General features: G+C 40.5%; 9 protein-coding genes and 1 long non-coding RNA gene across 20 annotated transcripts; 6 read left to right on the top strand and 4 right to left on the bottom strand.

The window, feature by feature from the left end:
- Positions 1 to 20,681: 20,681 nt before the first annotated feature.
- On the bottom strand, positions 20,682 to 24,672 carry LOC307136249. Its single transcript, XR_013817759.1, has 4 exons — positions 24,563 to 24,672; positions 22,773 to 22,915; positions 22,316 to 22,697; positions 20,682 to 22,219 (listed from the first exon to the last, which is right to left on the bottom strand). It is a non-coding gene; the product is annotated as an uncharacterized lncRNA (long non-coding RNA).
- Positions 24,539 to 28,960, top strand: LOC307136248 (uncharacterized protein). Its single transcript, XM_079833087.1, has 5 exons — positions 24,539 to 25,475; positions 25,690 to 25,782; positions 25,947 to 26,186; positions 26,943 to 27,149; positions 27,280 to 28,960. Exons 1-5 carry the CDS (start codon positions 25,442 to 25,444, stop codon positions 27,354 to 27,356), a joined length of 651 nt encoding a protein of 216 aa, XP_079689213.1. The 5' UTR covers positions 24,539 to 25,441; the 3' UTR covers positions 27,357 to 28,960.
- A 19,696-nt stretch (positions 28,961 to 48,656) lies between these two features.
- Positions 48,657 to 74,235, top strand: plekha1a (pleckstrin homology domain containing, family A (phosphoinositide binding specific) member 1a). Of its 7 annotated transcripts, none has more exons than XM_079833086.1 (14): positions 48,673 to 48,769; positions 50,615 to 50,654; positions 55,306 to 55,498; positions 55,586 to 55,642; positions 55,730 to 55,775; positions 57,725 to 57,822; positions 59,700 to 59,822; positions 66,144 to 66,287; positions 66,438 to 66,506; positions 67,085 to 67,149; positions 68,453 to 68,516; positions 68,787 to 68,876; positions 69,872 to 69,942; positions 72,198 to 74,235. In XM_079833086.1, exons 3-14 carry the CDS (start codon positions 55,358 to 55,360, stop codon positions 72,400 to 72,402), a joined length of 1,173 nt encoding a protein of 390 aa, XP_079689212.1. In that variant the 5' UTR covers positions 48,673 to 48,769; positions 50,615 to 50,654; positions 55,306 to 55,357; the 3' UTR covers positions 72,403 to 74,235. The 7 variants fall into 7 exon arrangements, 6 of the variants coding, with proteins under 6 accessions (XP_079689212.1, XP_079689208.1, XP_079689211.1 ...); XM_079833083.1 differs by having other exon boundaries at positions 48,696 to 48,769; positions 69,872 to 69,946; positions 72,198 to 73,532; XR_013817758.1 differs by lacking the exon at positions 50,615 to 50,654 and having other exon boundaries at positions 48,657 to 48,769; positions 69,872 to 70,810; positions 72,198 to 73,538.
- A 5,838-nt stretch (positions 74,236 to 80,073) lies between these two features.
- On the top strand, positions 80,074 to 106,413 carry htra1a (HtrA serine peptidase 1a). 2 transcript variants are annotated; one of them, XR_013817724.1, is made up of 10 exons: positions 80,074 to 80,757; positions 91,362 to 91,464; positions 91,582 to 91,786; positions 101,536 to 101,730; positions 101,923 to 101,955; positions 102,990 to 103,104; positions 103,224 to 103,281; positions 103,544 to 103,639; positions 104,963 to 105,639; positions 105,874 to 106,141. XR_013817724.1 is itself a non-coding variant. In XM_079832569.1 (9 exons), exons 1-9 carry the CDS (start codon positions 80,292 to 80,294, stop codon positions 105,129 to 105,131), a joined length of 1,440 nt encoding a protein of 479 aa, XP_079688695.1. In that variant the 5' UTR covers positions 80,074 to 80,291; the 3' UTR covers positions 105,132 to 106,413. The 2 variants fall into 2 exon arrangements, 1 of the variants encoding a protein (XP_079688695.1); XM_079832569.1 differs by having other exon boundaries at positions 104,963 to 106,413.
- A 6,789-nt stretch (positions 106,414 to 113,202) lies between these two features.
- On the top strand, positions 113,203 to 147,728 carry crip3 (cysteine-rich protein 3). Its single transcript, XM_079833342.1, has 7 exons — positions 113,203 to 113,429; positions 117,978 to 118,072; positions 122,519 to 122,576; positions 132,155 to 132,295; positions 146,305 to 146,379; positions 147,092 to 147,186; positions 147,302 to 147,728. Exons 1-7 carry the CDS (start codon positions 113,387 to 113,389, stop codon positions 147,434 to 147,436), a joined length of 642 nt encoding a protein of 213 aa, XP_079689468.1. The 5' UTR covers positions 113,203 to 113,386; the 3' UTR covers positions 147,437 to 147,728.
- Positions 147,729 to 147,932: 204 nt separating this feature from the next.
- LOC307136008 (uncharacterized protein) lies at positions 147,933 to 170,336 on the bottom strand (the record flags this gene model as incomplete). Its single annotated transcript, XM_079832754.1, has 20 exons — positions 147,933 to 147,987; positions 148,234 to 148,440; positions 149,121 to 149,229; positions 149,895 to 150,109; positions 152,848 to 152,954; positions 153,071 to 153,194; positions 153,683 to 153,851; positions 153,957 to 154,111; positions 154,232 to 154,335; positions 165,132 to 165,512; positions 166,739 to 166,799; positions 166,882 to 167,088; positions 167,169 to 167,277; positions 167,598 to 167,812; positions 167,908 to 168,017; positions 168,564 to 168,687; positions 168,823 to 168,991; positions 169,082 to 169,236; positions 169,767 to 169,870; positions 169,953 to 170,336. 20 exons carry the CDS (start codon positions 170,334 to 170,336, stop codon positions 147,933 to 147,935), a joined length of 3,264 nt encoding a protein of 1,087 aa, XP_079688880.1.
- A 1,797-nt stretch (positions 170,337 to 172,133) lies between these two features.
- On the bottom strand, positions 172,134 to 192,683 carry LOC307136007 (uncharacterized protein; the record flags this gene model as incomplete). Its single annotated transcript, XM_079832753.1, has 20 exons — positions 172,134 to 172,200; positions 172,382 to 172,588; positions 172,698 to 172,806; positions 174,222 to 174,436; positions 174,556 to 174,668; positions 174,750 to 174,873; positions 175,412 to 175,580; positions 176,191 to 176,345; positions 179,401 to 179,504; positions 179,927 to 180,309; positions 185,481 to 185,515; positions 185,645 to 185,851; positions 185,928 to 186,036; positions 186,512 to 186,726; positions 186,829 to 186,938; positions 187,035 to 187,158; positions 188,169 to 188,337; positions 191,720 to 191,874; positions 192,001 to 192,104; positions 192,300 to 192,683. 20 exons carry the CDS (start codon positions 192,681 to 192,683, stop codon positions 172,134 to 172,136), a joined length of 3,258 nt encoding a protein of 1,085 aa, XP_079688879.1.
- Positions 192,684 to 198,688: 6,005 nt separating this feature from the next.
- Positions 198,689 to 235,605, bottom strand: ttbk1b (tau tubulin kinase 1b). 4 transcript variants are annotated; one of them, XM_079833799.1, is made up of 16 exons: positions 234,370 to 235,605; positions 232,816 to 232,900; positions 230,999 to 231,142; positions 229,947 to 230,094; positions 228,543 to 228,616; positions 228,324 to 228,464; positions 228,132 to 228,236; positions 226,957 to 227,022; positions 225,985 to 226,077; positions 225,705 to 225,830; positions 218,891 to 219,045; positions 218,530 to 218,737; positions 218,244 to 218,416; positions 213,292 to 213,805; positions 202,258 to 203,600; positions 198,787 to 201,314 (listed from the first exon to the last, which is right to left on the bottom strand). In XM_079833799.1, exons 3-16 carry the CDS (start codon positions 231,104 to 231,106, stop codon positions 200,882 to 200,884), a joined length of 3,687 nt encoding a protein of 1,228 aa, XP_079689925.1. In that variant the 5' UTR covers positions 231,107 to 231,142; positions 232,816 to 232,900; positions 234,370 to 235,605; the 3' UTR covers positions 198,787 to 200,881. The 4 variants fall into 4 exon arrangements, 2 of the variants coding, with proteins under 2 accessions (XP_079689925.1, XP_079689924.1); XR_013817809.1 differs by lacking the exons at positions 228,132 to 228,236; positions 228,324 to 228,464; positions 228,543 to 228,616; ... (2 more) ...; positions 232,816 to 232,900; positions 234,370 to 235,605 and adding an exon at positions 227,439 to 227,512 and having other exon boundaries at positions 198,689 to 199,271; positions 199,382 to 201,314; XR_013817810.1 differs by lacking the exons at positions 228,132 to 228,236; positions 228,324 to 228,464; positions 228,543 to 228,616; ... (2 more) ...; positions 232,816 to 232,900; positions 234,370 to 235,605 and adding an exon at positions 227,439 to 227,512 and having other exon boundaries at positions 198,787 to 199,493; positions 200,660 to 201,314.
- Positions 235,606 to 235,653: 48 nt separating this feature from the next.
- lnc.lemp (lncRNA encoded micropeptide) lies at positions 235,654 to 236,261 on the top strand. Its single transcript, XM_079833800.1, has 2 exons — positions 235,654 to 235,898; positions 236,003 to 236,261. The coding sequence occupies exon 1, from the start codon at positions 235,702 to 235,704 to the stop codon at positions 235,870 to 235,872; it is 171 nt and encodes a 56-aa protein (XP_079689926.1). The 5' UTR covers positions 235,654 to 235,701; the 3' UTR covers positions 235,873 to 235,898; positions 236,003 to 236,261.
- Positions 236,262 to 240,826: 4,565 nt separating this feature from the next.
- Positions 240,827 to 254,297, top strand: nphp1 (nephronophthisis 1). Its single transcript, XM_079832956.1, has 20 exons — positions 240,827 to 241,038; positions 241,128 to 241,192; positions 241,319 to 241,379; positions 243,287 to 243,405; positions 243,566 to 243,806; positions 243,903 to 244,004; positions 244,749 to 244,834; positions 245,030 to 245,072; positions 245,324 to 245,408; positions 245,587 to 245,681; positions 246,206 to 246,334; positions 248,012 to 248,086; positions 248,500 to 248,610; positions 250,666 to 250,748; positions 250,835 to 250,911; positions 250,992 to 251,094; positions 251,711 to 251,823; positions 252,042 to 252,115; positions 253,762 to 253,806; positions 253,919 to 254,297. The coding sequence occupies exons 1-20, from the start codon at positions 240,973 to 240,975 to the stop codon at positions 254,162 to 254,164; spliced, it is 2,019 nt and encodes a 672-aa protein (XP_079689082.1). The 5' UTR covers positions 240,827 to 240,972; the 3' UTR covers positions 254,165 to 254,297.
- The last annotated feature ends 34,061 nt before the right edge of the window (positions 254,298 to 288,358 follow it).

Here is a 288,358-nt window from a genome sequence, read left to right as displayed (position 1 = left end):
AAAATTAAGGTGTTTTTTTCCCCTCTTTGAAAATCTTAATCATAGTCTAATAATATCATAGTATATGCGCCATAAAAGCCTGAAGTATGAAACTCAACTAAACACAAACACACATACATAAACTTTCATTTTAATACCATGAAAAAAAAGTTAAAATAATACGAACTAAAAAATTCACCATTAAACTAATACAAGGAAACATTATTTAAAACATTTTTTATTCATATGCAATAATATAGAAAAATATAGTAAAAAATAAATAAATAAAAGTATTTAGCAACACATTTTGATGCATGCAGAGTAAGGTGACCAGATTTCTGAAATGGAAACTTGGACATTTCCGATTTGAGTGGTCAAAATATCACTAAATCTCATTTGTTATTAGGCCTGTCCATTAATTAAAAACAGGGACAATATATTTTTGAATGTTTTTTGTTGTCGTTGTGGGCTGGGCTCCCTATATTATTATTAACATTAACAATTATTATGATTTAGTTTTATTATTATTACGATTTTTGGTCTGGTTTTAATACAATTCACTGCACCCGCAAAAACAAAAACAAAAAAACAATCAAACAATGAAAACAGTTCATAGTAAAACCACCACTGTAAATCACAAGCCGTTCAAAACAATATTAGAACATGATTTAACAAAAACACATTACACAAATAAAACAACATAAATATGGAATAAAACTATTTAACAAATATAATTGTATTTAATACTTTAATTTTCACAAGTTTATACTGTATAAATTACTTTTTTTCTTTTACTTCAAATGTTTTGTTACGTTTGTGCTTGAAATAACTGTTACTATCTTTAATTGGTCTTGTTATTTTGCATTTTAGGCTTATTTTAAGCATGTATTTAAGTATGTGTGTATTCTGCACATGTATTTGTTGTGAGCTAGGGTAAGGTGTAATTGTTTAGCTTTTATATATACACACACACACACACACACACACACACACACACACACACACACACACACACACACACACACACACACACACACACACACACACACACACACACACACACACACACACACACACACACACACACACACACACACATATAGTAATTTGTACTATATGTAGTATGTTAGTATGCTACTACCTTGAAAGTGATAACGATGTTTCTTTAGATATTTGACGATAATGGCGGTCTGCTTTCGGTGACGTTCATCATGAAGCTGCGTGCGCGACCAAGTAGAGTCAGCGCAGCTCACAGCGCCATCCGCTGGTGAAAGAATTACAACATGATGCCCCAGCAGCTGCTGTATGTTGGGCTTTTTTGCAATGTATATGCCGGTTGTTTTGAACGAGCTGTAAAAAACGGGGACATTTCTGGAAAACGTCCGCCTGGTAATTGTAGAGATATCTAGCATTTCTGAGTGATGATGATGCAGAGGAATCAATGATTCAAAGTTTTGAACTGATTCAATGAAACAGATTCAGACTTTTTATTAAAGAAAACGTCCAAATTAAGTTCATAACTATTCAATAAATGTGTTTAGATCGATGCGCGGTCACGTGCTCTGCTCATATGAATGATTTGAGTTTTAGTTGCTATGGCGACGCATGTTATGAACATTGTTATGAATTGATTCTGATCTCATATGCAGGCGCACTGATCGCGATCTGTTGTTGAGAGAGACGAGGCGAATTCAAAAACTTTTGCAGAATATTTTCTGTGCTGACTGAGATTTTGAAGCTGTTCGGACGATTCCTGAGACAAGAGTTTTATTCTGGAAGAACAACGCAGGAGATATCCTTTACACAGAGTTATATTTTTGAGTTTTAGTTCTTATTATTTATATAGTGCTATCTTATTGTTCTTTTCTTATTTTAGGAGTTTCAAATTTTATTTCTTTTTATTTTTTTATTTTTCTGGGAGGAGTATTTTTGAGGAGAGTTTATTGTATTGTATTGTGTTGTGTTGTGTTTTGTGTTTTGTGTTTTGTATTGTTTTTATTCCAGATTGGAGGAGGATGTCGATGGCGAATATGATGGGTGAAACAGGAGGTGAGTGCTTTAGGTGTTTCATTTGTTTATGGGATGTTATGTTTCTGAAATATTCCAGCCTCTCCAAATCCAGGAGAGCCACTTTCTCTCAGACGGCTGGTCAGGAGGTTTGGAGACCCTGTTCTGTTCTGATGACCGACCCAGACACAGATCCAGGAGCTTCCTACACATTTAGCACTTCTGTCTTCTGAGTTTTGTGTTTCTGTGTCCACAGGTCAGACGGACAGGAAGAGGGAGTGGCAGAGCGGCAGCCGGGAGAGCCAGGACGATGGACGTCCATCCACTCCATCTAAACTCTTACGCAGAGGTCAGAATAGGCTTTTATTGAAGAAGTTATTGCTCAGTTATCAAATAATGTGTCATTGAAAATAGAAAGTTGAAAAATAAATTGACATTGATTATTAATATGATAAGAAATATCTTCACCAAGCATCATGTCCATATCATCTTTGTCCCTCTCTGACAATATAGTGAGGTGGTTCTCTAGAGAGTCGTTGAGCCTCAGCAGCCGAGGCACGTACATCGTCGAATGGAGTGGCGATCGGTCGGATAGCCTAAGCGAACAGGGCAGTTCCAGCGACTGTTGTTTGTCCAGGTCCGACAGCCTCGAAGAGTGGATGTGCCCTCCGCTGCCAGGTCAAGTTCCCGTCGAGCCAACGGAGACTTCAAATGGCCTTATGGAGGCTTCACCAGTGAACAGGAGCTCAACAGGTGAGACTGAAATAAAGCTGGGCGGTGTAAAGTGTACAGATGGAGATTTTTGCTATTTCATATTTCATTCTGACAGTCACAGTACAGTCACATTTAATTTCCTTTTGCTGAAATTTTCTTTCTGGAATCAAAGGGGTGGTTCCGTGGTTTTTTTCTAAGCTTGGTTGTGTTAATGGGGCGCAGTATAACATGTCTTAATACTTCTTTTTTTTTAAAACGCCGTATTTTTATTCTTATATTTTACCTTTATTCCACACCGCTGTCTCCACTGTCCTTTGAGCGGCTCGTTTGCTTCCTGCTTCTATGAAGCCCATCCCTCTGAAAAACGCAATGGTCTTAGATTGGTTAGATGGCCAAATGTAGTTTGTAGTTCTGCAACAGCTCTCTCTCTCTTTCGTAATGACTGCGACGTGGCCTCGCCCACTTTGTTGCGTGTTCACGGGGGCAGTGTTTATGTTAATAGCAAGGGTTTATGATATCAACAAACCGGGAAGAAGCTTGTTGTAGTCCAAACCGGCCGTTTTTGTAGGCAATAAACTGCCATAACTTTAAAAGACAATATCTGCGCTGTAACTTGTAACTTTGCAGATACTGTTTATGCTCAAGCAGCAACATTACACACTAACTAAAGTTAAAAAAGTGAAATCGCATGCAACCACCCCTTTAACAGTAAAATGTAAGTTATGTCATTATATCACAGCCTAATTTGGCGTCAGAGATGTTTCTAATAATTCAGTTTTGTTTTCTTCATTTCAGAAAAACCTGCCGATTGTAAGAAGAGGAAAGGAGATCGTTCTTTCTTCAGGAACGTGTGTCAGGCTATGAGGCGCTCGCTCCTCTGCTGTTGTCTCGGTGCTGAGGATGTTGTGGAGCCGTTTGTTCCTCCAGCGGATCTGGAGCCAGAGCCCGATCCTGGTCCATCATCACCTGATCCAGATCCCTCCGGCGTCCAGCGAAATAACGGTCAATCCGCAGACATTATTCCTCCAACATTGTTTTAAACAGTATTATTATTTTCTTGTTTGCACTGATATTTTAAATATAAAACAAAGGATCTAGCAAGCTCATATATTTCTCATATTTTGTTTTTCAGACTCCTTTGAGACTCTCTATAACGTGGGAGAGATGATTGGATCCGGAGGATTCGGAAGACTGTTTTTTTTGCTCTGATTCCTTGGCTCAAGCCGATTCGATTGCACATATGACGTTTTATAATTTGACGATGATTTTCCCGCCATTTTTAATTAACCTACTTTTGCGAACTCCTCCGAGGAATTTTCACAAACATTTTACCAGATCATCTTCAGACCATGCTGACAAAAAGTTATGGAATTCAAGTTGATTAGTTAAATCGTTTTTCGATAAACGCGCAAACAAATTTTACGTAGCTGTTGCAAAAATACAAAAGGCAATATCTCCGCAACGCTTTATCGTATTCAAACCAAACTTGGTACATGTCATCACAAGCATGACCTGAGGCAACATGGAGCGTTTCGGCGCAGGGCCACCTACTGGTCCAGAGATTCCAAAAAATTGCTATTTTTGCTTATAACTTCTGAACCGTCTGTCCAAAAATCAAAGTGGTCTCGTTAGATTCAGGACGGCATGCTGAGTCGTCTGATATAATTTTTTTTTTAAAAGAATAAAAAGAATTCTTTTTTTCAAACGCTTATAACTTTGGGTGTGGTTGACTTATTTTCATGGGAGTAATGTTTTTTGTCTCCTGAATCCTTGCCGAGTCCAACGACACCAGACTTGCCAGGTTTCGGCCTTTGGTTTGTGCAGCGTGGTAATTTAGCGTTTATAAAACGTTAGCTGATATCTTCAAACCCACTCGTCCGATCGAGACGAAACCAGCATCAGAAGTTTGGAAACAAAGGTCGATAGCTATAAGTTAATACCCAAATGTCAAAATATTGATAGTAAGGGGTAGTAAAATCCAATCAAAGTCAGGTGTCAGTAATTTTTTATGTGTTTTTTCAAATAAAAAGTCTATAACTCCTAAACAAAACAAGATATTTTCACCAAAATTTACACACATATGTATGGGCTCACTCCGAAAACACATAAAACCTATTGTAGGATTGTGCCTCTTGGTGGCGCTATAATTAAACAAAATATGAAATTGGCTCTATACAACTCAATGTTTTAATGTGGGGTTTTAACATTTTTGCTTCAAATGTCTTCACTAATTTTTTCATTTGGTCTGCTGCTAGCTTCCTTATTTGCTTTTGTTGCACTTGGCCCCAGTATTGCTGCTTGCAGCCATATTTAAACTAGCATTTGCTCATCAAAGATTACTCCATTGGCTTCTGACCTCATAGGGGAGGGAGAGAGCCTGGGATGTATGTTTTATCTTTATTGTTTTGAGCTTTGTACATGCTAATAGATGTAAATAATATATGTTGTAAGGTTGAAATGTCATGAAGGTTTGTTTGTTTATGCTTTGTCACCTGTTTGTAACTTATAGGTTTTCCCCTAAAATTATGTTTTTCATTTTTTCAGACAGCCATTTTAGGGCAGGGAGGTAGTGTGAAGGAGAGATTTAATCTCGTTTGTATTTTTTGGTCCTGTACATTGGCATAGCCAACTTACATTCGTGTATAGCAAATTTATTTTCCTCTGTATTATTTTTCTTAAAACCACTCTGGACTGTGCATTTTTGTCCCTGTCACTTATTTTACACCTCTGTCCGCTGGTACATCCTGACAATAGTGTCTTATATGTGACCTGATGACCCCTTTGAATAAAAGTATCATTTGTTTGTTGAACCCACAGCCTTGCAAAGTACACTTCTTTTATTTAGTTTTATTGTATTGGTTTATTTGATAGGGATTATGCATATAAATGAACATTGTTGTATAAAAATACATCATGTAAATATGCCAGAATTAGTCAAAATAACTACTTTTCATCTGCAGTCCCTAGGCAGGTAACATAAGACTAAAAAGAAGACAGCCCACAATCAAACAGCATTCATTCACTATAGAGTAAAATATACACATAATAATGACATATACATTGATAAAACAAAAAACAAAGACACATAATGGCAAAGACATTGTTCATCCACCTCTATACTGCATTCAATAAACAGTGAAAATGTATGGGTTATAAATGTGTGAGTACATGTCTGGTTTTCTAGAAGCAACTGTTTTAAGTGAGTTTTAAAGGTTTTCAATGTAGGACATTCTCTTATTGGAAGGGGCAAACTATTCCAGAGTTTTCCGTCTATTACTGACAATACGTTTTGTCCAAAAGTGGTGCACCTAAATGGTATCACACTGTCCCCTTTCACAGAGGCCTGTGTACTCAGTGGTGGAAATGGCCGAAATTCACTACGTTTTTTTTTTTTTTTTTGAGTTGCACAGTTTAAGAGGTCACAAAAACCTTCTAAATAAATTGTCCCCAGGTTAAATAAATCTGTTGAATGTTTTGGATGGTTACTGTACATCTCAGTTTAGTGCTTTGAAAATGAACAATTAAACATGTAAAGGTGAATCTAGTTGTAAGGCAGATATATTTATCGATTAAAAAAAGTAACTAATTAATCGCACATTCAACATCTGCGTTTTTAATATTTTTTCATTGTAATAATTCCACAGTTACTCTCTAAACCAGGGGTGGGCAACAGTTTTAGTCTGAGGGCCACAGTTACTTTGGCAAAGTAAACGGAGGGCCACACTTTGGACAATTGCAATTAAACATAGTTACATGATTAAATCGTACAAATTAATTAAATGCAGATATGTATAATGCTACAGTTACTTTGACTTTTACCAGCCTATTTCAAGGCCTGATATATATTTTTGCTAGGCCTGTCTGACATAGTCTACTCTAAGGTTACAATAACTGGATTTACTTAAAAGGATTAATTTACACTACCCTGCATATTGTTCAACTGTCATTCATATCAGCTGTAGCTATTCAAGATCGAAAACTATTAACAAAACTGCAAATGTATGTGTGCAGGTTACATTAACATACAGACTTCAGGCAATCTGGCTTGGAATTATCAAATTTAATTGGGGATAACTTCATCACTGAATGAAAAACATATTCATCTTATTTCACTTGTTATTATTCCTTTTTTTGTCATTTCTTTTTTTAACATATGTTGTTTAAATCTTTTATAAAATAGAACACAATTTAAGTGCAGATCAACTTCATCACACGTATGTTTGCTTGAAAGAATTAACAACATGGAATAGTCCTATGCGTCTCACAAAATGTAAATTTGATGTAGCTGTAATCTGTATCATCATCACCACCTACAGGACATGCATAAGAAATAGCAACATGAAACTGAACAATGTTGTTTAACTTTATACCATTAATGATCAATACACACTGATAACTAGCTTAATAAAAAGATAAACCAGCGTCCCCAGTGAGTTTTTTCAAGGCGATTCCTATTTTAGATTGTTCCCCCTTAATGTTTCCATGGCGATGCGTCATATTTGTCACGTGACACCGCACCCACAATAACACTATTACGGGCGTTACAGATGCATCGCTTTTATTCCGAGAATCAGGGTCATCAGTTTCTCCCGAAATACTTGCAAGAAAGTGGCCGGTGAACTGTAACAAGAATAGAGTAGACTTAATAGTTACTTCCACTATGTTTGTCTGATATAATATCACTTCGGAAAAATTATATTTGAATAGATTGTTATTGCTGCTTCCACAGACATCAGTGTGTATTTTACAAACTCTAAATGTATTGTTTTACTCGTGCTAATGTGTATTGAAATGTCTGAAACCTAAAATAAACATTATGAGGTAGGAAAAAACTGCATAGTTGTGATATATGACAGCGCTGACGCTGAGCTCGTCCGTCTCTGGCTCAGCGCCAACCAACGCGCAACAGCACAGTTTGAATCCGGCAGTCATGCGACGTCACTGAACATTCTAAATAGCATGTGGGACCGTCTCAGGGGCACAGAAGTAAAAATCCCATATATGCGACCATAACGATCATAAGCTTAAACATTTCATTTGTAATCCTGAATACAAAAATTCAACTTTCATCCAAATTGCCAGCACATCGAGCGCATCGCGGGGGCCGGATTGAAGCACTATGCGGGCCGGATCCGGCCCCCGGGCCGTATATTGCCCATGTATGCTCTAAACTTATGTAGAAACAACTTAAAGACAGTATATTTGAAATATTTGTTGTAATGGCATATTTTTAAGAAAACTGCTACCGATGTCTCTGAATTTTTTTTCCTTCTTTTAAAACATTAATGATAGACATTCAACATTTAGCTAAACATTTAATATTTGACAACTGTTTATGATAGATGTATTCAACGACCCACAGTAATAATACAGTGATGTAAACTGTTCATATTTTTTTATGGAATTTCGCCATATTTTATTAAAATATGTTATAAGACACGTTTTGCACTTTTGACATAGTGAATATTGAATGTGTGCATATTTTAAATAAAATACTATAAGCAAAGAGTTTAGCCTAAATGGATTACCTCACATCTAGGCTACAATTAGACTAGAACTGCTTTTACCATTCTTATTTCTTTTTTTTCTGTATTACCTTAAATCCATTTTAATCCTTATTTTATTTTCCAGGTATCATTATTACATGCTTGGCCTGTGTTTTCATTGCATTTCCAATTTTGACCAGCATGGTTCGCCATTTGTGTGTGTTTTGTGCATATCTCGCATGCATTTCTGAATTACACTGTGCGATTCTGGATCTGATTTCACTCGATATAACGGAAATTCAAGCTCTTTTCGGGAAAGACGGCCGGATCATTTTTAGATGACCATTTATGTATTATTATTATATTTATAGACAGGATCATTTCAGGCATGTTAACACAGCTTTATCATTTCAAAGTTTCTGTTATGGCATCTGTTAATGTTCTGAATTCTCCATGTTCAGCATAATAACCGGAGATGTGCGCAGAATCAGCGCTGCAAGTTACAGAATATTGCGCAACATGCGCAGCTTACGCTCATTTAGTAGACTGAGAATATGCGTAGCGCTAGTCGCTGGATTGCTCGCACTTTAAGGACATTGTATGAGTAACGTACAAGTAAGTCCAGTGTTATTTGAATATTAATGTTGTATTACAAGTGTATTCGTTGCAGATACTGTTTATAAGTTTTATTCATTTATATGCATATGCAATTGTGACCGAGCGTTCGTGCAGGGTTCGCCTAAAATACTTTAGGAATAAGAAAACAATCAACGACAGTCGTCCGAACTTTGCTTCACTTTATTCTCTGTCACATGTGTAAAATTCAGCTTCAAAAACCGTACTCGGTTACTTAACGTAACCTCGGTTCCCTGAGATAAGGGAAGGAGTACTGCGTCTTAAGACGCCATGGGTAGGTTCTCCTACTCTCGAATATACTGAAGTAATTGTAAAATCACGCAGTGCTACTGCCCAGTCAAAACAGTGTCGAGACATCTCGCACGCTATTGGCTGGCCAGTGGGAACTGCATGAACCAATGGCAGAACAGCGTAATCTGAGCGAACCAATGGGCACAAAGCCCGCGAAGCTGAGCGCAAGAGCCCGCGAAAGGGGCATATAAAATACGCTGTAACTGTCAAAAACGTCAGGTTAAATCGACTGAAGCGACGATCACCCGAGTCAGCGCCATAGCACGGCCGTCTACGCAGTACTCCTTCCCTTATCTCAGGGAACCGAGGTTACGTTAAGTAACCGAGTACGTTCCCTTTCGAACGGTCAGTTCGTACTGCGTCTTAAGACGCCATGGGAACCTGTAAAATCCCGCCGTGCTATGATAAGCGCAGTGATATGTACTCCCTCAAGTTTGAACACTTATTAGAAAGGGCTCAAGACTAGAGTTACTGACACATCATTTATATATATAATATATATGTACACACGTCTTATACTACTGGGCTCATAGAGGCCGGTAACTATAAGGAATGTGTAAGCATTGAAGCATATGAAGGCCCCAATGCCAACTTATGGCGGGGACGGGCTTACAAGGCCGTCTAATATTCGTTAGGCCATCTTAGTATTTTCATACAGCGAGGACTTGTGCCTGCAGTGCAGGGACATCCAGACTGAAGAATCTGGTTAAAGTAGATGGTGAGGACCAACTTGCCGATCTACAAATGTCACCCTTAGAAACTCCACTAGACCACGCCCAAGAGGAGGCCATGCCTCTGGTGGAGTGAGCTTTGACACCTATGGGGCATTGGAGGCCCATAGTGTCATATGCTAACGCTATCGCGTCCACTAGCCATCTGGCTAGGTTTTGTTTGGTGACCGGAAGTCCCTTAGTTCGGTCACCAAAACTTACAAAGAGCTGCTCCGGCTGTCTAAAGTGGGAGGACCGCTCAATATATGCTCCAAGCGACCTAACAGGGCCGAGCAGGTGTAACTGTCTCTCATCCTCCGAAGTGGGGAGGGCAGAGAGAGTGATTGATTACCTGTGCTTTGAACAGTGTTGAAAGCACTTTAGGTACATAACCATGCCCTGGTTTGAGGATGACTTTAGAATCGCCTGGGCCAATTCTAAACATGACGCGTTCACGGATAACGCTTGAATGTCACTGACACGCTTAACAGATGCCAGTGCTAATAGCAGGGCAGTTTTCAGCGAAAACGGCTTTAATTCAGCCATCTGCAATGGCTCGAAGGGAGGTCTTTTTAGTGCTCTTAGGACCAATGAAGGTCCCAGGATGGCACCATAGGAGGGAGAAGGGGGTTAAGCCTCCTGGCTCCTTTTAAGAATTTTATGACCATGTCGTGTCTGCCTACTGATTGGCCAGCTATAGGCGTATGAGATGCGGCGATAGCTGCCGTGTAGACTTTGAGTGTGGATGGAGTGTGTCCTGCATCCAACATCTCTTATAGAAAAACAAGAATTTGTGATATCTCGCATGACACTGGGTTATAGTTCCTGACTGAACACCAGTCAGAGAACACTGACCATTTAAGGGTATAGAGACGTCTAGTAGACGGAGCTCTAGCTTCACTGATGGTGCTCAGGACACTCACTGGGAGGTTCTCGAGCCCCCCTTGAGTGGCCAAACATGTAACGCCCACAATTTTGGGGTGGGGGTGCTGGATTGTCCCGTTCGCCTCAGAAAGGAGATCTTTCCTTAGGGGAACAGGCCATGGGGCTGCTGATAGTAACTGAATCAACTCGGGAAACCTGATTTGGGTTCGCCAGAGTGGAGCCACTAGCAGGACTGTGTGTGCTCGCATTCCCTGATCCTTTTTAAAATCTAGGGAATGAGCAGTACTGGTGGAAAAGCATAAAGTATGCAGCTGGGCCATTCGTGGGTCAGCGCATCCTTGCTTTTTGAAAAATAGATTGGGCAATGACGGTTGTCTTCGGAGGCGAAGAGGTCGACCTCTGCCCTCCCAAAAACACTCCATATCATTTGAACCATTTAGGAATGGAGGGCCCATTCCCCTGGGGACACGAGGCCCCTGGAGAGCATGTCTGCTCCCTGGTTCAGTCTGCCTGGCACATGCACTGCTTTTAGTGAATGTAATTTGCCTTTTGCCCATAGGAGGAGATGTCTGACCAGTTGGTTGAGCCATCTCGACCTGAGCCCGCCTTGGCGGTTTATGTAGGAGACCACAGTCGTGTTGTCCGTGCGGACTAGAACATGGTGACCTGAGAGACGTGGTAAAAAAAAGTCTTGAGGGCTAGCACTACTGCCAGCATTTCTAGGCAGTTTATGTGCAACCGTGACTCCGTGCTCGACCATGAGCCGAAGGCCGGTTCGCCTCGTACAGAGCGCCCCAAACCGAGTTGGAGGTGTCCGTGGTGACCACCATCCGTCTGGAAACTGTTTCCAAGTGACCACGGGGCCAGGGCTTTGACACAGCCGCGGCCCACTTTGATCCAAAGTTGGACTGAATGTCACGCTTGGGAAGGAACCCGTGATTTCAGCCAGTACTGCAGGGGGCGCATGTGCTTCATACCCAGCGGAAGTACTGGAGAAGCTTTTGCCATTAGGCCTAGCATTCTCTGAAATTTTTTAGGGGTGTGTTGGTTCCCATTTTGAATGAACATGCAAGCTGCTGTGTAGTCAGAGCGCGTTCGTCCAATAGCCACGCCCTCATTTGGGCTGAGTCTAAAATCGTTCCCAGGAAGGAGGTTCTCTGCCTGGGAAGCAATGAGCTCTTGGCTGTATTTATTCTGAGACCCAGGCATTCTAGATGGCTGAGTAGCATAGATTTGTGAGATTTTATTTCTTCCTCTGACTGGGCCAGTATGAGCCAGTCGTCGAGGTAGTTCAGAATGCGCATTCCCGCTTGTCTTAAGGGGGAGAGAGCTGCATCCATGCACTTCGTGAAAAGACAGGCCAAATGCCAGGACTGTGTACTGATAAGCCTTCCCGTCGAACACGAATCTCAAAAACGGTCTGTGACGTGGGATAATTTGGATATGAGAGTAAGCATCTTTCTGATCCAATGAGAAAAACCAGTCCATCGGGCAGATTGGTGCGATGATCTGTTTTAATGTCAGCATTCTGAAAAGGCCTTTTGATAGAGCCTTGTTCAGGTGTCTGAGATCTAAGATGGGCCTGAGGCCGCCATCTTTTTTTTTTTTTTTTTTTTTTTGGGAACAAGGAAGTAGTGGCTGTAAAAAACCCTGACTCGCTCTGAGCTGGAATTTTTTAACTCGCCTTTATGGCGGTAGAATGCAGGGGAGCACGCATTAAAGCGGACTCGTAGTTTACATTCATTGCATGAAAAACATTCAGAACAGTATTTTTCTCCCTGACCGGAACAAAAACGGGCCGAGGGGAGAGATGTGACACTGTGCAGACAGCACTTATGTGTAGCGGCACACACCTGTAGTGGGCGCGTGCTCTACATATAGAGCGCTCACGGCGTGAGCAGTAATCTGTGAGAACAGTGCTTATGTGCAAGGTGCATGTATTTTAGTAAAGTCATTGTTAAAACACAGCGTTGATGTGCAGGCGAGCGTGTTTGACAACAGGCTAGTTGACTGCAATATTTACATCTCCAGTCGCCTGAACCGAGGGGATTGAGAGAATGTAAAGTAAGTCTGTAGTGGTAATCCGGCCACAGCAGGACTTTTGAGTGGTTCTATAGCGCTGAATTAACAGTGCTTATATGCAGGGGTACACCCTATGTAGGGGACACACTGCCTGCAGTCATAACAGAGGAAAGAACTCTTAATTGTTTATTAGGATCACCAATAATACAGCGTTCTGTGTACAGGCGTGCATGTTTTATAACAGGCTCGTTTACTGAGAGAAGTGGTTGAAGGCTTGGCCGCCATTCACTAAATTGAGACTCACTGAGAAACCTGTGAGAGCTGGGCTCGAACCAGCAACCCTTTGTGCGAAGTACACCGTGACAGCAGAGGGCGCGGCTATGACGTAAGTCGCGCTCTTGACGGTGTTTTCAGTGTGTGTGGCGTGCGTGTTTCATAACAGGCTTGTTTACTACACTGTTGAACCTTTCCAGTCGCCTGAATAGGGGACTGAGAGAAGTGGTTGAAGGCTTGGCCGCCATTCACTAAATTGAGACTCACTGAGAAACCTGTGAGAGCTGGGCTCGAACCAGCAACCCTTTGTGCGAAGTACACCGTAACAGTAGAGGGCGTGGCTATGACGTAAGTCGCGCTCTTGACGGTGTTTTCAGTGTGTGTGGCGTGCGTGTTTCATAACAGGCTCGTTTACTACACTGTTGAACCTCTCCAGTCGCCTGAATAGGGGACTGAGAGAAGTGATAGAGTGAAAAAGACGCAGGGCTTGGCCGCCATTCACGACGCCATTATGCGCTAGACAGCGAGGCAGCAATGACGTAAGTCGCGCTCTAGATAGTGAGCGCGCTGGGAGAGAGAGAGGGGCGCACGCGCTGCCGCTGAGGAAGCGCGAGCTGCAGTGACAACAGCCTGTAGCGTAAGGCGCGCTCTCAATATCTCCAGCAGTCTGAGAGAAAGTAATGCGGGAAGCTCCGGCATTAGTTTGCTCGTCCACTCTGGCTTTCTCTGTCCGCGCGCTTCTTAGCGCGGCCCGAGTGAGAGAAGAGGAAGAGCGAGACATTGGTAATAGTGCGGATTCGTCTTCCTCATTGCCGCCGAATGAGACCAAGCCCTCGGCGTCGAGCGGAGGGAGCAGGTCCGATCGAGGGAACGTCACAGGGGAAACGTCTCTCTGAGGTGAAGACGAGTCACGCGGGCACTGGGCCGACGTGAACTCGCTAGCCTCGGTATACTCAGCCCTCTGGCTCCGCCGTTCTTTCCCGCCGAGGCTCGGGCGGAAAGGGGAACGGGAGAGCGCGAGGGCCGGGGTCGCGCTCTGAAAAGAGCGCTATCCGCGAACGGAGGGAGGAAATGGGCATACCCTCGCAGTGAGAGGGCAGCCGGACCCGGCGAGAGCAGCGTCCGCGTGGGCCTTGCCCAGACAGATCAAGCACCCTTCGTGGTTATCCTCCTAGTGCAGGTAAGTACTGCACACAAGTGATATGTTTTTCTCAGTATTGTACAAAAAGGATACATCGTAGTGTTTCACCAAAGAGCGCAGGGGAAAGGCGTGACAGCTCGCGGGATCGCTGGCGATTTGAGCGCGCTGAAAAATACAGCAGTCCGCTGACTCTCGCAGGACGTCCGGGCTGGTAGTTCGCTATTCCGCTGCAGGCTCGTCAATTCACGGTGAAGGTGGTGTAGTTCGAGTTTATCAGCGAGGACCGTAGATCGTCGCTGAAGGAGATTAATCTGACGTTTTTGACAGTTACAGCGTATTTTATATGCCCCTTTCGCGGGCTCTTGCGCTCAGCTTCGCGGGCTTTGTGCCCATTGGTTCGCTCAGATTACGCTGTTCTGCCATTGGTTCATGCAGTTCCCACTGGCCAGCCAATAGCGTGCGAGATGTCTCGACACTGTTTTGACTGGGCAGTAGCACTGCGTGATTTTACAATTACTTCAGTATATTCGAGAGTAGGAGAACCTACCCATGGCGTCTTAAGACGCAGTACGAACTGACCGTTCGAAAGGGAACCGCGACACTCCAGTACCAAAAAGTGCGCATGCACCAACCTATATACGGCAAGCCCCGAGGGGAAAAATACATTGCACACACATATACACAACGAGCGCCAGAACGTACTAAATCAATACATCATGACAGGATCAAATAAAGTCTGTTACACAATCTATTTATCTCACGTGAGTTATGCGCTGAATCATTGACGTCAATCCTTTGAAGTTTAAGGATGAAGACACTTGAGTTTGTTGAGTTTATTTATATCACTTAAGTGATTTATATGTTAATTATTATTTCTCTTTAACTGTTCTAGATCAACCTTGCACATGTCCATCTGTGTTGATACAAAGCAATCATTAAAAGGCTATCTATCCATGACTCTGAGTTCTCTGACATGAACACTGTGGCGGTCAGTGCACATTGATCCAGATATATCCTAATTCAGAACAGTTAAAGTAACGGGTTTTCGGTCAAAAATCACAGTTCATCATTCCAGATAATTTACCTCAAGCACGTACCAATGGAGAAGCATTTCCATTGGCTGCAGTCTGCCGGTATTGGCCAATCACAAAAGTTGACATTGTGCAGCCTTTATCACAGAATATTCTGCTACGTTTTTATTATTATACATTACATTACGTGTAATATGTGGCTATTATATTGTAGATTATTGAGTTGCTAAAATATACAAATCCTTTTAATTAAAAAAATAAATAAAATTGAACCATTTTTTTTTTAGCTGGAACTCCGTCCTCCCTCGAAACCCCTTTTCCACCCCTGCGTGTACTACCACCGCTTTGGAAGAAGCCATGCAGCGGAGGGGCATTAGAATGTGACACCTTCATATTTTTTTATGTTTAGGTAGAGATCGACATGACTTAGTGAGCCAGTCATCAATGTGAGCCATTGCAGATGTAAGTGTGGATGCCATCTCTTGGTAGTTCTTAGCATGTGTAAAGATTACAGCATATCTGCATACATCTGAACATCAACATTTTTACATGCCTCTGGCAGATCATTTATATACAGTGTAAACAGGATTGGACCAAGTGTGGAGCCTTGGGGGACCCCTACTGGACATTCACAGAATGGGGACTTTGAATCATTAAAGTCCCAGTGAACCGGAAGTTGCAACTGACTTTATTTCAGTGCTGTGACGTATTTCCAGGTGAAACGGAATATTGAATAGAGGGCAGGGTTTTACTTCAGCGCTCCTCCTCTCCATCTCGCGCTCATAGCAGACTAACGGATGGAGGGGAGTGGTTAAGGATATTCAAACCCAAGCCGGCGCATAGTCGTCATCGGAAAGGGAACGCCATTCAAGACCGGAAGTTACTTTTCAGATTTTGTTTAAAGATTACCGCGGCAAAAATTTTTTTCTGTGTATTAACTTGCACGGATTAGTTGTTCACCCTAAGACCTGTAATGTGGGCTAACAAATTAAATAAGATCGAATAAATAAGATTTTGATTTCATGAGGACTTTAACACAACCACGTTGCTTTCTACTGGATAGGTATGATTTTATCCAGTTTGAGAGCTTGTTCAGAGAAATTGAAATATGTTAATTTAGATAAAAGAACTTTGTAATTAACAGTATGGAAAGCTCGTTTTAGATCTATAAAGACAGCACCAACATAAGAACTCTTATCTAGATAGCCTTTAACCTTTCCCAGAAACACACAGTTGAACCCTGAACCCAAATCCCATAGGGTGGAATAAATTATTGCTTGTATTGAGATGTTGAATCAGTTTAGCCACCCATTTTTCGACTATACCAGGGCCATCTTTCAAGCTGATGGCACAATGGATTGACTTAAAGGGGTCATGAACTGGCTTTTTTATTTTTTTATACTGTTATCTGAGGTCAACTTATGACGTTTGTGTGGTTTTTACATTCAAAAACATCATAATGAATAAGTAATAGGCTATTTTCTGCCTTGGTTTTGAGGCTCTCTGAAAAACACTCGGATTTGATGGGCGTGCCGCACTGAACACTTGGAAGTAAACGCCCACGGCTAGGATTGGATAAGATTTGCATATTTAATGAGCTTCAGTCAGTCCATATGGGTATCTTCTGGGGAAATGCTCAGAGGACTCGCAAAATATCAAACAAACACAATGATTAAATCACACACACTCTCGCGGACACAGACACACACACACACACTGGAAGTTTTCAGCTCTGAAACTTACAGGTTATTCTTATATTACCATGACCTTTTATATATCAAAACCTCAAGGGAAAGTTGATTTCTAAGTTCAACACCCCTTTAAGGACTGATTAATGAAATATGGGTCTCTTTGTGCCTTTTTAGAAAATTAGTATCAAGGCCATAGATATCCATGGCCTTAGAATTTTTTAAGCCACTGATGCTACTTCTGTTTCAGTTATTTGTTGTAAATAGAAATCGGCTGTGCATAATTAATGGAGCAAATAGAATAGCTAGGTGAATTAAAAAGTTGAGTTGTTTCATAAACAGAGTCTAGAAAGAAAGAGTTCTGTATATGTGATGGTTGGATCTGTAACTAATTCAGTGTTAATTGTCAACTCTAAATCTTTATTGTTATTATTATGTTTTCTGCCAATCAGCTTGTTGATGGTTTGCCATATCTTCCTCCCATTTCCTCTTGCCTCTTCAATAGTATTGATGAAGAAGTTGGCTTTAGTTTATCTTTTTTTTTTACTTTATTTCTTAATGAGGTACATTTTTGTCGGTCTGTTGAAAGACCTGATTTTAAAGATTGTTTCAATAATTGATCTCTTTCCTTCATAAGTTTCCTACACTCTTCATTTAGCCAGGGCAATGTGTTTTTCTTCGACTGCCTAGTGAATCGACGCACCCAGGGCACGGTTGCCACACATAGACTGTAAATAAATATGAACGTAGTGTCCGTGACATCACCCATAGGTTTCTGAAGCCTAAAGTGCGGCCGTTGCCATCTTGACAGCATGTCACTCCCGGATAACTGAAAAGGGGCTAAAGATGAGCTAACAGGTGGAGTGGGTGGAGCTAACGGACAGCAGACAAACAGCAGGGGCAATCCACCTGTCACTCGAAGTGGCCACGCCCTTAATTATGCAGAACTTTAATGCTTTATATAATGTAAACGAATGAGTTATAAAAAAATTCACCCCCCTTACAGTTGTCATGAAGGGCAAAATTAGCCGTATAGACCCAAAACCACAATTTGTACCAGACTGTAAACATGTAAATCCTGCATACTTTGGCCTTGAGAATGATTTAGGTCAATCTTGAAGCTCATAGGAATAGTTTCCAAAAAACGAATAAAAAGTTCTGTCCTGAAAGTCTAGATGGCGCAGGCTGATAGCTCCTTAAAGGTGCAGTAAGCGTATATTCTGAGAAACGCTGTTGAAAGTGGATCGGACCGAGCACTAAAACACACGTGTAGCCAATCGGCGTGTCCACTCATGAGGGGGGAGGTGCTTGTGCGCCATAGCGTGTTTGTGAAGTTGGGGTGATCCTTTTGGGTAGGGGCGTGTTTGTTTTGGTGATTTCAAATATCAACAGTGTTTCTCAAAAATCGCTTACTGCACCTTTAACTCAATCTGCTTGCAATCACATCATTCTCTTTAGAGCACATCTGATTGGTTCCTGCTGTATCAGTAGCCAATGAGCTGTCATGCTCAACCTTCAAATGCTTTGTTATAGGGATGAAACGGTATGGAAATTTCACATCACGATTATAGTGACCCAAATTATCACGGTTATCAATATTATCACGGTTTTGTTCAAATGAGATGAAAGTGTTCAAAAAGAACAGATGCACACACTTAAAACATTTCAACAAGTTTTATATTTGAAAATCAACAAACAACAAATAACTAAAGCAGCTCTATGCTCTTTTTTAAGCTAGATTCTATTCCATGGGATTTCCTTCCTTATAAATGGCCGTCGTCAATAGCAACGCATAACGTATAAATAATAATAAATTGTTGTAAATATAATCTCTAATATTATATCTGTAAATATATTCTCAAGCAATATTCTCATCAGTGTTCAGCAATGATGCATTTAAATCTAGCATATTTTGTGTAAGAGCCCAAACAGTATCCTAGTGGAATAATGCATATCCATATTTCCATATGATTCAACAGTTTATTTTATTAAATATCAAAATGTGTGCATCATACCTGACACCTAGATGATCACTTTACAGTCAGTTTTATGACTGTCATTCTCTTCAAATGCAATTGAAGTTTGAAATATGTATAACGTTACCAATGTTGTATGTAACTTTAGAGACGGTCCCTAAATTCGCCAGCGTTATGCCAGTCATATCAGATGCGCTGTGGTTCTGCTGTGTTTTTTAAACCATTTTCGCTGCTGAAATAGAACAAAAACAGTCAAACACTGTATGATGAGTGAATCTCCTGCGTACATCCCACATTTATCTCTGATTTGAGTATAGATTTCAGCGAGTGTGAGCGGCGCGCGCTCTGAACAAAACTCCGGCTAATCTGAACGCCTCTGATTATGAGACATTGCATTCATAAACTCAATAGAAACACGTGTGAGTGGTTATAATGCGCAACACGATCATAACAGATGGCTTTTGAGAAGACTATAATAAGTTCAACCGCCAGAGTGGCTAAAGTTAGCCGAAATAACGTTACACCCGCAAATGGCGGTTGTTAATGTCAATCCCTGATTATTATCCCTAAATGTCACCCTAGGCTTGTCTGAATTTGTTTGTTCGCTTCACGTTATTATTTCCCAGACGTAGTTTTGGTATTGAGGTCAAAGTCCACTTGCCTTGCGTTCGTAGTTTTGAAATTTTTCCCCCTATTACAGCGACTTTCTTCTGGCATGTTCTGCAGACAGGGTGACCATCTTCGATTAAGTTTCCCTCAGGACTTTTGTAAAAGCCAAAATATGACCACGCCTCAGATTTGGTCCTTTTAGAAGTCTGAAAAATCTCCCAGCGCTGTCACTGCCTTCTGCCATTTCTTCTCATTCAAAAAACAGCGGTGCTGCGCCAGACTGATGCTGACTGGACAAGATTTACCGCAAGTTTTCACAATCGTGATAATCACTCGCGGTTTTAATGATAATTAAATTTTATACGATATTACTAACCGTCACTAAATTTTATCGTGGTTTATCGTGAAACCGGTAATCGTTTCATCCCTACTTTGTTAGCATTTGCTGTAGTTGCAGCGCGATTTTAGAAACCCTCCACCTTTGCCAGCTCCACCTGTATCAACTGAAATCATAAAGAATTAGATTAAATCTGACACTTTTGGTAACGTTACATGTCAAATTACACATAAAACGTGTGATTTCGAGTAAAATGTTTCACTTTGTTAAACTTTGATAATCAAGTAGTCTAGCAGGAGAAATGGGTTCCCGTGTATCTGCTAGGCAGTTTTTTGTAACCTGTTTTTTTGGGACCCTAATGGTTTCTTGTTAAGAATTTTTGCCGTTGCCGAGGTCAACTAATGTCCCATGGGGTTCGTTTGGCGGCCATCTTAACTCCTAAACCACACAACATACAAAGACAAATGAACCCACTTGCTAATATAATTCGGACACCAGGAATCAACTGGAAAGGTCATTGACATGGTACAACCACGCTATTGGTGAAAAACAGGCAAATAACACATTTAGGCTCATAATGATGTAACTTTTGCTATTTTGTGTTGCAAATTTAGCCGTATAAATCTAATTTATTCTGTTATAACAATTGCAAGGTTATTAAATTGATCACTATTAAATGGATCAATGATCATCATGGTTGTTTATCATCAATCTCCACCTCATCCTCTTCCCCCTCTCCATCATCATCAGCAAACAGGTCGATGAGAGATGGGGCGAGAATTGCTCCACAAGACCAGACAGTAGGGATGGGCGATATGGACTTAAAAATTATTCCCGATATTTTCTAGTATTTATTGCGATAACGATATCAATGACGATACATGTAGTATCATTCCCCATGTTTAAATTTTTTAATAATTTTTTTATGTAAAATTCCACACCAGCCTTTTCAGAAATTGAAAAGTTGCAGATATAATTGTCTTCTGTAAAAGTGCAGGAAATGTTTAAATAGTGCAACTGTGCTAAAAAACGTCACATAATACAAACAAAAATAATTTTTAAATCAATGAAAAGTTTTACATGTAAACCGATTCTGTATTTATTCATACATGGTGCAAACAGTGGTAAAAATAGCAGAAACAGCAAAAGTAATTATCCCAAAAATGTCTTCAGATTACAAAAAAGTTTAAAATAATGATTTAATGATAGAACTTCAGTAATTTGAGTTGATAATATAATAATACCACAAATTATTCTACTAATAAAAATAAACTGCACTAAGGAATAATGAGCTTCTGGGTTCATGAATATTAATCACGTTGTCAGCGTTCATTCCAACTGATTGGCTGAAATCAAAACAGGCACAGTAATAGGTGCGCGCCAGCCAATGAGATTCCCGTTTGTGCATTCCTTTCTTCCTGTTCACGAAAGGCTGAATAATTCCAAATAAACGCCATTACTTTACAGGAAAATGCAACAAAGGATATTGTTTACATGTAGCACGTCAATTCTGTTTGGTATAAGACTCTCTCGCTCTCTCTTTGAGTGTGTGTGAAACACTGAGCGCTCTCAGTCGCGCGCCTCACACTAGTGTTTAATGTGCGTCATATACACTGCGCATTCATTGAGATTAACTGAAATAGTGTGCTTTACCGATCGATTGAGACAGAGCGAATCTCTTAAGCGCTCAGTCCAAGTGCTCAGCGAGTGAAAATACATCTGTATGGTTCAGATTGCCCTCAGGTAGCCCCTCGTTTAGCTATGAACTCTTCCGCAGCTTCCACCATAGTTGTTTTCGTTCTGCACGTGAGATGCGGATTCAGTGCCGCAGCTCCTATCAAGCACTGCGCGTAGAGCACCAAGTGCTGAGGGGGCACCACAAGAAATTCTCTCTCCAACCCCCGTTCAGCTATACAGAGTGACGAACGCAGCCACCCCGGCCATCATAAAGTAATAACGTTTAGGGCATCAAGAGACGGCCAGCGGTGGCACGGTGCGGATGGGTCGCGCCATCAACTAGGCTTTATCGTTATTATCGCGGGAAGGCAAATTCTTATCGTGGGGAGAATTTTTACCGGTATATCGCAAACGATAAGATATCGCCCATCCCTACCAGACAGGCTCCAAAATCCCTCCGTCCGTCTTCTCCCACCCCTGACCCTCGTCATAGGGTTTAAGGCCTCCGGAAGATCGGCTCAGCTGCCCGCTTGCCCGCTGGATGTGAGGGATGAGTGAGTCTTGGCAGTGGGGCAGGCGAGCAAAATCGACTCTCGACTTAATGCTGAGGGTCTCGTCTTCTCCCACAATCTTCTTGAGCATCTTGCTCCTGACCGGCTTGACTGATGTCTCACATGCTTGACTGTACATCACACACGTGAAGACCTCCAGCTGCTCCTGCACTTCCAACTTCACCTTCCACTCATCGCACAGCTGACTGGAGGAAGATTGTTGGGATAATTGCTAAGTTTGCTCTCTCCAAATATTATATTCAATACATTCAAATTCAATTGTCTAAAATTCATCCACCAACCTGAAAGCCTTTTGAAATTTGGGGTTCTTCTGGAGCTTTTTGAGCGGTGTCACCTTGCCCTTGCCTTTGAAGGTGCTGGTGCAGTCCTCACCACTAAACACACAGTAGCCGAGCAGCTGCTGCAGTCCGGCTGCCCAAGAGGAGTGGCCAGCTCTGGGACATTGACCAGCTGACGGTGGCGGCCCATGCCAGTGTCGAGGTAGATGACAAGGTTGATGGTGTCAGCGTGATGCAGGATGAAGGATGAAGAAGATGTCGGTGTCCAGGGTCCTCACTACTGCCGACTTGAATCCCAGCTTGACGGCATGATGCAGGCGGAGCACAAACGGCTGTCTATCTCCTCCTGGTCTGACTGGAGGGCATGGATCTCAATAAACTCAACCTGAAATGGCAGAAAACACCCCAATGCACGGTAGCTTATATTCTTGGCAAACAATCTGCTAACACAAGACCTCACTGAAGTTTCCTAGGTATGGATCAATCAACTTCTCCATCCGACGACATTAGCTGATGAGCTGTTCCCTCCACAATGAGAGCAGCCGCCTCGCACTTCTCCAGTTGGGATGCTTCCTCCTTACTCCCCCAGACCTTGAGCATCAACTGATAAACGACAGAAAGCGAGTTTAATTGTATCGATAAGAGCAGGGGTTTGGCAGCCCAGAGTGAGAGATATTAATATTATTAACCCTATAAAGCCTATTGTATAATATTTGATATGTACATTTCTAAGGCCTCTTTGATCATGATAAACATAATCAAAACTTTGCTGAAAAAACATCTGCACACAATCTACTGTTGTCTGATTGATAGTTTGATTATCCATACATAATGTTTTAGGAAACCCATGTTAAAATGTGAGTATCAAATATGATCCATCAGGCTTTTGAGTTTATTTGTTCATCTCTCAGTCATCAAAAACTACAGAGCTTAGATCGTGAAAGCATTTCAATATAATCTTACTAAGACATTATTGGGGAATATAGAGTGACAACAGATATTTATATGCATTTTAAGACTATTATAAAGATCTCACTGACTGACATTACAAGCTATCAGAATTTCATCTTACGTTTTGACAATATAAATATCAGCAGGTGCACAAAATTACACATTTTTGCTCAGTTTGAGCTTCTGAATAAAATTAAGGTGTTTTTTTCCCCTCTTTGAAAATCTTAATCATAGTCTAATAATATCATAGTATATGCGCCATAAAAGCCTGAAGTATGAAACTCAACTAAACACAAACACACATACATAAACTTTCATTTTAATACCATGAAAAAAAAGTTAAAATAATACGAACTAAAAAATTCACCATTAAACTAATACAAGGAAACATTATTTAAAACATTTTTTATTCATATGCAATAATATAGAAAAATATAGTAAAAAATAAATAAATAAAAGTATTTAGCAACACATTTTGATGCATGCAGAGTAAGGTGACCAGATTTCTGAAATGGAAACTTGGACATTTCCGATTTGAGTGGTCAAAATATCACTAAATCTCATTTGTTATTAGGCCTGTCCATTAATTAAAAACAGGGACAATATATTTTTGAATGTTTTTTGTTGTCGTTGTGGGCTGGGCTCCCTATATTATTATTAACATTAACAATTATTATGATTTAGTTTTATTATTATTACGATTTTTGGTCTGGTTTTAATACAATTCACTGCACCCGCAAAAACAAAAACAAAAAAACAATCAAACAATGAAAACAGTTCATAGTAAAACCACCACTGTAAATCACAAGCCGTTCAAAACAATATTAGAACATGATTTAACAAAAACACATTACACAAATAAAACAACATAAATATGGAATAAAACTATTTAACAAATATAATTGTATTTAATACTTTAATTTTCACAAGTTTATACTGTATAAATTACTTTTTTTCTTTTACTTCAAATGTTTTGTTACGTTTGTGCTTGAAATAACTGTTACTATCTTTAATTGGTCTTGTTATTTTGCATTTTAGGCTTATTTTAAGCATGTATTTAAGTATGTGTGTATTCTGCACATGTATTTGTTGTGAGCTAGGGTAAGGTGTAATTGTTTAGCTTTTCTATATATACACACACACACACACACACACACACACACACACACACACACACACACACACACACACACACACACACACACACACACACACACACACACACACACACACACACACACACACACATATAGTAATTTGTACTATATGTAGTATGTTAGTATGGTAGTATGCTACTACCTTGAAAGTGATAACGATGTTTCTTTAGATATTTGACGATAATGGCGGTCTGCTTTCGGTGACGTTCATCATGAAGCTGCGTGCGCGACCAAGTAGAGTCAGCGCAGCTCACAGCGCCATCCGCTGGTGAAAGAATTACAACATGATGCCCCAGCAGCTGCTGTATGTTGGGCTTTTTTGCAATGTATATGCCGGTTGTTTTGAACGAGCTGTAAAAAACGGGGACATTTCTGGAAAACGTCCGCCTGGTAATTGTAGAGATATCTAGCATTTCTGAGTGATGATGATGCAGAGGAATCAATGATTCAAAGTTTTGAACTGATTCAATGAAACAGATTCAGACTTTTTATTAAAGAAAACGTCCAAATTAAGTTCATAACTATTCAATATATGTGTTTAGATCGATGCGCGGTCACGTGCTCTGCTCATATGAATGATTTGAGTTTTAGTTGCTATGGCGACGCATGTTATGAACATTGTTATGAATTGATTCTGATCTCATATGCAGGCGCACTGATCGCGATCTGTTGTTGAGAGAGACGAGGCGAATTCAAAAACTTTTGCAGAATATTTTCTGTGCTGACTGAGATTTTGAAGCTGTTCGGACGATTCCTGAGACAAGAGTTTTATTCTGGAAGAACAACGCAGGAGATATCCTTTACACAGAGTTATATTTTTGAGTTTTAGTTCTTATTATTTATATAGTGCTATCTTATTGTTCTTTTCTTATTTTAGGAGTTTCAAATTTTATTTATTTTTATTTTTTTATTTTTCTGGGAGGAGTATTTTTGAGGAGAGTTTATTGTATTGTATTGTATTGTGTTGTGTTGTGTTTTGTGTTTTGTGTTTTGTATTGTTTTTATTCCAGATTGGAGGAGGATGTCGATGGCGAATATGATGGGTGAAACAGGAGGTGAGTGCTTTAGGTGTTTCATTTGTTTATGGGATGTTATGTTTCTGAAATATTCCAGCCTCTCCAAATCCAGGAGAGCCACTTTCTCTCAGACGGCTGGTCAGGAGGTTTGGAGACCCTGTTCTGTTCTGATGACCGACCCAGACACAGATCCAGGAGCTTCCTACACATTTAGCACTTCTGTCTTCTGAGTTTTGTGTTTCTGTGTCCACAGGTCAGACGGACAGGAAGAGGGAGTGGCAGAGCGGCAGCCGGGAGAGCCAGGACGATGGACGTCCATCCACTCCATCTAAACTCTTACGCAGAGGTCAGAATAGGCTTTTATTGAAGAAGTTATTGCTCAGTTATCAAATAATGTGTCATTGAAAATAGAAAGTTGAAAAATAAATTGACATTGATTATTAATATGATAAGAAATATCTTCACCAAGCATCATGTCCATATCATCTTTGTCCCTCTCTGACAATATAGTGAGGTGGTTCTCTAGAGAGTCGTTGAGCCTCAGCAGCCGAGGCACGTACATCGTCGAATGGAGTGGCGATCGGTCGGATAGCCTAAGCGAACAGGGCAGTTCCAGCGACTGTTGTTTGTCCAGGTCCGACAGCCTCGAAGAGTGGATGTGCCCTCCGCTGCCAGGTCAAGTTCCCGTCGAGCCAACGGAGACTTCAAATGGCCTTATGGAGGCTTCACCAGTGAACAGGAGCTCAACAGGTGAGACTGAAATAAAGCTGGGCGGTGTAAAGTGTACAGATGGAGATTTTTGCTATTTCATATTTCATTCTGACAGTCACAGTACAGTCACATTTAATTTCCTTTTGCTGAAATTTTCTTTCTGGAATCAAAGGGGTGGTTCCGTGGTTTTTTTCTAAGCTTGGTTGTGTTAATGGGGCGCAGTATAACATGTCTTAATACTTCTTTTTTTTTAAAACGCCGTATTTTTATTCTTATATTTTACCTTTATTCCACACCGCTGTCTCCACTGTCCTTTGAGCGGCTCGTTTGCTTCCTGCTTCTATGAAGCCCATCCCTCTGAAAAACGCAATGGTCTTAGATTAGTTAGATGGCCAAATGTAGTTTGTAGTTCTGCAACAGCTCTCTCTCTCTTTCGTAATGACTGCGACGTGGCCTCGCCCACTTTGTTGCGTGTTCACGGGGGCAGTGTTTATGTTAATAGCAAGGGTTTATGATATCAACAAACCGGGAAGAAGCTTGTTGTAGTCCAAACCGGCCGTTTTTGTAGGCAATAAACTGCCATAACTTTAAAAGACAATATCTGCGCTGTAACTTGTAACTTTGCAGATACTGTTTATGCTCAAGCAGCAACATTACACACTAACTAAAGTTAAAAAAGTGAAATCGCATGCAACCACCCCTTTAACAGTAAAATGTAAGTTATGTCATTATATCACAGCCTAATTTGGCGTCAGAGATGTTTCTAATAATTCAGTTTTGTTTTCTTCATTTCAGAAAAACCTGCCGATTGTAAGAAGAGGAAAGGAGATCGTTCTTTCTTCAGGAACGTGTGTCAGGCTATGAGGCGCTCGCTCCTCTGCTGTTGTCTCGGTGCTGAGGATGTTGTGGAGCCGTTTGTTCCTCCAGCGGATCTGGAGCCAGAGCCCGATCCTGGTCCATCATCACCTGATCCAGATCCCTCCGGCGTCCAGCCAAATAACGGTCAATCCGCAGACATTATTCCTCCAACATTGTTTTAAACAGTATTATTATTTTCTTGTTTGCACTGATATTTTAAATATAAAACAAAGGATCTAGCAAGCTCATATATTTCTCATATTTTGTTTTTCAGACTCCTTTGAGACTCTCTATAACGTGGGAGAGATGATTGGATCCGGAGGATTCGGAAGACTGTTTTTTTTCCTCTGATTCCTTGGCTCAAGCCGATTCGATTGCACATATGACGTTTTATAATTTGACGATGATTTTCCCGCCATTTTTAATTAACCTACTTTTGCGAACTCCTCCGAGGAATTTTCACAAACATTTTACCAGATCATCTTCAGACCATGCTGACAAAAAGTTATGGAATTCAAGTTGATTAGTTAAATCGTTTTTCGATAAACGCGCAAACAAATTTTACGTAGCTGTTGCAAAAATACAAAAGGCAATATCTCCGCAACGCTTTATCGTATTCAAACCAAACTTGGTACATGTCATCACAAGCATGACCTGAGGCAACATGGAGCGTTTCGGCGCAGGGCCACCTACTGGTCCAGAGATTCCAAAAAATTGCTATTTTTGCTTATAACTTCTGAACCGTCTGTCCAAAAATCAAAGTGGTCTCGTTAGATTCAGGACGGCATGCTGAGTCGTCTGATATAAATTTTTTTTTAAAAGAATAAAAAGAATTCTTTTTTTCAAACGCTTATAACTTTGGGTGTGGTTGACTTATTTTCATGGGAGTAATGTTTTTTGTCTCCTGAATCCTTGCCGAGTCCAACGACACCAGACTTGCCAGGTTTCGGCCTTTGGTTTGTGCAGCGTGGTAATTTAGCGTTTATAAAACGTTAGCTGATATCTTCAAACCCACTCGTCCGATCGAGACGAAACCAGCATCAGAAGTTTGGAAACAAAGGTCGATAGCTATAAGTTAATACCCAAATGTCAAAATATTGATAGTAAGGGGTAGTAAAATCCAATCAAAGTCAGGTGTCAGTAATTTTTTATGTGTTTTTTCAAATAAAAAGTCTATAACTCCTAAACAAAACAAGATATTTTCACCAAAATTTACACACATATGTATGGGCTCACTCCGAAAACACATAAAACCTATTGTAGGATTGTGCCTCTTGGTGGCGCTATAATTAAACAAAATATGAAATTGGCTCTATACAACTCAATGTTTTAATGTGGGGTTTTAACATTTTTGCTTCAAATGTCTTCACTAATTTTTTCATTTGGTCTGCTGCTAGCTTCCTTATTTGCTTTTGTTGCACTTGGCCCCAGTATTGCTGCTTGCAGCCATATTTAAACTAGCATTTGCTCATCAAAGATTACTCCATTGGCTTCTGACCTCATAGGGGAGGGAGAGAGCCTGGGATGTATGTTTTATCTTTATTGTTTTGAGCTTTGTACATGCTAATAGATGTAAATAATATATGTTGTAAGGTTGAAATGTCATGAAGGTTTGTTTGTTTATGCTTTGTCACCTGTTTGTAACTTATAGGTTTTCCCCTAAAATTATGTTTTTCATTTTTTCAGACAGCCATTTTAGGGCAGGGAGGTAGTGTGAAGGAGAGATTTAATCTCGTTTGTATTTTTTGGTCCTGTACATTGGCATAGCCAACTTACATTCGTGTATAGCAAATTTATTTTCCTCTGTATTATTTTTCTTAAAACCACTCTGGACTGTGCATTTTTGTCCCTGTCACTTATTTTACACCTCTGTCCGCTGGTACATCCTGACAATAGTGTCTTATATGTGACCTGATGACCCCTTTGAATAAAAGTATCATTTGTTTGTTGAACCCACAGCCTTGCAAAGTACACTTCTTTTATTTAGTTTTATTGTATTGGTTTATTTGATAGGGATTATGCATATAAATGAACATTGTTGTATAAAAATACATCATGTAAATATGCCAGAATTAGTCAAAATAACTACTTTTCATCTGCAGTCCCTAGGCAGGTAACATAAGACTAAAAAGAAGACAGCCCACAATCAAACAGCATTCATTCACTATAGAGTAAAATATACACATAATAATGACATATACATTGATAAAACAAAAAACAAAGACACATAATGGCAAAGACATTGTTCATCCACCTCTATACTGCATTCAATAAACAGTGAAAATGTATGGGTTATAAATGTGTGAGTACATGTCTGGTTTTCTAGAAGCAACTGTTTTAAGTGAGTTTTAAAGGTTTTCAATGTAGGACATTCTCTTATTGGAAGGGGCAAACTATTCCAGAGTTTTCCGTCTATTACTGACAATACGTTTTGTCCAAAAGTGGTGCACCTAAATGGTATCACACTGTCCCCTTTCACAGAGGCCTGTGTACTCAGTGGTGGAAATGGCCGAAATTCACTACGTTTTTTTTTTTTTTTTTGAGTTGCACAGTTTAAGAGGTCACAAAAACCTTCTAAATAAATTGTCCCCAGGTTAAATAAATCTGTTGAATGTTTTGGATGGTTACTGTACATCTCAGTTTAGTGCTTTGAAAATGAACAATTAAACATGTAAAGGTGAATCTAGTTGTAAGGCAGATATATTTATCGATTAAAAAAAGTAACTAATTAATCGCACATTCAACATCTGCGTTTTTAATATTTTTTCATTGTAATAATTCCACAGTTACTCTCTAAACTTATGTAGAAACAACTTAAAGACAGTATATTTGAAATATTTGTTGTAATGGCATATTTTTATGAAAACTGCTACCGATGTCTCTGAATTTTTTTTCCTTCTTTTAAAACATTAATGATAGACATTCAACATTTAGCTAAACATTTAATATTTGACAACTGTTTATGATAGATGTATTCAACGACCCACAGTAATAATACAGTGATGTAAACTGTTCATATTTTTTTATGGAATTTCGCCATATTTTATTAAAATATGTTATAAGACACGTTTTGCACTTTTGACATAGTGAATATTGAATGTGTGCATATTTTAAATAAAATACTATAAGCAAAGAGTTTAGCCTAAATGGATTACCTCACATCTAGGCTACAATTAGACTAGAACTGCTTTTACCATTCTTATTTCTTTTTTTTCTGTATTACCTTAAATCCATTTTAATCCTTATTTTATTTTCCAGGTATCATTACATGCTTGGCCTGTGTTTTCATTGCATTTCCAATTTTGACCAGCATGGTTCGCCATTTGTGTGTGTTTTGTGCATATCTCGCATGCATTTCTGAATTACACTGTGCGATTCTGGATCTGATTTCACTCGATATAACGGAAATTCAAGCTCTTTTCGGGAAAGACGGCCGGATCATTTTTAGATGACCATTTATGTATTATTATTATATTTATAGACAGGATCATTTCAGGCATGTTAACACAGCTTTATCATTTCAAAGTTTCTGTTATGGCATCTGTTAATGTTCTGAATTCTCCATGTTCAGCATAATAACCGGAGATGTGCGCAGAATCAGCGCTGCAAGTTACAGAATATTGCGCAACATGCGCAGCTTACGCTCATTTAGTAGACTGAGAATATGCGTAGCGCTAGTCGCTGGATTGCTCACACTTTAAGGACATTGTATGAGTAACGTACAAGTAAGTCCAGTGTTATTTGAATATTACTGTTGTATTACAAGTGTATTCGTTGCAGATACTGTTTATAAGTTTTATTCATTTATATGCATATGCAATCTATTTATCTCACGTGAGTTATGCGCTGAATCATTGACGTCAATCCTTTGAAGTTTAAGGATGAAGACACTTTATGTTGAGTTTATTTATATCACTTAAGTGATTTATATGTTAATGATTATTTCTCTTTAACTGTTCTAGATCAACCTTGCACATGTCCATCTGTGTTAATACAAAGCAATCATTAAAAGGCTATCATCTATCCATGACTCTGAGTTCTCTGACATGAACACTGTGGCGGTCAGTGCACATTGATCCAGATATATCCTAATTCAGAACAGTTAAAGTAACGGGTTTTCGGTCAAAAATCACAGTTCATCATTCCAGATAATTTACCTCAAGCACGTACCAATGGAGAAGCATTTCCATTGGCTGCAGTCTGCCGGTACTGGCCAATCACAAAAGTTGACATTATGCAGCCTTTATCACAGAATATTCTGCTACGTTTTTATTATTATACATTACATTACGTGTATATGTGGCTATTATATTGTAGATTATTGAGTTGCTAAAATATACAAATCCTTTTAATTAAAAAAATAAATAAAATTGAACCATTTTTTTTTTAGCTGGAACTCCGTCCTCCCTCGAAACCCCTTTTCCACCCCTGCGTGTACTACCACCGCTTTGGAAGAAGCCATGCAGCGGAGGGGCATTAGAATGTGACACCTTCATATTTTTTTATGTTTAGGTAGAGATCGACATGACTTAGTGAGCCAGTCATCAATGTGAGCCATTGCAGATGTAAGTGTGGATGCCATCTCTTGGTAGTTCTTAGCATGTGTAAAGATTACAGCATATCTGCATACATCTGAACATCAACATTTTTACATGCCTCTGGCAGATCATTTATATACAGTGTAAACAGGATTGGACCAAGTGTGGAGCCTTGGGGGACCCCTACTGGACATTCACAGAATGGGGACTTTGAATCATTAAAGTCCCAGTGAACCGGAAGTTGCAACTGACTTTATTTCAGTGCTGTGACGTATTTCCAGGTGAAACGGAATATTGAATAGAGGGCAGGGTTTTACTTCAGCGCTCCTCCTCTCCATCTCGCGCTCATAGCAGACTAACGGATGGAGGGGAGTGGTTAAGGATATTCAAACCCAAGCCGGCGCATAGTCGTCATCGGAAAGGGAACGCCATTCAAGACCGGAAGTTACTTTTCAGATTTTGTTTAAAGATTACCGCGGCAAACAATTTTTTTCTGTGTATTAGCTTGCACGGATTAGTTGTTCACCCTAAGACCTGTAATGTGGGCTAACAAATTAAATAAGATCGATTTTGATTTCATGAGGACTTTAACACAACCACGTTGCTTTCTACTGGATAGGTATGATTTTATCCAGTTTGAGAGCTTGTTCAGAGAAATTGAAATATGTTAATTTAGATAAAAGAACTTTGTAATTAACAGTATGGAAAGCTCGTTTTAGATCTATAAAGACAGCACCAACATAAGAACTCTTATCTAGATAGCCTTTAACCTTTCCCAGAAACACACAGTTGAACCCTGAACCCAAATCCCATAGGGTGGAATAAATTATTGCTTGTATTGAGATGTTGAATCAGTTTAGCCACCCATTTTTCGACTATACCAGGGCCATCTTTCAAGCTGATGGCACAATGGATTGACTTAAAGGGGTCATGAACTGGCTTTTTTATTTTTTTATACTGTTATCTGAGGTCAACTTATGACGTTTGTGTGGTTTTTACATTCAAAAACATCATAATGAATAAGTAATAGGCTATTTTCTGCCTTGGTTTTGAGGCTCTCTGAAAAACACTCGGATTTGATGGGCGTGCCGCACTGAACACTTGGAAGTAAACGCCCACGGCTAGGATTGGATAAGATTTGCATATTTAATGAGCTTCAGTCAGTCCATATGGGTATCTTCTGGGGAAATGCTCAGAGGACTCGCAAAATATCAAACAAACACAATGATTAAATCACACACACTCTCGCGGACACAGACACACACACACACACTGGAAGTTTTCAGCTCTGAAACTTACAGGTTATTCTTATATTACCATGACCTTTTATCAGGGCCGGCTCTGTAAATCTGGGGGGCCCTAAGCAGGATAATTTTGGGGCCCTGCCTTGCAGTGAATAATGGAGTATTGCACCGCAAACCAGCAACTATATACAATCTAACACTTACACATTTCATCTGTATATCTTTTAACATGATTGCCTACAATTATTTTACTGCTTATTAAAGTACACTCACTGAAACAGTAAAAGTAAAGATTATAGATTTGCAAATTTAAGGTCAATTTGTTGTAAACAAATAAATATTAATAATTTAGCATTAACAATATATAGCTAACTTACAACATTAGCCATAGTGGTATGCGGCTCGTTATGCTCTACTGAAGCAGCAGTAGAGTCACCTCCTCCAGCTGTTGAGATTATAATATAATTAATAATAAATACAGTATGCAGAGTAGATAAAACACATTAATTTTAAATTAATATTAAAGTACAATTAGCCAACATAGTGAATTATGATTATAAAACTAAATTTTTTATTGGCAAGAGGAAAATTAGCTATGTTGAAGTTGCACACAAAACTATTCAAAAGAAAGGCAGTAGGAAATATTTACTTGTGTCAGCCTCCTGAAATGTTTCTCCACGAGCACCAAAATATTTAAGAATGGCTCCTCCTGAGAAAGTGACATTTAGTTTTTTACAATTATGTTAAGGGTAAATTAAAAGAAATCCAATGTTAAATTATATTATTTAATTATTGGTTGATTAACTCTTACATACTGTTCATATTTTAAACCTTCACAGCATGGAGTGAGATATTTTTTACCTTTTATGATTACATACAGTAATACATTCACTGTAAAAAAAAAAATCAGGTGCCCAATTGAAAATTTTCTAGTGAGCGATCACATCTAAAATTTTCAGTTGGCCAAATTTAAGTTCTTGCATTTTAATTGAATTAAAATGCATCAATTCACATTTAGATGTGATCGCTCACTAGAAAATTTTCAATTGGGGACCTGATTTTTTTTACAGTGTTCTTTACTAAAATTTACCACAAATCCATTTTGCTTTTAGGTGTCTTGTATCGATCATCATTTAATAATGTTTCAGAGAGGACACTGTGTTTTCTTTAGGTTTAAATGGTCTGGGCGATTTAGCTTAACAATAGCCTATATAAAATATTTCATAATAGTATATAGGGTAGAGTGGGGGAAAACGCCCCCCTTAAGGAAAATGTGACATTACAGTGAAACAAAACATAAATGTGACTTGAATTGCCATCCCGGTTTTGAGTGACTATGGCAGGAACTATTCACCAAATATTAAAATTGCACAGCCTTCATAATTAATTAGTATTTTGACTGAAAATATTTTTGTACAAAGGGGGCGTTTTGCCCCAGCGGTGGGGTAAAACGCCCCCCAAGGTGGGGTAAAATGCCCCCTTTCTTCCCAACCAGTTTGCTTCATAGATGAACAGCAAAATGAGCAGACTATAGTTTTTAATCTCTCAAAGTAAAAGGCAAGTAATGTATCAACATGTATATATATTAATATTTATTTGAGGAATCCACATAATATTTATTTGAGGAAAATATCCACATTTTTACCATTTATATTTATATATAAGCCATGCAAACAAATATGTTGTAATAATAAATAAACAAATAAATAAATATATACATAAATAAAAATTAATTCATTAGCCATTTGCAGCAATTTTACCATTTATATTTATATAACTAAGCCATGCAAACAAATGTGTTGTAATAAATAAATACATAAATAAACAAATAAATACTAAATAAACAAATAAATAAATACATACATAAATAAACTTTAATTCAGTAGCCATTCACATAATCTAATATGTTATAGTAATTATGATAGAGAGAAACTATGCCCTTTGGGGGGCGTTTTACCCCTCAGCGTAGGGGGCGTTTTACCCCACAAGCTATGACTTTTTAAAAAAAAAAAAATTTTAAAGATATAATTATATTCCTTATAAATAACATTTCCTCTCAAACTACAGACTTCACTATTCATCTATCATACATCACTGTGATATCCTGCAGAACAATATTCTCTTAAACACTTGTTTACTAATATCTGAAAATTAAAGCACTTAGCATGTAATCCTCTTCTCTTCAAATACGTCGCTGGTGTCAGCTTCTCCAAGGAGATTTGTTTATCCCCGTTGTCAACGAAGTGCATAGCAACAGTGAAAATATATCTTGACTCCCTCTAGTGCTTATTTTGTGAAAAACAGGTGGGGGGCGTTTTACCCCAGGGGGGCGTTTTCCCCCACTCTACCCTAGATTAATATTTATTAATAGGTAATCTTTAATTGCCTATTCAATTAAGACCATAAGAAAAAGCTTGTATTTAACCGCTTTATTTTAAACTTCATTTTGATTTTGACTGTCAAATGATTGCTCTTTCTCTTCCTATTACTTTTTTCTCTCGAATGTTCTTAAACTATTTTTTATTGTAATAAGCGTCTATTGAGACAAAGATTTTTCGTTTTTTTCTTTCCCAGAACTAGTGTAGGTCATGTAACGTTAACTGTTAAAAAGAAAATACATTCAAAGGAGGTGGGTCTGTCTCAAGCAATGTTGATTCAGCATAATCGACGGACAGCTAACGTTATGCTGTTCACACCAAACGCAAATAGAGTGTCTGGCGCGAGTGATTTGATTTCAATGTTAAGTCAATGGAAACGTTGACGCGCGTCTAGAGGTCCCGCGGCGCGGAAGGCGCTTTTCGCGCGGTGCGAATGACGCGAATTGAGCGTCTTGCGTGATAAACTGCGGCGACGCTGGCGAGTGCAATCTGTAGTTAGGGGGCCCCCTAGTGGCGGCGGGGCCCTAAGCAGCCGCTTAGTTCGCTTATAGGGAGAGCCGGCTCTGGTGCTGCATTATCAATGATTCTGAGAAAGAAATAGCCTATCTGAAAAGAATATGACCGTCTCTAAACCATCATGTCGAGCATGAAATATGCGTTTGAGCTGAAACTGAAGAGAATGAACAACAGCCGGTATAACGGCAGCGCTTTTCTAGTTTATTAAGCTCAACCAAACGCTTCTTATATTAGATTAATCAGATATAGACAACATAAAAGTATCTTACAACGTGCATCTGCAGATAAGGACGCGGATGCTCACATGAACTTCACGCGCTAGTCTGAGTGTTCTCGCTAGTTTCTCTGTGGATCAGCTGATACACGGGGAACTAAGCACAGACCATTTACAGCATTCTATTTCCATCGTGTTTTCATTATAATGCTATGTAGGCTATGACAGATTGGCGCTGCACATCTTCCACTAACCATTTAATGATCTCATGATTCCAGACATCACTGCAGTGCACGCCTTTATTTCGCCGCGGTCTGGAGGCGTGCTGTAAAACGCTAACCAATCAGACCTCCGCAAAACGATGCAATAACCAATAAAAAAGAGACAAATATATTTTTTTCAGGGCGATCATCGTTCTCATGATCGATGATCGCTGTCACGTTCGAGTACTCGATTACTCGACCACTGTTGCCCATCCCTAATAAATACTTAACCCATTTGTGCCCAATTTTTTTCTGAATGGCATGTTCTGCATTTTATTTTCCCCAGGTTTTTGTATTTTTTCTTGAAAATCGTATTTGAATCTGTGGCGACTATAGTTGCCGGTGGGCAAATATGTTGTATGCACCCCTTCAATGTCATTTAGCATCTAACTCAAAATAACTGCTTTCAACAGATCAATCTTTATTCATAATCAAATTTATTATGTTTGACTAAGTATACTAAAAACTATAGATCTGTTGTAAGATGTGTTTTGTTTGGATGATTCTAGAGACCTTCATTATTATGTTGATAGCCTAGGATAGATATGTCAACAAAAAATACTTATTAGTAACATGAAAATGACCTTTCTTTGGGAGGGTTTGCCTTCGTTGCGCTCCCTGGAAGTAGGGGTAGGAAGTTGGCAGTCTCATGTGACAGGAAGGAAGATAATACTTTTTTTTTTTTCTTGAAATCCTTTATTTGGTTGTCTGCTTGTGTTTCATTAAGATATAAAACATGGATAATATCTAGAAAAATACTTACAGAAGGAAAATGACAACTATACACTGGCAACTATAGTTGCCGGTTGGCTTAACAATTAAGGGGGGGGGGGGGGGGCGCAAAACTCAATCTCGCCTAGGGCAACTAAAGAGCTAGAGCCGGCCCTGCTCGGTCAGATCCACTTTTCAAAAGCATTTTTAAAAATCCCTTACTGTTCCTTTAACGGAGCCTTTTGGAACTGGTTCCATCTGTTGGTTCGTAGTGGTACTGCACGAAAAAAAAAACCCTGCAAAAAATAAATATTACACTTACTGCACGTCGACGAATGACAGGAAGATCCTCTGTCCTTGCTGAGCAGAGAGATACCACAAACAGTAGGCATTGTCATGGTAATAACTTGGGTAGTTTGGACTGGAAAACAGCCCAGAACCATACATGTGTCCTCCACACTGAGGGTGAGAAACCGGATCTAAAGCAAGAAATGTGTCTTAAATCTTAAAAGTTACAAACACGCGTAATTAATATCAGATACAAGTGGTATTAGAATGGTATTAGAATTTAGTCTCAGGCATTACAAAAACTATGAGAGCAATACCTGTTTTTTTTAACATTTCTGGCTGTGTTGTATACGATGGGCAATACCCTGAATATAAGAGAAAAGTTAAACTAAATGAGTATGAAGCAGAAGTGTATTGATTGAGTCTTATAATAATAATTCACATAGAAATGAAGCCTCTGATCACAGTATGTTTTGACAGATTTGTTTATGGATAAGAGCACTGTTGAAGTTGTATCCACAGTCATACATGCAGGTGTTGGGTCATACATGGGTCATATATCGGTGTGTATATATTTAGAAAAGGAAAACTGGACTCATTAATGCCTTTTATGGTTTGTTGTACATTGAACTGATCCATTTCATATCATTAATCTCAAAGTCCCTTAAATTCAACTGAATGGCAGCAGCACCTGTAGTATCTGGCCAGGCTGTTATTCCTGTTGTTCCTATTCCTGAGCAGTAGCCTGTGTAAAGAGAAGAGATAAAACTGAAGTAGGAATAAAAGTTATGCCACAATTCCGCTTTGATTTCAGCAAAATCATCACAGGAAATACAATGACCCATGTGCTCACTACAGGAGAAATTTGTTTATGCGTTTACAGTATTTTATCTTAAAGTTTCAGTTGGTAGTGTCGGTTTGTTCTGGTGTTGTCATAATTGAGGGTTGCCAGGTCTGGATAACAAAACTAGCCCAATGGCCAATCAAAAATAGCCCCAAAGTACCATATCCCAAATATCAAAATGCTAAATATGTCATTACAATAACTTCAATTCATATTTTACAGTCACTGTTATGCAAAATGAAAAACACTATATCGTAGTGATCACAAAACTTAATATCTAGCACATTTTAGAAAATAAAATATTTCAATACAAGCATTTCAGTCAAATATAATTTGCGCAAAGTGTCATATCTTTAACCCGCAGTGGAAAAATCAACCGGTGACAACAGTTTAAAAGTAGCCCAACTTGGCAACCCTGATTGAGCAGGCCCCTTTGTAAAGCGAAAAGATAAAAAATGTAATTTAAAAAAGTACAATTAAAGCCATGTTTTTGAAAACTGATTCAGAAAAATCCATTTCATCACAGGAAATGCAACGTACTGACTATAGGAAAGTTTTGTATTTGTCTATAGATATTGAAGTGTCTGTCTGATCAAGAGGAACCCACTGTCGTAGTCAGGGCAACAGTTGCCAAAGTACTGACAGTTGTAGGTGCATGAGCAGCTGCCAGGGTTGTATCCACAGTTATACCTGCAGGAGAGAGCTAGAGAGAGAGAGAAACATTATCCACAAAGCCATTAATACTTGAAAAGCCATTAATACATGTATGACTACAAAAGCCATTAATATGGGTGTGATGCATGAGGGACATCAGCCTCCCTCAACACCAAGGAAAAGGTTTGAATTCTAAAGACAGACAAGAAAGTCGTATGTGCCCCTGTTGTATCTGGCCAGTCAGTTGTTGAAGAGTTGTCAAGAGGAACTCACTGTCGTAGTCAGGGCAACAGTTGCCATAGTTATGACAGTTGTAGTTGTATGAGCAGCTGCCGAGGTTGAATCCACAGTTATACCTGCAGGAGAGAGCTAGAGAGAGAGAAACATTATCCACAAAGCCAACATGTATGACTACAAAGGCCATTAATATGGGTGTGATGCATGGCTACAGGGAAATCTGCCTCCCTCAACACCAAGGAAAAGAGGGAAAGGTTGGAATTCGACAGACAGATAAGAAAGTCATAGGTTTACTTGTTGTAGTTGGCCATTTAATTGTTGAAGAGCAGTAGACTGTATAAAGGGAAGACATAAAACTACGCTTAAAATTCAAGAGATCAATTTTATTTCTGGAATTACAAAGAATCAAAGGTTCTGACAGAACCCTTTAAAGGTCCCATGGCATGGCATTTTTCTATTATTTTATAATGTTTCCTCAGGTGTACTTATATTGTTAGTATGATTTTTACATCATAAAATGTCATAATTTAGAAATAAAAGGCACTTTTTTCTTTACTGCTGTTTGCCCTGTGGCTGACTGCCCTGTTTCAAGAGGCGTGTCTGCTGTGAGACTTCAGTAAAAACGCCCACTGTTGTGATTGGCTGACATCTTTGCATTTTAAATGAGCGGATGGGGCGTGGTTTAACAAGGTCTATGAGGCACGAGCAGGCACGAGCTGCTGCCAGAGAGACGGATGGACCGGAGTTCACTTCACATCAGTTCTGTCAGTCTCAGATCAGTGAACTGTTGTAGTTACAGCATATACTTCAGGTTATTAGTCTATTTCTAGTCGGAGGGGCTGTCACTCATGTCAGAAAGTTAGTAACTTTAGTAAATTATGGATCAGCGCTGACTGGAGACGCAAACCGTTTAGAATGATTCAGTCCGATTTGGTGAACTGATTCGGTTCACTAAAAAGAACCGGTTCAAAAGAATGATTAGTTCGCGAACCGGACATCACTAGTGGAGCAGAGACGGAGCTCAACGATTGCTAACTAAGTTATTTATAGTAACTACTAAGTTATGAGAGCGCTGTCAGTGCGAGTTTATTGTGTTTGTATCTCAGAGTTCTGAATAAACACGAGTCCCAGTCACACCGAGTCCGTCTTCATCATTATTACCAACTTTGTAACACATGCAAAGTACCATTACAGCTGTCGGGATGAACGAGTTACGAGTAAGTGTTGATAATAGCATTATTTTTTAGATATGTTCCTATCATATGAAAAGCGTCAGTGACGCGCATTGAGTACACCGCGCAAACAAAGACACAACAGCAGCAGTAATCAAATGTAATCCAGTTTATTGTGGGGAAAGCTGCCTAGCCCGGATATGCTTACGCTTACCCCCCTTCTGCTTAATCTCACGCCGCATTTGGTGCCTCCGCTGTGGGCCAGATGCAGTACTGGGGGTCGGTGATGTTGAAGGCCGACTGGCCAGTGCAGTCCGAGCTTCGGCGTGCGTGAGGTTTATCTCTAAAGATGTTACTCTGCCGATGTTGAGCAGAAACTCACGACTGTATGTAGAACAGATAGACGCGACGAGGACGTACAAAAACACTGACTCACAAGATAGAAAACACTGTTCTGTCGGGAGAGAGAGAAGCCGCAGTGTGTGCACGAATAATAAATAATTAGCTACACACAAGAAATCACTGATCACAGATCAGAAGGAACTGAAAAAAGACTTCTGTTTTCATTTGTACATCCAAACACTGAGAAACTGCCAGCATTCACTTGTTTACAAGCAATGATCTCTCGAGCGTTTGCATGGGTGTGCCAGATTCTCTGGGCGGAGGAAAGGGAGGTAACCGTTCCTGCTTGGACATCAAAGCAGGAGACTTCAGGATTGGCTCGTCTGGCCTGTCATTTTCTCAAAGGCAGAGAAAGACAGCCAGAACTCGGGTTTACGGCGATCAACATTTCTATCCACTTGGGTACAATATTCAGGCTAGGGGAACTCATATTAATGTTGAAAAACCTCATAAAATGAAAATTTCATGCCATGGGACCTTTAAGGTTCAATACACAGAACCTTTTGTAGTATCTATATCTTGAAGTGACTGATAAAGAGGAACTTGTTGTAGTCAGGGCAACAGTTTCCATAGTACTGACAGTTGTAGGTGCATGAGCAGCTGCCAAGGTTGTATCCACAGTTATACATGCAGGAGGGGAAACCTAGAAAATAGAGAAACAAGGAGATCAGCCTTTGCCTACACTCCGGGAACCAGAAAAAGGTCTGAATCTGACAGAAATACACAAAAGATGTAGGTGCACCAGTTGTATCTGGCCAGAGGGTGGTCATTGAGCAGTAGTCTGTACAAAGGGATCATGTTAGCCATGATTCCATTATAATAAGTAGGGGTGGAAATTGTAATGATTTTAACTATTTATATTCCTCTTAATGGTTCTATTACTGATGAGTTAACATTCATTACTGTAATGTGACATAGATATGACATGTAGGGTACAACAAGGCTAAAGGCGCACTGGGATAAAAGGTTTATTTGACTTTATTCTCTTTTAAACCACTAGATGGCATAAAAATTCAGCTCACTTTTCTTGAGGCACGTGGAAATTTGGCTGACCCTTGACACGATCGCCGACAACAACGTAAAGTTGATTCTGCTGCTAATTTGATCTATTCTAATATTTAATGTTAAAAATGTTGTAGATTTATATAGCAAAAAATTTTATGTCTATATTTTGAGACAACGGTCTTGTAGATAAGTTAAAGCAACTGTTTTTCAATAAGAATATGTAACGTACTCGGTTACTTTCGTAACCTCGGTTCCCTTTCGAGAGGTCTCTCATATTGCGTTATGGGAAAACTCCTTTTCTCGAGAATATGAAGCAAAAACTTTTATTCATACAAGTGTCCATGTAAAACGCAGTGCCGCTGCACAGCAATACAACAGAGCGAGGTGCGCGCTGATTGGCCGTGCTGCGGCAACTGCAGGAACCTATGGCGAGGCGGCTGAGAGAGCGAGCCAATAGGGGTCGCTAGAAAACCCCGCCTAAAAGGGTCTCCTAAATTTGCATATTGAGGCTTTAAAAGACCCTGCTTAGCCATAGAAATCAGGTTTTAAAAATCGACTGAAGCGATACCTGAGAAGCACAAGCACGGCGAGAAACGCAATACTCGTTCCCTCTCTCAGGCAACTGAGTTTACGAAAGTAACCGAGTATGTTCCCTTTCGAGAGGTCTCTCATATTGCGTTGTGGGAACCCAATGTAAAGCGCTGTGCATGCTGACTGACCCAAACTGGTCCGAGGAACCAGAGACACATGATAATGGGTAGTAATAAAAACCCTGGCGAGGCCGACTAGAGTGGGCCTTTAAGGGAAGAAGAGGCCGGATAAAATCGGGCCATATGAACACCTGACCAGACATAGTCGGGCCTTATGGTATAATGTTAGCCTGGATGCCAGCCGAATTTAGCCCCGCCCACAAAATGTTTTGCTCGGGCAATTCGGTCTGGACTCGCTCCATAGAGGAGGAATTATGCCCGAACAGAAACTGTTCAGACCAATGAAATTGTCAGGGCGGGCTTTAGACGATGATGGACAGATGATAAACAGTAACGTAATCATCCACGTCATCGAAGGCTCTTGGGTTGAATTTGCTCTTATCCTAAACTGAGAACTTGTTCGTATATGCGTTCACCTTTACTATTTCTCTCAGAAACGATGATCGTGTTGGTAAGTACTCTGTGTATCCTTAAATTATTTTATTACTGCCAAAGATCGTTTACACTCATCTTTTTCTTGTAACGTTACTTAATCCAGCGTGCGTGCAGACAGGGTTTCCAAGTGTTTTTGCAATGTCGCGCACAATTGCTACTCAAAACTATAGCCCAAAACTATAACTTTCCGGGGGGTTCTCCGGAAAAAAATGGCGTTTGGTTGGCAAAATATGTTATTTTGGCAAGGTTGCCTGCTAAAATTCGCATTCCTGGGTTTATATAATCACATAATTGGGGTCGCTTCAATCCGCGGACATGGAGAAAAACACGGACTTGGTAACAGTGCAGTTGAGTTCTGTTGACATTTGACAACTAACGTTACGCGTCGCTCCGTTGCTCTGATTGGTTGTGGGTCTATCCAATTGAGGTCTTTCCTGGCTCGGTTGAAACACGCCCCATAATCAAAGCTCAATGGAGTCGTACCAGACTCATATTCTGACAAGAATTGAGTATGGCCACGCCAGGCTGGTATAATGTAGCATGAAGGGCAAAAAATGGCCCGAGCCTAGATGGAGAGAACTCCCGCTTGCAAAGCAGGAACTTCCAAATTATAGAATCTGATAAAAGTGGACGGAGAGGCCCAGCCTGCCGCCGCACAGATATCTTTCGATAGAAATGCCACATGACCATGCCCATAACGAGGCCATGCCTCTAGTGGAATGGGCTTTGATGACTATAGGGCAAACAAGACCTTTAGATTTATAAGCCAGTGAGATAGCGTCTACTATCCAATGGGACAGTCTCTGCTTCGTGACAGCGCAACCTTTAGTGCGGCCACTGAAGCACCCAAAGAGCTGTTCCGACTGCCCGGAAGGGGCGAACGCTCTAGATATAGTCTCAGTGCTTTAACTGGGCAAAGCAGATTTGCGACTTTTTCGTCCTGTGACACGGGCAGGGCCAATAGTGAAATGGCCTGTGCCCTGAAGGGAGTGGAAGCACTTTAGGAATATAACCATATCTTGGCTTGAGGACGACCCTAGAGTCGTTAGGCCCAAACTCAAGACAGGAAGCACTCACAGAGAGTGCGTGTAAACACCCACTCGCTTGACTGAGGCAGTGCCAGCAGAAAAGCGGTTTCGAGTGAGAGGTGCTTATGCTCACAGACTGAAACGGTTCAGAGGGGGAGCCCTTCATAGCTTCTGACACTGTGGCAAGGTCCCATATAGGGACTGAGGGAAAGCGTACAATAAGCTTGCTTTTCCTCAGTGATTGTCCAGCGACCCGAGCGTGATAAGCTGCTATGGCGGCAGCGTACTTTGAGCGTGGAGGGGGAACGACCCGCATCCATTAGCTCTTGTAGGAAGGCAAGCCCTTCTGCCACCTCGCACAAGTGTGCATCGAGGTTTCGTGCTGTACACCAGTTAGAGAATACCGACCATTTCAGTGCAAACTTACATTTAAAGTACTCACGGCGCGAACCGGACAGCGAGTCCACAGGGGTAAATGCGCAACAGCGTTAGTGTGCAGACGAGCGTGTTTGAACGCAGGCTAATTGACTGCAATATTTACATCTCCAGTCACCTGAACCAAGGGAACTGGGAGAATATAAGGAAGTCAATGGTAATCCGGCCGGGGCGGGATTCATGAGTGATTTGTGGCACTGAATTAACAGTGGTAGTTAACAGGGGTAGTGGACACATTGCCTACAGTGTTGAACCTCTCCAGCTGCCTGAATAGAGGGGACTGGGAGAAGTGATAGAGTGAAAAGGCGCAGGGCTTGGCAGCCATTACGACGCCGTTATGCTCTAGACAGTGAGCGCGTGCTATGACGTAAGTCGCGCTCTAGTCAGCGAACGTGCGCTGTGGAGAGGGCGCGTGCCCTGTCATAACAAGGCAGCCATTTTACAACTCCCTTGGTAGTAAGCGCGCGCTGCAGTGAGAACGGCTGTGACGTAAGCTGCGTTCTCGACATATCCAGTAGCTTGAGTTCGCTCGTCTAACTTACTCTAGCATTCTCTGTCTGCAGCGCTTCTTCCGCACGGCGGAACGAGAGAGTTAGAGAAGAGGAAAGCTTCGGCTTTAGTTTGCTCGTATACTCTAGCATTCTCTGCCCGCGTGCTTCTTCTGCGCAGCGGAACGAGAGAAGAGGAAGAGTGAGGAGGGCTCCGTCTGTCCGCGGCGCTTCTCATCGCGGCGGGAGAGAGTGAGAGAAGAGGAGAGCTTCGGCTTGAGTTCACTCGTATACCCTAGCATTCTCTGTCCGCGGCGCTTCTTCCGCGCGGCGTGACGAGAGAAGAGGAAGAGTGAGGAGGGCTCCGTCTGTCCGCGGCGCTTCTTCAGCACGGCGGGTTGGTCCAGAGGGCAAAGCACGTGGGGAGATGCCCGCGTGAGATCGGCATCAGAACTGGCGAGCCGAATCCTCGGGGTTGAACAAAGCCTCGTATGCTCTTTTGAAGTGGCGTTGCAGCGGCAACACACACACACACACACACACATAGACAAACAGAATAAAGGATATTTAACGCCGGATGGCGCAGCTGGAACAGCAGGCGGCTGAAGACGGAGACCAGGTGGGAATCCGGCGTCCTCAGGCTTGCGTTTCGACGGCGGTTGCTCAATTCTGGAGGTCAGTGATGGTTTCGCTGAAGGAGATAAAATCTGATTTCTATGGCTAAGCAGGGTCTTTTATAGCCTCAATATGCAAATTTAGGAGACCCTTTTAGGCAGGTTTTTCTAGCGACCCCTATTGGCTCGCTCTCTCAGCCGCCTCGCCAGAGGTTCCTGCAGTTGCCGCAGCACGGCCAATCAGCGCGCACCTCGCTTTGTTGTATTGCTGTGCAGCGGCACTGCGTTTTACTTGGATACTTGTATGAATAAAAGTTTTTGCTTCATATTCTCGAGAAAAGGAGTTTTCCCATAACGCAATATGAGAGACCTCTCGAAAGGGAACATATGGTAGGCTATTTGGGTTAGAAGGCGCCCCTGCTGTTGGAGTTAAAGGCACAATAATTAACATGATAATAAACAGTTGGCTGACTTTTCCATTTGTTGACATGACATGGTTAGATTCAAATGGTAAATATCATATATTAAATTGGGTGTCCACTTTAGAGATAATATTAATTATAAAACCCTCATATTTAAATATGATATTAATCATATCATATAATAACATATCATATGTGTTTATTACTACTGTAAAGCTTTCAGAATCTTTCTTTTTTTAAATAACTTTGTTTCTGTATTAAAGTGAACATATTTAAAAGGCTGTATATTTATTCACCAAAAATGTATTATTTTACAGTATCAAAATAAACCAAAAGTGGTGCAAACTTTGCTAAAATGATTGTTTTGAACAAGTATTAACTTAAACATTATTAAAAACATATTATTTTAGCTAAAGTATTTGTACTGTGCCTTTTGCCCCACGCTGGGGAGCCTTTTACTCCATGTGTGGGGAAAAAGGCCCGCCTTGCCACATCATAAATGCCATACACCAACCCATTCTCACTCCCAAGGCGTCAAAATCTGAAGCATGGTCAAGTGCCTTTCGCGTCACAATAAAGACACTAAGGGTACCCCTAGGCGTAATTTTTAGACGAACTGGGTCCTCCATTGATTTCAATGAGAAACCTTGTCATGATGAAATTATATTGGGGTTATGATTTTGCCATTATGACATGTTGGAGTATGATTCTCAATTTAATCAGCCAATTTTATTTACATAAAAGATGCAGATACAACTGCATGCACAATTTATTCAAAAGGGTACTAATATTCCAAGTGTTCCGAGGCCAAGCGATTGATTTTTGTGAAGAAAATCCCCAAAAGTGATTAGTGTCTCCATCCACCGAAGATAATGCAGCCCGAAGAAACGTTACGTCAGATTTCATAATAAAAATGCATTGGCTCTCATATGCCTCGTGACCAATTACGTCATTACGTCAGCTTTGATTGTAAAATGTCATTGGCTCTCATGTGACATTCTCATGAGCCTAAAGGAGTTTAGGTTACACTTTATTTTAAGGTGTCATTGTTACAGTGTAATAATTATAGATTTACGTACTGGGTAATATTAATTAACTACATGTACTTACTATAGGATTAGGGTAGGATTTGGTTTAGGGATAGTTACATGTAATTATGCATATTTTACTGTTATTTACATGTTATTACTATGGTAAGTATGTAACATATGTAACAAGGACACTGTAAAATAAAGTGTTACCAGAGTTTATAATATCTCTTCTTAGCAGTATCATCTTTTACTCACTAAGAATGGCTGGATTATATTGGAATCTCTTATTTCATATTTATTTTTTCTATAAATATGAAATTAGTGAATGTAAAAAATAGCATTACACTCACCGTCCAGTTTAGGTGCACCTGTTCAAATGCTTGTTAATGCAAACATCTTATCAGCCAATCACATAGCAGCAACTAGTGCATGCATTTAGACATGGTCAGAAAGATCCGCTGAAGTTTAAACTGAGCATCAGAATTTGAAAGAACTGTGTTTTAAGTGACTTTATGCGTGGCATAGTTGTTGGTGCCAGATGGGCTGGTCTGAGTATTTCAGAAACTGCAGATCTACTGTGATTTTCATGCACAACCATCTGTTTACAGAGAATGGTCAGAAAAGGAGAAAATATCCAGTGAGTTCTATGGGCGAAAATGCTTCCTTGATTTCAGAGGTCAGAGGAGAATAACCAGAATAGTTTGAGCTGATAGAAAGGCAACAGTAACACAAATTTCACAAAGGTCCACAAAAGAGCATCTCTATAAACGTTGGATCTTGAAGCAGGTGGGACCACACCGGGTGCCACTCCTGTCAGCTAAGAACAGAAAACGGAGGCTACAATTTTGGGTTCACCAAAACTGGACAATAGAAGATGGGGGGAAATCTGCAGATGCTATCATGTCAATATGGGCCAAAATCTCTAAGGAATGTTTCCAGCACCTTGTTGAATCCATCATATGAAGAATTAAGGCAGTTCTAAAGGCAAAAGGGGGTCCAACCCGGTACTAGGTATACCTAATAAAGTGCATAAAAAAACTTGGATTCTCCATGGCCATACCCAAAGCCAGACAACAGTTTTAAATTTCTAAAGGACACATCATAAAAGTTTATACAACTATAGGCATTGGTAAAGAAAAAAAGACAAGGCATTTGGCAAGAACATAATTGTAAAAGCATGGAAAAGACACAGCTGACTATGTTGTAAAATAGGCTCCTGTTCCTAATTGACTGATAAAATCTGATGCAACGTGAGATGATGTGGCCAAAAGGACACACCTATTTACAGCTGCACTTCATTGTGTGCCTAGAACACTTCTAACCTATTTTTTTTTTGTGTTTACATTCAAAATATTTATGTTCCTGGAGCCACATATTACACATTTTTGATTAAATACTGTCAGCATATACAGTTTGAAAACACATATGAAAGTGCAAAATTATAAATTCTCTAAATTCATATAATAGCTAGCACAGATATTCTGAATACAGAAGCTCTGAATAGCTTACAGCCAGAACTTATGCATACACTGTTCATCTCTGTCTCCAGGGAATTATGGTTTATCTGTAATCACAGTTTTTTCTTCATTTTAAGTAGGCTCTATTAGCTAGCAACACCAGAATAAATGCCTATGTGTAGGCTACCTGTAAACATGATAAAAAATATTAATCCAAAATGTCATACTTTTATTTTTTTCAGGTTTTCAGCTGGTTTTGTCCTGTTTCAAGAATCAATGCATTGATTAATAGCAGCACTCAAATAACTAGATTTAGCTATACTTTCAATGCTGAGGACATTTAAAGCCAAAGTTAAACATCAAACGATTTAGGGAAAAATTGAGACATTGAGACATTGAGAAGTCATTAAAATAATAAAGTAATAGTAGTAAATGTCATTAGTCATTCGTTTTATTTGGGCTTTTATTTTTAATTACCGCGGGGCTAATATTCTATTATTTATTTTTTTTTTAATTAAAATGAGAGAAGAGAAAGAGAAAAAAGCAGACACATTTAACCTGGCGCAGTGACGTATGCAGCCACTTCCGCTCATGCAGGAAAAACACTCGTGAAGTTTGTGAACGGGGACACGAGCTGGAGATGGGCTGGACCGAATCACTTCAGCGATAATAAACCGAGTGAGTAGTTTGAGAAATTAGCCATTTTAGCACATCTGTCTCTATATGAGTTTGTTTATGGATATGGGGTTGTGTTAAAATGTAAACACGGATCCTGCTGTAGTTTAATGGCAGGATTAAATGGAGGCAGGGCGAGGTTGGGCTTTTCCGCGCTGTTGCTAACTGACTGACAGACGTGGATTTTAGACACCTCATCCTTGTAACGTCAATGCAATAACAATGCTTATCTAAATGAAGATAATATACCAAGAGAATCATTTAGAGGATCATATTGATCATTTATAGTTCGTAACTGTGAGTACGCTTCCATCGCCACAATAATATCAGATCATAAACGTTAATCTCTCTAATCAACACATTTGATCTCATGTAACTTATGTGTTGATGGATAGATTGTCAGTTGTAGTTCTATGCCAGATTCGGCCTTTATCTCTTTTAAACTGTAGGGTTACATTAATATTAACATTTAAAGATGGAATTTTATGTAAATCTTTGTAAAAAAGTATTTTTGTTTTGCTTGAATACATCTATTATTTAATATATTGGAATAAATTATATTATATGTAAGACATTTCATTGCTGTTTGTGTCTACAGTTTCTGTTGAATATTTTACTAAAATCCTTATCCAGTAAAGTTAATCACAAACAACTGGAAACATTATATGGGAATATGAGAACTCAACTATTTAAATCAACCGCTGTGGAAATATCTTTGATGTTATACCGAGTTATGGTTTTGTGTTATTGTAAGCATTCTGTTTTAGACTTGCCCTTACCGCAGACAAACCAATGGACACCTGACCTAAAATGTGTTGAAATGTTGCATAACAGCAGGTCATTGTGTTTGAGGACATCACTTTTTGTTGGTGTGTTTGTAATGAGCGGATCGGTCAGCAAACATTTGACTTTGGTTTACAGACAATATGGTGAAGACATCCAACATGACTGTCAATGATGTTATTTCTTTTCTTTAGTAGACATGTCTAGCAGATTTATTTTGCATTAATTAAATTCAGACTATATTATGTCAGAAGCATTCTTTGATTTTCACTGTATTTTTACCGCCTTACATTGGTCTTCATTTGTTTCTATTTTAGATGAGTTTATCATCTGGTTAGTTAACTAGACAAACACATATTTCTCTTGTGCATTTCCTTGAGATATGTTTACTGTACAGACACACACATGTTGGTATGTTTATGTTATACTTATAATGGTATAGGCTACTGTGATTTAAAAATATGTATTCGTAAACCAATATAAAATGATGAATGGAAGCAACTAGAAAACTAAAAAGGAACAAAACTATGATGAAAAATAAAACTTCTTTCCCCAGGTGCTTATTTTAGCAACGATGCTAGTCCCTGATTCTTTTTCCTGATAATTGGTACAGCTATAACAACAACTAAAAATATAAAAATAAAATTAAAATGTGTCCATACAATGAAATCTAAACTGCAACTGAAACTAACTAAAATGAAACTGAAATCTTAAATCAGTTTGAAAATAGGATTAAAGGGATATTTCACACAAATGAAAATTCTGTCATCATTTATTACTCATACTCATGTCATTCCAAACCCATAAGATGTTTCATTCATCTTTGAAGGACACATTAAATATTTAATGAAACCTTAAGAGATTTCTGTCCATCCACTGAACGTCCATTCCACCAAAACATTGACACTTCAAAAAGTTCATAAAGAATCAAGTCATCTAAAGAGACATTTTATGATCTCTTCATGTGCTTTCTTTGAAGTGTCTAAGTTTTGGTGGAATGGACTTTAGGGACACAAGTCTTTCAGGTGTCATTAAAATATCTTCATTTGTTGTGTTTTTTTGAAGATAAACAGAAGTCTTTAGGTTTGTATGGAACTACACGGGGGTTAGTAATTGATTTTCATTTTTTGCATGAACTATCCCTTTTAAGTAATCCAATTTGAAATGTAAAACTATAATAACCTTAGTGTGTGTATGTGCATGTTTGCATTTGCTGAAACTAGCTCAAGGGCAAGAGCTCAGTACAACCTCTCTGACAACTTTACCTGCTTCACAACAAATGTGAGGTGCATGCGCGTGTCTGTTTTGCCTGAATCTCTGCACAAATATGGCAACATAGTTTCTAATAATACGAGTGAATTACATTAAAACGCAGACACACAGTCCAGGTTAAAGTGGTGTTTCATCTCCTTATCTATGACGTTCGTCTTTGTCAGTGAAACAGCAGATTTGTTTTCTAGTCAGAAATTCAAAGAAGGATATGTGCATGCAAACCAACCTAAACTAGTGTAGTAGGTTTCTTCCTGTGTGTGTCTACTTGTCTTAAATAGCATAAACAAATTAAGATAAACATGTAATTCTAACCTTGTTACACACACACATCTAAGATCCAGAGATGAGGAGTTTTGCCTCATAACTTGTGTGTGTGTGTGTGTGTGTGTGTGTGTGTTAATGCGGATGGTCTAGTCTAGAACAAAACAAATCCTGTCTAGAACGTGACCAGACCTGTCATGGAGACTATCTGCCCCAATCTAAAATCAGGAGGAGAGCGAGAACGAGTGATCTGAAGTTGTTTCCCTGCATTTGCAGCAAATCAGTAGATAGAAGCAGCAAATCTCAGAAAGTGATATCTGTGTGGTTTTGTTCAAACCCAAATGATGTACATGTCATGTTTTCTTATGACGGTACAGGCCTGCATACTTAGAGACTTGGAAGAACAGGGCTCCTCTAGAACCTATGAGCATTCCAGAACAGAAGGCTGATTCTGTGCTCTGGAACTCAGGGCGGGGCTGAACAGCACTTCATGCTAATTGGTCAAGTGACTCATGGTCATTGTTGCCTCTGTATGGCGATGACACAGCAGGCCCTTGTCTCCCTTCACAGCCTTTGTCTGTTTATGATTTACAATCATGTCGTTAATCGCCCGGTCCTCAGAAAAAAAAAAGAGGAGAATGGTGGATTTATTCTTGGTTTTGCCACTCTGGCACGTTATGTCCCATATTCACGTGTTGACTCAGAAAATGTATGAATGTTAAATAATACTGCTGTTTACCAGTGCATGCTTCCAAAAAAAAAAGTTATCTACACTACCATGGCATTCAAAAGTCTCTTATAGGTGCTGTATGTAAGTTTTTCACTTTACTAAAGCATAAAAATACCATATGTTTGCAGATATTTAGGAAACTTCACCTACTTGTTTCTCATACCCCTTTTCCACCAAGGCAGTGCAAGAGCAAGATCGGAGCCAGACCCTAGTTTCAAATCGGTTCTTTGTGTTTCCACACCCAAAGCCCCAGGTCCGAGTCAGGAAAAGTGGTAGCACCAAAACATTGCTGGGCTAGAACAGGGCTAGAAGTAAGAACCGATTACGTCAGGCGCTGGGGGCGGGGTCAACAAGACCAACACAAACTTGAGATCCGCCATTGTTGAAATAGCAGCTAATGGAGCTAACAGCTGCTGCTCGTTTGTAATCTCCATCTATACAAATTACGGCGAACTGCATGAATGCGCTGGATTCGCCGTGTTTTGGTTGTGTTTTGATGCCGCTGTAGGATCATAAAGCCATGTGAATCAATAGTAACGCAACACTCGCCATTGTTGATGGAAGGCTTGTTCGCAGCGGTGCTGTGCATACCGATCGCCGTATGACAATGACATCGAGTCTAGCGAGAGCATATGACTCCTTATGCTTTTGATTCACTCATGCAGTGTTTTTATATCATACGTGGATCGGTCTGCGCAGCGCCGATGCATCTCGAACAAGCCTGGTGTGTGTTTACCGCTGCCCAGGGTTGCCAGGTTTGCCAGGTTTTCACAACGAAACCCGCCCAATTGCTACTCAAAACAAGCCCAATCGCGTTTCAGGGGGGCTTCCCCGGTAAAAATCACATTTGATGGTAAAATGTGTTTTTTTGGCATGGTTGCCTACTAAAATTTGCATTCCTGGGGCTAAATATCACACAATTAGGGTCGCTTCAACCCGCGGACATGAAAAACAGCCCGCGGCAACAGTGAATTCAAGTACTTTTCAAGGGCTTTCAATTGTTTCACACTTTTTCCAGCACTTAAAAGCTCTAAGTATGATCACATTTTAATGTTATTTTTAATGTGATGATTTGTAAAACTAAAAGTTTAAAGGTGTAGGCCACGTTGTGGGAAACAAGCACTTTTGACATGAAATTACTAATATAACCAGTGGGTGGCAGCAGAGGAGCACTTATTGTCGTATTAGCCATTTTTACTCCTTAAAGGGTTAGTTCACCCAAAAATTAAAATAATGTAATTTATTCCTCACCCTCATGCCGTTCCACACCCGAAAGACCTCTGTTCATCTTCGGAACACAAATTAAGATATTTTTGTTGAAATCCGAAGGGTCAGTGAGGCCTGCATAGGGAGCAAAGCAATTTACACTCTCAAGATCCATTAATGTACTAAAAACATATTTAAATTGGTCGTGAGTACAGTGGTTCAATATTAATATTATAAAACGACAATACATTTTTGGTGCGCCAAAAAAACGAAATAACGACTTGTATAGTGATAACCGATTTCAAAACACTGCTGCATGAAGCTTCGGAGCGTATCGAATCAGCGAGTCGAATCATGATTCGGAGTGCCAAAGTCACGTGATTTCAGCAGTTTGGCATTAATGGATCTTGAGAGTGTAAATATCTTTGCTCCCTATGGAGGCCTCACTGAGCCTTCAGATTTCAAGAAAGATATCTTCATTTGTGTTCCGAAGATGAACGAGGGTCTTATGGGTGTAGAAAGGCATTAGGGGGTGAGTAATAAATGACATTATTATTTTCATTTTTGGGTGAACTAACCCTTTAATATATGGAAAAAGTAGGAAGTCACAAAATCTCATGAAAAACAAAACACTTCTCTTCAAATTGTGACTTAATTACCCAGTAAACAAGTAAAGAGTGCTCATTTTATAATCACTGAAGCTGTTGGTCAGTTCAGTGTTATACTATATAAGAACAATGGTAGCCTACATTGAGCCTAATATTTTAAAAATTAGTTTTTTGCACATTGCTGTTGTTAATAAAAGTAATAGTATCTGCATATCAATTCATAAACCTTTGTTTGACTAGTTTATTCCAAACCCGCTCATCAAGCACCACGCAGAGCCACTCCGCACTGCCCACCACCTCAAGTAATTTCTCAACCTATGGGAAACACTGAAACTGGGTCAGAGATCGCAGTTTATACCCGACCTAAAAATCTCTATGAACGAGAGCATATTAAAACACGGATAAATCAATCAACTCATTAACTTAGTGTAGCTTTCATTGTCAATTGTGCTCGCTCTTGTTGTGTCCTCAAGCTGGCAACTGCGTGAGCTTGGAGTCTGAGGAGGAGGGGGCGGGGGAAACAACGATCTCCAATATTTTGAATTTGGACTGCAGTACCTATTTCGACCACTAGCTGTCAGTCCTACATATCACACCTTTAAGTTAACTAAGGCTGCATTTATGTGATTAAAAATACAGTATCATTACAAAATAATATTTCTATTTAAATATATATTTAAAATGTAATTCATCCCTGTGATGGCAAAGCTGAATCATTACTCCAGTGTCACATGATCCTTCAGAAATCATTCTAATATGCTGATTTGATGCTCAAGAAACATTTCTTATTATTATCAATGTTGAAAACAGTTGTGGTGCTTAATATTTTTTGTTAAAACTCTGATGCATTTATCAGGATTCTTTGATTAACAGAACGTTTGTTTGATGATTTGAAATTGATTTTTTTTAAAGAATATAAAAGCTTGCCTTGATTTGCCTAAATCAATTTAATGCATGCCTGCTGAATAAAATGTCATACTGACCCAACATTTTTGCGTTTGTGTAAATTGAAGTTGAAAAATTAAATGAGGATTTTAAATATATAATAATTATAATCTCCAGGTGGATAAGCCGGTTTGTGATTGGTTCCTGCAAATTTGTAACAGAAGCAGGATAAAAATATGTACAGGTTTCCAGCCTGAGCTGCAGGGCGAAATCAAATCGCCGGAAGATCGGCTGGGTTTACCGTGTCTACAATTAGCCTCTTTTGATAATGTGAAAGTTTAGGTAATTTGCCATAAATTCATTATTTTTCTTTGTTTGCTCTTCCTCCTAATAAAAAAAAAAAATGGTAATAACACTTAATTTCGATTAGTCCACTTGAGACAATCTACTAACTATAAGTAACTTTGCAACTACATCCCAACTACCAGTCATTAGAGTATTAGAAGAAAAAAAAAGTATTGTCAGTAACTAATGCAGGGCAGCGCGGTGATTCAGATCCTGTGGAAAAAACTTTGAGACATCAGAGAAAGAAAATAGTTTTCAGCTGAAAGAGCACAAGAAAGAGAGAGAAAGGAAGAGAGAGGGGTCATTGAGGAAAGGGGGATTTTTACAACCACATAACGGCATCAGTTAATTTACTGTTAGTCTGACTAAACCCTCTCTCTCTCTCTCTCTCTCTCTCTTCAATCTTTGTATCCTATCCTATACTCCTCCCTTTCTATCTCTGTCTATAGCAGTTTCTGATATCAGAGAGAGGGGGAATGAGTAGTGTGAAGAGAGGGGGACATGCCTTACGTGGACCGGCAGAACCGCATATGCGGTTTCCTGGATATCGAAGATGTGGAGAACAGTGGCAAGTTCCTGCGACGGTATTTCATCCTGGACACACAACAGGGGAGTCTGGTCTGGTACATGGACAACCCTCAGGTACCATCTAACTAAAGTACAAATGCTTTCTGGGTAATGTCGTTCTGATTTGCTAACTGAGAGTGATATTGTTTCTTGGTCTTATAGAACCTGCCTATAGGTGCCAAACATGTGGGTTCCCTCAGTCTCACCTACATATCCAAGGTAAGCTGCCACCTTTTCACACGTTCTGCTATTTCTGCATCATTGCTTTTTGAGAAATTACTCTCAAAGCCTCCACTCTTGTTTTAGGTCAGTGATGCCACCAAACAGAGGCCAAAGGCTGAGTACTGCTTTGGTAAGATTTTCTCACATTTACACACTATCACTTCACACTCATTATGGTACAAAGTTATTCGATTTCTGATTATAGTATAAATGACCGTCTTTTGGAATGTCATGATGAGATTAGATTCTTTTAAGATGACATTAGATTAGTTTGGCTAATTTTTCTGTCCTTATTGTCTCGGTGTAAGCCTGATATTGTTTGTTTTATTTATTTATTTGTCCATACAGAACATGCATGTTTTTTTATTTATAGTTACTTGAAATTTGTGAAAAGCTTTCTGAAAATGAAAATTACAAAAAGAATTACAGAAAATTGTTTAATATTTTATTCATAAAACACTTTCATGTTATTTTATCCAAAGTTTTGCCATCATTTACTCACCCTCAACTTGTTCCAAACCTGTATACATTTCTTTCTTCTGCTGAGCACAAAGATATTTTGAAGAATATGGGGAACAAAACAGTTGATGGGCCCCCATTTGTTCAGCAGAAGAAAGAAACTCATACAGGTTTGGAACAATTTGGGGGTGAGTAAATGATGACAGCATTTACCTTTTTGAGTGAACTATCCCTTTAAGAGTTGCAGCTCAAGCCTCAGTTCTTGACTAAAGGGTTTGTGGTTTGAATCCTGGCTAGGTGCTATATAGAAAGCTTATAAGTTTGTTATTAGGTCACGTTTTTACTTGAATCACTGCTTTTGTATTTCTTTCTTATGTGAATGGATTGTAATAGGATGGTGATGCAGTGAAAAGCAAAAAAAGTATTTCCTTTACTTTTTCATACACACTTTGAGATTATTTTGACACATTTTTACATCTTATACATGCACACTTCTATGTTGCTTTGCTTGTAAAGTTACTGCACTGCACTGCACATGGTAACCTTCTGCACAACATGAGTGGAAACAGGAAATGGTGGTCTGGTCACTTGATAGATGAGTGTTAGTGAGTTGGTGTGTGTGCTTTTTGCAGGATGTTTCTGTAGAACTTAATTTTGAATTGCTTTTCATGCTTTTATCCTGATATAGGTTAAAGAATAGTTTAACACATTATTTACTATTTAGGAGTTGTTTATTCACCCTCATGTTCAAGCCCATGTAACTTTTATTTCTTCAATGGAATGAACAATGAGATCAAGAAAACAAAACGTAAAATCTTGCCACTCTGGACTCCAAAATTGCCTCATCAGAGAACATAACTTCTCAGGTGAATCAGTTGATCCTATACACAAAACCGGTCTGGTCTGGTTCTCAGGTTCAACTCACTGATCCATTGGAAACATTAAACAACTGGAGATTAAGTTAACTAAACTAAAGATTATCAGTGAATAATTACTTATATTTTTGTTTTGAGTAGCAAAAAACACACAAAGTAATCATTTTCAAAATGTAATTACAGGACAAAATTACATAAACACCTAGAAATATATTTTAACCATAGTTTTAAAAAATTTTAACCCATGGGGTGTCCAATCCTGCAGGACAGTTGCCCTCCAGGACCCAGTTTTTACACCCCTATTTTAACCATATGAGGGCACATTATGTAACTTGCAACTTGCATGAGTGAGAACTATTGGTGGAAGGCAGAACATTTCAGTACAGCTGCACATAATGAACATTGCACATGCACAATGGAGTTTATTGTGATGCAGTGATTTCTTGCATTCATCTTTTGATTCATAATTTCTTGCAAAACAGCCACTGGATTAATTGACATTGTGGGAATAATTGTCAAGCTCCATTTTGCTGTAGCCTTTAGTCTGAAATTGATTTTGCACTGCCTTATTGACTTCATGAGCTGAGTCTATGGTAATCCATAAAGTGGGGCTCATATAAAGGCTATCTGTGTGCTTTTGGGATTTATTGGCATTATTAAAATACACTGACACTTTCCTTCTTATGCACTATTTCTCAGAATTGTGAGAAATGAGGTTAAGCTTGTTCTCTCTGTCTGTTTGCAGTCATCAATGCGGGAATGAGGAAATTCTTTCTGCAGGCCAATGATCAGCAGGATCTTGTGGAATGGGTTAATGCACTCAACAATGCAACCAAAATCACAGTGAGTACACGCATGCAAAATGCAAGTGTGAATGTATACACTTATCTATTTGCATAGAACCCCTATAAAAAAAATTACCATTGTAACTCCCCCAAATTTCATGGATCTGGATGGGGTTTTTTTCTGTCTGTGTGTAATTCCCATCTTTCTCAAAGGTGATTTTCATTAGTAATAATTCATCTTATAGTAAATTGTAACCTGTCACTGCTTGTTTTAGGTGAAACAAAATAAATGTATATTTATAATGTATAATATATTGATTTATACTCAATATATGATTATGATTACAGTCTCAAAAGGAATAATCGAAAATTGATTTGTTATAATTTTGCTGCCCTATATTCTCAAGAATAGAATAAATTATTTTTACTGTATTGCAGTATAAATGTACTGTAATATAATAATTTATTTATATCAGAATAAATAAACAGTACAACAAATACTACCATAAAGTTTGAATACTTATTGATACTACAGTTTTAGTATGATATCAGGCTTTATTTTTCTTTATGCAAAATGTCATTTTCCTCTGTTGATTTTGGGGTGAAAACGTTCAAAAGTTTAATGTCGGTAAGAATTTAAAAATGTTTTTTAAAGAAGTTTCTCATACTAATCAAGGCTGTATTTGTTTGATCAAAAATACAGTAAAACATTCTTTGAATATAAAGTTCTAAAGAACAGTAATTATTCGAAATAGAATTTGTTTGTAACAATGCAGAAATCTTTACTTTCACTTTTTATCATTTTATTGGTCCTTGTTGAATAAAAGTATTTATTAAAAATAACTTTTTGAAAATAAGTACTGACCCTAGATTTTTGAATAATAGTGTATTATAGAAGTATATAATATTATATAGTGGTGGATAGTGCACCCTTTTATTCTGTTTATTGTGTGGAAATATAAATTCAATTAGCGATCTTGTCTCTCTTTCAAGCTATTTTTTTAGGATCCTGGATTGTTTGCATTAGTTATCTAGCTATTAAGCAAGCTCACATGTTAATCTGATATACCAGACTACTGCATACAAAAACATTTAAAGAAACAATGAAAGCATTCAATGAGTTCATTCAGTCAGTGTCAGTGGTACTGTCAACACTGCAGATTTGTTCACTGGCAGGTAAATTCTTGTTAGTGTTCTCTGCGAGTTTAACTATTGAAAGTAACCCAAATAACAAAGTACAAGCAGTTTACAAGCAAATTACCATAAGAAAACACACCTGCACAATAAAACAGCAAGTTTCCTTATTGAAGTTGCAGTCTTGGTCCCCTCTCTGAGTACATGTGCAGTCAAACACACACATGCATACGCACAGGAAGTTGAAAGTCTCTAAAAAAAAAAAATAAAAAAAAAAATCCTGTCCTGTTTAAACTGTGCATTCCTCTTCCTGATGCCTTTTTCCTTGTGCGAGTCACTTGGCTGACTAATGGGAAGTTGTATTGTTTGAATGACCCTCACCTCTGAGTCATCGGCGATTCAGAATGCCCTAACACACATCACATGCACACATACACACACGTAGGGTACAATGTCTCTGTCTCTCTTCTACTCTTTTTCACTCTCCCTGTTTCACTAATATATCACACTTCCACATGCAATGGCAGGAAGGGCTCTCTCTGTAGGCCAGACACACTTGGAGCGTGGGCTGATGGATTGAAGGGCTACACAATAAGCCGTTGTTGAGTTATCCTGTGAGTCTCACAATCGATGGTTAATTAATCTGTGCTTCATTCAGGTTTTTTTCCCTCCGTCTTTTCATTACATTGCTTTTTTAATCATTTGCTGCTGCCCTGATTTTGTCTCTGAAAACTCCATCTCAGTTTATCCTAGTCATTACTTTCTTTCTCTTTTTTTTGTCCCTCCCTTTCTCTCTTTCAGGTTCCTAAGTCCTCTGATGCCGTTCACTCTGAGAGTCAGAGGTTGGCTTTAAACGGCAACAAGAAACAAGTGCCATACAAGACTGAGATCATTGCAGGAGTGGCTGTCGTCACACAGACACAGGTATTCTCACTCATGTAGGCTTAAACATGGAATACATGCATACATTCAAGACTAGGATTGTCATGATTCAAAATATTTGAGTCAAACACTATATATATATATATATACACTAGGGATGCAACAATACAGTTAGTCCACGGTTCAATACATACCTCGGTTTTTAACCACGGTTTTCGGTTCGGTTCTGTTCTGATGGCTTGTCACATCAGTTTTTTGCTATTCTATTCTTAGGCAACAGGAACAGCAAGAGGTTAAGGAGAAAAAAGACTATTTTTTAATTGCAATACTCTTGCTTTATTTTACTTAAAAGAATTGAAAAACCTTACTTAAACTTAAAACTTTACTTAAAAAAACCCTTGTACACATTCCTAGTGTATTGTATACTATAATATATATATATATATACAGCATTTAAGTATGAAATTGAATGAATAAATGTAAAAATAAAACACTACATAGACTTCACTATAAAATATACACTGATTCTTATTAAAGCTACTATATTGAAGTTTTTCAGTCAAGAGCAGTGAGCGATTTTCTCTTTGTCTTTTGTAGTTGTATTAACATTAAATGGATAGTTCACTCAAAAATGAGAAATGAATACAGGTTTGGAACAATATTAGAGTGAGTAAATAATTACATTATTTTAGAGGTGAACTTTCCCTTTAAGGACAGCGTGTTCACTAGGCTGCTGCTGTCAATGTAAGACCTGCGTGCCTCTAATACAGACACGTGCCGATTTTACTTTCACTTTAGACATAACCGACTGTGTTTATGTAAATCTTGTGTGTATTTGACAGTATTAGCGCAGTAAGACGACTTAGTCCAGTAATCACATGTTTGACAGGCGTTTAGTGCGCGCGCTCGGAAAAGCGCACGTTTAAACCGCGCACACGCCGGCAAGGCTTTAAAACGCATGCAAATAATGAACTTGCGTGATTGTGAATTACTATAGTGTTCCGTGAGTATAACTCTACCACTAACGTGTGATGTGAATGTATGTCGCGTTGTTCAGTATATTAGGATGGAGGCGCAATTCACAGGCGCATATTGAACCGTGAAGGCCGTACCGAACGGTTCAATATTATATTGAGAATTGTGGCACCCCTAATACACACTATATATATAAAAATGCACCAATACACTTGGTAACCATGTATGAATGCATTTGTCATTTTAAATGAATTTAGGACTGGTGGTGGTGCTTAAGATATTCTGTAAAAAATTGATAATAGTAATTATTATTAAAAGATAGTAATAGAGATAATACTACTACTACTAACTCTATTACTAATAACAATATACAATGCACTAAGGGTTGATGAGCTGCTGGGTTCATGAATATTAATCACGTTGTCAGTGTTCACTCAAACTGATTTGTTGAAATCAAAACAAGGAGGGTAATAGATGAGCGCCAGCCAATGAGATTGCCGTTTGTGCATTATAATCCCGCCCACTATCTTCTGCTTGTAAAAGCTTAATTCCAAATTAACTTATTTTGACAGGAAAATGCAACCAATTATATTGTTTACATGTAGCGTGTCGATTCTGTGTGGTCTGTAAGACTCTCCGTGTCTCTCTCTCTCTCTCTCTCTCTCTCTGCGTGTGTGTGTGAGAAACACAGATAGCGCGCTCAGCAATCCGACAGTGAGTCGTGCGCCTTCACTCTAGAGTTTATGGTATGTCAAATACTGGTACACTCGTATACATTGAGCCTTAAAACGGTACTTAAAACCGTACAGATCACTTGATAGAGCGACATACCTTAGCATGCTGTCAAAGGCCAAATAATCCTTTATTTGTGGTGTTCATTGCGATTCAGGATCAGACTCGGACATGTATGGGCTAGTGCTCGCAAAGCCCAACGTCCCAGGGCTATGTGTTTTTTAGACGGGCTACCAAAGCCCAGCCTGCCGACGGGCTCTCTTAAATAGTGAAATAACATTCCTTTCTTGATGTGCGTTGTTCACTCTCTTGACTTGATATTTGAAGGGTGCGCGGGTTCGCGGTTATATTCACCGATCGGACGGGCCAAGTAATGAAAAAATAACATTCCAATCATTTGGGGGTGGATGAGAGATGAATCATTGTGTTTGTTTGATAAAGACATGTTGCGAGCCCTGTGAGCGAATCATTCCGGTTGCCGTTTCCCCACATGCTTTCAAAACAATTCCCACATGTACTGACAGGGGAGCTGAAGCTCATTAAATATGCAAATCTTATCCAATCCTAGCCATGGGCGTTTACTTCCAAGTCTTCAGTGTGGCTCGCCCATAAAAACCTAGAGAGCCTCAAAAACAAGGGCAGAAAATAGCCTATTACTTATTAGGGCTGTCAACGAATATTCTAAATTCGAATATATATTCGAATAGTTTTTAAAAAACGAATTTCGAAGGTGAAAATTAATATTCGAATAAATAAAAAAATGTGGGGGAAAACGCCCGCGGTAGTAGAGGCGTGGCTGTCTGCTTTGCGAGTGGGCGCGCTAGCGCGTGTACTTTGGCCCGTCTCCAGAGCGCGAGCCTCCGCTGACTGCGCGCGCTCCTCCCCAAACGGACGAGGCGTTTATATTTGACGCACTCGCCGGTGTGCTTTTCTTTGAAACGACAGATGGCAACTCGGAGTAATTATTCTATAAACTATCAAGAAAAGCGTCGAGAAGAAGTGGGCTAATGTACACGGGTGACGATATTTATTTTAGTACACTTCACCGAAAACCACACTACAAAAGAATCATGTAAAACAGATCAAAATAAACCTTGATATTACTTGTGACATGAGAACAAAATGTATGTAGAAATGTAACGTTATACAACTCAGTTTATGATATCTAAATGTTTCCTAATTTCACTAAACACTTTAGTGAGTTTTCACTTAGTTTCGTGAACTTTTCTTTATTAAACAGACTTTTTTATGCTTTTGTAGGCTCGTTTTGTAAATATAAGCAACTAATTTGTATGTGCAAACTGGACCAGCCTTACTTTGCATCGCCCGCCACAAGCTCTGTGTCTGCAACACGCGAGGCCATAACGGAGAAATTAATTTTGTTCATTTGTAAGGACATGAGAGCGATCAGTGTGGTGGATGGGGCTTCAGGGAGTTCTGTCAAGCAATGGAACCGAGGTACTGACTGAATAGATATTGCATGAATGAAGGATAAATGCACTGCTTCCACTGGTTTGATTATTTACCGTTTCATGTCAAGGAAAAGTTCCATGTTTACCACAGCACAGCTCGCTCGGAGCGTTCAATAATATGCTGTAAAACTTAAATTAATATTTGTTTCAATCACTGAATGAAGCCTGCTATATTTGGGACAAGAGTCGCGACCTTAAATTGCTTGCACAAAACTCTTTATCAGCCTCAAAATGTGTTTGTTCATTTAAGCCGTTATGAGCAGAGAGCGTGAGGGCGAGAGAGAGAGAGAGAGAGAGAGAGAGAGAGAGAGAGAGAATGAGACAGAGAGAGAGAGTGAGGTCTGCGGTCTTTAGCCATTAGTTGATTTACTTGTTTTTGTGTAGGTAATACGTTGTCAAATATGTCTAAACTTAAATAGACTACCTATATAAGTAGTTATGTGTCTTTGTATTAATTTGTCCTGTTATTGACGTAATGCACACGCATTACGGCAATAAATATTATTGCGTCGTCATTGATAAAACGCGTCATTGATAAAATTGAGATTACGTCCTTGATAAAATGCGCAACCAGATGTTCGAATAGTTCGAATATTCGTGCTTTTTTTAGAGGGAATATTCGAACGTCATTTTTGAGCAATTTTGACAGCCCTATTACTTATTCATTATGATGTTTTTGAATGTAAAAAACACTCAAACGTCATAAGTTGACCTCAGACAACAGTATAATTTTTTTTTTTAAAACAGTTCATGACCCCTTTAATACATGTCTATCCATCCATCCATCGTTAATACATATCCATCCATCCATCCATCCAATGCTTAATACACATCCATCGATCCATGGTTAATGCATATCCAATGGTTAATACACATCTATCCATCCATTCATCCATCCAATGGTTAATACACATCCATTCATCGTCCATCCATCCATCCATCCATCCATCCAATGGTTAATACACATCCATTCATCCATCCATCCATCCAATGGTTAATACACATCCATCCAGTGGTTAATACACATCCATTCATCTATCCATCCATCCATCCAATGGTTAATACACATCCATACATCCATCCAATGGTTAATACACATCCATCCATCCATCCATCCAATGGTTAATACACATCCATACATCCATCCATCCATCCATCCATCCAATGGTTAATACACATCCATCCATCCATCGGTTAATACGCATCCATACATCGGTTAATACACATCCATCCATCCAATGGTTAATACAGATCCATCCATCCATCCATCCATCCATCCAATGGTTAATACACATCCATTCAGTGGTTAATACACATCCATTCATCCATCCAAACATCCATCCAATGCTTAATACACATCCATCGATCCATGGTTAATGCATATCCAATGGTTAATACACATCTATCCATCCATTCATCCATCCAATGGTTAATACTCATCCATCCATCCATCCATCCATCCATCCATCCATCCAATGGTTAATACACATCCATCCAGTGGTTAATACACATCCATTCATCCATCCATCCATCCAATGGTTAATACACATCCATACATCCATCCAATGGTTAATACACATCCATCCATCCAATGGTTAATATACATCCATCCAATGGTTAATACACATCCATTCAGTGGTTAATACACATCCATTCATCCATCCAAACATCCATCCAATGGTTAATACACATCCATTCATCCATCCAATGGTTAATACCAGGGCTCTGATCCGGTTCAAGGAACGAAAACGAAAACCGGAAACGAACGAAATTTTAAGAGGAACAAAAACGAAAACGAAATCAAAATCAATTTGAATCGTTCTGAACAGAAACATTAATTTGAAATGACCATTAACCGGTTAATAACGTTATTTTATCGTTCTCTTTAATATTTTAATTTGGCAGTGACCAATAATGAATAGAGTAGTACAGCATGTGACGTTAACGGATCAAGCGTGAGTGAAATGCCCGCGCACCAGTCATCTATGAATCTACCGGTAACGCAAGTCAGTGTAGAGCGCGCATTTTCATGCCTCAAGTACATTTCTTTCCCCGCTGAGGTCTACAATGAAAGCGCAGGTATTGGAGGACATTCTTTTCGTATGTTTAAATAAGTAGTACGGACTTTAAGCTCAAATAGTCTGATTTAGGCTAGTTTGTGGATTTCGTTTAAGCCTATCCAAGTAGGTTACTAGCATCTATCAAACATTTTTCTTATAGTCTTTCAGATTGCCAATACAGGTCAATGTTTTCTATATAGAAGGTTGATGCTTCGTATTAAATGGTATGTTATATTGCATTAAATGATCAAGCTTTATTAGCTGACTGAATTTGATTATGTGATGCAAGGACGTGTTGCGCAGTGTTTGCTTTGAAATTACCAGTTGACGGTGCATTAAAAGAGCAATGGTTATCCAGTTTATTTATTTATTTATTCATGCAATTTTTAAAACAAGTCGTGTTGAAAAAAAAGTTATGTACAAAGAATGTTATCACTCTTCTGAAAAGAATAGGCATGTAGAGGGCCACTTTCCGCTCCATTAAAACAGGTCAATATTTGTTCCGCTGTATGCTTTGTAATTAATGCATGTATTTCTGTTGTGGTTTTAAAAATGTTATGAAATAAATATTCAAGTTTAATTATCATGCGTTATATTATTATTGAGTGAAAATAAGTCTTTATTTATACATATTTGTTTAAAGTATAGGCTAAATTAAAATAATGTTATTAACCGTTATTTTTTCAAATCAAACCGTTTTCGGAACAGTAATGTTTAATGAGGAACGCAAAAACGGAAACGTTAAAATATCGATTCTGCTCGGAGTGAACTGATTGATATTTTTTTCTGTTTTTAAGCCCTGGTTAATACACATCCATCCATACATCCATCGCTTAATACACATCCATCCATCGGTTAATACACATCCATCCATCCATACATCCAACGGTTAATACACATCCATCCATCCATCGGTTAATACACATCCATCCATCCATCATGCATACATCTATCGGTTAATACACATCCATCCATACATGCATACATACACAGTCTTTTTGTATTTCTCAATTAAGTTTTTTTATTAAGAACAAAGAAATTAAACTAGTTTTGAATTTGCAGAGCTCTTTCCCCCCCCTAAATGTTCACTTATGTCTGACATCCCCCATTTCTCCCTTTTTTAGCAGGATGGAGAGGTGGCACACTGTGTTGGAGGAGAGAAAGTGGGCTTGAGGAAAGCTCAGAACAATCCGCCATATTTGCACACTAGAGCAGGGCAGGATCAGACCGTTATTAAAGCAGGATACTGCGTCAAACAGGGGGCTCTGGTGAGTTTGAGAGGCTGTTTTTAGCGTGGTTTGTGTGTTCAAAAATGCCCCCAAAATATTATATTAAAAGTCTGAATTGTGAAATGTATGAAGCTTTGGACGACTACTGGAGAGAATTAATTACAGGTTGCTGTTTTCCTCTTATATCAGATGAAGAATTGGAAACGGAGATATTTTGTTCTGGAGCAGAACTCGATGAGTTACTTCAAGTCTGATCTGGTATGTTGTGTATTTATTCACCACTTATGCATTTGTGATTTGTATTGAATGCAAGTGGAGAATTGTGAAACAAAGATTCAGGTGCCCAATAAATCATGTTAATGTTGAAAATGTAGGTTGAATGGTCGCATCCTCTGAGTTGTACAAGCACATTTACTTGTTGGAGGAAAAGTCCTTTTTATGCCTGATGATCTTAGTCCGATATTTTATAGTAGAAAGAATATGAATTGAAAGGTTATTCTCTTTTGCATTTAAGGTTTTCTTTTCTTAAAATCCGAACAAAAGATAAAGCAAATACCTGCGCTCTGTCTCAACATGAATGGCACTATATCTGTGAAATTCCAGGCGGCTGTTAGTTGTGTGTGATTCTGCTGCATATGTACATGTGTGTCTGCCTGTAACCGAGTAAAACATTATGAAAATCACTGCTCTTGCTGTGAGAAAAAAAGTATTTTAGTCTCCCGTGCAGTCCAGGTAGTTGGCCTGAATAAGCTCCAAATTAGACGGCACTCCATCCCAAAAGATCTCGCTCTCTGAGACTACTGACTAATCTCTCTTTCCCTTCACTTCTCTTTCAGGAGAAGGAGCCTTTGAAGATTATTATTCTGAAGGAGGTCCATAAGGTGCAGGAGTGCAAACACAGGTACAAACAGAATGTCAGCCAATCATGTGCTTTGAATTCTTGACTGAACATTCCTATAAATGAGTATCCTTCTGTACTTTTTATGCTTACCAAGGCTGCTTTTATTTGTTAAAATGTATTTAATTTTATTTATTTAATTTTTTTTAATGTTTTTGAAAGTAGTCTCTTAAAAACAAAACAGTATTATTGTAAAAAAAAAAAAAGTACAATTTAAAATGACTTTTTTCTATTTGAATATATTTTAAAATGCTATTTATTTCTGTGATTCAAAGCTGAATTTTCAGCATGGTTGAAAATAATTCTAATATGATGATTTGGTGCTCAAGAAACATTTATTATTATTATCAATGTTAAAAACAGTTGTGTACAATTTTCTTATAGGATTATTTAATGAATAGAAAATTTGAAAGAACAGCATTTATCTGAAATATAAAGCTTTTGCAACATTATAAATGTCTATACTTTCACTTGATCAATTTAATGCATCCTTGCTGAATAAATTTACAAAATGTACAAAAGCTTTCTATTTCAGATAAATACTGTTCTTTTGAACTTTCAATTCATCAAAGAACAAAGAACTGCTTTCAACATTGATAATAATCATAAGCAGCAAATCAGCATATTAGAATGATTTCTGAAGGATCATGTGACTCTAAAGTAATGATGCTGAAAATTTGAACCAGCTTTGAATCACAGAAATAAATAGCATTTTAAAATATATTCAAATAGAAATAGTTATTTTAAACTGTAAAAATATTTCACAATAATACTGCTTTTGCTGTATTTTTGATCAAATAAATGCAGCCTTGGTGAGATTAAGAGACTACTTTCCAAAACATTAAAAAACCTTAATGTTTCCAAACTTTTGATGGGTAATGTATATTTTTAAATGTAATTTATTCCTGTGACGGCAAAGCTGAATTTTCAGGATCATTACTCCAGACTTCAGTGTCACATGATCCTTCAGAAATCTTTCTAATATGCTTGATGCTCTAGAAACATTTCATTGTATCATCCATGTTATAAACCATTAATTTTTTGTGGATTCAGGATTCTGTAATTACTGGAAATTTTAAAGGAACGGCATTTATTTGAAATAAAAATCTGTGTAAATTTTATAAATGTCTTTAATGTTACATTTTTCCTTTCTGAATGAAAGTATTATTTTGTTTAAAAAAAGAAAAGAAAATAATAGGCCTACTGACCCCAAAATTTTGTACGGTAGTTTGTTTAGATTTGCAGTGGTGCATTTATAGTTATAGATTTAAATTACAAGTTATTCTCTTCCCGTTTTCACTTTCAGTGAAATAATGATGCGAGACAACCTCTTTGAAGTCGTCACAACCTCCAGAACATTCTATATCCAGGTGAGAGGTCCTGTCATGCATCAACATGCACTTCTCATGTGGCCCCACAGTACAAAAATCAAAATATTTAAAGGAGTGGTTGAAAATAATTTCTCCCTTTTGTGAAAATATTAGTATATTATTTGTAAGTTCTTAGGCTACACTGTATCTCAAAATATAGACATCAGTAGGCTCAGATCGTGGGAGCATTTGTTACCTTTGTAGCATTTTATCTCTGTTTCTTTTAGAATATGTAAAAACTTTCCATTTCTTTCAAACATTCTGTTTCAGGCTGATAGTCCAGAGGAGATGCACAGCTGGATCAAGGCTGTTTCAGGAGCCATTGTGGCTCAGAGGGGCCCAGGCCGGTCCGCAGCTTCTGTATGTACACACACGCACACATGCATTCAAAAGCAGGTAGTCGCTCTGCCTCTGAGCAAAACAACGGAGCATGAATTCTTAAGTCAAGCTGAGAACACATGGAGAGCGTGTGAATGTTCAAAACACTTCAGGATTTTATCCGCATACATATATCCAATCATGTGCATTTCTTTATTTTTCTCTCTCTCTCTCACACACAAACACACAAAGAAACAAAAAGAGGAATGAACAATAATATGACTGCAGTGGTTTGGGTTTAAGATTGGTAATAGTTCAGAAGTGTTCTAGCACTCTGGAATCAAGAGTGCACTCATTTAAATGTGGGCCGCAGTCTGTTCGTTTTCTTCTCCCACTCCCTCTGAACCTAGTGACCCCAAAAAGTATTTGGACATTTTAGTTGCCCTTAATGTATGAACGTCATTGCATTTGATGACAAATATCAAGTTCAAATGGAAAATGGCGTTTATTTAAAGTGGAAGAAGTTTAGATGTAATGAAAGTAGGGACAGATCCTTTCTTTCGCATTGTGACGTACATCTGAGTAAAACCGATTATCAGGAGAAAAAAAAAAAGCAGAGCAGTGGCTTAGTTCTATTCACTGGTTGTTGATTAGATGTGAGTTATCTGATTAGATCTGAATTCAAGCTTGCAGTCAATTGTAAGAAAGAAGCAGGGTTTAAGCGGGCTGAATGATTGGAGAAGTCTATACGTCACCAGAGAGCTGTCTGTCATTTCACTGGAAGATGGAGTTACGACATTTTGATTGAACATATGCATGATTGCATCATTCACAGTTATATGGATTTTTCATGCCGACTTTAAAATCATAAAACTATAGATATATTGTAAGACAATGTATGTGTTAGTGGATTTTTTGGTTTTATAATTTCACAATGTAAATGAAATGACAATCATATATTAAGTGTCCAAATATTGTGGGGCTCCTGTATCTCTCCTTTTTTTTCCCTCTAATGTAGCTTTGCACTGTTGTTTCAGATGCGTCAGGCCAGAAGGCATTCAAGCCCCTGTATTCAGAGATACACACCACGTGTCACTCAAGGCAGCACGTATGTGAGCTCCGCCCCCTTTTACTCGCCCCTTGTTTCCTCTTCCTCGCTTCGCTTTAGAGTCGCTATAACGCACATGCGCGCACAAACGTACTTACCTAGCTTGATCTTTTCCATTTCGCTTTTCCAGAATAACTTCACACACAAATGCACACCTAACCGTTCAAATTCAGATGCAGAAATAAACGGATTCAACGGTTCATTGACGAGAGGCATTCAGTTTCCCGCTGACCCGATGTTTTCCCGCTAATTCTCTCATCTGTTTCTTCTCAACAGTGTGGCTCCCTCATTTGAACTAACGGTTAATATTGATGCACTACTTCATTTTCTAATGCTTCTGCCTCTCTGCCAGCCCACTGCAGTCTCCTGCTACACACCCAAAACGCATGTTTCACATGTTTTTGATTGCTCATCTGTATTTAATTGTTCTTTATTGTTGTGTGTAACATGGTTCATGAAGTTTATTGACGATGTATTTTTGTTTTAACATCCTAAATGATGCCAACTGGCAATTATTATTTAAAATAAACCCAAAATCAGCTAATTTTGCTTGATCATAGAAATTTAGAATATAACTTTATTTTACCCTTTGGAGATTGAATAAAAGATTTTGATTATTAGAAAGCAATGTTATTTTCACAGCATGTTAATGCTTTGCTGTTTACACATTTTCAAACCTGACAAATGTATGTACAGTTATAATAAGTTGTTGTTGTAAGTGTGTGTGTGTACACTTGTATTGTTGTCTTTGTGAGGACCAGTTTGAGTTTTAGACCATCGGCGTAAGGACTTTTGGCCGGTCCTCACTTTCTGACACCCCTTTAAAGGACTGTTTGAGGGTTAAGACTTGGTAGCCATACAAACGTGTGTGAGTGAGTGAGTTCGTGAGGAGGATACATGTGCTTTAATATTTGAGAGTTGCATTGTGGTGCCTGTATTTTATAAACGTTATCCCCATTTCCCAGTACTGACTTGCGGTAAACTTTTTGTTTTGTGAGCTAAACCCTCGAGTCTCCAACATCAGGTTCTCAATCACTGCTGCTATTAGATTAGACACGTCTGTGCTTTCTCGCACGATTGTTAAGTAAAATGTTGTGGACACTCTGGAGCTTAGACTAAGATCCTTTTTTTCTGTTTTATTGCAGTTTTCAAACTAACAATGACATTTTTATATGTGTGTTAATTTGTAACTAAACACAGAATGCAGTTCTAACCTTGTTGCAGTATTTGTCGTCTTTCCCTTACATTCATTCTGTCGTTCAACATCCTCTCCCCACTCTTTTCTTTCATAATATTGCCTTTTGTCTCTGTCTCCCACCTTCTACCTAGGGCTGGGCGATGTAGCTTAATAATAATGCTTCAATATGGCTTGACGATATTTAATATGCATCTTTAAGGGTAATTTTATTTGTATTAATTTATTTATTTTAAATCAGCGCAACAATATTTGTCACAAAATACTAAATAGCCATTGTTGGGCACTATTTAAAAGACTATTTTTATTTTATTTTGATATATCTCAAAATGTAATTTATTCTTGTGATGGCAAAGCTGAATTCTCAGCAGCCGTTACTTCAGTGAAATGATCCTTACTGAAAATCTTACTGACACCAAACCTTACTTTTGACCAGAAGTTTACTACAACATAATATATAAATTGCCATATTCTTGAACATTTTGTGCATGAATCTTTGATTCAGGTGTTTAGAATTGATTCATTTATGAATTCATGGAAATTAACCAGACAAGCAACTCCACTGAAGATTCAATTTAGAGATGCTATTAATGCATCTTTAATCATGTTCACATACTCAAGAATTGTGACAAATTCGTCTTAATGATACTGTCTTTTAGAAACTTATCAGACAATTGTAAAGCCTTTCCTTGGGTTTCTTTTAGTGGCAGCAAAATATAAAATGAATATTTGATGTATCGTCCAGGCCTGCATCTTTCTCTCTCTCACTCTCCCCTTCTCACATTGTCTCTCATGTTGTGTTTTCCAGTGAGGGGAATAGCTGGGCTCTCTGAGTACTAACACTTCTGATCTGGTGCTCTGCTGGCTCTGGTTTCTGGTACTTCTCATCTTCTACTGCTAAGCTTATCCAAAAATCCTAAACCGTTTCTCGGATGTTCTTACTCACAGCTGAGACTGCTCTCAATCTTTACCGCACTGCATCAGTCTTAACGCTTTCCTGAAAACACTTTATTCAGACCAGAACTTTCAATTTGTTCTCTTCCTCTTTCTTCCCGTTTAGGAGCACATTGTTGGCAGCTCCTGTTTCTACCGCCAGCTCTCGAGTCACGCCATCCCCTGGACGCCCACCCCTGCCGTGTCAGCCTACCCAGAATGCCGTGGTCCCACGAGGTCTGGCATGGGACAGCGAGCACTTCATGAGCCTGCTGCCCCTGCCCCGCCCACACGCCCGCCTGTCACTGCAAGAGACCCGCCTCTCCAAGTGACTCACGAATCGCCTTGGCGACGGCGCAGCAGCTTTGGAATGTGCGACGCGCCTTTGCCCCAACTTGATCTGGATAGTGCAGATCTTCCTGTCAGTGAGGTCTGACGGTTTTACATTAAACTTTTACCTCTGACCCAGAAATATTGAGATGGGTATGCAGAGTTTAGGTGATGGAAGGATCTTTGGAGGAAAGATAACAAGGGTGTCCGGATCCAAACTGATTCGACCCGACCTGTCAAGCTAATTTGGAACTTTAAAAGAGCTTCATTTGTGTTCATCTAGATCGGAAACTGTATGATTCAGGCACCAAAGAATCTTCAAAGTCCCTTTTAACCTTTGCGTTTTTACCGAAATGTGCGGAAAGAAATTCAAGGAATATGGATTTATGTTATATAAACTAATAATGGTGTTGGAGGATGCGAAGATTCGCACTAACTCACGGACTGGAGTTGGAAAAGCTGTTCGAGTGCTTGTGAGAAGAAGTGATTCCTTTTAATATCCCAAAATTACCCTACACTGAGCATTATAGAACATACTTCATTTGTGTTTCTTTATGTACGGTTTCCTATTTGTAATAGTTTTCTATGTGCTGTTAATGTGACTAATTGATCCCGTGGACTAAGCTGGGGGTTATTTTGACTGACCGTTCATTTTCATCTTTTATCCACACGTATACGTATTGGTGAAATTGTTGTTGCTGTAATATAATTTTTTTGTCTATTGCTCCACTAAATGACTGATCAAATCCACAGTTTATTTAATAACTCAATGATTTGGATACAGTAAAACTGAGCAGACTGATGCTGTATAATCTGCCTACATCCCTGTCATTTTCCTGGCATTCTGGGTATTACTGTATATGTCTGACCAGATGAGTGAGAGTTTGTTGTTGAATTGTTCCTTCTTTTTTCCCGATTTGTTGAGTATGACTACTATGATGAAATGCTTTTCAGAGTGTTTATTTTTACGCAGATTCATTTTTGCCCTGTGTCTAAAAAAGTGCCTGTATCTTTTTCTCTTAAAGGTCTGGCAGTTTTAACACTCAGTTTGTTTTTGTCATTTTGTGCTGTAACCATTTTAATCTTGTTTGTTTATATTATTTATTATAAGAAAAAGCAATAAACCAAGTCTGAGTTTATGTTGTTGTTTGAATATCACATTTATTGTTTTTTTTTATTATATTTGTATATATGTTTTTATATTTCTTATGTTACCATTAGAAAGAAGAGGCTTTTTTGCCCTCTGTTGGACATTTAAAGCTACTGTCGAACTGCTAAAGCGTTGTATTGCTCATTGCGGCTTTGAAAATAGCTGCTAAACTGATATCTTGACATAAGACTCACTAATTGTAATACTATTCAAACACATCAGGTAATTCATCCAATATATCGAAACCGTTATTCTTGGCTCTATGAAATGTCCAATTGTCAAAATGCATCCATGGTTTTGGATGTCCTGTGTGTTTTGTTCCATGTAAAATTTCACTGACCTCACTGAGGCTGCCATATTAAGGACGTGATGTCACCAACTATTAGATCATGACAGCAATAACATGAGCTGGGATAATGCTGGCGAACATTTTGTCACAATTTCACAAGGCATTTGGGAAAGTTGTTTTTAAAGTAGAGCAGAAGTCAAAATAACAGGGTCGCTCAAAAATGTAAATTCTGTCATTATTTACTCATGTCGTTCCAAACCGACTCCTGTAATAATCTTAATTAATTGACATATGAGAAGGTTATGGAAAGTTTTTTTGTTTTTATTAACATCATGCTTTGTACTCTTTGTTAATTCTTTGTATTATTTTGCAGGAGCAAAACTGGGTCAGGAAACCAAGCTAGTTATTGATTGTGAATAATTTTTTTCACAGAAAGAAAAGTGATATCTGATGTTATTGGTTGTTACTGGTTGTTTAAATTAATTTGCATGAGCTATAGCTTTTTGAACATCTCAAAAATATCCAACGCTCTTTTGGTAGTTCTAGTGTTGCTGTTGTTAATAGCAATGTTAAAAATTAGAAGATAAAAAATGCCTGAAATAATTTTAAGTTGAAGTAGTAAAATTACTAAAACTGAAATTAAGCTACATAGAAATATAACAAAAGCTATGATAAAAATGCCAAAAACAAATAAAAAGCTATAAAGCTAAGAGTATAAAAATAATAGTAAAATAACACTGGGTAGTTTAAGGACTTTCTGTTGTAATTATTTTAGAGGCTCATGCATAACAGTTACTAAAACCACTGTTAAGTTAATCAACAGATTTGTTACATCACACAAAAAAAATATTGGAATATACAGGCAAAAAGTACAGGCAACATTTCTCTTGTTTACTCATCATCTGCAGACAAGTATTTTCATGTTTCTTCAAGTTACCTACAGTATAGCGCTGACCTAGCATTTTGTTGGCATTGAAATTGAAAAGATAACTAAACCATTAGTCAGAACTGTCCAACTTAAAATGCTTTGTTCATGAGGAAAACCATAAAATCGCCCGCTTGAGTTTCTCAGTTCCATTTAACCACAATAACAACCCAGCCCTAGTCTTCAGGCCTCACCCCTCGTAAAGACGCTAGCACTAAAACAGCCCAACTGGTCAGTCAAATAATTTAAGAGTCAGTATTTAGACTAATTATTATTCTTTTTGCATGCAGCATCATAATAGCCCTACCACTAACGTCTCAGACATGTAGTTTGTGTGCGAACAAGCTCTGCGAGACACATTATAGGCCTGTAAAATTCCTGGACTCACTCTCATCCGTGAATGCTGCAGTCCATGTGTTACCACAAAAATGTTTCAGCCTATCAGGCTTAATTCAAGTGCCTGTAAATTATGGCAGGATGTCACAAGTGACTCTGTTTGCTGCATGTTTAATTATGGGTTCAATTAATTTGCAATTTGGATCATGGGGTCTGTTTACCATCAGATTCATAAATGTGATAGTTTTCCATAACAATGGAAATACATAGAAAGAGGCCATGTGTGGTTGTTCTGAATTGTGGCAGAGGATGTAGTTTATTTGTCTTCCTGTGGACTTTAGTGACACTTGTTGAGTCAAATGTCTCCTTAGACACCTTTTTCAATATAGTAGATGCTTAAGGTTGCTGGAGATTTCAAAATTGAATAATTACTTCTCAGAACTCTGTTAAACATTACATTTTTGCTGCTTTCTTTTAGATACACTGTTAACCCGTATAAGTTGGGCTAATTTTTTTGATATTGGAAAAATTGGAAAATTCCAATTTTAAGTAAGCAGAACTATCAAGTTTTGAGTTTGTAGTAATCATGCATGTTAATTGCTCCTAACTTGAAGTATTGAGTTAGCTCATACGTTTTGATGGCTATTAACATAAAATATTTAGATAATTAACTTTTTTATTTAGAGTTCTTGCAAATGAAATTATTTACTTTACTGTAAACCATAATAAAGTTGTCAGAACTCAAAAAAGTTGAATTAGATTTCCTTAAGTTAAGAAATATAGCTATAACCAACTAATTCAGAAAATGCCAACTTGCTAACATGTTAACAATAGCATGGTATAGCACTTGACTACAGCAATGAGTACAGCAACTTAAAACATGTAACCTACCTGCTCTCAAACCAAGCAGTATGCACCACTTGCATGCTGTAACGTGCTGCTCTGAGACAGAAGATTGAGGATCCAAATGCAGTTTTATTTGTAAGGGGTAATCCACACTCGTAGTCATCAAACAGGCAAGAGGTCATAACATGTAATCAGTCCATTCAGACAAACAAGACAAGAGAGACAGGCAAAAGGGTAATCCACGGAACAGGCACAAAATCCAAAACCAAGAGACAAGGAACCAGGGAAAACGCTCAGAATTGCAGTCTGAACAAAACAAGACTTCGCAATGAATGGCTGAGATAACCAGGTTTATACAGGGTGAGGTAAACAGGGTAATGAGACACAGGTGCATGTAATCAGGGATGATGAGGAGCAGTGAGTTATGGGAAATGTAGTTTGTGATGTAGTGAGAGTACGGGGTGGAGTGCCCTCTGGTGGTAACCACGGGCACTCACACTGGTGAATTGTGACATTGCCACCCCCCCCCCCTCAAAGGAGTGCTTTCCAGACACTCTTAAACTGTCCAGGAGGGAGGTGGAGCGGAGGCGGAACTAGGGGCGGGATGGAGGGCCAGGCCCATGGAGCGGAAGAGGGCCTGGAGACTGAGGCAGAGCCGAAGGCCAGGAAGGAGCAGGCTGGACAGATGACCAAGGTGGCACAGGCCGGACAGATGACCAGGGTGGTGCAGGCGACCAGGGCGGAGCAGGCTGGGCAGATGACCAGGCTGGCGTAGGCAGAGCAGGCGGCCAGGACGGAGCAGGCTCGGCAGATGACCAGGGTGATTCAGGCAGCCAGGGCAGAGCAGACGACCACCACAGCAGCGCAGATGAGGTTGAAGACCCCCACGGTGGAGCAAACAACCACCCCAGCAGTGCAGATGGTCTTGAAGAACCCCACGGCGGAGCAGACTGAGCAGGTGGCCCGGTCGGAGTCCTCTCTGGATTCGGGACAGGAGACGGAGTCCTCTCTGGACTCGTGACAGGGGTCGGAGTCCTCTCTGGATTCGGGACAGGAGACGGAGTCCTCTCTGGACTCGTGACAGGGGTCGGAGTCCTCTCTGGACTCGGGACAGGAGACGGAGTCCTCTCTGGACTCGTGACAGGGGTCGGAGTCCTCTCTGGATTCGGGACAGGAGACGGAGTCCTCTCTGGACTCGTGACAGGGGTCGGAGTCCTCTCTGGACTCGGGACAGGAGACGGAGTCCTCTCTGGACTCGTGACAGGGGTCGGAGTCCTCTCTGGATTCGGGACAGGAGACGGAGTCCTCTCTGGACTCGTGACAGGGGTCGGAGTCCTCTCTGGACTCGTGACGGGTCGGAGTCCTCTCTAGACTCGTGACAGGGGTCGGAGTCCTCTCTGGACTTGTGACAGGGGTCGGAGTCCTCTCTGGACTCTGGTCAGTGGCTGGAGCCCTCTCTGGACGCTGGTCAGTGGCTGGAGCCATCTCTGGACACTGGTCAGTGGCTGGCCACAGCAAGGCAATACACTTGGGCGGCTCTAAACACTCCTCCGAGATGACCGCGGGCTGCCCAGTAACAGTCTCTGAATATCTGGAGGAAGCCCTGTGCTCCTCCCAAGCACGTAGGACTGCCACCACAAAACCCCCCAGCACAGCCCTCCTGGCCGTGTCAGGACTCGGGACCACCGGAACTGGGACCACCGGAACTGGGACTGCCGGACTCGGGACAGGAAATGTCACTGGGGTCTGGACGGAGACCAGGATGGGACTAAACTCTGGACTGCCGGGTACTGTGGGGAGTGCAGTGTTCCTCTTCCACAACACCCACAGTAAATGCGGAACCGTTCAGTTGTAGAGCAATGTCTATATAATATTCTAGGGTCCAATGAGGGTCATGCAAGGGCATGAGCGAACTGAGCGGCTCAGATAATCCCCCTCAAAAAAATATCATAAGACATACCGTGTCCAGCGTGGAGAGATGTGCCAGTTCAATAAAGTCTTGCACATAGTTCTCAATAGAGTGATCTCCCTGGCGGAGACGCACAATCTGTGCGGCTGGACTAATTTGTGGACGGACATTCACTTGGCTGCTGGATCTGTGCATGGCGAAGTCTTCTGTAACGTGCTGCTCTGAGACAGAAGATTGGGGATCCAAATGAAGTTTTATTTGTAAGGGGTAATCTACACTCGTAGTTAGTGATGGGACATTTGAACCGAGGCGTCGGAGCTTGTGTCGAGAATAAATGGGCGTGCCAGATGAAGCCCTGATTCGAGGCTTGTGTTGTTAACAGAGAAATCACGTGACCAATGACAAACGAGGCCTCGGTTTGTGTGGAACACGTCATCGGTTCGGTCTGGGTGCGCTTCGGGTTTCGAAACTCACGCCACCTTGTGGTTGTTGTGGCGTTTCAGAGAAGTGTCAGGAGTAGTAGAAGTGTGAGTGTCAGATAGTTATAGAGTTATGTCATTGTGGTTCATATGTGTTAGGGCTATGTTACATTATACTATTATACTACAGTATACTACATTATTACTATTAGGTTAGATAGTTTTTCTCTAACATTGTTTTCCTCTATTATTAGGTGTCCTTTGGCATCTGCTGGATAGGTTGATCACAGTATAAATAATTAATTAATTAACAGTGTGTCTGACAGTTGTCTTTGTGCAAGTCAGACAGAGAAAGATGCATATTTTATTTTATACCCAGGCAATGGACAAATGTCTGCTCAGGTCATTTGCTCAGGATTAATGGATTTGTCTGCTATTTCTTTGTACAGTAGCTAGGTGTCACTAGTGAGCAATGATGAATGAAGCTTCGGGTAATGAACCTTTTGGTGACGCAATGGGCTGCGAAGTCTCAGTGGTTCAGGAAGCCTCATTTTGCCATCACTACTCGTAGTCATCAAACAGGCAAGAGGTCATAACATGTAATCAGTCTATTCAGGCAAACAAGACAAGAGAGACAGGCAAAAGGGTAATCCACGGAACATGCACGAAATCCAAAACCAAGAGACAAGGAACCAGGGAAAACGCTCAGAATTGCAGTGTGAACAAAACAAGACTTTGCAATGAATGACTGAGATAACCAGGTTTACATAGGGTGAGGTAAACAGGGTAATGAGACACAGTTGCATGTAATCAGGGATGATGAGGAGCAGTGAGTTATGGGAAATGTAGTTTGTGATGGAGTGAAAGTACGGGGTGGAGTGCCCTCTGGTGGTAACCACGGACACTCACACTGGTGAATTGTGACACATGCGCAACTCTCCAAAAACCCACATTAATAGAAACTCTTCTAAATTAGCTTAACAAAACATTAATGACTCCATAATCTCGCGTACCATTAATCTTGCACAAAAAAAAACGTTATATAACACTTAATTTTAGCATTTACTCTCCCTTTCAAGTGCCATGGGCAAAGCATGCTGGGAAATAAAAAATCTCTACCCAGTTTCAGTTAAACTTAAGTTAGTCCAACTTAAAGGAAATTAGAGTTAGTAACTCAAAACAATAAAACAGTCAGTTTACTTGAAAAATTGCAGTGCTGTGAACTTGTTTAACTGAACTCATTTGTTTAATTTAAGTTTGTCCTACTCAAACCAATTAAGTATTTTGAGCGTTATGGTTTACAGTGTACTCCACACTCTTTTCCAATTATCCCTCTTCGTTCCATCTGTAGCATTTCTTTTCTTATAGCTGGTGAGAATTGGCAATATGATAAACAACTTTAAATAACAGCATCATAGTAATAATATGAATTTTACTGTTCTATTATAATAATAGTTACAGGTAGCTATTGAAACTGCAACACTCCCTGGCCTACCGAGTGTTATTGCTTCATAAAACGTCTCATTTGTTTAAAACATTTAGCAGGGTAATCATTCTTTTCCATGTTGTTAAAACTGTGGTTAATTAGTGTTAGACATCACTGTAGTCAAAAATGGCAAACTAAATTACAGAAATTATTCCATTAAAATTATTTTTTTTCATCGGAAATGTTAACACACCGTAGTAATTCACTACAATTTCAAGAACTGAATTAGCCTCACAGACCGCTTTGCTCTGATTGCTCATCAGTCTGAAAGAGTTTTCCCACATCCAGGCCAATCGCAGCGCTTGTTGTCATTGTGGTGAAGTGTGCGCGTGGAATCCGGAGCGCTTTTATAAACGCTGCGCCAGCAGAAACTCAAGAGACGCGCATTGTGCTCGCTCCCGCGGCGCACCAAATTTACACAGCTCGGTCCAAAGATTATTCCCGCTGGGAGGCAGCTCGGTTGGTTTTAGCAGACATTTAAAGCAGCATAATTCTCAATTTACATTCCTTATTTATTGAACGCTGATAAATATGATTTGGGAAACTTTGTTCTGCATATGCGTCTTGGTAACATCGTTGCAAGCCGATGCGCGCCTCAGTAAACGCTATGTGGTCGGCGGATGTCCGAGTAACTGTGATAAGTCCATGTGTCCGACAATGCCGAAGGACTGTCCAACAGGTCAGGTGATGGATCACTGTAACTGCTGCCTGGTGTGCGCATCCGGAGAGGGAGAGGCGTGCGGCGGGGTGGGTAAACTTGGGGACCCGGTGTGTGGAGAGAGTTTGGAGTGCTCCGTTACCGGAGGAGTGGGCTACTCCGCTACCGTCAGAAGGAGAGGGAAACACGGCGTCTGCGTGTGTAAAAGCAGCGACCCGGTGTGCGGCAGTGATGGAGTCTCCTATCGGAACATCTGCGAACTGAAGCGGGTCAGTCACCGAGCGCAGAGCCTGCAGCAGCCGCCGGTGCTCTTCATACAGCGGGGAGGGTGTGAGACGGGTGAGTAGGCTACCTCACCAAAAAACTGCACAAGTTTACATTGTTTAAACTCTTTACAGTGGTACATAAGTACATAAGTTTGAAGTAATTTAAATTAACACTGTTCACCTTAATATGTTAATTTTACATGTAACTTGATTATGTGGCAGACTCATTTTAGTCATATTTAGTCATTTTCTATAATCAAAAAAGGAGGAAAATGGCTTGTTTCTTTTGATAAACAAGCAGATATGATGTGTTTGAGTCCTGCATGGGTTTATGCCTGTATCATCATGTTTGGGATGAACTTGGGGCTATTCTGGTAACATTATTAAAAGACTATGAGTTCAAATTGAGTGTAAAGTGATCAATGATAGAAAGGGCCAATTTCAGCCATGCATCTTATGTGTTGCTTAAAGGGATAGTTCACCCAAAAATGAAAATTCTGTCATCATTTACTTCCCCTCATGTCGTTCCAAACCTGTAAGACTTTTGTTCATCTTTGGAACACAAATGAAGACCTTTTTGATGAAATCTGAGAGCTTTCTGTCCCTCCATTGACAGCTATGCAACTTTGACACTTCAAAAAGTTCATAAAGAGATCGTAAAAATAATTGATAAGAATTGAGCGGTTTAGTCCAACATTTCCTGAAGAAACATGATGAACAGATTGAATTTGAAGTTACATAGCTGTCAATGGAGGGACAGAAATCTCTCAGATTTCATCAAAAAGATCTTCATTTGTGTTCCGAAAATGAACAAAAGTCTTGCTTGTTTGGAACGACATGAGGGCGATTAATTAATCACAGAATGCTCAGTCAATCACACTCAGTTGCAATTAGTTATTTTAATGCATTTTGACCCTCATGTCCAGTTTGGTTATAACACTTGCTCATAGGGTACACAAACACAGTCTGACCCATCAAGACCATTGTGAATGGAGAAAAACTAGAGCAGCTTGCGTGCTCTTTTTGTGCAAATGTGTGCCCTCAGAATATACAGTTTCACCTCTTGAAATGAAGCCTCTCACATCTTACTTTGGTTTGTGCATATTTTTAGTTAGATAGGTTTTTAGAGATGAATTTGAGCAGGTTGAAAGGCGCCTGCTTTTATGAGAGAGCTCTAAAACGATAAAGTTCCTATTTTTTAAGTTGAAATGTGGTCTCTCTTTATCTTGTTCCTTGTTTCTTCATTCTTCTTACTGAAAGAGCCTCAATGTATTCATTTTGGCACACACTGAAACTTAAATTATGTCTGAAAGTGGATAGTAGTCTTGGTCCGGATAGTGGATTTGTGATAGTGAATCATCACACACTTGTTGGCTCACAGACGCTCCTTGCGTCAGCTGTTGAGTAATCAGCACTCCAAATCTATTTTTTTGAAGTTAAAATATTAAGGTTTGGCATAACCGTTGACATGTGTCTTGTCTCTGCATATTGGCCTAATAAAGGCTCTAAGCAAGGTGCCAAGCTGTGAGAGGTCTGTGGCTTCCAAGTGCTGGCCTCACCTAAAGAAAACACAGTGCTGCAAAGCTCATGATGTCATTTGCATCTGGATCTGAAGGCCTGCCTGCATCTCTGCACACTTCTCCTTCGCAGGCTGCAGATTTAGGTCACATTGTGAGTCCTATGCATTCAGCAGGAAACAGATTTTTACTGAAGCAGAAAGAAAGTCTTCCAGACGCCCTCCTGCAAGACTAGATGTTTTTGCCTGTTTTTGGGTTTTTAATAATTGTGATGGAAGGAAATGGCCTGCACACGGTTAACCCAAGGAGGGGAATGAGAGTTACGCCACCAAATGCTTTCCAGACTCGCACTGAACCATATTAGCACTGTTCTAAAACACTGTTCTGACCTGATTTGAAACGCTCTGCATAGCAGCAACTCAACTCACGAACACTGCAGTGCTTATAATCTTTAAAATACATAGCACATATAAATATTGGGTAAAATAATACATTTTAATTACACTTTTTTTTATCTATTCTAATGTGAATTGAACAGAAGGTAGATATTTCTCATGCTTATGGTTTATTTGTTTGTGACAATATACACTCACCTAAAGGATTATTAGGAACACCATACTAATCCTGTGTTTGACCCCCTTTCGCCTTCAGAACTGCCTTAATTCCAAGTGGCATTGATTCAACAAGGTGCTGAAAGCATTCTTTAGAAATGTTGGCCCATATTGATAGGATAGCATCTTGCAGTTGATGGAGATTTGTGGGATGCACATCCAGGGCACGAAGCTCCCGTTCCACCACATCCCAAAGATGCTCTATTGGGTTGAGATCTGGTGACTGTGGGGGCCATTTTAGTACAGTGAACTCATTTTCATGTTCAAGAAACCAATTTGAAATGATTCGAGCTTTGTGACATGGTGCATTATCCTGCTGGAGGTAGCCATCAGAGGATGGGTACATGGTGGTCATAAAGGGATGGACATGGTCAGAAACAATGCTCAGGTAGGCCGTGGCATTTAAACGATGCCCAATTGGCACTAAGGGGCCTAAAGTGTGCCAAGAAAACATCCCCCACACCATTACACCACCACCATCAGCCTGCACAGTGGTAACAAGGCATGATGGATCCATGTTCTCATTCTGTTTACGCCAAATTCTGACTCTACTATCTGAATGTCTCAACAGAAATCGAGACTCATCAGGCCAGGCAACATTTTTAGTCTTCAACTGTCCAATTTTGATGAGCTCATGCAAATTGTAGCCTCTTTTTCCTATTTGTAGTGGAGATGAGTGGTACCCGGTGAGGTCTTCTGCTGTTGTAACCCATCCGCCTCAAGGTTGTGCGTGTTATGGCTTCACAAATGCTTTGCTGCATACCTCGGTTGTAACGAGTGGTTATTTCAGTCAAAGTTGCTCTTCTATCAGCTTGAATCAGTCGGCCCATTCTCCTCTGACCTCTAGCATCAACAAGGCATTTTCGCCCCCAGGACTGCCGCATATTGGATGTTTTTCCCTTTTCACACCATTCTTTGTAAACCCTAGAAATGGTTGTGCGTGAAAATCCCAGTAACTGAGCCGATTGTGAAATACTCAGACCGGCCCGTCTGGCACCAACAACCATGCCACGCTCAAAATCGCTTAAATCACTTTTCTTTCCCATTCTGACATTCAGTTTGGAGTTCAGGAGATTGTCTTGACCAGGACCACACCCCTAAATGCATTGAAGCAACTGCCATGTGATTGGTTGATTAGATAATTGCATTAATGAGAAATTGAACAGGTGTTCCTAATAATCCTTTAGGTGAGTGTATTATGCCCTCTTAAACACACACATCGGGTCTTTAGTGACCTGGGACGTCCTGCACTACCCTCCTCATTATCATTTTTTAAAAGTTAGACATTAACCTTCTTAGTATTCCTCAATCAGTTCATAAACAATATAACAATAAATTTTTTTAATAAAAGAATGCCTGTTTTCCCATACATTTTTTTGTAAAAATTAGATATGGTCGCTAATGACCCGCGGTGTGTAACATTGTAAGTATATTTTTTCTTCACAACAATAATTGAATCTTTGATTACTGAATAAGAGCAATTCACCTTTATTCCACAAGGTGGCAATGTCTGATACACAATGATGAAGTGAAGTTTCACTTATAGTTACTGCAGGCAGAAAACAAAACAATAGGAAGTATCATCAGCATAACTTGAAATGGTTTTAATTTCTATTTTTGCAGAACACAATCAAATATTAGTGTCACTGTCACTTGATGGTGGATCTGGTGAAGAAGTATATTTTGAAGTAACCTCAAAATATTGATTATAAAGATGTTGCAAATGATAGTTTTGAGAATAGTTTGAGATGGCGAATATGAGCCAGATGCTGAATGTACTGGGAAATGAGCTCTGACGAGGACAGTGATGATGGTTTAAAACATCTGCTCAAACTGAACCCTTCCAAGCTCCAAAAGGTAACAAAGTAGGCTTTATTTCATTTTTCTGTAATTGTTACTCTAATATCAGGAGAGTTTTATTTTATTGTGACTAGTAGAGATCCATCTGTGTTATATATAAATTCCGGGTCTCTAAGGACCCGAATATTTAATAATGATTGGTGAAACATTTATGCATTTAAGGATTAATACAAACTTATCATTGAGTTTTGTAGGCAGATCACAAGTTTATTTAGGAGTGAGAGAAAGAAGTGTGTTCATTAATATTGGATCTTTGGGATCAGCTGTAATCTTTATATGGGCCCTGAGCTGGAAGGAGTTGTGGGCAGTGTGTGTTTAGGTTTATGTCAGTGTTCTCTGTTCTTCTTTTGTATGGTTTTCATTAAGTATTTAAGTATTTCAAGATTGTTTCCCAGAATTTATAGTATTTTGTTTCTTGTGTGTTTGTTATTCTGCTGGCAATTTGCATGTGTTTTGTCTTTGTTCGTGCTCACGTCAGTTTATTTGTGTTCATGAAGAATCAATAATCCTGGTTCTTTATTGCATTGTAATGTATAACCAGAGCATTGACATTCTCACAGGATGCACACACTCAGCATATCTGTGTTTGTGTCTCAGGCCTTTAATGGCTCTCTGTAGAATGTCTGTGCACAGGTTTATGTGCTTTTATCTGTTTTTATATGTTGTGTGTGTTTGTTCGGTGGTTTTCATAAGCGCTGAGAGGTTTGTCCTGTCCAGACTTCTGCAGATTTGTTCAGTAGCCTTACAAATGCTGATGAGGCACATATTTCTCCAGTCTCTGGCTTCTCTTTTTTATTATCTCTCTCTCTTTCTCTTTCTCCAAAAAAAAGAAAGAATATTTTTTCATAAAGAAATTAAAGCCTATTTTAGTTGGATTTTTATTTTGTTGTTTTAACAATGTTACATTATCATTACATTTAATCATGTTTTGTTTTTGTTTTTTATAGTAATGGGAATTTGACTTCATTTACATCAAAGGAATACAATTTTTTTTGACTAATGTTCACTGACTGATTGTTTCTTTCAGTCTTTTATGCTTTGTATACTGTGTTTAGTTCTATATGTCACTTGTCTCCACCAGTCTGGTTTATGTTCATTCATCCCTATATCTATTTTTGGACTCTTTCCCTCACATCCTGCTGCTAACTCCAAAATAATAAATCACAGTCTCTCAAATGCTTTACTGATGACCTTTCTCCAAAACTCTAAACAGCAGAGATGGTGTGTGTCAAGGTAAAAGATGCCTCTTTGTTCAGTAATGTGTATTGTTTAAATTCTGAGTAAGGTTTTGTTCTTTGTATATATGTATGTGCGCTCTGTTTGTGCAGAATCGGCCTTTGTTTAACTCTTTTCAATTAGCATGTTATAAAAGGCATGTTTGTTTATGAGTGCAGTCAAGTACTTGAACTCTTTTTAATGATACTAACACACACAAAAATATCTACACGTGGATGTTCAGTCTAGAAATTAGCATAACTAAGAGAACAAGAATGGACAGGCACATAAGTGTGAATGAATTCTGTTATGAACAAGAAGGGACTCATTATTAATGTTTCATGATTCGTTGTAGCTATGTCTCAGTGCCCTGGAGCTTAGAGCTTCTCCTTTTCCTTAAAATCCTGCCATCTCCTGCCAATACATTTTCTCCAGCCCTCTTTCTCCGACAGCCACATCTCTTTTAGTCTCTGTGCGTCTGTAGTGTACAATAGGCCAGTTGGACTTTCCCACAATGAGGACTCGTTTCCTTCTCTCCGCTCACCTACATAGGCCTCGACTGAACTCAAATAAACACACTTCTCGAGTCTGAAGCCTTCAAAAGCCCTGCAGAGAGGCCTCAGACAGAGCTTATACAACTGTAACTGGACACCATAACTATAACTCAGAGCCACAGGCATGACCTGTTCATGTTCACAAGGTTTCAATCCCTCACCAGTTCTATTGACTTTTGTTAGCACTGTGCTAGCCAGGAGTGAGCTCTCCCTGAACACAGAAGCTGTTTCAGAGAATAGAATAGAATAGAATAGAATAGAATAGAATAGAATAGAATAGAATAGAATAGAATAGAATAGAATAGAATAGAATAATTGACCATTATATATTCACTACCGTTCAAAAGGGGTTGGTAAGATTTTTTTATGTTTTTGAAAGAAGTCTCCTATGGTCACCAAGGCTGCATTTATTTGATTTAAAAAACAGTAATATTGTGAAATATTGTACAATTTAAAAATCACTGTTTTCTATTTGAATATATTTTAAAATATAATTTGTTCCTGTGATGGCAAAGCTGAATTTTCAGCATCATTCAGCATCATTACATGTCACATGATCCTTCAGAAATCATTCCAATATGCTGATTTGCTGCTCAAGAAATATTTATTATTGTTATCAATGTTGAAAACATTAATATAAAAACAGTGAGGAATAGATGAATAGAAGGGTTTTTTCATGAATAGAAAAGTACATCATTTATTTGAAATACATTTTTTTATAACATAATAAATGACAACTGTCACTTTTAATCAATGTAATGAATAAAAGTATTTTTCCGAATAAAATTATTAATTTAGCCTATTACATTTTTTTTTTTACCAAAAACTATACTGTCTACACAATCCACTGTGAATACAAATTATTTGTGCTGCACTTGAGTTCACATGAGTTGACATTTTAGCAAATATTATATATATATTAAATGCAACTCTTTAAACATCTGGCTTAAAACATTATAGTCATACCATCAGTTTCACAGACAAGGCTTAAGCTGGTCTCAGACTAAAATTAATGTTTGAGTTGTTTTAACTGAATGTAACTTGCACTGGAATATCTTAAAATATGTCAGTGCCGTTGTTTTGTCTCAACACCAGTAATGTTTTCTTCTAAGACATGTTTTTAAAAATTTCTTAAATGTCTTCTTGACCTAATTGAACTAAGGCCTAAACCTGGCCTAATCTAAGCCCGTGTCTGTAAAACCAGGCCTTAGAGTCTTCCAAATTCAGATAAAGCTAATGTAACATGCTGAATATATTTGAAAATCAAACTTCTCACTGAACACTCTTAGATGGCATTAAATCTGTGTCCAAAATGTATTGCTATAATTTTTTTAAGCATGTAATATGAACAGTTTTATGTATACACAAAATTGCAAGATGACTTATTCTAAAAAAAAAAAAAAAAAAAAAAAACATCAACTGAAAAGTGGTCCTCATATTGATGGTGCAACCTGCTTTCTTGAGTCTGTATGTCTCCACCCCTCAGGAGAGACACCCAGGATCTCTAGGACAAATTATATTTCATTCACTCAGACCATATGTTGTATTCTGGCAGAGGTTCAGTAAAAACACAAAAGCTTCGAATTTGTGCAGACTAAACGGAGACTTTGATGTATTTAGGTCAGAGCCCAGCATATTCTTGGCAGGTTTGGATGCCAGCCAATATATTTAGTAAAACTGTAACTTTATTGAGATTTTACTAAAGAAATTAGCCTGGTTGTGCGTTACAATGATTGTACCACAGGTAAGTTGTGAGCATGTGACTTTTAAAAAAAAATAAATGTTGAATAAATATATACATAAATAGTTACATTTATTATTGACAAAAATAAGGACAGTCCTGTCGTGTTATATAGTTCATAGGCCCAATTGCATATGTTTATGTTTGCATTAAATGGAAGTTGCCATAATCTGTTCTTCCCAATTGTGACGCCTATTTGAGTGAAGCTGCTTCTCGAACAAGAAAAAATGGGACTTTATTTTGATTGGTTAACCAATTGATTGGTTATTTGGATCCTTGTGGCTTGCCATTGGTTTGCTATAGTTATTTTGATTAAAGTTTATGAGGGCAAATTAATCTAAATAATAATAATACAAAAACACAGATAAATCATTTATAATAAATACCTTAATATTCTATAAAAATGAGAATTGTCCATTTTGATTTCATGGTGATTTTAAATGTATAGCTCGTCCAATCAGAATTTAGAGTCAGAACTCTCCATTTTGCAATGAGGTGTTTTGCATTATTGGATCACTATTTCATCATTTTAGATTTGGCAATGTGAAGTCATCTTGTGCATCTTGACCATGAGCTTTTTTATTTTGTTTTATTTTGTTTTGAGCTTTTCTCAAAACATGTTATTTTAGATTGAACGCTGTCCCTTGTTTAATGTTAGTCTGGAGCTGGTCAGTCTCACCACATTGGATATTCTGCCGCCATAAAATAAACTTTTGTTTCCTTTTCCTCTTGGTTTAAAGAGGATGGTTAGTTGCGATAGTTTGAATTTTGTGCTCAGTACCGTGTGTTTAAGCATTTCATCGGATGAAAAGTCAGCAGATTCACAAAACCATGGAGGTGTGAATGTCAAGAATGATTTTGGTTCTGTCAGGGTTGGTAATGTGATAAACATCAGATGTTACGGTCTTACAGCACTGTGAGCAAAGGTCATGGAGTCTCAAACCATAAATGCATCAACAGTAGCACTGGCTAAATCATTTTGAAGGTTATAGTGGAAGTGTGGCCAGAATACACACTAATAATTCATAAAACGTCCAGAAAGATTTTGTTCTGTCAGAGATAAGAGGTTATGGATTTGTTTAAATCTTTGTGATCCTCCTGGGTTTCAGTACCTGAGCTTGGGCCAAGATGAGACAAGCATGTCTGATTCTATTGTCTCTGCCAGTGCGTTTGACCTAATCATAGGTCTGTCTTTCAAAGAGAAAAAAAAAAAAAACCCAAATGCCTTTCCATCACATGGCTAAAGGGAGGATTTGTTTAGAATTCTTTGGCCTTTAACTTCCCAGAGTAAATTTCCAGTCCAGTCAGGCTGATATATGCTAAATTTATGAATTCAAAAAGATGAATTTCGACAGTTGATGACTGAAGACTTTATTTGCAATAAAGTACATACAGCTGGTCTTTTAATGTCCTAAATTCTCCTTTCCAGAATACAGATGCATTCTCAGGGTCAATACAGCAGAATGGACCTCAACTGTTTCTGCTTGTTCCTGTTTCACAATAGCCCTAGAAATCAAGCCCTCAACTTTCATCACCAGTATTCAAAGACAGGCAGGCATATTCACATATTTATTTATGTGATGATAAATAATAAATAAACAATAAACAAATAAACTGTAAATCAAATTATGTCTTTGTTTGATTGTTTGTTTACTTGCATATGAAATTGAATTTACTTTTTATTTGTTCATTTAATGACACCTTTCATGATTTACATTTACCGCAAAATATAAAACATTTTGGGGTCATAGTTTTTTAAGACTTTAATAATTTTATTCAGCAAGCACACACTCAATCAAAAGAAACGGTTTTTAATTTCCACAAAAATATTTAGCAGTTTTCAACATTGATAATAATAAGAATAAGAAATATTTCTTGAGCACCAAATCAGTATATTAGGATGATTTCTGAAAGATCATGTGACACCGAAGACTGGAGTAATGGCTGCTAAAAAAAACTGCTTTGCCATCACAGGAATAAAATATATTATAAATTTAAAAATATTAAAATAGAAAATTATAATAATATAACAATGAATAATATATTACTACTACTACTACTACTACTAATGAATAATATAATGTAATAATAAATAAATAAATAAATAAATAAACATAACCTTGTTTAGCATAACAGACTTCCAAAAAAAATCCAAACGTTTGAATGGTGGTGTTTTTATATATACATATATATATTTATTTACATCAGGAAGCTAAAAATCAAGAGTTTGGCTGTTAATGGATGAGGAAAGTGATCCAGAAAATGTTCTCCCTGAAAAAGTGAGAAGACTTGGTGTTAAAACTATAATTAGGTTGAATCCTCCAGATCAGAATGCACGCCATTGCCACGTTGGATATGACTTTAATTAGACTTGAGCAAACAGCATAACTCTTCATAAACAACTTCACTCTTTAATTTTAATGTGCCTTCACTTTGCACAAACCCATCTGGCCACAGACACGTTTATCTTTTGAACTTACATGCTTCCCAACAGCCAGGTCTTCTTGGGGTCCCTGTGATCCCATATAATTAAAAGGGCTCCTCCATCATTGCAGTGACTGTCTTACTGATTGGATCAAATGACAGTTGCTATCGTCTGTGCCTTTGGTTTCTGTGATGCAAAACAGTCTGACCCTGAGGGCGATGGAACGAAAGAATGTAGAAAGTTAAAAGAGCAATTTTCATACATTTTGTGTATGTTTATTATGAGCTTTTGAGTGCCGATAATGAACTCTTTTGGTTGAAATGGAAAAAAATATCTCTCACTTTTCCCTTCATGATGAAATTACAGAGGACGAGAGTCAACATTTCCAGACATGTCCTCCAAGAGACTCCTCAGATCTTGCTCTTCACGTGTCTGTCTCTCTCTCTCTCTCTCTTTCTCTCTCTCTCTCTCTCTCTCTCTCTCTCTCTCTCTCTCTCTCTCTCTCTCTCTCTCTCTCTGTGTGTGTGAGTGTGATGCTGACTTACGTAAGCAACAGAAGTCTCATATATATATTTACACAGAAAAATCCCACCTCTTGTCTTTTTTTAGTTAACGACTAGTCTCATATTCCTTTCCGTGTCCTTCTTAAGTGATGTCATTTGATATTTTCAGATGTTTGTCCTCTACTTTCCGTTTCTTCCGGTATACGTTCTCATTACATTTTCTGTTTTTGTTTGTCTATTTTTTGTTTCAGCTGTCCATGAGAACCCCAACAGCCTGAGATACAAGTACAATTTCATTGCAGATGTTGTAGAGAAGATCGCCCCTGCCGTGGTTCATATTGAACTCTACCGCAAGTAAGGTTCTCACATAAGCTCTCACATTAGCATTAGTCCATATAGACAGGGGAACATTTGACCAAATGTATTTTTATTTACCTCAATTTCCATCTCCACCTTTCCCTCTTTTTTTAGGATGGTGTACTCAAAGCGTGAGATGGCAGTGGCGAGCGGGTCAGGGTTTGTGGTGTCTGACGACGGCCTCATTGTGACAAACGCCCACGTGGTAGCCAATAAAAACCGTGTGAAGGTGGAGCTTAAAAACGGTGCCTCTTATGATGCCAAGATCAAAGATGTCGATGAAAAAGCAGATATCGCCCTTATAAAGATTGATCCACCGGTAAGAGGAACTAACACAACACTGCTTTTAGGTCACTGTGATTTTGCCCAGTAAGACATGTTTCTGGATCAACATATTTTGTTGATCCTGGAACAGTATTCCTGTCAGAAAATGTAGTTCTAACCCTATCCCTACCACTAAATCTGATTGTAACCATAGCAATCAGAAAGAAGAAGTGACAACATGTCGACTGCAACCGCACGTTTCTGAATAGCTGATGTGGAGTTAACTATCTTCAAGTTATCGATTAGCATATTCTGTCAAGATAATCTATTAATCGGAACTGTTGTAAGATGCCTTCAGAGCCAGAGAATGATGCTGCAGTATGAAGATAGAACAGGTATAGTTTAGTTTAATTACGGCTATAACTTATGTTGTCATCTTGCTTTTATGACATGAGTACTTGTGTTACGTACTATTGCAATACTTGAGCAGACTCCTAAATGTGCTCTACTACAACAACTCTTCCTCTTCTCTAAAGCAGCCCAACATAGCCTCACCCCCTTTGTTTGCGTTTTCCTGGGAGCAGGGTTTTTGTCAATTTTAGGGTTTGTGATGTCACCAACCCAGGAAGAAGCTTGTTGTAATCCCTACCAGGTGTCTGTTATAGTCCTTAAAAAGTGATTTCTGTAAAAGAAAATACCTCCCTTTCCATTGAACTTTGAGCGTTGTGACTTTGCAGATGTTGTTTATGCTCAAACAGCAGCATTACACACTAACTACACACTTACACACTAAGTTAAAAAAGTTAAATAATCATCAAGGACCTCTTTAAACAAAATGTAAAGAGTTTCAGATCGTATTTTGTACTCTACACTCTAAACAAAATGGTGCTATATGGTACTAAAAGTGGTTCTTGGCTCGTAATCGGGGAACCTCTTTAAGTGCTGTATAGCACCAATCTTGGTGCTTTAGTGGTTCTTCAGCGGTTCTTCAGCGGTTCTTTGGCTGAGATGCTATATAGTACCGCTGACTGAGGTGCTATATAGCACCGCTACCATATACAGAACATGTTAAGATATGGTGCTATATAGCACCAAAAGTGGTTACCCTATGATTACGACCAAGAACCACTTTAAGTGCCATATATCTCCAATTTTTTTTTTTTGTTGAGTGTATTCATGGAAAGTGCCATACATCCTTCTACTACAAATTCAAGCCTCTTACTGGTAACTATTATGGCAACATTCAGGTTGATTTACAGCAGGACTTCCCTTCAATAGCGTCCTTTAGCTGTTCTCCCATTTTAGTTTGACCAGAAGAAAGGGTAAATGAGGTTGAAGAAGGTAAAGGCAGGGGTGTAAATAAATACTTACAGAGAGAGAGAGAGAGAGAAAGTTTACCAGGCCTCATGGGAACAGATGTTGTACTCTCTTCATCAGGCATAAAAGTGTTTTTAAGTACATACACATTCACACAGAGACTTGAAGGCTAAAGTAATGCTCCGAAAAGCAGTTTGCTGAACTGTTTTAATGGCCATTATTCTCTCAGCAGGCACTTAGCATGTTTAGCCCACCACAGACCAAACATCTGTGTGGTTTGTGTACTGAGGTGGACAGATTGAACAGTTTTATAATGTCTTTTTACACAGGAAGCCACCTCACCGTAGTTTATAAATGGAAACCAAGGTTTTATTTTTGATCCTGATTGTTTATACATAAAAGGTTCAAGAATGAGTACGTACTGTGATGCAGCAAATACGCCAGGCTCTTTTTTAGGATATAGTTACTATTAGTGCAACATCAAAAACCAAGTCCAAATAAACTAAGAGTGTTTCATTGACAGAAGAAAAACAGATAGACAAGCTAAAGATTGCAGGAATTCAAACTTGACTATATTCCAGCAATTACCGCATTCACATAGCCAAGTAATATTTGGAAAGGAGACTTTTCATATAACCAAAATAGGAACATTACTGACCCCATAAATACAGAATGCCCAACGCAATCCTTATAAGGCGTCTTAGGCGAAATTTTATATTACCCACAACCCCCCGTTCACTCAGGTCAGTGCAGTGCACTATGCAGACTTGTATAATATGTCAATGCGGTCTGATAGACACCATGCAGCATGTTTAGCTGACAATCCTCACAATCGCTCAGACTCTTAAACATATGTTCTCCAGAGAAATAAAGCACACCAAAGTCCAGACTGCAAGTTTAATCTGATCCGGTGTTCCCAAAGAATGCATACTGCTCCAAGATCAGATTCCTGGACTACTTCTTCTTATCCCGATCCCTGTAGTCAAAACAGATCCCATGGCAGTGCCTATTTTCTGAGATGTTTTATGTAGCTCTCTCTCAGCAGGGTGTTTCAGATGCTGCTGGATTGAATCAGTGGCTCTTTAACGGCCAGCTGCTAAAGAGTTTGCCCCAGTTTGAGTGAGTGATCTTGAATGACATCATGGCCATATGTGTACGTGTGAGTAACAGTGAGAGTTTAATAGAGACAGTTCAGACTTGTCTCTGATATAAGACTCTCTTTTGAGGATCAAAAAGGGCATTGGCTTGAATGGCACAACAAGTAAGTTAGAGTGCATGCTCTGGAAAAGGATCAGGCACTGCAAAGACCCTGGGGAGACTGAGTGTGTGTGTGTGTGTGTGTGTGTGTGTGTGTGTGTTTCAGAGAACTTGTGTGTGCCTGCATGCCTGTAAGCAATTACTGCAATTTCTTTCCTTTTTCCTTTGCATGTTGTGAGGTTTTAAGTAGGGCAGTATTGTCAAACTTTCAGTAAGTACGCCTATATTTGCAGTTTTTTAGTAGCTACAGACTGATCTGCCTGAGTCTGATTAACATGTAAACATGAAGATCATCTATAGGTCTGGTAGTCTGACTTAAAAAGAAAAATGAGTCAAATATTATACAAAATAAAAATTACTGCTTTAGTCCAACTTAAATCGAACTTTTAAAATTGTTCAATGTATTTTTCTCTTGAAAATTGAACTCTTGACCTTGGTGTTACTATCATCATTTTATTTGAGCTACAGGAATGCTAGTTGGAAGTAGCAAACTAGTGAATCTACCTTAAGAAATTACAACTTGAATAGCTGAACCATTTGAATGAACTGATTCACTAATATAAATCAGGATACATATGATTCATTGAATCGAGCCAAATAAACTGATTAATTTGATAATTTGTATGAGGGAGAGTACAGAGAGTGTTGATTATTCCTCAGCCTGCTTGGCTATAGCAAGCCAATAAACAGTGATATATCTTTCTGTCATGCTACTCCAATATTTGTTATAGTTGTAGTTAGAAATGTCAGATCCATCGCTAGGTTACTACCCAACACTGCAAACTTCACAGTCTAAATTCACATTCACTAACATATGCTCATGCTTTGACTTGATGAGGAAGAAATGAGCTTATATATCACACAACACAGTTTCGCTCATGCAGAAAATGGGCAGCACATGGATGAACTGAGAGGGGAGTCGTAGAGCAGATTATTTATTTTCTTCTAAATCTTTTGTCCTTCACATTGTCTTTCTTCCTTCTTCTCTCTCCCTTTATTGGTGGCTGTATGTCTTTTGGGAAATCATTACTCTGCGGCAGAAGCCAGACTTCAGAAACAGAAAAGAGGGGAAAGTGTTTTCCCTCTCAGAGAGAGAAAATGTGGTTAGGGACTGAAAATGAATCCATATGTGTGTGTATGTTGACACAAATTTAACCCACATTCAAGGCTATGCTGTATGGATGAGGAGCACTGGAGGGTCCAACCTCCATCAGTTGAACTTCCCATCGTTCCTGTTCCCAAACTCAGAAGCTCCAGGAAAATGAATCATTTTCATGTCTCAGCCCATCACACATTTAGTCAACTCATTTGTAAATCTCCCATGTCTTCCTTTCCATTCTTCTGCTCTGGTCGTGAGCCAAAGCAAAGAGAAAGGTTCCCGTTTAGCATAAGAGCTTTAAAGCTAATACATTGTTTGCACACAAACACACACACACACACACACACACACACACACACAGTTTTCTTTGGATTATCGATTTTCCAGTGTCCTAAAATGCACTCCAGACTATTAAAATGTGGCTGACTGCTGGTTGGGCCAAAATGAGTCATTTAATATTACAGGGTAAGATGTGAATCACACGTGGGAAAAGAGCAATAGTTTTGGCCATTTGAGTTTGGAAGCAAGAGTGGATGTATGCAAAGGCATAGAGGATATACATAGTATAAACTACCATGTGGGGCAGCAACGTGGAAATAGAATGTCATTGAAACCCCTTAAACCCCCCCCCTCCCCCCAAACACACACTCAGAAACTCACAAGTCTGAACTCGTCTCAGGTTTGCAGCATACGGTATCATTCCTGGTCCAAGGCTGATATTTCCAGCTGTTCTGTGATTGAATACACCAAAAACACATTGGAAGGAAGGAAAATCATAAGTAAAATCTCTTAAATATCGCAATTGTTAAATTAAAGATCTTTAAATAAGATCTTAACAGTGTTTTTTTGTTTTATTTTTTTGCATGAGACAATGCAAATAGGCCTACACAATGTTAAAATTTGAAGTATTAAATACATTTTGCATGTCACCTGTCTTTCATCACACTATTCCAACACCAGTTGTAGTCTCATTATCTTGTGTACATGCTAGACAATTACATTTTTGAGCTGTTAGTTGTCACAAAACAGGCTGTATGAATTCAGGTGGACCAAGCATATACATGACTTTTAGTGAGCATGGAAATACACTTAAAGGGATAGTTCACCCAAAAATGAAAATTAGCCCATTATTTACTCACCCCCAAGTCATCCTAGGTGTATATGACATTCTTCTTTCAGATGAATAAAATCTGAGGTAAATTACAAAAGTCCAGGCTAATCCAAGCATTAGAATTTGATTCACAGTTGCTCTGTTTTTGAAGTCCATAAAAAGTGCATCTGTCCGTCAAATAACGTGCTCCACGCGGCTCCGGGGTGTTAATAAAGGCCTTCTGAATCAACGCGTTTGTGTAAGAAAAATATTAATATTTATAACTTTATCAAGCAAACTTTCGACCGACCGCATTGCATGGAAAAGTGTTGAATGTTAAAAGTGAAACTCAAGATGCGTACGTGACGTCATGACGAGCCTACCTGGTCGCGTTAGTCTTTCGATCGGCAAGGGAACTTTCAACAATTTTTCCATAAATTGGACAGGGAAGGCGGTCGGTCAAAAGTTTACTTGATAACGTTTTAAATATGAATATTTTTCTTTCACAAACGCGTTGATTCGCTTCAGAAGGCCTTTATTAACACCCCAGAGCCGCGTGGAGCATGTTATTTGATGGGCAGATGCACTTTTTATGGACTTCAAAAACAGAGCAACTATGAATCCAATTCTAATGCTTGGATTAGCCTGGACTTTTGTAATATAACTCAGATTTTATTCGTCTGAAAGAAGAATGTCATATACACCTAGGATGACTTGAGGGTGAGTAAATTATGGGCTAATTTTCATTTTTGGGTGAACTATCTCTTTAATGTCACTGACGCTGTATCTCAAACCCAAGCACAGTTTAAAAGTCAAAGAAAAGTCTGAGATTTCCAATTGATCAAATCAATTTGATACAAACATTTCTCATCGTATTCTTCCTAGACCAAATTGAGTGAGTGAGCCAATGAGAGTGAAGCTATAAGCATTTATATTATAGCTCTATACTATTACTGTATGTCAGTAATTGTCTTGTATGTGCTTATTTTATTGCTCATATGGATTTTTGGGAAAAATCCCAAAGACAAAGACATATACTTAAATTAAATATAAGTGAGAACTCTATTAAGTCTACTGAGCTTTGATGGAGAAACCTCTGAGGTTTCCTTTGGGAAGAACCTTCAATAGTTCACTCACTGAAAATATCTTGCGGCCACATCCTACACAAACCCTCCAAGTGGAGGATTCGGTGCTTGCAATTAAACTGGCGCTTATCTTCTAAAGTCACTCACAGCGCAGTAATTAGAGGCACAACGTGAGACGAGGTGACTACTGACGGGCACAATGATGACAGAGCGGCATGTGATCTCAGTAACTCTGGTTCCTAGTCAGTTCTTACAGCAATTGTTCAGAATATGACTAACTGAAAACTAATGTTTTAAGGCAGACACACATTTTTAGTAGTGCATGTGAATGTCAACTTGTGGAAACACTTCACAACAACCTTCTAATAATAAACTAAACCTTCGTCAGACTGTTACCCATTTTGCACCTGCATAAGTGCTTGTTAAAGTGTAGCTACTGGAATGTTTTTATTTAAAGATGTGGGCACTGGAAATATGGTTTGACTGAAATTAACTCCAACGGAAATTAAAATCACCTCAAGAAATAAAAAATATCACTACCAATTTTATAGGTGAGGAAATTGACTATCATTCCGTGTTTTGGTTCACATCCTATAAGTGTTTGAGAGGTGTCTTTACCCTTTACAGAAAATCAAGTGGTATTTGTTTCCATTGTTGTTTTTGTGTTGTTCTCTGTCTGACTTGAGTCTGGTTGGTATGTGTATATAGTATATCTCTACTAAAAGTAGATAATTCTTGTTTTGTCTTTTTTCTTTGCCGCGTCTTCTATCTCTGTTTGGACATCCCTATCTGAGCCTTATCTTGGAGGTCTTATGGGGATGACAAAGTCTTCATTATCAAAGTTCTACTAGTGTTTTATTGGCATCGGGTGAGGGTGAGAATGTTTTTACATGTCCCAGATTGACTGGTATTCTCAGACTGCAGTATCATTAACAAAGACACCTGGGTAACTGGGTGCTTTTATAGGCCAGATGGATGCAGGTGTTTCTGCTGGTAAATGTTTATAAGGAACTGCTGACCTATAGACTCGCATAGCAAAGCTTTATTAGAGTTCATGGCCTGTTTTGGTAACCTTACAACCTGCTGAAATGACCAACTTCACAGGTCACCATCATATGTTGTATGTCAGAGTAGCTTGTCCATATAGACAAAATTATATACTTGTCCTATATAAACTACATGCATGCTTTACACCAGTCCATCCGACGCTTGGCATTGTACTTGGTGATGTGAGGCTTGCATGCAACTGCTCAGCCATGGAAACCCATTCCATGAAGCTCTCGCCACACAGTTTTTGTGTTGATATTAATGCCAGTTGATCGTGGAATTCCTTGACCCCTTTTGATACTGTAGATACTGACCACTGCAGACCGGGAACACCCCACAAGAGCTGCAGTTTTGGGGATGCTCTGACCCAATCATCTAGCCATCACAATATGGCCCTTGTCAAATTTGCTCAAATCCTTACGCTTGCCCACTTTTCCTGCTTCTGTTATGCCTGACCAGTATATGTATTATAGCATTAGGCTTTTTTTTAGCTCTCGCACCATCTTTGATATTCTGCCAATGTATAATTACTGCTCTAATATACTGATAATAGCCTATATTTTGAGTTTGGACATGAACACTGAGTCATCTTTGTGGTGAGGAGAATGAGCAAAAAATGAAGAGGGAAGTTTTCATGGTGGTTTTTCCATGTAGATGTTAAATGGAAACTATAATTTCACACAGACACAAAATGGTTGACTAACGTGCCACATTGACACAAAATGGCTGACATTATAGCTTCACTAATAAGTGGTGTGAGTTCTAATGTGACCTTTGTGTCTGAAGCATGATCTCATCTTTTTGCAATGGTAACCCAATAGAGCTCTGATGTTCTGACCAGGAGCATGGGCAGCGTTTGGCTGATCTTTGATTCCGGCATGGCACACGCACACATTCGCACGGATATATATTGCAGCTGTGAGATTCTTCATTAGGGCAGTATACACACAATGTTGATTTAGTTTTATTTTTAATATAAACTGTGCAATAAACGATTATAAACTACATTTAAGATATAATTAAATGAGTATTTTAAATATAATTTTATACTTATGCTTGCTTGAAAAGGAATTCACATTTCACATTTCAAGAACAAAGAATCATATTGTCATGACATTAATTTAGCCCATTGCAGTGCATCATTTTGGCCCCTAGGATAGGAAGGAGGGAGTGATAGATTTCTTTGTTTGGCTTGCCAGTCATCATCATCTTTATCCTCTTCTATTTTTAAAACCTTGGTAGCGCAGGTTGAGTTCGCTGAGAGTTCATCCCGTGATAAATGCTCAGGATCAGTTTACTGCTCTGGACTTAGAGTTTCCTTCCTCTCCATCAGGTAGATACAGCCTGAGTAGAAACTGTGCAGTAACAAGGCAGCCATTTTGTTTCTTTCGGAAGTTGTTTTCATTGTCATTAATAAATTATTGTTTATGGTGTCAGTTCAGATATACCAACAAAGATTCTTCCAGCCTAACATTTTATACTGTGAAACATCTTCCGGTAATATTCAAATCAGGCCTTAAAGGGATAGTTCACCCAAAAATGAAAATTAGCCCATAATTTACTCACCCCCAAGTCATCCTAGGTGTATATGACATTCTTCTTTCAGACGAATAAAATCTGAGTTATATTACAAAAGATGCACTTTTTATGGACCTCAAAAACAGAGCAACTATGAATCCAATTCTACTGCTTGGATTAGCCTGGACTTTTGTAATATAACTCCGATTTTATTAGTCTGAAAGAAGAATGTCATATACACCTAGGATGACTTGAGGGTGAGTAAATTATGGGCTAATTTTCCTTTTTGGGTGAACTATCCCTTTAAGCCGAGGCACTTTAAGCATGCAAAATTTCTTTGCACACTGCAACGCTCGTGATATGACGTCACTCTCTGAAGCGTCTTTTTTATAACATTAATTCAACATATAAAAAATAGTACTTCACTCAAAATATAAAAAAATATACAATCTACTCCACTTAACTGCAAAAATATTGTTCTTTTAATTAAGCCAAGAGGTCACGCCGTGATGTATCGATCTTCTACTGGTCACACGTCATCACGTGATGTGAATTCTCAGCTCAGAGTTCACCAAACTTGAATTTTGGAACGCAGCAAAATGCGCAACTTTTCGCATGCGTTTAACTGGAAATCAATGGGACGAAAAGTGCAGTGTGACCTCCCCATTAGAGAGCTTAGATAGACTTCATTACATGACTTCTAAACAATCTAATATTGAACATTTCCCTCGTTAACCTTTCAGTGATGTTTTCTCAATAAAGACATCTCACATCGCTAACGCAAGCTTAGCGTGTCTGCTATCCACTCTCTGACTCTATTTTTACTGTCAGTAAACAAACCAGACAGCAGTGCAATGGCTAAACATGCATATTCTGTTGTTACGATGATCGTCCTAATCAAGCCCCTGTGTTGAGAGGGGAGATTCCTCGAATGATTCCCCACAGAAAGGGCCAAACGCCATTCTGATTTGTCCCATCCTGTCCTAAGTGCCTATTTTTCCATGATGTCATAAGGTTGCCTGGCGATAAGGTTTCAGGGACCTGAATTTAAAATCCAAACTCCTGTTTAGCAGACACTTGATAGCGGACGCACCAAGGTGTTAGAATAGGACTGTTTGTATACCAGTTTTGGGCAGTTCAGGAAATTGAAGGGTAGAATTATAGAACACCTACATAAAAGCATTTATCACATGGCTGACTTTGCAATGTCATAAAGTTGCTAGAATGTCAAAAACAGCTGCGTTGGGTGGCCATTGAATATCAATTAAAGTTCTTTTATAAACTTTTGGAGGCTTTAAGAATGTGAAAGTTTGGACTATTCCATATGGGCAGATACTGAAATAAAAGCTGCATTTCCAACGTAACAGTTTTTTTCTCTTTCTGACCAACAGAGTAAGCTTCCTGTGCTTCTGCTCGGCCGATCGGCTGACCTCAGACCAGGAGAATTTGTGGTTGCCATCGGCAGCCCATTTTCCCTCCAAAATACGGTTACCACAGGGATAGTAAGCACCACGCAGAGAGGCGGGAAAGAGTTGGGTCTACGAAACTCAGATATGGATTACATTCAGACTGACGCAATCATTAATGTGAGTGAATTATTGCACTCTTTCTAACTGCACATTTTATTTATTGCTTTTATTTTATTTTAAGTAATTTATTACTTATTTTATTGTCTTTATGTCTGTCTCTCCATCTGATGGTCTTACCATGAGGCTCACACATCATAAGCACGCATATAACCCGAGCATGTCATAACACATGAAATATCTCTTTTACAGTATGGCAACTCAGGAGGACCATTAGTCAATCTGGTGAGCATTTCCTCATTCCAAACAGTCCAATAATATCCCATATGAACATGAATATACACTATATATTTGCACAGAGCATGACTGTGTGGTAATCATCAGGAACTATTTCAATGAATGTGTCTGGTGTTACAGTAATGTTACCCCAGTGAGACCCCAGTGTAATTTGACATTGTGCGACTCTAACCGTCAGTCAAATGTGTAAAAGGAATCTTTTTTAAGTTCATGTTCCAGGGATTACAGTAAAGAGTGAATATGTAAGCGATAATGTACATTGTCAAAAGATAAACCCTAATACAGCGATCAGGACCTGCAGTGGAAGAGTCATCCTGCCATTTGAACATACATATTTATTACATGGCTACTTACCAAATATATAAATTATTAAACATGAAATACTTATTTGAGTCATTGTTACTTCAGTATTATTTATGTACTATACAATATTTATTAATACTTTCTTTTGGCTTTTATTTTCATTTTTTATTTTGAGTAATTTTGTTATGTGCTTTTGTCCGTTATTATTATTAATTACAAATTATAAGTCAATATTAAATTTGTCATGTATTCTTTACATTACTTTTTTTTTCAGCTAAATTTGAATTACCGAAAATCATTTTTAATAGTTTTGGTTAAAATAACAATACTGTTTTGAGGTAAAATGATCACAAATAATTTTATTTTAGTATATTATGTAAGAATCTAATATAATATGAGAGTCATGTTTTTTATTTGTTTCCAGGGGCAACTTGACTTGAATGAAAGGGATAGTTCACCCAAAAATAAAAAATTCTGTCATCATTTACTCACCCTCAAGTTGTTCCAAACTTGTATGAATTTCTTTATTCTGCTAAACACAAAAGAAGATATTTGGAAGAATATGGGAAACTAAACAGTTGATGGACCCCATTGACGGGCTACCGATATTCTTCAAAATATCTTCTTTTGTGTTCAGCAGAACAAAGAAATTCATTTCAATTAAAGTATGTCAACAGCAGGATAATCATGTGCACACCGGTTCATTCTTTTTCCTATAGGATGGTGAAGTGATTGGGATCAACACATTGAAGGTGACGGCCGGAATCTCCTTCGCTATTCCGTCAGACAAGATACGTCAGTTTCTTGCTGAGTCATATGACAGACTGGCCAGAGGTACGACACAGCACATGCATATCCAGAACTGATACATGACATAGAGTAGCTGTGTGTTACTTTATTCGTTGCTGTGTTTCAGTATGCAAACTTATTTTGTTCATTTTGCTGTTTTACAGGTCGAGGAGTGACCAAGAAAAGATACATTGGTGTCCGTATGATGACCCTCACTCCTGCGTGAGTACATAACCACGTCTGTGCATCAAATGAATGAATCATAAGCAATAATAAGGTTAAACCAATAATAAGGTTAATGTAATGACCTTATGGAAGATTTTACATGATTATGTAGTCCTATGAGATCTCTGTTTTTATACTTAGTGTGATTTATAGTAATATTTATTACACTTTTTTTGTTATTTGGGACAGAACATATTTCACCTCTTTATTTCTTTGATTGCAACAGATCTGATGTAATTCTATTCATTCCCTCTCACAGACTGTCCAAAGAGCTGAAAGGTCGCCTGCGAGACTTCCCCGACATCACGTCAGGAGCCTATGTCACTGAGGTCATCTCCAAAACCCCAGCTGCAGCGTGAGTCACCAAAACTCGAAGTCCCATAATGCCAAGCAGGTCAAGAGCGCAGGTCAACTCGTTTGGCAGCACTCGCACACTGTTTTTACTGGCCACATGCTCTCTGCCGTCATGCTTGGAGGGATATTGTATTTGGCTCCATCTGTCTCCACATGTTTTAAATTTATGGTAGAGCCCCATCAAAACACACTCTCGCAAAAACCTCTTCTTCTGTTTTTAAACCATTATGTGTATAAGAGCGATAGAGGCATCTAAAATGCATATGAATTAAAGGGATAGTTCACCTAAAAATGAAAACTCAGTTGCCATTAATGCACCCTCATGTCGTTCCAAAATTGTATGACTTAATTTTTTTCTGTGAAACACCAAGGAAGATATTGTGTCAAATATCTATGAGCTGTTTTGTCCACATTGACTTTCATTGTATGGACAAGAAAAGAAAGGAAAAACAATTCATTGAACGACATGAGGGCGAGTAAATGCTGACAATTATTTCCCCTTTGAACAATCCCTTCAAATTTTACTAAAAACTTCCAGTTAGTCACCCAAATTGTGACTCAGGTCCTGCCATTGCCACATCATATCCTTTAGCAAAAAACAAAAGCAAACACATACTCAAAGGCAAATTTATGGTTTGCAGGTTCATGTGATGAAATTCTTTATGTGTGAAACACTGTTTTGATATAATTCCACAACCACAGTCAAAATCTACTGCCCACCACATCCTGATCCAGGACATTTTTAGTTTTCCCGAAAGCTTGGACATGCTAAGAACAAGCTCAGATGGCACCCAGACACATAAACAACTGCTTCTTTCCTCTTGGTGCGACATCACTATGGTTATGATTCACAATTGAATAACAGATGATCACCAAATGTCACACTTGCAGTCCAACAAACAGGAATTACTTGTGAAGTTTAGTATATTACCTAGGTGGGTACTTGTCAGAGCATGTGAATACGATCTCAGTGTTAGTTTGACATAATATAGATGTAGGAGTATATATCTGAAATATGGTTTAAAAAGCCATTTGAAGTGATAAGGTTTGAATTATAGAGCCATTACGCTTTTAATGTTGATGGTTTGATGAAGCATACACTTCTACAACAACTGAAAATACATTACGTACAGCCTTCAGTGTTGATTTTGGAAGCTTTTTTGGAGTAATTCTGGGAAATCCAGCAATATTTGTACTGGAGAGGTTTCAGTCTTTGTGATGTAAATTCTCTTAAGATGAAGAAACCTTCATCAAAATGAAATTTCTAGCCCTCTATAGTCCTCCTCCTCAAATGCTTTTTCCCTCTTCTCTTGTCTCCCTGCAGAGGTGGACTTAAGGAGCACGACGTCATTATTTCCATCAATGGTCAGCGCATCTCTACGGCAACGGATGTGAGCGCAGCCATCAAAAAGGACACCAGTTTACGCGTGGTGGTTCGACGTGGCAACGAGGATGTCATCCTCACTATCATTCCCATGGAGATTGACCCCTGAGCTGGTGCTCATTAACCCCACCAATAAACTTACCGGGTGTGTCCTCTGCCCCGCCCCTATGAGGGACGTCTGGCCAATTGTCCGTGCTCTTGAAATGACAGGCAGGGTGAAAGCTCAGCCTGAGATTTTAGACTGTACAGAGCACATTGATATAGACTCACATTTATTAATGTCTTTATTTTAATCATAATGAATGATTTAGAGGATGCTACTACTGTTTGTTGTTCAACATTAGCCATTGGATAGGATTAGATTTTCCAGAATATACATTTTCTCTTCCACTACCCAACAATTTAGTGCACAGCAACTTGAGTTTTCCAAACTTGTTTTTGTAATATAAATTGAAATGTTTGTTGTTGAAAAGATTAACTTTTTGATATTGCGCTTTTCTAGAGCAAAAATGTTTTAAATGTTTTTTAATAAAGGTTTTACTTGATATATTGTAAACTACAGTTGCACCTGAAACTGAAAAAAAAAATGTTGGTGTATTAACAAAACATTAATGACAGTTACTGATGGTAATTTTGACCCCTACATTTCAATATTAGATTCTGTTAAAGTCTATACACTACACTCTCAGAAAGAATGGTACAAAAGCTGTCACTGGGACAGGACCCTTTAAAAAGGTTCTAATATGTACCATTTAATATGTACTATTTTGGTACCAATACATTTGAGGTACTAATATGCACTCTTTAGGTACAAAGGTGTACCATTTGAAAGGGTACTGCCCCAGTGACAGCTTTTGTACTTATTTTTTCTGAGAGTGTACCTTTCAACAGTTTGGGGTTGATAAGATAAAAAAAAAAAAAAAAAACTTTTATTCAGCAAGGAGACATTCAACTGATCAGAAGTGACAGTAAAGACATTTATAATGTTATAGAAGAGTTCAGTTTGAAATAAGTGCTGTTCTTTGGAACTTTATATTCATTAAAGAATCCTGAAAAAAAATTTTATTAAGCAGCACAAATGTTTTAAACACTGATAATAAAAAATGTTTCTTGAGCACCAAATCAGCATATTTGAATGATTTCTGAAGGATCATGTGACACTGAAGACTGGAGTAATGATGCTGGAGTTAAATTCAGCTTTGCCAACACAGTAATAAATTACATTTTAATATTCAAATTATATAACATTAAATATATATAAAGTGACCTTAAAAAAAAAATCTTACAGACCCCAAACTTTTGAACAGTAGTGTACATGTATTTGCACATCTAAGATATACGCAAAGAAAACACAGTCATTCTTTGTCCAGATAGAATAAAACTATTTTGTCAATATTTTTTATTCTTATCAAGTCAAATAAGATCATGTTGTTCTTTTTTGTTGTGCACCTTACAGAATTGGCAGAAATCACAAATTTCAGTGCATGTCATGCATGGCACACAGCCTTCAGCTGCCACTAACAGGTGCCAAACAAAAAAAGTCATTATGAATAACAAGCCCAGAACTCTTGCCAACACTGCCAGATCGTTCACTCTACAGCATGAGCACATAATTGAAAGGTTTTATTAAGCTTCAGTTTGTTTCATAACAATCACTTTTATAGTAAGTTAACCAACGCTATTCTAAGTTGTTTAGGCCGTGTTGTGGAAACTGATGTAGAAAACGCTGATTTTGTATACACAAAATATAATATATGCAGTGATTGGAAATTTCCCATGACAAGTTGAGAACTGGCAAACCTTAACTTTGTATTTCTATAAATGAACCAAATGAACCAGAGAACTTTTGACCTTATTGTCGTGTGTTCAGTAAACTCCAGTGAATACACGCCATCTAACAACAGCATAAACAACACCACATTCATGTGAATTTAATAATGATGTTGATGTTTACCAAAGATAAATACACTCTAAAAAAAAAAGGCTCTATATGGCACCAAAAATGGTTCTTGGCTCGTAATCAGAGGGGAACCATAGGTGCTTCAGTGGTTCTTCAGCGGTTCAGAATCAGAAAGAGCTTTATTGCCAAGTGTTCTTGCACACACCAGGAATTTTTCTTGGTGCTGAAGCTTCCAGTGAACATATAAAATACAAACACAACAAGAACATAGTAATACAAATTCTAAGAATAAAAATATGAAAATAGCATTAAAAAAATATTAGGTCACAGTTACGTTTAGACAGAAAAAAACACATTTACAGATTATAAACATATTTACAGTATGTGAGTAGTATGAATAAATATAAATATAAATATCTCCTGAGTTTAGAAGATTTTGCACTAAACAGTGGGAGTATTGCACTTACAGGCATATGCCTTGGGGGAGCCCCCTCCCCCAAGGCATATGCCTGTAAGTGCAATACTCCCACTTGGTAGCTGAACCAAACCAGACAGTGATGGAAGTGCATAAGACAGACTCAATGACAGCCGAGTTGAACTGAATCAGCAGCTCCTGTTGGAGGTCGAACTTCCTCAGCTGACGAAGGAAGTACAGTCTCTGCTGGGCCTTTTTCACAATGGAGTCAATGTGATTGTCCCACTTCAGGTCCTGAGAGATGGTAGTGATCAGGAACCTGAATGACTCCACTGCTTCTACAGTGCTGTTCATGATGGTGAGTGGGGGGTGAGCTGGGCTGTTCCTCCTGAAGTCCACTATCATCTCCACCGTTTTGAGTGTGTTGAGTTCAAGGTTGTTATAACTGCACCAGACAGCCAGCTGTTCAACCTCCAGTCTGTAAGCAGACTCGTCACCGTTTTGCATGAGGCCGATGACAGTGGTGTCGTCTGCAAATTTCAGGAGCTTCACAGAGGGGTCTTTAGAAGTGCAGTCATTGGTAAAAGGTCAAACTTAAACCTAAGGTAAGAGGTACAAAAATAAGACAGACACGCATGCACGCACGCACGCACGCACGCACACACACACACACACACACATTGGATTTTCATGTTTTATGGGGACTTTCCATAGGCGTAATGGTTTTTATACCATACATACCGTATATTCTATCCCCCTACACTGCCCCTGCCCCTAAACCTACCCATCACAGGAGACATTCTGCATTTTTACATTTTCAAAAAACATCACTTAGTCTGATTTATAAGATGTTTTCCTCATGGGGACCTAAAAATGTCCCCACAAGGATGAGGATTTCGGATATTGCCATCTTTGTGGGGACATTTTGTCCCCATAACGTAGGGATTACCAGTCCGTCCACACACACACACACACACACACACACACACACACACACACACACACACACACACACACACACACACACACACACACACACACACACACACACACACACACACACACACACACACACACACACACACACACACACACACACACACACACACACACACACACACACACACACACACACACACACACACACACACACACACACACACACACACACACACACACACACACACACACACACACACACACACACACACACACACACACACACACACACACACACACACACACACACACACACACACACACACACACACACACACACACACACACACACACACACACACACCTGTACAATCTGTACAAACTAAACTGTATATTCTATTCCCTTGCTTACAGTAACCCCATATCTAAACCTACTATCTGCATTTTTAAATTTTCAAATAACATAATTCTGTATGATTTGTAAGCTGTTTTCCTCATGGGGACATCATCATCCCTACAAGGGCAAGGTCATGGATTTCGGATATTGCCATTTTTGTAAGGTTTACCAGGACACACACACATGCATCCAGTCTTCTCATTCACGCAAGTAGAGGGCGCTATCATACAGTAAGAGCAGACAACAACACAGGCTCATTCAGCGTCTCAGCACACTCCTCCCACTGCCTCCCTCAGATCAATCCATTTAGATGTCAGAATGATATCACAGTGATATCAGACCAAAGCAGATTGATGTATATTGAGTAAATGTTAAGTAGACAGTATTCTTTAGCACAACATTTCTCAGTTATTGATATGTTGGAATATTTTAACTGTTCTTAAAGGCTAAGTTAATTGGTCATATATATATGACCAATTAGTTGTATGTATATATATATATATATATATATATATATATATAGAAGAAGAGAAGAGTTGAAGAGTTGTGTATATATATATATATATATATATATATATATATATATATATATATATATATATATATATATATATATATATATATATATATATATATATACACAACTCTTCTGGGAAGGCTTTCCACAAGGTTTAGGAGTGTGTTAATGGGAATTTTTGACCATTCTTCTAGAAGTGCATTTGTGAGCAGGCACTGATGTTGGATGAGAAGGCCTGGCTCCCAGTCTCCGCTCTAATTCATCCCAAAGGTGTTCTGTCGGATTGAAGTCACGACTCAACCCATTGGAACAACCCGTTGGTTTAGGCAGTCATGTTGGAATAGGAAAGGGCCATCCCCAAACTGTTCCCACAAAGTTGGGAGCATGAAATTGTCCAAAATGTCTTCTTGCTGAAGCATTAAGAGTTCCTTTCACTGGAACAAAGGGGCCAAGCCCAACCCCTGAAAAACAACACCTCACCATAATCCCCCCCTCCAACAAACTTTACACTTGACACAATGCAGTCAGGCAAGTAACGTTCTCCTGGCACCTGCCAAACCCAGACTCATACATCGGATTGCCAGACAGAGAAGCGTGATTCGTCAGAGAACGCGTCTCCACTGCTCTAGAGTCCAGTGGTGGCGTGCTTTACCCCACTGCATCCAACACTTTTCATTGCACTTGGTGATGTAAGGCTTGGATGCAGCTGCTAATCTGTAGGCCACACAAAGTTTGGAGGTCTGTAGTTATTGACTCACAGGTGGCAACCTTTCATGGTACCCCGCTTGAATTCACTGAGCTCTTAAGAGCGACCCATTCATTCTTTCAGAAATGTTTGTAGAAGCAGCCTGCATGCCTAGGTGCTTGATTTTATACAACTTCGACCATGGAAGTGATTGGAACATATCGGATTGGATTGGAATATATATATATATATATATATATATATATATATATATATATATATATATATATATATATATATATATATATATATATATATATATATATATATATATATATATATATATATATATATATTAGAATATATATGGATGCCGCTATAGTGAAATATGCATACACTTATGCATTCTTAGATCAATAAGAAAATTGTTAATATTTTCAAATAAGCATTTTAAAATGACAGCATTTATTTGAAATATAAATATTTTTTAACATTTTACGTGTCTTTGCTGAATATGTTTAATAAAAACATTTTACTGACCCCAAACATTTTAACTATTTGTATGTGAAATCTGTATATATTTGCTTTTTGCTTAAATGCTTTCATGATAGAAAGTCTCCAGTTGCAACACCACCCTTAAATTTTTGGAGCGGCTAGCAATAGCAAGTTAGCTTTGGTAAGCGTCTCCAAATCTAAACCTTCTTCAAAACACACTAAACACGCATAGTAGAGTCTGCAAAGCATCACAAGACGAGACTGTGTTAAACATGTCTCAAAGCACATAACATTACAATAATGATGACTTAAAGAGTACTGACCTGTATGACCTGACCGCTATACAGATTAATTTCAGCGTTGACAGTGTTGCCATTGAAACATAAATTCCCAAAGTCACAAACCACTCTGAGTATAATGTCATGGGTTTCAATTTCTTCCAAATTACAGTTAGTTGTTTTGGTTCAGGAGGAACTGTAAAAGGTGGGTATATATATATATATATATATATATATATATATATATATATATATATATATATATATATATATATATATATATATATATATAAAGTAAAACAAAAAAGAAAGGATGGGGAAAAGAGAAATAAATACTTAGATAAAACATAAAGCAGGCAAAAATAGGGGGGAAAAAAATTACATTTTATATTATTTATTTTACAAAAAGAGAGTGGAGATACTGGAGCATTTTAGTTCATCCATTTTCTCCAATATTCTTCAGATTTTGTTGTTGTTGTTATTATTGTATTTAATATTTAATTAAAAAATATATATTTATATTATTATTTCATTTAATTTTCTCCACCAGAAATATAAAGTATAAATTCTTGCGTAGGTGTTTTGGGTGTTGTTGTTTGATTGCAGTTAACATGATTCTGATTAGATACTGAAGTCATTTCACACTATATTTGAGGATATAAGGCTCGTGGACAGTGATGTAATAGACCATGTGAGATTTAGTTGTGTCGTAAACAGTTGGTACCATGGATGGCTGTCTCTCATGAGGTGACCTATGACCCTATCTAAGGACGCAAGTGTGAGATCATCTATTATCTCAGTGGTGATGCCAGTGGCTGCAAGTGCATTTACTGAGGCCTCCATCGTTCACAGCGGCCATCTGTTTAGACTGTACTAATTACAGTATCTTTACTGATGAACGAGAGCACTGGAAAGACTTTCTGCACCAATAAACTAGCATAACAAAATGTGGATTCAACAGAGTCCATCCATAAATTAAAATTCTGTCATTATTTATTTAACTTTGTGTATTTCCAAATCCATATGTCTTTCTTTGTTCGGTAGAACACAAAAGGAGATGTCAGGTGGAAAGACAGCCTTTCACAGAATGACACCATTGTATTGAGAGGAAAAAAAGATGGTCGCCTGAGGCTGTCAGTCCCTAACATTTTGCCTAATATCTCCTTTTGTATTCTGTATAGAAGAAAGAAAGATACACACACGTTTGGAACAACATGACATTGAGTAGCATAAGGGATGAATTTGGGGTCCTTTTAATGTGGTTCATTTTAAAATGAACCATAACGTGTCAAGACAGCACAGGTGAATAGGGTAAGCATTTCAATAGATACTTCCCCAGTTGGTTAATCACAGTAGGCTACGTCAAGACGCTTTATTTTACAAGTATCTATCGAGATGCTGGAAATAGAATTATTACAAATCACATTCCCTTAGAAATACACCCTTTAAGACTCTGAGAGTATTTTAGAGTACATAAACTTTAGAATAATGGTCCGTCATTAATAGGTAACTATGCAGGAAGTAATGCAGGACTAATGACATTAACACTTCAGCTACTACTACTAACTAATATAGAATCAAGCTTAATCAGTAAGTATCGAATTTAGGAGATAGTACCTTGTTAAGTAATCAATACTTACTGAATGAGATTAGCCTCATTAATAACTATTAACTAACTGACAAATTAAAGAACATTATTGTGTGTCTGAGACGTAATCAATCATCTTTTTTACTCTGAATAAATTCATAAAATGCATCACTAGTTACTCAAGGGTTACATAGTCACTATGCAGGAACTACTAGTGACCTGGACCATTATTTTAAAGTGAAAAAACATCTGAGTGATGCATTTTATGACCGCATTTAGAGTAAAAAAAGACAATTTCTCAAACACGTTAATGTGGTGATTAGTAATTCATTAGTATTGCTGGGTTAAAATAACCCAGCATTTTTTAGAGTGTAGTTCTAGTGATGCCAATCCCATTCAGTAATTATTGATAACCTAATCAGGAACTATCTTAGTCCTAAATTCGATATTATACTGATTAGTTAAGCTTATTTCTATATTAGTTAATAGTAGTAGCTGAAGTGTTAATGTAGTAGCCTACTTACCCATGTGTTACCCATAAACTCTCAAATCCTGTTTTTATTTTAATTTTAATGATAATACCAGCAATTCATACGACAAAAACAACAGACTTATGACACCTTTTGAATTTTGACAATAAACAGGAATGAAAAACGGGAAGGTTTGATGAGCTTTGTACGTTTTTGCTTTGATTGACGTGTAAGAAACATTCCTCATTGGTCAAGCCGGCACAGCCTTTGGCTTGACCAATGAGGAACAGTGTGTAACTGTGCCACGCAGAGCCGTTGAAAACGTTGTTTTTTCTATGGCTCTGTCCGATGCGAATTAACGCATCCTACTATGGCGAAGGCTATGAATATTAATGAGGTCAAGCTGACGTTGCTTGGTAACCTTGGAGCGTTCAGTCACGTTTCCTAATTAATATTTACAAGTCTTCCTTCACCATAGTAGGATTAGCTGGCTTTCAGTCAATCAGAGTTTACTGGTCGAACGTCACGCAATGTATGAATTATTCATGAGACAAGAACGGAGACTCTTTAAAGTTAAATAAACGCGGCGGCTCGACTTGTGTTGCACACAGTGTGCAGCGGCGCTGAGGGACAGGCTACAAACCTACCGAAACTGCGTGGCAAAAAGACTCTTCTAGAGAATGACGTCCATTTGTCCAAGATGCGATAAGACTGTGTTTTTCGGTGAGAGTTTTCCACTATAATTATCACTTATCAGAAGTCTAAGCCAAGTTCATTTCATTGTTATTTTTAAATCATTGGATTGGACTAATTGACTCAAAATGCTGGGCATTTGAATAATGTTCTGAAAGGTCAAAGGTAATAAACAATAAAAAAAGGAATACACTTCTGCAAATCTTGGCAGAGTTACATAAGTGTTTGAAAAGTGTATTTGTTTTATAGTCATTTGGTTATAAGCAGTTCTTTTTGGGCTATTGAAGAGCTCATACCAGTTTAATAGTTACATTTCACGGTTTAACAAATTGTTTTATAAGTAGCCTGCTTCATTGATGTGCTTCTACTGTTTGGGATTTGATATAAATAAAAGCAATGCATTTCCATATACTAATATTCTCAGCTGTATTATTACTACTCCAGTCCCAAACAACAGTGCATGGTGTTGATGTCCTTGAGAAACATTCTGAAAAGTATGTCTGTTTTGGTTAAATTAATCTGTCTAGTTTTAACTGGGTCAGAGGAAAAGATGTAGGGTAAAATAATAGGTTAATTTCAAAATTGTTATTATGAATTTTCCCACATACAGCATAGGGATATCTGGGACCTCAAACTGTCAGTCTCAAGAAAAAGATGAAGTTTAATCTTGCAGCCTGTGCAGAAGTATTGTTATTTGTAGGTCAAGCACAAGTGACCCCGACGCTCCCACAAACACATTGGAGGATGTTTCCTAGTCTGTCCCGTTATTGTCGCGTTATATGCTCCTGTTTAGTATTCTGTCCTGGAATCCAGTAGCCAAAGGGTTAGTAAATGCTGTAGCCCATGAAAAGAGAATTGGATGACAGTGTTACGTAAGAATTTGGCAAGGGACTCTTGAACAAAGTGAGAGGAGCTGTTGTGCTACTGTTGCAGGTTAGCGGATGGAGTAACTGTCTTTCTGGCTGTGCTGAACAGGAGATGTCAGCTTGATGATTTGAAATCCCCACTGAGCCTAGACTTCTGAAAATGTCTGACTCTGTGTGCTCTCTGATTGACCTGACTAGTTTTGTGTGATGGAATGTGTGTGAGAGAGAGACAGACCCTAGGAATGTTGGCTGGTTAGTGTGTAAGGTTTTGGGATGGTGGGTTTAGTTCCCCACATGCACAATGTCAATCTGGCAAATGTTTTTTTGGATCATATTATAGCTCTTTTTTCGTATCACTACATTCTTAAAAATTATGAAGGTTTTCGCAGCGACACAATGGAAGAAGCATTTTTGTTTCCCCAAAGAACCTTTCAGTCAACAGTTCTTAAAAATAATTGTTTTCTTAGTGTGAAGAACTTTTTAAATCTTAAAGGTGCCGTGTGTAATATTTATGAGGATCTATTGACAGAAATGCAATATAATATACTAGGGCTGCAACAACTATTTGATAAAATCAATAATAATCGATAATGAAAATCATCGCTAACGATTCTCATTATCGATTAGTCGGGTCTGCTCTCTGTACACAAAGCTTCCACCATTCGTGCCAAATTACAGGACTGAATAACGAATTTTTATGGACAACATGTGTATCTAGAAATAGTGGAGTGGAGCTGTTGCAGAAAAGGTACATGATCCAAGTGCCCAAAACAATATGAATTGTTTATTTTAAGCTTTAAGTGAATGCATTGACTTTTAACATACCCTGTCACGCGCTTTGACAGATGTGTGTGTGTCTGCATCCTCGGCGCAAAACGTTAATTTTACAGGTTATATCCACTGATCTATATAGAAAACAGTAGTTATATCCTCATCTGTAAATGCTACTAATTCACACGAGTATTTCCATTTTGCATGAACTTCAATCTTCACTCAACGTGTGCTGGTGTGCGCGCGCATGCGCGTCAAACAGAAAGAACGCAGTCGACAGGGAGAAAATTAATATTCAGCGCAAAAACATGAATTTAGCTAAAATATCTGCTGTTGAACGCTAAAATTTAAAAGTCAACATGTAATTCAAGTATTTTTAAGAGCAGTAACTGTAAAGGGATAACAGTGTGTAATTTGAATTTAAATGTAAGACATTTCTACAGGATAAAGAAATGACAGTAACAGTTATTGAGTGTGTGTGTGTTCCTGCAGAACATTCCTCTAATCTGTTAACACTGAGTTTGTGTTTTTTTGTGTTTGTTTAATATCATTTTAATGTAGGGATTTAATCTCCTTTTGCTTAGTAACTTTTTTGCATATAATGTAGGCTGTAGAACAAACATACCCTTACAAAAATTATAATAAAACCATGTTTTTGTATTGTATTGTATTGATTACCATTTGTATAACCACACAAATACCATTTAGATAAGCTATGGATTTGAAGCAAAACAATGGTTAATTTGTGGTTACCATGGAATAACTACAATAACCCTGTTATTTATTTATTAATATTATTTTTGTTTGTTTTATTCAATTTAAACCATGGTTAATTTTTGTAAGGGTAGATATATTCACTATGTGTTTTCATAGCACTCAGCTGACATGTTTGTTTGAATGACAGCATTGGACAGGATGTGGAATTGTGTGTTTTGACAATAAAAGGAAAAACGGGCTTTTTATCCGATGAATCGATAAATAAATAAAAAATATTCGACCAACTAATCGATTATCAAAATAATCGTTAGTTGCAGCCCTATAATATACATAACTATGTTTTCAGTGGTGTATAAAGACATAATGAATCTTTTATTACCTTTGAATAAGCCATTTCTATCTAAAATGTTTGTCCAATCATTGCATTCGGTCCAAATGTGTTTACTGTTTAATGTATTTTGTCCAGAAAATATAAAAATAATTGTATTTATTTATTCGATTTTTTTGTGGGTCTGTGTGTGTCTTTCTGTATTTCTTACTCCTGTGCTTCAAAGTCCATGGCTGTTTACTGTGTGTTTGCTCATAGCAAACTATTGATTTTTTTTAGTTATTTTAAATTCAGGATCTGATAGACGAGCTAGAGAACACGCGCAAGCAGTTTTGTGCAATGGAAGTTGTAAAACATTACTAAAGGCTGCAGATCAGCACACACTACCATTCAAAAGTTTGGGGTCATTAAGAGTTACATTTATGTAGTTAAAAATACAGTAAAAACAGTAATATTGTGAAATATTGCAATGTAAAATAACTGTTTTCAATTTGAATACATTTTAAAATATTATTTTCATCAGCCATTTCTCCAGTCATGATCCTTCAGAAATCATTATAATATTTACTATCAATGTTGAAAACAGCTGAGCTGCTTAATATTTTTGTAAAACCATTTTTTTAAAGATTCATTATTGGATAGAAAGTTTAAAAGAACAAAGTATCTTAAAATCAATCTTACTGTCCCCAAACGTTTAAATGGTAGAGTTTCTACTTTTTCAATGCTTAGCTTCTATCAGTGAAGTGCTTGTTCATTTGATTATGCACAAAAACTGCTAGTTAAGATTAGAAGGTCGGAGATAAGATGCACTTTTCAACATCCTCTTGATAGGAGCAGATCTGACTCAGCAGGGTTTGCCTTGAAACAGGATCTCCATTTGGAGCTTTTCTTCAGAAGGTCCAGTTTGTTCTTCCTCTGCTTTGATGCTGCATTGTTCAGCTGTAAACACACACATACAGACCCCACCCTATAGAATTAGTATTTTGTGTGGATTCTCTTTCTCTGAGCTCTTGTAAGTACTGTTTATAGATATCTCGATATACATAAATGCACCAACACACACACAATTGTAGTTGCTGTGTTAAGCTGTATTTCAGCATTTGCTGAGCTGGACTCACCTGAAAAGATCTATGACTTTACAGTAACAGTAATTATGAAAGTCATATAAATAAATATTTTAAGGACACTACCATTCAAATGTTTGGGGTCGGAAAGATTTTTTTGTTTTGTTTTTAAAGATTTCTCTTATGCTCACTTATAAGCTAAACAAGTAAAACAGTAATATTGTGAAATATTTGTATTTGTATTGTTTAAAATAGCATATATGTTTAATTAATTAATGAATCTATTCTAATTTGCTGATTTGGTATTGAATAAACATTTATCAAATGTAAAGTAAACAGTTGTGCTGCTTAATACGCAACCCATTTGCAGAAACCATTATACAGGTTTTTGGTGAATACAAGTTTTATTTGAAATTAACTTTTCTGTCTTTACTGTCACTTTTGAATGCATACTTGCTGAATTAAATCTTTGTTTATTATTTAATATTAATGACCCCAAACTTTTGAATGGCAGTGTATGCTTGATATTTCTCTTTTTTCTTGCTTTCTTTCAATTCAGAACATAGAACAAGAAGACCATGTTAAGCTAATCTTTCAAAGTCATGCTTTTGACTATTGACATATAGGCTGATCCACTTAGCAGTGTTTTTTTTTTTAGCCAAGAACCACCCACTTAGAAAAAAGTTAATTTGACTGAGCTGCAACAAAGTGGCCAAACATAGAAGTTTATCAGCATTGTGTGTAATTTAGATGTACATTATATCACTGCATGTTAAATCTGTCACCTCAGTACACTGATCAGATAACACATTACACTCTCTCCCTGTTCTAGCTGAGAAAGTGAGCTCTCTGGGGAAAAACTGGCATCGCTTCTGTCTGAAATGTGAACGATGTAGTAAGATTCTGTCTCCTGGAGGCCATGCGGAGGTAAGCAGAACTAAAGCTGATATTGCAGGCTGAGATGTCATTAAAGGTCCCATGGCATGAATTTTTCATTTTATGAAGTATTTCAACATTAATATGAGTTCCCCTAGCCTGAATATTGTCCCCAAGTGGATAGAAATGTTGATCGGTGTAAAACCGAGTTCTGGCTGTCTTTCTCTGCCTTTGAGAAAATGACAGGCCAGACTAGCCAATCCTGAAGTCTCCTGGTTTGACGTCCAAGCAGGAACGGTTCCCTCCCTTTCCTCCGCCCAGAGAATCTGGCACGCCCATGCAAACGCTCGAGTCAGATCATTGCTTGTGAACGAGTGAATGCTGGCAGTTTCTCAGTATTTGGATGTACAAATGAAAACAGAAGTCTTTTTTCAGTTCCTTCTGATCTGTGATCAGTGATTTCTTATGTGTAGCTAATTATTTATTATTCTTGCACACACTGCGGCTTCTCTCTCTCCCGACAGAGCGGTGTTTTCGTGTTTTCTATCTTGTGAGTCAGTGTTTTTGTACGTCCTCGTCGCGTCTATCTGTTCTTAAATGTGCATACAGTCGGGAGTTTCTGCTAAACATCGGCAGAGCCACATCTAGAGATAAACCTCAGGCACGCCGAAGCTCGGCCTTAAACATCCCCGACCCCCAGTACTGCATCTGGCCCACAGCGGAGGCACCAAACGCGGCATGAGATTAAGCAGAAGGGGGGTAAGCGTGAGGGTATCCGGCTAGGCTAGCCAGCTTTCCCCACAATAAACTGGATTACATTCGATTACTGCTGTTGTGTCTTTGTTTGCGCTGTGTAAGTTACTCAATGCGCGTCACTGACGCTTTTCATATGATTGGAACATATCTAGAAATAATGCTTTAATCAAACTTACTAACTCGTTCATCTTGCTGTAATGGTACATTGCATGTAAAGTTGGTAGAATAATGATGAAGATGGACTCGGCGTGACTGGGACTCGTGTTTATTCAGAACTCTCAGATACAAACACAATAAACTCGCGCTGACAGACAGCGCTCTCACAACTCAGTAGTTACTATAAATAACTTTGTTAGCGATCGCTCCGTCTCCGTGATGTCCGGTTCGCGAACGAATCATTCTTTTGAATCGGTTCTTTTTAGTGAACCGAACCAGTTCACCAAATCGGACTGAATCGTTCTAAACGGTTCGCGTCTCGAGTCAGCGCTGATCCATAATTTACTAAGGTTACTAACTTTCTGACATGAGTGACAGCCCCTCCGACTAGAAATAAACTAATAACCTGAAGTATATTCTGGTAACTACAACAGTTCACCCTGAACTCAGACATGCTGAGAGAACTGATGTGAAGTGAACTCAGGTCCATCCGTCTCTCTGGCAGCAGCTTGTGCGTCGTAGACCTCGTTAAACCACGCCCCCTCCGCTCATTTCAAATGCAAAGATGTCAGCCAATCACAACAGTGGGCGTTTTTACTGAAGTCTCACAGCAGACACGCCTCTTGAAACAGGGCAGTCAGCCACAGGGCAAACAGCAGTATAGACAAAATGCCTTTTATTTCTAAATTATGACATTTTATGATGTAAAAATCATACTAACAATATAAGTACACCTCAGGAAACACTATAAAATAATAGAAAAATGCCATGCCATGGGACCTTTAATGAAAACTTGCTCTCTGATCTTTGGGAGTTCTTTCTTTCTACTTTCTGTCTGTCTGGCTTGTCTTGGTCCTTTCTTTCTGTCTTTTTTATGTATGTCTGTCTGTCTTTTTTGTCTGTCTTGTTTTGTCTTTCTTTTTGTTCTTTCCTTTCTTTCTTTGATCAGACATGATCCCTGATGACAGAAAAATGGGATTCTGGATGTCCTGCTTCTTTATATATGTTGGTCTGCAGATTTGTGGGCTGCACATCCTCAATGTCATATTTAGCAGGAGATCACACCACCGACTTTAAAAGCTCAACTGATTCTAGGTCATCCATGTCCTTGCCCATTTCAGTGCCCATCATTGTACTTTCTTCTTCTTCCTTCTTTCCTCCCTCCTTCTTATTGTCCTGACAAGTTCGATGGTCTTGTAATAGATTTTTTTCTAGATCAGTGATCTGAGATGTCTTTTGTGCCTGTTTGGGTTAAATGATTGTTCATCCATCCCTCTGTAAGTCTACACTCCACCCGTAGACTTGTCACTCATCAAGAGTAGAAGTTTAAGGAGGAATTGAAAGTCCTACAATGACCGTAAACACAGATAATCAGTATTTATAGTAACCTCATTTGATCCGTCTAGAATGTTCTCTCGCTGTCAGGGAGAGATTACAATTACATTTACTATTTATCAATTTAATAATGAAGGGAAAAAATATTAGCATGTTTGTTTGTTTTTTAAACGGTTACATAAAGCCATTCCCATACTCCTCTGAACCCTGAACATCAAAATAGCAAAGAACGAAAGGACAAGGAATAAATATCCTCGGTACTCCTTACAAAAAGCATTTGATTTGGCTTTATTCTGTCATTTTTTACAGTATGAACAGACAAGAGATTGACAGACAAGAACAGCAGGGTGAAGACTGACTAACTGTGTTAACAGGAAGTGAAACAAATTCTTTTAGTCTTGGGCTTTACTGCTACTTGCCTCTAACAGGAAATGTAAATCATAATATTCTTAACCGCAATGAAATTCATGGAGAAATGGCAGTAATCTGTCATTTTCAAATGCATTTTTAGTACGGTACAGCTTCTACATTTCAAATAGCTTTACTGAACATATAGGTATCATATGCTGTATCATATCATAAGCATTTGCACTTTCCCTCCCACACAGTGTTACTGTGGGTCTTTAACAGAACTATTAAGGGACAAAGATAGTGTTCATTCAAACCAGAAAACAATCGTCTGCCTTTCTGCTACTCTTCCTTTCTTTCTTCTCCCTCCTTCTCTCTCAGCACGCTCACGCTTGCATGCACACAAAAAGAACAGTCACACACAGCTTTAGTTTAATTAAGGTAAGTTCTATTGCTTTTTCATTGATAAAAATGGATGGACAAACAGCTCTTCATTGTTTCACTGAAGGATATACTTAGCCCTTCTCTTTTATTAACGTTACTGTTTCCCCCTTCTTTTGAGAACTGTGTGTGCTCTTTTTCTCTTATTGTGTTCAAAACAGCAGGAGGTTGTGTTGTTGGTGTTCACTCTCTGCAGGTGTCGACTGCCTTTTTTCCCCAAACTCTTTTCTTTGGGAAATGTCTCTCAGTGGGAACACAAACTGTATTTTTAGCTGGTCACAACAGAGACACTGCTTTTAATATAATATATAAAATATACATAAAAATGCCTGATGATGATGGTAGTAAATATAAACGAACAAATATCTGTTTTCTCAGTTTAGCATGTTATTTTGGCTTTACATTTTTGAGCACACGCGCACTTAAATGCTTGCACACTAAAATAGAGGTGTGTATGTGTCCATGTTTTCCCATCCCGGTGGGGACTTCCACATAAATGCACATTAACTCATGGGGACTTGTCACCGTGGGGACCTAAATTGAGGTCCCCATGAGAAAACAAGCTTATAAATCATACAGAATGAGCAATCTAAAAATGCAGAACGTTTTCTGTGATGGGTAGGTTTAGGGGTATAGGGTTAGTGTAAGGGGATAGAAAATACAGTTTGTACAGTATAAAAAACATTACGTCTATGGAGAGTCCCCACATCCTCCATACTTGTTATTGTTGCAGACAGTATCGCGCAAAAATGATTACTGTCCGTCGCTGACTGGGAGGAGCAGCCACGCGCAGTCCCACATCTCTGGACTAATTTGCCTAATCTTCACGGTACTTTAGACCGCAGTGGAAATGCAGACAGTAGCAGGTATGGGGGAAAAAACGTTCCTGGTACAAATTGTTCCGGTTAATTTCGGTGAAAACGGGGCTAAAAGACAGTGACCCAGACCTGTGTGTGTGTGTGTGTGAATAGTCTCTGTGTTAAGGAGGCTTGGATTTCAGTCCGATTTGAGCCTGACTGGGTCTTTTTATGCAGTCTGGGAGGAGCAGGAAGGAACAGAAGGATAAACAATGACCTCTAATGAATCCAGCACGGCACAAGCCTCTCTCTCTCTCTTTCATTCTGTCTCCCTCACACACTTCTGAAAATGTACCTTACTTGAAAATTCAGGTTTAAGTAGCAGAGTGTCAAGCACAAATTTTTATATTTACAAACACGCGTTTTTATAGAACAATAATTGTTATTGGTAGTAAGTCTGAATAGTTGAGTGCATTTCTATTTGTTCAAGTTGTCAGCACTTAATGCAATTAGAATATTTTTCTCAATTCAGTTTTAGTTTAGTGTGTTTTATTGACATTATAAAAAACAATACATTTGTACAGTGAGAAATTCAGTAAAATAGGACTTGTTAAAAATGGACAAGTTAAAATGGACTAATAAAGATATTCTCTCTCTCTAACAGCATGATGGATTGCCTTACTGTCATAAACCCTGCTATGGAACTCTCTTTGGACCAAAAGGTATGTACAATACATTTTATTTGGAGTTTTATTCCAGCTGCACTGTGTTTGTGTACAGGAAATAAAGGTTTGAATCAGGGCTCATTTAGAGACATCTGACTCTCAGTGACTTTTAAAATTACCTTCCAACCAAAGACAGTTCACTCACCACTAGAAACCTTATCTTATGTGTGTAAGACAGAGAGGGAGTGAGAGAGACGTGACTTTTAAGCCTCTTTTTTTATAAACACATAAAAACAATGTATATTACATTACATAAGAAACATTACTTAAAAACATATACCTAAAAATAAATAGGATATATATATATATATATATATATATATATATATATATATATATATATATATATATATATATATATATATATATATATATATATATATATATATATATATATACACACACATATACATATAAATACAGTTGGGGGAACAAGTATTTGATACACTGCCGATTTTGCAGGTTTGCCCACTTACAAAGCATGTAGAAGTCTGTAATTTTTATCATAGGTGCTCTTCAACTGTGAGTGACGGAATCTAAAACAAAATCACATTGTTGCATTGTTGCATAATTTGCATTTTATTGCATGACATAAGTATTTGATACATCAGAAAAGCAGAACTTAATATTTGGTACAGAAACCTTTGTTTGCAAATTACAGAGCTCATACGTTTCCTGTAGTTCTTTTCCAGGTTTGCACACACTGCAGCAGGGATTTTGGCCCACTCCTCCATACAGACCTTCTCCAGATCCTTCAGGTTTCGGGGCTGTCGCTGGGCAATACGGACTTTCAGCTCCCTCCAAAGATTTTCTATTGGGCTCAGGTCTGGAGACTGGCTAGGCCACTCCAGGACCTTGAGATGCTTTTTACGGAGCCACTCCTTAGTGTCCCTGGGTGTGTGTTTCGGGTCGTTGTCATGCTGGAAGACCCAGCCACGACCCATCTTCAATGCTCTTACTGAGGGAATGAGGTTGTTGGCCAAGATCTCGCGATACACGGCCCCATCCATCCTCCCCTCAATATGGTGCAGTCGTCCTGTCATCTAGATGGGCATCGGCAAACTTCAGACAGGCCTGGACATGCGCTGGCTTGAGCAGGGGGACCTTGTGTGCGCTGTAGGATTTTAATCCATGGCAGCTTAGTGTGTTATTAATGGTTTTCTTTGAGACTGTGGTCCCAGCTCTCTTCAGGTCATTGACCAGGTCCAGCCGTGTAGTTCTGGGCTGATCCCTCACCTTCCTCATGATCATTGATGCCCCACGAGGTGAGATCTTGCATGGTGCCCCAGACAGAGGGAGATTGACCGTCATCTTAAACTTCTTCCATTTTCTAATAATTGCGCCAACAGTTGTTTGCTTCACACCAAGTTGCTTGCCTATTGTCCTGTAGCCCATCCCAGCCTTGTGCAGGTCTATAATTTTATCCCTGATGTCCTTACACAGCTCTCTGGTCTTGGCCATTGTGGAGAGGTTGGAGTCTGTTTGATTGAGTGTGTGGACAGGTGTCTTTCAAACAGAGTTCAAACAGGTGCAGTTAATACAGGTAATGAGTGGAGAACAGGAGGGCTTCTTAAAGAAAAACTAACAGGTCTGTGAGAGCCGGAATTCTTACTGGTTGGTAGGGGATCAAATACTTATGTCATGCAATAAAATGCAAATTAATTATTTAAAAATCATACAATGTGATTTTCTGGATTTTTGTTTTAGATTCCATCTCTCACAGTTGAGATCTGCCATTGTAAATCTCCATTCCTTTTTTTTTTAATTATCGGTTTCTTATATAAGGACCTCTGTTGCATTTCATCTTTCAGAAAATTGAAGTTTAAAAAGAGACCATTCTTTAGATCACTGTGTATTTTGTTTGGCTGAATGATTTAAAACTAAGCAATAATTCACCCAAAAATGAAAGTCTCTCCTCATTTTTTTACCCTTACGGTTTGGTACTTTTTCTGCTTTTTGAACACCACCTGAAGATATATGCTTAAAAATATCATAGAGTCTTACAGGTTTGGAACAATAAGAGTTAATTAATGATTCTATTTTGTTTGTTTTTGGTTAAACGATCGTTTAAAGTCCCATGAAATTTTTTTGTGGCTTTTAGTACGAATATGTTAGTCTTCCTGTTATCTATAAGGTAGCATGCTCCAAAGCAATGACAAAACGTGAATTTAGAAGATATAAGCATTAAAAACTTAGTCTCTCTTTTCTGCCAAAATGGATCAATGATTTTGATGACATCACAGCTTCTCATCAGATTTTCTGTCCAATCAAATGCTCTCTAAAATCGTTTCGGTTACGTATGTAACCCTCGTTCCCTGAGGAGGGAACGGAGACGTACGTTAGTGACTAACGAATGGGGGGTTTCGCTTAGAAGCCAATTATCTTTGAGTATTCAACAGCGCCCAATGGCAGTGCCAATGCCATGGCCATGTGGAATTTGCATGCGTAACTCCGCCCCACCTCGTGGGTATATAAGGAAGTACGCTGGCAACATCGCATTATGTTACTGCTGCAGGAGCCAAGACTGAACTCCGCGTTCCAGGCAGCACAGCTGACGTGGCAGAGGAAACGTACGTCTCCGTTCCCTCCTCAGGGAACGAGGGTTACATACGTAACCGAGACGTTCCCTTTCGTTCAGTCACTACGACGTACGTTAGTGACTAACGAATGGGGGTTCCAATACAACAACGCCACTCAGCTGTCATCCAGTGCCCTGCGTAAGTGTGAGTACCCTGTCGTAAGACTAGTACGGACGAAGGACTCCCACTTATCACAGGAATACCAAGGTACACTGGGAAGCATATCCCAGTGAGGGAATGCCAAGATGCCTACCGTAGGGAGGGCTTAGAGAATACACATATGACCCGCTGAGGGCTGCATATGGAAGATCACTAGGGTACCAGCCGAAGGTGGATTTTTAACCCTAGGGGTGGCAGGGACTTGCCAAGGGAAAGACACCTGCTCACTGAGGAGGCTTACGGTGGAAATACTCGTGTGGGGGTCGCCGGAGGGAACCATGCACACGGAGCACCTGGCCGGAAATGAGGGTCTGGGCTCAAAAGGGCAGACTGAACTGATGTCGGCGTAAGCAGTGCTGGAGGAGCTCAGGGCTCTCGGGGAGCTCACCTGAGGAAAATATCGCACGTATCCAGTCCTGGGAGTGGAATGGCGAGCAAGCGAAGACACCTGAGCCTGGCCCATTACCGGCCACCCGTAGGGGCGAGTACATAGTCGGACACTGGCTCCACTCGGAGATTGTAGAATCTGGCGAATGTGTTGGGTGTCGCCCAGCCTGCAGCTCTGCAGATGTCTGTTAGCGAGGCGCCATGCGCTAGAGCCCAAGAGGAGGCCACACTCCGGGTGGAGTGTGCCCTCACACCAAGGGGACATGGTCGGCCTTGCTGCTGGTACGCCAAAACAATGGTGTCCACTATCCAGTGAGACAACCTCTGCTTTGAGAGAGCACTTCCCTTCCGCTCTCCACCATAACAGACAAAGAGCTGGTCTGAGGTCCTGAAACACTGCGTCATGTCTACGTAGGCGCGGAGAGCGCGTACTGGACAGAGCAATGCCAAGGCTGGGTCTGCCTCCTCCAAAGGCAGCGCTTGCAGGTTCACCACCTGATCTCGGAACGGAGTGGTAGGAACCTTGGGCACATATCCGGGCCGGGGTCTCAGGATCACGTGAGAGTTAGCCGGCCCGAACTCAAGGCACGCTTCGTCAACCGAAAATGCTTGCAGGTCCCCGACCCTCTTAAGCGAGGCCAATGCGGTCAGCAGAGCCGTCTTCATAGATAAGAACTTAATCTCGGCCGACCGCAAAGGCTCAAAGGGAGGCCTCTGCAGAGCACTTAAGACTACTGAGAGGTCCCAAGAGGGAACGAGAGGAGAGCGAGGAGGATTCAGTCTCCTCGCCCCCCTCAGGAACCTGATGATCAGGTCGTGCAGACTTACCTTTTTGTCCCCCAGGAGATCGTGGTAGGCAGATATTGCGGCCACATATACTTTAAGGGTGGAGGGAGACAGCCTTCGCTCCACCCCCTCCTGGAGAAACGATAGCACGGATCCGATCGGGCATTTACAGGGGTCTTCTTGGCGGGAAGAGCACCATGTGACGAAGAGGATCCACTTCAACGCATAGAGGCGTCGCGTAGACTCAGCTCTAGCGGAAGTGATGGTAGCGACCACCGCAGGTGGAAGGCTACTCAAACCTGCCGCGTCCCGTCCAGAAGCCACACGTGAAGCTTCCAGAGCGCTGGACGCGGGTGCCAAAAGGTGCCCCGTCTCTGAGTGAGGAGGTCCGGTCTCAGAGGAATAGGCCAGGGAGGGGCTGTCGCAAGGAGTAAAAGTTCTGGGAACCAGATCTGGCCGTGCCAATACGGGGCGACCAACATGACCTGCTCCTTGTCCTCCCTGATCTTGCACAGTACCCGTGCAAGAAGGCTCACTGGGGGAAACGCATACTTGCGTAGCCCTGACGGCCAGCTGTGCGCCAGTGCATCCGTGCCGAGGGTGCCCTCGGTCAGGGAATAATACAGGGAGCAATGGGAAGAGTCCTGGGAGGCAAACAGATCTACCTGTGCGTCGCCGAACCGTTCCCATATCAGCTGGACCGTCTGGGGGTGGAGTCTCCACTCTCCGGGGAGAGGCTGAATCCGTGAGAGCTCGTCGGCTGCACGGTTCAGGTCTCCCGGGATGTGGACAGCACGAAGGGACCTCAGGCGCTTCTGACTCCACAAAACGAGATGGCGGGCGAGTTGAGACATACGGTGGGAGCGTAGACCGCCCTGGTGGTTGATGTACGCTACTACGGCCGTGTTGTCTGTCCTGACTAGTACATGTTGACCCCTCAGCAACGCTCGGAAGCGGTGCAGGGCGAACCGTACTGCCAGTAACTCGAGGCAATTGACATGCAGAAGGCGCTGGGGTCCTGTCCAGGAGCCCGCGGCTGCTTGTCCATTGCACATGGCACCCCAGCCCGTGGATGATGCATCTGTTGTCACAACAACATGCCTGGAAACTCGTTCTAAGGACACTCTGGTCCGTAGAAAACTGAGGTTCGACCACGGGGTGAGTGTCTGTAAGCAGGCCCGAGTCACTTGTACCCGGAGCGTGCCAGACCGCCATGCCCATCTCGGGACTCGATCGCGTAGCCAGTGCTGAAGTGGTCTCATATGAAGCAATCCGAGCGGCGTTACCGCGGCTGCAGATGCCATATGCCCCAGGAGCCTCTGAAACAGTTTCAGTGGAACCGCACTCTTGCCCTCGATTTGACGAAGGGAAGTCAGCAGAGACTGCGCGCGCGCGCTCGAAAGCTGCGCGCACATGGCGACCGAGTCGATATCCATACCGAGAAAAGAGATCCTCTGCGCGGGGCAAAGTTTGCTCTTCTCCCAGTTGACCCGAAGGCCCAGACGGGCTAGGTGATGGAGCACCAAATCTCTGTGTCCGCAAACCTGCTCTCGAGAGTGACCCAGTATGAGCCAGTCGTCGAGGTAATTCAGGATGCGGACCCCGTGCTGCCGAAGGGGCGCAAGGGCTGCCTCGGCAATCTTCGTATAGACGCGAGGGGACAGAGAAAGCCCGAATGGTAGAACTGCGTACTGATATGCCCGCCCCTTGAAAGCAAACCGTAGGAACGGTCTGTGTCGAGGTAAAATGGAGACATGGAAGTAGGCGTCCTTCAGGTCGATCGCTGCAAACCAATCGCGTGGACGAACGCATTCGAAAAGGCGTTTCGCTGTCAACATCTTGAACGGAAACCGGTGAAGGTAACGGTTCAAGACGCGCAGGTCCAGGATTGGCCGTAGCCCACCGGTCTTTTTGGGTACAATGAAGTACGGGCTGTAAAACCCGTAATTCATCTCGGCTGGAGGGACAGGTTCTGATCGCACCCTTCGCCAGTAGGGTGGCAATCTCCGCTCGCATGACGGGGGCGTTGGCCCCGATCATGGTGGAACGGACTCCCCGGAAGCAGGGAGGAACCTGCGCGAACTGAATCGCGTAGCCGCGCCTGACGGTCCGCGCGACCCAGCGGGACAGCCCTGGAAGCTGAAGCCAGACATCCAGAAATTGCACCAGCGGGGTCATACAGAGTACAGACGTACCCGGTGTGGGCTTGCAGCGATGCAGCGTCACCGGCCCGGACAAGGGAGGCTGTGGGGCGTCCCGGTGCGGGGGCATGGTTGACAGCTGCATCCTGACAGAGGAGACCAGGGAAGGACGCACGTTCCACTGGGGTCTGCTCTGCCAGGAGGCTGGCGACAGAGTGGGATGCGAGTGGCGGGACCCGTGGGTGGCGCGCACCGTCATCACCGGACTCTGTGGGCTCAGGGATGGGAGTGTTAATTCTTTCTTTGACCAAAATAGGGTGCTGCTGACCCGGGGGCCAGCAGCTGAACAAAGGATTCTCCCCCGGCCCTCCACCGGGGGAAGGAGTGGTTCTGCTACCATCTCCTCGAAAGAATTTCCCATCCCTGAGCCGTCCGTCTCAGGAGCGCCGCTTGGCCTGGCGTTTAGCGGGGCGCGGGGCGGCCTGAGGGGACTTGGACGCCTTCCTACGGCTTCCTCCACGACCCGGCCCGGGTGAAGGCTGCTGCTTGGACCGGGTGGGAGGGGCGGGAGCCTTAGGAGGGCGTCCTCGGCGTGGAGCAGACTGAGGCGACTGTGCCGGCGGCTGGGTGGAGGCAGCAGCTGGCCGCCGGGGCAGTACGTGTTTGATAGCCTCAGTCTGCTTCTGGGCGATTGAGAACTGTTGGGCAAAGTCCTCAACCGCCCCGCCGAAGAGGCCGGCCTGGGATATGGGGGCATCGAGGAACCGGGTCCGCTCGGTGTCCCTCATATCGGCCAGGTTCAGCCATAGGTGACGCTCCTGGACCACATTTGTGGACATCACTTGACCCAGGGAGCGTGCGGTCACCTTCGTCGACCGGAGAGCGAGGTCGGTAGCGGCACGCAGCTCATTTAAGAGCCCCGGATCAACTCCGGCCTCGTGCATGTCCTTGAGGATCCTGGCCTGGTAGACCTGAAGGATCGCCATGGCATGCAGCGAAGCGGCAGCCTGCCCCGCGGCTCTGTGCGATTTCCCCACCAAGGTTGATGTGAATCGACAGGCTTTGGAGGGGTGCTTAGGATCACCACGCCAGGTTGAAGCGCTCTGAGGACACAGTTGCATCGCAACAGAACGTTCAACTGGAGGGACCCCAGTGTACCCTTTAGCTGCCGCCCCATCGAGGACGGAGAAGGCGGAGGAAGTTGCCGAACGGTCACGGGAAGACAACGGGGACTTCCAGGACCGCGCGAGTTCCTCATGCAGCTCGGGAAAGAAAGGTATTGGGGGCGGGGACTGACTGTTGTCAGCGCGGGCTCCCAAAAACCAATCATCGAGCCTTGAGCGTTCGGGACAGGGTGGAGGGTTCCACTCTATCCCTAGGCTCGCGGCTGCCCGAGACAACATGGCTGTCAGCTCTGGGTCCGACTCGGGCAATGCTGGCGCGCCCGAAGGCGGCAGCACAGCCGAGTCATCATCCTCAGAGGACTCGAGCCCACCTTGTGATGCGGTGATCGACATCGCATCTTCCTCTGGAGCGCCAAACGAGACACGCGGGGGGGCCAGAGCCGGCCCCGCGATCTGCGTCTGAACGCTCGCGGGTTGCAGTGTGCAAGACGGGGGTGTGGCCCGAGGCATGAGCGTCGGGGCTTTGTTCCACACCGTAACCGTCAGGTCACCCTGACCACCAGCCGAAGTACTGGGCCTCTGGGACTCAGTAGATCGGGGTGTGGTAGAGGGGACTCTCACTTCTGTACGAAGGTCATGGAGTCTTGACCGCAACACCGCGATGGTCATGTTCCCGCAGTGGGAACATGACTCATCCACAAACGCTGCCTGGGCATGTTGAAAGCCCAAACATACCAGGCAGTGTGTGTGCCCATCAGAGGGAGATAACGACCGACCACACCCAGAAGTACACGGACGAGACATCCTGAAAAGGACGCGTCACGTGTAAGCTCTTTTAGGAGAGGAAGCCTCGCAGAGAACGCCGAAGCGCCCAGGGACCACACACCAGCTGTCTAGCGGACCACTGCGCAGATCAGCAGGCAGGCAGTATGATGATCACTGGAACGCGCCGTAACACCAACGCCTCTGGAAAGCTGTTCGTCTCGAAAAGCTGTCGAAGACTCAGATCAGGCTTGAAGGAGTGAAGAGATCCTCTTGGCTCCAAAGCAGAAACATAATGCGATGTTGCCAGCGTACTTCCTTATATACCCACGAGGTGGGGCGGAGTTACGCATGCAAATTCCGCATGCCCATGGCATTGGCACTGCCATTGGGCGCTGTTGAATACTCGAAGATAATTGGCTTCTAAACGAAACCCCCCATTCGTTAGTCACTAACGTACGTCGTAGTGACTGAACGAAAGGGAACTGAAGCGTACCGCCCCCTGCACTATACATAGAAGCTGAGGCTAAAACTGGTCATTTCTTGTTCACACATTTTCTATTTTCTACATAGTGAATGGCACATAGTGCACTATATAGGGGATAGGGAATGATTTAGACAGTGTAAATATGTTTTCCATTTGGGCGAATCAAAATCTGGTTTCATGTTAGTGTCACGAGTGTCAGCGTGCACACAGTCTTCTCCAGTCCAGAGACAAGAGAACGTATCATACGCACGAGTCGGCACACACCACAAAACGTATCAGGGCCATTTGAATTCTGCACAAAATACTGTATTTTAAAGCGATATGGAGGAGATTAAGAGGAAACTGGAAACTACAGCTTTACGGAGCTCAATGGCTCTGGCCGAGCGGTAATATAAACAAAATGCTATTGGCTATTTTAAAAAAGGAGCGGAGCTGTTCAATATGCCCCGCCCTGTCTTTCTTTTTCAGTGGAAATTATGCCAACACATTGAATGACGCTGCACTACCTTTAAGGGGCCATTTACACAACACCATTTCAACTAAAAACTGAAAACTTTTTTTCCCGTTTTGGCCATTCATTTACATGACAATGGCGTTTTGGGGTCCTGAAAATGCTAACTTTTGAAAACGATACCATTATCATCTCCATGTAAGCTATAAAAATGTGAATTTGTGAAAACGATGACGTCATATTTATTACGTGTTCAGTCTAAAGGCGCATAATATCTCTTTACAAAGATACATCGCCATTTTTTTTTTTTTTTTTACATCATTGTCGTGTAAGCACACACTTAATATCTGCTACTTTTGTGTTGATTGAAGTCAGACCAAAGCAGGTCTTCCAGGTTGGACCTGATGGAATATTTTATATAATGTTACATTCGGTAAGGTTTCATTGTATAGCTTATGTTAAGGCCCATCCAGACTTTAGAATATACTTGTTTCAGTTTGTATTATACTATCCAAATGAGTGTGTAATTCGGTAGTGATACATTTTATCATAATCTGAACAGGATATTTTTGGCTTTTGTGTAATGCTATCTGGATTCGGAGAGTCTGACCACTTAGATATGAGCTTTATCGACCACAAACACTCACTCACTCAGACACTATTGGAATGGTACTCACTGTTCTGTCCTCTCTTTGGTAGGTGTAAATATCGGAGGGGCAGGGTCTTACATATATGACACGCCTCCTCAAACACCGGTCGATAAATCATATAACAGCCCGTCAGACGGAGCACCCACCACACCTTGGACCAGCTCACAGATCAACTATAATCAACCCAAAGGTAATTTAGACACTACCATTTAAAAGTTGTAGGTTGAAGATATTTGTTTATTTATTTATTTATTAATTTTTTGTTTTTTAAATTAATACTTTTATTTAGCAAGGATGCATTAAATTAATCAAATGTGACATTAAAGACATGTATAGTTCTACAGAAGATTTCTATTTCAAATTAATACTGTTCATCAAAATTACATTCATCAAAGAATCCTGAAATGGGATCTGAATTGGCTATGTACACACTGCAGCTAATTTTGGTTGTCAATTCACCTTTCACCTTTTAGTGCTTAATCCTCTTCTATACACACAGTTAAAGGGACAGTTCACCCAAAAATGAAAATTAGCCCATGATTTACTCACCCTCAAGTCCTCCGAGGTGTATATGACATTCTTCTTTCAGACGAATAAAATCTGAGTTATATTAAAAATGTTCTGGCTAATCCAAGCATTCAAATAGCATTAATAGCTCTGTTTGTCAAATAACATGCTTCACGTGGCTCCGGGGTGTCAATAAAGGCCTTCTGAAGCAAAACGATGCGTTTGTGTAAGAAAAATATCCATATTTAAAAATGTATTTCATTTATTTCTTTGGCTCTGCATCAGCTGTCCCCGCGCCATCACTTCCGGCGAATAAGGTCAAAATACATGCAAAATACCGGCGCGATCATAGATATATACATAGATTCCTCATTAGTGCCTGCGCGGATCGGTCGAATGAGGCATCTACGTATATATATCTTTGATCGCGCCAGTATTTTGACCTTATTCGCCCGAAGTTATGGTGCTGGGAATACTAGATGACATTCGCCTGATAAGAGGTAAAAAAATAACAAATACTGTTCAGTTTCTCATCAATGTGTCGCCACGAGTCGCATGGTTTAATATGGATTCGTAGGTCTATGTGTTTTTACTCTCATAGCTCTCATAGTCTAAAATATCCCCATTGACATCCAATTACGAGTATCACACTGCTACGGTTGGAGTTAAAAATCTTCATTTGTGTTCTACTGAAGAAACAAAGACACCTACATCTTGAATGCCCTGGGGGTAAGCAGATAAACATAAAAAAAAATTGTTTTGGGGTGTACTATCCCTTTAAGTAATTTATGAGAGTGACAACGGCATTCTACAACCAAATTAACTCCTGAAAAATGCAGGTAGTGACAATCGCAGAACTTCTACACTGTACAGAACCGAACTGAATAACTAGTTGTTAATGACATATTTTAACATGCACCAGAAATGTTCTCTTTCATAGGTTCACTCGACGCTGCGTCACTTTAATGACGTAATGGGACGCCCTCTGGGTGTGCCGATTGTCTGAAGCCCTTATAGAATCACGCCAATTGATTGGCTGATGGCGCGCACGTCGCCCCACCTGACGTAGTCACCTATATTAGCGCTCGCGCGCGCCATCTGCTCCTCAGATTTCTCTGCCTTCACGAAGCGGCCATTTCATGCCCTTCGGTTATCGATTTTTCTGGCCCAAAAACAGTCGATATTTACCTCAGCACTTCAGCGACCGCGGATTGTGGAACTTTGTTCTCCTTGTGGTGAAGTGCTATGGAATTCCGACGTTGCCCACCGCCGTGCACTCGCTTCATCGCGATCGACGATCCCCACAGTAAGTGTGTTAAATGTCTGGGATTTCCACACGCACGCGACGCGGTTCAGGGGTTCTCTAACTGTAAATACTGCGATAACCTCCTTCTCAAAACCCTCCGCTCGAGGCTCGCGGTTTTTGAGAGGGAGTCATCCGTTTTTCCCCGTCGCGCTCCCGAGGCCGCGCAGGCCTCTCTTGGATCCGCGACCTGGGGTTCGGATGTAGAGCTCGAGGATGTGGAGTGCGAGCAGACGGGCCTCGCCCTTTCTCTCCCTCTCTCCCCCGAGCATGTGCGCGGGACTCCGCCTGTGGAATACTCGCACGATTATCTCTGTCCCAGCCCGGAGGCACGCGATGCGGTTTCCTTCGGACTGGAGGATGTCATTTTCACTGCAGCATCCGACTCCGAGGATTTCGGTGCTGCAAATACTGACGACGCTCTCCCGCCAAGCGGCCAGGAAGCGCGGCCATCAGCGGCGTATGACGAGCTCGTGGATGTACTCGCGCGCGCTACACAGAAGCTCGCGATCGAGTGGCCGGATGAACCCCGCGAAGCTCAATCTTCTCGGTTGGATGAGAGATTCCTCAGCGGCCCTAATTCTAGGCCTCCGCGGAGGAAGCTACCATTTTTCAGTGATCTACACAGTGAGATTTCTAGATCCTGGAAGCAGCCGTTCTCAGCCCGCCTAACTAACGCGGCAGCCGCTGATTTCACTAACCTCGTGGGTTTTGAGGAACAGGGCTATTCCGCTATTCCCGCGGTTGAGGACACGCTGGCCACTCACCTCGCGCCATCTTCAGCTCCCTCATGGAAGTCCCGCCCCCTTCTTCCCACTAAGCCGTGCAGGACCACTTCTGCCCTGATTGGAAAATCCTACATGGCGGCTGGTCAGGCTGGCATGGCCCTTCATACTATGGCCATTCTCCAGGCATATCAGGCGGATGTACTGAAGGAAATGGACGAGGGCACCGGTTTGACGCCGGAAGCTGTAAAGGAGCTTCGTAAAGCCACGGATTTGGCGTTACGAGCAACTAAACACACAGCTCGCGCTGTAGGGCGCTCTATGGCGGGCGCGGTGGCGGCGGAGCGCCACTTATGGCTTAATCTCACTGAGATTCGCGATAAGGAGAAAGTTTTCCTTATGGACGCTCCGATTTCCCAGTCCGGATTGTTTGGGGAGGCGGTTAACACTGTGGTTGAGAAGTTTAGATCTGCAAAATCCCAGTCTGCCGCTCTTAAGCAGTTCATGCCGAGGAGAGCGAGGGACGCTCCTTCCCCCTCCCCCTCTCAGTCCAGAGATCGCCCCTCTTTCAAAAGAGAGTTTACCGCCCGGAGGAGCGACCAGAGTTATCCTCCACCCACCACGGTCTGGGGAGCTCGCGGTCGTCCATTTCCCCGTCAACGTCCTCACAAACGCATCGACCCAAAGCGGCCCAGCAAACCTTCTGCTTCGGCCACTTCGAGTCGCTCCTGACCCTCCGGTCAGAAAAAGGGGAGCTGCAGTTCACGACCGGGGCTGGGTCAGACCGCGCAAGCGTTTCTGCCCGCCCCCCACCAGCTCTCCCTATCCAGCTCTGTCATTTCCGCCGCCCAGCGCGCTTCGGAATACAGAACCGAATATATCCTCGCCTTTTCCGGCGCTGGAGGAAGGAGACGCTCTCTGCTTTCTCCCCTCACGTCTGATTGGCTCACCATCCGCCGCTCGTCCAGACGGAGACACATCCGGTCTTCTCCGGGAACCAGAGCGGCCCAGCCTTCCACTGCCTACTCCGCGCCAGGACGCCACGTGCTCTCCTCTGCGGATGGCCACACCCCCCTCAGAGGTCCAGCTCGACACCCCAACTCAGGTATGTCCACCGCACCTCATCATACCTCCCACTTTGTCAAATTTCCTCCTCGAGTGGAAACTTTTGCCAGGGATATCATCCTGGGTCCTCCGCACGATTCAGTCAGGCTACACGCTTCAGTTCTGTCGCAACCCTCCTCGCTTCGACGGGGTCGCTCAGACGGTAGTAAACAGCGCCTCTCAGGCTTCTGTGCTACAACAAGAGCTCTCTTCTCTCCTCCTAAAGGGGGCAATAGAGGAAGTTCCGGCAACAGAGGAGAAATGTGGCTTCTTCAGCCGTTATTTCCTTGTTCCGAAGAAAGACGGCGGTCTGCGTCCCATCCTGGACCTCCGCCGCCTGAACTTCGCCCTCTACAAAGGGAAGTTCAAGATGCTAACGCTAAAGACTATCTTGTCTCAGATACGTGCGGAGGACTGGTTTGTCACTATAGACCTGAGAGATGCTTACTTCCATATTCAGGTTGTCAGACGACACAGGAAGTTTCTCAGGTTCGCCTTCAAAGGGAAGGCTTATCAATACAAAGTCCTTCCCTTCGGCCTTGCCCTGGCACCAAGGACGTTCACGAAGTGTATGGATGCTGCTCTGGCCCCGCTGAGGCTCCAGGGCATCCGTATTCTCAATTACCTGGACGACTGGCTCATTTTGGCCCACTCCAGGGAGTTAGCCTGTCATCACAGAGATGTCGTTCTTCGACACGTTCAATCTCTTGGCTTGAGAGTGAACACAGACAAGAGCGTTCTTACTCCGGCTCAGCAGACCACCTTCTTAGGTGTTCGTCTGGACTCCGTTCCGATGCAGGCCCGTTTGGCCCCTGCTCGGATTTCCAGTATCACAACATGCTTGGTCCGCTTCAGGCTAGGCCATCATGTTTCTGTGGGTACGTGTCGCAGGCTCCTGGGTCTCATGGCCGCAGCTTCCCCGGTGCTTCCCCTGGGACTGCTCCATATGAGGCCCTTCCTCTGGTGGATGAAACGCTCAGGGGCTCGGTCAACAGGATCGGCCCTTCGCCTATTGAAGGTGTCACGCGGCTGCTTTCGTGCCCTATCAATGTGGCGGGACCCTCTTTTTCTTCAGAAAGGGGTCAAGATGGGGGCTGTTTTCCGTCGCCAAATGGTTACGACGGACGCCTCTCTTACCGGCTGGGGTGCGGTATTCGAGGGCAGACCAGCTATGGGGATCTGGGAGGGGGAAGTTCTCTCCTGGCACATAAATTGCCTGGAGTTGAGAGCGGTATCCCTGGCCCTTCAGCATTTTCTCCCCTCACTCAGGGGGCATCATGTCATTGTCAGGACCGACAATATGGCAGTGGTGTCTCACGTAAATCGCCAGGGAGGATCACGGTCGCGCACCCTGGACAGGCATGCGCGCCGACTCCTCCTGTGGTCTCAGGACAAGTTTTTGTCCCTGAGAGCAGTCCATGTACCCGGAGTCTTGAACCTCGCTGCAGATTATCTGTCGAGACAGAAGCTCCGGTCAGGGGAATGGATGCTGAACCCTCAAACTGTGTCACAGATTTGGGAGATGTTCGGGAAAGCGGAAGTGGACCTCTTTGCCTCGAAGGAGTCGTCCCAGTGTCGGCTCTGGTTTTCTCTGAGCTCTCCGGCCCCGTTGGGGATAGATGCGTTCGCGCATCCATGGCCCAATCTGAAACTCTATGCGTTCCCGCCCATCAAGCTGATTGCGGCGGTTCTGTACAGAGTAAGGGAGAGTGGGGCCAGCCTCCTGCTGGTGGCTCCACACTGGCCATCCCAGACTTGGTTCTCGGAGATGGTTCTCCTCCTGGACTCCTCCCCATGGGAGATACCGGTCAGGAAGGACCTTTTGACACAACTTCAGGGCAGGATTTGGCACCCTCACCCGGAGATTTGGAAGTTGTGGGTATGGCCCATCAAGGGCCAACGATACTAAACGCTGGTCTTTCTGCAGACGTTCAGGAGATCATTGCTAATGCGAGAGCCCCCTCCACAAGGAAGCTCTATTCCTCCAAGTGGAGGGTCTTTGAGTCGTGGTGCTCGACTCATGCAGCGGATCCAGTTAACTGCCCGGTTGGTTCAGTTCTGGAGTTCCTGCAGGAGAAATTTGCTGCTGGAGCAGCGGCCACCACCCTTCGGGTCTATGTCGCAGCTATAGCTGCCGGTAGGGAGTCGGACGAAATCCCGCTAGGCAAGCATAGACTGGTTTCATCTTTCATGCGAGGGGTTAGGCGCCTGAGACCGGCACGCTCCCCTGGTATTCCCTCTTGGGACCTCTCCGTGGTCCTTGAAGGGCTAACTTTGGCTCCATTTGAGCCTTTGGAGTCAGCTCCTGAGCGAATTCTGACTCTCAAAGTTGCTCTTTTGTTAGCTCTATCTTCTTTGAAACGAGTGGGCGATCTACAGGCTCTCTCTGTTAGTGGGACCTGTATGGATTTTGCCCCTGGCTTAGTCAAGGTTACCTTAAGACCTAGGCCAGGTTATGTGCCCAAAGTTTTGTCCACGTCATTTCGCTCTCAGGTTATTACTCTTCACTCCTTTCACCCCCCTCCGTTTGACTCGGAGGAAGACGAGAAACTTCATTTGCTCTGCCCAGTTCGAGCGTTGAAGTGTTATGTTGACCGTTCAGACAGCTGGAGGAAATCTAACCAGCTGTTGGTATGCTTCGGTGCTGGCCGCCGCGGGCTTGCCGCTTCGAAGCAAAGGGTTTCCCATTGGGTGACAGAGGCTATTTCCTTAGCTTATGAGGTGCGTGGTTTACCTTCACCTCTTGATATTAGAGCACATTCTACCAGAGGTGTGGCTTCCTCTCAAGCACTTTTTAGAGGGGCTCTTTTGGAAGATATTTGTGTGGCGGCAGGTTGGTCCTCTCCGCACACTTTTGTGAGATTCTATAGTTTGGATCTCGACATGGCTCCGGGTTCGCATGTCCTGTCTGCTTAACCTAGTCATGTAGGTTATCTGGTGTTCTTTGAGCCAGATACGGCAGCGCTTTAGCTTGGCGTGTTTGGTATATCGTTCCCATTACGTCATTAAAGTGACGCAGCGTCGAGTGAACCTATGAAAGAGAACGTCTCAGGTTACTTGCGTAACCTATGTTCTCTGAGTAGGGAACGAGACGCTGCGTACGCTGCCAAGCTCTTCGCGCTGCCGACAGGCTTTCCTTTTCGGCAGAGAAATCTGAGGAGCAGATGGCGCGCGCGAGCGCTAATATAGGTGACTACGTCAGGTGGGGCGACGTGCGCGCCATCAGCCAATCAATTGGCGTGATTCTATAAGGGCTTCAGACAATCGGCACACCCAGAGGGCGTCCCATTACGTCATTAAAGTGACGCAGCGTCTCGTTCCCTACTCAGAGAACATAGGTTACGCAAGTAACCTGAGACGTTTCTCTTTATGTGCGGTGCAAGAAATCACTGGGAAAGCTGCAACGAGTCTTGACTCAATTCATGTTGGCAGATCTTGCTAGAAAAACAACAAACAAGAACAAGGCCACAATAAACTGAATTAAATCCAAATACTTTAGGCTAAAATTAAGACCAAACTATTGCAACCAGCACCTGCTCACTTTATAAGTCAAGCTTAAACAGCAAGCCCAAAACACTTATAATAAGTGAAAATGGAAACACTGCAAGAGTGTACACTGTGAAGCCGTCTTTCCAAGCATAAGCAAAACAAGACGATAACGAACATAACGATTCTTTTGTCTTTGTAATACTTCTTTGGTCAGAATAGCGGATGCCAAACACACGAGACGCCAGAATTTTGCTATGGTTACCACTTTGTCAATCAGCACGGTTTTCCACTAAAATATTAAGCAGCACAAACATTTTCAACATTGATAAGAATAATAATTTTTTTTTTTATCACCAAATCAGCATATTAGAATTTCTGAAGGAATGTGACACTTAAAAAGTCACTGGAGTAGAGACACTGGAGTAAAGGCTGCTGAAAATTCAGCTTTTTAAAAAGAACTGAACAATTATTACTGAAAAATATTGCAAAAAGTGTATTGACACTGGTGAAAAAAGGTTAGAAAAATAGAAAAGTAATTATGAAATAGTTTAAAAGAAGAAAAAAATTGCTTTGTGAGATATAAAGTCAATTGTGAAAACAAAGTCACTCTTTTGACTTTATATCTCATTGTGATTATTATATCACACAAGTTTTTTTGTTTTATTATTTGTAAATATTTTGTAAATATCTGTTCCTTGTTTCACAATTGCAATTTTTTATTCTTTTACACTGAGACTTAAATTGTTTCTATAATATACTGTCATAAATTAAAACATAGTATTTGTACAGTTTTCGGTTGTCAAATGTTATTGGAATATGTAAAAGTGTTAAAGTGTTTTCTCTGCTAGCCTAGGACACCTTGCTAGGACACCTGTTGAACTTGAGGGGAACGTCTCGGTTACATATGTAACCCTCGTTCCCTGAAGGAGGGAACGGAGACGTACGTCGGAACTGACCGACGTTTTGGGATCTGATCTCAGAGACCAATCTACTTCGAGTGTATTAAAAACGAGCCAATGGAGATTGGCATGCGATCCACGCATTCCACGCACCGCCCCGCAGCGCGGGTATAAATAAGGAAGTGGAATGCTTGATCATTGCTTTTTTCTGCTGAGGAGCAGAACTAGTGACTCGGCCCCCTAGCGGAAGCACAGCACCTGGCGACGGGACGTACGTCTCCGTTCCCTCCTTCAGGGAACGAGGGTTACATACGTAACCGAGACGTTCCCTTTCAGTCGGTCACGTTCGACGTACGTCGGAACTGACCGACGAATTGGGATCCCTACCAAAACGCCAGGGCGCTGGCCCTTCCAGCGTCCTGCTTGAGCGCACTGGACTGTCTTAGATGGTACGGAAGTCAGGGCTCCAAGCAGGGAGGTCAGTCACTGCTGTTTCTGCAAGACCCACTCAGTGTGACTATTGGATAACGCTGGGAAAGCGTGCCCATCTCGGGAGATGGTACGCTGCGGAGCCACGTCCTTCGTAGAAGGCTAGATGGCAGAATACACATAAGGACTAACCAGGCAGGGTAGTGCAACATATGGCAGTCTCTGGGGTGGTTCCAGCCTGGTCCCAGGGGGGAAAGAACACGCCCAGAGACGACAGAGGGGGCTCTGTCAAGGGAAAGACACGGGGCTACCCGAGTAGGGTAGCTGGTACCGTGGAAGAATACACATATGGGGTAGCCGTGAGGGGACCGCTACATATGGAACCCAGCCTACACACACGTTTCACAAGCATACGGGTGCAGGCCTGGCGTCAGACGGCCGCAACACCTGGCACCGCAGGGGTGACGGAGGAGCTCGACAGGGTTAGCCGTTTCCGGGGAACACAACTGGAGAAAATAGACGCACGTATACGGCCCAGAGGGCGGGAGTGGCGTTGCAAGCCGACACTTAGAACGGGCACTTAGCGCTACTGGCCACTGGGGGCGAGGATGCGGGAAGATACCGGCTCTACACGGAGGCTATAGAATCTAGCGAACGTGTTAGGTGTCGCCCAGCCCGCAGCTCTACATATATCTGTCAGCGAGGCGCCTTGAGCCAGCGCCCAGGAAGAAGCAACACTCCTTGTTGAGTGTGCTCGCAACCCGAACGGGCAAGGCACGTCTTGGGACTGGTAAGCCAAGACGATAGCATCCACTATCCAGTGGGCTAACCTCTGCTTGGAGACAGCCTTTCCCTTCTGCTGGCCTCCGTAACAGACAAAGAGTTGCTCTGAGGTCCGAAAGCTTTGAGTCCGGTCGACGTAAGCGCGGAAAGCGCGGACGGGACATAACAAAGCCTGGGAACCACACCTGGGATGTGAATGGCACGAAGCGACCTCATGCTTCTGACTCCAAAGGAGGAGGTGGCGGGCGAGTTGGAACATGCAACGGGAGCGTAGACCACCCTGACGGTTGATGTACGCAACGGCCGCAGTGCTGTCCGTACGGACCAGTACATGCTTGCCACGTAGCGGCCCCTTGAGGCGGCGCAGTGCCAAGTGTACCGCTAACAACTCGAGGCAATTGATATGCCAATGCAATTGAGGTCCCGTCCACAGACCTGAAACTGCATGCCCGTTGTACGTGGCCCCCCAGCCCGTGGAGGAGGCATCCGTGAAGAGCACAGCATGCCTGGACACTTGTTCTAAGGGCACCCCGGCCCGGAGAAACGAAGCGTCGGACCACGGGCTGAAAGTTTGGCGGCAGTAAGGAGTCACTGGGACCCGGTACTGGCCGCTCTGCCACGCCCACCTCGGGACTCGGCCATGGAGCCAGTGTTGAAGCGGTCTCATATGAAGCAATCCGAGCGGCGTTACCGCGGCTGCAGATGCCATATGCCCCAGGAGCCTCTTAAAAAATTTCAGTGGGACCGCCGTCCTGTTCTTGAACGAATTCAAGCAGTTCAACACCGTCCGGACCCGCTCTTCCGTGAGGCGCGCAGTCTGGCTGACCGAATCCAGCTCCATACCGAGATAAGAGATCCTCTGCGTGGGACAGAGTTTGCTCTTCTCTCGGTTGACCCGAAGGCCCAACAGGCTGAGGTGACTGAGCACCATGTCCCTGTGTTCGCACAACTGCTCCCGAGACTGGGCGAGTATAAGCCAGTCGTCGAGATAGTTGAGGAGCGGAACAATGGCTGCCTCTGCGACTTTCGTGAAGACGTGAGGCGACAGGGACAGCCCGAAGGGCAAGACTTTGTACTGATATGCCTTCCCCTCGAACGCAAAACGTAGGAACGGTCTGTGTTGAGGAAGGATAGAGACATGAAAGTACGCGTCCTTCAGGTCGATCGCTGCGAACCAATCTTGGGGACGGATGCATTCGAAAATGCGTTTCTGCGTTAGCATCCGGAACGGGAGCTTGTGCAGGGCCCGATTCAGGATACGCAGGTCCAAGATTGGCCGTAACCCACCCCCTTTCTTGGGTACAATGAAGTAGGGGCTGTAGAACCCCGACTTCATATCGGCTGGAGGAACCGGCTCGACCGCGTCCTTCGCCAGTAGGACATCGATCTCTGACCGCAAGACCTGGGCATCGCTGCTCCGCACGGAGGTGAAGAGGATGCCCCTGTACTTGGGAGGCCGGCGAGCGAACTGAATCGCGTAGCCGAGTCTGATGGTACGGATGAGCCAGCGAGACGGCCTGGGGAGCTGAAGCCAAGCCCCCAGAGACCGTACAAGCGGGACCAACGGCACCACAGACGTACCCGGGGTGGGGCAGCGAAGTGGAATAGACAGACCCGACTCGGGAGGCCCGGAGGCGGCCCGGAGTGTTGTCTGAATATTCCAGGGTGGGGCAGAGTGTGGGTGAGAAGGCCCGGGGGCGTTCTCGGTGCCCACACTGCTGCCCCCTGGCGAGGGGGAGAGGGGAGGAAAGGAGTGGCAAGGCCCGGGGCCGTCGCGCACTGCCAACCTGGCCCTCTTGGGGCCCAGGGAAACTAGAAACTGCTCTTTTATTGAAAATGTGGGTACCGCTGGACTCCGGAGAGCCAGCGGCAGAGATGTTAAACCAGTCAGAGCCCCCTGGTCCTCCTCCGGGGGGTGGGAGAAGGATGCGGACATCATCTCCCTCAGAGCAGCTCCCGTCTTCCCTGGGCTGCCCGTCTCAGGGCCGCTTCCCCTTGCGCTTGCCGGCTGGTTTAGTGGGGCCCTGAGCGGGTTGGGCGCCTCCCTTACGTCCGGCACCCTGCTTTCCCGGTGGAGGCTGCTGCTTGGGTTTCGCAGGGGCGGAGGCGGACGCAGGGGGACGCCCTCAGCGACGAGCAGGCGGAGGTGCTGCCGACGACGACTGGGTGGAGGCAGCAGCGGGTCGTCGGGGCAGGATGTTTTTGATGGCCTCCGTCTGCTTCTGGGCCACCGAGAACTGCTGGGCGAAGCTCTCGATGGCATCGCCGAAGAGGCCGGCCTGACAGACAGGGGCGTTGAGAAACCGGACCTTGTCGGAATCACGCATGTCTGCCAGGTTCAGCCACAGGTGGCGTTCCTGGACCACTAGTGTGGACATCGCCCGACCCAGGGAGCGTGCAGTGACTTTCGTCGCCCGGAGAGCGAGGTCAGTCGCCGCACGCAGTTCCTGCATAACACCCTGGTCGGAACTACCCTCGTGCAATTCCTTTAGCGCTTTGGCCTGGTGGACCTGCAGGAGCGCCATGGCATGCAGAGATGATGCGGCTTCCCCGCAGGCGGTGTAAGCCCTGCTCGTGAGACCAGACGAGAACTTACACGCCCGGGAGGGGAGACGCGGGGCACTCCGCCAGTCTGCAGCGGTCTTGGGACACAGCTGCATCGCCACAGACCGCTCGACTGGGGGGATTCCCACGTAGCCCTTAGCCGCACCACCATCGAGGGTAGTGAGGACGGAGGAGTCAGTCGACCATGAGCGAGCGTTGTAAGGCGCTACCCACGATTTTGTGATCTCCTGATGCACTTCCGGGAAGAAAGGAACCGGGGGCGGGGCGCTGAGAACCAGCACGGGCCGTCCTGAGAAACCAATCGTCCAACCGCGAGGGTTCGGGACACGGTGGAGGGTTCCACTCGAGCCCGACACTCGCGGCGGCCCGGGAAAGCATAGCCGTAAGCTCTGGGTCGGACTCGGGCAACGCTGTGACACCCGAAGGGGGCAGCGCAGCCGAATCTTCATCCTCAGAGCCCATTAGCTCGTCCCCCGATGCTGCAATCGACAGCATGTCGTCAGCCGGAGCCCCAAAAGAAACGCCTGGGACCTCCCGGGGGAGGCCAGCGCGCTCTTCTGGAAGCTCCACCGGCGCAGCGGAGGGGGGAGGGGCCCGAGGAGCCATTTGACCCGTCGGGGAAGCCCTCACAGTAACCCTCAGGTCCCCACCAAGGCCATCAGCCAAAGTAGCAGCCCTCTGCTTTGCAGCGGGAGGACCACTAGATCGGGGGATGCGCAATGGTGCTCCGCCTCTTTCGAGGTAATGGAGTCTGGACCGTAAAACTGCGATGGTCATGTTCCCGCAATGGGAACATGAGTCATTCACGAACGCAGCCTCAGCGTGCTGAACGCCCAAACACGTGAGACAACGAACGTGACCGTCAGCTGGGGACAGATATCGACCGCATCCAGAAACACACGGTTTGAATGACATCTTGAAAAAGACGCAGGGTCAAACCGTGTTGCTCTTTTAGAAAGGAAAACTGCTCTTTTATGTGCTGAAGCACTCAGGGAGATGACCGCGGCACCACACAGTACAAAGGTGCAAGCCTGTGTGTGCACTCAGAATGGGAAACGCCCAGCGAACCAACAGCTGATCTCCGTCTGAAGCGGCACTCGCTGACGCGCCGTCACACCCGCACTGGAAGCAGCAGATCCTCTCACGAGACTCGTCTTGGAAAACACTCTTCGTAGAAACAGGAAGCATTCACTGTTCGGCTCCGAAGTAGAAAAAAGCAATGATCAAGCATTCCACTTCCTTATTTATACCCGCGCTGCGGGGCGGTGCGTGGAATGCGTGGATCGCATGCCAATCTCCATTGGCTCGTTTTTAATACACTCAAAGTAGATTGGTCTCTGAGATCAGATCCCAATTCGTCGGTCAGTTCCGACGTACGTCGAACGTGACCGACTGAAAGGGAACTGACTTTATACATTTACTAAAATCACCTTGACATTAGTTGGTTAAAATGAAGGAAAATGGCTCAGAAAAGTGAATTTAGTTTAGCCTTTTTTGACTGTTAATGCAGCTTGTTTTGATATTTGGTCTTGTAATGAAATGACATTCAGACATGGGTAAGTGTGACTTAAGTGTTCGAATGTGTCCATATGCTATTTTTAGCCACTGTATATATAGACGTACTCGACCGAGCTGCATTGTTCCACACATTCCTTTATACATTAACACTTCCTCAGCACTTTTTAACACACACACAGATTCCCACACAGAGTGGGAGATAGAAATACTTAAGTGTGTGTGTGTGTTGTAATGGAGGGGTTGGAGGATCATTTTCTGAAGTCACCCCCTTGGGATTTTATGCAGTGGAATTTTAATGGCTTTAGTTGATTGGCTCCTTTCCTGAAATATTTCCCCTTAATAGGTGTTTTCCGACAGGCAGGACATTGCAGGAATGTAAGGGGAGGGTTTTAAGGACTGCTGTGGAAATGTCTGGAGAAATGTCTCAGAATGTAACGTGTTTCCTGTGAGCCAAGCGCCATGGGTTCACTTTGTTAAATATAACACAGGCAAAGAAATTAGGATCTAAAACTGGTAAAAGGTCTGTCATCTTTGATGTGAGACAGAAGTGTTGATTTAAAGTTGAAATGCAAAAGATCCTTATCAAAGCTGGATCATAAAGCACAGATTTAACCATAGCAGTCTGGATCTGGCCTTCAAAAGTAACAAACCAGAACATATTTAAGATGGCTCCTGTTATATAGATCTTGATCAATTTTGTGCTAATAGATATCATATACATGTATCAAAGACACCAGTCAGAAAAGCACCTATATGAAAGTTTGAATGGATGGTCCTCCAACTATATTAAAGTTATAGTGCAGAAACATTTAACATACACACAGATACAATTATAAAAGTTATACAGAACCATAAAGGATTTGCTTTTTGTTTGTAGCGTCCACTGTGCCTACACGCATGTTTGCTGGAGAGACTTATTTGTGTCCGGGCTGTGGAAAGGCAGTTTATTTCGGTGAGTCCATTGAATCAAAACTATGACTTTTTTTAGACATTTGAGAACTTTCAGGAATGTGTGTGTGTGTGTGTGTGTGTGTGTGTGTGGTCCTGGCATTCCCTATGTTTCAGGGACCAAATGTCCCCACAAGGATAGTTATACCAGTACTTTTTGACCTTGTGGGGGCATTTTTTGGTCCCCATAGGGAAAACAGCTTATACAAATCAAGTATTTTGAAAATGTAAAAATGCAGAAAGTGTGCGTGGTTTTGTGCTGTGGTAAATATGTGTGCAGCACACTGTCTGACCACTCTGAGACTTTAGATAAGTTTAAGGTCCAAGTCAAAGGTCAGTGTTGTTTATGATGGTCACTTGCCATTTACACTTGAGTTACAAAATTTGAACTTTGTGGTTCTTTTCTAGCTGTATATTTTTGTCCCAAACAGAAACTAAGTTACAAATTTTATTTAAAATTATATATTATTTTTTATTTATTTATACATGTATTTTATCAAATTATATATTTGAAATAAATTCGATTGATATTTCAAATAAAAAATATTCCAAATTGTAAATACATTTCTTTCTCTTTTTTTTTATGGAATATTTTTAGTTTTTTATAAGATGCAGATTGTATATATACTTATTTTGTTTTGAATGTATAATCATTAAAAAGCACTGTATTAGACTGATATGATGTAATGTGGTGATGTCATGGTCTAATGCTTCAGCTGAGAAGGTGATGTCACTGGGTCGCAACTGGCACAGACCTTGCCTTCGCTGTGTGAGGTGCAAGAAAACACTGACCCCTGGTGGTCATGCAGAGGTACTCATAAACACATCACACAGCCTACTGCTTTGCTTCTATGACACAATGATATAGTAATCATTTATTCGGACTCCCTAATAATATGCTCTATAATTTTCTCAATTTTCTGCAGCACGAGGGTAGCCCGTACTGCCATGTGCCCTGCTATGGGTACCTTTTTGGACCAAAAGGTGTGAACATTGGAAAGGTGGGCTGTTACGTTTACGAGAAAGAAAATGCAGAGAATGAAATGCCAAGTGAACGTTAAGTCATAAAGGAAAGGCTCTTTTTCAATTTGGTACAGAAGTATGTTTTTTTTTTTTTTTTTTTTACATTAATACAATTGTATGGTGTAAAGGTTTATTTTCACACAGTCAGATATTTGCATGTATTCTAATTGATAAAATGGCCACTGGCATCTTAAAAAACTTTTCATATAAAACAGTCCCCACTCAAACACACACACGCTCTCTCTCTCTCTCTCTCTCTCTCTCTCTCTCTCTCTCTCTCTCTCTCTCTCTCTCTCTCTCTCTCTCTCTCTCTCTCATATTGTTTTGTTTTTCTCTTTCACAAACACAGATTCACAATTTAAATATATTCATTCACATTTAATCTTATTTAGAAAAAATCTCTGTAATTATTACATGGCACTGGAGAAATGTTTAAATCTTTGTGTAACTAATAAAAAATATTTAAATTTTTGTGTACATTTACTGTCTTGGGAAAAGATAAAAGATTGGTTAAAGATTGAATGTACGCAAATCTCAATGGTCTTCAGTGGGTTCATTCATTTTCATTTTCTCCACATCCTCCTGCTTCCTATTCAATATGATAAAAACACATGACTTGGTTAATTAACAACTTTAACTTTTCTTTAAGTGTTTTTAATATTACATGTACCTATATTGATCCCAATATATCTTAATTCAAGCTAATTCTCTTAAAATAATCTAAAAATATGGTATCATGTTTTACATGCTTTATTCAACATTACTCCAATGTTCAGGTGTGTGTTGAATACAAGTGTTCTATAGCTGCGTTAACAAAATATAGGTTATGACTCACCCAGTACCCTCGACATCCTCTATAGTCTCGGGAAGACACCTGCCTCGTGTCTCAGGTAGCTGCCAAGCTACCAGACAAGCGACGAGTGCCACAGAACACAGGACGGTCTGAGAAAAGTGGCCCCAGAAACTGTCCAATAGCAGGACTAGAGGAGCCACAGACACACCCAGGCGAGCCAGGAACGAGTTATAGCCCATCCCATTTTGCCTATTGGACCCAATCAAATAAATTATTTATTTATATATTATGCACTAACATATATTTTGCAGTCAATTATTAATAATGTGATTTATGTTGTTGAAAGAAATCTCTTATTCTTACCAAGGCTGCATTTATTTGATCAAAAATAAAATCAGTAATATTGTGAAGTATTATTACAATTGAAAAAAACTTTAATATATTTTAAAATGTAATTTATTCCTGTGGTGGCAAAGCTGAATTTTCAGCAGCCATTACTCCAGTCTTCAGTGTCGCATGATCCTTGATTTGATGCTCAAGAAACATTTATTATTATTATAAATGTTGAAAACCGCTGTGCTGCTTATTTTTTATTTTTTTGCGAACTGTCCGTGATACAGTATCAATTAAAAGTTTGTGGTAAGAAAGATTAAAAACTGTATTCAGCATTGATCAAAAATTACAGTAAAGACATTTATAATGTTAATTTCTATTCAAATAAATATTGTTCTTGTGAATTATTAAGCAGCAAAAACATTTTTCAACATTGTTAATTACAAGAACCATTATTAATGGGTAATTGAGTACCAATATAAGTAATGTAAATATAGCATTTTAGATAATAGCCTAATAATATAAAAAAATAAGTAATTTAAAGATTTTTGTTTTAAGTGTAAAAGAGAAGTTTAATCATATGACAGTTCTGTTACCTGAGAACAGTTGGGTAAAGCTCCGAACTGTATAATACAATTGTCGAAAAAGCAGCAACTGCGAAACCTTTACCCAGTACTGCCACCACTGTACGACCAATCCACTGATCTGAATGTGAAAGAGATGATATTAAGCACAGTGTGTGACTGAATAAACATATAAGATTCTTCTAGTGCCCATACTGGTAAGTATAGTTTCCCACAGAGTTCAAGTTGACCAACGCTACAATTCTATTTGAACAACAGGGTTTTCCTACTTTTATGTAATCGACTGAGCAGCGTCCCATGTTTGGAATTTTTAAGTTAGCCTATTCTTTCTGCAGTTACATTGTTATGGCAGTAGATGGAGGCAAATGATTGTCTTTCATTCAATCAATCAGTCACTCGTACACACTGTACTGTTGAAATTGCTGATTTATTCAGGAACGAAACAAGGTAATGTCTTTATGAGTGAGTCATTGAATCACTAATTCAAATGCTGATTCATTCAGGCACAAAATACTTACTACACCAAACCACACCACAACTTTGCTTGTATGTATGTGCACAACATTTCGCTGTGGCTGTTTGAAACTGTTTTCGTTGGCGAAGCAAAAATCAGCAAAAAACAAGATAACTGACAGTATTGTGCCTAAAATGTAGGCCTAATGTAATCTTAACATCTTGTTTGTTCATCTGTTGTATAAAAATAATAGTGCTGTTTTAGATATTCAAGAACAACAGGACTCTTGCTCGTGTGATATTGTGTAATCAGGTTGGTTTTGCCAGTCTCACCTTTGGGTATGAATATGTTGATCATAAGACTGATTCCAGCCAATAACTGCGCTCCTGCTTCAGTTTTACGTCTGCCAATCTTCTCCAGCAGGTAATATACAATCAGTTTAGATGGAACCTCAATGGCTCCATACACAAACTGAGTGAGGTACATATTTAGTCCAAAGCCTGTGATGTTGAGGCTTATACCATAGGTCACAGTGGCAACACAAAACCTGCAAGAGGGGAAAACCATTAATAGATTATTTATTATTCAAACAATAAAGTCTGTCCATGTTCTCTAATCTAGTGTCGCTGAAGGCTAATGGAGTGCAACAGCCAGGTTCCAGAAGTAAAAATCCCATTCATTTTGTTTACAGGGAAATAGATTGTGAAAATAACTTGCCAATTGTTAAAGGGTTAGTTCATCCCATAATTTACTCACCCTCAAGCCATCCTAGATGTATATGACTTGACTTCCTTCTTTCAGCCAAACACAATCAGAGTTATATTAAAAATTATCCTGGCTCTTCCAAACTTTATAATGGGAGTGAATAGTAACTTTGATTTAACTTTAGAAGCCAAAAAAAGTGCATTCATCCATCATAAAAGTAATCCATATGTCTCCAGGGGGTTAATAAAGTCCTTCTGAAGCAATGCATTTTGTAAGAAAAACATCCATATTTATAAACTATAATCACTGGCTTCCGATAACAGCCGTATGCAAGTCAAGAAGAGTGACCTAAAGACAGTAGAAAAAAGGTATACACTGCCCTCCTCGTTTCAATGGTGTGATCCCCACTATACCGTTAAACTAGTGCAAGTGCATGTGCTGTCACAAGAGCTGCAATCTCTTCTGGGGCCATAGAACATGTTCCCCTCCAAGACAGAGAGTCAGGCTAGTACAGTCGGTACTTTCTGGTTCCCAAAAAAGATGGGGGTTGCATCCGATTTTAAATCTTCCCGGCTTGAATCATTCTTTCAAGACGTTCACGATTGGTTTGTCTCAATTGATCAAGGACATACGCTTTCACATTTAAATTCTAACATAACACAGGAAGTGTTAACAGTCTCAAGAGCTTGCGAGATCCTCACTCATCTTGTCTCTCTGGGGTTGAGATGCAACGCCAAGAAAAGTGTTCTATCTCCCGCCCAAAGGACAACGTACATAGGGGTAAAAAGAGACTTGATCACCATCGGGGGCACAACTGTCTCCCGCTCGTGTCGAGACCATTTTTAACACCCTAAACAACATCAGACTAGGTCAGGACATTACTGTTTTAAAAAAAAATTCTAGGTCTCATCGCAGCTGTGTCCATGGTGATCCCTATGGGGGCCTTTAGCACATGAGACCGCTTCAGTTGTGGCTCAAAGCCAGGTGTAAATCCCCAAAGGCAAATAAGGGCAAGGACACGCTATGTGCTTTGTGCCTTCCTAAAAAATTATGTTTATGGTAATGCACTGAATACTTTGTGAAATTTCTAAAATCCATGTTTATGATAAGGATTTGTTCCCTTTTTTTAATGTGGCTCAAACCCCGGTTCCTCACCCTGGTCCCACTCTAGGTGCGTGCTGTCATTGTGAAATGCTAATGACAGATGCTCTCCGTACGGACTGGGGAGCGGTCTTAGGAGGCCGTCCAGCCAAGGGGATCTGGTGAGATTATCATCTCAATTGGCACATCAATTGCCTCGAATCGATGGCTTTATTTCTGGCCCTGAAGTACTTCCTCCACCAGTTAAGGGGCTACCATGTCCTAGTACGGGTGGACAACACTACAGTATCAGTGTCCATGCCAGCAGACTAGTGCAGCAGGTTCTGCTTTAAGTTCAGGACAAGTTCCTGTCCTTTAGGGCAATTTACATCCTTGGAAGCAGATTTGGGAAAGATTTTACAAAGCCGGAGATGTCCTCTTTGCTTCTCAAGGGACAGCGCAATGTCCCCTCTGCTTTTCTGAATCACCCGGGAATGCCCCAGGAATGGTGAAAGCTATTTTGCATCCTCATCCTGACTACCTGCCTAAGGTTCCATTCTCAACCATACATCCGGTCACTCTTGAAGCCTTCTGTCCTCTGCTTTTCATTAAGCTAGGGGAAACTTCACTGTGTCCAGTCCGTGCTCTTCAGATTTGCGTCCACCGCACTAGCCAGTGGCAGATGTCAGTGCAACTTTTCATTTGCTACAGGGGTCGTAACCAGGGGGTGGCTGCCACCAAGCAAACAATGTCACACTGTTTGAGGAATGCCATTGTTCTAGCCCACGAGGCACACGGTCAAGCTTCGCCTCTAGAAGTTAGGGTTCATTCTACCAAGGGGTTTGCTTCCTCTAATTCTTTGGCAAGGGGCGGTCCCTTGCAACAAGTATCTGATGCAGCAGGCTGGTCCTCTCTGCATACACTTGAGCATCCTTGAGTCAACCTCTCAAGCTCATGTCTGAAACCTCTCGCATGCTTGTGAGCACACACTACACAACCGTGAGGGGTCCAGACACTTCCAGTGTGGTGTTGGTATTCTCATTCCCATAGCGGTAACTCAGCTCAACATAGAGAGAATCTTTTAAAAGGGAACGTCTCGGGTTACTTGACTGTAACCCTGTTCCTTGAAAAAGCGAGAACGAGATGCGCTTCATTGCCGCACTGAGGATGTGCCTGGATGTCTCTTCAGACAAAGTTATACCTAAAGGGTGCACCTGTTGCACATCTATTTGTAGCCTCTGACGAGTGATTTTTATTATTGATGTTTTATTCAATTTAAATATCCAAGAAGAATAAAAATACAACATAACTTTTAGATACTGTATCAATATGAATATGGGATGGACATCTGTTTTGCTCATCTTTGCTTGCTTCTTTGAATACATCTTGAGTAAAACATCTCTATATTTAATGAAGCACATACAAACAAGCTTAACCGGAAGCAATGCAACCTGTTTTAAAGAATATGGAAGTTTGTTGCGCATAACCCCTGTTACACACCATATGGTTCCTGTGAGTAGAGCCAGTCTCCTTATCTTAGGGGTTCTGACAAGATCCAGGTACGAATAATTTTTCTTTCCTTGATCTGTTACTATGACAGAAAGAGCCTATTGAAGAAAGACAGCTATAGTTAGCCGACCGACAGACAATTGTTTTAAAGTGACCATTTGTCAATCCAGCATGTACTGTAAGATATAAAATCATATAAGATATATTTGCTCACCTCAGGTTTGATTCTTGAGATAACTTCCTCCTTGCGATTCATGACAGCACATTTATGAAGATAATAATGAGCTCTTTCTGCCTTCCCATTGGCTATTAGCCACCGAGCTGACTCTGGAACCCACCTAGATAAGAAACATTTGCTCTATAAAACATTGTTAGGGGCTGTTCAGACAGAATGCATTTTTTTGCATTACACTCCTCTGCTTTTCCATAGTTTTCTAAGTAAACATGCACTAGACAGATGTGTTTGATAGTTGTGCTTGTGTCTTCTGCATGCACCGATGCTGCGTCTGAAAGCGCATACTAAGTAGGTACTACCTTTGGTTTGAAATTTACTTAGCAACTGTAAAAATTCATTTTCTATATAGTATGGTGTAGGAATGAAATTCATATGTTAAATTAATGTGACCTATGGCGTGAGTTGCATTGCTTCACTGCCATTCACAAATCCTCTCCTGTGGCCTCATGGGATTGTTGTCTCCAGTGGATGTGCACTTCAGAATTCTGAATAAGTAGGCCATCCGGGTATACTTGGACACAGGACATGCCTCTAGACATAGGCTGTACTTACTCATTTGTGCTTTTAATTAGAATATGTAAGGCCTATTACCACCAGAGGACTGTGCACAGCAGTAAAGGTGAAGTGACAGCCACTGTCAGCCATCTCCAGTCTCTGATACAGAACGCAATAAGAGACAATGAGGTGCTCCCAACAGCCCATGCCATACTGTCAATTATACATACTAGTCTCCTGTGCTGAATGTCCACCCACTCCACATCTGGAGAAAGACACATATATACGATAAGGCCCTTTTACCTTGTTTTTATATTAACTTTCAATTATAATCTGAGGCCTTGAGACTGAGAGAGAGAGAGGTTCTTACTGAGTACGGTTGAGACGATAACAATGCCAGTGATGGTGAATCCACTAAAGAATCTCAGCACTGCAAACATGATGAAGGAGGAAGAAAAGATGCTGGCCAATGCAAAAGCCATTCCTGATATATACGACACCAGCAGCATTGGCTTACGTCCAAATCTACATGCCAAAGAGAGTATATGTTTACAAAACATTTCATGCTTGTGGCTGTGTTCATAAAATGTAAATCATTTATAGTATTTATTATAATACACAGTTCTGTTTTTAATGAAACGTCACCTGTCACTCATGCCACCAAAAAAAGCTGCTCCAAACATCACTCCGACGAAGAAGATGGTGGCCACAGCTTTGTTTAGACCTCTGTTATCACATACTAGATCCCACTGTGAAATGAAGAGAGATGGAAAATTACTTTTCTTAAACAGTTGCGATGAACTGCTTCATGAACTAAAAGACTTTCAAAACTAGATGTGGATGAAAGACACTTTTATCCAGTGACCCTTTTTTTTTTTTTTTTTTCATGTCACATTACCCCTCAAATTGCCCAACTAACGTCTCGGTTACGTATGTAACCCTCGTTCCCTGAGGAGGGAACGGAGACGTACATTAGTGACTAACGAATGGGGGTTTCGCTTAGAAGCCAATCATCTTCTTCGTATTCAACAGCGCCCAATGGCAGTGCCAATGCCATGGGCATGCGGAATTTGCATGCGTAACTCCGCCCCACCTCGTGGGTATATCAGGAAGTACGCTGGCAACATCGCATTATGTTACTGCTGCAGGAGCCAAGACTGAACTCCGCGTTCCAGGCAGCACAGCTGACGTGGCAAAGGAAACGTACGTCTCCGTTCCCTCCTCAGGGAACGAGGGTTACATACGTAACCGAGACGTTCCCTTTCGTTCAGTCACTACGACGTACGTTAGTGACTAACGAATGGGGGATCCTATTCAACAACGCCACTCGGCTGTCATCCAGTGCCCTGCGTAAGTGTGAGACCCGCCACTTAAGGCCGTAGGACTCCCACTTAACACAGGATTACCAAGGTACACTGGGAAGCATATCCCAGTGAGGGAATGCCAAGATGCCTACCGTAGGGAGGACTTAGAGAATACACATATGACCCGCTGAGGGTTGCATATGGAAGATCTCTAGGGTACCAGCCGAAGGTGGATTTTTAACCCTAGGGGTGGCAGGGACTTGCCAAGGGAAAGACACCTGCTCACTGAGGAGGCTTACGGTGGGAATACTCGTGTGGGGGTCGCCGGAGGGGAACCATGCACACGGAGCACCTGGCCGGACATGAGGGTCTGGGCTCGAAAGGGCAGACTGAACTGATGTCGGCGTAAGCAGTGCTGGAGGAGCTCAGGGCTCTCGGGGAGCTCACCTGAGGAAAATATCGCACGTATCCAGTCCTTGGAGTGGAATGGCGAGCAAGCGAAGACACCTGAGCCTGGCCCATTACCGGCCACCCGTAGGGGCGAGTACATAGTCGGACACTGGCTCCACTCGGAGATTGTAGAATCTGGCGAATGTGTTGGGTGTCGCCCAGCCTGCAGCTCTGCAGATGTCTGTTAGCGAGGCGCCATGCGCTAGAGCCCAAGAGGAGGCCACACTCCGGGTGGAGTGTGCCCTCACACCAAGGGGACATGGTCGGCCTTGCTGCTGGTATGCCAAAACAATGGTGTCCACTATCCAGTGAGACAACCTCTGCTTTGAGAGAGCGCTTCCCTTCCGCTCTCCACCATAACAGACAAAGAGCTGGTCTGAGGTCCTGAAACACTGCGTCATGTCTACGTAGGCGTGGAGAGCGCGTACTGGACAGAGCAATGCCAAGGCGTGGTCTGCCTCCTCCAAAGGCAGCGCTTGCAGGTTCACCACCTGATCTCGGAACGGAGTGGTAGGAACCTTGGGCACATATCCGGGCCGGGGTCTCAGGATCACGTGAGAGTTAGCCGGCCCGAACTCAAGGCACGCTTCGTCAACCGAAAATGCTTGCAGGTCCCCGACCCTCTTAAGCGAGGCCAATGCGGTCAGCAGAGCCGTCTTCATAGACAAGAACTTAATCTCGGCCGACCGCAAAGGCTCAAAGGGAGGCCTCTGCAGAGCACTTAAGACTACTGAGAGGTCCCAAGAGGGAACGAGAGGAGAGCGAGGAGGATTCAGTCTCCTCGCCCCCCTCAGGAACCTGATGATCAGGTCGTGCTGACTTACCTTTTTGTCTCCCAGGAGATCGTGGTAGGCAGATATTGCGGCCACGTACACTTTAAGGGTGGAGGGAGACAGCCTTCGCTCCACCCCCTCCTGGAGAAACGATAGCACGGACCCGATCGGGCATTTCCAGGGGTCTTCTTGGCGGGAAGAGCACCATGTGACGAAGAGGTTCCACTTCAACGCGTAGAGACGTCGTGTAGACTCAGCTCTAGCGGAAGTGATGGTAGCGACCACCGCAGGTGGAAGGCTACTCAAACCTACCGTGTCCCGTCCAGAAGCCACACGTGGAGCTTCCAGAACGCTGGACGCGGGTGCCAAAAGGTGCCCCGTCTCTGAGTAAGGAGGTCCAGTCTCAGAGGAATAGGCCAGGGAGGGGCTGTCGCAAGGAGTAAGAGTTCTGGGAACCAGGTCTGGCCGTGCCAAAGCGGGGCGACCAAGACGACCTGCTCCTTGTCCTCCCTGATCTTGCACAGTACCCGTGCAAGAAGGCTCACTGGGGGAAATGCATACTTGCGTAGCCCTGACGGCCAGCTGTGCGCCAGTGCATCCGTGCCGAGGGTGCCCTCGGTCAGGGAATAATACAGGGAGCAATGGGAAGAGTCCTGGGAGGCAAACAGATCTACCTGTGCGTCGCCGAACCGTTCCCATATCAGCTGGATCGTCTGGGGGTGGAGTCTCCACTCTCCGGGGAGAGGCTGAAACCGTGAGAGCTCGTCGGCTGCACAGTTCAGGTCTCCAGGGATGTGGACAGCACGAAGGGACCTCAGGCGCTTCTGACTCCACAAAACGAGATGGCGGGCGAGTTGAGACATACGGTGGGAGCGTAGACCGCCCTGGTGGTTGATGTACGCTACTACGGCCGTGTTGTCTGTCCTGACTAGCACATGTTGACCCCTCAGCAACGCTCGGAAGCGGTGCAGGGCGAACCGTACTGCCAGTAACTCGAGGCAATTGACATGCAGAAGGCGCTGGGGTCCTGTCCAGGAGCCCGCGGCTGCTTGTCCATTGCACATGGCACCCCAGCCCGTGGATGATGCATCTGTTGTCACAACAACATGCCTGGAAGCTCGTTCTAAGGACACTCCGGTCGTAGAAAACTGAGGTTCGACCACGGGGTGAGTGTCTGTAAGCAGGCCCGAGTCACTTGTACCCGGAGCGTGCCAGACCGCCATGCCCATCTCGGGACTCGATCGCGTAGCCAGTGCTGAAGCGGTCTCATATGAAGCAATCCGAGCGGCGTTACCGCGGCTGCAGATGCCATATGCCCCAGGAGCCTCTGAAAGTGTTTCAGTGGAACCGCACTCTTGCCCTCGAGTTGTCGAAGGGAAGTCAGCAGAGACTGCGCGCGCTCGCTCGAAAGCTGCGCGCACATGGCGACCGAGTCGATATCTATACCGAGAAAAGAGATCCTCTGCGCGGGGCAAAGTTTGCTCTTCTCCCAGTTGACCCGAAGGCCCAGACGGGCTAGGTGATGGAGCACCAAATCTCTGTGTCCGCAAACCTGCTCTCGAGAGTGACCCAGTATGAGCCAGTCGTCGAGGTAGTTCAGGATGCGAACCCCGTGCTGCCGAAGGGGCGCAAGGGCTGCCTCTGCAATCTTCGTAAAGACGCGAGGGGACAGAGATAGCCCGAATGGTAGAACTGCGTACTGATATGCCCGCCCCTCGAAAGCAAACCGTAGGAACGGTCTGTGTCGAGGCAAAATGGAGACATGGAAGTAGGCGTCCTTCAGGTCGATCGCTGCAAACCAATCGTGTGGACGAACGCATTCGAAAAGGCGTTTCACTGTCAACATCTTGAACGGAAACCGGTGAAGGTAACGGTTCAAGACGCGCAGGTCCAGGATTGGCCGTAGCCCACCGGTCTTTTTGGGTACAATGAAGTACGGGCTGTAAAACCCGCAATTCATCTCGGCTGGAGGGACAGGTTCGATCGCACCCTTCGCCAGTAGGGTGGCAATCTCCGCTCGCATGACGGGGGCGTTGGCCCCGATCATGGTGGAACGGACTCCCCGGAAGCAGGGAGGAACCTGCGCGAACTGAATCGCGTAGCCGCGCCTGACGGTCCGCTCGACCCAGCGGGACAGCCCTGGAAGCTGAAGCCAGACATCCAGAAACTGCACCAGCGGGGTCATACGGTGTACAGACGTACCCGGTGTGGGCTTGCAGCGATGCAGCGTCACCGGCCCGGACATGGGAGGCTGTGGGGCGTCCCGGTGCGGGGGCACGGTTGACAGCTGCGTCCTGACAGAGGAGACCAGGGAAGGTCTGCTCTGCCAGGAGGCTGGTGACAGAGTGGGATGCGAGTGGCGGGACCCGTGGGTGGCGCGCACCGTCATCACCGGACTCTGTGGGCTCAGGGATGGGAGTGTTAATTCTTTCTTTGACCAACATAGGGTGCTGCTGACCCGGGGGCCAGCAGCTGAACAAAGGATTCTCCCCCGGCCCTCCACCGGGGGAAGGAGTGGTCCTGCTACCATCTCCTCGAAAGAATTTCCCATCCCTGAGCTGTCCGTCTCAGGAGCGCCGCTTGGCCTGGCGTTTAGCGGGGCGCGGGGCGGCCTGAGGGGACTTGGACGCCTTCCTACGGCTTCCTCCGCGACCCGGCCCGGGTGAAGGCTGCTGCTTGGACCGGGTGGGAGGGGCGGGAGCCTTAGGAGGGCGTCCTCGGCGTGGAGCAGACTGAGGCGACTGTGCCGGCGGCTGGGTGGAGGCAGCAGCTGGACGCCGGGGCAGTACATGTTTGATAGCCTCAGTCTGCTTCTGGGCGATTGAGAACTGTTGGGCGAAGTCCTCAACCGCCCCGCCGAAGAGGCCGGCCTGGGATATGGGGGCATCGAGGAACCGGGTCCGCTCGGTGTCCCGCATATCGGCCAGGTTCAGCCACAGGTGACGCTCCTGGACCACATTTGTGGACATCACTTGACCCAGGGAGCGTGCGGTCACCTTCGTCGCCCGGAGAGCGAGGTCGGTGGCGGCACGCAGCTCATTTAAGAGCCCCGGATCAACTCCACCCTCGTGCATGTCCTTGAGGATCCTGGCCTGGTAGACCTGGAGGATCGCCATGGCATGCAGCGAAGCGGCAGCCTGCCCCGCGGCTCTGTGCGATTTCGACACCAAGGTTGATGTGAACCGACAGGCTTTGGAGGGGTGCTTAGGATCACCACGCCAGGTTGAAGCGCTCTGAGGACACAGTTGCATCGCAACAGAACGTTCAACTGGAGGGATCCCAGTGTACCCTTTAGCTGCCGCCCCATCGAGGACGGAGAAGGCGGAGGAAGCCACCGAACGGTCGCGGGAAGACAACGGGGACTTCCAGGACCGCGTGAGTTCCTCATGCAGCTCGGGAAAGAAAGGTATTGAGGGCAAGGACTGACGGGTGTCAGCGCGAGCCCCCAAAAACCAATCGTCGAGCCTTGAGCGTTCGGGACAGGGTGGAGGGTTCCACTCGATCCCTAAGCTCGCGGCTGCCCGAGACAACATGGCTGTCAGCTCTGGATCTGACTCGGGCAATGCTGGCACGCCCGAGGGCGGCAGCACAGCCGAGTCATCATCTCCAGAGGACTCGAGCCCACCTTGTGATGCGGTGATCGACATCGCATCCTCCTCCGGAGCGCCAAACGAGATGCGCGGGGGGGCCGGAGCCGGCCCCGCGATCTGCATCTGAACGCTCGCGGGTTGCAATGTGCAAGACGGGGGTGTGGCCCGAGGCATGAGCGTCGGGGCTTTGTTCCACACCGTAACCGTCAAGTCACCCTGACCACCAGCCGAAGTACTGGGACTCAGTAGATCGGGGTGTGGTAGAGGGGACTCTCACTTCAGTACGAAGGTCAGGGAGTCTTGACCGCAACACTGCGATGGTCATGTTCCCGCAGTGAGAACATGACTCATCCACGAACGCTGTCTGAGCATGCTGAAAGCCCAAACATACCAGACAGTGTTCGTGCCCATCAGAGGAGGAAAGCAACCGACCACACCCAGAAGTACACGGACGAGACATCCTGAAAAGGACGCGTCACGTGTAAGCTCTTTTATGAGAGGAAAGCCTCGCAGAGAACGCCGAAGCGCCCAGGGACCACACACCAGCTGTCTAGCGGACCACTGCGCAGATCAGCAGGCAGGCAGTATGATGATCACTGGAACGCGCCGTAACACCAACGCCTCTGGAAAGCTGCTCGTCTCGAAAAGCTGTCGAAGACTCAGATCAGGCTTGTAGGAGTGAAGAGATCCTCTTGGCTCCAAAGCAGAAACATAATGCGATGTTGCCAGCGTACTTCCTGATATACCCACGAGGTGGGGCGGAGTTACGCATGCAAATTCCGCATGCCCATGGCATTGGCACTGCCATTGGGCGCTGCTGAATACGAAGAAGATGATTGGCTTCTAAGCGAAACCCCCATTCGTTAGTCACTAACGTACATCGTAGTGACTGAACGAAAGGGAACAGATTTTTGAAAATTTTTCACATTTTTTTTTGGATGTGAAAGGCAAAGCAAAAAACTAGTTAGGTTGAGAATGAGCCATGAAAAAGTTGCTTTATTTGAAAAGATGTTACTCAGCACACGCAGTAATTTTTTTAATGTAATTGCGGAATTGCCAGCCAATAATTAAATACTAGAGACTTCAAAAATCATTTTGCTCAATTTAGACAATGTATTTGTATCTCTTGCATGAGCACTTAATCTCTTTTAAAAAAAAAACTATTTTCCTTTATTCTCTCCCTATTCTAGCTTTTGCTACTCTAAAGAATGTCCAAAAATCAAGCGTATATAGCGTTAGTTCTGGCAGGTCATGTTAGTCAAGCTATAGTCTACCTATAGGAACACAATAGGCTTGTTCGACATGATGCAGCGATGCGCAGACCGATCAGTGGCTGACTTGAAGCAGTGCATGCCGGTTAGAAATTATGTCCGACTTGAGACAGCGCAGACGCCACGTGACAGTGACGTATGGCATCAAAGTACCGCGAGAGCGATTCGAGAGCAGTCGGCTAATACAGCCGGTGCAGTTTCTCTAGAGCGGCTGCACCAGACTGCACGGACTCTGATGTCGACACAGCTGTTCCACGATTGGCCAGATTCACTGCATGACAGCGATCACGTGTGTTTCGTGTTTATTCCGCATTAAAGACGCATTAAATACTGGATGACGTGTAATTTTCTGCTATTAAATTCAGATAAAACGGAGGTGTTACTTATTGGTCCAAAAAACTGCCCACAAAACCTCTCGCAATACAATTTTACCTTGGAAGGATGTCCTGTCACTTTATCCACTACAGTAAAAGACCTGGGTGTTATATTAGACCGCAACCTGACATTCGAAAATCATATTTCATATGTTACAAGAACGGCATTTTTCCATCTTAGAAACATTGCTAAGCTACGTAACATGCTATCTATTTCTGATGCAGAAAAGTTAGTTCATGCATTCATGACCTCGAGATTAGATTACTGTAATGCTTTATTAGCTGGTTGTCCGGCATCCTCAATAAACAAACTACAGTTAGTCCAAAACGCGGCTGCTAGAGTTCTTACTAGATCAAGAAAATATGATCATATAACACCAATCTTATCATCTCTACACTGGTTACCTGTGAAGTTCCGTATCAATTACAAACTATTGCTACTAACCTATAAAGCCCTAAATGGTTTAGCTCCAGTGTATCTAACGGATCTTCTATCGCCCTACAATCCATCGCGCTCTTTAAGATCACTAAACTCTAGGCTTCTGGTCATTCCTAGGATATCCAAGTCCACTAAGGGAGGGAGGGCATTTTCACATTTAGCTCCTAAACTCTGGAATAGTCTACCTGATATTGTTCGAGGTTCAGACTCGCTGTCCCAGTTTAAAACTAGATTAAAGACGCATCTCTTTAGCCAAGCATTCACATTATAATCTTTTTATACTACAGTTAAATCGGATCAAAAGCATTAATATAATATTCTGAACAGCAGCTACGCTAATCATTTCCCATCTGCTTTTCTGTTGTTATCTCGGGACACTAGTCCCGAGGTAAATAGTTCATCAGCTCCAGTTTGTATCCAGCCTCTCATGGAGACTTCGGATGCCCCGACACCTGTGATGAGACGACTCCACGCCTGTGAAGAGACGACTCAACGCCAGCGTTGTTATGGCCTAGATTAATACACGATTGATTAACTTTTTCGAACATTATTCTTTAACATTGTCTTTTTAACATTTTTACTGTACATCTATGAAATGCACTTTCTGTAAAGCTGCTTTGAAACAATGTGTATTGTGAAAAGCGCTATACAAATAAATTTGAATTGAATTGAATTGAATATTCCAAAACCTTCAGTTCCACTAAAGCTCAGAAATCAGTTTTTTATAACAGTAAAACCTCCTTTAATGTAGACGCGATGTTATATTGTCATGTTTATCAAAATAACACGGATAAAAAACGTAGACCCCACTTCATTGATAGTGTAGGCTTATATGATGAACTTTATTCTTGTACAAACACACGCTGTGTTAAGCAGTGCATAAAGTATTACATGACAATAATGTCTCTGAAACATCCGTATATTGACAAATATTGCATTTATTTCACTTCAGCTGTGATAAAGTATGCAAACACAGCGTGTGCGTCACCATGGGAAGCAGAATGTGTCCGACTTCACGTCTCCGATGGCAGCTCCTCCACGCCTGCACGTGGCTACTCTCGCCGATTGGTTGCATCCAGCCGCAGCCAATGTCGAACACACCTGATGCCTTTCACAGCATGCATATATAAGCTCCTTCAGTACTATCAGCTGCTAACGCATTTCTCCGGAGCTAATTACCCTCCTCCATCCCCAGCTTCTCCTCTCATCAGTCTGGATTTGGCATTCTGATTCCCCCTGAATCAGACTAAATTCCCAAATTATGTTTGGCCCAGCATATTTGGCCCAGGCGATGAACTGGTTCCTTGTGTCCTGGTGGCGCTGACAGAAGGTTTTGAGGAAGAGGTTAATCTCCGTTTGTCCATATGCTTGGGGATGGTAGCTGGACGTCAAACTGACGGTCACACCTAGAAGTGGAAATAAAGCCTTCCAGACACATGAGAAATTGGGGTCCTCGATCTGAAACTATATCTTCTGGGATTCCAAAATTTCTAAATACCTGGTTAAACAATGTCTCTGCAGTTGCGTAAAGTTGACATCTTAGGACGAACCGCTTGATGTCTTTGGCCATGCCAGGCCACCAGTACCGCTGTTGTAGGAGCGAGAGGGTTTGAGTGGTCCCCGAGTGGCCAGTTCTAAATTTTAGTGCATAATCTGTAATCGAGCTCATACCTTGTCGGCGATGATAAAGCTGTTAGCTGACTGAAGAATTTCCTGTGGTACAGCCAAACACCTCCTTAAAATGTGCAACGAAACTTTGAAGAGACATGGTGGCTGGACCAGCTTCAAATCAGATTGTTTCGGCCCATTGAAGGACTTGACCAGATAGATGCGAAGAATATCTTAGATCGTTTGGTGGTAAACAGCTGAAGCTGCGCTTCCAGTGTGAGGGAATATTGTAAGAGGAATCCGTTGCAGTCCTCCTCCAGACCAGAGAAGGGCACTGGCTTGACTATGGGACTGGCAACACAGACAGGTGGAGTAGTAACTGTTGTGGAAGTGACGGTGCTCAGTGCTGCCCTGGGATCCACTAACTCTCTCCAGAGAGTTTCAGCTGGTTCCTGAAAAGGATCACGGTGATCTTGATCCATATGTTTTGGTCTGGCCTTCTGTCAGGATATACTCACTGGACAAGGTTAGTGAAGATCCAAACACACACTTTATTTGGGAACACAGGGCAGAGAATGGGGTGTAGCAGATGCACTTGTATCACAGTGAGAGATGGTAGATGAATAACAGTCTTGATGGTTGTCTTGCAGAGGAAATATGGACATGGAGAAACAGATACCTCAGCAGCCGGGATGAAAGCCAACACACTGGGATGAAGTCACAAGAAGACAGGAACACACCAAGGAGAACAGGAAAGTGAGTCTTTCCTAGTTCAAGGCCAGACAGTGATTGAAGGTGAGCTATGCAGTGCATTGCTGAGGTGATTGATGACAAGTGCGGGTGATAAGTAAGTACTACTCTGGTGACAGGGATGGCTGTGTGGTGGAAGTGAGAGAGCCTGGCTGACACTCAGTTTGCAATTGTAAAACGACATTTTTGCAAAATGCTAAACAGTTCTCTACATTTGCATTCGAAACTAACAGCTCTTGATTTTTATTTGGAAAACACTGCCATTCAAATGCCACACTTATCTTCACAATAGCACAAAATTCAAATTCTGCTGTAGCCTAAAGCAGCTCTAACAAGCCAATAGTGTCATTTATACAGTTCAAGTCAGTTCAGTGTTTATTCAGTTCAGTTCAATAACTGTAAAGTTCACCAATTGTGCATACATTTACTAATGTACAGTGGGTCACCGTTATTTTTCCTTGTTAGACATGTTTCTGGATCAACATATTTTGTTCATGTACATGTGAAGTCTATGACAAAATCCTGTGCACTCCACTGCACACAGAACCAGCAAAAGAAACAAGATGCAGTGTTTTACATTTTTCACATCCGTGTGGAGTTTGACGTGTATATGGCTAATCATTTGATGGGTTGAGTGAAGAGCTAATAGAAGTGTTTGCTTTTGCAAGAGATGTATAATATTTTGCATGATGTGTGTGTTTGGTGGTTTTGTGAGTAGAGTTTAGAGAAAAGGAGCCATAGTTTGAGAAATTGTAAGCCATTTTAAAAAAACTGCATTAACATTCGTTAATGTTAGTTAATAAAAATACAATTGTTCATTTTTGTTTATGCTGGTTCACAGTGCAGTAACTAATGTTAAGATATTCAAATTTTGAAATTAACATTAAGATTAAAAAATGCTGTAAAAGTATTGACATTGTAGGATTTTTCAGTGTACAGGCACATCTTACCAAGTAAGGTTTGCCACTTCTTCATTGAAATCTCACCTGTGTGGCGAGAGTGCTGATGAACGTGCTGTTGTCATACTCCCATCCATTCTGACACTCCACTACATGAAGTTCGGTGCTGTTGGAGGATTTTGTCAACAGATGTAACTGAGGATAAGAGAACATATGACAAGAAGCAGGAGTCCCATCTTCCTGCACTGGAATACTGACAGCCAGTCTCTGTTCCTGACTCAAATTCCCAAAAATTCCGTCAGCATCCAGAGAGCTGATGTCACAATGGTGAAACGGGATGGCGGCGATAAAGTTGCTTAAGAGAAAGTGGCACGGTATAGTGAATCGTCCTACAAAACTGATGCAAAGAATCATCTTCTGGAACCTGCCGAAGCCATTGATCTCCGTAATTAGATCATCAAACTTCATATTTTTTTACGATGCACAGACTCTCCTCTGTGTCTTCTTACAAAATGCTTGGTTTATGTGCTGAGTTTTTATGGGATATCAAAGGTTGGTAACTGGAAGTCAGATGCCGCTTGTACTTTGGTCATTAATAAAACTGCTGTGGTTGTATGTCTGTGTTTAAAGTGTGTGTGTGTCCATATCTTCAGATGATCTTCCAACCATAGTAGCTTGTAAGTAGGGGTGAATGATTTGTGAGTTGTTGTTAATGCTTGTAAAAGAGAGTCCCGCCATGTGCGCAGTTCACTTGGTTAATGCGTGTGGACATTGACGCCTTTCCTTACCAATGATAACTTGTCAGCAATTTCTACTCACACTAGCAAAGTTTGGGTAGTATACATGATTTGTTTTGCACATACATAAATCAATATATCATAAACAATTTCCTCTTTGTTGGAAACGGAGTTTGCCGAAAAAAGGCAAACTATGTCTCTGATTGTCATGAAACAGTATCTTCTCATTATTCTCTATTACCTTCACTATTATCCTTGTTTATTGTGAAAGGATTTGTGGTTCACAAAACTTCTATAGCAAGTGGATTAAATAAATGTTAAAGCCTTTAAATGGCCATTTTACATTGTGTGTACTTAAGAAAATAGGCCCAAAGAAATAAATCACTTCTAATAATATTCTTCTCTATAGACAAACACTTACATTCTGCATTTTATTAACACGTATTGATAAGCACCAGGGCATTATTCCAGATTACTGGTTAATAAGCAGTAAACTCAAGTTGCATAACATCTTCTGCCATCATTCCAGATGAAGCATTTTGATTAAAATGTACATATAAAGTTAGTAAACCAGTGCCAAACCTAGCTTTGATTTTGTCAACCACATTTCTTGGCACAACTTATTTGTTGGCCTGTAGAAATTTACTTGTGGCCGGTCTCGCATTGTGAACCCAATCAATTTTTGCTTTAAAGCAAAATATATGTTGATGAATTAATTATAAAATTAGCCTTTGGGCTATTTCTACTATAATATTCCCATATATGTGGAATAACGAGTTCACACAATTCTAAATAAAATGGCAAACACAATGAGAAAAACAAGCGACATCTCCCTTCAAATTTCTCTTTACATTTTTAATGAAATGATAACACATAAATAGGACATTTTATGGATAAAAAAAAGCAATTCTGCTATAGTTATGTGTTCTGCAAAATGAAATCATCTTTCCATTTCACCCTACTGCCTTCTTTTTCCTCCATTTTTCGATCTTGTAGTGGTGAGCCATCAGTGGCCTTCCTGCGAAGAGAAGCAAATGTTAATGTTTAAGGGTTCAGTTTCCTGGAAAAACAGACTAAACAGTTTTCCCACATAACCTCACCTGATTCCCTCGATATCCTCTATAGTCTCCGGCAGACACCTGCCACGTGTCTCTGGTAGCTGATAAGCCACAAAAGCAGCAACGAGTGCAATAGAAGACAAAAGGACTTGAGAGAAATGGCTCCATATATCATCTGATAGCAAGATCAGAGGAGCCACAGACACACCCAGACGAGCCACGAAGGAATTATAGCCCATCCCATTTTGCCTACAAGCAGCGTAACATTTCAATAAATACATTAGTTTTTTATGCTGGAGTACAACTAAAAAGGAAGTTAGTTTTCCTACCTTAACACAGTGGGGTAAAGCTCAGAACTGTACAAAATAACTGTACCAAAAGACGTGGCAGAGCAGCCTTTTCCCAGCACTGCTATCACCGTACGAACCACTGTCTTGTCTGAATGGCAAGAGACAACATTTTTGCACTGGATCTTTTCATCAAACCTACATTGTCATTTAATTTTTCATACGAAAAAAGTCAATGGCTCGGTTTCCCAGACAGGGCTTAGATTAAGCCAGTATTCAATTAGGACATTAAAGTAGCTTTTATAAATGTGCCTTAGAAGGTGCATCTTGAGACAAAACAATGGCAGTGACATATTTAAGATATGTCAGTGCAAGTTGCTTTCGGTTAAAACAGATCAAACAAGCATTTTAGTCTGGGACTAGCTTAAGCCTTGTCTGTAAAACCGGGGGAATAAGTTGTACATCTCTCACCTCTGGGTATGAATAAGTTTATCATGAGGCTGATTCCAACCAATAGCAAAGATCCAGCTTGAGTTATGTGTCTTCCAAACTTATCCAGCAGATAATAGATGCTCAATTTAGCAGGAATTTCAATGGCACCATACACAAACTGAGTGAGGTACATATTAAGTCCAAAACTTGAAATGTTGAAACTAATCCCATAGGCGACAGTGGCAACAGAAAACCTGTCAGCGGAAAACAGAAACATGTGCAAAATGAGATTAATCTGAACACCCTTTTACTGATGGCACTGTGGCTTGTGATTTGCAATTTGACACACCAGGTTATTCCTGTGAGTAAAGCCAATCTCCTCATTTTAGGAGTCTTGATCAGATCCAAGTATGAATACTTCCTGTTTCCTCGTCCAGTAACTATGATTTTAGCCAACTCCTAGACAGAGAGAGAAAAACAAAGATGCTCAGATTCTGTTATCAAACGGTGCTAAAGAAAAGGCAAGAAAACAAACACAGACCCTGACCCTATTAACACCATTGTAAACAATGTGTTTATTTTTTATTTTATTTTGACATTTGTTACATTTTCATAACTTGATCTTCCGGAGGAACGAAAGACTTCTCTCTGATGATGTATGCTGGACTTCTCCAATTATTTTGTCCTCTTTAACCTGCCCCTTTCTTACAATCAACTGCAAGCTTGCATTCAGATCTGCTTCCATCTAATCAACAACCTGCAATACATTTTTTGTTTCACTCAGATGTAAGACACAAAACAGAAGAAAAGATCTTTTGCTTCTTCTGTTACATCCCGTCCTTAATGTTACACTTAGAAAAACATCCCATGTTAGAAGTAAAATGTATTGCAGACTGCAGTTCACATTCACCTTTTCTAATGAGGGAGAAAGTTTTGCTGTGCTGACACATTGCTAGCAAAAATATGTTGGTGATATGTTTTAACTAACATTCTGGATTCTCTCACCTCAGGTTTTATTTTAGCAGTGCCTTCTTTTTTACGGTTCATAACAGCACATTTATGAAGATAATTATAAGCTTCATCCACCTTCCCATTAGCAATCAGCCACCGAGCCGACTCTGGAATCCACCTATAACATTATTCACATGAATAATTATTTCATATTGAGAATGTTCTGTATTTACTCTGACTTTCTTGTAAAGGGTATATTTCATGTACCAGATATTTTATGACATCTACTTAGTATTGGTTTATTTATGCTCACCACCAAGTGATTATGGCAATAACGGTGGGCAATGAGATGGAAACTGTCAGCCACCTCCAGTCTCGAATTAAGTATGCAATCAGTGAAACGCTCATGAACGCAAATGTCCAAGACAGGCTGTCAATCACCCCTACTAGCTTTCTGTGCTCAATGCTCACCCACTCCACATCTGAGAAAGAATGAAGGAACAAAAGAGCAAATCATCACTTACAGTGACATGTCTTCCTTTTAGAAACATTTTAGAACCCCAATAACTTACTGAGTACAGAGGAGATGATAACACTGCCAGTAATGGTGAATCCAGTTAAGAATCTCAGTACTGAAAACATGACGAAGGAAGAGGAAAAAGCACTACACAATCCAAAACCCATTCCTGATATATATGACACCAGCAACATCGGCTTACGCCCAAACCTGTGTACAATAAGATGTATCCATTTAGAAACACTCCAGTGCAAACACCACAAAACATTATTTTTACTATCTTTACATTCACATTAGATACTTTTGAGAAGGCTATCCATGTTTGATTAGATAATTTAGAAACATGGCCAGTGTGTTTCTAATGCAACTGAAATGGAAAAGTGCACCCAAATTGTCATAATTTACTCATCTTCGTCGTTTCATTTATGCATTTGGCAGACGCTTTTATCCAAAGCGACTTACATTGCATTCAAGATACACATTTTACATTTTGTCAGTTCTTGCTTTCCCTGGGAATCGAACCCATGACCTAGGCGTTGCTAGCGCCATGCTCTACTGTTTGAGCTACAGGAAAGCTTCCTGTGTTTCCTAACCTGTATGACTTTTTTGGAACTGAAGATACTGTATTTTGTCTCTTTTTTTTCTTTTCTTTTTGGTGAACTATGAACTAAGATATTTGATGTGCTAATTTTGAGGTGGTAAAAACACATACAAAAGCCTAAAAGTTTAGTTGCACCTACATTGCACTCAGGCTCCCGAAAGCAGCCGCTCCAAACATGACCCCAATGAAGAAGATGGTGGTTGTCAATCTGCTCAGTGCTCTGTTGTCACATACTAAATCCCACTGAACACACAAGAGAGAGAGAAAGGCCACAACTAGAATAGAGCAGAATACATCAGTGCTACATAAAAAGCAAGAGTCTAACCTGTGTGGCGAGAGTGCTGATGAACGTGCTGTTGTCATACTCCCATCCATTCTGACACTCCACTACAGCAACCTCTGAGGGACTGCTGGAGGAGTTTAACAGCAGGTTGAACTGAGGATGCGAGAACATGTGACAGGAAGCAGGAGTCCCATCTTCCTGCGCTGGAATACTGACAGTCAGTCTCTCTTCTCGACTCAGATTCCTAAGGATCCCGTCAGCATCCAGAGAGCTGATGTCACAGTGATGAGACGGAATGACGGCAATAAAGTTGCCTAACAGGAAATGGCATGCAAGACTGAATCGACCAAAGAAATTGATGATCAGGACCATCTTCTGGAACCTTCCAAATCCATTAATTTCTGAGAGAAGATCTTCAAACTTCATCTTTGCGCTCTGTTGTGCTTGACCTGGTTGTGGATCTGTCTCCTGCACCTGGCCATTGGGTTCATACCTCACAATCACACTCTAAGGGAATTAAGAAAATGGTTAACAGAGGGCATGTCTAAAGCTTTGTGGATCATTTGTAAAAATTAAACCGTTTGGTTGAAACTTTACATTATGGACCTTTTACAAAAAAAGTTAATTCAATTCTTGCTTTGTCATTGTGAGTTTATGCTAACTTTGCCCTCAGACACAGATTAACTGCTTCTTTCAAATTCTTTAGCAGCCACAGTCTGTTCACTTTGATTCTCTAAACTGACATTGTTTATCTAACATGAATTTTGTCATGAATTTTATTCGGTAAGAATGCATTAAATCAATCAAAAGGCATTTATGTTTCTATTCCAAATAAATGCTGTTCTTTCCACAGAATATTAATAACAGTACACAATAACAGAAAATTGTTTTCAACAATGATAAGAAATGTTGAGCACCAAATTAGCATTTTAGAACATTCTCTGAAAGATCATGTGACACTGAAGACTGCAGTAAAGAATAAATTATATTTTAAAATATACTAAAATAAAAAATATCTAAATATATAAATTGTAATATTAATACTACTATTTATAATACTGTTGTTTTCACTGTATTTTTGATCAAATAATTTCAGTGTGTGCATAAGAGACTTAAAGGGATAATTAGCCCATGATTTACTCATCCTCAAGTCATCCTATGTGTATATGACATTCTTCTTTCAGACAAATACAATCAGAGTTATATTAAAACTGTCCTGGCTCTTCCCAGCTTTATAATGGCAGTGAATGGCTGTTTCTGTTTTGAAGTCCATAAAAGTGCATCCATTCATCATAAAAGTGCCCCACACGGCTTCGGGGGGTTAATAAAGGCCTTCTTAAGCCAAGCGATGCATTTGTGTGAGAAAATCCATATTTAAAACTTTATAAACTAAAATAACTAGCTTCCGACAGACGGCCGTACACATCGATTTATGGCAAAGAGTTAGCCCTGATCTGACGCATGGGCTAATTTTCATTTTCAGGTGAACTATCCCTTTAAAACCAACCCTTAACCCTGTTTAACAACACTGTATATATACTCATCCCAAAAAGAAACCAGCAAATGTCTTATTATGTGTAAAAAAAATTATGCAAAAAAAAAATTTCACAACTGAAACATAAACTGAACAAATTTCACAGACATTTTGTCAAAAAGAAATGGAACAAGTCCCTGAGCAGGGGGCATGGGTAGCAGTCAATTACAATATCAAAAGTCACAGTCAGTATCTTGTGTGTCCACTACAGTGCATTTCATCCTCATGGACTGCACCAGATTTACCAGTTCTTGCCGTGAGATGTTACTCTACTCTTCCACCAAGGCATTTGTTCTCAAGCATATCTGGAGGAACATGTCTGGGTGGTTTGGCACTCCAAGGACGATCATCTATCCTTCCTGTTTCCCTGTAGCATTGTCTTAGATTACGGACATTGCAGTTTATTGCTGGCCACATCTGCAGTCCTCATGCCTTCTGGTTTTTAATGGTTCATAGAACAAGCATGAAAAACACATTAAAACCCTTTCAAATAAAGATCTGTAAAATTTTGTAAACTAAATAAGTTATCTTTAAAATACAGTATCCTGAAAAAGGGACATTTCTTTTTTTGCTTTGTTCAAATACAGGTTTTATAGATTGTCCCAAGAGTAAGTTATTAAAAATAAACACCAAGACAATTCAATGATGAATTAGATTTTTATTAGATTCATCTTTTTTACAGGTTAGATTCATTTTGTCCCCTTGTAGGGCTCCTTTCCAAGCTGATATTCAAGTTGGGAACACACTGATCTTTTCCTGAGTAAAAACATGAAAAAAATATGAATTTTATATTAAGTTCCTTTAGAACGCAGTGAGATATTTTAAGTATCATCAAAATTATGTTATGACATGACAATCATTTTATTATCTTTCATTCTATTAGTAGTAGTAGTAGTAGTAGTAGTAGTAGTAGTAGTAGTAGTAAATTATCAGTCACCTAGTTTTCTCAATGTCCTCAATTGTCTCAGGAAGCCGTACATTGTGGGTCTCAGGGAGGAGCAGCGCAAGGAAGCCTGCAATGACAGCTACAGAGCAAAACAGGACCTGTGGCAGAGGAAGCCAGATCTCATCCAGGAGGCTCACAAGAGGTGCTAAAGAGACACCGACACGACCAACAAATGAACTATAGCCTAATCCATTCTGCCTATGGTCAGAAGAGACGGAATGTTAATAACCCATTTATTTGCCGAGTTAATATTGCATTTTATTATGCACAAAAAAACAAAAGGATTTGCAAGTGATAAAAAACTGACCGTAACACTGTTGGATACAGCTCCGTAGTATAGAGGAAAACACATGTGAAGGAGGCCTCTGAGAATCCTTTACCCAGCACCGCAATGACTGTACGAGGCAGCCACAAATCTAGAAACAGACAGAGAGAGCTGGAGAATTTGACTCTTTTAAAGGTGAAGTTCAGTGAAATGTCTGTGCCATCACCTGAGCCATTCATCATAAATGACAAATGTTTGAAATGTGTAACTAAGATGTAACTAGTATTTTGAGAGCCACAGGAAATTTTATTTTATTCATTAAATATGTTGTTTCAACTGGAGAAAAAAATACTTTTTGTGGCCAGGTGTTGTAATCATGACATCTATTAGCAGGGGACGTAAAAACTTGCAAAACCTTGTTAGAACACTTAAATTTACAGGGCAGGGTTTTTATTTTGTTGTACATTGTGTGGGAATCAGCCTATAAATTGCTCACTTATATATTTGACTATTAAACTGGCATAAGATAAAGTATTTTAACACTAGAAAATACACACTTTTAACAGCCTTTTACAAGCCTTTTAAAGTCACCATGAAATCAAAATGGACAATTTCCTTTTTAAAGGAATAGCAGTATTTACATGCACATTTTTTTTTTTTGGTAACACGTTATTTTACAGTGTCCTAGTTACATTTGTTACATGTACTTATCATAGTTATAACAGTTATTAAATACATGCAACTAACCCTCAACCAAACCCTCTATAGTAAGTACATGTTAATTAATATTTCTCAGTACTTAAATATATAATTGCACTGTAATAATGACACTTTAAAATAAAGTGTAACCTTTAAAAAAAAAATCAACAATCATGTGATCTTGTAATCTTTAATCAAAATAACTTTTCCTCACTTTTACAGCGACATCTCTTCTCTAATGATGCGTTTAATCACAGCAATAGCAAGCTACAACAATCCAATCAATTCCTGGTGGACAAAATCAAGCCCTGCCCTACTTTTTTTTTTTCTTGTTCAAAAAGCCATTTATCTCAAATATAAAATATAAAACTTTTACATATTTTATGACTTTGACCTTCAAATACATTATTCTTAATTTATTTAAATGGACTGAAAAGTCAGACACATGATTGTGATGTCATAATGAATGACTGACTTGTAAATACAAAACATTCACTGAAATGCCAGACACATGATTACAACATCATGATAAATGGTTGTTCTGTTACTTAATAAACTAAATAAAACAAACATTCACAGTCACACATGATTGTGGCGTCCTAACCCCCGGGTTCACAGACAATGCTTAAGCTAATCCTAGACTAAAATACATGTTTGAGCTATTTTAACTGAAAGAATCTTGCACTGACAAATCTTAAAATATGTCAGTGGCATTGTTTTGTCTCAAGATGCACACCAGTAATGTTTTTTTCTTGGGCATGTTTATAAAAGTTAATTAAATGTCCTAATTGAACTGAGGCCTAATCCTGGCTTAGTCTAAGCCCTGTCTGTGAAACCGGGCCTATATGATTGTTCTCTATCCTTTACCTCTGGGAATGAGAGCAGTGATGCCAGTGCAGACCCCTGTTGTAATCAGCGTGCCCACCTGACTGTACCGGCGGCCTAGTTTATCAAGACACACATAGGCCAGCAGTTTTGATGGCATCTCTATGGCACCATAAATAAACTGGGTGAGGTACAGGTTCAGCCCAAAGCCACTGATGTTCAAACTGATGCCGTAGTAAATGAATGCCACTCCAAACCTGCAAAAACAATACCTCAATATCTTCTCTTAGTAAAGCATGTTGTCAGACTTGAATTTGAAGAGTAAACCATAATTTTAGCCATCATAAAGTCTATAATCTAGACAAAACATTCCCACCAAGTGATTCCTGTAAGCAGAGCCAGTTTCCTCATCTTAGAAGACCTCACAAGATCCAGATACGAGTACTTCTTGTCACCTCTGCCCTCAGCAATTATAACATTAGCAAGGCTCTGAAAAGTCATGTTCTCAAAAGCTTTAGGAAAATGCAGAAAATTGGATCTCTTTCTCAATGTCACATATTAAAATGTTACCTCTGGTTTGATATCTCTGAGGTTGTGTTGTCTGTTATTGGCTGAGGCACATTTGCTCAGATAAAGATGGGCCTCTTCCAGTTGACCATTGGCTATGAGCCATCGTGCTGATTCTGGGATCCACCTAGCAGACAAGTTCTGTCATGACCACTATAGTCTGATGATTGACAAGTTTAGATTTGCGGTATGGTTCTTTTCTGGGCAAGAACTTCCTGCCTATCCATGCAGCCTATCATGGATAAGACTAAGAGCAGGGAGGGCAGCGATAACCTCCCATAGGGTAAACAGAACAAAACCAGCGTAAATGTATAGCAGATATCAATAATGTTCAATAATTTAATGTACAACATAATTCAAGAAATATTAGTCTGATTTGAAGAGGAATATCAGAAGGCCAAGTCCTGACTGGATGAGAGGAGGAGCTGGGGATGGAGGAGGGTAATTAGCTCCTGAGCAACGTGATGAAGCTGCTGATAATACTGAAAAGCCTTATTTATAGGGATGCTGTGATAGGCATCGTATTCCTATAGGTAGACATGGGGCCAGCTGAGAGTCAGCTGATACAAGCTTGAATGACGTGGCCTGCCAGAACTAACGCTACACTTGATAATTATTTGATTTGGGAAAACTGGACATAAGAATCAATCGTAGTAACATCTTACCTCCATGTGATCACTGCCAGTACGAGGGGAGCTGTTACGGTGATGATTAAAGGCCTCCAGTCATTGACGAGATAAGCAATGCCGGGCAATATCATAGTGCTGATAGACCAATCCAGACTGATTACAACCCCAGCAATTGTCCTGTGTCCAATATCAGCCCATTCTACGCCTGATGAACAAAAATAATAATGTTTTATTATTTAAAATAGACTGTCAGTCTGTGCATTAGTGATGAAGATTTTTAAGTGATTTTCTACAAAGTTAAATTTTTACACCAGTAAAGTGCCTTTCTTTATAAGTGAACCATTCAACAATTCAATCGACTCATTCAAAATGCTGAGTCATACAGGAACAAAACAAGTAATTGAATCATTTGTTCACATTTATTCAACAAATTCATTCAAAAACGCTGCTTCATTCAGATACTAAACAAGTGTCAAGCTGCATCTGACATTGCATACTGTCTAGCAGTTGGTATACTCTCTTTTGCTGGACTGTATTCACATACTATATATAGAATGGAAGTAAGCATATTCGGACACAGTCTTAATGAGTGAGTCACAAAATTGTTTCATGAATTGCATTCATTCAAATGATTCGTTAAAATAATGCTGATTTCATTCAGAGCATTACGAAAAAGCAAATGAGAAACAAAGACAGAGACAATGTATAATTGTGAAGTAATATGGTAATTGTAATATACATTTACAGAATTAAGCATATTCATTATAAAATACATATTAATTAGTTGGACAGGTCCAGGCATGTAGAGCACTCACACAGGACAATGGAGATTATGCTGATGCCTGTAAGGCCCATTCCAGTGAAGAACCTCATAATAGCAAACATGATGAAGGACTGAGAGAATGCACTGGCTACCCCAAATGAAATGGATATCAGGTAAGACATCATCAGCATTCGTTTCCTTCCGTACCTGGAATTGGGTAAACAGAACATCTTGGTTACTGATGTAACCCTCATTGCCTGATGAAGGGAACAGAGAAGTTATGTCCACTGACAAATGAGGTCTCATTTGGGAGCCCCAATCACCTCTGAGTTTTAAAAATGGACAATGGAATTGGCGAGTAGAATTGGCATACCAAGACACTCCCTTGTACATATATGTAAATAAGATGGCGACATGCATCCACTCAGTCAAGTTTATGCTGAGGAGCCAAGACACCATTCAGCTGTGGTTCAGGGTTGTGGCAGGGGCGATATTACGTCTCAGGGTTATTCAGAATGAGGGTTACATCAGTAACCAAGATGCTCCCCATCTCTTAGTCACTACAATGTTATATCGACTGACAAATGGGGTCCCTATGGAAAACACAACAACTACTGAACTCTGTTATGAGTAATGGAGTTGCAGATGCTGGCAAGCCGTTGCATGCCCTTTCAGCAACTGCTCCTGTTGAGTCATAACCAACCCAGAGCCCCACGTAAGCCCAGAATGTTAGTCCTCTATGCCAACGGGTTGGAAAGGAGAAGGCTTACCATGGAGACGGTCATAGCTGCTGTTCCTTTTACATTTTATTTCACGGGAAGAGTGCTTCGGTTCTCAATTACTTTTTTTTCAGTCATGACCATTACCTCTGAGGGAAGCATACCTAGTCCAATGGAGAGGGGCACTACGGAGCCCACATCCTACCCGTAGGGAGGAACATGTGGAAATACTCATACAGTATGTGGGGCAGTGCTACATATGGAAAGGCCTCTGCAGTAGATCCTACCTAGACAGGGATGGAACTACTATAAACGCAGAGACAACGCAGAGAAAATCTGCCCAGAGAAAGGTATGGGTTTACAGACAGAGAAACCGTACCATGGAAGAATACACATATGGGATTACCAAGGAGGAATCACAACACATGGGGCATCTAGCCCAGTACAGGGGCTGACCGAGCGGGCATGCACTCGAGTACTGGGCCTGGCGGTGGTCTGACTGCCGAAGGATGCTTGAAGGAAAGTCAACCCAGGGTTCACCAATGGGGAACTCAACTGGAGAGCCAAGAAGGCACTCCCATACACCTTGTGTACGGGAGTGCAAGCGAGACACAGAGCCAGCCTTAAAGGACCTTAGAAAGGAAAATATTTCAGTGGAACCGCTGTTTAGGGGGATGCCCACTTTTTTGACCTCTGGACCTCTTCTGGACTGCCGAGAACTGCTGGGCAATGTCCTTGACAGTGTCACCGGAGACAGCCACCTTGTCAGATGCATCTCAGGAAGGTTCAGCCCGACATGATGTTTCAGGACCACCAGAGTGGACATCATCTGGCCGCTGTGACTTTTGCCGCCCGGAGGGCGAGGTCAGTTGCAGTGCGTAGTTCCTGCATCAACCCCGGCTCAAAACTACCCTTGTGCATATCTTTGAGTGCTTTGGCCTGTACCTGCAGGCCATCACATACTATGCAGAGGCGGCCTGTCCAGCGGCACTGTAAGCCTTAACAGCCAGGGCTGCCGTCTCTTGGATGGGAGACGCGGATGGTTCTGCCAGGTGGCAGCTCTTGTGCACCAATTGCACGCTCCACCTTAAGATTCTCCACATAACCCTTGGCAGCCCTGACCATCGAGGGTAGTGGATTAGGCTGCGAAACAACTTCTGACCCTCCTCTTGCACTTCCAGGAAAAGAAGCACCGGGGCAGAACGTGGACATGTGAACCGTGCACCGCACCCAGGAACCAATCATCCAACTTTAAGCACTCAGGACAAGGTGGAGGGTTTCACTCTGTATCCGACTCAGCCTGAGCGAGCATGCCCGAAGGGGGAAGCTCGGCTTTATCTTCTTTATCACTCAGCAGCTCGATGGCACACAGCACTTCAGAGGAGCGGTGTTCTGGCCCGGCAGAAACGCTCCCACTGTAACTGTCAGGTCTCCCAGAATGTTAACCATGCCCATGACTCTGCATTGTGCAGAGACAGCATGCTGGGTAACAGCAGAGGGGACTCCAGCATTCACGAGGAAGGAGAGTCGTGACCACAGTGTCGACATGGTCATGCCCTTGCATGCAAATTCCACTCGCCAATTCCAATTCCATTCCATTTTTCTAAAACTCAGAGGTGATTGGGGCTCCCAAGTGTGACCCCATTTGTCAGTCAACATTAACGTTGCAGTGATTGACATATGGGGAACCCATGAGATATACAACAATACACAATAGCCTACAGTGTTGGGGAGTAATTAACAAAAAGACACACTGCCAATTGTGTTTTCAGTAGTGTGACAGTAGTTCAGCTGTTTTTAAAGTAATGTAGCTTTTCCAGAACAAGTTTTTTTCTAACAGGCTGCATTAAGCGTCCAAAACTCCACATCGCTTTTTTAAATAGCTTTAAGGAAATAACAGTGTCACCTAAACGGTTAATTAATTCCGTCAAGTATGTCAAGTCAAGTCAACTTTATTTATATAGCGCTTTTAACAATGTAGATTGTTTCAAAGCAGCTTTACAGTGTTAAACAGGAAAATAATGCAGCATAATTTTATTCAGCTGTATAGCCATTCTGGAAAAAACGCTGATGTCATCAGTTCATTTCAATTGAGTGACAGTGTGGGCTTTAGATCAATAATTCGATCAGTAATTTAGTTTAAATTGTTAATTTAGTTTATTAATTAGATTTATTTCAATGTTTAGTTGAAAAATTTAGTGTCCCCAACTGAGCACGCCAAGCCAGAGGCAACATGATTAATTGTCAGTCTGATTAATTGTTTTAGTAGGCTAATCCTAAACCTCTCTCTCTCTCTGTTATATGTAGCCTACGTAGCGTTCGGATGGTTTATGTGATTGACAAAAATCAGTCGTTTGAATTCCTTCAGTATTTTTTTTTTTTTTACTAACAATATGTGTACAAAGATACTTTTTGTTTGTAGTTTATGGTGTAACTTTTTCAAAACAGTACAATGTAGTTGAAGTGCTTCTAATTATGATTATGTGTTAACTTAATTTACTTAATCTCTTTATGGCCTAGATCTAAGAAGTCTTAGGTCTCACCTGTCACTCAGCCAGCCAAAAATGGCTGCTCCAACCATCACACCAACAAAGAAGATGGTGGCTGTGGCTTTATTCAGGCCTTTCCTGTCACACACCAATTCAAACTGAAAGAAGGACACATACAGTATCAAAAATATATAATTTTTCTTTTGATCAGTGATGTAATTCTGCTTAATGTCTAATTCAGATGTACAATTCTACTTTATTCAAAACTTGCATTTGTCATGTTTTTGAAAGCTGATGCAATTCTTGTACTACTATCATCACCAAACAGAATTTAAACACACCCATCATCTGCCATTTGCCAGAGAAACAAAAAGCCCCATTCCAAACTCATACCATTTGTTGAGCCAATGTTTGGGGGAAAACCCAAAAATGGCTTACTTATAATTTTACCATTAAAAACATAAACTTTTACCATTTATTTAGGCTGAGAAGGACTGTGAAAACCATATTTAAATCTTAAAATGAAAGTATATAGTTATAAAAATGATTTTGAATAAAAAAACAAAACAAAGTGAATTACCTCAGTAGCCAAGGTTGATTTAAATGTGCCGTTGTCATACTCCCATCCATTCTGACACTCCACTACATGAAGTTCTGTGCTGTTGGAGGAGTTCATCAGCAGGTGGAACTGAGGATAAGAGAACATGTGACAGGAAGCAGGAGTCCCGTCCTGCTGTGCAGGAATACTGACAGTCAGTCTCTCTTCTCGACTTAGATTCCCAAGGATCCCGTCAGCATCCAGAGAGCTGATGTCACAGTGATGAGATGGAATAGCAGCGATAAAGTTGTTTAACAGGAAGTGAAACGGCAGTGTGACTCTCGGAATCACCAAAAGGGCGATGATACTGATCTGGTATTTTCCAAACCCCCCAACCTCAGCCAACAGATTCTCAAACTTCATCTCTGCTGGTCAAATATTCTGATGTGGCTCAAAAGAAGCAATGAGGGTGATATGAACTTGAGCTTGTCCAACCAAAAGTCTCACTTACACACTGCTCTGATGTAGATCATTAACCTCTCACATACTGACATGAAAGACATTCATACATAATATTCCTCTTCTATTCCGTCTCTTTTTCTTAAAACAAACACATGTACATACACGTAAGTAAAGAATGTTACAAACTTATAAAAACACATCCATTTCTATATCATTCACAAATAGGCATGGATACCACGCTGCACGGACAGATACATTAGCATTTTCCTTTAGTAAATTAACATCTAACACAGACAGTGTTTAAACTACAGTGGAAAGTCTGACCTTCCACTAGTCATTTGGATGGACTTCTGTCTGCTTAATAAATGACAGCCCTGTTGAACAATACATAGACAGACTGGGTACCAAGGCAGATTATATAATATAATATAATATAATATAATATAATATAATATAATATAATATAATATAATATAATATAATATAATATAATATAATATAATTTTATTATATTATATTATTACAGATTGCTGTCATGGTTTATATGCTAAACAAACAAAAGTCTCTGGTAGTATGGATCTCTGAACTGATCCTGGAAGTCTCAGCCCACACACAATGCACCCTCTCTGGGCTTTGGCATGCCATTCACTCAGTCTGACTTCCTGGCTCTGCGTCCGTGTTTCAGAGTCGAGTGCCGTCCCCTCCTCGACAACTGCCCAACGATTCGTTTTTGGACCGTCTTTGCACGATCCACCGTGGTGGAAACTGGATTATATGCCCACCCAAAGTGGCTCTGAGTGGGCCTCACGACCAGAGCCGATCAGCCCTATACGTTCACTACGCAAGCTGCGTAGGGCCCCGCAAATTACTCAAGGCCCCGCCTCCTCCCGTGTCATAGCGCGTCACGTCACCGTCAATTAATGTTTACAACATCCATGTCAAAATGAAGCGAAACTATCCTTCTGGTCATGAAAAGAGGAAAAAAAAAAAACCCATGAAAGTGAACTGCGGGAACAACAATCAGACAAACTTCTCTCTAAGTTTGATGTCAGCAAAGTAAAGTTTATGTGCATTTCTGTGGTGTTTTTTCGGTCTTGCTAACCTAACTGTACAGGCAGGCAGTGCATCTCTTGCATCACTTTGTGCCTGACAAAAAGTGGATACAATTATTTATTACGTTTTTTTTTAATAACGACAAAGTGCAACGGTGTTTGTTTACTGCAGCTCGGAAAAGATAACCGCGTCGCGTGTGTTATCATGCGTTCATTCATATGCACGAAATGAAATGCACATTTTTCAAGCAGAAATATATGTGGAGACCAGACAGACTGTACAATATATGGGCGTGAATGATGGCACTCCTCATCAAAAGTGCACATTACACATACATACTTTTAAAACAAGACACTGATTATCTAGTCTCAGTCAATGTGTAGTTAAAAACTCTATACAACTGCACTGCACTAATGCAAGATGGAAAGCAATGTATTGATAATTTGACAGTGATTGACTTGATTTATAGGCTATATTGAATTTAAAATGTTGATTAGCTGGACATACTGGTCAATGTGTGGATGCACATCCCTCAGTTAATAATAACCATAAATCAAGAATTGCTTCACCATATGTATTACAAAAATAAAATAAAAACTTTAACATGCTATGGCAAGCCATTTTAGCTTTTATTCATTCACAGTTTATGCATTTTTGATATCAAGCATTACATTTTTTTACTATTTGCAATGTGAATTCTTGATTATTTTTACTAATAGTTAGTCAATAATAGCTAATACTAATAATATTAAATAAAATAGACTGGTGTTGCCCATACTGATGCCGAAAATGCCCAGGCTGTAGAGAGAACCTAAGTTAATCCCAAAAGCCAAAGCTCAGAGTTATAATTTATTATTTTCTTCTTATTTATGTTTACGTTAATATTCACTTACTTAATAATATTCACTTGTTATCTTAATATTCTATAGGAAATACTCTATTCAATAAATATTGTTTGTTTGAACCTCATTCTGTATTGCGACTGTTTTGTTTAAAGGAGGGAGGATTGTATTGGGATCACTGAAGTGTCAGGTGCGACTGTGTGGCAATGGCAAATGGTTTACATAGCTCACGGCGTCACGGGTCAGTTAGAGGGCCCCTTAGCAGAATTTTGCTTAGGGCCCCAGGTAGGTCAGGATCGGCACTGCTCACGACAGTCTTTTTAGGTGGGGTCACCACCATTTCTCCCCTCCTCGACAACACCCCAACCTTTGGTTTTTGGACCATCTTCACTCGGAACCGCCCTCCAGATGACCAACGGATCTGACTGTGCCCGGTACTGACGCGCCCTCCCCGGTGCCGCTCTGGTACCCCTTTTCCACCAAGGCAGTGCTAGAGCTAATTCAGAGCCAGAGCTAGTCCCAGTTCATTGTTGGTTCGACTGAGGAGCCTTCTAAGAACCGGTTTGCTTTTCCACCTGCTGAGAGCCACAACAGAGCCAGGTCTTACGTCACTGTATACGTCTCATCTCTCTCAGCAACGCTAGCGAGGCAGCGGCAATGTTGCCAAGTACGTGGTTTTGCCGCGGCCTGTTTTTTCATGTCCGCGGGATGAAGCGACCCCAGTTATGTGATATTTAGCCCCATATTGCGAATTTTAGTAGGCAACCATGCCAAAAAACACATATTTTACCCCCAAATTTGATTTTTACTGGGGAACCCCCCCCCCTGGAACGCGATTGGGCTTGTTTTGAGTAGCAATTGGGCGGTTTTTTTGTGAAAACCTAGCAACCCTGGGCAGCGGGAAACACACACACACACACACACACCGGGCTTGTTCGAGACGCATCGTCACTGCGCAGACCGATCCACGTATGATATAAACAAAACGCATGAGTGAATCAAAAGCATAAGGAGTCATATGCTCTCGCTGGACTCGTTATCATACGGCGATCGGTCTCTGCACAGCACCGCTGCGAACAAGCCTTCCATAAACAATGCAAACGTTGCGTTACTATTCATTCACATGGCTTTACGATCCTACATCGGCATCAAAACACAACGAAAACACAGCGAATCCAACGCATTCATGCAGTTCGCCGTAATTTGTATAGACGGAGATTACAAACGAACAGCAGCTGTTAGCTCCATTAGCTGCTATTTCAAACATGGCGGATCTCAAGTTTGTGTTGGTCTTGTTGACCCCGCCCCCAGCGCCTGACATAATCGGTTCTTACTTCTAGCCCTGTTCTAGCCCAGCAATGTTTTGGTGCTACTTAAGAACCACTTTTCCTGGCTCGGAGCTGGAGCTTTGGGTGTGGAAACACAAAGAACCGATTTGAAACTAGGCTCTGGCTCCGATCTAGCTCTGGCTCTGCTTTGGTGGAAAAGGGGTATGGGAGGGCTGAGAGCATGGATATCTGGGCCATGTTTGGCTTTTTGGACAGTTTATTTTTCAGGAGGAATTTCGTCCAGGGTGTCTTTCGCTCTTAGCGTGCCTAGGAGGGTGCATCTTCCTCGGGATGCCCGCTCTGGGAGTATGGATCTCTGAGTCTGAACTGATCCAGGGGCTTACTGGAAGTCTCAGCCCACATACAGTGCCCCTTCCTTGGGCTCAGGAATGCCTTTCCCTCGTTCTGCCTGCCTAGTTCTCAAAAGCACTTATTTGAACAAATATACAGTAAAAACAGCAATACTTTGTGAAATGTTATTTTAATTCAAAATAACTGGTTGTCATTTGAAAATAAATGTAATTTATTCCTGTGATGGCCAAAGCTGAACTTTCAGCATCATTGCTCTAGTCTTTAGTGTCACATGATCCGTCAGAAATCATACTAATATGTTGATGTGCTGCTTAAGAAACATTTCTTATTATAATTCTCAATTTTAAAAACTGTTAATATTTTTGCTGCTTCATAAATTTGTGAAAACTGTGAGAATTTTACAAAGTTCAAAATAACATTTATTTGAAATATAAATCTTTTGTAACAATGTAAGACTCTTTACTGTCACTTTTGATCAATTTAACGCATGAATAAAAGTGTGAATTTCTTTCAAATAATAATACTTTTGAACAGTAGTGTACATTTTACAGTTCTTGGTGTATGACGATCTCTTTTGACAGCACTGCAAGCCACGTGTAAAGAATGACTACTATTTTTCTGTCATTACTGCCATCTAGAGGTTCAGTGATATAGCACCATTATTAGAAGGACTGAACATGTAGCAACATAAATTTACATAAATTATGTTCAGGTCCAGCAAAGCTTTTTTAAATGCAGAAAGCTGTAGGCGTGAAACACACTGTCAACTCTCACTCCATGCCAGGAACATTGGAATTAAATACAATTTAATTAAACATCTGTATATTGCATACATTTGGATGCATGTTTGGCCAGTTTAAGTGTTACACAAATAGCCTGTCAAGTCAAGTCAAGTCACTTTTATTTATATAGCACTTTTTAAAATACAGATTGTTTCAAAGCAGCTTTACAGTGATAATGGAGAAAAATGCAACAACATTTGTTTTGGCTGTACAGCAGATCTTGAAGAAAATAGTGTCATAGTCTGACTTAAGTGATGGTTACACACCCCTTACTAAAACCAACAGTTTCAACACACTACTCAACCAGGGCTCCTCCCTTTTTTTTTTTTTTTTTTTTTGCATATGCCTTGGACTGGAATTATATTAATGAGGGATATATAAACGTGTATATTTCCAGAAAAAGACAACAATCAAGGTGTTTCAGGGAGATTACTGCTTACTGATATAGAGAATAACTCCCTTTGGAGTGGACTTTGTGCTTTGTAACTTTGCAGACTTTTTCATGCTCAAACAGCAACATTACACTAAAGAAAGTTGAAAACGTAAAAAAGCATAACAGGTCCTCTATAAAAAGATATTAACTAAATTATGTATATAAATTTAGGTAATGCATGAAATTGGAAACGATTTCTCGATTCCTAGGTAAGAAAGCAAGTAAAACAGTATACCATGACTCAAGTTTTATTGTTTATATACAAAAGGTGGGATATAATGTCAAGTACAGCATATGAATCTTGCTACTATGATTTGTGCATTTGAAGGGATTTGTATCATTGCGTTGTGTCTGTAGAGATGGGCAACTTTAAAGGAACGTTACTCTGATCCTCTGTTGTGAAATAGACAGGTTTCTTTCTGTAATAAAAAAAAGCAAATTATTGTGAATTTAAAAATGAGAAAAACAAACAAAATAACATAATACAATACAAAAAACTAAAGTTGAAAGCATTTTGTCTTGTATTTGCTGTCATTTTTTTCTTATACCTCTTTTCTTCAATATCTTCTATGGTTTCTGGTAATCTTGCGTTGTTGGTTTCAGGGAGAAGCCAAGCAATGAGACCAGAAAAGATGGCCACCGTGCAGAAAATCATCTCAGGGAGGAGCGTCCGCATGTCTTCTAAGAGCATGATAAGAGGAGAAATGGATGCACCCAAACGTGCCATAAAACTTGTGTAACCAAGCCCATTCTGCCTATAGATGTGAAACAAAAGCATTTTCAAAAATGAGTGTGCTTAATAATTTGAAAAGGGACATGGTAGATTCTAACCTCATGACTGTAGGATAGAGCTCCGTGGTGTACAAGAACACAGTTGTGAACGAAGCTTCTGAAAGTCCTTTACCCAACACTGCAATCACAGTCCGAAAAGTCCAGTATTCTAAACCCACAGACATTCACACAGAAGAGGTCAGAGAAAACCATCAGGCAACCAAATAACACTTCACATACTATGCCATTCATTAAAAAATGGGGAAAATGTTTTGGGCAAAGCAGTGGTTCTTTAAGACTAAATTTTATGTTGATCAACCGATCAACCCAAAACAGTATCAAAATGTGTCCTTAAAAAGAAAATGTCCTTAAAATTAAGCATTATAATTTATTAATGTTATTAAATTATATTAAATATTAAATTATTAATCTATGATCTATGTTTCTATGATCTAAAATTAATAGAGTTTGACTGCTGTATTAACATCATCAACAAGTATTTTCTCTCACCTTTTAAAAGCTGATGCACGTATGTATTTTGGTATCTTATTTTATAAAAAATAAAATTTGAGAACCACTCAAGTGCACTTGCAACTAAAGGGCTAATTTGCTTTACACTGAAAAGACACATTTAATCTACAAACCTGTAGGTGTGATGATGTTGATGAGTATGCAAAATCCTGTGAGCACCAGTGTCCCGCTCTGAGTGACTCTACGGCCGACCTTGTTGAGACTAAAGTAGATGAGGATTTTCGCTGGCACCTCTATGGCTGCATAAATGAAGTGTGTCAGGTAAAGATCAAGCCCAAAGCCGGTGATGTTTAAGCTGATGCCGTAGTATGTAGAAGCAACTCCATACCTACAAAAAGGGAAGATGAATGTAGGCTCATTGCTTCCACAAATTCACTAAATAGTAGCACTTTCTTCAATTCTAAAATAAAGTACACACACAAAAACCTACCAGACTATTCCGGTAAAGAGTGTGAGTTTCCTTAGCTGTGGGGTTTTGACTAAGTCTAAGTAAGTGTAACTGTGGCCCTGTTGATTCATAGTTGATAGAGTGGACAGAGACTAATATAGAAACGGAAAGAAAGGTGTTATTGTTGAAATAACTCTTTGCAAATATTTAAATGATGGCAAACATAGATGGCAAATGAGACCGTTTACCTCTGGCTTGACTCTAGAGGAGAAGTCTCGTCTCTCATTAAAAGTAGCACACTTTTGCAGATACTTGTATGCTGTTTCTGCCTTTCCATTGGTTATCAGCCATCGTGCTGATTCAGGGATCCACCTAATAAAGTATTCATTGTTCAATCATGATTCTTTCAATCATTCAAATATATATTGTTATATATGTTAAGCAGCAAAAACTGTTTTCAACATTTATTAATAATAATAATAATAATAATAATAAGTGTTTAGAATGATTTCTGAAGGATCATGTGACACTAAAGACTAGAGTAATGATGCTGAAAATTCAGCTTTGCATCACAGGAATAAGTTACATTTTAAGGTAAAATATATTCAAATAGAAATTAATTTTAATTTGTAATAATTTTTTACAAAGTTTTTCTGTATTTTTGATTAAATAAATGTAGCCTTGGTGAGCATCGTTAAAATACTTCTTTGAAAAACATTAAACATTGGAATGTTTAATTGTTTTAATGTTTTGTAGTGTAAAAATATATATATATTTTTGACAGAAACTGTACATTGGTTTGGTTCATGACTTAAAATTATATTATAATTATATGTAATTTTAAGTCATGAACCAAATCAATAAGCACTGAAATTACAAACTTTTTATTAAACTGAATAAACTGAAGCAAATCAAAGAAAACTGAGAATGACGCATTGTGAATGACATGATTGAATGACAATGGTACAGACAATAGTAATGTTATTATGTACCTATTGTGTAGAGTACATAACTATATTGTAAATTAGTGTAAATGTAAAATACCAAACATTTAATGCCGACAATAGTAAAAAAAATGTTGTCATTTGCAATGGGAGTGACGGCCTATCCTGTAGGCCTATCTATGCTCTTTGAGGACATTGGGACAAGGGACATTTTCTGTGAGAGTTTCTGGTGCTCTTGGATGTATGCAGCATTACATGTGAGTTTTATTTTTATTGTTGAATACTGATGTGGTGTGTGAGAGAATAAAAAAATGTTTTATTAAATAAAACAAACAAAAAAAATTTCCAGCTGAGGAAAACCATGACATGGAGACCTAACAAACAGGCTTCCAGTGAGGAAGACTCGGGACTTCATAACATATAATGGTATTCCCTTACCACCAGGTTGCTGTAGCCAGAAGAAGAGGAGAAGTGACTGTAATAATCAGCATCCTCCAATCAGTGGACAGATAGGCAAAACCGGCCAGCAGCATGTTGCCTAAACTCCAGGAAATACTGCCAAACACACCGATAAATGTACGGTGCTTAGTGTCCACCCACTCAACATCTGCAGAACAGATCAAATCATTAACTTTTTGAGATGAGATGATTGAGATCTGGGGAATTTGGAGGCCAAATCAACACCTCAAACTCAAACTCCTCAAACCATTCCTGAACCATTTTTGCTTTATCCTGCTGAAAGAGGCCACTGCCACCAGGGAATACCGTTTCCATGAAAGGGTGTACATGGTCTGCAACAATGCTTAGGTAGGTGGTACGTGTCAAAGTAACATCCACATGGATGGCAGGACCCAAGGTTTCCCAGCAGAATATTGCCCAAAGCATCACACTGCCTCCGCCGGCTTGCCTTCACTCCCCATGCCTTGGCCGCCCATGACCCTGTTGCCGGTTCACCACTGTTCCTTCCTTGGACCACTTTTGATAGATACTGACGGGAACACTGCACAAGAGCTGCAGTTTTAGAGATGCTCTGACCCAGTCATCTGGCCATCACAATTTGGCCCTTGTCAAACATGTTATGCAAGATCGGTATATATACTGTATATATATATCACCCACCCATATAAACTCACCCACATGAATTGTTTATAAAAAAGAATGCATGAAGCTAAAATAAAACGGGTTTTAATAAAATAAACCCATTTAAAATAAACGGAACAGAGCCTCTGTTCTTTCTTTTAAAGGGCATATTGTAGGTTAATTTTTTTTCGAGATTAATATATAATCTTGTATGAAAATACCATATGAAAAGGTAATGCAGGATTTAAAATGTATTAAAAAGACATGAGCACTAATTTGGTAGATAAAGTGGCCGTTTCGTTGGCCGCTTGTAAAAAGCGCTTTTTTTTCAACATCGCGTCATATTACGTCACGAGAGGGAGTCGCTTGCCGAGTCTGTATATTTTCGGTAGTTTTTCTATTCCAATTTATCATCGTCATGGTAAATTATTGAGTCCAGCCTGTTAGGACATCGAGTCCACAGGTTTCCTAAAAAAAAGAGTTAGGAATTCTGCATGGTGGTGTTTTGTGCAGGTGAAGAAACGGGACCTCACTTCTGCATGTGCTTCGAAACACACGGTGGTTTACACACGGAGGATTATCATCCCGGCGATATGCTGGAGTCAAACATTGTTATACTCATGTAAAGCCGGCTACACACTGGCTGCATGGCGTGGCATGTCTTTACACACCAGAAGCGTGTCTGACTTCCTGATCAGTGCCCTGACTACTGAACTAGGGAGCTGATTGAGACGCACCCGATGTCGGCAGTATTGACGGCAAAATAGGCTACAGAATATTTCGTTCTGTATTGGCAGCTGCGATATTTGAAAATCGAGAACATTTATGTCAAAACCTAGAGGCTATCAAACATCAAAATGTCATTTATTAATATGTATTTGTGTCAAAATGACAAACAGCTTTTCCTATAGTATTCTATTCTGCCTGGAAACGCTTCCAACACTTGCGTGTCGTGAAAAATATGTGTTGGTTCTATTCCTAGCATGCACTTTCGGCACTCGAGCCACGCGTGTCACGCAGCCAGTGTAGCTTGCCTATGATATTAAATGAATAAACATCCACACGCGATGCTTCTTTGCCGTCGTGTTTACATTGATGAATACAAAGTATGTACATTAACACAAATGAATACAGTCTCACACTTTTTCGAAAAAAAGTTTCGAATTATGTGCTGGTAATGTAAATATTTTATTCATGCCATGTATGTGCATTCAAGTTCACTCAAATACATACTCATAACGTCATATACATCCTCACACTGTCGGTGAATCGGCACGAAATAAACCCATAATACAGAATGAATGAATAAAGGATAAACACAATAACACTATAATGTCTGTGGTTCGGCCGGCGGCGGGAGGTGTGACGGTCACGGATCCGTCAGAGATGCAGCTCGGAGAAAACGTCAACTGTGCACCAGGTGTCACGGCGAGTCTTGTTTTTTAAACATTTGCTAATTACCAAATCAGTCGTGATGAGAAACCGCTAACGTGATATCACACAACGTTTAGTGTGGACGATATTAACGAGTGTGACTTTTCCTTATGGTCAAAGCCTATAAGTTTCTGTTATTGTATCAATACTAGATGACAATAACGTTACCAGCTTTTTCTACTGCCTGATACATGATAATAATCAGTACAGTGTTGTAATCGGAGCACAGTGTTCATATCGTTAGCTAGCTTTATCTAGCTAACACTGGTCTCTCTCCGAGACACCTGCCGCTGTTCTCCACTGTTTCTCCTCACACAACAACTCAATGTGTCTCCTCTGATCGTTTTTCTGTCTAATCCTGGTATGTCCCTCATTGTGTCATAATTGTATGGCTGTGGTCTGCCATATGCGTATTAATAAACATTTATAATGTTCTCAGCGTCCGAGCTGTCATTGCGATCCATTGTTTTCCTATCGCTGAAATTCACCGCACTCCCTCTCGTTATGTCACGTCCGGTTTTGGCATTTTTAGATGCGGAAGTACAATTTTCTCACAAAAATGACTCCAAAAGCCTTAATAGCGTTTTTATAAGTATATTTTATATAAAATCTAGTTCCTACATTATTTTTCTGTACATTGACTCACTGGAGTCTCTAACCTGCAATATGCCCTTTAATATATTGCATGCTCAGATATTCATACAACAAAATATTCTGGGGGCCATTCAATTTTTGTGAAAATTATCAAAAATGTGTCTGGGCACTTTAAAAAAACTCAAGAATAAAAAAATGCATATCAAAGCACGCACATCACTGGCAAAAATATGCTCAGGGTTGGGTGCTTGATAAAAGAAATAATAAAAAACAAAAAAAGTTGGCACACCAAAGCTCTAAAAATATTTAATAATGGACTTACTCGAAAACATGCGTGCTCGAAAACATTTACATGTCACAAACATTTACAAAAAGAAAAAAAAAGCATAAAAAAAAACCACATTCTGTTTTTTTTTATTTCAAGAAGAGAAAGAGGTGAAATAATGTTCTTTAATAAAAAAATGTTTTGTTAACAGGTCTACTTAATATTTAATAAAAACATTTTTAGAAGCCTGCAACTTTGTAATTAACCTTTTCACCTTAGTGCTTTATACACAATACAGATTGTTTTAAAGCAGCTTCACGGCAGATTTGATTCAGCTATAAAGCAGCTCTACATAATACAACAGTGTCATCATCCAGCTCAATTCAGTTCAAGCCTTGTTCTCATCCTATAATGTCAGTGAAGCCAAATGACTTATAACTGACCTATTAATTCATATTTTGTTAATGGTTAATATTGGACTCTTTTCATTTTGGACCCTAAAGTGTTCAGACTGAACAAATGGCTTAATGTCCTTAAGAGTCCTATAGGATACAATGGAGAGGAAAAATACAGAGCAAAGAAGAATTGAGGCAGTTAGGTTTCAGAGAACACTTACTGAGCACGATTGATATGTTGGTAATTCCCGTCAGTGCAAATCCAGTCAGGAATCGGAAGGCAGCAAACATGATGTAGGTGGTTGAGAAAGCGCTAGCAACACTGAACACTATAGATAACACATAGGACACCAGCAGCATGCTCCTACGGCCATACCTGAAGACAACACATGGATGAGCAATGACCTTTCAGACCTTTAATTCAGCATTCATGATATGATATGTTTCATTAAACTATATCACACTGCTGAATGATTCTTAATGGAGGATATTGGTATTTTACTTATCACAGAGCACTCCAAAGAACACAGCTCCAGCCATGACGCCCAAAAAAAATATGGTGGCTGATGTTTTGGCCAGTGCCTTCTTGTCACAAACTAGATCAAACTGATTGAGAAATGAAAGAGAAAGAAACAGGAAGAAGCTGTGAGTGGTGAGAGGGCTGAGAAGGACGTAGTATTAAATGGATTAACAATTTATTTGAGTATGTTTTTAGTACAATACAAATATAATATGAACATACTACTTGAATTTCAAGTGCATTTAATAGTCGTTTTTACCTTGGCCGTCATGAGACTTTACCTGTGTGGCGAGAGTGCTGATGAACGTGCTGTTGTCATACTCCCATCCATTCTGACACTCCACTACAGCAACCCCTGAGGGACTGCTGGAGGAGTTTGACAGCAGGTTGAACTGAGGATGCGAGAACATGTGACAGGAAGCAGGAGTCCCATCTTCCTGCACTGGAATACTGACAGTCAGTCTCTCTTCTCGACTCAGATTCCCAAGGATCCCGTCAGCACCCAGAGATCTGATGTCACAGTGATGAGATGGGATGGCGGCGATAAAATTGTTAATCAGGAAGTGACATGGGATAGTGATACGAGGTATGAACAGTAGCAAGACCAGTGCAATCTGATAACGGCCAAACCCATCTGCCTCGTCCAGAATGCTGTCAAACTTCATTGTCACCTGGAATAAAACATCAATATGACATAACCGATATAAAGGTTAATGTTATTTGATGACATTTACACTACCATTAAAAAGTTGGGAATCAGTTAGTTAAAAAAAGAAAGAAATTAATACTTTTATTCAGCAAGGATTAATTAAATTGATCAAAAGTGACAGGAAAGACATTCACAATGAAGATTTCTATTGAAAATTTCTATTCATCAAAGAATCATGAAAAAAATGTATCATGGTTTCTGCAATATGTTAAGCAGCACAATGTTTTCAACACTGATAATATTAAGAATTGTTTCTTGAGCAGCAAATCTGCATATTAGAATGATTTCTGAAGGATCATGTATCACTGAAGACAGAAATAATTTCTGCTGAAAATTCAGCTTTGCTGTTAGGAATACATTACATCTTAAAATAAAATAGAAAACAGCTATAGAGATGTCATCAACCCAAAATGTTTGAAACTGTGTATATTTATTTATATTTATACAGTATATGTGTGTGTAATAATAACAATAAAAGGATTATTGAGGCATTCTTAAATTATATCCCACCCCTCTAATCCTAAATATAGGTTCTGTATAGAGAAGCCAACTAAACTAGACAAATAAGTTTATCATAAATCAATTAGTAAATCATTGAGACTGTTTGTGATACAACTTCACAGACCATTTCAATGATTCTGTAAGGGCCTTGTATTAAACTTTCTGGGTTGTTGGACTCCGAAAACACTGTGAAACAACATGAACTCTTTTTAAGTCCATTCCTTCGCCCTACATTAGCCTCATAGCAGGCAATGGACCACAGGGGGTACAGAACTCTGTTTGAATGCTGAGAACAGCTGCTGAGGCACACACCAGATGGACTTCATGATTATAGTTTAGAATAGTAGTTGCTTGATGTAAATGGTTTTATGCCATTATTTATGGTGGACACTGCAAATGTGTATTAGGTTTGATGATTTGATTGTACTTTCTTATCCTCTAAAAAAAATCCTCTGTGAAAATATCCTCACATTAATCAAAACTTTATTTAGCTTCCAGTCAAGAGTTGAAACGAAAAGAATATTTTCTTAAAAATGGTCCATTGTGAAGCTGTTGATTTTGTTTTATTCATTATGATCACACTGATTAAAACTTTATAGGTATTTTATGTCAGTCTATATTTTTGTACTTTCAAAAGCACAATACTATTCCATCAGTGTTAAAATAAAAAAAATAAAAAACAAGATGGAAAGACACTCACCTCTTCTTCGGCTTGATTATTGAAGTATATGAATGATCTTTGTAGAGTGCCGTGATGGTGAAGAGCATCAACAAGCAGAGTCAAAACACAGACGGAGGAATATTGGAAGATAACAATGAACAGTACTTCATAAAGAAAGGCTAAATAAAGCCCCTCCCCAAACACCCTTCATCTTTCATCCAAAGATGAAACCTCCTACCTCCTTCAGTCATAGAGGCAAGATTAGTAATGTTTAAAGGTCCCATGGCATGGATTTTTTTTAATTATTTTAAAATGTTTCCTGAAGTGTACTTATATTGTTAGTGTGTTTTTTATGTTAAAAAAATGTCATAATTTAGAAATAAAAAGCATTTTTTCTATACTGATATTAGCCCTCTGGCTTGAATGCTCTGTTTGAAGGGGCGTGTCTGCTGTGAGACTTCAGTGGAAACACCCACTGTTGTGATTGGCTGAAATCTTTGCATTTGAAATGAGTATTAGATTATGTGGCTGAGGGGGCGTGGTTTAGCGAGACACCGTCTGACTCTGCAACTGCCAGTCCACAGAGAAAGACAGACTGGGCACACGTGGAGCAGAGAGATGGAGAGCTGGAGAAAGATAGCTGAGAAAGTTTTATTGTACCGAGTTATTGAATAAACTCTGAATAAACACGAGTCCCAGTGTTTCTCAGAGCCACGTGACTCTGTCTTCTTCCTCCTTATTCTACGAACTTTGTAACATGTGGAACCCCTTTAAACCCACTAAACTATGTTTTTTTTTACCATCACAACCGTCGAGAGGAACGAATCGTCAAAGTGTTGATTATAGCATTATTTTTAGATCTTTTTCCATCACATTAACGGCTGCAGTGATGAGAAGTCTTGTTGATTGCGTGAATGCAGTGATCTCGTCATTGCAACGTTATTTCTCTCACAAAATGCTTTCGCCACAACTAACAGCAAACCCGATTTCGACATGAATACAGTAAGAGCTTTGTTGTGCAGTATAACAGTGTAATTCGTTATTATGGCAGTTTGGACAAGTGTGCAGATAGACTCGCAACGTGTGATTGACAGATCCGAACATTATAAAGAGAGGGTTGTTTGATCGCTTTCTGTAGTTTAATCATTTAAAAAACCTGATTTGTTTCATGCTACTAACAGAAACAATGTGAAGTTGATAGTTTTAGTCACTGGCTTGATTCATTGATGCATTACACTTAGGGCATCAAGACGGCCAGCGGCGGGACTGACAGTAGGCTATTAAACAATTTAGAAAGAAAGTCTGTGTGAAATTGAATGATTAGCTACACATCAGAAATCACTGATCACAGATCAGGCATTAATGAACACTGTTACTCACTGTTTGTGGCGGTGCTATCGAATCCATATTGTAAAAGTCTGTTTGTAAAGCCTGTGCTGACATCGCGACTGATAAACTGAATCAATTTTCTCCAAATTCTCTGGGCGGGCAAAGCAAAGGAAGGGGATGTAACCTTTCCTGTTATGTTGACATACAATTTCAGATTGGCCCGTCTGAGCTTTCATTTTCTCAAAGGCAGAGCAGGACAGCCAGAACTCGTTTTACACCTATAAAAATTTCTAGCCACTTGGGGACCATATACAGGCTAGGGGAACTCATATTAATGTTAAAAAACCTCATAAAATAAAAGTTTCTTTTTCGCCACTATACCATTTTAACAACTGTTTGTGCTTGAACAAGTTGTTCTTTCTAGGATTAAAATTTAAAAAAGGTTAACAGATTCAACTAATTGCTGCCCTTTATCCTTGAACCAGTCTGAGGGACACTAAGATCAGGTGCGATTACATAGTGTTCTCAAAGTTTACTATTCTTGACACTTGGCCTAAAATTACATGATATGGTGCTTGGTCAGTATCTACATATTTGTGAGCAATACACAAAGACACACACATGTCTGGTTCACTATTTTTGGTGATATATAAGCTTTATAAGCTTGTTTCCTCATTGGGACCTCAATTTAAATTACTTTAGATTTTTAGTTTTTATTAAAGTGTTAAACCAGAATGTCAGCACAACTGAAAGGTTTGTTTGAGCTGCGCCCTATACTTGTTACAATCCACGCCGTCCCAGACTCCATTTCCCAGAACCCTGTCTCACACCTGGACTCAATTCCTCATCATCTCTCCGAATCTTTTGTCGGATTCCCTGCACCTGGCATTCATCATTTGTACTCCCTTTTTATTGGACTCACTTCCCTGCACTCCTTGTCTGTTGTTGTTGTTGTTATGCTCAGTTTGTTGTATTTTATTCCTGTCTATATCCTTGAGTTATTAAACCCGCCTTTTGTTTGGAAGTCTAATTCTGCTTCATCCCTGCTGCACACCAACCCGAAACAGAAGAACGGACCAATACTGCAAAGGACTTCCATTCAAGAATTGGTATCTTCCTGGTACCAATCCCTCCCGAGTCCCCTCTGGAACACACTTCAGCGGAGGATCGCCTATGGGGGCTTCGGCAGGACGGTCGCCCGCTGGAGGAGTACGTGGAGGAATTCGCTGAGCTGTCTTGTTTGGTGAACTGGCCAGATGCTCCTTTAAACGCGTGTTTTCTGATGGGCCTGGACGAGGACACCATTTGTTATATTGAACCTGCCTGTTCCTTTTCCCTAGGCGAGTCGATGAATCTGATTCTGTTTTTAAATTGTTCTGATTTTGAAATTGAAGAGGTTCATGAGACTGTGTGTCTTCCTTGTCCGGTCCCCTCAAAACAATACGCGGCCACAGCCAGTTTCCTCCACATATCCCTCCAGTGGGCCTTCCTGTATTGTCCTGCCTGGCCCAACCCACCGAGAAGGACTGCCACAAAGCCTAAATCCCCAAGAAGGATGGCCGTTGCCATGCCGGAGTCCTCGCTTAAGGAGGAGCGGTGGCTAATTGACTTTTGGAGTGAATCCTGTCCTCTACGAGCCCGCTCTAGTCCTCCACGAGCCCGCTCCAGCCTTCCAAGAGTCCACTCCAAGTCTCCACGAGCCTGCTCCAGTCCTCCACGAGCCTGCTCCAGACTTCCAAGAGCCCGCTCCAGCCTTCCACGAGCCCGCTCCAGCTATCCACAAGCCCGCTCCAAGTCTCCACGAGTTGTAATGTTACAATCCACGCCCGTCCCAGACTCCATTTCCCAGAAGCCTCCCTGTCTCACACCTGAACTCATTTCCTCATCATCTCTCCCGCTCTCCCCGGATTCCCTGCACCTGGCATTCATCATTTGCACTCCCTTTTTATTGAGCTCCCTTCCCTGCACTCCTTGTCCGTTCTTGTTATGCTCAGTTTGGTTGGTTTGTCGTATTTTGTTCCTGTCTATATCCTTGAGTTATTAAACCCGTCTTTTGTTTGGAAGTCTGATTCTGCTTCATCCCTTCTGCACACCAACCCGTAACAATAGCTACTGTACGGCCGACTATTGGCCTAAAATTAGATATGCTGCTTGGTCAGTATCTACATATTTGTGAGCAATACACACAGACACACACGTGTCTGGTTCACTATCTTTGTGGGGACTCTCCAAAAAATTTATAGTTTTTATACTGTAAAAAACTGTATATTCTATCCCCATACACTAACCCTATCCCTAAACCTCTCTGCATTTTTAGATTTTCAAAAACTCATTCTCTATGATTTATAAGCTCAAACTAGGTCCCCACGGTGACACAAGTCCTCCTTAAGTCAGTGTGCATTCAGGTTGAAGTCCTGCACCGGGATAGAAAACCATGCAAATAAGTAGGCCTACTTACCAAAAGCAACAGTAAAGGCAATTATAATGTTACAAAAGATTTCAAATAAATGCTGTTGTTTTGAACTCCCTCTTCATCTGAGAATCTTAAAAAAATTTATAAATAAAATGTTCTTGAGCTCAAAATCAGCATATTAGAAGGATTTCTGAAGGATCATGTGACCAGTGTTAGGGGTAAAGCATTAACTTGAGGTAACGCACTTACGCAAGTAACATGAATCACTTAATCAGATGACTTATTTTCAAGTTACTAGTAAAGTTGTGCATTACTTTTAAATGTACTAAATATCTAGTTAATATAGTTACTTTTTCAAGTTACTTTGTTTTCCCATTTATTGACAGCTCTCCAGTCACAATGTTGAGAGAAATCAGGAGTACGGGGAGGCATTGTGTGTAACATGATGGTTATTGTAGTTCTGCACTAAATGTGAGCATTCCTTTACTAATCTCCCTTACACACAAAAAAAGATTCAGTATTCCTCAAAATCAATAAAGTCAGTGAAATGCAAAATCAGAATATAATGCAATCCTCCAATATTTAAATATGTTCAAAACAAATATTGCATTTAATCTAATTTATTGACCAATGTACTTTCTGATAACCTTCGATAATTCAGTTAAACCATAAGCAAAAATGACTTTAGATTAGAGTGTTGAACCAGAATGTCAGCACAGCTGAAATATTTGTTTGAGCTGCACCCTCTACTGTACGGTCGTGAATTTGCATTTCCTTCAGCCTGAGGCTTATTATTATTTCACTTTTGGTGTGAAAGGGCCTTAACATTTTCCCAAAAATATAATTTTCTTGTTGCGCAAATATAACGTAAGGCATTACTTTTCTTTAAAACTTAAGTAACGCATTTAGTTACTTTATAAGGGGGTAACGCAATAATGTAATACATTACTTTTCAAAGTAAGTTTCCCAAACACTGCATGTGACACTGAAGACTGGAATAATGGCTGCTGGAAATTCAGCTTTAATAAATAAAAATATATTCAAATTGAAAACATTTCACAATATTACTGTTTTTATTGTATTTTGTAACAAATGCAGCCTTGGTGAGCATAAAAATCTTACCAAGCCCAAACGTTTGAACCTTATTACTGCCTGCATTGCATTCCCACCATTATTAATGACCTTTAGAGTCGCATGGGTAACAGAAACATTTTGAACTTGAACCAGTAATCCCTAAACTAGTCTGAAGTACACTAAAATCAGATGATGTGATTACATATTGTTTTAGCTTCTCTGTTATTGCTCCTTTTTTATGCAATTCACTCTCACTTTCACAACAGCCAGGATTCCCTATGCAGAACATCCACTATTCTTTTCTGGAAAAAAAGATACAAAACCATCAACCGAAACAGTGACGGAACTTGCGTTTATTGAATGGCATCATTGATAATTTGTAATAATTTTGAATTGTATAACTCAGAAAGGTTGCTCCTTAGTATAAGTTAGTCAATCATGATTCATGAAACACATTCATGCAAATTCTCTCAAAGCGACACACTGAGGAGAGATGACCAACCATGAGGAGATGTCTTTCCTCATATCAGAGGGAGTCCTTCTAAGTTCTCTGCAGATGGAACATTCTGGAACATAAAGCAGAAAGTATTTTCCTTTTATTTTTTCCAAACAACAGCATGCAATGGTTTTGCAGTGGGCATGGCTCAAATGAAGCACTCCTTTTAAGTTAACTCACAAATAACACTGGATAGTGTGCACTAAGGACATTTTTCTCTTCCGTTGATTTGACAATCTTCATGGATATTCGGGTTTTATTCCAAGCACAGCACGGGGAAAAACACCAATGACTAGAGCAGGCATAAAGAAAAACTCTTATAGCACCATAGTCATTTAAACTCCACGTTCCGATTACTGGCCTTTGAAAACATGCTGTGGACACTCAGGAGTAGCAGTACTGCATAAAAATAACATCCTAGAGTACATTTACAAACTCCAGACATGCTGCTTTAACACACATTATGGGTTCCTGCGTCTGATTTTTGAGAAGCTTTGATGTTCTCTTTGACCTTCATTCAGCTTCCTCCAGTGTTCTTTGAACTCTAAAAGTTGCATACAGATCGGAATGGTGCATTTTCAGTCTGAGACTGAGAAAAATGCAACTAAGTTAGTCCTATTTCCATCCATTAATCTTTTGTTTTTTGGAACAAAAATATAAATTTGCTTTTCAAAAGTACTGCTTACATTATCTACAGTTTTGCAAAAATCAATAAACAGAAGAGGATGAGCATTCCCAAATGCATACAGCTGGTCCGGGATCCGGTTATAAATACATTTTAGCAGACGAGTGTCGTGGATGGATTGACCCGATCACAGAGAGAAACTCAGACACTGGGCGGGGCCAAGATGATTATATGATTGACATCAAACTGTAGCAGCAACGTTAGTCATCTCTTAGATTTGTGTTGAGATTAAATTTCGGTATTAATACCAGATTTATGTAACATATGACGTTTTGTCTACACAGAACCACCAAGTTTAGTTGAATATGACTAATATTATTATGTTTGAGATAAATACAAATTTTAGCACACAGTAATTGACTGCAGAAGTTGATATAAAAGGCTGTCCCAAACACCAACTAGTTGAGTAATCAGTACATTTGAGACTTTTGATACATTTTAGGATTTTGTAAATTTAAATAAAGCTATCTTTTTCCCAGATTCTGATATTTGTGACGTTAGTCAAACCAGTTTGAGAAGTGACATTCAATTAAAATAAATGGCATAATGCATTTAAAAGCGTTAAAGCTGCAGTGTAAAACCCCATTCCAACTTGTACAATGTGATGATTGGTTGTACTATTGAACATGATAGTGGGATTGGTGCCATTGACAGAAGGATAGAGCCAGTGGAAGCTTTGTTGTGATGGCAGCAATTATTTCCTTTGCAGGTTTAAGGCATATGAGGTGTGTTCATCTGTCCAACACACTTCATTAATGACAACTCGCCCGCACACAGTTTTGTACTCTCACTGTGTGTATCAATGTCCGAGGTTCTCCTCATCAGAGGTATTTAAGTAGCTGCTGCAGTCACTTGGCTGAATAACGAACATGTCCATCCATATAGTTTGGTTGAGTCTGTTGTGTGTCATGAGAGGTACAGTCCAACACTGATGATTGTGATGATGCTGAGGATGAAGATCATCTGGAGGAATGTATTCCTTCGATGCATTGTAATTATCTTGTTGTAGTCTTTGACTCCGGTGGATCTTTTTTCGCTTTTTGCGATGAGGTTTTGCTCTTTTTGGGGGTGGAGTCCTGAGGTTTGGATTTGGACTGCGACGGGCAAGGAGGTTTGGGCTGCTGGGGCTGTCGTTGCGTTTCGTTGGCTACAGGCTGTCGGCGAATCCGCTGAGGCGAGGGGCTGTCAGTGCGAGAGGTGGCGTGGCTCCGAGGGGAGGTGCTAATGCTTCGGGTGGCATTAAGAGTTAAGGTACGAGTAATGGTACGTGTGACGGTCCGACCTCCCTGTGAGTGGGAGGGGCCTGAAGATGGAGGACGGGGTGGAAGTGTTTTAGATGGGCGGAGCTGAGGTTTAGGCGGCTGCTGATGGATATTTGTGTGCAGGCTTGCAGACTTTTGAATCCTGGGATTGACAGAACTGTTGGTTCTGTTGGAGAGAGGAAATAATGAGTCATATCACTCAGAGGTATTATAGGATAGTCTGTATAATTTTCCTTAGATAGTTTGTCAGTAAAAGTGCCAAGCTAAATATGAGGTTTAGTATTCACAATTTTACATTACACATTATGAGAAAGAAATGTCAAGAAAGAAAGTAGATCTTATAAATGGACATCCAAATGTGATGATGCCCTTGTATATTTGTATATACAGTATGTATTTTTTACACTATATATGTGTGTTTGTGTGAAACACAATTATCCTGAAAATATTTACTTTCTGTCTGTTATAACCAACAATTTGAGAGTGCTGTTAAACCTGGATAGAGTCATAAAACTATAGCTAATACTTATTTTGTATATATATATATATATATATATATATATATATATATATATATATATATATATATATATATATATATATATATATATATATATATATATAATCATCATTCATTCAATTTTGGTTTTCATTCATTTTTTAGAGATAAAAGGAATCGTATATTGACAAAAAAATGGTCCAGCTTAAAAAATAAAATAAAATGTTTAACATTTGTTAAAATGAAAATTTGTTTAACATAAGCAATAAAAACAACATACATACTGTATGTTACATATATATTTATTTAATTTATAAAATATTTATTTTTGCCATTTTTTTGCCTTTATTATATAGTATAGTGGACCACGCGATGGGATTCAAACTGCACTGCCCAGAAGTCTATCAGCTCTGGCAGGCACATTTTATATTTGACCGATATATAAATACATAAATCACAAACACATATCCATAGGCCTTTAGATGGAAAGGTTTTTATAAGATCATAAGAAACGTAAATTCAGTCAAATTCAATGTGTTCAAACAAACATTTAACTGGTAGTGTACAATCAAATGAATGATTTCTAAAGCTGCAATTCTGTTCCACCAACCTGTATTGAATGAAAGACACAGATCTCTGGGTTTGAGGGAGGGTCGTGGCCCCCAGTTGGTCAGAAGACCCCCTTATGGGTGTAACTGGCCTAGGGATTCTGCTCCTAATTCTCCCATCTGCTCCTTTCTCTCCTCTTGCAGAGTCGTCTGATTGGTGGGTTTCATCCTCAGATGCAGTGGTTGAGAGTGTTGGGGAGTGCGAGGAGGCGGAGCGAGATCGAATCAGGTGTGTTTGTTTACGCTCCAGAACCATGCGGGCCAGCTGTTGTTGTCTGCTTTTGCGAGTTCGCTGCAACTGCTCCTGACTCGTCTGCGATGACTTGTCTGAGCATGTTTCCTCCTCTGACATAAGCACAGGAATACGGCTCCGTCTCTGTGGGAGGGGCTTTCTATTGGGGGACTCCACCTCTGGTGGAGACATGTCCTTCTCATCTTCCACCTCTGCATCTCTATTTTGTTCAGGGGTCAGAGATGGACACTCTTCCTCCTCCTTTTCCCTTTGCAGGTCTACTTCCGGCACGATACCATCTGGGCCGACTTCCATTTTGGTTTCTCTGGAAACTTCATCATCAATAGCTGTTGTCTCTGGCTGGTGAGGCGACTCAGCTAAAAACACAGTCTCTGCTTCCTCTCTGCCACTTTTATTAACTTTATCTTTAGCCTGTCTGCCATTCTCAGCTTCGCTTTCTTCTTTTTTCCTCTCATCCCCTTCCCTTTCTATTGTAATCTTCTCCCTAATGCTGTCCTTTTGCTCTCGTTCACTGACCCATTCTCTCTCCTCTTTCTCTCCAACAGTCTCCTCACGCTCATTAGATATCAGCTCATCCAGTCCAGGTGCCCGGTGTCTGGCTGTCATCACATTAAGATGTGACGTCTCAGCAATGTGGATGAAAGTGCGTTCCACCTTGGTGAACGGTGGCGAGCAAGAACCGCTGGTGATTACAGCTGCAGATGTCATGACGATAGGCCTGGGCTCTGACTTAATAAGAGAGGAGAGAGTCCCGGGTTCGGATTCATCCGGGACGGGCCGCTCTCCCTGTGGTGTCAACGCGGCAAGTGTTCCCTGCCCGTCTCCAGGAGATACTTGCCCATTACCAGCAGACACAAGCACCAGCGTGCGTGAGCCCTCTTCTTGGTCGTGATCCCGGTGGGCGGGGGCGAGTAGGGTAGACGCAGCACCCTCTGGACTTCCCTCACTACTGCGAGGGCTTCCATCACTGCCAGAACCTCCGATCTTTGCACCCTCCTCTCTGAGATCATCAAACATCAACACACCGGACACAAAGTCGACTCGCTTCATACGTGTGTGAGAGGAAGATGGTGAAGGTTCAGCCTCAGCGATCTCATGTAGCAATGCAAGAAAAAGATAAAAGAAATTAGTGAAGTAATGATAAAAGAGCTGGAGAAGTTCTGATAAAGTTGTGGTTAGGTTTTCAGTAAACTTTTACATACAGTTTTGACAAATGGCGAAATGAACTAAAATGTACTAAAATGTTCATTCTAATATGCTGATATGGTGCTCAAGAAACATATATATACTGAATACTGAATATTAAAATAAATACACACACATATTAAAAAAAATACACACACACACACACACACACACACAATACAATTAAAAAGACAATTTGATGACTGCACAATAAGAATTTTTCGGACCACATTGTAAGAGAAGAGACCACTGTTTAGTAATTTTTCAGATTATTTACTTGTGATTTGGTTGTATACAAGCTTTGCAGGATTGTCTTTTTAGAATGTCATACATGGTTAAAAAGGCACAAAAGTCCATTTTACAGTGTAATATATATTTTTTTTTAAATGATTTAGCCCATTTGTGATTTCAAGTGTAGACTCAAAGACAGTGCTCAGTCAAAAGTATGTACAGCGATGGACACACACACACAGAGTGAATGAGACAGAGGAATGTGTTAGTACAGCAGCATGTTCAGCTATCTGTCCAAAGACGTACAATTTTACTATAAAATACATGCTTGTACATATTACAGGTCTACCATACAGTCCCTATAGTGTTTATTGCACTAGCTATTTTGTGAAAGACTCTTGCAGTTGAAGTTTGACCCTGATTCACACATGTAACGCTTCTACGGGCAGGTCTGGGGTAAGCTGATGATGAGTAACATTTATCAGCAATAAAAAGTCTAGCGTATGATATAAATTTTGACTCAGAAAATTCCTTAAATTGATTCATAACAATACTGATCTGTGATAAGCCATCGACATGGTTTTACACTTTTCTCAATTCGTTATTAAATAGATAAAAGAATACATTTCAACGTTTTTCTATACAAATAGACATTGCTAAACGCTGATGTACACTGCTCAGAGCTCAAGGTTTGTCTCTTGGGAGTTCTGACAAGCTCAAAGATTGACCCAGTTAGAGACAGAGAATGTGAGAGGTTATGAATGATGAATGGCATGGAGCAGGAATGCAATGAAATGCTGTTTGGCTTGAGTGAACAATGAATTTAGCATAAAACATGGTAATACGTGTAACACCACTAAGATTTAGAAGTAATGGACAACGTTATTTACAGTCTCTCATTAAAGCAGAGAAGAAATTTGTGAAACTTCCTAACCTTCCCTCAAATTATCTGAACATTTTATCTCACATTGTGAAAACTGGTACTCTTTAAATCTTTACCAGTGTGAAAACACCACATTTTCTGGGCAATTACTTTCTTCATAAGAAATATACAGAATTTAAATATACCTTTAAAAAGATATCGTCTTGTCAAGATTAAATCTGATAAAATGTGTTTAAACACTGCCTTTCAAAAGTTTGGGGTCATTTAGGGATTTAAAAATAATAATAATTATACAGAATTATACTTTTATTCAGAATAGATGCATTAAATTGATCAAAAGTGACAGTAAAGACATTTATAATGTTACAAAATATTTCTATTTTAAATAAATGCTGTTCTTTTGAACTTTCTATTCATCAAAAATTCCTTTAAAAAATGCATCACGGTTTCCATAAAAATATTAAGCAGCAACTGGTTTCAACATCAATACTAATAATATTAATACATCAATACTAGTTTTCTGAAGGATCATGTGACAATGAAGACTAGAGTAAGGACTACTGAAAATTCAGCTTTACTATCACAGAAATAAATAAAATTGTACAATATTAAAATAGAAAACAGTCATTTTAAACTTTGATAATATTTCACAAATTACTGTTTGTACTGTATTTTTGATTAAATAAATGCAGCCATGGTGAGACTTCTTTCCAAAAACATTAAAAAAACATCACGACCCCAAACTTTTGAACGGTAGCGTATGTGATATGCCCTCTGCAATTAACAATCTTTGGGATGCAGAAATCCAGTTTCCTGCATAACATATAAAAACCCAGTTCATTTACAGCTGAGCTTTTATGTACACATGTACAGTCATTCAGTCTGTGCTCATCTTCTCCGTTAGGAAGACATTTGGATCAGCTGTCTCACATAATTCAGACTACAAACTCTTCTGAAAACACACATTACAGTACATTGGTGATTCCAGATAAACAGTGGTTGGTGTAAATTGCATTAAAACACCCAAAGCAAAGCAGCACAGATACCAGGACCCAACTGCTATGAACACTGAGTTCCAACCCAATATTATATCTAAATAATGAATTTTTTTTTTGTTGCAGTTGGCCCAGCGAGGCAAATTATAGTTTAAGAAGAAAATCTTCTTTTACAAGTTCACATATGCATTGAAATCCAGCATTGAGTAATATAGCATTTCTACAGCATGAATTTCAAGTGAAACTTGAATACACTGACAAAAACTCAATCTTTTGAGTTCCTTCCAACAGATATATGTAGGCATGTATCCCTCAACTGAACTGAAGCTGGAGGACTTTACAATATAGATAAAGTGATGGTTTAAAAAAAAATTGTTAATGCTACTTTATTTTTCATAGTAAGTAACACTGTGTCATAACCAGGCACAACCAACATGTCTGTCTGTGAAAATCTGACACAATCAGCCGATCGCAGCCAGTGTTTTATTGTTAACTAAAATTAAAACTTAAAAAATGTTACCACTAACTGAATTTTTTTTGAAGAACTAAAATGGATATAAAAAAATAAAGCTAAATAAAAATGACAAATCATACCAAAATTACTAAAACTTCTGTCACATTTAATGTCCAAAGATGATGAAGATGTTTAAGAGTTTAAAAATAGTAAGAAGGTTTATTAACAAAAGCGAACAACTTGAGACAGCTTGCATAGCAGACACCAACAATACCGGACCAAGACAAAAAGGAAATGAGAAACTTAAATACTCAATGGCTGAATCCGAAATCGCCCCCTAAACCCTCATTCACTATTCCCTACGTTAGTCCACTAATATAGTTCACTTGAAGGAGTGAAGGAAAACAATTGCTTGAATTCGGACAGCCGTTGTGTGTACATCGGCTGTACACTCGTTATTGCGGTGCTATGTGGGATTGAAGGAGTGCACTCAATAACGTCCACTATGGTTTCAGACACCACTACAAATGGCTGCCCCCTCAAATAATGCCCTAATTGAGGGTATGGGGCGATTTTGGATTCAGCCAATGACATGGACTCAATAATGATCAGCTGTGATAATTAAATGAATATCCATGGTAACAGATGACTGGCGGGATAACTATAACAAAGGAAACAGGAAACAGACAATAAACAAACTAAAAGTCCATGAAAGTGAAACTAAAAATTGTGACAAATTCTAAATATTAATCAATCCTATAATAGTATGCAAATATGTATGTATGTAAATAACTTAAAACTTGTCAGTTTATTGCATCACGCCTGATTACAACACAATGTGCGATCTAATTTCTATGACACTGATACTGCGCTTCTGCATTCAAAAGCTTATTTATGTGACTATTATGACTTTAAACATAAACACTAATGTAGCATGTCAAGTCTAGGGCCAGGAACAAAAGTGGCAACATTCATTTGCTGAATGATAAATTATAGTCAAGTTCAAATATCTGTATATGTGCATCAAACCACTAATGCATGTGTGACAAAACCAAAGAAAGAGGCTCAGTCTTCCTTTTATGCTTCTATTGCCTTGAGCTCTATTGCACTTTGATATATAATAATATATCTCTATTCCAGAACTTTATTAATTTCTCAACTCACAAACTATTAGTCAAATGTCTTGACATAGAGGATGTTGTGTTTATGTCTTTCTTGCCCTCAGATAAGCACTGCTTAAGTTCACATAGAACCTAATATTTCTCTATCTGAAAGCAATATGCATGTTGCAATATGCAATACTGACATAAAATAATTATGGCAGACAAAATAACTTTTCATAGCTAATATGGAAGACAAATGTGATATCAGAATTAATCTACATGACCAAAAGTATGTAAACACACACCAAACCCACATTAATTTAAGCATATTTTAAATGAATTTTTATATATTTTTATTAAAAAATTAACCATGGCCATTCAAAACTGTTTGGGAGGAGGTTGTACGGCTGTATACTTGATTTTATCCTGGGTTGCATTTAACTCCACTTTAGACATACACTAGCAAACTTCCCTAAGCATTTCCCCTCGGGGGAATCCCTGCCACCATTTTGAAGACTCTCATCCCCTTGGTATGGTAGATTTTTAAAGAAAATCTAAATGGAGGACAGGAAGAAGACTATGAAAAAATTGGTATCTATGTTCTGATCATGATCTATTAATATCAATAAGCAAGCTGCACTGAATCTAAGGAGACAAGTCTCTTGATTTTTGATCAAACTGTTCATAAGTTATAACCAAAAAAATTGTTTTCATATCTCATGACCACTAGGTGGAACTGTACTGAAACTGTGTAGGTACCCACAGGTCATGGTTGTCATAACACACACCAGTTTGGTCAGAATACTCTATAAACGGTTGCAGAGATATAGCCTCATGCCCATTTGGCATGCTCTTTAGCGAATTTGTTTGTGCGTTATTGGAGAACGGTTAGATCAATCAACTTGAATTCCATGTATTTGTTGGCATGGTCTGAAGATGATCTGATTAAATTTTCATGGAAATCCGAACGGTCTAGGAGGAGTTCGAAAAGGTCAGATAGGAAAAAAAGACGGATAGGAAGTTCGGCTGACTATGGCAAAATTGGAATCTATGTTATGAGAAATCTATTAAGATCAGTTTCATTACAATAGGCAAAATTAATTGCTATTAGCATTTTTTTAATTGAATTTCATGAATTTCATGATTGTTTTTGACCACAAGGTGGCGCAGTCTCAAAACTCTTTGAGTACTTTCAGGGCTAGTGCTGATGACACATACCGATTCATAACGATACATCAAAATGTTGACACCCAAAATGGCCAACATGGGAAAATTAGATATCGTTCGACTCGACATTCCGCCCAGAATCTAAAGAGACCAGTCTCATGTTTTTTGTCAAACTGGTCAGGAGTTGTTAGCAAAGATATTAATTTTTAATTTCTCCTGACCACTAGGTGGCACACTGGCAAAACACTGCACGTACCCTCAAGTTATGCTTGTGATTACACATACCAAGTTTGGCCGAATACGCTAAAGCATTGCGGAGATACAGATTTCAAGGCCTTATGGTTCAAAAGTAATTAGCATAAACGTAAGTGCAAGTTTGGACAGTTAGTGGCGCTAGAGAGATTGCGTTAGAGACTCTAACATTGCTGTGGTTAATGTTCAGACTGTCCTCTATCTGTGTGCAAATTTCATAACTTTTTACCTTATGGTTCTATGGGCTGCCATAGCCATAGAGGAGGAGGAGGAAGAGAAAGAGGAAGAAGAAGAAGAAGAAGAAGAAGAAGAAGAAGAAGAAGAAGAAGAAGAAGAAGAAGAAGAAGAAGAAGAAGAAGACAACTGACTGATACAATAGGTGTCTACGCACCTTCGGTGCTTGGCCCCTTATAAAAACACATTGCAAGTGTTCCACCAGTAGTGGGTACTCGTGCAACGCAAGCAATATCGTACATCTGAGTGAACTAGATGGGGGAAAGTTAGTGAGGGAAGGGCATACAAAAGTGGACTTACAGCCTTGTTAGTAAAGGATGTAGCTCAAACAGCCAAATTCATTAAATAGAAATGTGTGTCCACATACTTTTATCCATGCAGAGGATTTAATTCAGGCCATTTACTCACACATTGAACGTGCACACACGACTCTTTCTCACTGTCTTTCTTTACTCGTTTTCTCTACACTATGCTTGAAATGCCAGAGGATCCAAGCAACTGGTTTATTTTATAGGTCCAAACCCTTTGAACCTTGCACATGCTGTATATGATTAATGTTACACTTTCTCTCGGCTACGAAAGACGGCAATAAGAATCTATATAAAGAGTTCCATCAGTTCACATTCTGTCATGCTTGCTTAAGAAAGCCATTCATCCCGCCTGGAGGTGCATGTTGTGGCATTTGACAGGTTCTATGTGTGCTGAGATCATAGTGATGCAAATAGACTGTGCAAAAATAGCTTAGCAAGCACTCCCTGTCCTTCTAGTGTCCTGTACGAAACACACAGCAGGTGAACGCACCCTTTTTAAGTACCTGCTTTTGGCCGATATTCAACCCTGAAAACACAATCACGCTATCCAGCCTGCATCACATCTGTCCTCTTACACAGAACATGATGATGTTATGACAATCTAAGAGGCCAAAAAAAAAAAAAAGATATTCTCGTCACTTTAGTCAATGTGCCTGTCCCACCAGACACCAGCAGCTCTGCAAGAAACATCCTCCACGGAGGTAAAATGTGTTTTTTGCTTTTCTTTTTGTACAAAATATTTAGTGTACAGTGTCTCTATGAGTGAATACATCTTACAGTATTGTACAGAATTGCTTTCTTTTGGAGAATACAATATAGTTTCTCTTTCTCCAACTGTCCCAAGTACTTAAAGGCCAAATTCACCCAAAAATGACAATTATGTCATGTCATTTTAAACCTGTACGACTTTCTTTCTTCTGTGGAACTTAAAAGAAGATATTTTGAACAACTGTTTTTGTCCATGCAATGAAAGAACTGACTTCTGGACATTTTTCTAAATATCTACTTTTGAGTTTCACAAAATTCATAGGGGTTGGAACAACATGAGGGTAAGTACATTATAACATAATTGTAATTTTAGGGTAAACTATCCTTTTAATTTCAAATATCCAATAACACATTTCAGTGTAGCTAGAGAGCGTCTAATTTCTTGCTCTCTCACACACACACACACTCTCTCACACACACACACACAATCTCACAATCACAGACCAAGTTTATTGCCCAAGCCTCCGTACTGATTCTTTTTTCATCTATGGGCACAAAAGTGGGCATCGTGCTCCTCTTCTATTAAAACGGCACCACACAAGTGCAGTTGTGTACATTGATAGTGGGGAAATCATGTCTTGTTCATAAGTTTGGCCAGCATTTGCTGAATGTGTAAGCGTGGTAGGTTTAGTACAGAATGCCGGGCTCTGGGGTTGCCTGGCAACAGGGGCATGTGTCTGCGATGGGCGTGACGGTGGGCGGGGCTGCTTTCAGCTGAGCGGCTGCGCTGAATGGCCGCCGCCCCGAGGGCGGGGTCGTGGGGGAAGTGCTCCGTGTCCACGGTAGAGGAGGAAAACACGTACGACGCCAGTCTTCTCAAATGGGCGGGCCTCGGGAATGAGTGATGTGGGTGTGGCCTGTCCTCCTCCAACTGAAAAAGACCAATAAGAGTGGAGGAAAAGAGGAATCAGGCTGAGGAAAAACTAAAACGCGAAGTATTGAAAAAAAGCGTCTTTTTTGTTTTTTTTGTGTGTGATGTGTGATGAACACAAAAACACACCAATAAAAAACAAGAGATATATACGATACATTATATCAAATGGGTGGTACAAACACATAGATGTGCTGTAACTCATTCAGAGGACAAGACCAGCCCACATTTGTCTGAACGCTAAAGACAGGCTTGATTAAGCTTACGGGTGTGAGTGAATGTATGCTCTACATGTTGTGAAGGAGCCAACGTGTGCACACAGACCCCCTGGACCACCAAGGTGAACGTGATTTCACCAAATACAACATGTTCCTGTATCAACATCTTTGTTGATCCTGGAACAACATTCTAATCAACCAATCATATTTTTTGGGGCAAGCTTACAGTTTATGTTGAGTTTAGGCTTACAACCAGGGTTAGGTGCTTCTACATCAGTGTTATTCACCTATCATTTCCCTCTGATTTTAGGGATAATTTATGGGTAGGTTTAGGGGCAGGGATAGGATTAGGACCAAATTTTCGGACGGAAATGTTATTCCGGGATTAACAAAGTATGTTGACCCAGGAACATGTCTTACTTGGCAAAATCACAGTGACCGTATGACCAATGAGCAAACTAAACTTGGCTGTGAACTTTTGAGCATGACACGCACACACATACACATACAACCATAGAACCCTAAAACATGCAACTTAACACAAATGCATAACATTACATAACACACATATACTGTGCATCAGGGGGCATACAAACACTCATACAAACAATGTATGCTAATCATCTTGCAACACAAGTTATCAGAAGCTTAAAATAAGACTTTCTTGTACAGGTGATGTCATTATGTAAAAATATTCAGCAGCTAGGAGCAAATGCTAGTAGTATATCATAACACTTCCGGCTTAAACACAACCTAAACACACTCACGCGCACACACACACAAGAGGACCCAGTAAGGCATATTTGTGACTTTCAAAATGTCAGGACTTCTTAACAGAATCTTGTCTAAGCAGGGTTCAAAGTGTCAAGTAAGAGGTCAGTAAGAAAGGACAGCTTTGCCATAAATTGCATTTAAAAATATATTAAAATAGAAAACTTTTTTATTGTAATAATATTTCTGTTTTTACTTTATTATATCAAACAAATGCAGCCTTATTGAGCTCAAGAGACTTCTTTCAAAAACATTACAAAAACGTATTGACCCCAAACCTTTGAATTGTAGTTTATGTACAAATGAATATTAAACTTGATTAGTAAATTCTGTAACAAATGCATGTACTAATGTTAACCCTTATTGTAAGTTGTTACCATTTTATTTATTGTTTATTGTGTTTATTCACAAAGATAGAACAAACCCAAAAAACAATAATTCAGCCATGAACAACATTTTCTCAACAATAATGAAATATATGCCAGTGTACAGACATGGATTAGACAGGTGTTGGGTACTTAGAAGCATGTAGTCTTTCTCTAAAAGGCAACATGAAATCAAAAATGGCCATATTTACTTGTAATAAAGTAAACTATTCATCTGTGCATGTTATTGCACTAAAAAGCCTAAATAATATCTAAAAAATATAAACCAAAATCACCTTCATTTCGTTCCAAACCCATAAAACGTTGGTTGATCTTTGAAAAACAAATTAAGATATTTTTAATTAAACCTGAGAGGTTTCTGTCCCTCCATTGAAAGGCCAGGTAAGCTAAATATAAAAGATCCCCAATGGCTATGAAACGAATCCATATGAAACAAGCAGTTTAATCCAAATCTTATGAAGAGATATGATCACTTTATATGATGAACAGATTTTATTTAGGCTTGTATTCCCATTTAAATGTACATACATACATAGTGCGGATCACATATGGTAAACATGGAAGCTCATGCATGAGTCACACGCTTGGTTCTCGTGTGTGCATGATGCATGACAACCAATACATTAAAATTGAAATAAATCTGTTCACCCTAAATTAAATCTGTAAAATCATATAAAACTGATTGTTTTTTACCTTAACATTTTTGGATCTTTTAAGTTATGGTTACCTGGCCTTTCAATGGAGTGACATAAAAATCTTAATCTGTGTTGTGAAGATTTGGTTTGGAATAACATGAGGGTGAGTAAATGATGACAATTTTCATTTTTGGGTGATCTATCCCTTTAATCTTTCCGAAAGCCATATCAGGGTGCTAAAGATCATCAAACATATAAAAGTGATCAGGTTAACTCATGCACACACATGCCCACACGTACACACTCAGGTGTGACTTACCGGGCCATCGGGTCCAAACGGCTCTGACTCCCTCCTTCTTGGGCAGGTTTGAGGCAACGTGTGAAAAGGTGAATGGGCGGGGCTCGGTCCCACCCCCTCCTCCTCTGCTACAATCATCATCCCACGAGTTTTGGGTCGTACCACAGCCTCAGCTCCACCCATCCCGTGCACCGCTGCTCTGCGTCTTCTCTCCTCATGGTCCTCAAGGGGGCGTAATTCCTCTGGTTCATCATCTGTGGTGCCTGAGGTGGTGGGCTCTGCCCCGGGATGGAAGTCTTTCAACTCTGTTTCTTTATCAATCATCACCCACTCCCTGCTGTCAAAGTCCTCCTCTTCTGCCAGCGGGACTGAGCGGATGAAGGCATTGCTGTGGGCCTCCTGGTCACCGTCTGCAGAGACATCATGGCGGCCACCAGCCAGTCTTTCTCCCTGTCCAGCATCTAACGAGAACATCTGAGCAGGCTGGGAAGAATAGACGTGCCTGGATGGAGAACCCAGCATGTCCAAACGAGAGCTGCCACAAAGCACACAAAAACTAAGACACAGAATCAACTGAACAACCATACATCTATTTAACTACATATTTATTAAACTTATTTAACTACATAATACTACTGTTCAAATGTTTGGGGTCAGAAAAAAAAAGAAGAAAAAAAAAAAGACATTAATACTTGTATTCAGCAAGGATGCATTAAATTGTGTTTAATTTAAATTGCATAAATCAAAGATCACAGTAAAGATATTTAAAATATTACAAAAGATTTCTATTCTTTCTATTCTAACTTTCTATTCATCAAAGAATCTGCTTTCCCCAAAAAGTACTGGTGTTTAGTTTCTTGAAGCAGCAAATCAGCATATTATAATTATTTCTGAAGGATCATGTGACACTAATAATTTAGTGTTGCCATCACAGGAATAAATTACATAAAATGTTATTTTAAATAGTAATAATAATAATTTGCCTCCATCCCAATACTGAACAAAGCGACATACATTCACATCACACGTTAGTGGTAGAGTTATACTCACGGAACACTATAGATATTCACAGGGCCGGCCCAAGCCCTTATGGGGCCCTAAGCAGAATTTTATTTGGGGGCCCCTCGGTGCAACCAATACGATTGACTATTCTTGATAATTTGCACACCCAGTATCAATTTTAGTAGTTGTAGCTGTGCTGCTCTCATCATGTCTGGCTGTAATGGTTTTACCCTTATACGGTTTTTAATTGTAACAGTAGCAAACCCACATGAGTGGTCAGGTGTTAATATTCAAAGCCTTACTGTACTACAGTTCAGACTGGGATATGTACTTAAATTTTTTTAAAATTTTTATGCTGAATATGCTCACTTTTCCCCAGGATTATTTGATGAATAGGCGGTTCAAAAGAACAGCATTTCTCTGAAATAGAAAGCTTTCAAAAAATCCTAAAAATATTGTACACAACTGTTTTCACATATTGATAATAATCATAAATGTTTCTTGAGCATCAAATCCTCATATCAGAATGAATTCTGAATGATCATGTGACACTGAAGACTGAAGTAATGATGATAAATTCAGCTTTGATCACAGGAATAAATCACACTTTATATTCACATATAAAACAGATGTTTTACATTATAATATTTCCCAATATTACCGTTTTTACTGTTTTTTTGATCAAATTAATGCATCCTTGGTGAGCAGAAAAGACTTCTTTGAAAAACAAGAAATGTTGATTTCTTTCAAACATTAAACAGAGCTTTTATTTTGGCGGAAATAAAATTTCCATTCCATTCCAGTCGCATTCCATTCGACTGTGTAGAAAGAACCTTTTTATTTTCTAAATAAAACCTTCCAAAATATAGGCTACACAACTTATAATTCCAAGGGGACGATATAGCAGTTTGCAGAAAAACATTTATTCAGAAACTGGAAGCTATGCTGTACTCCGTACAAAACATGCAGTACGTCAGACAAGATATTCGCACTAAACCATATCACATTCTCAAATCCATCCATTCATAAAAAGGTTACCGGGCAAGTGATGAATAACGTTACGTCTTAGCGCTGGTTTTCTCGCACTTGGACTTTGAACCCTGGCTAACAAGCAAATAGTGTTTGGTCGATGGCGCCGTGAGCTCGTGCAATGCAGTCAGAATCAATCCGTGCATATAGGCTATTAGAAAACTTAACATTTTGCAGTTTATTTAGGTTTAAGGCCATTTCGCGATTTCAATCATCATGAAATAACATACTGCAAAAAGTAATTTCATGTGCTCTTGGGGGCCCCCTGGTGGCAAAGGGGGCCCTAAGCAGCCGCTTAGTTCACTTATGCCTTGGGCCAGCTCTGGATATTCACAATCAAGAAAGTTCATTATTTGCATGCGTTTTAAAGCCTTGCCGGCTCATTCACGTGCACGGTTTTAACATGCGCTTTTCCGAGCGCGCGCACTAAACGCCTGTCAAACACGTGATTACTGAACTAAGTTGTCGTCTTAAGGCCTGTTCACACCGGGACGATTTTTGCGCGTGTTTATTGCCGATGTTTGACGCCTCATGACTAAACAAAGGGCGGCAATGTGAGTGTGCACACCGACGCGCAAAACGGCAGGTGTAAAAGCGTCATTTTTAAAAAAACGCCTCGGGTTCAGTTTTTTATTTTGACGTGGCGCGTTAAAAACTGGCCGACCAATGAGATCGCCGCTTTTGTTCACGTGCCTGGAGCTGCTGAAGTGACAGTAAAACACGACTTGGTGGCGCTCAAGCACAAAACGGTCTTGCCGAGCACACATTGATACGACGAAGAAGTAGTAAGTAGACAAAGAAGAAGATGAGCAGCTAATGCTGCTTGCCAGTTAGCAAAAAGTGTGTGAATGGTTTTGGCCATAGACATAATATATCTATGGTTTTGGCAAGCACGTAAATACTGTCTCTCTTCTTCTTCTGTGTGATAAGCGAGTGTCAGAAGCGTAAAGTGCCGCAGCACCACCTTGTGTACAGGGAGCGCTATCTACTGAATGTGCTCGTTCAGTCAGTGCATCGCCAGTGAAAATCGCTTGGGTGTGAACACTCAAGACGCGCCGAAAAACGCTGGCGATAAGCGCGCGCGATATTCGTCCCAGTGTGTACAGGCCTTTACTGCGCTAATAGTGTCAAATACACACAAGGTTAACATCGGTTATGTCTAAAGTGAAAGTAAAATCGCGTGTGTCTGTATATTAGATGCACGCAGGTCTTAAATGGACAGCAGTGCAGTAGTGAACGCACTGTCCTTAAAGGGACAGTTCACCTCCAAAATTATGTAATTATTTACTCACTCTAATATTGTTCCAAACCTGTATTCATTTCTCGATGACAGAATTTTCATTTTTTAATGAACTATCCCTTTAATGGTAATACAACAACAAAAGACAAAGAGAAAATCACTCATTGCTCTTGACTGAAAAACTAATACAGTAGCTTTAAAGGGGCTATATGCGTTTTTCTGAAATTTAAACTCGCGACTGACACCTGTGGCCAAAAAACAGAACTGCTCTCATTTTCTGCTCGCTCTCGCAGCGGTGGTGACGTCACATCCGCAGACAGCGCGGGAAAAGACGACCCGCCAGAAAATAGGAAAAATAGGATACAGGCTTATAGGTGCACCCACTGTGAGCGGACAAGGTGTCAGTATGCTCATCAGGAGATGTTTGAGTCATAAATGGTACAATAAAAAGGCTATTGTTACGTTTATTTTGGGGAAAAAGTTGCATATAGCCCCTTTAATAAGAATCAATGTATATTTTGTAGTGAAGTCTATGTAGTGTTTTATTTTTACATTTATTAATTCAATTTAATACTTAAATGCTGCTGTACAGCTCTGAGCTGCCACTGTAAATCTATGTATATATCTATTTTGTATTTTACAATACACTAGGAATATGTACAAGGGTTTTTTTTAAGTAAAGTTTTAAAGTTTAAGTAAGGGTTTTCAATTATTTTAAGTAAATAAAGAAAGAGTATTGCAATAAAAAATTGTCTTTTCTCTCCTTAACCTCTTGCTGTTCCTGTCGCCTAAGAATAGAATAACAAAAAACTGATGTGACAAGCCATCAGAACCGAATTGAACCGAAAACAGTGGTTAAAAACCGAGGTATGTATTGAACTGTATTGAACTGTGGACTAACTGTATTGTTGCATCCCTAATATATATATATATATATATATATATAAGAAACTTTTTTTAAAACATGTAAAAAATCTTACCGACCCTCAATTTTTTAAATGCTAGAGTATGTTTGTCCACAAACTGCAGTACAGCATGTTTTTAATAAAATTACAACAAAATAACTATAATACATTTATATTTGTGTTTCATCAAGTCTCAATATTCCCAAAGCTAATTTTCTGAACTGTTCAAATATTGTTGTTTGGCATAATTAGCAGCAATGTGTTATTACCTGTATTTCTGTAAACCTTTAATACAAAATGCAATAATTAGTTTAGGCACTAATAAATATGTTCAATGTTTATTATACTAAATATTATAATATATATTACTAATAATCCTGATCTGATTAACAGTCCTATGAGATAATTTCATAATTAATGATAGATTAGTCAGAAATGTCAACCAAAAGGGTTGAAAAAATATATCTTAATATTATACAACATTGTACCCAATTAAAACAGTTCGTTTTTAATTTTTAACTGTTCCTAATATAATTATTTTTTGGCATGCCAAGCCATTTTTATCATAACAATTCCATATGTTACCATAATAAGACAAGCATGCACTTTCCTTTCAGTAAATTCACAGATGCCGCCCTAAATGTCAGAGAAGAAAGTTACAGTACAAAACAAAAACTTTACATGCTTTCTTCTCAGAAAACCACTTTTGAATGCTTTCCTTACTAACAAGACTCATGAGGTCGAGTGACCTTTAGAAAGCTAAATGTCAGCCAGAGTGATAGAGTGATAAATTTTACCGTTTATCTGCACCATCTCTATCTTCTGCAGCAGACAGGCGGTCTGATTCTGGGCTGTTTACTCTCCGGTACCTTGGAGGGCGGGCCTGAGCGTCTGCTTCTCCGCCCCTTGCTGGGGAAACTGTCCTCCCTCCTCCTGCAGGCTCCTCCCCATCCTCTGATGCTACTTGCGTCTGGGAGAAAAAGCAGTTTTAAACACATAATTGGTCTAAAATAAAAAAAGTTTCAAACTAATTAGAATAAATTACATTTGAATAATTGGGCATTATACATCTAAAAATATTACCTTACTGATGCTGATCCTGAGTTTGTTACGATTAAAGTCAGTTTCATCCCATCCTTCACCAGCAGGCGGGGCTGGAGCAGGTTCGCTAGGCCTGCTGGGTATCAAAGCAGGTGGGGCGTTCTCTTGGTCACTCAGGTGTTCATCTTGTAGAACATCATCAGTGTTTTCCCTCGGTAATTCACCAGGTACCGGTGCCACATTTACCACCCTGAGAGAGGTCATTCAAAGCCATTTCAGAATTACAGTCTTTTCAAAGTCAAAAGACTTTGGAGTCAATCCAGTTTCATTTCAGAGTCCAGAATCCCATCGCACTGTGAAAATGGTCTGATACTGTTGTAAGAGTGTGTGTACATAATCTTACCCCACAATGGCAGCAGTTTGCCGTGTGTTTTGTTGCGGTGGTGTGTGTGTGCTGGTGGGGAGGGCTGTATCTATTCCAGATTTTTCCCAGTCATACGGCTCATTTTCTGTTATCCCCCTTTCTTTCATGCTGTTTTCAAATACTGACATTAGCAACTAGACCAAGAAGAAGGAAAGAAAGAAAGAAAAATTATTTTTCACTCAAATTAGTTGTAATAAATACATTTGTATATACTGTGAATTATACATATATACATTTTTGAGTATATGTTTCAAAATATATACACTAACGTTCAAAAGTTTGGGTTGGTAAGATTTTTGTAATGTAATTGTAATGTAAATTCTCTAATATCACCAAGGCTGCATTTATCTTATTAAAAATACAGTACAAATGTTTTCTGTTTTAATATATTGTTAAATGTAATTTATTCCTGTGATAGTAAAACTGAATTTTCAGCATCATTAGTCACATGATCCTTCAGAAATCATTAAAATATGCTGCTTTGGTGCTCAACAGTTGTGCTGTTTAATATTTTTGTGGAAACCGATGTTCCCTTTCAAAAGCTACACTCAATGCTGCATAAGCTTATGCAAATGGGGATGTCTTTGACATAACCAGCTATGAAAATGGTGTGAAAACACGTCAATGAAATTGACCCGGAGGTATCTATAGCCTCGGCTGGTGACGTCACCGGGCGCACCTGCTGCACGAGGTTATAAATAGATGAGCTTCCGCTGGAGCAAACCAGGTCTTTTTGTTTTCAGACCAACTCTATGTTTGGTGTGTTTGCAAAGTCTCTGAAGGAAAAAAAAAAAAAAAAAACTCTCTACTAAAAACTCTTTCTCTTCAAACTCAACTCGAGATCTGTGTCAGGAGTTAGTTTTCAGCTGTTAGTGTGCAGAATTTCTCCCTTTCATCTCTGTTTGATCAAGTGAAAAAGAAATACACTATCAGTTAAAGAGAATGAGTCAGCAGAAGCGTTGTGTGCCTCCATGCTCTCGCCCGATAGCGGACGTGGACACACACGATTACTGCTTTGTGTGTTTGGGGGAAGAGCACGCGTTGGCTGCATTGGAGTCGGGCGAGTGCCAGCATTGTGAGCTGTTCACAGTTAAGATGCTGCGCGCTCGGCTTGGCTTCTTTCAGTCCGCACCCGCATTACAACCGTGGGGCTCTAGAATGGATTTGACTGATGAGCAGGAGACGGGTCCGTCCCTTTCGACTGCTCATTTGCCAGATCCACATCCCTCTCCGCGCGATCCCGAAGCGCACTCCGGTGCCTCTTCGGCTCGCGCGCGGGATGAGGATGTATTATCTCTTGAGTCTGAGGACTTCGAGCAGCCACTTTCCAAGCGTTCCTCGCACAGTAGTAAATCTGTCGAGGAATTATTGGAAGTGGTTACTCGCGCGGTGGCCAGGTTGCAGATTGACTGGCCCCGTGAACAAGAGATCCCCAAACGCAGTAAGCTTGAGGATCGGTTTCTGTCCGGCGGGGGGGGGAGAACGCAACATCAGTCTCTCCCCTTCTTTGAGGACCTCCATGACGAACTATCTAGGTCATGGAATAAACCATATACCTCGCGTGTGTTTGTGCCCTCGACGTCGACTTTTTCGACTATCGTGGGTGCGAAGGCACGCGGGTATACGGAGATGCCGCAGGTGGAAGAGACGCTCGCGGGCTATCTCTCGCCTGGGTCGGCATCTTCGCTTAAGAAACCGGTCCTCCCCACGAAGCCTTGTAGAACAACATCAACGCTCGTGGGGAAAGCTTATCAAGCTGCAGGTCAGGCTGGTGCAGCGCTGCACACCATGGCGGTGTTACAGGCTTACCAGGCTGACCTATTGAAGGATCTGAGTGCGGGGGGGTCGATCGACGGCGAAGCTTTTGCTGAGCTTCGCCGGGCTACAGATTTGTCTCTCCGTGCTACCAAGCAAACGGCCCGCGCTATCGGCCGTTCTATGTCTGCATTGGTGAGCACGGAGAGGCATCTGTGGTTGAATTTGTCAGGAATAAAGGATAAGGAGAGAGTGTTCCTGCTAGATTCTCCGATCTCCCCCACGGGCTTATTTGGTGGCGCAGTTGACTCTGTCGTCACTAAATTCAGGGAAGCCAAAAAACACGAGGAAGCGTTTACACAGTTCCTTCCTCGCCGCACTCAAGGGGAGGGGCTACCATCCACCCAACCTCCCCCAGGTCCTTCAAGGGAGGTTAAAAAGCAAAGTGTAGTGAGTCGCGCTCCCCCTCGTAAGGACTGGGGACCGTCTCGCCGCCCTAAGCAGCCTCCCAGGGCAGACCTCAGGACCATTATAACACAAAAGAAAAAATCTTCCTGATGGTCTTGCGCCCAGTTTAGTGGGGGTAGCCCCCCGCGAGACGGGGCGCGTCATAAAACATCTGTTCGCTCCGTCTCGCTACCCTCACGAAACCTCTCCTCTTCCGCCGCCTCTGGCGATTCGGGGGGCAGCGGTTTCCAGCGAAATGTTAAATTTCCCGTGTCTAAATCCTGTTTCCATCCAGGACACGGGACATTTAATATCCCCTCAACAGGAAATATTAAAATTAATACCACTATCAGAAAACCTGGCAGCGTGGAAACTTCTGCCAGGTATTTCTGCATGGGTGTTAAACACAGTACAGAATGGATACAGAATCCAGTTTATTCGGCGCCCTCCGTGTTTCAACGGCGTGGTCTCCACTTCCGTGAGACCGGAGTCAGCGCAAGTACTGTCACAAGAGCTGCAGATTCTTTTGAAAAAAGGGGCCATAGAATATGTTCCTCTTCCAGAGAGAGAGTCAGGCTATTACAGCAGATATTTCCTGGTTCCCAAGAAGGAGGGGGGGGTTGCGTCCAATCCTGGATCTTCGAGGCTTAAACCATTTAGTCAAAGCACTCAAGTTCAAGATGTTAACCATAAAGATGGTCGTGTCGCAAGTTCAACATCGCGATTGGTTCGTCACGATCGATCTGAAGGACGCATATTTTCACATAGAAATACTGCCACAACACAGGAAGTTCCTGAGGTTCGCTTTCGGGGGCGAAGCTTACCAATTTCGGGTTCTTCCATTCGGCCTAGCCTTATCACCCCGCACATACACAAAGTGCATGGATGCAGCACTGGCTCCATTGCGACTCCAGGGCATTCGCATTTTGAATTATATCGACGATTGGCTGATTCTAGCTCAATCGCGAGAGATGGCGCTTCAGCACAGAGATATTGTGCTAGCTCATCTGGTTTCTCTCGGGCTGAGACTCAACGCCAAGAAAAGCGTTCTTTCTCCTGTCCAGAGAACGACTTATTTGGGGGTAGTTTGGGATTCGAACACGATGCGGGCACATCTGTCTCCTGCTCGAGTCGAAACCATTCTGCATACCCTGAGGAAAGTCAGGCTAGGTCAAAATCTCACTATTCGACGGTGCCAAAGATTGTTAGGTTTCATGGCTTCGGCTTCCACGGTGATTCCTTTGGGGCTGTTGCACATGAGACCGTTCCAGTTGTGGCTCAGGGCCAGGGGGTTTCATCCAAGGGCCAACCCCCAGAGGCTAATAAAGGTGACGCGCCGCGGGCTTCGCACACTAACTATGTGGCTCAGACCCCGGTTTCTTACCTCGGGTCCCACGCTAGGCGTTCCCTGTCGTCGCGAACTGCTAACGACGGACGCTTCCCTGACGGGCTGGGGTGCGGTCTTGAGTGGTCGTCCAGCTCAAGGGGAATGGGAGGGTCATCAGCGCGCCTGGCACATCAACTGCCTCGAGCTGATGGCTGTATTTCTGGCCCTGAAGTACTTTCTTCCCCATTTGAGGGGCTGTCATGTCCTAGTGCGGGTGGACAACACAGCGGCAGTCTCATACATAAATCACCAGGGAGGTCTGCGCTCACGCGATCTAAACAAGATAGCGAGACAGATTTTTCTCTGGACCCAGGACAAGCTCTTGTCACTCAGAGCAGTGTACATTCCGGGGCAGCTGAATGTGGGAGCAGATTTACTGTCCAGACAGAGATTACATGCGGGGGAATGGAAACTCCACCCAGAAGTAGTCAAACAGATTTGGACCAGGTTTTACAGAGCGGAAGTGGACCTCTTCGCCTCTTGTCAGACAGCGCAATGTCCCCTTTACTTCTCTCTCGGTCACCCAGCCCCGCTGGGTCTGGATGCGATGGCTCATACATGGCCCAGAATGCGCCTGTATGCCTTCCCTCCAGTCGCTCTGCTTCCAGAAGTTCTAGCCAGGGTTCGCCAGCAAGGGTCTTGCCTCTTATTGATAGCGCCGCGTTGGCCGAACAGAGTGTGGTTCTCGGAGATAGTGTCTCTCCTCAACGGCTCGCCGTGGGCGATTCCGGCGAGGAGGGACCTTCTGTCTCAGGCAGAGGGCACGATATTCCATCCCAGGCCCGACCTGTGGAACCTTCATGTTTGGCCCCTGAAGGGCACCAACTGAGGGACACGGGGCTTTCGCCTGCAGTTATTGAGACCATTCTAAGTGCTAGGGCTTCCTCCACTCGGAAAGTTTATGCTAATAAATGGGGTGTCTTTGAAAGGTGGTGTACGACACATAATGTGGATTCAGTCAACTGCCAAGTTGCTTCAGTTCTGGATTTTCTGCAAGAAAAGTTGTCATCAGGCACCTGCCCCTCCACTCTCAGGGTTTATGTGGCCGCTCTTTCGGCTTGCCACGCCTTGGTGGATGGGGTGTCGCTCGGGAAACATCCTCTTCTCGCTCGCTTCATTCGTGGGGCTAGGCGGTTGAGGCCACCTGTTAGAACCAAGATCCCTTCATGGGACTTAGCTTTAGTCCTTGAGGGTCTGGTTGAGACCCCCTTTGAACCGTTAGAATCAGCGTCTGACAAACTTCTGACTCTAAAGATGGTTTTTCTTATGGCTATAACTTCCTTGAAAAGAATTGGGGACATGCAGGCTCTGTCAATATCGCCATCCTGCTTAGACTTTGCCCCAGGCTTGGTGAAAGTGATTCTGCATCCCCACCCTGACTACCTGCCTAAGGTCCCTTTTTCGACTGTACATCCTGTCACTCTTGAAACCTTCTGCCCTCCGCCGTTCATAACGCCGGATCAGGAGAGACTTCATAGACTGTGTCCGGTCCGTGCTCTTCAGGCTTACGTCCACCGCACTAGCCAGTGGCGTAAATCGGAGCAGTTGTTTGTTTGTCATGGGGGCCGTAACAGAGGTTTTGCCGCCACCAAACAGACAATGTCACATTGGGTCAGGGATGCTATTGCTCTTGCCTATGAGGCGCGTGGTCAAGCTTCGCCTATAGGGTTAAGGGCTCACTCCACCAGGGGAGTCGCCTCTTCTACTGCGTTAGCAAGGGGTGCCCCTTTACAAAGTGTTTGTGATGCGGCAGGTTGGTCCTCTCCGCACACATTCATAAGGTTTTATAGCTTGGATGCTCATGCCACTCCGGGCTCTCATGTCCTTGAGTCGACATCGCAGGCTAATGCCTGAGGCTTTTTGCGTTCTTGTGCACACCTACACAACCGTAAGGGGTCCAGGCACCATCAGGCACGGCGGCGTGGGTATTCTCGTTCCCATTTGCATAAGCTTATGCAGCATTGAGTGTAGCTTTTGAAAGGGAACACTTGGGGTTACTTCACTGTAACCCTGTTCCCTGATAAAGCGGAACGAGATGCTGCATTGCTTGGCCGTGCTGATGATGCTTCAGGACTGGTCTTCAAACAAAAGATCTGGTTTGCTCCAGCGGAAGCTCATCTATTTATAACCTCGTGCAGCAGGTGCGCCCGGTGACGTCACCAGCCGAGGCTATAGATACCTCCGGGTCAATTTCATTGACGTGTTTTCACACCATTTTCATAGCTGGTTATGTCAAAGACATCCCCATTTGCATAAGCTTATGCAGCATCTCGTTCCGCTTTATCAGGGAACAGGGTTACAGTGAAGTAACCCCAAGTGTTTTTTTTTCAAGATTCTTTGATGAATAGACAGTTTTAAAGAACAGCATTTATTTGAAGTAAAAATCTTTTTCTAACATTATAAATAAAAGCTTTTAGCATAAGTTCTACCAGAAAGACTCTAATGCCACATCATTCATTCATACCAATAGGTCTGGCCAATCACTGCTTAACACTAGGAGTATATAAGCACTGAAATCTCTGTTTTACGTTCCCACTTGATAACACTGACATTCCCCTCCATCCTTCCCACCACCACCAGGTTGGTCCCCGACTCCCCGTCCATCCATCCGCCCCTGCCTTCATCTTCAGCAATCATTGTAGCACACTACCATCTGTTAATACTTTATTGAATAAATATCATGTAAACGTTCACCTGCCCTCTGAGTCTTTCTGGTAGAATTGTCTTTATGGTCACTTTTTATCAATTTAATGCATTGCTGGAAAAAATATATATATATATTCTTTTTTTTCTCTAACGACCACAAAAAATATTTCCACAATTGAATCAATTTGCTCAATGAGCTGTGTACAAACATCCAGCAGTTGGTCTGACTAACTGTAGCCATACACACACACACACACACACACACACACACACACACAAACACACACACACACACACACACACACACACACACACACACACACACACACACACACACACACACACACACACACACACACACACACACACACACACACACACACACACACACACACACACACACACACACACACACACACACACACACACACACACACACACACACACACACACACACACACACACACACACACACACACACACACACACACACACAATTCCAATAAGGAAGTAAGCACACAGGAAGTGAGTTAATAGAGGTGTGTGTGAAGGGCTCACCTGATAATCAGGTTTGGTGTAGTAATCTAAATCCAGCACATGGTCATAGAAGACATGAAACTCAGCGGGCATGTGTTTCAACAGCATCCTGTGCTCATAGCGCTCTTTAATCTGTCCCACCTGCTCCTGTTCACCAGACACACATTACATACACAATTAACAACTCTGAAGACCTTAAATATTTGAAACAAAAGCTCTTAAGACAAGGGTTAATTCACTCAATTCAGTTCCATTATCTTCATAGTCCCAGGCTAATGTGAGTGTGACACAAGTGTCTTACCTTATCTTTTATCTTACGCCATGGTAACTGTCCAACAGTAAACTCTACCAGCATATAAAACAATGACCACAAATCATCATGACGACCCATTTCCTGTTAAGAAGAAGCAGAAAAAAGTGGTCTTTTTCAAAATAATTATTCTCATTGTAGCTTATTCTGGCCATGAATCACCCAATTAAGTTACATTCACCCTGCAAGCCTTTGTGCTCAATTCAGATTTATTGCTCAGATCCGATTAATTTTTTTGTATAGCTGTTCACATTGTTATTTTAAATGTGCCCAATATCAGATTCCAGTGCGAACAGATCATCACCCTGAACTGACCAACATGTACAAAAGAAAGATAAAAAGACGACTTGCAACACGCTGTCATACGGAAGTAAACACTGAGGACATTAAAGTAAGAGATTATGTCTTTATTTATAGCGTGATCTGCCGTGGTAGCCAGCGAATTTATGCACAGTCAATATAAAAAAACTAAGACGAGGATGCGAAAAAAGAGAGCAGAGTTTTATAAACACTTACAATTCGAGCCCTCATGTTTTGCTTGTATATAGAGCTGTCACTATAGTACCTATAAATTCTGACACATCACTGTCTTGATAACTTTGAGTATGTAAAATCTTTAAAGTGACACCCATGAGCGCACAGTTGGGACGATTGTTGCTCTAGAGTGACATAAAAGTCGCATGAACTCCGATATGACTGTTCAGACTGAGATCGCATTGCAAAACAATTGAAAAAAAAAGATCAGATTTCATGTGGTTTGTGCTGTTCACACTATCGCGACAAAAACAGATCTGATTCACATATGAGCAAAGAAATTGGATTTGGGCCACATGTACCTGCAGTCTGAATGTAGCCTTATGTTTCAAATTGGCATACACGGCCAGTGCTTGCTATTTATGTGCTATATATTTATGATTGTGTTCAGTCTGTGGGCATCCTCTCTGAAGCTGACACTACACTTACCTTGTTTTTATGAGCGTTAATGGAAGCGTAGCGTACTGTTCCTCTGAACCCAGCCACTGTCCTGGGCTAAAACAGAACATTTAAAAAGTCTCATAATAGGAATTCATATCACTTTCATTTTATACTTTAATACTTTGGTTGGAATAAGTAAATACATAATCAAAACAAAGCAAACATGGAAAGGAAATATAAGGAAGGGTGGAGCGACAGGAATTATGTATATTTTAGCTACTTTTTGATCTTTTTTGGGATTAATTGGAATTAATTGAAGACATGTACAGGAAGTTTCTTACATAAAGGAAGTAAAGGTGTAAAATTGCAGGTACAGTATGAGACGGTACGACAGCAGTGTGTGGATATGTCCAAATGTTGCAGGATTCAGCATTTGAAATTTAAGGGCACAACCATTAGAGAAGAGTGTGTCATTTCTAAAAGCCTTCAGAAGGTAAGGAAGGAATCTTTCCAATATTTTGGAAACTCACAATATGAATGTCGCTATGGTAACAGGGACAAACATCTTTGGCGGGGGAGCATGCGATTCAACATGAGAGCCAAAACAGAACTGCAAAACAAAACTGAGAATAGTGAAACATAAAAATGAATTCAAACATATAAATCATAACATTTATTAATGAACGGCAAATAAAAAAAATAAATAGGGATGCATGATCCATTTTGAACCATATCAGTTATTGGCCGATGTTAGAGATTTTTTTTATTTATTGGTATCAGTCCACATTGGATATGTAATTGTGCTTGCTCATTTCCCATGCTTTTACAATTAGATTACCTTTGCCGCTACCCAATACTCAATTAAAGTCTTTAAAAAAACTCATTTAATAACACTGTTGAATGTCATCTATAGCAAATCTCAAAATGAATGTATATTTTCATATTTTACATTATAATCTGATGCCTAAATGAATTCTAGCATTTAAAACATTATGTTAATGCAATTGGCCAGAAATGTGATATCAATGCATCCCAAACATCACAACTAAATATAAAAACAGCACATGCAAGAAACAAATGTGGAAAATGCTGCTTATTAGGTAATTTTTGTGCTATTTATTTAGAGAAAAAAACATTTAAAATCTAACAGAAATAGTATATGAGAGAATATAAAGGAGGAAGAAAATAACTGTACCACAAAATAAAGCAAAAGCAATACTTACAGGCCGCACCTCCCCATTTGTATTAGTGTACTGTCTTGCCAAACCAAAGTCCAGCATGTAACACTTCCTACAGGTAGACGGCAATCGGCCCATGGCAAAATTAGACTAAGGATAAGAGAGAGACCAGCATTAGCTGACAGAAGCCAGGTAAATGGACTGAGAAAGAGAAGAGATGGTAACAGTGAGGTGTACAGGTTTAATGTCTCGGTGCAGGAAGCCCACAGAGTGAATGGCTTCAATGGACTCCAGGATCTGTTTCCCCAACCGTAGAGTGGTGCTCATACTGAATGTCCCTCTAGGCTGACTTCTCCTGAGATCAGCCAGATTCCTTCCCTACAGAAAGAGAGAATCAGCTGCAGTTTCTTTCACACACACACACACATAAGAAACAGAAGGAAAAAAAATCTGTACCTGCAACTGCATGACAACGTAATTGAACTTGTCGTTTCTTCCACACCCAATAAATTTGCAAACATGATTCTTTCCTGCACAAGAAATGAAAGCAGTAATGTCACAGATATTACATAGAAGTCACACATATTATAGCTTTTTGAGTGGACTGTGGACACACACACATACGAAACATATTCAGCAAGCAGGTACAGACAGAGGTAGTGACATTTGGAATTCCAGCGTGTCCTCCATGAAGGTTATAAAGACATGTGAGAGCAAGAGAGCGGCGAAAAAGAGAGGGAGGGAGAAAAAAGTGTGGTAATCCCACTTTCCTTCAGTTCTTCACGCTCATTAGTCTTACAGACTCCCAGTGGTATTCCTGAACTACAGCTGAGGCTAACTGCCTTGACAGGCATGAAAGTCACAATGTGTCTCTCTGTGTGTGTTTCATATGAGCACATCTGAAAACATTATGATGGGCATATTAACAGATGAACTGCCACATATTTTTACAAATCCTGCTTGCTGCCTTATTATCTAAATACAAATATGTACTGTACACTACCATTCAAAAGTTTAAGTCAGTACATGTATTTAATGTTTTTGAAAGAATGCTCACCAAGGCTGCATTTGTTTAATCACAACCACAGTAAAAACAGTAATATTGTGAAATATTATTACAATTTAATATAACATTTTCCATTTTAATATATTTAAAAAAATTATTTATTCCTGTGTTGGTAAAGGTGAAGTTTCAGCATTACTCCAGTCTTCAGTGTCACATGATCCTTCAGAAATCATTTTAATATGTTGATTTGCTACTCAAAAAAACATTTTTGAAAACAGTTGTGGTGCTTTTTTGTGTGTGATTCTTTGCAAATAGTAAGCTTAAAAGAACAGCATTTATTTAAAATATAAATCTTTCGTAACATTATAAATGTCTTTACTGGCACTGTTGATCAATTCAATTAATAAAAAGTATTAATTGCTTTTGCGCACAGAACAGTCACGCTAAATGGCCGGTAACTTGAGAAGGAGCAACATTACTACAAAATACATAGTTTAAATGTAACTGTAAGAATGATAGTGTGACCACTGCTGATATAACATACACAATTAATTAAAAGAAAACGCCTACTAAAGAAAACACTGATTCAGTGAAAAAAAATTGTATCAGAGGTTTACCTAAAGGATACCTAAATTTTGTTTTATGATAAATTTGCTGAATATTCCATGCATTAAGCCACTAAAACAAAAATATGAGGAGTGAAATTACTAATTGTCTTGGCGATGGATGAGATGGATGCTGGTTCAACACACATACAGTATGATGGTGCAGGTGACACAATGACCTGCGCTGTTGGTCAACAGCTAACTACTTAGCTAACCTGAATATAAAGGACATCCTCTCAGTCTCCTCACCTTGTAGTTTCTTTAGTACAGCAACCTCCATCTTTAGCACTTGTTTTGGCTGTTGAGCGGATTCCACTTTAAGAGCCACATTCTCCCGTGTCAACAGGTCGCAGGCCTCATATATCTCCCCGAACCCTCCACCCCCAATCTTCTTCAGCTGAATACACAAACAATAGCAAGGTCAGTCATGACAGAGCATTGATTTAACCTGCGTGCCATCTACTCCACATGCTGGTCTCGCACAATATACGCTCTTAAAAAGAAAGGTTTTCACAGTAATGCCATAGGAGAACCATTTTGGGTTCCCCAAAGAACCTTGTGTCAAGAACATGTTAATTTTTCCACTATAAAGAACATTTTGTGCAATGAAAACTTTCCATGAATGTTAAAGCTCCTTCATGGACTCATGGATGCCAATAAAGAACCTTTATTTTCAAGAGTGTACATCGTAAATAAACATCATGCTCCAAGAAAGTCCCTTAGCTAAACAGGCAAATTCAACAGCTTAATTCACAGAAAAGATTTTGTGGATTATAACTGGCTGGATTTGTTTTACATGCAATAAATTGTATGACAAAATGTGATTGTCTTAGTTGTATGAGCTGCTCCGATCACTGAACATATTACTAAAATCAAGAAAGATTTAATTCAATTCTGAGCAATTCAATTCTAGTAGCAGGCACTAAACATATTGATTAATCTTGGCTTAAACATGCTTTATCTCATGAGTTATGACAGGATAGCTTAAAGCCAGTAACGAATAAGTCAGACTCTGTTTTACAGACCGCCACAATCCCCATCAAAGATATTATTACAGTAAAACAGCCACAAATCATTTCTGAGGACATCTGCTTGAAGAGAAGTGCAATTAACTGGCCCACAACCAAATGGTTTGGGAGAATGTTGGAGAGAAGCCAGACTGAGTTGATTTGAAGAAAGCATCTGCTGTCATATGTGGACCATTTTGTCCTGTGCGATTAGGCCACAAAGGCAACAGACACTTTGGGCAACTTTATTCCACGAACACACTCCCACCTAAATATAGACAAACACACACTTACCACTTTCCAGCGCTCTTTCACCAGGCAGTTGGGGGGCAGGATGTCGACCTGCTCCCCCGCCCCGTTCATGTTTTCGTCGCCGTTGACACCGGGCCCTACACACTGCATCGGCTGGCCAGCACTTTACCAAACCCTGCCATTTACCTGAAACACAGAGTGCACACAACTGCTAAACTAGCATGCCACAATATTGCACAGGGGAGACCAAATACAATTATTTTTTATTATGAATTATAATTTGAGTGAAAATTTGAACTGAAAAAATTACAGATTTTAGTTCTTTAGTATGTGGTATATTCTCATTTTGCTTACATTTGATAATGACCATGAAATCATGCAAAATCGTACATATTCCTCATTCATTTTACATTCAGAAAAGAAAAAAAAACTTAAAAATAGCTTAAAGGGTTAGTTCACCCAAAAATGAAAATTATGTCATTAATGACTTACCCTCATGTCGTTCGACACCCGTAAGACCTTCGTTCATCTTCAGAACACAAATGAAGATATTTTAGTTGAAATCCGATGGCTCAGAAAGGCCTCCATTGGCACAATGCACTGTACACTCTCAAGGTACTAAAGACGTTGTTACAAAGTCCATCTCACTACAGTGGTTCAACAATAACTTTATGAAGCGACGAGAATAGTTTTTGTGCGCAAAAAAAACCTAAATAACGACTTATATAGTGATGACTGATTTCAAAACACTGCATCATGAAGCTTCGAAGCGTTATGAATCAGCGAGTCGAATCATGATTCGGATCACGTGTCAAACCGCCAAACTGCTGAAATCACGTGACTTTGGCGATCCAAACCGCTGAATCGACTCACTGATTCATAACGCTTCGAAGCTTCATGATGCTGTGTTTTGAAATCAGTCATCACTATATAAGTCGCTATTTAGTTGTTTTTTTTAGGTCTTTAGTACCTTTTATGGGTCTTGAGAGTGTAAAGTGCATTGTGCCAATGGAGGCCTTTCTGAGCCATCGGATTTCAACTAAAATATCTTCATTTGTGTTCCAAAGATGAACAGAGGTCTTACTGGTGTCGAACGACATAAGGGTAAGTAATTAATGACAGAATTTAAATTTTTGGGTGAACTAACCCTTTAAGGAAAATTATCATCTTTAAGCTCTACATGCAAAAGAAGTATCTGCAAACCCAACACAAGACAAGTGACAACAACAATAGCACTGTGTCTATCAGAATGAAGAATACAATACAGAAACCAGAAGGAACAGACATATGTTTCTCTCGAGGCCGTTATCTAAGCATGGGCTTTTTTACATAATCAATGATCCCTTTTTAAGGTCATACAAAGGCATCCACTGCAAAAATGTGGCCAAAATGACATACATTTCATTCATTCCAACAGCCTTAAACCATTGTTAAACCAGTTGTTAGCAGAAACAGAGAATTCTGAAAACAATCACACATCATTGATTGTCTTAAAAAATTGTAAAGACTCTGAACAGGAAATAAATCCTCTACCGCCTCTTCAAGATTTCTGTAATGTCTGCAGAGTATCAGGTATCCACTAGAGCCGGTCAGACACAGAGGCCCTGCCTGTCAGAACTGGACTACACCCTTACACACACTCTCATAATGTTACAGGCACTTATTAACCTTATAAAAGAAACATTTAAGAAATATTTGCATGCTCTGTGTATGCTTAAATCCTTAGCATCCTATATTTCAGGTATTTCTTTCTGTTTACTGTTTTAAAACAATCACTCTGACCTTCTAAAATGAACCTTCTCTAAGGAATGCAATGGGTTATAAATGGATCTAATTAATAAAACTGAAAAGACTCTCACCTTAACACTTCTGACACCTTCATCTGAGAAAGTTAATGCATAGCCATGTAGGTATTTTAGGGAATACCTCATCTTATTCTCCACCCTTAACATCCAGAACAGCAAATCAGGATGGCATTAATTATTCATATGTATAAATGTACAATTTATACAAATAAGGTATAGTAATGTTATGGAAATGTACAAATGTGTTTACCAGAACGTTGACAAACATAAAAAAGTGATGTTAAAAGCACTATGGATGTCATATCAGACACTGTACTTCCTAAATATATGTCATTACACAAAATTACTTTTATAGTAAGTATTAAACAAGTAGTAAACATTAAGTAACAAATAAGAAACAAAAAAGCATGATGCTTAAAAAATAAGAAAAGAAACGTTCTAAATAAAAACCAAACAACTGAATTGTGGCAGAGAATGCCAATTTATTTGTTTATTTGTTACTTTTCGCTAAAAAAACTATTTTTTACTAGTAATATATATTTATAAATTATAAGGTAATTCACTTTTTATTTTACAGTACACATTTTTCAGTATTTTACAATAAAATTAAAACGTGTATTGTCTTATTGTCTTAGTACCACCCATACACTATAACATTTTTTACAGTAGCCAACAACTTACATTAAATACATTACATTATATAATGCTTGTCAGATCATTTGATAATGTTCAGTCAAATGGTTCGAAATGTTTTCAATTGTGTTTTATGCTGAGTATCTTATACACAGAGTCACAGACACCTGATTTTTTTTTAAAAAATGACATTACTATTAGATCAAATGCAGGCTCCACAGAAGCTCTGTCGCGTCGTGCAGCAGGCTCTTCACCTGTTTGCATGGAAAACTCGTAGCCTACACTTCAACAAAATGATAATGAGATTCTGATTGCATAAAGAATTTGCTGAAAGCACTTCATTATTCTGACTTAACTAAATGTCAGGAGCACAGGACTGCGTGGGCTCAGTCTCTTGACATCTTCAGCTTTCTCCGCAGTGCCAAAAGGATCTGTCGGAACGGACCCCACCCAAACACAGTCTGGTCCAATGAGCAGCCCTGAATACTAAGCCCCGCCCCCAAATCATCGTTTGATCACCGTCCATTGGAGCAATGCCTGACAATCAGCAGAACATTCCCCTGCTCGAGCCTGAAGCGAAAAGCACTTTGGGATATGTTGTTCATCATTGACAATAGACATGAACGGCATTGGTCATTGTCACCTCTGAAAAACTACAACTCCCGCTGACAGGCCACGTGAGCTGTTGACGTACAGCTGCATTATGTGGCATGTAATGTAAATTATTCATTATTTTTCTTAAGCATAAATAATATATAAAAATGTGGCTAAGTGGCAATTTTTGACTCGGGCCCGAGTGCCTGAATAGTTTGACAAGACCGTGACAGATTTTGTTTTTGCGTGCCCGGTTGGGCACCTGGGCCAGCGCAGCATCACTATTGACAAGGTGCCAACATACACGGGACAAGCTGATTGCTACTGAGCAGCGCTTTGTTTTAAAAAAATCACTTGGCAAACAAAAATCAACCTACTAACCTGTTCTTCTGTCGTCGGAGTAAAATCTCAAAGTGAGAGTTTAAGGAGAGCCGCATAATTCCGTTGGCGCGACCGCTGCGCCTTTTCCCCTTGTTGATGCTGCACCATTTTCAGCCTCCTCTGCTCCTCCGCTCCTGCACTGATTCAGCATCGCACGGATACTCCCACTATGCACCGCGCACATGCGTGACAGAAGACGGCTGTTGCGTAGCAACCCGAGAGGCGTGAATCCCCCTCATCTGCAGACTTCAGCCATTGAGGAAATTCCTTGACAAACGTCTTATTGCCAATTTTACTCATTATAAAGAAAACAAAGAAGAAATAGTCGTTGTTAAGGAAATGCATGTTATGAAATTGGGTTTAAATGATGTTAGTTGATGTACATGGCACCGTGCTCTTGAAAGGTGATCCTGAAAAATGCCCTTCAGAATACAGAAAATGTTCAATAGGGCAAGACAGATGAGTTTCGTGATTCAATGACTCTTGAATATGAAGAGGAAAAAAACAAATTTAGCAGTCTGTAATAATTGTCATCAGGCCATGCGTCAACATCTAACTAATCCACTGACAAATGAGAAATCAAATTAATTTATGAAACATAACAATAAATATGGTAGCTTATGGGTTACACTTCTGATGGTTACCTGGCTTTACTTGGATTCTAGTTAGACAACAATGTTTGTCAGTTTTTAGCTCGTCCAAGCTAATCTATCAATCTGACCATCAACAACTGCATCAAATACATTTAAATTATACATCAAATATTGTTTGAATGTGTTTTGACATTACAAAAGCACACAATGCCTGACAGCATTAAGCTTTTATTAGTCCTCCATAACATATCTACCAAAAAACTGTCTACTTTTGCATAGTTCACAGACAGTTGTAGTCTCTTATCTCTCGTCCTCAGACCACAGACATTACAAAAATTGAATGATAAAACATGCCCTTTCTAACCGAACATATTCAACTTTTAGTTGCGTTTTATTGCATTGTAGTCCTAAAACCCGGAAGAGAATGAGCATTTTTATGCTAGGCTACCCCCTCAACCCCCAGGGTTTTTAAGGTCTGCGGTTAAGATTACTTGAAGAAACTTTCACGTCTTGTTCTACAATATACATGGCACACAGTCGTACCTCAAACGAGAATTTTGGAGCAGATGTGATTTCTAAACAAGACACACCACGGCCATCGTTGTGGTAGATTGTAGTTGGCTTACAAATTGACGTCACGGTCGCATACGCCCAAGTCACGTGATTCCATCCACACGCGTGTTTCCTCCAGCAGCAGCAGCGTTCCAAACTCAAACTGACAGGCTGAACGGAGGTGAACATGGCCGATGTGTCGGAGAGGACGTTACAGGTCGCTATAGTCGTTTCATTTGCTGCGGGTTTTGTCGCAGGCTGGCAGGCAAACAGAATGCGAAGAAGGTTCCTGGACTGGCGGAAAAAGCGGTTACAGGACAAACTCGCAGAAACACAAAAGAAGTTAGACCTGTCATGAAATAGAAATGTCACGCAACCGACCTGGTGAGACACGCGCCTTTCATATATATTTTTTTTGTTTTTGTTTTTTTGTTGAATAAATGGCTTTTGTTGGATCCATATAACCGGGTTGCTCTTTTATTTTCTAGTGCCTTTTTTCCACCAAGGCCCTGACTTCACAAACAGAATGAGTCTGTAACAGCACCTCTCAGAGCACTCGACAGGAACAAGCCTGGGATCAAAGACAGTCTCTACAGGCTGGAGAAAAGCAATACAACTTTCAAGGACTTTAAACACTGAGCAAAATGTTGTTTTTAAAGGGTTTCATTAATGTTTGTTAAAGCCATAAGTCATAGTTTTCCATGTGTGTGTTTTCTCCTGGTCTGTGGCAGTTGAAATAAATGGAAATATTTGATATGAACCATGTTGTTGTGACATTTAGTTCACTTCGAGACATATCAAGATCCAAAAAAGTGAGCTGAAAAGTGAACAACTATATTTCCTTTATTCCTTTATTGAACTGGCTGAACCTCAAATCAAGAAATGTGTTTCTGGGACATCTTTTCTTATTTATATTTTCTATATACATTTCCATGTCTTCTCCACAAGCTTGTAAGATTTTACTACACAACTTTTCAGACCTGAGGCCTATTGCACAAAACTAGGATAAGGGATTAAGCCGGGATATCTTGGTGATCCTGGCTCAATTTATCCGTGATCCGGTTGCACTAAAGCTGGATAGGGTGGCAGTTGGAAGTTATGGTATAAATTACCATGGAGATTTATTCTGTGGAGCTAGCCTGCTCCAGACCAGGCTAAATTCCAGGATCTATTTAATCTCATCCCTTATGTCAGTCAGCAGTCACCACAAACGGAAACCAATAGTTATTCCACTGCCCACTACACATTATCACATATAACTAGACCCACTGTCATTATTTAAACGTTTGTGATCATAATTTCAATAATTTTGGATAAATTATGATTTTTAGATGATGTTGCTATCATTAGATAATTTACTGTTTCCCATAGACTATAAGGCTATATATAAAAATGATAGAATATTAGGGCCACAGAGGAAAAAAAAGAAAAGTCACAGACTTCGAAAAATTAAGTCATAATATTGTAACCCGTTGTTTTAGAGGAAGACGGTTGTTAAAATGACAGCTGTGGGGCATTTCGTGGAATTGTTCTTCAGTATGGTTTCACAAACAAGGACATACTTAATCTTTTGGCCCATCAGCGTCACATTGTCATAAGTATCAGGACTGTAAAAAGAATATGCATCTTTTCCGCAGAAAGAACCAGCCTCATAAATGTATGACTTTTTCCTTCTTCCTCAGTGTGGCCCTAATACTCGGTCGTATAAAATACACATTCCATATAAATATAAAAACACAAAGTGTAACATTAGGTTCCTTTATTGAATAAGGATAAAACAAAGCAGGTAAACCATCAGCTCCTTTCGAAACTGAAGTCACACAGTGACTCAACAATACAACAAAAGGATAAATACACATTCAAAGATAGAGATTATATATACAGTATATATATATATATATATATATATATATATATATAAATAAATAAATAAATAAATAAATAAATAAATAAATAAATAAATAAATAAATAAATAAATAAATAAATAAATAAATAAATAAATAAATAAATAAATAAATAAATAAATAAATAAATAAATAAATAAATAAATAAATAAATAAATAAATAAATAAATAAATAAATAAATAAATAAATAAATAAATAAATAAATAAATAAATAAATAAATAAATAAATAAATAAATAAATAAATAAATAAATAAATATATATATATATATATATATATATATATATATATATATATATATATATATATATATATATATATATATATATATATATATATATATATATATATATATATAAAACACACCCCGCTTGTCTGCACACTGCGGTAAATGCAGGACAAATCCATACACATCAACTGAACAGACAAATGAATGGAAGCAGTAGCCTCCCTGCAAGCTTGTATTACACACAGTATACAGCACAAACATCATAAGAGGCCAAAAAAAAAAAAAAAAATCGGTGGACAGCATAAGAAGCAGAGTACAACGGCTAAGATTAAACTGTACTACTGAGCGTAGTAATTATGTAAGCCTTTGATAATAATTTATCAAAGCCTTATACAGTGTGATGGGGTTACTTTACACAATTTCACTCATATCTGTTGTCCATTTCAATTAAAAGTTAAACTGTTTCATAATCAGTGTACAACTGCATTTTTGGAGATGTGAATTAACTATTTGGATTGTAATTGTGATGTTTCAGCAGAGCGGTGAGTGTGTAATTGTGCACAACTTACGCATTCAGGAGGTCTGCAATACTTTTTCTCTTTGCTTTATCACTGTGGCGGTGTTGCCTTTCTTCTTAATTATGTCTTTTACCTCCTCGTATGCCTCCATGAGGATTTATGCCTCCAACGGGGAAAAGTACGCCGCTCTAGTTGCCATGGTGAATCAGTGAATCTGTGATCGGTGGCGGGTCTATTTGAGTGAGCCGTGAGCGCGCACCTATCCAAGATTGGTTTAACCTGGCTTGATGAATCCGTGTCTGCTCATCCTGGCTTGGTCTTTGTGCAACCAATTAAGCCTGTATGCACTTGTTTTGGCTTCATTGAGCTCAGCTCAGTCATTTATCCTGGATGTCTTAATTCTACTTTTGTGCAACGGGCCTCTGGAATTCACACAGTTCAAATTCAAGGTTTTTAGGTCTAGGAAAGATGTTTATGTAGAAACTGCATATTAGATTTTGTATTTTTCCTTTCACTTCCTTTAGCAATATAAAAGAGCTGTCAGTCCATTGCAAGTTAATGCTGTTTACAAACAAAAGATTGTAGTCATGTTTGTAGATTTATGTATTTAAATGTGGGTCTATTTACACACACACACACACACACACACACACACACACACACACACACACACACACACACACACACACACACACACACACACACACACACACACACACACACACACACACACACACACACACACACACACACACACACACACACACACACACACACACACACACACACACACACACACACACACACACACACACACACACACACACACACACACACACACACACACACACACACACACACACACACACACACACACACACACACACACACACACACACACACACACACACACACACACACACACACACACACACACACACACACACAGATGTGAGGCCCGTTGCACAAAAGTAGAATTAAGACATCCACGATAAATGACTGAGCTGAGCTCAATGAAGCCAAAACAAGTGCATCCAGGCTTAATTGGTGCAACCGGATCACGGATTAATTGAGCCAGGATCACCAAGATATCCCGGCTTAATCCCTTATCCTAGTTTTGTGCAATAGGCCTCAGGTGTAACATTGTGTCCACTGACAGGTGAAGTGAATAACACTGATTATCTCATCATCACAGCACCTGTTAGTGGGTGTCCTCAAAGTTGATGTGTTCGAAGCAGGAAAAATGGGCAAGCGTGAGGATTTGAGGGAGTTTGACAAGGGCCAAATTGTTATGGTTAGACGACTGGGTCAGAGCATCTCCGAGACTGCAGCTCATGTGCAGATGTGTCAGGTGTTGTTGCGTATGGGGCTGCATAGCCGCAGACCAGTCAGGGTGCCCATACTGACCCCTGTCCACAGAAAGCGCCAACAGTGGACACGTGAGCATCAGAATTGGACCACGGAGCAATGGAAGAAGGTAGTCTGGTCTGATGAATCACGTTTTCTTTTGCATCACGTGGATGGCCAGCTGCGTCGCTTACTTGGGGAACACATGGCACCAGGAGGCAGTGTGATGCTTTGGGCAATGTTCTGCTGGGAAACCTTGGGTCCTGCCATCCTTGTGGATGTTACTTTGACACGTACCACCTACCTAAGCATTGTTGCAGACCATGTACACCCTTTCATGGAAACCGTATTCCCTGGTGGCTGTGGCCTCTTTCAGCAGATAATGCGCCTGCCACAGAGCAAACATGGTTCAGGAATGGTTTGAGCACAACAATGAGTTTGAGGTTGTTGACTTGACCTCCAAATTCCCCAGATCTCAACCCAATCGAGCATCTGTGGGATGTCCAATCCATGGAGGCCCCACCTCGCAATTTACAGGACTTAAAGGATATGCTGCTAAAATCTTGGTGCCAGATACCACAGCACACCTTCAGGGGTTTAGTGGAGTCCATGCCTCGACAGGTCAGGGCTGTTTTGGCAGCAAAATGGGGACCAACACAATATTAGGTCATAATGTTATGCCTGATCGGTATATACTGTATATATTAGTTCTCTGCTTTAGACATTTTTGGTAAGCATACATTATTTACTTAAACAGAAGCACTTTTCCAGCGAGGCAGAACCAATGAAGTCCAGCTCCTCCTCTCTGGATATAATTTGGGTGAAGCTAGAAGGTCTAATCACACCCTAACCCTACCCATAACTCGATCCCTTTACCCATTAGATCTACTGAGGTGGGGGTGGAATAAACTCAACCCATTTGCTTATCCAGGAAACCTGTTTTACCAGGTTAGACAATCACAGCCCAAAGCAGGAATGAAGAAACCATACTGCAGGATTTTTAGGTCCTCCGAAGTTTTCTGCATTCCAAAAACAAGTTTATAATGAATAAAAATGCAAGAACGACTTTGAAAATGTCTTCTATTACAAAACCTATATTTTGTGTACAAACCATAGCCCGTAAAAAAAACGCTTTACCTCACTTCAATTTCAACTTCAAATTTAAGACTAGGTTGCAGTTCATTGTAACACGTAGAAATTGAGACATCTCGTTCCAAAAGAAAGAGCAACAGGGACATTAAAAAAAAAATAAAAAAGCAAAATTGTATTCCATGGACTCTCGCGCGCGCAGTGATGAGGTAATAACAGCGTCACGTAAAAGTATCTTAGCAACCTATCCGGAGCGTCTGTCATGGCGTCGCCGTTGCTTATTGTTTCAGTAAATCTGAGCACGAGTGGGACGTTACTTTAAATCGCGCATTTAAATGCCGTTTATGATCTAACCGAGACGAATAGAAGATGCCGCCGAAAAAGAGAGGACCACTTCAGACGGTCCAAAGAGAGACGGATGTCATCAAGAGAAAGGTTGATCTGATCGGAGCGAATGTTCGTTCGTTTGCTGGTGCGCATTAGATTTGACATTAGATCTAACGTTACTATTATCTGTCCTGCAGGTGGATGCTTTGGTACAGCAGGCTGCTAAACTAGATGCGTCAGATAGGACTGAGACCTTTGAGAGGTACAGAAGACTTCTCTTTAGTTTTTGAACGGCTACTAAATGAACTAGGTAGAATGATTCGTACTTTGATTTCTACACTGTTTTGCATGTAATTTATCATTAAATTTATAATAATTTCCATTTCAGGTGCAAAGAGTTACAGCGCACAGTAGAGGAAATTACGAAAACTCTGAAGAAATTATCTAAAGTAATATTTCTATTTATGTCTGTGTAGTTGTCTTGTCAATACATTTTGCATAAATTATATATATATACACACACACACACACACACACACACACACACACACACGGATCAGGCATAAAATCATGACTACCTTCCTAATGTTGTGTTGGTCCCACTTTTGCTGCCAAAACAGCCCTGAGACTTGTCGAGGCATGGACTCCACTAAACCCCTGAAGGTGTGCTGTGGTATCTGGCACCAAGATGTTAGCGGCAGATCCTTTAAGTCCTGTAAGTTGCGAGGTTAGGCCTCAATGGATCGGACTTGTTTGTTCAGCACATCCCACAGATGCTCGATTGGATTGCGATCTGGAGAATTTGGAGGCCAAGTCAACACCTCAAACTCACTGCTGGACAGGGGTCAGCATGGGCACCCTGATTGGTCTGCGGCAATGCAGCACCATACGCAACAAACTGCAATCCACTGTGTATTCTGACACCTTTCTATCAGAACCAGCATTAACGTCTTGAGCAATTTGAGCTACAGTAGCTCGTCTGTTTACAGTAGCCCCACACGGGCCAACCTTCACTCCCCTCGTGCATCAATGAGCCTTGGCTGCTCATAATATATTAGATCTAGACTGAGTGTTAGCTGCTCAGTTGCTTACTCTCATGACACATACTAACACAGCTAAAAATGTTCCTAATATATTTGACCATTTATTGAAAGTAGTCTACATTTACCTGTTGATGCCTTCACAAGCAGCCGTAAAAGCTGTTGAGTTGAGTCATGCGTGACACACAGAAGGTGCATTTGCAACATATGGACCACACGCCACGTAAATATGATCAAAGATAAAAAAAATCTGCATTGCTTTCATTAAAAAAAAAAAAAAAAACTTTCATGGAAGTAAAAGAATTGAAAATGGGGGGGTTTGTTCTACAAAACATTTTGGCCATAATTATTGGCACCCTTTTATTTAAAATACTTTTTGCAACCTCCTTTTGCCAAGATAACAGCTCTGAGTCTTGTTCTATAATGCCTGATGAGTTTGCCTGACAAGAGATCAGACTATTCCTCTATACAGAATCTCTTCCCTTCAGATTCCCTGCTCCATGTTGGTGCATTATAAATATAGGGTCTATTGGGTTCAGGTCAGGGGACTGGAATGGCAAAAGCTTCATTTTTTGCTCAGTGATACACTTTTGTGTTGATTTTCATGTTTGTTTTGGCTCATTGTCCTGATGGAAGATCCAACCACGGCCCATTATAAGTATTAAATTAAATTATAAGTATAATTTCTTGGAAAAGTCATCAGGTTTTGATTAGAATCCATGATGCCATGTATCTGCAAAAAAAAATAGGCCCACAACATTAAAGATCCCGCAGTATATTTAACCATGGGCATGGGGTACTTTTTTTGCCAAAAAGCTCTTTTTTTGTTGTTTCATCTGACCAACCAGGTCTCTTTGTGAAGTTCCAGTCGTGTCTGACAACTGAATATGCTGGAGTTTGTTTTTGGAAGAGCGAGGAAGACCTCCAAACAAAATTTTTTTGTTTTGTTTAAGTCCTTCTGACCCAGAGACTGAACTAATTTCTGCAATTCTCCATCTGTGATCCTTGGAGAGTCTTTGCTTTGGCGACTCAAACTCTCCTCCTAACTGCACATTAAGACAATATAGAGACACACATCCTCTTCTAGACAGATTCATAACATCTTTACTTGGAACTTCTTAATTATTGCCCTGATCGTGGAAACCTTACAGCCTTTCTTTCTATTTTGTGAAGCTCAACAATCTTTTGCTGCACATCAGAATTACATACTGTGGTTTTACCCATGATGATAGATAATTAAGGGAATTTGTCCTTTGTGTTTCCTCATATTTATACTCCTATAAAACAAGAAGTCATGGACAATTTCATGTGTGTAGGCCGATGAGCCAGCTCCAGTGGGGAACTATGACCAGTGTAAGAGGGACGAGGAGAAGCGTTTGTTGAACTTGCATGAGTGTCTACAGTCTCTAGCTCTTCAGTTGCAGCCTCAGAATGAGTATGTAACCTCATCCATTAATTCGAACAGAGCTTCCTTTTCCTTTTATTCTTCTATGCAAGCAATTAAACCATTTTTAGATCTACCTTTTTGCTTTGGAAAAAAAAATTATATCGGTGTTTTTTCAAACAGTACTGGATTCTTTGTTTCCTGCCCGTAGGACAGCCGGACCTAGTTCTTCCCAGACAGAACCGGAGAGCGATGAGGAAAATAGTGATGAACAAGATGAGAGCTCTGAGGATGAAGATAGCGAAGAGGAAGAAGTGCGTGATGATTACGAAGATGACGATGATGATGACGAAGAGACAGATATCAGTCAAACTGCCACAGGACAGGGACCTGTTTCCTATGTTGCTCTTGGTGCATTTACAGGAGAAGAGGAAGGGGACCTCAGCATCCAGGTAATCATCTTCACATCTAATTTTAGTTGTTAAATACTTGAATTTAATTTGTTATTTTCTTGCACTGAGAAATGTCTTTTTTGTGTGTTGGGTCAGAAAGGAGAGGTTTTGAAAGTTCTCTCTAAGAATCAGGATGGATGGTGGCTGGCTCAGAACTCAAATGGCCAGAAGGGCATGGTGCCTAAAACTTTCCTGAAGGTCTGTATAATATCACAGTGAGTGTGTGAGTGTGTTACATGTAACTATTTGATAGCACATACGGTCATATAAACGCCTTAAACAATGTTTTTTAGTATTGGGGAATGCCATAATGGTTTAACCATGTAAAGCCTGACATGTGAAATAATAGTCAGAAAAATCTAATATTTTGAAAAGGAAGAGTTTATTGAACTTTCAGACAAAATTATCTTTAAAAAAAGGTTACATTTTGTGCGTTTTCTTTGTTTTGTTTTTTGAGTATTATATTTGATACATCAGACATTTATGGCTCATATAGTCTTATGATATAGGAGGATATGGAGCTCATACTCAAGGATGAAAAAACTATTTTATTTAGAAGCAAAAATTAGCAATTTGGTGCAGTTGCTGATATTTGTATGGCCAAAAGGTAAGATAAAACTCTGATGGATTGTTATGTAAAATAAATGAGATTTGTATTTCCAAGTACTTCCATAAAATCCATATAAATATCAGTTGGAACTATATATCTCCCAATAATGTCTTGGTAAGATATTTAAATGCTTAGTTTTATGATCAAGACTGATTAGATTCATTATATTATAGTTATATAATACTTTTATGTTGTTAGGGATTGGTGTAGGTTGTGCACTTTTATAAAAATACAAATTAAACTTTTGCATGAAATATTTTGCAGTCACATTGGAAGCCACTAGTGTTTAGATGCATTACATCTGCAGTTGTATTTTAACTGTGCGTTTTCAGATGTCTTCACTGCAGGATAGTGAGAGAGAGAATGAAGATGAGGAGGAGAGTGAGGAGGAACAGGAAGAGTCTGACATAAAGTCCAGGTGACTGATATTCCCCCTCTCTCCACTAGAGAGCAGCATTTTCACATTCTATTATTTTGTGCATGTCCATGCTTTTTTTCTTTATTAAATAGCAGTGAATATAGCTCACAATTTCAGTCTTTCAGTTGAAAAGTTTAAGTTAAAATAAAGTCTTTATTAAATAAAATGATTAAATACTGTCTCTTTTCCAATTAGCAAAACATCCAATTGGAACACGGTCCGGAAGGCTGTCACTGAGGTAAATTATATTACTACATCCTTGAAATTACAGGACAGGACATCCAATCAATTCCTGATGGACAAAATCAAGTCCTGCACTTCATTTATTTTTCTTGTTCAAAAAGCCGTTTTACTCCGATATATGTCATAATGGTGTAGAACATATATATACCAACTTGAATAATCTAAATACTAATGCACCCATGTTTTGTAATGTATAACATTTATAATATATTAACAGACATACTGAAGTGTGATGTGTGTTTGCAGATAGATGCTACTGATGTGCTGTCAGCGATGGGTGCCATCCCTCCAGGCTTCAGACCTTCCACTCTCTCCAGACTCCTAGAGGGAGGTCTGTCTCTATATATTTTGCAAAACCTATAGATGGAAGGCCATTCACATTCTTTAAAGAGCTTAGTCACCCAGAATTCACTCTGTGTGATTTGTACCATATTATAACATCTGGTAAGAATTCTGATTTTATAATAGTATTATACTTGTATTATACATGTACTGTTTGTGTTGAGCAGGGACATCTTACAGAGCAAGTCACTTCATTCAGCCCAAGCTTAGCCAATCACAACTCTCCTTTAAAGATCTCCATATGGACCCAGATACAGGCAAGGTACCTAACTTCAAAGCAAACACTAGCTACATTTACTAAAATTATGTATAACAAAATATATACATTTATTTAAGGTAAGACCCTACAGGCTCATAAACATTGTTTTTTTCATACACTGGCCAATTTTGTGAATTTTTATTTTTATTTTGGCTGTTTATAAAGTGTTGTTTTAGAGTAGTGCAAGGAAAACATCCATAATATACTTTTAAGTGTTTATTTTATTGTGCTTTGTGTCATAAGTCTCCACTTCATTAACACCAAACATTACAGTTTTATTCCTATCTATGTTCTGGAGATTTTTTTACTGAGATATTTGCCTGATTTTATACATTTCATTCTTAAAACCATGGGGATTTTTTTTTTTCGTCTGATTTATGGAGTGATAAAAAGAGATGTTTGCAAAGTTTAACGTCAACTGGGAAATTATCACAATATCTGTTGGTTAAAGTTATCTATTAAAGTATAAATTCAATACATTATTATTATTATTATAATACATTTATTGTGTGTGTGTGTGTGTCCAGGTTCACGGGCACCCATCTAGAGTGAGTTTAACCCTGACCCTGTGGAGTTGTAGAATGATCCCACCCCCTGGAGTCGGGTTACAGGTGCTTAGCAGGCACGTTCGGCTCTGTGCATTTAATGGAACCCAGGTAACGCGCACACACACACATTCTGGTGGACCTACAACCAGAATGATTGCACTTTATGACCTTAAAAGTGAGATATTTACATACAAATGTTTCGTGGAAAAGTTTGTGTTTTATGATGTGTTAATCATGTGGAACCGTAATCAGGGTGAACCATTTAAAAAACAAAAACAAATGATGAAGCACCATGGCGTTAACGGCCGGGGTGCTTGAATTAAAACAAAAAATCCTGCGATCCAAAAGCAAAAGCAGTGTAAAATACTAGACATATCATATTTCAGTCTTGAGCGTTAACAAGTTAATCATTTTATTCCTTGGCATCTTTACAATATTGGTCTTTCACAACTTTTTTTTTTGTGCACCGTGAATGTGAATTCTATTTGACTACTTATCATCAAGAAATTAAAGTATTCATTAGAGGAACAGGAAGTGTTTCAGTGCATGCGTCTAGATAAGTGGAATATTATTGTGTTCCTACGTCCATTGTACACAGTTCATCTTCTCTTTGACGTTTTTGAATAAGTCTTTTAACGGTGCTGTATGTACGTTTTTCACTTTACTAAAGCATAAAAATACCATAATATGTTTGCAGATATTTAGGAAACATGCTAAACTCACCTACTTGTTTCTTAGAAAAACAATGTTACAGCCTGTTATTCTACTGGATTTCAGCTAATTTTTTAAAACTTCATAGCGGGACAACTGAAGTCCTCCATGTAGGCACAAAATATATTCTGACAAAATCTTATTGCTTTTCTGTGACTATTGAAAACATTTTTATGAGAGTCTGGGTGCCGTCCTCGATAGCACTCTGTCCATTGAATCGTCTTCGTCCCTCTCTCACAATGAATGGCACTGCAATCCTTATTCATGCACTGGTTATGATTACTGAAATACTCTCCTCACTGGTCTTCCTTCCAAAGTCCTTTATAAGCTTCAACTGGTTCAGAACTCTGCAGCTCAGTACCTTCTACAACTCCTTCTATCGAGCACATTTCTCCAGTTGTACATCAATTGCACTGGCTTCCAGTGAAGTATCGTATTGTTTTTAAAATTCTGCTTCTTACATACAAAGCTCTTAATAATCTTGCTCTTCTGTACCTTACTGATCTTCTTCAGATCTACACGCCTTCGCGCTCTCTTAGATCTTAGAAAGAACGCGCTTTCTCTTGTCTTACCACGTATATGCCTGACCACAATGGAAGCTAGAAAGTTTAGTTATGCTTCCCCTTGTTTATGGAACTCTCTGCCCCTTGATAATCACAATAGTGATTAGTATCCATACTTTTAAATCTTATCTCAAGACATGTTCTTTATTGAGCTTGTATTTTAATGTATTTGTAACCTGCGTCTGTGGTGTTTTATTGTTTATTGTTATTTACTTTTGTATTGTTTTTGCTTGTAAGGTGACCTTGGGGGTCATGAAAGGTGCCTTTTATAAACAAATGCATGAAAACCCATTTGTCTTCCCTATGTTTATTGTAAACCGGTGTCATGTGACATGCTGTGTACACGGTGCCATTGTTTCTCTCTCTCTCTCTCTCTCTCTCTCTCTCTCTCTCTCTCTCTCTCTCTCTCTCTCTCTCTCTCTCTCTCTCTCTCTCTCTGTCTCTCTCTCTCTCTCTCTCTCTCTCTCTCTCTCTCTCTGTTCCACCTGTTAAGTTTGCTTTAAAATTTCAGGTTTTGAGTAACATTCACACAGTCAGAGCCACTTACAACTCCAAGAGCCCAAAGACATGGAGTTTTTCTCCACGGGTAAGACTAAAGTACACTTAAACACATGTTAAAACGTCTAAGGCCACATTAAAAATCTGGAATCTTGGAAATAAACAAATAAAATTAAAATTAATAAGACACTGTGTCTATGTAAGTAATTTAAATTGAAATGTGACTCATTAATATGACTCTTTGCACAGACGTTCAGATATTATTGCTTCCAATGAAGCACAGATGCTTTTTAGATCATGCTGGAGTACATGATCATCAGGTTTTACACACATTTGTGAAGCTCATGCAAGCTTGAAGGCAGCAGGCAAAAGAGGAGCATTCATCTGCATTTTCAATCAAATCAACTTTTCAATCAAATTGTTATGCTGGTAGTATCATCTGTAATACAGTTCTGTTTCGTTTTTTAATCTGTATTTTATTTATGAATTATTTTATTTTAGATGACTGGGGTGCTTCCCTGTCTACTGGATGGAGATTGTTTCCTTCGTTGTGACTCTGAATCTCCTGATCTCGGAATTCTGTTTGAATTGGGTGTAACCTACATAAGAAATGTGAGCAATAGTTTCTTGCAAAATACTACTTATCATTTAAACAGTAATATTTGTGACATGGCCTTGATCTAACCTCAGAAAGACAAATAACTTTTCTCCTACCCTTTCACATATTTCCATAAACGCACACAATGATATCTATTAAAGAGGCCTTACCCTTTTACAAAGTCTTGATGTAGATTTTTGTCCTATTCTACTATAATAGGTTTTCATGCATGAATGTTCAAAAAAAAAAAAAAAAAAAAATGTTTCACATATTTTACATTTGTTGCAGCACCACTTTATCTTCCGAGTTGGTCCGATTTAGTTTTTGACTCTATTAAGCCCCTCCTTCCGCACAATGCACAATGTGCTCTGATTGGTCAGCTGGACTTGTATGTTGTGATTGGTCAACCACTTCATGGGCCCTATCATGCACCCAGCGCAATTGACTTTGTACACCGACGCATGTGTCATTCCTATTTTGCACCCGCGCAAAGCGCGCTTTTCCCTCCACAGAAGCACGTCGCTAAACTAGTGAATGAACTTGCGCTACCTGGGCGGTTCAGCGCAAAAAAGGAGGCGTGTTCCGGCGCAAACAATCCCTGGTGCTATTTTGCTGTTCCATTAAACAATTGCACCACTGACCAGAAAAAACCTAGTCTAAAGTCAGTGGCGCGTTGCGCGTTGTTCATTATGCTATTTTAAGGGAGCATGCTTGACCATAATGTATAGCGTGCACAACGCGCATACACTTTGCTCATGTAATCTACACAGATGCAACAGTTATTTTTGCAAATCATAAATTGTTACACTAAAAAATATTAACACATGAGATGACGGAAATCATTGTGGTGTGCCACGAAGATGTGAAAAAATAGGCATAAATCTAGCTTACAAATTATTCAGGCTAATTGTAGTCTAATAATTAAGGAGACCTGTTTGCCCAATAGTGGCAACTTCTGGCAAGACATTTATGTATATAAGGACATCTAACAAATTGGTTTGTCCGTCAAGAACCAGGAAAAAAAATCGGTGAGGGTGGACGCAGCGATGTCCTCTGCTGGCGTCAGGTCCTGAGTAGAGGCAGATCCACCTCCCGTTACACGGCGTGCCCGATTGATGCTGGCAAGCTTGGACTTTCCCCGTCTTCTGATGTCATTGTAGCGCTTGCGGCACAGGTGCGACGTCCTGGGGATGCCAGCTGATGAAACAATTGTGGCTATTTCCTCCAACGCCTGTTTAACCGACGCTATTTTGGGTGGGTTTCTCCCATCCCCATACAACACAACTTCTTTGTCTTTCACTGCTCTTACAAGAACATCAGTCTCCTAGGCTGTGAACCGCTCCTGGCGTGCGCCTGGTAAATAAGCCATAATAATAGCAATCCATAATGGAACTTGCGCACCTGCTTTTACAGGGAATGTTGGATGACGCTCTGATTGGTTTATTCACGTTACGCCCAAACCACACCTATGAATAATGAAGCTACTTCAGACCAACCCATTTTAGATTTGCGCCGGGCGCAAGAGCCATTTATCCCGCCGGGAAAATAGCAACAGCGCCGAGACCCGCCCACAAAGTTACTTGCGCTTCGCGCTTTGACACTTGCGTTTCAGATCGTTAAAATAGGGCCCATGTGTGTTTCGAAATGTCACACCCTTACCATAACAGCGAGTTTCAACACATTACTAACGCAACTTTTTTGCTTATACCTTGGGCTGGAATTATGTGAATGAGGGATATTGTATGTTACCGGAAGAAAACTCAAAACTACAATCAAGGTGGTTCAAGGAGTTCAGACAGTGCTCACTGATATAGAGAATAACTCCCTTTGGAGTTGACTTTGTGCTTTCTAACTTTGCAGACCTTTTTTCGTGCAACAATATACATTAAATAAAGTTGAAAAAACATAATAGGTCCTCTTTAAAGGGATAGTTCACCCAAAAATGCCATTTACTCGACCTCGTGTTGTTCCAAACCTGAATGACTTCCTTCCTTCTGTGGAAAAGAAGATATTTTGAAGAATATTGGGAACCAATGTGTAATATAAAAGTGTATGTGCTCTGTTTTAAGTCCACAGGGGAGAGAGGAGACCTCAGCTGTGGCTGGGCATTCCTTAAACTGTTTGATGAAAGTGGAGCCCCCATTACTCTACGGTACACACACATTCCCTTATTACAATATGTCGTTAGTTCTATTATTTCCTTACATACTTGCTGAAAAACTATATGCATGTGTGCAGGACACAAGAGCTCACTATTCATGGTGGCACACCATTTGAGAGAGACACCGATATGGATACCACATCTACCAAGAGAGGTAACATTCTTTCACAGAAATACACATACACACTCAACATTCTCTCACACACAAGCTATTCTCTTCTGTTCTCTTCTCAGGTTATCCCACTGGTGTGTTTCAGCAGATGTTGCTGTCCAGGAAGATGCCTAAACTTGTTGTTAAGCTCAAATCAGTAAACACACGCAGAAGAGTGCTTCTCAAGTAAGAATGCCTTCACACCAGAGTACATTGATGTTCAAATTAAAATTTGGTAACACTTTAGTTTAGGGTCCAATATTCACTATTAACTATTCGCTTATTAACATGCATATTACTAGGATATTGGCTGTTTATTGGTACTTATAAAAGCACATATTAATGCCTTATTCTGCATGATCATATTCTATATAATTTAATTCTAACTAATTTTCAGCATCTTAACTCCAGTCTTCAGTGTCACATGGTCCTTCAGAAATCATTCTAATATGCTGATTTGGTGCTCAAACATTTATTATTATCAAAAATGTTGAAAGCAGTGTTGCTGCTTAATATTTTTGTGGACAACATATTTGTTTTCACACAAGAACAGCGTTTGTTTGAAATAGAAATCTTTTGTAACATAAATGTTTTAATGTCATTTTTAAAAAATGTAATGCATAATTATTTAAGATTAATTTTCTTTTAATCATACTGACCCCAAACTTTTGAACCGTAGTATGTATACTTTAACTTTTTATTGCCAGCTGTAGGGTTCCACAGTGTTTTTTGATAAATATTCATGAAAAAAGCAATTGTTGCTCTTGTAACTAAATATTTATTTTCCTAAATGTTTCATTAGTCTGCTGCCAGACACTATAGTAGGAAGTCTGTCCATAGTGCATCTCCTGGCAACATACAGGCAAACACTCGCTGATGCTCTTTTACTGGACAGAGTCACCATGTGTAATGCAGGTAACACACACATACACACTCGGTTTGATTTTGGTTTTGTCTTTGTGCTTGATGTGTATCTAATGTGTATCTGAGGTTCCCGTCACATCACAACACTATATGCACTTTCTTTGGTAAGAAATGGTCTGCCATGAAAGCAAATGTAAATGTAAAATATACATGGAAATGAGAATGTAAATGTAAATAACTTTTACTTGGTTCTGTGTTCTCCATCCTAGATCTGATCTGCAGCTCAGTTCTAGCCTCCTTCCCTGATGTTCTAGATCAGCCAGATCTGATGGATGCATTTAGGGTGAGACTGTTCACATAAACACTTAGACTTTGCTAAATGAGAACACTCCATAACATTTACGTTTCAATATACGTATAGTTACTACAGACTAACCTAAAAACCCTTAAAAGAAAACTTTCTGCATTTTTAAAATGTATTAATTATATTATTATTTTATAAATTATTAAATATGTATTATCATTTAAGAATTGTATATATATATAACACACCAATCAGGCATAATATTATGACCACTGACAGGTGAGGTGAATAAAACGAATTATCTCATTATGGCAACTGTTAGTGGGTGGGATATATTAGGCAGCAAGTGAACATTTTGTCCTCAAAGTTGATGTGTTTGAAGCAGGAAAAATGGGTAAGCGTAAGGATTTGAGTGAGTTTGACAAGGGCAAAATTGTGATGGCTAGACAATTGGGTCAGAGCATCTCCAAAACTGCGGCTCTATCTAAAGTGGTCCAAGGAAGGAACAGTGGTGAACCGGCGACGGGGTCATGGGTGGCCAAGGCTCATTGATGCATGTGCGGAGCAAAGGCTGGCCCATGTGGTCCGATCAAACAGACGAGTTACTGTAGCTCAAGAACTTAATGCCTGTTCTGATAGAAAGGTGTCAGAATACACAGTGGATTGCAGTTTGTTGCGTATGGGGCCGCATAGCCGCAGACCATTCAGGGTGCCATTGCTGACCCCTGTCCATTGCCGAAAGCGCCAACAGTGGACACGTGAGCATCAGACCACGAAGCAATGGAAGAAGGTGTCCTGGTCTGATGAATCACGTTTTCTTGTACATCACGTGGATGGCCGGATGCGTCGCTTACCTGAGGAACACATGGCACCAGGATGCACTATGGGAAGAAGGCAAGCCGGTGGAGGCAGTGTGATGCTTTGGGCAATGTTCTGCTGGGAAACCTTGGGTCCTGCCATCCTTGTGGATGTTACTTTGACACGTACCACCTACCTAAGCATTGTTGCAGACCATGTACACCCTTTCATGGAAATGGTATTCCCTGGTGGCAGTGGCCTCTTTCAGCAGATAATGGGCCTGCCATAGAGCAACAATGGTTCAGGAATGGTTTGAGGAGCACAGCAGTGAGTTTGGGATGTTGACTTGGCCTCCAAATTCCCCAGATCTCAATCCAATCGAGCATCTGTGGGATGTGCAGAACAAACAAGTCCAATCCATGGAGGCCCCACCTTGCAACTTACAGGACTTAAAGGATCTGCTGCTAACATCTTGGTGCCAGATACCACAGCACACCTTCAGGGGTCTAGTGGAGTCCATGCCTCGTTTTGGGAGCAAAAGGGGGACCAACACAATATTAGGAAGGTGATCATAATTGTATGCCTGATCAGTGTATATTATTTAAAAACAATAGTAAGGAATAAGTAATTAACATACTAATAGTATGTTAAATGATTAATAATAATTGAACATAAAATTAAATATTAAATGTAACTATAAAATAAATTATTAATTAAATTATTTTATTTATATTGTATTGATTTTCCAGTTGAGGACATAACAAAAGGGATTTTTTTTCAGATTAAATTAACTTCTGGGGACAACTATACTATCACGTACATGGGAGTGTAATATGAGGTAGACGTAGACATGATAAAAAGTATTAAACTTGAACCTGATTTTACAGAAATCATGGACTGAATCAGAGAGTAACCTGAGAAGATCTGATAAGGTAAAGGTGTATGTGATTGTGTGAGAATGTCATACAATTGCCGCTGTACTAGGATTTTAAAATGTTTATTCATGCTGTTTGCATACAATGTTTCTGTTTCTGTGTATTGCAGAGGGATGTCAATGTGTTAAAGCAGATGTTTGTGACCGTTTATATGGCCAGTGTGTTTCCATTGTTGTACTCTGCGGATATGCCCGCTCCCTGCTGGGGGGATGAGGAAGTGGAGTCTCAACGTGCTCGTATCATCTACAGCCCTTCCCAAAAAATCTCAGTAGAAACTCTGTCCTCCCAAAGCTCACATCAAGCCTTTGACATTACACAGATCACTTATGACCTCATCAGCAGAGCCCAGCACTGAGTCTAGAGACTGACCTATCACATGGTCCTCCAGAAGATAAGTGTCCAGTATCAAAAAAAAAATTTTAATTGTATTTTTTTTGTCTTTTTAAAATATAAACATTTAAAATATAAATAAAACCGCTTAATATTTCACTCCCTCCCCAGAAAGCTTATTCATAGTTATGTTGATGGCGAAATCATGCCAAACATACTGTGTGCGTGTATGTATGTGTGTGTGTTTCCTTCTTCCATGGATTTGTAAAGCATCCCATAACCGCCCGTACCTTAAATAATGGCCTATTTTTAAGTATCACACCTCCTAAGTACAACTCCTCCCTATTTCTTTATCTTCTTGTTTCTCACACATACGCATAACTACATGGTTTAAGTACACGCCCCTCCATCTTTAACAGAAGACTCTTATTTAAACACGCCACTCCTATAAAACATCTTGCACACTTCAATAAACAGTACCTATTTTCTCTCTCTGACACACCGTCTCACCCAGCCATCCCGAGGTGTGGTGTCTGATGCTTACAAAGATGGAGACATGAATCATTAATTGTTCTGACATTTTTTTTTACCATAGTATTACTGATAAGAAGAGGTGTCATGCATGCCAACTGAATGTTTAGTCTTCTTATATTTATATACTCTGTACAATGTAGTCACAAATAGTTCTGCAACCACCATAGACATTGAGAGGACCCGCTCCCCCAATATCCAAGTAGAGGCTGATCAATATGAGTTACAAACTACTTATAATTTACAACCGTTAGCTAGACTACTGGCAAGCTACAGTTTAAAATTACAAGCTAGTAACAAAAGTAGCAAATTACATTGAAGCTCTTCAAATATCTTTTTAAACATGATATAGTTTTTTATCAGAGCAGCTAAAGAATCAAATATGCTTCTGAAAAATGTTAAATACATTACTTTTAGTTATTTAGTCTTTGATTCTGCTGTAAATTTTTCCAATAACTAGTGTGCTGTCTATAGAGGGAGCATTTTAAGGTGTCATAGGCAGGCTTCTGATGCAAAGATGTTCAAAAGGGTAGGTAACTTAATTATGCTGACTTTTAAGATACTTTTTTGGTGTCAGTATCACACTAATGTGAAGAAGGCAATCCCAGAAAGCACTGCAATAAGCTCAGTGAAAAATCTTTCAAAATAGTTGAATTTATGAAAATATCCAATTTCTAGGGCCTATCAAAATATTCAAGTATTTAAAATGTTACACAATATTTATGTGCTCTGTAGGCTATATAACTTATTGTGCTGTTAGCTTAGCAACATGTTAATGTCAGAAATCACTATTTGTGGCTTATGCTGCGTTCCAGGCAGGTTTTTGAGCCCGTAAATTATAACTTCAAACCACGACTCACGACTTTGTAGTGTTCCAGGCAAAGTCACGCCAAACTGCCTGAGCGCAAGGAATCGTGTGGTAGTTTGATGTAAACAAAGCATGGCGGACCGTACGGGGTGTATGCTCATTTATAATCATTGTTATCGCCAAAGGTGCTTACTCCTTGCTTATTTGAGGGAAACAGGAGAAAAACTCGTAACTGGGAGTACATCGATCTAGTACGAGTTCACGGGTGGGAAGTCATTGGTTTGGCTGCCGTTCCAGTGCACTTTCACGGGTAGAAGGTTGGAAAAACACGGGTTACGGGTTGCCTGGAAAGCGGCATTAATTCCAGTGGTGTAATGTAACGAAGTATTAATACATCATTACAGTAGGCCCTACTTGATTTTTTTGGGGAGAATCTGTACTTAAATTGAGTTTTTATATTTCTGCCAACTCGTACTTTTACTCCAATACATTTACCCAAATTATTTTCGTTAAATAAAGTCGGAAGAACATCGACTGCAAGCACGCACAACCGCGGTTGATTTCATTTTCCCCATTTTCCGGGTTGCATCCGTTGCTCTAACGGCTGAAAGGGGGCGTTGTCATTATAGAGCACGAGAGCGGCCTCTAGAGGCCAAATAAAAACTCACTGATGGCTCGTAGAGTTTGTTTTGACCATGGTTTTGACACGTGACATTTTGACTGCGCGCTGCACAGAACGGGACACTTTAAAAACGGATTTAAAACACAGACAACAAAACGGTATGTTATTCAGTAAACTACAAAACATGTTTTCATATCACTGTAGAGTAATTACTAATTAGTTTGTTAACTAGATGCTGCATTAGTGGAGAACAAGAGTATGGCTGAGAGGGTGCTAACATTAATAGTACCTCAAGCGTCCTCATCATGCAGCCGACATAAATCGATTTCAGTTCCCTTTTGAATCGTCACTATAACATACTTTGAATAGATAATCATCAAGTGTTCTAAATTAGAAGCAAATAACGTCTGAAAGTATACATATATCCAGGCTAATTTCAATGCTATGCCTTTGTGTGTAAAGATTGCCATCTTTAAGCATGACTGTTTGGATTTATATTAAATGGTAAAAGTAAAACTTTACAATAACAGTCCATTTGTAACATTATATTAGGTTAATAAAAGTATTTTTTTTTTGTTCATTTCAACATTCTAACATTTTAAAGTTGTCTCTTACATTAGTTAATGCACTATGAAATAACATGAAGGATCAGGGTATAGTTAATATATTTTGTTTAAAACTTAGAATAAACATTTTACCATTTTTTTATTCAAATAAAATGGAAGAGGGTTTAAACTGAACACAGTCTTGCTGCTCAAACTGTATAGAACAGTTTAAAAAAAATGTTTGCTCCTTTTGTATTGTTTACTTGTACTTTTACTTTCAGTACTAAAGTACATTTTAATATCAAAAAATACTTTTCATACTTAACCCATTTAATCCCACCGGTCACAATAGTGACCGTAAAAAAATGTTTCATTTCTAAGGCTATAAAAATGTTACTGAATGATCTATCAATGCATTTCCAGCAGATATTGAAATTATAAAGGGTCTCAATGAAATATGTGCAGTGTTGCATGTTTACTGTAAATTGTCACATGACCAGAGCTGTTTACTTCCTGTTTGCGTCAAGAGAAGAGGATGGCAGCAAGAAAGCTCCCAAAGAAAAGATTAGTAAAGTATGTTAACATAAGGATGGAACACAGATTTTTGGTACACATCATGTTTAAGGTGTCTAGTATTGATATATGCATTTGCAATTACTCAACTTTGTTTAATGTGGTCATAGAACTCACAAACATGTCACCGGCAACAATAGTGACCGGTGGGATAACCCATTGTATCTACATGCTAATACACATAGGGCTATGTCATAGGCTAACTGTTCTACCTTACTTTCTGCTGCTATCTAACTTTCTACCTAATTTTACACAGACACACACACAGAAACACACACACACACACGCACACGGACCCAAGGAAGACTAGCTAGCTAGCTAATTCTGCTAGCTAATTCTGCTGCCACCTAACTTCCTACCTACTGCAACTGTCCACACACGCACACACACATACACACACACACACACACACACACAAAGACTAGCTAGCTAACTAATTCTACTTAACTTTCCACACACACACACACACAATTACAGGTAGGCACGCACACCACACACACACATGCACACACACACACGCAATTACAGGTAGGCACACACACGCACACCACACACACACACACGCAATTACAGGTAGGCACACACACGCACACCACACACACACACACACACACACACACAGACCCCAGGAAGACTAGCTAGCTAACACGATGTACCGGTTCCAGAGATGTCGCCATTGTGAGAAACGCACTACCTATGCATGTGAGAAATGTAAAGTACCACTGCACATTGAGTGCTTCAAGCTGTACCATGGAGTGTAGAAAAGGAAAAGAGAAAGACAGGAGAGTGCAGTCGGACATAGAGTTCACAAGCATGCACACACACGCAATGGTTTTTATACCGTACATACCGTATATTCTATCCCCCTACACTGCCCCTGCCCCTAAACCTACCCATCACACACACACACACACACACACACACACACACACACACACACACACACACACACACTGCCCCTGCCCCTTAACCTACCCATCACACACACACACACGTTGGGTTTTCATGTTTTATGGGGACTTTCCATAGGCGCAATGGTTTTTATACCGTACATACTGTATATTCTATCCCCCTACACTGCCCCTGCCCCTAAACCTACCCATCACACACACACACACACACACACACACTCACACTCACACACACACACACACACACTGCCCCTGCCCCTAAACCTACCCATCACAGGAGACATTCTGCATTTTCAAAAAACATCACTTAGTCTGATTTATAAGACGTTTTCCTCATGGGGACCTAAAAATGTCCCCACAAGGACGAGGATTTCGGATATTGCCATCTTTGTGGGGACATTTTGTCCCCATAACATAGGGATTACCAGTCCACACACACACACACACACACACAGAGAGAGACAGAAACACACTCACAAACACACTGCACAGGTCAAATAGACCTATTCAGTCTGTCCAATGGTTGATACAACACAGTATCCCACCGGTCACAATTGTGACCGATCATAAAACACACTTTTTCACACACTTTTCCATGAAAATTTAAAAAAATTATGATTGATTGTTTCAAAGGGATACTAATGACACATGATTTGGATATTTTTTTGTCTGGGAAAAATTTGGGATTAAATGGGGTTAAGTACAAAAAATATAACGTACTTTAAAACTTTTACTCAAGTAATATTCTAAACAGTGACTTTAACTTCTACCAAAGTCATTTTCTGGTAAGATATCTATAAGTACTTGAAAGCCATACTTTATCCACCACTTAGTTCACCCAAATATGAAAATGCTGTCATTTACTCACCCTCCTCTCATTCTAAACCTTTGACTTATTTTTTTTTTTGAACATCTAAAAAAAAAAGTTGAAGCATTCAAAACATCTTTTTGTGAGTAAACGATGATAGAATTTATTTTCAAAGAAAGCTTCTGACATTAAATACCAGCACAAAAGGAACATGTATATGTTAAATTTTCAAAATATTCCATACATAATCTTAAAAAGTTATGTACATAATAAAATATTACATTATATAATTAATTATGCTGTAACAGTCTTTCTGTGTGTGCTGTAAAAAGGTATATGATCCTAGTTGGTTTCTGTCTCCACACTCCCAGTGTTTATAAAGAAATAAAAGAGACTGGTCTGACGACATTCCATCTTTTAATATTGACCTGCTAAAATTCCACCCTATCCGTTAGCATTTTCTTTTCTAATTGTTCAACACTCATCCCGATCATGAGGAAGTTACCTGTAAAGGCACATGTCTTACAAATTGAGGATTAAAGAATACATTATTTTAACATGAAGAGAAAAGACTTTTAATAAGTTGTCTTATGACAATTAATTTCATCAGTACATTGTTGGGTAAGTATTTACGTGTGTGTGTGTGTGTGTGTGTGTGTGTGTGTGTGTGTGTGTGTGTGTGTGTGTGTGTGTGTGTGTGTGTGTGTGTGTGTGTGTGTGTGTGTGTGTGTGTGTGTGTGTGTGTGTGTGTGTGTGTGTGTGTGTGTGTGTGTGTGTGTGTGTGTGTGTGTGTGTGTGTGTGTGTGCGGTGCGGTGCGGGAGTGTCTCAGGCTTGTCTGAAGGGGAGGGATTCCAGGGTGTTCATATTTCATCACTGCACAGGAAACCCGAGTTAGTAAGATGACACGCCCGGGTGACCTGCTGCTGTGGTGATAGAAAAGCAATGGAGCCCAAACTCACACACACACACACACACACTCTCTCTGTCTGGACAGAGACGATAGATTCTGGATATAATTATGTGTTTACATTTATTTAGGAGAAAGTGTTAAGAGACATTGTGTAAACTTATACCTCTAGTATAATACACTCTATCAGTATATGCGTGGCTCTGTGTTGATAGTCACTTTAGCTAAAGTCAAATGTACTTTTATTTAAAAAGCAGAAGTGTGCTTTCAGAATGTGGCCCCAAAATCGCATTTGATTTGTTATACCTAAAATCCCCGAACCCTGTACAAAAGACTCAACTTTTAGACCTATGCGTTACAGTGTACTTTTTGCAGGCACAATTCCCATGGAGCAATGCTCAAGGTCACAAAGTTTGTAGGTCATCCCTACTTAGCACTGAAGTAGGTCACTAGTCATTTTTTTATTTAGCATAAATAACAAGGCATAAAATATATATTTTTTATTTATACTAAAATATGGAAGTCATTTTAAACAGAGTAAAGAAATTAATAAACAGTTTTTGGACACTATAATTTTGCAAAAATACGGCCCAATGTATAGTTTAAATTAAGGCATTTTCTGCATTGATTTTGCACACATCACCCGTATTGGACGTAGGACATTATCTACAGATTTTTTTTTCTAACAGTGTGACTCTCTCGTTATATCTTGCAATTTGAACTTTTTACTCACTTTGTGACTTTATATCTTATTTTAAATTTTATCTCACAACAACCTTCCATATCTTAAAAACATGACACTCGTAGTGCAAAAAAAAAAAAGTGAGTGCAGCCTGTAGTTAATACAGCCTGCAACTATTCAGTGTTTTTATTTGCCTCAGTAATGTCTTAAAATATCTTCCCAATATCCTTGGTCAGCATACTGAATCGAATTAATTACAATGTTTTAATCGATTGACAGTCCTGTTATTTACACAAAAGTGATGGTGAACCATGGCTACCACTGGAAGCAAAAGAAAAGCATATCGTTCATAAAAATTTAATGTCACTGTTACCTTAGGTAACCAGATCAGAAGAGAAACAAACAACCAGGTGTGTGTATGTGTGTCTTCATCAGACACAAGATCCGCCAGCCACTCAGACAAAGGTAAGTTTCTGTAAGATCCGATCTGTCCAACAAAGCCTCTCACCCTGGGGCAAGAGAGAGAGTGTTTGTAAGTGTGCCTGTTTGCAGACATCTCTCTCTCTCTCTCTCTCTCTCTCTCTCTCTCTCTCTCTCTCTCTCTCTCTCTCTCTCTCTCTCTCTCTCTCTCTCTGTCTCTCAGCTGATGTGTATCACTATTAGTCTGGGATTGTGAAACCTTACATTTTTATATTTACCATACATGCACACACACAAAGGCCTGCTGCTCTGGTGTTAACTGAGCTCTGTGGATCTGATGGTTAAACATTCACCTGAATTGTTTCCACATAGTAAATATGTTCTACATGAAACTGAAGCCCCTGAAGGGAGTTCATTTTATTCACTTGATTTGTTCCTCTTTATTTATTTTTTTCTCAACTTGCTCAAGGGCTCACCCAAATGTGTGGTGCTCCTAATGTATTTATCCTCTGAGCAACGTTGTAGTATACAAATCTGCCTCTGGAAATCCTGTGGATATCTAGTTAACTTGCAAGTTAAAGTGCCAAACTCGTGGAGGAGTGCAGTGGGCAGAGCTAAAGTGTCACGAGCACACACACACAATACATCATGGAATTATCCCTGGACAACTTTCGATTCACTATACGTTTGTGTTGTTTACATTGTATTTAGCACAGAAATACGCCGTCATACGTCCAACTATTTTTTTCTTCTTTTTGCCATGTTTAGCATGAGAATCAAACTATTTAACAGTGTAAATAATGAGAATGCATGAAATGGCATTAGACCCCCCCTTTAATAGTTACTGTAGAAGACTGTAAAAATGCTACAGTAAAAACCTGTTCATTGGTTAAAAGTATGTTCTTTTGGAGGTTATGTCCTTTGCTACAGACAGATTATATCTGGCAAGCTATCTCTCTGTGGGTAAAACCGGATGCACACTGTGCAAATTTTTTTTTTGCCCCCCGATTTGGCCGTCAGACAAATTTTGCCACCATTTCTTTGTTTGCAAGGAATCATGCATCATGAAGCTTCGAAGCGTTATGAATCAATGAGTCGATTCAGCGGTTTGGATTGCCAAAGTCGCATGATTTCAGCAGTTTGGCGGTTTGACACTTAAGGCATCGACATTGAAGACTCCGGCTCTGCCATTCAAGCCTGTATGTTATGTTGTGTTTGAATGGCAGAGCATATGTGGCAGCGGGTCAGGCCGGGGCTGCCTTGCACGCGATGGTCATGTTAACAAGCTTAGTACAACTATTATGTGGGTATTGGATTATCTTCTATGTCAACCCCAGTTCGTTAGGTTGGGTGATAAAATGTTTGATATTGTATTGACTTAAACAGGAGCCCCACAAGGCACAGTTTTATCACCTTTTCTATTTGCATTGTACCTCTGACTATTGGCACACTCAGATATCCTGTTTTCAGATGATATTGCCCTTGTGGGTTTAATTAGTCAAAGTAATGAGGTGTATGAAGTGATGCCTCAGTGTTCTACTGAACGATTCAGAAGGTCTTTTATTCCTACTGCAGTTAGGTTTCTTTAATGAAGTTGTGTAATTTTAAATGGAGTGATTGTATTGTTGTTTTTAATGTGCAATTGTCTTTTTGTGTTATGTGCGATGGTGGCAAATTAGTTTCACTTCACAGGGATTAATAGTTTTCTAATTTAATCTTCCAAACTTTTCGGCACATACATTGAGACTGTGGTTCGTTCAGGGAGGCAAAGATGCAGCCTTCAAAGTCTACATACCGGGCCGGCCTTGGTCCACGGCCAAAGCATCTGGGGGTTTGGCCCATCTCGATCTGAGGACCAAAGACGGGGCCAGAGGGTAAGCATTGCTACTCAAGCCCCTCCTCCTCAGGGGAGTAGGACTCAGAAGAGGCATGATGCAAGGAAAAATAGACCCTTGGGCTGAGCCCTATCGCTTGGCCCTGCAAGGAAAGGAGGACGTTTGCAAAGGCTGGGACTTTCCTTGTTTAGGGTGTAAAGCTTGGGTAATGGCTGTAGGGAACTGTCACTGACAGTCCTGCTGGTGTGTCCTGTTAGTTAGGGAAGTCTGACTCTAGCAGTTAATTCTGTGATAAATTTTTTTGGGTGCTTAGTCACACTCTTTGTGCTCAGCGTGGCTTTGTGGGCATTTGCTTCCCATAACGTCTTACAAATTCAGTCCGAGTTCCCATTTGTTGCGGTTACAATTGACCTATCGGTAAGCCCCGCCCCCCCTTAATTACTGTTGCTAACTCGGACAAACAAACGGAGATGCTATATCGTACAATGACAGTTGTCAGTGTGAAAACCTTATCCCAAGATGTTTTTGGACACAGAATGTGGCGTATTTCCCGTCCGAATGATGGCCAAACTTTACTGATGGTTTATCAAGTTTATTGTCATTTTTCACTCCAAAAAATCATCGTAAGAGCTGAACAAACAAAGCATAAGAAGTGCGCATTAACGTCTCATTCACAAAATATCTCTCCGTTGCATTACCATTAACATACACAGCAAATTACACAGATACAACTAACAGTAAACAAACATATACACAGACCGTATGCCTTTTCGAGGGTGCAGTTAATAACTGGTAACGTAAACTTTGTATCTGCAAAACAACTCCGATAAACTGCGAGTGCGAGCTCTCCCTTTCACTATAATTCCCATCAAAAATAGGAGTCCTCCTTAGTAGGACAGATAATGTAAACTTTAAACATATCTAAAATTAAATTAATTTACATATAACCAGTTTAATATGGAGAGGCACTGAAATGTAGACCTTCGTGTTTTTGACCTACAGTGTTACATGACGTGAGAACAGTTAGTTATTTCGCTTTGTATGTTAGCAGGGACTTTAATCGTAACGAGAGTATGACAAACAGAAAATCCTCTCAGGATCCCTGGAATCAGTGCTACAGTACCTCATGCACGACATTTTTGTAGCATAAACACCATCAAATCGATGAGAGCTTCGGATTTTCCAATGTTTCTCTATGGCGCTGACACCTACAGATGTCCGAGTTCCGGTCCCAGCGCAACTGATACTCAACTGCTATTGGCTCATCTGCGTTCGAGGGGAGGGGCTTACCGATAGGTCAATTGTACCCATGCTTCCCTGATAAGGAGAACAAGACACTGCGTCTCATTGCCATGATTCATGTATGCCTGCCCAGGTCACCATCAGACAAAGAAGTGGATGACTTGGCTCCCTTTTCGCAATGTCATTGTTGTGTTTAGACACTTCAGACACTGGTCACGCTGACGCAATGTCTTGTTCCCCTTCTCAGGGAACCAGTGTTACACTTGTAACCACTTGTTACACTCTGAACCAGTTCAAGGAATGGAAACAAAAATTTTAACAGGAACATAAAAAATAGATAGCTTTAAGCAGCGCTATGGGGCTGGAAGTGCAATGCAGAGCAGGAAGAGAAATTGAATGTACATGAAACACTGGTTCAGTTGTGAATGAAGTCATAATGAACAGAAGTTCAGATGAGAACGAATGCAGAATAAACAAAAAAAACACTTATTTCTAATCCAAGAGGAAGAAAGATTAGTACAACGCTTACCCGGATAATAAAGGAATTGAAATGACACAACATTACACACAATTTATATAGTTGTTCCACATTCGAATCCACATTCTCTAGGTCAGGTGCCTGCCACTCATCTCGTTGCACCACTGGGAAGACGTTTGTACACACAGCTACCGAAGTTCAAGTCAGAATTAATTCAAAATAAAGATTTTGTATATAAATACACTGCATGTGTTATTTAATAAGTTCAGATGAGACCATTCTCAGAAAGACACATTAGGTCTTATTCATTAAGCATGCGTACGCACATTTGTGTGTGAAATGTGCGTACAAACAATTTTAAGAGTAAATCACAATTCACCAAAGATTTTGTAATAATTTGTTTTCTAAACATTTTTTTCAAGATTGACAAGTGACGAAAGGCTGTAAGGAAAGCGTCTGCGGAAAGCCCTTATATGGAGATAGTTTGGGTGTGTTTTATGCAAATGACTAACCTCGTGCACGCGGCCGCTCATTTAGAATACTCCAAATTCCCTAACATCAAAATGAGGTTGAGAACAAATTCATGTGTGCACGAACATTTTGTGAATCAGGCGGAAGTTCTCCTGTGTGTACAAATACGAAATAATCCACACAATTATTAGTGAATGAGATCCAATGTCTTGAGCAGAAACAGCTTTTTTCACTATTTCTGGCCACAGTACCTCTGGTCTAGGCATGTTCCACTCACTGGAACCCACGACCTGAAAGATCCAGGGTCTGTTGCTGACCAAACTCACTTAGGGCCCTATCAAACACCTAGTGCAATGCGACGCAAGTGTTTTTTGCACCTATAGGTGCATATTACACTCTACTTATTACACACACAGGGGCGTGCAGGAGCACACAAACATTTTAAAATATAAAAAATAATATTATGCTCAGTTCAGTCTTTCCTTTCGCAAATTCTGACCATGTGCTTAGATCATTAAAATAGGGCCCTTACAGAGGACATGGGTTCAAAGGTGAGAATGTACACACACAAGCATTAGTTCACATGCTTGCAAATGAATAATAATTAATCAGCACCTGATCTCAATTTGCAGTATATAAGGGAGAGAAAAGGTGTTTTGAGGAAGGCTCAAAAGAGGAAGGCTCTTCTGTCTTCCTACAGCAGGTAAGATTGTGTCAGAACTGGTTGTGAATTGACTATTATTCTTTGCTGTTTCTCCTGTTTCGGCATGAGCGGGGAAGAGAACGGGAGTGTGTGTGAGACGGGATCCGTGAGCGTAGCAGAGCGAAACTCATGCTCTCGAGAGCCCTGCATGAGCCATACTCGTGGCACGACATTTTGAAACAAAATCAATTCGCTCAATTTCCTATTTTAGAATGAGAGGCTACAAGCTACAGTCCTTTTAGGGCTTGGTCCCTAATAAAGTAAACTAACAATTACAATAGAAGCTACAGCGAAAACTAAATAAAGTTTAATTATTCTGAACAGAAACACTTATTTGAAATTACCATAAACTGGTTAATAACATTATTTTATCATTTTGTATTTTAATTTGGCAGTCAACCAATCATGAATTCAAATAGTACAGCCTATACAAATGAGACGTTGCAAATGAGTGAAATGCCCACACTCAGCTGTCAATTCATATAGGTAAGTCGCTTTATATAACATTATATATTATAAATATCTTATTATCAGGTTTTTCCGAGGATATGTCGCCAACCGTTAAAGTACTGTGAAAATGAATGGCAGGTAATATCCGGCGGTTAGTGTAGAAATGCTACTATGCAGGTTTTTTTAATAATTAAACATGATGTCAGTTAGTATTGTGACTATGTATAGTCAGACATTTGCATGTGTAATTTATATTATTAACATTTTCCCAAAATCAAGCTCAAATGGAGTTACAAGGTTTTTCACCAGCGAATGTAGATTTGTTTTGTCAGTCATTAACGGACGCATTTGAGGCAGGAGGTTAAGTATAAGTATGAAAATTACATTTTCATCAACTTGCAGGTTACAAAGTTTATTGTAGCTATGTAGGCACATTTGGCCAAAATCTTGTGTTATAAAATATGATGTGCTATGCACAGGCTGTATTAGCTATGATTAGAGGACACAGGGCCGGCTCTAGCTCTTTGGTTGCCCTAGGCGAGATTGAGTTTTGCGCCCCCCCCCCCCCCCCTTTTTTCATCAACTTGCAGGTTACAAAGTTTATTGTAGCTATGTAGGCACATTTGGCCAAAATCTTGTGTTATAAAATATGATGTGCTATGCACAGGCTGTATTAGCTATGATTAGAGGACACAGGGCCGGCTCTAGCTCTTTGGTTGCCCTAGGCGAGATTGAGTTTTGCCCCCCCCAAGGTACAGAGGAAGCGGACGATCTCCTGGATCTTGCGTTCCGTCTGCCCATTCGACTATGGGTGGTATCCCGAGGAGAGGCTGATGGTCACATCTAGGATGGTAAAAAGGCCTTTCATACCCTGGAGATGAACTGGGGTCCCCTGTCCGACACAATGTTTTCAGGGATGCCATAGTAGCGGAAGATGTGATTGAACAGAGTAGACGGCAAGACTTGGAGAATCTATCCATAACCACGAGGATACAGGTACAGTTGTCGGGGACAGGGAGGTCGGTGATGAAGTCCACTCCTATGTGTGACCAGGGTCGGTTAGGAACGGGCAGAGGATGGAGTTTTCCAGCGGGAAGATGACGAGGGCTCTTGGACATGCCGCATTCCTTGCATCCCTGCACGTACCTTCTGACATCTGATCTCATGCGTGGCCACCAGAAGCGCTATTTTAGCAGCGAGAGGGTTTCATTGACCCCGGGGTGGCCAGTGCCCAGTGACGTGTCAGAGGAGTGAATGAGTGGACTGAGCAGGTGACGTAGAGCAAGCCTGCTGGACAACCCGACGAAGCGTGGGTGAAGGCATTGGCAGAGGGCTGGGTCTGTTCTGACCAGACGATGGGGTTGACGAATAACTGACTGGGCAAGAAGGGCTCGGAATCTTCAGGTCTTTCCTTTGGACTGTGGATGCGGGAAAGGGCGTCCGCCTTGACATTCTTAGAGCCTGGCTGATAGGAGATTGTGAAGTAGAACATGGTGAAGAACAATGCCCATCTTGCCTAACGGGGATTCAGACGTTTGGCTTCACGGAGATAGCTTAGGTTCTTGTGGTCAGTTAAGACAAGAAAAGGATGTTTGGTGCCCTCAAACAGAGCCTCCACTCTTCAAGGGCCAGCTTGATGGCGAGGAGTTCCCTGTTGCCGATGTCATAATTTACTTCCGCCGGGTTGAGCTTGCGGGAGAAGAAGGCACATGGGTGGAGTCTACTGGGGTTCCCCTGCTGCTGCGAAAGGACCACTCCCACTCTGGTGGTAGAGGCGTCCACCTCCACGACAAAGGGGAGTTCCGGGTCGGGATGGACGAGGAGAGGAGCGGTGGTGAAGGCAGTCTTGAGGGTTTTAAAGGCTTCTGTGGCAGCTGGAGTCCAGGACAGAGACTTGGGCTTACTGCGGAGGAGGTTGGTGAGTGGACTGGAAATGGAGCTGTAACCTTGGATGAAGCAACGGTAAAAGTTAGCGAAGCCAAGGAATCTTTGGAGTTCTTTTATGGTGAAGGGAATGGGCCAGAAACGGATTGCTTCCACCTTTCTCTCGTCCATCCGGATGCCACTGCAGTCAATTTAGTATCCCAGGAACTGCACTGAGGGCTGGTGGAACGAGCACTTTTCGGCTTTGAGGAACAGGTGGAAGCTCCACAGGTGTTGGAGGACCTCCACAACATGGTGGCGATGTTCGGCCATGATCCGGGACAAGATGTCGATGTAGACCAGCACGAACTTGTGGAGAAACTCCCGGAGCAACTCATGGATGAAATCCTGGAATACGAAAGGGGGCGTTGGCCAATCCATAAGGCATCACAAGGCACTCGTAGTGGCCGGTCGGCGTTACAAAGGCGTTCTTCTACTCGTCCCCCTCACATATTCGGATGAATTTGTACGTGCTGCGGAGGTCCAACTTGGTGAAATCAGTGGCACCACGGAGATGTTCCAGGGCAGCTGGGACGAGAGGAAGGGGATAACGGAACTTGACTGTGATGTTATTGAGGGCACGGTAGTCAATGCAGGGCTTCAAGCCTCCATCCTTCTTTGCCACGAAAAAGAAGCTTGAAGCAGTTCTCTTCTCCGGAAGTGATAGAGAGTAGATCTTTCCTCGGGCCACTGGCTCACCCGGCAGCAGATCAATGGCACAGTCCCATGGCCGGTGTGGAGGCAGCTTGGAAGCACGTTAGGGGCAGAAGACGTCCCTGAAGGTGGTGTAAAAGGAGGGAATGTCCACCGAACGTTTCTCCACTGGGCTTTCGATGGATGTGGTGTAGACAGGTAGGTCTCAGGATCTAGGAGGTGAACGAACTGGAAGAGCAGAGAAACAGTCCGGGGAACAGCTGTCGCCCCCACTTCAGGACTTCTCCAGTCTTCCAGGAGATGACAGGGTTGTGTTGCTCAAACCACGGACGCCCTAAGATGATGTCAGCGGTGGATTCCTCCAGAACCAGCAGATGTTGATGTTCTACATGGAGAAGACTCACTTGGATACATATCGGACCCACGGAGGAGCATACCTGTCGACGACTGAGTGGTTTTCCCGTTATCGATTTGATTTGGTAGACTGACGGGGGTGGCTGACGTCCGGAGCTTGAGCTGGCGGCAGAGGGTGCCCGAGATGAAATTGCCGGCTGACCCAGAGTCGAGGAGAGCGGTAACTGGAAGAGACACACCGGCAGCAGTAAGGTTTACAGTTGTGGCGAGTGGTTGCATTTTTCTAAGAGAAAGGATAATGGCACTCACCATGGGACGAGGAGGACGAACGGGGCATTCAGTGATAAAATGCCCAGGAGATCCGCAGTACAAACATACGTTCAGGTTCAGCTGCCTCTGCCACTCAGCCATTGTCAGTCGGGAATTCTCCAGCTGCATGTGTTCGTGGGCTAGTTCTGGATGGCTGACAGACTCTGGTCGGCGGAGGGATGATGAGAACATGGGCTGGCATTTGATATCAGGTTTCGAAAAGCATTTATGCCTAGAAACATCCTGTTGGTGTACCTGCTGCAAACTTTCTGCAGACACCACAGACTTCCTGTCAAAAACAGTTATATTGAGATATGTGTAGGTGTTTCAAATTTTGCTGTGCATGAAGGAAAAAAATCACGTTTTTTGCAAAGCATTTTTAGAAATTTATGTTTTTTTTTTGTTTTTTTATGTACAAATAGGGTCTGAGGAAAAACACCCTGTAACTCATGCCTGCTATAAATTGTGAAGGTTATGACTGTTCAAGGCTGAACCTCGTGGTGAAGACTTTTCGTTGTTGATTTTTTTTTTATTCCGAACTTTGTTATTAAAATGAAAATTGTTAATGTCTTAAATTCTGAAGTTAGCAGGTAGCCTGATAGGATAACATGGGAAATGAGCAGGGGTGTTGACAGTCTCCTAACTCAGGTAAACTCTGCCTTTGTTCATGACCACTCCTCAAGCTCCAATTGGCCTGCTTTGGACCAAGGTACAAAAACCCCTGGCCGTTGACCCCGAGGAAGCCCCGATGAGGCCTGATAAAGCCCCGGTAGTGACCCTGGCACGCCCTAGCATGCTCGCCTTTGGCCAGACAGTGGAAACACCGCTATTGTCACCTTCACAGTCTCCTCCTCATTGACACAGAGCAGTGCCCTTTGAAGGAGACTTTTTGCATTTAAAATGCCCCCGTACAAAAGCAGTGGTACAAAAGCATAACATTAGTTTTATCCTTGTGCACACACCAAAACATAGACACTTCTGTTCGGTGGTTGAAGAATGTGAACTTGCAGAACTGCTCGTGTTTCAGTGTGTGCAGATGGAATAAAAACTGTAACATTTCTCTGCCGACTTTCTCTTCGCACTTAAACTCTAAATATACTGCACAACGGCTCCTGATGGAAAACACAATGAAATTATTTGGCGGTCTCGCATTACACTGCAGATTTAAATGTGACGCATTAATTGAAATGACGTTTCTGATTCTGAATTTGTTTGACATTAAGTTTTTTAGCTTTTTGTGTAATTGTTGTGGACTGGTAAGGATGATTTTGCAAAAACATAATGCAACGGGCCATTAAAGTACCATTAATGGGAAAAGTGTATTAGTACAGGTGCATTGGAGTGTATTAGGAATACACTAAATTAATAAAACTTCTGATCAGGTATGTAAATTTCTTTCACCATTTCAAACTGTCTGTGTGTTGTTTTCTTTATTTGTCATAATTGCATGTGTTCACTTTTGTAACTACTTTCTATATGTATATAGAAAATTAGAAGGAATTTCAGGCTGATTTAGCAGTTGCTACCAGAATGGTGGGTCCATTAAAACTCATTCAGTCATCTATCTCTTTTCTCAGTTTATTCGACATGTAGGAGTAGTCATTTCACATTGATGACATGCAGGTAATTGTTGGTTTCTAATAAAGCATAAACAAAATAGAAACAATTAATGCAATACAAAAAATTAGCATATCCTAAATCAAACATCTGAAATCAGTATTAACATAAATAGGATCAAAGAAAACTAAATATAACTAGAATTCAATGTATGAAAAAATATCAAACACATACTTGAAATCAAACAAACAAAATAAAAAGTAACTTACATTGACATCAACTCAACAATTCCACACAGGCCATACCTGAATCAAGGAAAGCTGGCTTCTTGCATTGAAACATACTGATACTAGGGCTTAACTAGTAAGAAACCACAGGTGTGCTCATTAAGGTTTGGTCAACCAATCAAGATCACCTAATAGTAGCAGGATTTTCTACTATGTATGCTAGTAAACTATATGCTTCTATGCAAAATTGTGGAAAGTGCTAGAAATAAATTTGAATTTAATTAAACAATAGCATGCCTGATATTCAAAGTGTGGGCAAATTATTGAAAAGGTAAAAGGTCATAATTATAAAACTTACTTCATGGTTTGTTTGTTTTGTTTTTTTACTCAAAACACATTTCCTGTAAACTTTTATCTAGACCTATACTGTTTTTATAATCAAGTAGACGTCAAATACAGTTAATTGAATAGTTAATTTAATCACAACAGAGGATTCAGCAAAAATACATTACTGAAGTGGTACTTAAATATTTAACAAATAATAAAATAAAAAAAGTGCAAATTGCTCAGTTACATTTGCGCTGTGGGCAAAAGTTGTTCGGAAATTCTGCCCACAACAACAGGATGTTTCAGTTTGTACCCATTTCCTTCGGTTTGCATAAAAAGAAAGACTCATCTTAAAACAAATTAGGCCAACATAGCATTGTCTAAAAATGTCATCATTCTCAGATTTGAAATACATGGTGAGACTTGTGTTTAGCTGCAATGAGTTTCTAGACTCTAAAGGGTTTCCTTCTGAGAAATGGGCCAAATCTGCAACATTCCCAATAGTGTGCACTCTAGCGAGTACAGTACAGCAAAACGGTTTGTTGGCGAGTGTGATGGCATTGGCTTTATGGCGTGTTCGAAACATAGATCAAGCTGGTTAAACCAATGGTAAGGTTTAAGGTCAAGGTTTAGCTTTTGCAGTTACGGTGTTTTCAAGTCATGTCAGAAAGAATGTATTTATGAGTTAAAATGCACATGAATATCAGCACAAATCGCGATTATGAGTTTTGGTAACTTTTGGGTTTCTTAAGACTTTCCGATTTAGGTGCATGATAGTGAAAAAGAGGCAATGGATGCAGAGTCTGCCCTAGTGAAAAAAACTATGCCAAAATGTATTTAAAATAGGCCTACATTTATTTTATACTATACTACAAACCCATTAATATATTTACTGACATATTGCTTGAGACTTACTGATATAAATATTATAACTAAACTTTGTTTGAAGTTAATTCTTAATATTAAGCCTAAAAAGTGTTTAATATCACTATTACTAAGGATAGTATGATCACTGTATAACTTAAATACAAGATATTTAAATTACACCCAAAGTCAGACTTTAAGTATACCAATTTTGTATACTAAAATCAATTTAAATTAAGTACATAAATGTAAATGTATTTGTAGAATATTTAGCATAAAATAAATGTATTTCAAATACAACTTTTAACAAGGGGCAGTGGTGTAAAGTATTTGAGTAGTTACTGTACTTAAGTGTCTTTCTGGCTGCTTTGTAGTTGTACCACTGTAAAATCCAACAGTGATTCTAACAAAACACTTTTTAGTTAACTTTACTTAACGTCTTAACTTAATTGTAAAAATCTAGTAATCTATATTATTCACATACTATTCCTTGTTTACTCAGAAAACCCAAGTTAAGATTAATTGATTGGTTTAAGTGCCATTCTGTCAAGCTAAAAAAAAAAAAACTTTTGTATCTCAACTTAAATGGTTCAATCTGTAAGTATTCTGAGTTCTTAGTAAAGCATGGAATTCCTGTTACTCTAAAAGAGTTTGCAGTTGAGGCTGATGCTGTGCCACAAGGAGTTCTTATGCTTTATTAAGGGTTTTCTTTTTCATCCTTTTGTCCCTCAGTGGATCTGTGTAAGACATTTGTTGGTAAACAGTGCCTACATCTAAATAGAAAAAACAATAAGAAAACTAGAGTCTTGTTTCAGGAGGAGGTTGTTTCTGTGCCAAATGTGATTTCTTACTGGAATGGTTTCGTAAGTGATATTCCCTGGAAGAAAGTTTGGACATTGCCACACAAATACCTGATTACTAACAAAAAGAGAGAAATTACCTTTAAGTTAATTCATAGGTTTTACCCAGATAGGCTAAGTAGTAGTAGTAGTAGTTAAGCCTTTATTTGTCCCGCAGTGGGGAAATTGCATTTAGCAACAGCAGGGGTACAATAATAAAACAGCTGTATCACAAACTCTAAGATAAAACATACAACTAAAATAGACTATACATAGTTAATGCTAACATGTATAGCACGTTTAAAAAAATTGCACAGTGAAATAGTACAAAAATATTGCATCAGTAAAAAGAGTTTTATGTCAGCAGTCTGACAGCAGCAGGAAGAAAAGACCAGCGGAATCTCTCCTTCACACCGAGGATGGAGCAGTCTGTCACTGAAGCTGCTCTCCAGAGCTGACAGTGTGTCCTGCACGGGGTGTGACTCATGGACCAGCATAGATGACAGTTTTGCCAGGACCCTTCTGTCACCCACCTCCCGCACTGAGTCCAAGGGCCAGCCTAGGACAGAGCTGGACTTCCTGATGACCTTGCCCAGCTTCCTCCTCTCCCTCTCAGTGATACTGCTGCTCCAGCAGACCACCCCGTACAGGATGGCTGATGCCACCACAGAGTCATAGAATGTCTTCAGGAGCACCCCCTGCACTCCAAAAGACCTCAGTCTCCTCAGGAGGTAGAGCCTGCTCTGACCCTTCCTGTACAATGCATCCGTGTTAAGAGTCCAGTCCAGTTTATGGTTCAGGTGAACACCCAGGTACTTATAAGAGTCCACTCTCTCAATGTCCATTCCCTGGATGTTCACAAGTGAGGGAGTAGACCGATGTCTGCAGAAATCCACCACCATCTCCTTGGTCTTCACTGCATTGATAAGGAGGTGGTTTGGCAGACACCAGTCCACAAAGTCCTGCGTCCTCTGAGAGAAGTGCTCTCTCAAAAGATTTAGGAAGGCATTAATACCCTCTCTTCTTTCTGTATCGAGAAACCTGAATCTACTTTACATTTATTTTGGAATTGCTCTCACACAGTGACATTTTGGTGTGATATTTGTGATTTTATCAACAAACAAAAAATGATACAAAAAACAAACAAATTGGTTTTCATGAAGGTGAAAAAAATAATTATATTTATTTTATAAATTTTATTTTTTCTGTTAGCCAAATATCATTCATAAATGTACATTTTCTAATTGCAAAACTCTTTTTTTTAAGATTTAACCTTGAGATGAAAATGAATTTTAAATCCTTTAAAAACTTAAAAGCTACGAGAACAGTGGCTGTGTTTAAGGACTGGCATTTAATCTGGACTGAAAGACTGAATAACTTTGGCATTTTATTGCATTACTATGGTATGACAATGATGAAAATTGTTGTTATTGTTCTTGCATGCAGTTAATACAAATTTTTATTAAAAAAAAAAAAAAAAAACACACAAGTCCTCAGTCAGTCTCTGGGGTGTTTCTCAACGGAAGGCTGCATCCTACAGAGACTGCGTCCTTCCTAGTCCAGTCCTTTTGAGGCTTGTAGGCTAGTGTCTTTCTCAGCAATTAAACACTTTAATGAGACAGTCTAGTTAGTTGGCATGGCTACGTCATGCACGTTCCCGCCCCCGCGGTTACAAAGTAAAAATACTATTAAAACTTAATTTTGGAAAAATACTTTGTATTACAAATCTTTATATTAACTTGCTTTCTATTAATGCAATAGAGTGAATGACAGCCGTCTGCGGTCACCCAGTTGCTTACATTATTGTCAGTTTAGTGTCAGTCTCAGTACCAACTCATTTTCTGTCAGTTTATTTTCATGAATTGGAATGGGCAAAGGATTGTGGGTGATTTAAGGCTGTGAAGGAAACATCCGATGCGTCCTCCAAAACAGGCCGAAGGAAGGACATGAAACGAAGGCCCTGTCCCAAATGGCATCCTAAACCCTCACGGTCTTCCTCTGAGTCCGCACTTTCATGACGTAATGCCTCTTTGACTGCCGGTAAGACTGTCGGCTCCGTAACCTGCACCAGTGCGGGCTCGGCAGAAGTGCGCATCGAGGGCACAAATCGACCTCAAAGGTGGACCTTCTGAGACCTAAAATGGGACACCCTGCGGTCTCGTGGATTTAGCGAACACATGCACGCAGCTGCCATTGTAAGTCCACAAGACCGAAAGTGCACATGAAGTGTGCCATTTGGGACAGGGCCGAAGGCTGCCTTCCAAAGATCCTTCAAATTGAGATTGCCTTCGGCGACGTTTGATGATGTGGCAACCAAAATATGCAGCTTTCGTGGGATGCTGCCTTCCGTTTGGGAAACACCATCTGTCCTGTTTCCTGGTGGCTTTTAACCGGTCTCTCCACACCAATAACTGTAACGAGACACAGGTGATTACAATTTTGCACTTGACCTAATTACTCACCTCTCGTCTCCCGGCTCTCTGTCCAGCTGCAGACCTTGCTGAACCTCACCCCCCTCACCACACTGTAATATGTTGATACCTGCACCAAGAAAAGGAGTCATGGCCTAATGGTTTGAGAGACAGACTGGTAACGCAATGGTTGCAGGTTCGATTGTCAATACGTCAGGAAATGACTGAGGTGCCCTTGAGCAAGGCACCTAACCCCCAATGTCTCCCTGGGCAAAATGTCTGCCCACTGCTCCGGGTGTGTGTGTCTGATTTAGTTTTTGTAGTTCGTTGTTGAAACATAACATTTATAGATATTTTACATTAGTAATGCAATGAGGAAATATTTATTTTCCTGAGATCTAATCCAACCAGTTCTTCTCAACACACAAAGTAACCTGTTGAACTCACTTTGAATAGCCTAATGATAAGTGCAAATATTGCAGAAAACAGGATAGGGAGGGACATTATGGGCAAGGAAAAATGTAAGAAATCTCAAATCATCCCTATCAATGTTTATGACATCTCTTTCAGTACCAAAGACACACACACACACACACACACACACACACATAATGGCTTCTTCAGTGTACGTGATGCCCATCTTATTTATTTAATTATAGTGGTCTCAACGTTTGGATAAGTGACGGAATAGATCTCAGGGTTAAAAGAAGAGTGTAAAAAGAGTCCAGGACATTGGAAATGATGGAGATTCTCTTTATTTAACTACCAGATTAAATGGTGGGAAACTGTGCATGTGAGTCAAGGCAGTAATTTACTATAAACGTTTTGGATTAACTTAATCAAGCTAATCAGACTTTATTGTGTGACACACCTTGTGAGAATTATGTGGTTATTATGAAACATGAAATGGCATGTTTTGTGTTTTTGACAGTTCCTTAAGTGGATATAGCCTCAGTTTCAAGTAGTAAACCAATGCAGTTGCAATGCAAGATACAAAACCAGTTGTGAATACTAAGAAATAAATAAATTATAGTGAAATAAATTACAGTGAAATGCTTTATGGCTGCAGGTTTCATTTATGAGTGAACTTGTCCGTTTATAGAGCTCATTGTGCTTTATTACAGGGCGTCTATTGGTGCACGATAGGGGAAAACAAATGTTATATTCAAATAATAAACTGCAGCTTTAAATTATTAATGGATGTAAAGGTAGATCATTTTCTACCAAAGTTGTCCAGTGAAAAGCTCTGGCTGTTTTATTTTGGAGCTATCAGGTGACATTTCACAAGAAATTCCTGCCACGCCCAATTAGTTAAACAGCATCAGGACTCGCTGATATATCCTGCCTGAGCTGGATGACGAGCTCAAATACTGTATGCAAGCTGCTGTGTGAATGTAAAAGTTTGAGATTCACATTCATTATAAAACTATAAAATGTAAATCTTTTGAATGTACCCAGCTAAGATGTTCTTCCAGTCATGTTAATAGAATGTTGGTTTAAAGTTATCTGGTCTTTAATAATGTTCTCAAAAACTTAGCACAAAAATGTTATTTATATATCCTTCATGGAGCTTTTTTTTTAAGTACATTAATACTTGCTACTTGTTTCAGAACATACAGAGAACATTTCAAAGTTACCATAATGTTTGCAAAATGCTAAAATTCAACATGAATTAATCCTTAAAGGTATATTTCACCGCTGGAAAGATGAATGTATATTTAAATTGGGTCATTTATGTAGTAAAAATGTGAAATTATTTTAGAAGTTGGTGCCTTCTAGACTGAGAAAAGCCAGAAAATGTATTTTTGGCTCATGTGTATGAAAGACAACTCCTTTGCTGCCCTACAAGGCCACTCCCAAGCCATGCCTACCGGTTATAGAAATAGTAGTATCGGAAGAAATTATACAACCAGGCTACTTGTTGACTCGAAACTGAAAAGACACAGTTTTATCCAGTCCACCCCAGCTTGAGTCTGCCCAGGCTCTTCCTCCTGACCACCAAGCAGGACTTGCTCCTCTGCTGTAGCAGCTGCTCTGGCTGCCTCTTGTTCCTCCATCATCCGCAACTGTTCCTCGCTGTATTGCAGCTCGGACAGGTTGCCATGAGCATTGGAATCACGCTCCAGATCTTCAAAATCCCCTTCTGCCATACACTCTAAAAAAAAAAAGGTTCTATATAGCACCAAAAATGGTTCTTGGCTCGTAATCATAGGGGAACCTTTTTTAGTGCTATATAGCACCAATTTTGGTGCTTCAGTGGTTCTTTAGAGGTTCTTCACCGGTTCTTCAGAGGCTCTTCACCGGTTCTTTGACTAAGGTGCTATATAGCACCTCTGAAGAACCGCTGAAGAACCACTGAAGCACCAAAATTGGTGCTATATAGCACTAAAAAAGGTTCCCCTATGATTACGAGCCTTTTTTTTTAGAGTGTATAGGCTTGCTGTGATGGTCGGTGTTGCCGGTGTTACCGGTGTTCAAGCAAAACACCTGTTACATCACTTGCCCACCACGACACTGCCCCCGTCGTTTAGATTTTTATAGTAAAAAAAACATTTAGTTCAGTTAGAGAACAGACACTACAGTTAAAAACTTAATGCGTCTGCTTAATATAGTGTGAGCCGAACGCGAGTCACAGCACAATTGCAGCAGGAGTCAGATTTCATTCATCAGAGAGTGAGGAGCTGACAGACAAGATTGTGGTTTCAAAGCGAAATGTAAAAGCGCCTATTTAAGTGAGTTTGTCATTGTACGGTGTTGTTGTTGTGTTTTTCATTAATAATAATAGGCTAATGAACCCACAATTCACGCAACCCGTCCCCAAATGGGCGCTAATTCTAAACCGAAAGTAAAATGAGCATGGCAGCACAGGCATTCATTCACGGCCGCATGGGCATTCATTCACGGCCACACGGCCATTCATTCATGGCCGGACAGTGCACACGCATTTACGGTCACACTGTCATTCATTCACAGTCGCACAGTGCACACACATTTACAGCCACACTGTCATTCATTCACGGCCGCATGGGCATTCATTCATGGCCACACACGCATTCATTCAGGGCTGCACGGCCATTCATTCATGGCCGCACAGTGCACATGCATTTACGGTCGCACTGTCATTCATTCACGGCTGCACAGTGCACACACATTTACGGCCGCACTGTCATTCATTCATAGCCACACAGTCATTCACGGTGCGTCTCCAGTCTGTCGCGTTTTCAGTTCATGCCTATGGAAGCTTAACTTTCATAGGAATTAATTGAAAACACTCGCTTTTCTCCACACCGCTCCATTATAAATGCCTGAGCGGCCGTGTGCATTTTACTTTCGGTTTAAAATTAGCGATTTGAAAAGCCCCTGTCGGTGATACCGGTTTTATCTGTGTTGTCACACATCATTAACCGGTGGGAAAATTTCCTTACCGTCACATCCCTACTGCCTTATCATCTTCAAAACTACCTTCCGCCATTGTGGTTAGCCTACTACTCAGCTTTCTCCATAGAGCAAGAGTCTGTTAGCTTAGCTTTAAAAAAAAAGATGGCAGACACTAAAACATGGTGGAAAACATGCGGAACTAGCTCCTACTACTGGCTGTAGACTTTAAGGAGAAAATAATCAGCAATGATTTTGACGCATGAATTGGCACATGGTCTTAAAGCATATTAAAAACACCACATAGACATATAAACAACATTATAACTTGCTTTTCACCACAGGGGGTCCTTCAGAACAAAATAATAATTTACAAAATTTACTGTTCAAAGTTTATGTCACAGGCTCTCCCATCACTACGGCTGCATCCGAAAACCTTAGTAGCTGACTTGTTGCCTCGCTTCCTTATCAGGCAATGGCTTGTAAAGCAGCGTACGCGCACAAAGGTACCTTACGAAACTGATTTCGGACAGACTTCTGAGGAAGTGTGACAGTTGAATGATCTACAGCAAAATAAAGCTTTGTTGAGAACAAACATTTAATTACTACAGTAGTAATTTCAGCGAAAGATACATCTATGCTGCCTTCAAAAAAACAATCAGATGAAGGTATCTCAGGAGACAGGAAGTGAAGCTAACATTGGATACGGATGTGCCTTGGTACCTTCCTACCTTGAAATGCGTCCTCCGAAGGCAGCATTTTCCAGCTTTCGGATGCAGCCTACTATTTAGTGATTGATTCAAGAGTAATAATTACCGACACCTGTCACTCGTCAGCTCACCTCATTAACCACCAAATATAGACACACACCTCAATTGAGGCAGTTCCCTCAAGTTAGATTGTAAACCTGAGATCTGATTCACATTCCGGAGTAGAAGGTGGCGGTAATGCACCAAAAGCTGGATGCCAACTGCCGTTAAAAAAAGAAGAAGAAGAAGAAGAAGAAGAAGAAGAAGAAGAAGAAGAAGAAGAAGAAGAAGAAGAAGAAGAAGAAGAAGAAGAAGAGTCAGTTCACTTGGATGAGGAGAAGCAGTCCTCGGGTTCTGGTAGGTTGGCAACAGCTTATTTGTGACTGGAGCGTGCATGGTAGGGAGTGGCGTTGATTCCGGTAGTGATCTGGAAATGGAGGATGAAATGTTTGGCGTGGACAGCGGAGGGAATGGGGAAGGTGAATGGAATGTAGTGGTAAATAGGAAAAGAAAGAAAAGTAGTGGCCAGGTATCAGAAACTGGCAGTGAGAAAGGAAATCTATGGTAAGGTAATGATTAAATTTGCTGCTGGGTCTAGTAATGCCGTTGAAGCTTTCTAAAGCTATTAAGGAAATGATTGGAACGATCGAAAGTGTCAAATCATTTAGTGATGGTAGATTGCTGTTCTTTTGTAAGGATAACAGATAACAAAAAAACGTCTCTAGGTGTGAAAATGATTATTGGGCCAAAAGTGATCTGTTCGATCCCAGAAGAAAAAAAATGGGTTAAAGGAGTTATATCAGGTATCTCCCCAGATGTTCCAGTTGAAAAGATTAAGTGAAGTTTAACTGGAGCAGCAGTGTTAGACGTTAAGCGATTGAAATGCAATAGAAACAATTAAAAAATGGACAGTTTTTCAGTGATTAATTTTAACTTAAGGTGAGGAAACATGCAGTGCAAGTTCAGAACGTTAGAGTAGAGGAAGGAATATCGTATGCTGAAGCACTAAAGAAAGTCGGAAAAATAACAAAGTAGGAAGTATTACGGTCTCAATTCCTCAAAAAAAAAAAAAAGATGAACAGCGAACAGGGGGAAGTTAAAGAGACATCAAAGATTGCAGACAAAGTGGCATTTGTAACATTTATAACAGAAGTTGTTAACTGTTCCGCTCAAACGGAAAGCCAGACAGAAAGAATCAAAATAAAAATTAAAGCAGCTGAAAAGTTCTTAGAGATGGAAGGAATATCTGTAGTCATGATTAATGAGAAATTTAAAGTTCATACAACAAACATGCAACCAGGATGTGGTGGGAGCCGGGATACGAGCCAGGCTAGGCAGAGACCCACACAAGCCTCCACTGCCGAGTCTCTTCGTTACAAACGCAAGATCACTTCCCAACAAAGTTGAGGAGCTGAAACTTATTACATCCACACAGAAAACCATCCAGGACTGCTGTGTAATGGTAATTACGGAGATTTGGCTCAACCCAGCTATCCCAGCGGAGGCTATTCGGCTAACAGGCCGCACAGCACAACGGGCCGACAGGACCGCGGACTCCGGTAAGAATAGAGGAGGGGGGTTTTGTGTTTACACTAACAACAACTGGTGCACAAACGCTGTGATAACTGACACTCACTGCTCTCCAGACTTGGAGTTTTTATCAGTAAGATGTCGCCCTTTCTATCTGCCGAGAGAATTTACAGTTGTTGTAATCACTGCTGTTTACATACCTCCAGACGCTAACACAACAACAGCTTTGATCTACTTGCTAACTACCATTAGTAAACAACAGCGGGCCCATACAGATGGAGTTTTTATAATAGCAGGTGATTTCAGCCTAAAGACTGTCCTACCAAAATTTCACCAGCATGTCCAGTGTCTAACTAGAGGGAAAAACACACTTGACCATGTTTATAGCAACATCAAGCATAGCTATGAAGCATCACCTCTCTCCCGTCTAGGACTGTCTGACCATATTTCATGGTTTCTGACTCCGGCATACAGACCACTAATAAACAAGGTGAAGCCAACTACTAAAACCATACAAATGTAGCCAGAAGGGGCGGCTGCGGGACTGCTTCAGTTGTACTGACTGAACTGTATTTGAGGATGGCAACATTGACATCTATATGTCATCAGTGCTATTTTACATTAAATGCTGCATTTACAATGTGACCACAATAAAATTGATTTGCATGTGTCCTAACAGCAAGCCGTGGATGACCAAGAATGTAAAATTCCTGCTGAAGGCCCGAAAATTCCGCTTTCCGGTCTTGTGACATGCAGCAGTACAGCGCAGCCAGGAAGGACCTAAAGAAGGGCATCAGGGATGCTAAAGCAGCTTAAAGGTGGAGAATCGAAAACCATTTCAGCAACTCGGACCCCCGACGGGCATGGCAGGGGATTCGTTACATCACTGGGCAGAATAGCACCAGCAGCATGAACAACAACAGTGCTTCGAAGGCAGCGCAGCTCAACCAGTACTTCGGCCGCTTCGAGGTGGAAAGAACTGGGACTACCATCAATTCAGCTCCCGTCACCAACAGCCAAACACTCATCATCCAGCCTCCTGAGGGGATAGGCACTCTCTGTAACATACGGAAAGCAGCTGGTTCCGGATGGCATCCCAGGGCGTGTCCTCAGAGACTGTGCTGCAGAGTTGGGTGAGGTATTTACAAATACCTTTCTCTGTTGCAGTGTACTGTTCTAACCTGCCTGAAGACGTCCACAATAGTGCCAGTGCCATGGCAGGCTGCCAAAACATCACTCAATGATTATAGGCCTATTGCACTGACACGTGTAATAACAAAATGCCTGGAGAGGCTGGTTCTGTACCACATCAAGGCTGCTCTGCCACTCACCTTGGGCCCCCACTAGTATGCATACTGGGCAAACCTAGAACACCAAAAAAACGTATGCACGGCTGCTGTTCGTGGACTACAGTTCTGCATTTAATACCATCTTACCCGGCAGATTGTTCTCCAAGATGTCTGACCTAGGTATACAGCACAACATCTGCCTGTGGATTAAGGACTTCTTGACAAAGCAGCCAAAGTCAGAGCGGATGGGCCCACATCACTCCTCAACTCTGAAACTCAGCACAGGAGTCCCACAAGGCTGTGTGCTGAGCCCATTTCTCTATTCTCTGTATACTCATGACTGTATACCATCTTCTAACACTAACATCATTATCAAATTTGCGGATGACACGACTGTGGTGGGGTTGATCACCGAAGGCGATGAGTCTGCCTACAGGGAGGATGCACAGAGGCTGATGGTGTGGTGCACAGAGAATAATCTGTCTCTAAACATTGAGAAAACAAAATAACTTCTCATTGATTTTAGAAAGAAACAGGACGTCCACACATCACTGAGAGAGTGTCCAGTTTTAAATCTCTGGGCACCCACATCTCAGATGACCACAGTGATCACCTCTCATGGATGATAAACATCACAGCGTTAGTCAAGAAGGCACATACTTTTTAAGGATGCTCAGGAAGGTCAACCTATCACAACAACACTTGGTGTCATTCAACCGCCGCTCCATTGAGAGTGTCCTCACATATGGCATACTAGTATGGTATGGTATGGAGGGAGCTCTGCAGCTGATAGAAGCTTTGCAGAGAGTCATAAGGACTGTGCAGAACATCACAAACCAACAGTTACCTGCCTTAGACGACATATTTACCTCCCGTTGCCTGCAGAGAATACACAGCATTCTGAAAGACTCATATCACCCTGCCCATCATTTGTTTGAACTGTTACCATCTGGAAAACGCTATAGGTCTATCAAAACACGCAAAAACACAAAACAGTAGCTGTCACTTTACTGAACATTGAACTGAAAACGCACCCCCAACTACAATGCATTCTTGACATGCAAGAACATGCATGTGCAGTAATGTTATGAGCACTTTATTTAATTTATTCATTATGTGAAATAGCATGTGAGCACTTTATTTCTTTTTTGTGCAATATGGCCTTCGTTTGAACACACTTATTTTTCTTATCTTAACTTTAACTGCATACGTTGGAAAGTACATAATTTTGTTGTATGCATGTTTGTACAATGACAATAAAAATTATCTAATCTAATCTAATCTAAATAGCCTAGAAAGAATAAACCTTATAAACTTGCATTTCACTTAGTGAAGTTCCAAGAGTAATTTAGGGAGGAGCGAGCCCATCTAATCTTCCAATCAACAGCCAACAGCCAGAGTATATAAACAGCTGCTTGTCTCAGATGTTCCAGCATCCCCCACCTCCCCAAACTCCACTTTTATCTTAGGTACCTTGCCTTACATAATCCTTTAGTCACTATGGGGTATATCAGAGCTCGAGATGAAATTGCTTCATCGAGCCCCTCATCAGTAGACAGCAAGCCAAATAAGCTTAATAACCCAAATATTTTAAGATTATATGGGCAAACGAATTCGTTAAACGACTTTAAATCTGCATGCGCAATGAACTAGCCTACGGTAAAATGTATTTGCATCAAGGTTTTTTGTAGGTTTTAATAAAATGTTATTTAATAACAGTAGTTATAATAAGCATATTTCCGGTACATGCCTCAAACTTGCATCGCCAACTCGTTCAGAATTCTCTGTAATCCTCTGCAAACTTTGACCCTCGGTAATACTCTGCAAACTTCGACAGTTGGTTGAACTGGCTCATTTGGTTCTTTTTTGAGTTGGACGTGCAGCTTCGGCTTTTGCGTCTGGCGTCATCAACCCAGAACTATTGTTCGATTCAGCTCGATTAGTGAACCGGCTCAAAAGAATGATTTGTTCAAGAACCGAACATCACTAGTCAACATTGCTATTAGGCCTACTCACCTATTGTCACATGCCTGTCCTGTCTTGTGGAGCACATGTGGTGTTTGATTTCTCCCTCTTGTTCCCTCCTGATTTCTTCCCCTTTAAATAGTTCCCTTGTGTTCACTGTCCTTGTGAATTAGCGAGCTACACATGAACACAGTGTTGCCACTGATTTATCACTTATTTGCTTCCTTTGTTTTATATTTAAAGAATTTAGTTTTACCCATTATGATTTCCATTCTTCTCTTGTGTTTATCACTTATTTTACTCACTATCACAGAGCTATAGTTTTTCCAGTTTTCTGACATTTCTCAATTCAGATTATTTTACACATAACATTTTTGTAATTCACTATATCTTACTCGTTCTATTGTGACAAAAAGATATAGGAAATGAGAACATATTTATTGGACAGTTGGCTGTATTATATTAGTTTAAAATGCAGTATGTGTGCGGATTAGGAGAAAAAGCACATTAGGCAGGCAGAACGCAAGGACGACGTGGTGACATCACGGATATGCTAATTGACGCACAACGTCATCTAGCGACATTTAGCGACTTTTTGGGCAGGCTTTAGCTACTCTTCTTGGAAAATAGTTGGCAACACTGTATATACATACTAAACGCATACATATTTCAGATGATTAAGGAAAGATACCATAATCACAGAGGTATAAATATTAACAAAAGTAATTTGAGACCGCGGGTTTTGTTACTTAACCAATTTGAAGCAGTTGTTGAACTTTTTATATATATATATATATATATATATATATATATATATATATATATATATATATATATATATATATATATATATATATATATATATATATATATATATATATATATATATATATAGGCTATATAACTTACGAGAAACAGAGAGAAATATCGACACGTCCTCTCCAGTAGCTTGAATGTTCCCCGTTGCAATGGCAACTCTCAACGGACACCAGGACTTATACAGTTTTATAAAAGCTATTTATTATTTGTTGTAAAGGGTTAGAATCACCTCAGAAAAATAAATTGAAGCCTAGGACAAACGCTGTCAAGATGAGATGGTGTAGCCAGGCTATGTCTGTGTCATTATTCCAACATTATGTTCATAACTTGTTATGAAATAAAAAAGTTTAATACCTCAGAGAAATTTACTTTCCTCTCTTGTCAACATTAGCCTGGTGTGAGCGTGACGCGTGCTCTTCAGTTGTGGAGGCGCTACACTCAAAGTAATCGGATCAGGTCGTTTACATGGTGGAATTTTGCGTTTGATCGGTTTGTGAAAAGGTTTATTCCACCCCTCTCAAATCGATTACAATTTCTTTCGGTTTGGGCATTTTTATTCCGATTGAGGTGTTTATATGGAGCATAGTCATTTTAAAGCTACACTGTGTAACTTTTTTAGTCTATTCTAAGCTAAAAACACTTAGTTCTTTCAAAAATATATGTGCTCATTAATGTATATTTACTTCTTTCAAGTAATAAAGTATTCTCGTAAGTTTATAATATGCCATTGAAAATACATAAGGTAATGGGATCTAACGGTGGTCGCCATGTTGCCCCTCCATCTTGAAAGTACATTAGCCAAAGAGGGACATACCCGTAAATTCAAGCTTCGCCTTTGGCGTTTTAACCGGTTTTAACACTTGATGGCACTGTACAAAATTCTCTGCCTCGCGCATATGCGCGTCAACTTGTTCAGACTTGTCTGGTGCATGTGCAGAGAGTTTTCATCTCAGCAGCTCCAGTAACAGAGTTATATGGAGTTTTCCTGGCTTGTTTATTCCTCAAAAGTCTGTTTTTCCTTGTGTGGTATTTCTGTGCGTTAATAACTCTAAGTAATAATAGTTATTGTCATTGTAGATGTGTTTCAGAGTGTGTCATCATGTAATTCAGTTGATGTCACCTCAGAAGTATTTTTGTGTCAACATACAATAGCATAATGCTCACCTATTTTGTTATCAACAATGTTTATTCGTTTATAGAAAATATTTGCTTGTAATGTATGTTGATGGAAATATGCATCAGGTCTGATCGGCATATTAACAATTGTTATACAGAGCGCACTGCAGTGCTAACGTTAAAGCGGCGCACACACTTTTGTAATCCGACACCGCTTGTTAGCAGCAGCAGCGGCAGCTCCGCTCCTTTTAATGCAGCTGCATTTAGCGCCTATATATGGTACAATAAGCTCTGGTTTACGGTTACATTATACAAATGTAACTTATAAGTATAGTTATACAGTTCTTAACTGTGTATGTATATTTACCATCCTTATTTGTTCTCTCACAGAAACCACATTTATGTACATATCCACGCAAACCTGTTTATGCCTTGCAATTGGATGACTGAATAAACATTACTATCATCAAAGTTCACTCTGGATTAGCTGCAGTTCTTTCTAGCCGAATAATTAGGCCAGTTGAGTTCCAACCATCCCACTGCGCACAGAATATCCCACAGGCACCGTGTCGAATGTGGACGAGGTCGAGCTGGAATTCATGTTAATCTTGGTCTAAATCGGCCACCGTAGGAGTTAAAACGAAATCGGAATTGAGAGGAACAGAAACTAAAATTCACTGGATGGTCATATACCTTTTCACCACTAGATGGGGGAAAATATCACACAGTGTAGCTTTAAACCGATTACAGTGCTCCATGTAAACGCACCTACTGACTCCAAGCAAGATGGTGAAGCGGTGTGCCTATGCCGTTTGGAAATCGGACACTAGATACCCTGAGAGATTCGCTGGAGGAGTTGTGTTCAAAACAACAGAGAAATGTTAGCCTGACAAGCTAGACCCACATCAAGATGTTGGGTCTGGAAACTCACCATTGACAGGGCTCAGTCCGAGGGGCGGGATAAACGGCTGTCTTTCAAATTCCCTCTGCACGCAATTGGATAGCGCCATGACTGCCATGAGCGCCACAACCAATCAGAGCGAAGAAAAAGGTGAAGCCGAGCTAACGTTAGTTGATAGACTTTCGCCGTATCCAGTAGGCAAAATTTCGAACACATCTTCCTTTCTTAAGAATGACTTCAGTGCCGTTCTTTGTTCTTTTCTCAAAGAAAAGCTTAACTCCAAGTCTTCCAGAGTCGCGGCCAAAACCGATTCAAATGACCGCTGTTTGCCAGCTTTGTTTACGAGTAGCACGCAAAACTCCGCAACTCTGCCGTGACGTGCCGTCATTATGTTAAGCCCGCCCAGCGACTCTACACACGCTGTGATTGGCCTGACCAGAGTTTGGTTTTTCCAGCTCTCAGTTCTACCGAGAGTTGCTAGACTACACTCGCGGCAAAATAAATTTTCTGCCGCTAGGGTGCGTCTAGATTTCTAGGCTAGAGAAATGTTAGTGCAAGGTTAAAATTATATATTAGTATATTATATAATTGGGAGATTTATGTATAAAAGGGAGACAAAGGGTTAAAGTCTGGAATCTATGTTCTTGTTAAAAAGTTGGTGTTGTTTTTCTCAACGGGGAGCACGAGAGTGAGTAAAGAGGCGATTGTTTACAAACTGCTTCTCTCCGGTGATTTATTTCGTCCTTTTGAGTGTTGGTCACGCAAAGTCAACAAACCAGACTTACATTAGTTAGCTTTGAATGGCTTTGACGCACATGTAGGTATAGCTAGCTAACATACCCTTGTATTTGAACAAAATAGCTACTCGCAATAGACAATAATATACCATACCATATGAAAGAAAATTTACCCGGCAGTGCAAGAGCATGACTGGTCCACAAGGCTGTGCTGGTTGCATTTAAGGTACAGGTCATGGGGTTTCTCAGATTTCGATTGAGACCGGTAAGCATTAGCCTCGATAGT

The sequence above is a fragment of the Gobio gobio genome (assembly GCF_949357685.1).
Source record: "Gobio gobio genome assembly, chromosome: 13".
NCBI classification, from domain to species: Eukaryota; Metazoa; Chordata; class Actinopteri; order Cypriniformes; family Gobionidae; genus Gobio; species Gobio gobio.
This window is presented reverse-complemented; position numbering and strand designations above follow the sequence as displayed.

Excerpts from the sequence above, each read along its gene's own strand:
- LOC307136248 (XM_079833087.1), top strand. The coding sequence starts at position 25,442 with ATGTCGATGGCGAATATGATGGGTGAAACAGGAG. Across the intron at positions 25,476-25,689 it reads TATGATGGGTGAAACAGGAG|GTCAGACGGACAGGAAGAGG; the intron begins GTGAGTGCTTTA and ends CTGTGTCCACAG. Across the intron at positions 25,783-25,946 it reads ATCTAAACTCTTACGCAGAG|TGAGGTGGTTCTCTAGAGAG; the intron begins GTCAGAATAGGC and ends CTGACAATATAG.
- plekha1a (XM_079833082.1), top strand. The coding sequence starts at position 55,358 with ATGCCTTACGTGGACCGGCAGAACCGCATATGCGGTTTCCTGGATATC. Across the intron at positions 57,823-59,699 it reads ACAATGCAACCAAAATCACA|GTTCCTAAGTCCTCTGATGC; the intron begins GTGAGTACACGC and ends TCTCTCTTTCAG. Across the intron at positions 69,947-72,197 it reads TCACTCAAGGCAGCACGTAT|GAGCACATTGTTGGCAGCTC; the intron begins GTGAGCTCCGCC and ends CTTCCCGTTTAG.
- htra1a (XM_079832569.1), top strand. The coding sequence starts at position 80,292 with ATGATTTGGGAAACTTTGTTCTGCATATGCGTCTTGGTAACATCGTTG. Across the intron at positions 91,787-101,535 it reads TTATAAAGATTGATCCACCG|AGTAAGCTTCCTGTGCTTCT; the intron begins GTAAGAGGAACT and ends TCTGACCAACAG. Across the intron at positions 103,640-104,962 it reads TCCAAAACCCCAGCTGCAGC|AGGTGGACTTAAGGAGCACG; the intron begins GTGAGTCACCAA and ends GTCTCCCTGCAG.
- crip3 (XM_079833342.1), top strand. The coding sequence starts at position 113,387 with ATGACGTCCATTTGTCCAAGATGCGATAAGACTGTGTTTTTCG. Across the intron at positions 113,430-117,977 it reads CGATAAGACTGTGTTTTTCG|CTGAGAAAGTGAGCTCTCTG; the intron begins GTGAGAGTTTTC and ends TCCCTGTTCTAG. Across the intron at positions 122,577-132,154 it reads AACTCTCTTTGGACCAAAAG|GTGTAAATATCGGAGGGGCA; the intron begins GTATGTACAATA and ends TCTCTTTGGTAG.
- ttbk1b (XM_079833799.1), bottom strand. The coding sequence starts at position 231,106 with ATGCAGTGTGTAGGGCCCGGTGTCAACGGCGACGAAAACATGAACGGG. Across the intron at positions 227,023-228,131 it reads CAAATGGGGAGGTGCGGCCT|CCCAGGACAGTGGCTGGGTT; the intron begins GTAAGTATTGCT and ends GTTCTGTTTTAG. Across the intron at positions 218,738-218,890 it reads CAAACTGCTGCCATTGTGGG|GGTGGTAAATGTGGCACCGG; the intron begins GTAAGATTATGT and ends GACCTCTCTCAG.
- lnc.lemp (XM_079833800.1), top strand. The coding sequence starts at position 235,702 with ATGGCCGATGTGTCGGAGAGGACGTTACAGGTCGCTATAGTCGTTTCA.
- nphp1 (XM_079832956.1), top strand. The coding sequence starts at position 240,973 with ATGCCGCCGAAAAAGAGAGGACCACTTCAGACGGTCCAAAGAGAGACG. Across the intron at positions 245,409-245,586 it reads CTCCAGACTCCTAGAGGGAG|GGACATCTTACAGAGCAAGT; the intron begins GTCTGTCTCTAT and ends TGTGTTGAGCAG. Across the intron at positions 250,912-250,991 it reads TACCACATCTACCAAGAGAG|GTTATCCCACTGGTGTGTTT; the intron begins GTAACATTCTTT and ends TTCTCTTCTCAG.